The 288,358-nt window shown below is 47.5% G+C and overlaps 2 protein-coding genes across 3 annotated transcripts; one reads left to right on the forward strand and one right to left on the reverse strand.

The window, feature by feature from the left end:
• Nucleotides 1-15,949: 15,949 nt before the first annotated feature.
• On the forward strand, nucleotides 15,950-223,730 carry ARHGAP31 (Rho GTPase activating protein 31). The gene is made up of 12 exons (XM_063956769.1): nucleotides 15,950-16,621; nucleotides 110,988-111,090; nucleotides 119,105-119,249; nucleotides 157,930-158,012; nucleotides 172,708-172,815; nucleotides 173,663-173,847; nucleotides 200,907-201,102; nucleotides 207,374-207,501; nucleotides 208,523-208,582; nucleotides 217,564-218,226; nucleotides 218,953-219,182; nucleotides 219,614-223,730. Exons 1-12 carry the CDS (start codon nucleotides 16,531-16,533, stop codon nucleotides 221,840-221,842), a joined length of 4,221 nt encoding a protein of 1,406 aa, XP_063812839.1. The 5' UTR covers nucleotides 15,950-16,530; the 3' UTR covers nucleotides 221,843-223,730.
• Nucleotides 223,731-250,415: 26,685 nt separating this feature from the next.
• On the reverse strand, nucleotides 250,416-264,723 carry UPK1B (uroplakin 1B). Of its 2 annotated transcripts, none has more exons than XM_063956770.1 (8): nucleotides 264,616-264,723; nucleotides 256,701-256,785; nucleotides 255,562-255,762; nucleotides 255,311-255,385; nucleotides 254,928-255,050; nucleotides 253,296-253,475; nucleotides 252,404-252,487; nucleotides 250,416-252,020 (listed from the first exon to the last, which is right to left on the reverse strand). In XM_063956770.1, exons 2-8 carry the CDS (start codon nucleotides 256,764-256,766, stop codon nucleotides 251,970-251,972), a joined length of 780 nt encoding a protein of 259 aa, XP_063812840.1. In that variant the 5' UTR covers nucleotides 256,767-256,785; nucleotides 264,616-264,723; the 3' UTR covers nucleotides 250,416-251,969. The 2 variants fall into 2 exon arrangements, with proteins under 2 accessions (XP_063812840.1, XP_063812841.1); XM_063956771.1 differs by having other exon boundaries at nucleotides 264,621-264,700.
• Between the last annotated feature and the right edge of the window lie 23,635 nt (nucleotides 264,724-288,358).

The following is a 288,358-nucleotide window of genomic DNA, read 5'->3' on the forward strand; positions in this document are numbered from 1 at the left end:
GCTGGGGACTCCGTCAGGACCATGGGGAATAGCGGCTCCGCAGGAGACAGGGCACAAAAAGTAAGCTTTTAGGATCACATGGTGTGTACTGGCTCCTCCCCCTATGACCCTCCTCCAAGCCTCAGTTAGGTTTTTGTGCCCGTCCGAGCAGGGTGCAATCTAGGTGGCTCTCATAAAGAGCTGCTTAGAAAAAGTTTTTTAGGTTTCTTATTTTCAGTGAGTCCTGCTGGCAACAGGCTCACTGCTACGAGGGACTTAGGGGAGAGAAGTGAACTCACCTGCGTGCAGGATGGATTTGCTTCTTAGGCTACTGGACACCATTAGCTCCAGAGGGATCGAACACAGGCCCAGCCATGGAGTCCGGTCCCGGAGCCGTGCCGCCGACCCCCCTTGCAGATGCCGAAGTTGAAGAGGTCCAGAGGTCCGGAAACAGGCGGCAGAAGACTTTCAGTCTTCATAAGGTAGCGCACAGCACTGCAGCTGTGCGCCATTGTTGTCGGCACACTTCACACCAGCGGTCACTGAGGGTGCAGGGCGCTGGGGGGGGCGCCCTGGGCAGCAATGTATAATACCTTTTCTATGGCTAAAATACATCACATATAGCCCTTGAGGCTATATGGATGTATTTAACCCCTGCCATATATCGCAAACTCCGGGAGAAGAGCCCGCCGTTTTAGGGGGCGGGGCCTATTCTCCTCAGCACACAGCGCCATTTTCCTGCTCAGCTCCGCTGTGAGGAAGGCTCCCAGGACTCTCCCCTGCACTGCACTACAGAAACAGGGTAAAACAGAGAAGGGGGGCATATTTTGGCGATATTTTTATATATTAAGCGCATATAACAGAAACAACACCTTTTAGGGTTGTTTATATACATTTTTATAGCGCTTTGGTGTGTGCTGGCAAACTCTCCCTCTGTCTCCCCAAAGGGCTAGTGGGGTCCTGTCTTCGATAAGAGCATTCCCTGTGTGTCTGCTGTGTGTCGGTGAAGGGTTACCTCTTCTGTCTTTGTACATATTACTTTTTATATGATCAGTTTCCTTATAATAATTACAGTGTAAAAGTGAATATTTCTATTTCCCTAGTGAAGGGTTAAAACATGCTTTATGAACTCTTATGTGTTTGCAATGGATGCTGCTGCCCTGTGTTAGATGCCTTTGTCTCTCATACAGATACCAGGCTTGTGTGGGTCTGGCATCCAAGGTCAGCTCTCTACTAGATGTAACCTGCTTTTTCTACTTCTGTGTGTTACTAAAAGATCCTTTGTTAAGTTTCGTCTGATGCAACATATATAACATCTGCCTGGCAACTGCTATATCCAATTATGTTATGTCAAGTATTAACCACCCCTACGTACCCCACCCAGGCACCTACCCCTAAGCCAATGAGCCCTTTTACACTTGTCAGTTCCACCCATATGCATTGTCTTATATACTCTTGTTAACTTTATAATAAACAGTGTGAATTTTAACTGCTTGTCTGTGCATGTACCTTGTGGTTAAAAGTTTACACTCCAGACGTCTGTAAGGCCATCACATCGAGGGTTAAAGAAAATAAGGTCAAATCCTTTCAGCTGGGGGTTATGTCCGGGATTCAGTGATCGTCCCCGAATAATAAAGATAGAAGATTTATTGTCTGTCTTTGCTATGCGGGATTGCGGTCATACACTGAAGCTGAATCCGTGTCAGTGTTCCGGGAACACGTGACAAGGTAATATTTAAGTCCGGGACTTAATATTACGAAGTTTTTAAAACAGGTATCAGGGATACCATAGAATCTTTAATGTCTGGGACTTAAAGATACGTCTGAGAAGGGACCAGGGGTCCGAGCGCACTTCTCCAAAGACGTTAGTATCTGGGATACTTAAAATAGACCTGGGAGTCTATACGTAACGTAGAGAATACCCCGATTTGATCGCCTATATATTTTTGTATGTTTGTAGTGAGATAAGTTCTTATATTTGGTCCAGACGGCTGGTAAGTTTTCGTCTGCCAGATATCTTTACTCAAACACTTTTCTTGCTTCCTGTCTAAAACGCTGTATTTTTTCTGACATCTTGTACGAAGGTAAGCGTACCCGTCAAAAGATTTCATGTTCTCATTATACAGATAATATTGTGATATTGTCAATGACTAATTAACTGGTGTTAGCTAATGCATGCATAGAAAGTTTTTGTAAATTGCATTTTTTTTGTTGTGAAATTTCATAGAAAGTCTTTTTGTTGTGAAATTGCATAGAAGGTTTTTTTTGTAAACTGCATTTTTGTTGTGATATTGCATAGACAGTTGTTGTGGGTTGTTGTGGAAATTGCGTAGAAAGCTGGTGTAGATTGCATTTTTACTATGGGAGGGACCTATGTATAAGTAGAGTGTCGTATATTTTAGATAATTTTCTTTTAAAAGTTGTACTGTTGATTTATATTACTGTCTGACAATGGGCTCTAGTCAGAGTAAAAAAACTGCATATCCCCCGCCCCTCCCTGGTGAGACATGCAGGATGTATGTTGCCCGTAACTCTACCTCAGAGTATTATTTAGTTAACCCATGGGTGGATAATTTAGCGGGATGGACAGAGAAAGCAGGACGGGACCCATTCCTACGGGAAGGCAGTAATTGCCTTTTCTATATGGAGATTTAAGAAAAAATGTCAGTTTCCAATAGCACAGAAGCGAAGCTGCAGAGGAATTGTAAGTCTTTGAAATCCCTCTCGCCCCCCCCCCTTTTGCATTCCAATGTATCCTGCGCTCAGAGACACAAATCTCTTGGCAGCAGTAACCCTTTCACACTGAATGGGATCGCTTCCAACTTCACTGCTGGAGGGTGCGTCCACTAGCTCTATCCCTAACGCACCAATAACCCAGAGTTTAGATAATAGTAAAACACTGTCCCAAGCCCACCATTACCCTCGATGGCTGTATATCTTATTTACGCAAAACTTGCAAAGGACGCAGCTATACACATATGAAGGAAGTTTTTTTTGCCTGTGTTTTTTTGCCTGTCGCTGTAGCTTGTAAAAAGAAACCTGCGCCCACTCATAACTATCAGAGCTCCAGACGCTTTGACAGACAGAACCAACCCCGCAGTCAGGGAACATTCCAAAGACCCCGCGCACTGACGGGGCCCGGAGGAGGGTATCCCAGCCTTTATTCAACTCTCCCGTCATAGTGAGATTCACCTCTGCTGCCACTTATTATAAATGGAAGTAAAATTCCCTTTTTAGTGGACAGCGGTGCAGCAGCCAGTGTTTTGTGTTCTGACTTATGCAATACCCCCTCTCACCAGAAAAGATAGAAGGTCTCCGCCCCATGATACAGCAATTCTTACAACAGGGTATCTCAGACATATTGTATCACCATACTGTACTCCTGTGAACCCTGTTGCCAAAGCTGATGGTAGTATGGGATTTGTACAGGATCTCAGAGCGATCAATCAGTTAATTGTCCCAATTGCACCAATTGTTCCAGATGTAAACTCACTCATTTCTGCAATCCCTACAGATGCTGCGTTCTTCTCTTACAGATTTTCTGAGTGTTGAAGAATGCCTTTTTTTCAGCATACCTGTAGATTCACAGACACAATTACTTTTGCCTTTTCTTTTGAGGGTAAACAACTTACCTGGTGCAGATTATTGACGCACCTGTTGTCTCCAGGCCACATTGAGGCCCTGGCAACCTCACCATGGTTCAGTCCTGCTACAGTATGCAGATGATCTGCTGCTCTGTAGTAAAACTGAGGAGGCCTGCCGAGAGGATGGTGTTTCATTACTAAACTGGCTTTGTGAATGTGGACACAAGGTGTCCAAAATAAAAATGCAATGGTGTAAAAAGCATGTTGATTACTTAGGTTTTGTGCTCACTCAGGGAGAGAGAAAAGTCAGTCCACAATGCATACAGTCTGTATTGGGCCTGGTCACCCCAACTACCCAGAAGGAACTACTGTCCTTCCTGGGTATGGTAAATTACTGCAGACAGTGGATATCTGATTGCTCTTATTGTGATAACATTTTGAGACAAGCCACACTGAAGGACAAACCTAAAACTGTACAATGGTCACAAGAAATGTTAACTGCATATGAAAGTTTAAAATGTATGTTGATGAAAAGTCCGGCACTTGGCCTCCCCAGTTGTGTGCTGCCTTTCCATCTATATGCAAGGGACAATTGTAAAACCATGGCGGGGGTGCTCACACAGTTTCATGGAGGGAAGTTGCGCCCCGTGGCATTTTTTTTCCAAAGTCATGCCAGTGTCTGTGCAAGGTATGCCTGCCTGCCTCAGGGCTTTGGCAGCCTGTGCAATGGTTGCAGAAATGGCCACTACCCTCACTTTAGGCCACATCACAGTACTCCACACCACACATGATGTCCTGGCAATACTTAAAGGCTTACACACAGCACATGTCAGCACAACGCCTTAGTGGATATGAAGTACTCCTTTTGAGTAACCCTACCCTTACCATTAAGTACACTGCTGGTTCTTCTGGCCCTGCACCCATTCTCAATGCCCTTTTAGGCTTGAAAGGTCCCGAGGATGAACCACCCGACCTACATGACTGTGCTGCTTCCATTGAAGCTGAAACTTCTCCCAGACTTGACATGTCTCCCGTTCCCATACCAGGCACAGACATTGTTTTTGTTGACGACTCCTGTAGTAGGCCCAATGACAATACATACCAGGCTGGCTATGCCATTGTCACCCTCCCTGATACTGTGTTGGAGACCCTACCAATGCCTTGTCGGTCCGCGCAAGCTGCAGAGCTCATTGCGCTCACTGGAGCATGTCCCTCCCTTGACAACGTCCATCTGCTCACTCAACTTCAAGCTGCTGCGACTAATACTGATCTCTCCGACTGGACTTACCCAATTCTGCAGAAAAAATCCTAAATCAGGATTAATCTGCAAAGAGGGGAAACCCTGTATACCCCAGTCCAGTGCCCCTTTGCTCGTTGCCCAGTGCCGTGGTGTTGGTCACCGTGGTGAAGCCACAACACTCCTCCTACTAACCAGTGATTTTTATGTTACTAATGCCAAATCACTTGTGGACCAGTATGTTAGCAGATGCATCACTTGCCTCAGGAACAACCCTAATAAAGCTAAACACCAGCATCTTGAATACCCCACAGAAAACTCTAGGTTACTCCCCATTTAAAATACTAATGGGCAGGCCTTTTCCCACACCTTGGGCTAAGAAACCATTAGTAATACAGGAGGGAGATCTAGAACTTATCAGAGAAGAGTATGTCAGGTCCCTGATAACAAAACTGAATGAAATTGAACATGAGGTTGTTTGTAAAAACCCTTTTGAATCCACAGGAACCTACACACCCCTTTAAAGTCGGAGACAGAGTCGTGGTGAAGGTGCTCCCCAGGAACAAGAGCCCAGGAGACTTCACCTATGGTCCAGAGACAGAGGTCGTAGCAGTTACCCGAACAGCAGTCCTGACAGAGGAAAGTCCTACCTGGATCCATGCATCCCGAGTAAAAAAAAAGGTTCCTAGACCAGACCTAGAGAGGGAAGCAAGTGATTCCAGTGAGGTACGAACCGGGGCAGACAGCCCTGACCTCCCACCTAGCGAAGAAAGAAGAACAGAAGAAGATGAGGAACCTGTCCCCTATCTTTATCCTGGGGACTACCTTGATAGCCCTACTGGCCCTCACTCACCACACAATATGTGAGGTTGATATTACACAGACTAATGGGATCCCCACCTTGTGGTACAATTCCTCCAATACACACGTAGCCACATATATCCTTGACTATTTTATGTTCCCCAAAATTGCTGATGACAAATATTATATACAACAAAGGAGGAAATCAGGAATGTCTGAGACAGTATATATTTGTGTTACTGACGAATGGTACTATGACAATAGATATTATGGATCTAATTGTAATTCCTGGGAAGCTGTGGGGTGGAATACAGGAGTAGATTGGAAATATGGCCCATCGTTTGCAAAGAATAGATGGAGCAAATATGGAGTACCCCTACTTTCTAGACTATCCATTCATAAGATGGATGAAGGCCCAAATTCATACAGGTTTAGACTAAACATAGTGAACCCTAGCAGAAGCGACAATGAGACTTATGTACTTGGTATATGGTGGCAAGCAGGGTATTATAGTGCAAGGCAAATGTTTTATTTATGGGATATGTATAAAAACCCAAAATACCAGCCTAAAATTGCTCCCCAAAACAAACCTTTAAAGCCCCATATTGCCACTTTTAAAGATATGGTGGCTATTACTAACCCTACCTTTGAAGACACCCTAGCTATTGAAACTGGTTTCTCTGACATTAATTTTTGGTTGGAATGGATGAAGTATAGTGCTAACAAACACAATAAAAGCAACTGTTATGTCTGTGGCAAATCTAGGCCCCACCTAGGTACAGTGCCCCTTAATATACCCCTAGAACAAGAAAATTGTTTTTTTCAGCCTTTTTAATGACACCAAAACAAATGACAGTCAGTGCGAAATGTGGAAAAGGGAATATCCCATATTGTCAAAAAATCCCAACCCAGGAAGCACCATAACCATATATCCTGGAAACTACACTTGTTATACATCTAACACCACAACAGGGAGAAATTTAAAAACCTTCCCACCAGGGTATTGTGCAAATAAAAGAACAACTGTTTTAGTCAACCAAACTAGATCATTAGGCGACATTTATTACATATGTGGGAAACTGTAAATAAAAACGTAGCCTGGATTAATTATATATATTATAATCAACAAAGATTTGTTAATGATACCAAAGATGCTCTTAAAGGTATAGCTGAACAGCTAGAAGCCACTTCCCAAATGACATTCCAAAATAGAATGGCCCTTGACATGATCCTAGCAGAAAAAGGCGGTACATGTGTTTACATTAGTAAGGTGGAAGGCTGTTGTACATATATTCCTGACAACACTGGTCCCAATGGTAAGGTTACTTTAGCCATAAACAAGTTAGAAACCTTATCCATAGAACTTAAGAAAAATTCAGGTATTGATAACCCATGGAGCCAATATTTTGGATGGTTTGAAAATTGGAAACTGGCTCTTGTGCAAATAAGCATATTCATACTTGTAACTTTAATTCTTGTAGGCATTATAGTTTATTGTGTAATTCCCTGTGGAAAGAAACTTACCTCCAAAGGCATTGATAAGGCCCTGATGTATTATGACATAACCACCAGTCCTGTCACCTCCTCTGATAGTAAGGGACCCGACGATTATGTCCAATATCTCAAGAACTGGAGAAACAAGAAAGGAGCCTCACTCAAGAATCATGTCATATAATAATCATGATTCTAAGAGGGGATTGAAGGGTTACCTCTTCTGTCTTTGTACATATTACTTTTTATATGATCAGTTTCCTTATAATAATTACAGTGTAAAAGTGAATATTTCTATTTCCCTAGTGAAGGGTTAAAACATGCTTTATGAACTCTTATGTGTTTGCAATGGATGCTGCTGCCCTGTGTTAGATGCCTTTGTCTCTCATACAGATACCAGGCTTGTGTGGGTCTGGCATCCAAGGTCAGCTCTCTACTAGATGTAACCTGCTTTTTCTACTTCTGTGTGTTACTAAAAGATCCTTTGTTAAGTTTCGTCTGATGCAACATATATAACATCTGCCTGGCAACTGCTATATCCAATTATGTTATGTCAAGTATTAACCACCCCTACGTACCCCACCCAGGCACCTACCCCTAAGCCAATGAGCCCTTTTACACTTGTCAGTTCCACCCATATGCATTGTCTTATATACTCTTGTTAACTTTATAATAAACAGTGTGAATTTTAACTGCTTGTCTGTGCATGTACCTTGTGGTTAAAAGTTTACACTCCAGACGTCTGTAAGGCCATCACATCGAGGGTTAAAGAAAATAAGGTCAAATCCTTTCAGTCGGTACGTGTGTGTCGACATGTATGAGGACGATGTTGGTGTGGAGGCGGAGCAATTGCCGGTAATGGTGATGTCACCCCCTAGGGAGTCGACACCGGAATGGATGGCTTTAATTATGGAATTACGTGATAATGTTAGCACGCTGCAAAAGTCAGTTGACGACATGAGACGGCCGGAAAACCAGTTAGTACCTGTCCAGGCGTCTCAGGCACCGTCAGGGGCTGTAAAACGTCTCTTACCTCAGTCAGTCGACACAGGTACCGACACAGATGAATCTAGTGTCGACGGTGAAGAAAGAAACGTATTTTCCAATAGGGCCACACGTTATATGATCACGGCAATGAAGGAGGCTTTGCATATCTCTGATACTGCAGGTACCTCAAAGGGGGGTATTATGTGGGGTGTGAAAAAACTACCTGTAGCTTTTCCAGAATCAGAGGAATTGAATGACGTGTGTGATGAAGCGTGGGTTAACCCCGATAGAAAACTGCTAATTTCAAAGAAGTTATTGGCATTATACCCTTTCCCACCAGAGGTTAGGGCGCGCTGGGAAACACCCCCTAGGGTGGATAAGGCGCTCACACGCTTATCAAAACAAGTGGCGTTACCGTCTCCTGATACGGCCGCCCTCAAGGATCCAGCTGATAGGAGGCTGGAAACTACCCTGAAGAGTATATACACACATACTGGTGTTATACTGCGACCAGCAATAGCCTCAGCCTGGATGTGCAGTGCTGGGGTGGTGTGGTCGGATTCCCTGACTGAAAATATTGATACCCTGGATAGGGACAGTATTTTATTGACTATAGAGCAATTAAAGGATGCTTTTCTTTATATGCGAGATGCTCAGAGGGATATTTGCACTCTGGCATCGAGAGTAAGTGCGATGTCCATATCTGCCAGAAGAAGTTTATGGACGCGACAGTGGTCAGGTGATGCGGATTCCAAACGGCATATGGAAGTATTGCCGTATAAAGGAGAGGAATTATTTGGGGTCGGTCTATCGGATCTGGTGGCCACGGCAACAGCCGGAAAATCCACTTTTTTACCTCAGGTCACCTCCCAACAGAAAAAGACACCGTCTTTTCAGCCGCAGTCCTTTCGTTCCTATAAGAACAAGCGGGCAAAAGGACAGTCATATTTGCCCAGAGGCAAAGGAAGGGGTAAGAGGGTGCAGCAAGCAACTACTTCCCACGAACAGAAGCCCTCCCCGGCTTCTACAAAGCCCTCAGCATGACGCTGGGGCTGTGCAAGCGGACTCAGGGGCGGTGGGGGGTCGACTAAAGATTTTCAGCACACAGTGGGCGCGGTCACAGGTGGACCCTTGGATCCTGCAGGTAGTATCTCAGGGTTACAAGTTGGAATTCGAAAAGTCTCCCCCTCGCCGGTTCCTAAAGTCTGCTTTACCAACGTCTCCCTCAGAAAGGGCGACGGTATTGGAAGCCATTCACAAGCTGTATTCTCAGCAGGTGATAGTCAAGGTACCCCTCCTACAACAGGGAAAGGGGTATTATTCCACACTATTTGTGGTACCGAAGCCGGACGGTTCGGTAAGACCTATTCTAAATCTGAATTCCTTGAACCTGTACATACAGAAATTCAAGTTCAAGATGGAGTCACTCAGAGCAGTGATAGCGAATCTGGAAGAAGGGGACTTCATGGTGTCCCTGGACATAATAGATGCTTATCTGCATGTCCCAATTTACCCTTCACACCAAGGGTATCTCAGGTTCGTAATACAAAACTGTCATTATCAGTTTCAAACGCTGCCGTTTGGTTTGTCCACGGCACCTCGGGTCTTTACCAAGGTAATGGCCGAAATAATGGTTCTTCTACGAAGAAAAGGCGTATTAATTATCCCTTACTTGGACGATCTCCTCATAAGGGCAAGGTCCAGGGAACAGCTGGAAGTCGGAGTAGCACTAACCCAAGTAGTGCTTCAACACGGGTGGATTCTGAATCTTCCAAAATCTCAATTGACCCCGACGACGTGTCTGCTGTTCCTGGGAATGATTCTGGACACTGTTCAGAAAAAGGTGTTTCTCCCGGAGGAGAAAGCAAGGGAGTTATCCGAACTTGTCAGGAACCTCCTAAAACCAGGAAATGTGTCAGTACATCAATGCACAAGAGTCCTGGGAAAGATGGTGGCTTCTTACGAAGCAATTCCATTCGGCAGATTCCACGCACGAATATTTCAGTGGGATCTGCTGGACAAATGGTCCGGATCGCATCTGCACATGCATCAGCGGATAACACTGTCACCAAGAACAAGGGTGTCTCTTCTGTGGTGGTTGCAGAGTGCCCATCTGTTAGAGGGCCGCAGATTCGGCATACAGGACTGGGTCCTGGTGACTACGGATGCCAGCCTACGAGGCTGGGGAGCAGTCACACAGGGAAGAAACTTCCAGGGCGTGTGGTCGAACCTGGAGACGTCTCTTCACATAAATATACTGGAGCTAAGAGCGATTTACAATGCTCTAAGCCTGGCAAAACCGCTGCTTCAGGGTCAGCCGGTGTTGATCCAGTCGGACAACATCACGGCAGTCGCCCACGTAAACAGACAGGGCGGCACGAGAAGCAGAAGAGCAATGACAGAAGCTGCAAGGATTCTTCGCTGGGCGGAAAATCATGTCATAGCACTGTCAGCAGTGTTCATTCTGGGAGTGGACAACTGGGAAGCAGACTTCCTCAGCAGACACGACCTCCACCCGGGAGAGTGGGGACTTCATCCAGAAGTCTTCCACATGATTGTGAACCGTTGGGAAAAACCAAAGGTGGACATGATGGCGTCCCGCCTCAACAAGAAACTGGACAGATATTGCGCCAGGTCAAGAGACCCTCAGGCAATAGCTGTGGACGCTCTGGTAACACCGTGGGTGTACCAGTCCGTGTATGTGTTTCCTCCTCTGCCTCTCATACCAAAGGTACTGAGAATTATACGGCTATGGGGAGTAAGAACAATACTCGTGGCTCTGGATTGGCCGAGAAGGACTTGGTACCCGGAACTTCAAGAGATGCTCACGGAAGAGCCGTGGCCTCTACCGTTAAGAAGGGATCTGCTTCAGCAGGGACCTTGTATGTTCCAAGACTTACCGCGACTGCGTTTGACGGCATGGCGGTTGAACGCCGGATTCTAAAAGAAAAGGGCATTCCAGAGGAAGTTATTCCTACCTTGATTAAAGCCAGGAAGGAAGTGACCGCACAACATTATCACCGCATTTGGAGAAAATATGTTGCGTGGTGTGAGGCCAAGAAGGCCCCAACGGAGGAATTTCAATTGGGTCGATTCCTACATTTCCTGCAGGCAGGATTGTCTATGGGCCTCAAATTGGGGTCTATTAAGGTTCAAATTTCGGCCTTATCGATTTTCTTCCAGAAAGAATTGGCTTCAGTGCCTGAAGTACAAACCTTTGTCAAAGGTGTACTACATATACAGCCCCCGATTGTGCCTCCAGTGGCACCGTGGGATCTCAACGTAGTTTTGGATTTTCTCAAATCCCATTGGTTTGAGCCGCTCAAATCGGTAGATTTGAAGTATCTTACATGGAAAGTAACCATGCTACTGGCCCTGGCTTCAGCCAGGAGAGTATCAGAGTTGGCGGCTTTATCGTACAAAAGCCCATATCTGATTTTCCATTCGGACAGGGCAGAACTGCGGACGCGTCCTCAGTTTCTGCCTAAGGTGGTTTCGGCTTTTCACTTGAACCAGCCTATTGTGGTGCCTGCGGCTACTAGCGACTTGGAGGACTCCAAGTTGCTGGACGTTGTCAGAGCATTGAAAATATATATTTCAAGGACGGCTGGAGTCAGAAAATCTGACTCGCTGTTTATCCTGTATGCACCCAACAAGAGGGGTGCTCCTGCGTCTAAGCAGACGATTGCTCGTTGGATCTGTAGCACAATCCAACTTGCACATTCTGTGGCAGGCCTGCCACAGCCTAAATCTGTAAATGCCCACTCCACAAGGAAGGTGGGCTCATCTTGGGCGGCTGCCCGAGGGGTCTCGGCATTACAACTTTGCCGAGCAGCTACGTGGTCAGGGGAGAACACGTTTGTAAAATTTTACAAATTTGATACTCTGGCTAAGGAGGACCTGGAGTTCTCTCATTCGGTGCTGCAGAGTCATCCGCACTCTCCCGCCCGTTTGGGAGCTTTGGTATAATCCCCATGGTCCTGACGGAGTCCCCAGCATCCACTAGGACGTTAGAGAAAATAAGAATTTACTTACCGATAATTCTATTTCTCATAGTCCGTAGTGGATGCTGGGCGCCCATCCCAAGTGCGGATTGTCTGCAATACTTGTACATAGTTATTGTTACAAAAATCGGGTTATTATTGTTGTGAGCCATCTTTTCAGAGGCTTCTTCGTTGTTATCATACTGTTAACTGGGTTCAAATCACAAGTTGTACGGTGTGATTGGTGTGGCTGGTATGAGTCTTACCCGGGATTCAAGATCCTTCCTTATTGTGTACGCTCGTCCGGGCACAGTACCTAACTGAGGCTTGGAGGAGGGTCATAGGGGGAGGAGCCAGTACACACCATGTGATCCTAAAAGCTTACTTTTTGTGCCCTGTCTCCTGCGGAGCCGCTATTCCCCATGGTCCTGACGGAGTCCCCAGCATCCACTACGGACTATGAGAAATAGAATTATCGGTAAGTAAATTCTTATTATAACTATTACCCACCCTATATAACATAACTATTACCCACCCTATATAACATGACTATTACCCGCCCTATATAACATAACTATTACCCGTCTTATATAACATAACTATTACCCACCCTATATAACATAACTATTACCCGCCCTATATAATATAACTATTACCCACCCTATATAACATGACTATTACCCGCCCTATATAACATAACTATTACCCGTCTTATATAACATAACTATTACCCACCCTATATAACATAACTATTACCCGTCCTATATAACATAACTATTACCCGTCCTATATAACATAACTATTACCCGCCCAACATAACATAACTATGCAGCTATGGATGTGCAGCATGTCCAGTGGGATGATTTCACAGTCGGAGCAGTGTTATTATATGTGGCATGCAACGATACATTGCATCATCGTACAGCAGATCTTGTAGTGTGTGCGGCAGTGTGATGTATTGTTACATTGCATCGCTGTGTCACGCACTTTACAAATTTTGTCGGAATTGACTATTTATGTGTTTTATTTGTAGATAACCCTGCTTTTCTTCCACTTACTGCTACTGATAGACTGATATAGTTAGAGGCACGATCGTCAAGAGCTACAGTACCTGGGTCCCCGGTGCAGTCACTTCTTTAGGCCTACCACCAGACAGCGCATGCAGCCCTGGCAGAAGACAATTCTGGGAATACCTTTAGCCGCTCAGCCAGCGTTTCCCCATCTTGGCCGGCGTGTGGGAGCTACAGTAACTTGTGACTGAGCGATCAGCTAAAGGCACTCATCAGTTCAGGTCACACTCAAGCTGGATACTCACCATGCGACCCAGTAACACCATGTAATGATAAATCGCATCCGCCGGTCACACTAAACGATCCGCTGCACTATGATGCATGTAACAACACCACGTCAGCTGTGAAGTCATGCTATTGGACATGCAACACATCCAATGGGACGATTCAATGAACGACAGAAGGGAACAATGGATCAGGGGTACACACTATATGATGTGTACGATATAATGTTCTGTTCTGCATCAGGGTGGTATATCATCGATATATCTAATAGTGTGCACCCAGTGTAAGCAGTCTAGCATCGCCTGATGTTCCTTTTTTTTATAAGAAGAATTTTCCATTGTACTATGGGGTCTATTCATGTAAAAAACAAACAGAATTTTTGTTTTTCACTATATATCGCATCAGTTTGATGCAATATACAGTGGCGTCGAAGGGGGATGGGGGGGGGGGTGATGGTTACTCTTTACCCGGGCCCATTGGAGGGTCCCGCTGCCCTCCCCATTCACGTTGCTGACTCCCAGTCAGGTGGGGAGATAGGGCTGTCTGCTGCTGCAGCAGCCTTTCTCCCAGCCAAGCCCACACGTGGCACATGTTGGCATGTGCTAGGGAGAGACACAGCTGCAGCGGTGGGCAGGCGTGATCACTTCCCTTTCCTTTCATCGTGCAGGGAGAGAGAACTGGCCGCCCACCAGTTCTGACACCAGCGCCTCCCCTGTGCGGAGCACGTCCCCTCCGTGGCCGCATGTATATTATATTTTTTTACATTTTGAATGGAATGGTCTGGCCACGCTCGCTATCATTACCGGGGCCCGGCAAAGCTGTCGGCGTCCCTGGCTATAATAGCTTAGTTACAGTAAGTAACTTTCCGGTGAAGCGATGCGTTATCCAGGGCTCCGGCGGCGCTGTCTTCTCCTGTGGTCCTCTGTGAAGCGTGGAACCGGCAGCTAGGTCCGTTCTGCGCATGCGCTGGCTTCTGCTGTATGAATTCACCCCAATGTTGTAAAGGTGTTTTTTGTTTTGTTTTTGTATAGTACAGTGGGGAACAAAGTATTTTGGGTTTTTATTTTCAGTTATAATCTACTTTTAAACTGTATGCTCCCAGCCTAGACTAATACCTAGGGCGGGATGTATTAAAATACATCCCACCTCTCGCAGCGATGCTAATCGTATATGTACTAACATATGCGATTAACATCGCAATGCGGTGACAGAGGCCCCCCGCGATACCTGTCAGAAGGTGTGCGGGGGGGTCACTGTGGGGTCCGTGACCTTCCAGCCCCGGACGGCTCCTCTTCCTCCTCCCTGCAGCTGGAAGCAGAAATGGCTGTGCTGCGGGGGAGAAGGAGGCGGGGGATTGTGGAGCAGCACCGGTGGCTGCCTGGACATAGGTGAGGGGGAAGGGGGGGGTCAGCGGGTGCGCCAGGATGCAGCGGTGGGTGCGAAAAAGCCCATAGGCTTCTATAGGGTATCGCAATAAAAAGATGCCGATACCCTCGGCGGCGAATACCCAGCAGCCGGGTCTTAGGGCCTAATTCAGAGTTTATCGCAGCAGCAAATTTGTTAGCAGTTGGGCAAAACCATGTGCACTGCAGGAGGGGGGGGACGGACGGACGGACGGACAGATGTAACATGTGCAGAGAGAGTTAGATTTGGGTGGGGTGTGTTCAAACTGAAATCTAAATTGCAGTATAAAAATAAAGCAGCCAGTTTTTACCCTGCACAGAAACAAAATAACCCTCCCAAATCTAACTCTCTCTGCACATGTTACATCTGTCCCCCCCTGCAGTGCACATGGTTTTGCCCAACTGCTAACAAATTTGCTGCTGCGATCAGGTCTGAATTACCCCCTTAGTATATATGAAAATGCGGTAAAATCACCGAAAACAGGGATTTTACCGCATTTTCCCTTTAGTACATCCCGCCCATAAGGAGGTAAGTGGTGATAGCCTTAGGGGCTTCAATCTAATCTCGGGGCTCCACAGAGGCTGCATGAGCTGCTAGTTCTTTTACCCCTGTCATTGTTATTGCTTTATAACTGTCTAGATAAATCAAAAGATAATAATAATAATAATAATAATATTATGGAGATTGGTACAAAGAAATATAACTAAATATTGCTGCCTCACGTCCGAATTACCGCAAGTATATATATATATATATATATATATATATAAAATGCATGCGGTAATATATATATACATATATATATATATATATACACTTTGCAAGTCAGTAGAATAATTTATGTAGAGTTATCACAACAATATCTGAGTGCCACTTGTACAATGATGAGGTCATATGTTCCAAGACCCAGCAGTGTCAGTCAGATGCCGCAATGGCTGCATTGGTGCAGACCCTCCAGGCAAGCCCCTGACATGTCCCCTCTGGAGGAGTCTGAGAGGAAGTTACTGCCTGGAGTTGGAAGCCAGGGAGCAGCAGATTATCTCAGTCCTGTCCCGTTATCTGCTGCTGCATGTCAGGACTCCTCTGCCTCCTTCCTCCCCCCCCCCCCCCTGTCATACTACCACCACATCCCCCCACCCCTCACGCACACTGCCAAAAAAACAAGCCCCCCCTCCTTCCTCATTTCCTTAACAGCATTTCCTGAGCTGGATAACCCAGTGATTTGTAAGAAAAGGAGGAAGGAGGAAAAAAAAAAAAAATACAGATAGGTGGAAAAAAAAAAAAAAAGTCATTTGCAGACTTTGGAACTGGCCATGGTGGGTTTTTGAGTGCTAGCTCCTGTGTCTCTGCTGGCCTGGGTGAGGAGGACACTGCCGCTCTGCAGAGGTCTCTGGGCTGGCATTGCTGCTTAGGTGGCAGAGTTGGCACTAGGCTGTGCCCTTCCCTGTCTCTCCAGATGCCAACCTGCCCCCACCCTCCTGCCAGCAGCAGCAGCCGCCTCTGCCGCTCTCCCAGGATGTGATCCCCCATTCCCTTTGCCACACTCAGACCATCCCTGCTTGGTGCCTGCACCCCACCCCTCCCCACACCAAGGGTGACAGCTGATCTCCTGCCTGGAGCTGCCTGCTTTCCATGGAGTGACTTGTTGGAGCTACTGGGACATCTCAGATGCTGACTGGCACCTCTCTGCCCCCCCTTATTCCTCTAATACATAGATATTTGTCTTATTCCCACTGGGAGGGGAGGGGGGCTCCTCTCTGGACCAACTCATGAAGAACAAGGGCGCCAAAGCGAAGCTGAAGAGGAAAGGAGCTTTTGGATGTGATCTGACCGAGTTCCTGGAGACCTCTGGGCAGGATGGTAAGTCAACGTATAGCGACGGCATAAATGCTGACTGCCGGTTTATTAACATTTGCTTATATAGCGCCAGCATATGCCGTTGTGCTTTGCAATAGTGTCAGATCAGAGGAATGTCAGATAACTGCACAGGATGTGATCAGCCTATGTGTCAGCCCTGCAAATGATGCAACTCTTATTACCAAGCCCGGGATAGACCCTGAGATGTGGGTCTGAGTTGCGTTCGGAGCAGTTAGCTGAACCCCCTTTCTCTTAGCTGGGGAGGGGATTAATTCCCAGCACATTGATCTGTCTATTCCTGCGACGGGAACATCTGATTCGCATTAACTGCACAAGTATTTCTGTAAAAAAAAACTGCTTCTAAGGTATCCTTGGGACATTAACTCCTCCGGCACTGGACGCTAATAACCGGACTGTGCCGTTCTTGGTCTCCTGGCAAGGAATCGGTTAACTCAGTGGTTCCCAAACTTTCTTGAATCACAGCGCCCGAGGGTATCGGCAGTTTTTCTCACGGCGCCTCTGGGCCAAAAGTTTCTGATTGAGAAATTCAGAAAAAGATATTAAATTAATTGTGCTGACCTGTCACCCTTAGGGACGGTTGTGTGGGAAATACGCTACTGCGTGACTGGGAGCCACCAGCTCTGGTTTTGCCTATCACATTGACCGTTATTCAGTTATTTGGTCCTGGACCACCACCCCGTGCCCCATGGCGCACAGTTTGGCAACCACTGGGTTAACTGAAGTTGTTACATCTCTCTAGATCAGATAAGAAGGTGCTGGAATTATACAGTGCACTGGGTTATATTACGTTGCAACACTGAGGTATACAGTAGTACAGTAATAAGCCGTGGATTGTGCTTAAAGCAGGTCCTGTCATCTTGATACAGCTATTCAGTGGTATGAGACATTAACCGTGAGAATGCAGCCGCTTCATTCATTCGGAATCAGTAAACCTCACTGAGGCATGAGGCACAGATCGCCTCGTGCCTCCATGATGTCACTAGCAACTAGAGAATTTGGAATATTGGCTGGCGCCCCCACCCCATATGGCCGCCTCCTCTCTAAAGTTGACATGTCGGCTGTAAGGCAGTTGTACGTACCCCCCGGAAGATTGATTCCAGTGAGGAAGCCAGTCATATAAAGCAATGACATAACTCTGCAGTTACCCCTGAGAGGAGTTAGGGCTGTCTAATTACAGTCTGGCTCTCTTGTGTATTTGTTTTGATTGTTGTGCGACTACAAAATGCGGAAACTTTAGTTTTTATGTTCTCGTATAGCGGCGTCTCATCGACCATTTAGTAAATCCCACAAAGTTCCAAAGTAATAGCTGTGATTATTGATCACGTTCAGGACATGTCTGATCGCCTCCTTGCTCCCTGCCCTTAGGCCATGTTATATTCTGAGATAGTAGATAACAGTAATTACAGGCCTTGTAATTGTATGTGATTGATAATTGCAGTGTGTGTGAGATACGTGGCTGTGGCGAGTTCATGGTACTTGTATATGTGATGTAGAAGGAGAACCTCGGCTCAGATCTTTGTTTATAAGCACTTCGCTACCTGGCAGGCCAGTCATTCTGGTTCCCACATTGTGTAAATACTGTGTTTTTGAGGCATATGAGAGCAGGAGCCCTCTCGGACATTAGTCGCTTTGACGTTTCCATGAAAGTGGAGCTAGTCAGTCGTTTCTCAGGCATTTTAATATGAAGCCCAACAGTCCATGTTTTCAGTATTTCCTCAGTAATCCATATATGAAGTGATGTAATAGTTAGGGATAATGACCTAGGTTTTATTTGAAGATTACAGAAACTAGGTGGCCAGTTTAATGGCAATGTTCAGTATTTTAAGTCGTGTTACCCCCAAACTAGCTAGGCTTAAAATGCACATGCTGTAGATTGTCAGTCAGCTGCAGAGGGACTATAAGTCTCATCATCCTCTGCCATGTTTAGTTGGCAATGCATGCAGGTACTTGAGCTGACGAGATGTCACAACAAAAAAGTGACGGTTTTACACTGGGCAACCTCACTCTCATTGGCTCAAGTGAAGCCGGTGGCAGCCATTTTGTGGGTTGAACTAACAAGAAATGCCTCCAGTTGTATTCCTAATTTTTTGTATAATGTTGAGGGTAAATAACATACACTGTAAAATAGTCCAGGGGTTTGTACTTTATCACTGAATATATTTAAATGCTGTGACTTCATTTTATGTCTGTCACAATGCAAGCTATTGTCATCTGTTATTATTAGGCATTTAAGGCTCACTTTAGTCCCCTTCACAGGAAGTCTGATGTGTATAGGATAAATTCTTCCCCCATTGACCAAACTCTTCCGTCGGCTAATTTGGACTCCACTCCAGCATCCGGTCGGTTTCCTCAAATAACTGTAAGAATACCCGGCCAGGCCTCCCCTGAATTACGTGCACAGGTGCTGCTGTAGAGTGGAATCATACTGGCCTACTCTCCCGGAACGGCCGGGAGGCTCCCGAAAATCGTATAGCATTCCGGCTGCCGGGAAATGTGGGCCAGTCTCCCAGAGCTAGTCTCCACCGCCGGGCCACACTCGCAGCCACCGGCACCCTCCGGCAAACGAAAGGGGGGCAGATTAAACGATTTGCGCTGAATCACATCATCGTAGCCCCACCTTGGGGGAATCCGGGCATTACAAGCCTTGGGACATACTTGCCTACCTGACCCTCTCCATGAGGGAGAAAATGCTCTGTTCCTGGACTTTCCTGGTAATGTATGATTGCCATCACCTGTGGTGAAACACCTTTCTTATCAATTACCTATCTCACCACAGGTGATGGCAATCATACATTACCAGGAAAGTGCAGGAACAGAGCATTTTCTCCCTCATGGAGAGGGTCAGGTAGGCAAGTATGCCTTGGGATGATGCATCAATGCCCTCGTCCACCTATGACGATGCCACACATACTCTTGCACCAACCTGGCGCAGCAGTGGGAAAGTCGTTAAGTATGAGTTGAATGTATGCTTGTTTGCAGAGTGTATCTTGCGTAAAATCGCGTTGTGCATGCTCCCTAAATGATCGCTTGCAAGGGAACAGTGAATAGTCTCTTCTGTAGTACGGTACGTTCTATCCATTGGCGGTCTTTGTACTGATGGTCTTTGTGTTGGTGGCTTTCATGGACTGATCAGCTGGGTACTTACAGCTGTCTCATGCCTGGAGGGCGACCTCAGGAGCGGCATTATGGATCCACCATCAGTTTAGAGTCTCTGCCTTTGATGTGCTCATATCTATAATTTATTTATGCAGCACTTAATTGATTTTCCCCCTGTTTTAGACTATGCTGCTCACAGACAAGCCCTTTCATATTATATCTGATTGTATATCCAATAATCTAAATTACTTGAGCTAACCTTGGCTCTGAGATGTACGGGAAAACAGGAATATCTGTCATTTGCCTTTGTCTGCCTGAGATATGTGTTCATTCGCCGCTAAGCTCCCAATACCCCTATAATGCTTATACCAAGGGGAAGAGGGCCTGTCTGTACAGTGCCGTGGACACCCACAAGTGGGAATAGCCCCTGTTAGCCGGCATTCCGGCTGGCGGTATTACCAGCGGTCGGGATTCCGGCGTCGGTATCCTAACCCGACTGCCGGAATATCAACTGCATCCCCCCTGTAGCGGTCTGCATAGATACAGCAGGCCTTCCCATTGGTTGGCAATACATAAAGCAACACCTCACTCTCTGCAAATGGGAGAAGCCAGAGGCAAGTGCGCAGGCAGACTCATCAGACAATCTTGTAGTGTGAAAAGAAATCTCACATTGTCACATAGAACAAAACAAATAAACACATAGCGGAGTCCTGCGTGGGTTTTTAGGCAACAGGATTAAGCACCTGTGTCTCCTCCACTGTTTTAGAGCTACAAGACATGCTGGTACTTGCAGTTCCACAACAGCTTGAAAGTCAGAAGTTGTCTGATGCTTTTGTACCCCTGAAACTCATGAGATTACTTTCAACTGCAACTTTTACGGTCTTCGGCATAGAACTTGGCAGCTGCAGAGGACGGAGACGGCCGGACGGGCACCAAATGCTGGTAGCACCTATTAATCTGTCACCAGGCTGTCAGTAGCCAGTCACGCATCGCAGGGTCCCAGAAAGTGAGACTGAGCATCCTCTTGCTATTGTTGTTGGTGGAGGGACTGTAGTCCCTACTGAAATAGCAGCAGGAATTTGGGGTAATGGCTCCCACATGTCAGGGGGAAAGCAGCAGAGTCAGGACAGCCATCTGTTTCCCACCTGCCCTTCTCCGCTCACCCTCTTCATCAGAGCAGGAATAGAGACGGGTCTGTTCTGCGCCTCGCAGGGTGTCTGATCAGCAGCCAAATCCAATTCATGTTTGTGCCTGTACCACTTGCTCCATTTCCTAGACAAATGGACTCGGAGACACGTGTGCGCTGGTACAGGGGGAATGCATTCATTGCTGCGTCATTAATCTCAGCTTTTACCATCCGGGCGCTACAGCTGGCACTCAGATGCATTCCGCAGGCTGGCTATAAGGGGAAATCGCACAAATGGAAAGAGGATGTTATAATAAGAGACCCTATGGCTTCAGCAGGCGATAACACGTTTATAGTGTGCTAGGAAGGCTTGCTCACAAGGTAGGTGCATGCCGTCATGTACAGATGTGCTGCCCCGTATAATGAACAGAGGGTTTTACGCCCTCCAACGACTTTTTCTGTCTGTGTTGGATAATGTTTCATACAGTATGTGAGGGAACAAAAAATAAGCCGTTCTGCCTGGATGATATAAAGCTGTGTGCTTACTTTTGATTTTTTTTACGCCGCTATGAAAAGATGAGGTGGGCACGACTTTGGTGGCGCTAGACTCCCCTAGTGACGCCATTTACATAGGGGTATATTTACTAAGGTGCAGGGATTATAGAAGTGGAGATGTTGCCCATAGCGACCCATCAGAATCTATTGATCATTTATCTAGCACCTTGTAGAAGATAATAGCTAGAATCTGGTTGCTACGGGTAACATCTTCACTTCTATAAACCCGCACCTTAGTGATATATATATACCCCATAGAGAGACAGATTCTGAGTCAGGAAGAAATGTGGACGGATTCCGCAGATGACTGTAAACTGCGCAAGAGCCGCAGAAAGCAGCCGCAGACTGCGAGTGCGCCGTACTGTGCACTGGCACATGGATGGAGATGGAAGAAGCGGACAGCTGGACCCATCCATTGATACAGGTTTCTTTGGTGAAATGGGCGTTTCCGGGCGGGTACAGATCTGTCTCATGCAAGTGTTGTAAGTATGCAGGCCGACTTCCATTCTCTTCTGGAGAATGTGGACGGAGAAGGGACTCCTGTTTCAGACGGGTCTATTGCAGTCACCATGTGGTAGGGCTCTAGATCCCGATACAACTGATGATAGCTGTGGATGGGAAAATAGTGGGCGGCGTGGCCCCCACATAAAGTCAGACGGATTATCTGCCTAGACGGGTGGATACTTGCATTAGCATACGGTAGTAAGCAGTCAGACGATCAGCACAGCGGCCGCAGATGCGTCCAAACCAGCTCAGGAGTGTGCAGTGCATGGAGTATGATGAGATGATTTATGACATCCCGTCATATTCACACTCATTTTGCAAGGTGATATCTTGTCTCCAGAACACTCGGCTTCTTGGAAAAGCCTCGGCGAAATGCGTATCGCATTTTCTCCCTTGTGTGTACATTTGTGTGCTCAAAGGACCCTCCATTTCACCACAAACCCCAGCCACCACGGGAATTACTATTAGGTACTCTCATTAGGCTGTTCCCTGGCTTTACTACCCTGCACATGGGTAATTAGCCTGACGAACCCTGACAAATGTTTGTAGCACTTACCTTTTTTCCACTGTGTATTGCTTGAAAACTCTCATCCACCGCTTATGCATATAAGGGAAAGCTGATTTTTCGCGAATATTAGAGCTTAAACTCTTTATTTTTACTTAATCTGTATTTATTATTAAGGCCCAGAAATGTTTAACCGTGAGAAATATTGGGGGTCATTCCGAGTTGTTCGCTCGCAAGCGGATTTTAGCAGATTTGCTCATGCTAAGCCGCCGCCTACTGGGAGTGAATCTTAGCATCTTAAAATTGCGAACGATGTATTCGCAATATTGCGATTACACACCTTGTAGCAGTTTCTGAGTAGCTCCAGACTTACTCGGCATCTGCGATCATTTCAGTGCTTGTCGTTCCTGGTTTGACGTCACAAACACACCCAGCGTTCGCCCAGACACTCCCCCGTTTCTCCGGCCACTCCTGCGTTTTTTCCGGAAACGGTTGCGTTTTTTCCCACACGCCCATAAAACGGCCTGTTTCCGCCCAGTAACACCCATTTCCTGTCAATCACATTACGATCGCCAGAACGAAGAAAAAGCCGTGAGTAAAAATCCTAACTGCATAGCAAATTTACTTGGCGCAGTCGCAGTGCGGACATTGCGCATGCGCATTAAGCGGAAAATCGCTGCGATGCGAAGATTTTTACCGAGCGAACAACTCGGAATGACCCCCATTGTATTGTATATTGAGGTAGTTTTCAAGGAAATATTGTAACTCCGTAGTTGAACCATTATCTTCTTTCTAAGTCTTGTGACTGGGTGGTCTTCAGTTTGCCGGCTGTCGGGATCCCGGCGCACAGTATACCGGCGCCAGAATCCTGACAGCTGGCATACCAACACTTTTACTCCCTCTTGGGGGTCCGCGACCCCCCCTGGAGGGAGAATAAACACCGTGCCCGCAGTATGGCGAGCGCAGCGAGCCCGCAAGGGGCTCATTTGTGCTCGCCACGCTGTCGGGATCCCGGCACCGGTATGCTGGTCGCTGGGAGCCCGGCCGCCGGCATACCATACTACACCCGTAATTTGTAAGGTGCTGCGGACTCTTTGTGACGCCCTATAAATGCAGCATGGTCAGTCATCCCTAACAGGCGCCATTCTTCTAAATATCAGACTTGAGAGGGGCGTTCTCTGTGCAGTGGTGTGCGGAATGCCGGGATATGCTGCAGCTGAGCCTGTAGTTTATCATGCTGGTTCTGCTCTATAGCAGCTATGGCCATGCAGCACCACAGATTCCTAATAACAAAATATATATATTTTGGCTGAAAACCCCCCTTTGAGTCAGTTACAGTTGATGTCTGACTCCCCCCCCCCCCCCTCCTTCTGTGTTCATTACAATACACTTGGCAGGTAACTGGTATACTGTCAGTGTATTACTTTGTTGCAGCAGTGAGAGATATAATGTAAGTGTATGGGCTTGTGCACACATGCCCCCTGACAAGAGTCATGTCATGCTCAGTGTATCCTAACCGCCTTCAGTGCTCATGTGTACAAGGCCTGCAGCCGGATCATTGCATACTAATACTCGTCAGAGACTTGCAGATCATCGTTATCAGTTGCTAAAGATAAGTTTTCATATTGTGAAGTCCCCAATTGGCCTCAGTGTGCACTTCTGCAGAAGTCCTGGGAATAGGGGTGTGTGAGATAAGGTGATGCACAGCTTACACTAGAGCCTTCTCACCCGGCCGCCTCCTACGCTGGACATACACACACACACTACTGTATATTCATTCCAAGGACAGACATCTGTTGTCTAGGCTGGAAATGAAGGAGGGGGGCCCGCAGCAAATAGTACCCTGTGTGCAGCAGGATATAGGATGTCATGTGCTATCCAGACTGTGAGGGACATGTACTAAGCAGTGATAAAAATGGAGAAGTGACCCAGTGGAGAAGTTGCCCGTGGCAACCACTCAGCATTGATGTAATATTTAGAATTTGCATACTATAAAAGTATACAGAGCAGCTGATTGGTTGCCATGGGCAACTTTTCCACTGGCTCACTTCTTCACTTTTATCACTGCTTAGTACATGTCCCCCTGTGTCTTTAATGCATTGCACAGTTACAGAAATGTGTGCTAATTAACGTAAGGGCATACTGGCACAAACCAATAGAAACCAGTTAATGATAAGCTTTGCTTGGTCCATGCGCGGAAGAGTAATTAGAGCAGCATATGGTTGCCGGGAGTTATTGCACTGGCTGTGTTGCTAAACTACCCAGGGGCCTATTGTGGAAAGCGGAGGAGGTGTGGCCAGTGCTGTGTGGGTGTGACCAGTGTCATGTGGGTGCGGGCAGTATTGTATGGGTGTTTGGGTGTGTCCAGTGCCGTGTGCATACCTCCCAACTTTTCATACTTCCAAGGAGGGACACACGCACGGCAAAGCCGCACGCACTCACGAAAAGGGGTGTGGCCTAAGAAAATGGGGCGTGGCTTCGCGGAGGACCTGCGATCGCGAGTCACGCCCCCGTTTTCGTCACTGAGGGGGCCTGCCCAGCGCCCTGTGAGCCGCTGGCATGCCCTCTCTCCCTCTGACTCCCGTGTCTATTCACCGCTGCTCTGCTAAGCAGGGCAGCGAGTGCAGGAGCCTCCCAACTGCCCCCCCCCCCCCCCCCCACCGTGGGACATTGCGGCCCGCGGGTGGGACAGCGGGACAGTCCCCAAAAAACGGGACTGTCCCGCGAAAATCGGGACAGTTGGGAGGTATGCCGTGTGGGTGTGGTCAGTGCCATGTGGGTGTGCCCAGTGTTGTGTGGATGTGGCCGGTGCCATGTGGGTGTGGTCAGTGCCATGTGGGTGTGGTCAGTGCCATGTGGGTGTGGCCAGTGCCGTATAGGAAGCTGTAGTTCCATCTGCCCCATTGTTAATCTAGCCCTGGAACTACCAAAACTTATCTATAAACAGCAATTGTTTTAGTTTAGTTGGACAGCAAACTACATGGCTCAGATTTATCAAGCCTTGGAGAGTGGTAAATTGCACAGTGATAAAATCAACCAATCAGCTTCTAGTTGTCATTTTTCAAACACAACCTGTAACATGGCAGTTAGGAGCTGATTGGCTGGCGCTTTATCACCGTGCAATGTATCACTCTCCAAGGCTTGATAAAACTAGGCCCATATGAGCATAGCGCGTTATTATTACACATCATGTTACAACAGCGTGGTCTTGAGGTTCACTGTGGAGAATCTGGGGACACATCTTGCAGAGGGATCTCTGTATGGGCACAGCTCGGTACGTAACCATGCCGCCAGGACTTTTCTTCTACATGCTATTGCCCCGTTGCCACCCAGTAATGGGCATACAGCTGTATGTGAGAACCAAGTTGCAGGCTGCTGGTGAATACTCTGAGGCGTTCGCAGCCTATGACGGACGCGCAGATTGCAAGAAATTGCTTGCTGCACCCCCAATTGGAAGTGCGCGCAAACCGGATCCGAGCTCTAGCTGACGAGGGATGTCTAGAACAGGAAGTGGAAGAGGATTAGGAAGGGACACTTGACACAAATTGGTGAGCTGGGGTTGGAATAATGACCATAAAATTCAATGTTTTTCTATAGAAGTGAAAATACGCTCAGCGTTCCTAACTGAGGTTCCTAACTCTGCATTACTGATCAGAGCTGCCTCCTGGGATGCTGTATTCCATCATCTCAACATCATCGGCCGGCCGCCACAAATCCTACACAGAGGCCAGGAAATCTCCTTCCTCTGGCGGAGATTCTGGCCTCTTTCCTCCCTCGCAATTCCGGCAACACGCCTCCGTTTTAAGAAACGGAGGTCATCGCTGCCCCCTCTCATGATTATCACTGAGAGTCTGATGCTGTCCTGCCTCTGCCGTCCCAGGCACAGTACAGGCTCTGCACGTGCGCTAAGTACCGAACATGGGTACTTTGCGGCATACGCTGCAGATCCCTCAAGACCTGAACGATAATCATTACATATTCATACTGCTCAACAGGCATGAAGTACCAGGGCAGAATGACCCACAAAGCCATCGCGCAGATGTTGTAACGCCAAGGAGCCCGCGTCGGCCTGAACGCTGCACACTCTGTACTTTCCTCACCAGAGACAATATAGAGGCTGCACAATAAATGCCAGATGTTCTCGCTCAGGGAGGAACGGAAACAAATAGCCGCTATAAAGCGTGTTGACTCAGCATCGAGTGGTGTTATTTGTACTGCAGCGACTTGCGTCATATCTGCCGTGTTTCTGTCTGGAAGTGATTAGGGTAATAAGGGTGACTTGGTGAGACGCCTTGTACCACGATAACTGGATATACCAGCGATAAGCCCCAGAGAGGCCCTGACGGTAGTAACGGGGGGACGGGGGAGATGTGTGCATCCTGCAGTTATTATTGCTCGGTTCCTGCTAATAAGATTTTGGCAAAAATTATTTGGAACGTTTTCCAGTCCTCACCAGGAGTCACACCCAGTGATCACTGGGATATGCTCCCCCCTTTCAATGAAGTCACTTTCTACACATGGAAAACTCATAATCCACTTTCTGCAGGAGGGAGGTGGAAGGGAACGTGTATTGCGTGATTCAAAACCAAAGGGGATCACGTATATGCAGCTCTTGCCAAGGAACATCTCTCCACCTGTCTGCTCAACTACCACTCCCAGCATGCCCAGTCGGCTTGCTTCATGCATGCAGGGATCTCAAGTTTAAAATCGCTTGAGAGCCACATTAATCTATCAAGACAGGTGTGGGAATGTTCTGTTACACGACAGGTGTGGGAATGTTCTGTTACACGACAGGTGTGGGAATGTTCTGTTACAAGACAGGTGTGGGAATGTTCTGTTACAAGACAGGTGTGGGAATGTTCTGTTACACGACAGGTGTGGGAATGTTCTGTTACACGACAGGTGTGGGAATGTTCTGTTACACGACAGGTGTGGGAATGTTCTGTTACACGACAGGTGTGGGAATGTTCTGTTACAAGACAGGTGTGGGAATGTTCTGTTACAAGACAGGTGTGGGAATGTTCTGTTACACGACAGGTGTGGGAATGTTCTGTTACACGACAGGTGTGGGAATGTTCTGTTACACGACAGGTGTGGGAATGTTCTGTTACACGACAGGTGTGGGAATGTTCTGTTACACGACAGGTGTGGGAATGTTCTGTTACACGACAGGTGTGGGAATGTTCTGTTACAAGACAGGTGTGGGAATGTTCTGTTACAAGACAGGTGTGGGAATGTTCTGTTACAAGACAGGTGTGGGAATGTTCTGTTACACGACAGGTGTGGGAATGTTCTGTTACAAGACAGGTGTGGGAATGTTCTGTTACACGACAGGTGTGGGAATGTTCTGTTACAAGACAGGTGTGGGAATGTTCTGTTACAAGACAGGTGTGGGAATGTTCTGTTACACGACAGGTGTGGGAATGTTCTGTTACACGACAGGTGTGGGAATGTTCTGTTACAAGACAGGTGTGGGAATGTTCTGTTACAAGACAGGTGTGGGAATGTTCTGTTACAAGACAGGTGTGGGAATGTTCTGTTACAAGACAGGTGTGGGAATGTTCTGTTACACGACAGGTGTGGAAATGTTCTGTTACAAGACAGGTGTGGGAATGTTCTGTTACAAGACAGGTGTGGGAATGTTCTGTTACACGACAGGTGTGGGAATGTTCTGTTACACGACAGGTGTGGGAATGTTCTGTTACACGACAGGTGTGGGAATGTTCTGTTACAAGACAGGTGTGGGAATGTTCTGTTACAAGACAGGTGTGGGAATGTTCTGTTACACGACAGGTGTGGGAATGTTCTGTTACACGACAGGTGTGGGAATGTTCTGTTACACGACAGGTGTGGGAATGTTCTGTTACAAGACAGGTGTGGGAATGTTCTGTTACACGACAGGTGTGGGAATGTTCTGTTACACGACAGGTGTGGGAATGTTCTGTTACAAGACAGGTGTGGGAATGTTCTGTTACAAGACAGGTGTGGGAATGTTCTGTTACACGACAGGTGTGGGAATGTTCTGTTACACGACAGGTGTGGGAATGTTCTGTTACACGACAGGTGTGGGAATGTTCTGTTACAAGACAGGTGTGGGAATGTTCTGTTACAAGACAGGTGTGGGAATGTTCTGTTACAAGACAGGTGTGGGAATGTTCTGTTACACGACAGGTGTGGGAATGTTCTGTTACACGACAGGTGTGGGAATGTTCTGTTACAAGACAGGTGTGGGAATGTTCTGTTACACAACAGGTGTGGGAATGTTCTGTTACAAGACAGGTGTGGGAATGTTCTGTTACAAGACAGGTGTGGGAATGTTCTGTTACACGACAGGTGTGGGAATGTTCTGTTACAAGACAGGTGTGGGAATGTTCTGTTACACGACAGGTGTGGGAATGTTCTGTTACACGACAGGTGTGGGAATGTTCTGTTACAAGACAGGTGTGGGAATGTTCTGTTACAAGACAGGTGTGGGAATGTTCTGTTACAAGACAGGTGTGGGAATGTTCTGTTACAAGACAGGTGTGGGAATGTTCTGTTACACGACAGGTGTGGGAATGTTCTGTTACAAGACAGGTGTGGGAATGTTCTGTTACACGACAGGTGTGGGAATGTTCTGTTACACGACAGGTGTGGGAATGTTCTGTTACACGACAGGTGTGGGAATGTTCTGTTACACGACAGGTGTGGGAATGTTCTGTTACAAGACAGGTGTGGGAATGTTCTGTTACAAGACAGGTGTGGGAATGTTCTGTTATACGACAGGTGTGGGAATGTTCTGTTACAAGACAGGTGTGGGAATGTTCTGTTACAAGACAGGTGTGGGAATGTTCTGTTACACGACAGGTGTGGGAATGTTCTGTTACACGACAGGTGTGGGAATGTTCTGTTACACGACAGGTGTGGGAATGTTCTGTTACACGACAGGTGTGGGAATGTTCTGTTACAAGACAGGTGTGGGAATGTTCTGTTACAAGACAGGTGTGGGAATGTTCTGTTACAAGACAGGTGTGGGAATGTGCTGTTACACGACAGGTGTGGGAATGTTCTGTTACAAGACAGGTGTGGGAATGTTCTGTTACAAGACAGGTGTGGGAATGTTCTGTTACAAGACAGGTGTGGGAATGTTCTGTTACACGACAGGTGTGGGAATGTTCTGTTACACGACAGGTGTGGGAATGTTCTGTTACACGACAGGTGTGGGAATGTTCTGTTACACGACAGGTGTGGGAATGTTCTGTTACACGACAGGTGTGGGAATGTTCTGTTACAAGACAGGTGTGGGAATGTTCTGTTACAAGACAGGTGTGGGAATGTTCTGTTACACGACAGGTGTGGGAATGTTCTGTTACACGACAGGTGTGGGAATGTTCTGTTACACGACAGGTGTGGGAATGTTCTGTTACAAGACAGGTGTGGGAATGTTCTGTTACAAGACAGGTGTGGGAATGTTCTGTTACAAGACAGGTGTGGGAATGTTCTGTTACAAGACAGGTGTGGGAATGTTCTGTTACACGACAGGTGTGGGAATGTTCTGTTACACGACAGGTGTGGGAATGTTCTGTTACACGACAGGTGTGGGAATGTTCTGTTACACGACAGGTGTGGGAATGTTCTGTTACAAGACAGGTGTGGGAATGTTCTGCTACACGACAGGTGTGGGAATGTTCTGTTACACGACAGGTGTGGGAATGTTCTGTTACACGACAGGTGTGGGAATGTTCTGTTACAAGACAGGTGTGGGAATGTGCTGTTACACAACAGGGCCTAATTCAGACCTGATCGTAGCAGCAAATTTGTAAGCTAATGGGCAAAACCGTGTGCATAATTCAGACCTGACCAGTGCTGTGCGTTTTCGCACAGCAGCCGATCAGGTCTGAACTGCGCAGGCACCGCAGTGCGCTGGCGCATGCCAGACAGCTGACGGCTGTCTCAGCCCTGCGATCGCCTCTGCCTGAATAATAAGCAGAGGCGGTAGCTGGGCAGGAGGGGGCGGGCCGGCGGCGTTTGGGCGGCGCGGTCTGGGCAACGCAGGCGTGCCCGGAGCATTGTGGAGCGGGCCACAGTGGTTGCGTGACGTCACACACAGCTGCTGCGACCCTCACAGCATCGAGTAGCTCATGCTAGCGCACAGGAACTGCGCTGGTAGGGAGCTACTCCTAAAGCACAAAAGCATCGCCGCTGTGTGATGCTTTTGTACTTGTGCGGGGGGGGGGGGGGGGGGTCGTGCCTGACATGCGGGGCGGGCTAGCCCTGTGCTGGGCGTCCCCCCGCATGTCTGTGTTACTGATCGTAGATGTGCTAAATTAAGCACATCTACGATCAGGTCTGAATTAGGCCCCATGTGCACTGCAGGTGGGGCAGATGTAACATGTGCAGAGAGAGTTAGATTTGGGTGGGGAGTGTTCAAACGGAAATCTAAATTGCAGTGTAAAAATAAAGCAGCCAGTATTTACCCTGCACAGAATCAATATAACCCACCCAAATCTAACTCTCTCTGCAAATGTTATATCCGCCCCCCCCCCTCCCTGCAGTGCACATGATTTTGCCCATTAGCTAACAAATTTACTGCTGGGATCAGGTCTGAATTCCCCCCACAGTCCAAATAAAATGTTGTTGTAACAGCTGCTGGTGTGCTATAAATTACAGCACCTCTTTCTCTGCACCAGTTTTCAGATTTGTTAATAAAAGCTCACAGAGATTCGGTGGCCAGTGACTGGTTGAGAGGACTGACGTGAATCCGGCTTCTAGCGTGTGTGGCCGCTCCTGCCAGGCAGATGGTTACTTGTCTTTTTATAGAAAACAAACTCATACTTCTGCTTTACATAACTTCACGTAAGCAGCCGCTGTCTTCATCAAGTTAAGCTCCTGGAACTGAAAGGGTTAATGAGTATGTCCTGTTGTATGCAGGACAGAAAGAAAAAAAAAACCAGAAGGAAGACAGAAAGGCGGGGTGATGTAGAAATCTATATATTAAAGTTGCCTGAAAAAACAAAGTTCCTTTTAAACCACACATTAGCAATAGAAAATACTGCACTTAGAAAAAAAAAAAAAATATCATATATAGTTTTGGGTTAAAGTGTACCTGTCACCTACATACCAACAGAGGATCCTAATGGAATGCAGCCTATCAAATCATTAGGAACCAGTGACGTTATTGAGACTGCAGCCTATCCAGTCACTGGGAGCCAGTGACATCACTGAGAGTGCAGCCTATCCATTCATTAGGAGCCAGTGACATCACTGAGAGTGCAGCCTATCCAGTCACTAGGAGCCAGTGACATCACTGAGAGTGCAGCCTATCCAGTCACTAGGAGCCAGTGACATCACTGAGAGTGCAGCCTATCCAGTCACTAGGAGCCAGTGACATCACTGAGAGTGCAGCCTATCCAGTCACTAGGAGCCAGTGACATCACTGAGAGTGCAGCCTATCCACTCACTAGGAGCCAGTGACATCACTGAGAGTGCAGCCTATCCAGTCACTAGGAGCCAGTGACATCACTGAGAGTGCAGCCTATTCATTCACTAGGAGCCAGTGACATCACTGAGAGTGCAGCCTATAAAGTCACAAGGAGCCAGTGACATCACTGAGAATGCAGCCTATCCAGTCACTAGGAACCAGTGACATCACTGAGAGTGCAGCCTATCCAGTCACTAGGAACCAGTGACATCACTGAGAGTGTAGCCTACCTAGGTGATATCACCTGGACTTGCGAGAGAGCCGGCAATTGCCACTAGCTTGTATCAGTTGACATACACCTTGTCTCACCAACGTAGTAATGTTATGGTATCATGTCACGCCCACCTCTACTTCTCGTCACGCACATCGGCATCTCCTCTGGCGATATACAGTATGAACAGCATCTCCTCTGGCGATATATGAACATCAGCATCTTCTCTGGCGATATACAGTATGAACATCGGCATCTCCTCTGGCGAAATATGAACATCGGCATCTTCTCTGGCGATATACAGTATGAACATCGGCATCTCCTCTGGCGATATACAGTATGAACATCGGCATCTCCTCTGGCGATATACAGTATGAACATCGGCATCTCCTCTGGCGATATATGAACATCAGCATCTCCTCTGGCGATATACAGTATGAACATCGGCATCTCCTCTGGCGATATACAGTATGAACATCGGCATCTCCTCTGGCGATATACAGTATGAACATCGGCATCTCCTCTGGCGATATACAGTATGAACATCGGCATCTCCTCTGGCGATATACAGTATGAACATCGGCATCTCCTCTGGCGATATATGTAAAGTAGATAAGCATTCTTACTGTGGTGTATGTTTCTTAAACCACAACCTGACATTGGGGGTCATTCCGAGTTGATCGCTCGTTATTTTTTTTTCGCAATGGAGCGATTAGTCGCTAATGCGCATGTGCAATGTCCGCAGTGCGACTGCGCCAAGTAAATTTGCTATGCAGTTAGGAATTTTACTCACGGCATTACGAGGTTTTTTCTTCGTTCTGGTGATCGTAGTGTGATTGACAGGAAGTGGGTGTTTCTGGGCGGAAACTGACCGTTTTATGGGTGTGTGCGAAAAAACGCTGGCGTTTCTGGGAAAAACGCGGGAGTGTCTGAAGAAACGGGGGAGTGTCTGGGCGAACGCAGAGCGTGTTTGTGACGTCAACCCAGGAACGAAACTGACTGAACTGATCGCAGTGTAGGAGTAAGTCTCGAGCTACTCAGAAACTGCTATGAAATTTCTATTCGCAAATCTGCTAATCTTTCGTTTGCAAATCTACTATGCTAAGATTCACTCCCAGTAGGCGGCGGCCAGCGAACAACTCGGAATGAGGGCCAATGTGTAGTGTGATACCGGGATATAGCTATGAGGAGGAATTGTGCACTCACATCCCTCCCTAGTGTGGGGTGCAGACAGAAAGACATAGGATGCTAACAGACGGTAGTAATGCAGCCTCCAGATCTGCAGACTCTGGCCAGGGCAGCTTCCCATGAGCTACACGCTTGTCTCTGCCCAGATTACTGCTCTTCTCATTATTCTGCTTTTATTGCAATTCCAAGGTAACCCCTACTTTGCCGGAAGCTTATTAATAACCTGCTGCACGTATGTCACAGTCATCCTGAAACCCAGAGCACCCACCAGTCACACAGCTACTGTTTAACTTTGAATGTCAGACAGCTCTGTTAACTCATTCAGGTGTTGCTCGGGGTACGCTGCCTTATTTGTCTGAATGTCTATGCCACATCCTAAGTCACTGACTTGAGTCATTAAGTTGTTTGGCTAACAGCCTGCTTACAACGGTATATATAGGTGTTTGCATATCACAGGACCCACAAGGGAAAGAAGCGCTGTATTTATCTACTTGCCGACAGTAAAACACGTTGGTTACGTTTCCTAGGAATAATCCAGGCATAGTATAGAGCAGGCCTGGCCAACCTGTGGCTTTCCAGCAGTGGTAAAACTACAAGTCCCATCATGCCTTGTCACAGTTTTGCTACTAGGGAATGCTGAAACTGTGGCAAGGCATGCTGGGATTTGTAGTTTCACAACATCTGGAGAGCCACAGGTTGGCCGGGCCTGGTATAGAGCGTAGGCAAATGGAGTGAGTCATTAGGGTGTTATGTCGCCCTCGTCATTTGCTTGTCATGTATTTTCCCGGCTTCCCCTCCCACCTGCTCATTCACTGTCTGAGGTATGTACAGGGCTTTCATGTGGTGCAGTGGATACTGTCTGTGATCTCAGTCACTGAGGGTCAGCTGTCACTACCTATGGGGTGCGGTGTATCCCAGCTGACTGCTGCAGAGATGGAGAATCCATCCCCTGCTCTGGCAGCACCTGGCTTGTCTTATCTTCTGAGTCGTATGTAATACATCCGTATTTGCACACACCCGCCACATACACACCACGGTCAGTGCATAAATGCAATTCTACGCCAGTGTTCTGCGCCGCACAAATGTTTGTGCCTGGCTCTGCAGCTCCGCTTTCATCGGCCTAACACCGGCACTACCACCTACTGTATAGTACCTTATGCTGGTTGCAGGAGATACGGCATACACACTGCATATACACGACTCAGAATGGTGATGTCGTTTTATATTGTCCTCTGTGAGCAGGCTCTAGGCGTTGTGTCTGACAGCTCTTTGTCTGCGTTCTGTCATGTTGTTTTTCGGTCGCTTCTGACTTGGACACAGCCCCAATGACATCATACCTCAACCCAAATGATGTCATATATATTGATGCCATATCTATTCCTTGTTGTGGAGCCATATCCTGAAGTGGTTCTTTTAACACAGAATGCTCATACCTTAATAAAATAGACAAAAACATCTTGAGGAGATAAAGGGATTCTGGGAAAGAGAGCACAAACCATGGAACTGTACTCATTATTGAACTTAAGTATTCATTTTGTCCTTTTCATACGGCATGCATCATATAGCATTCTCCACCATGTGTATTTCATTACATGCAACATATGATTCAAAATGGATTTCTCCCCCCACCCCACGCACACAAAACCATAGAGGACTCACTCACTGGGTTTCTGCTCTAAAATGTAGTATCTGTATTGTATTACTATATAGATGTGTTATTATTTGTTTCATAGTAGAGGCCATTTTATGTATTGTCACAAGGAATTAGAGTGGATTTTCACGCTGATGCTGCGATCAAGTTGCATTCTAGATTATGACGATGGCGTATGCCCCTACTTTCCGCCAGAAAGGGTACAAATACTAACACCCCATGTCCTAAACCATGCTCTATGTGCACCTGACCATCCGCAAATGTTATGGCTCTCCCATGGATTTCACAGTGCGCACCCTACATCAGCCCCCTAAAAACGCATTGTAAATTCAGTAGATGAGGCCTTGTTCAGTAGATGAGGCCTTGTTCAGTAGATGAGGCCTTATTCAGTAGATGAGGCCATGTTCAGTAGATGAGGCCTTGTTCAGTAGATGAGGCCTTATTCAGTAGATGAGGCCATGTTCAGTAGATGAGGCCTTGTTCAGTAGATAAGGCCTTGTTCAGTAGATGAGGCCTTATACAGTAGATGAGGCTTTGTTCAGTAGATGAGGCCTTGTTCAGTAGATGGGGCCATGTTCAGTAGATGAGGCCTGGTTTAGTAGATGAGGCCTTGTTCAGTAGATGAGGCCTTGTTTTACAGGTCAGTGAGGGCCTTTGTTATTCCTGGTCCTCGCTGTGTTTCCATTACATACTGAAGTGACTGATATCACAGAATTGCAAATCAATGACATCAGCATCGCCCAAAAATAAAAATATTATCGCAGTCTAAATATTGTGCTCCGTTGGCAGATCTTGGCGTCTTTGCAAAGATAAAGCACGGCCCGTTGGTTCGTAAGTGCTCACCGCGCTGAGCGATTTCAGTATGCCGAGGACGAGGTCGTATTTCCACGCCTAATGAAAGCCAGGAACTATTGTCTGGATTCTGATGGTTTTATTGAGGTTTGGGCAGTTAAGCTCTAGAATCAAATTAGTGGTTTAACTAATAAATATACTTGTCAGGACTACATGATTGGTGGCGCGAGTAACCTCTGCAGGGTTTGAGCCCGCTCAGATTACTTCGTAAATGTGTCAAGAGAGGGGTTCACTTATATTCTGGTTGGTTATAAGTCTGTAGAGCAGCCGTGCCCCCTTTTTGGTATTGTGGAGTGAATGCAGTGAGCAGTACTGGGGGGGACGCACAACGGAGAACCCAGCCAGGACGCCGGCAAACCATACTACACCCGCCAGGAGATTGTGCCAGAGGAACGGGAAACCCTCCTCTGGTGAATGCCAGGAAGTCAGCCTAGGGAAGTGGAGAACGTTCAGGCCAAGCTACCAGATATCTGCACGTTATTTCTCCAGCTAACAGAACGTCATAGTTCCCATATCTTATATAGGATTCAGTATGATATACCGATGAACGAAATGCCGGCGGTCAGAATACTGGCAGCAGCAACCCGTCCATCAGAATCCCCCCAGTAAGTACCCTAACCCTCCCCTGCCCCCTACCCTAACGCTCCACGGTGGTGCCTGACCCTAACTCTCCTCGCTTGGTGCCTAACCCTCCCTTCCCCGCTGGCTAAACCTAATCCTCCCCGCTTGGTGCCTAACCCTCCCTTCCCCACAGCCAAACCCTAACCCTCCCTGCTTGGTGCCTAACCCTAACCCTCCCTTCCCCGCTGCCTAAACCTAACCCTCCCCGCTTGGTGCCTAACCCTAACCCTCCCTTCCCCGCTGCCTAAACCTAACCCTCCCCGCTTGGTGCCTAACCCTAACCCTCCCTTCCCCGCTGCCTAACCCTAACCCTCCCCGCTTGGTGCCTAACCCTAACCCTCCCTTCCCCGCTGCCTAACCCTAACCCTCCCTTCCCCACTGCCTAAACTTAACCCTCCCCGCTTAGTACCTAACCCTAACCTCCTGCCCCCCACGGCAGGACGTGAGCACGTCCCGTAAAATTGATGTTCGGGATTCCATGCGTCGGTATTTTGACTGTCGGGATTTTGATGCCGACATCATTTATTTATTAACAGTTTCTTATATAGCGCAGCAAATTCCGTTGCGCTTTACAACTGGACACAATGATAAGACAAAACTGGGTAATAACAAACAGTCAGAGGTCGGAAGGCCCTGCTCGCAAGCTTACAATCTATGGGAATGCCACCGTTTGTGATTACGGCCTCGGTATTTCAATCAACGGGATCCTGTCCGGCGGCATTTTATCTACATCCCCTTATATATAACCTTAAAGTGCCCAGACACCCGGAGGTTTTCACAACAAAATTGGTCACAAATCTCAGAGTGTGCGAGCCCTGTCATACTTCAGCCCCCAAACTTTTACGGGCGAATAGACAGTAAGTCTGTCTGCACGTGCAATCAGCGTCCGACTGCGCTTACGGGGCCCGGCCTGATCATTACTTGTATGGATGATTTTTTTCTCTGATCATTGTGAAGTAAAAAAATTTGACTATGGGCCTGATACATGTTTGTAAGTAAAGCAAAAAAGCAAGCAACTGGGCAAAACCATGCTGCACTGCAGGTGGGGCAGATGTAACATGTGCAGAGAGAGTTAGATTTGGGTGGGGTGTGTTCAAACTGAAAATCTAAGTTGCAGTATAAACATAAAGCTGTCTAACATTTGTGGGCTACATGCAGAAGCAGCCAGTATTTACCCTGCACAGAAAAATACAGTATAAATGTATTTTCTCACCATGCCTGGAAACATGGTTTGTTCCGGACACAGATACTTGCTTTATTTGCTTTTCATAGAAACACGAATCAGGCCCAATGGGCAGTAAATATGGCAATATGGTTACTATAAAGAATTTCTGCCAAGCAAGTGTGCCAGGCTGTGCCGGGGGTGATAGAGAAGCCCCTCAAAGACCGTGATGGGCATATTTCCCGATAGTACTTAGCAGCACGCAGCACCGGTACATATTGTTATATCATTGTTAATTCTTATAACTAAAGCTGTACCCCAAACCCTTTGTAGGAGCTGACGCTTTGGCCAGTGTCCCGTTACAGTCACCTATATTGTTTACCGGCAGGATCATGTGATTATTGCGTGGCCATGTATAATGAAGGGTGCAGTGGCCATCCTGTATTAGCATTCCAGACTATTCTTTACATCGGCTATATTACTATAACTGTACAACTCGCTGACTTCACCTGTATATCATTGCATCTGTCTTTGTGCTTTGCTACATCTCCTTTTCTACCGCTGCCTGTCCTCACAGGCGGGATGTACTAAAGCAAAAATGCGGTAAAACCCCCGAAAACGGGGGTTTTACCGCATTTTCAAATGTACTAAGACCCTACCGCCGGTTTTTCGCCGTCCAGGGTATCACCATCTCTGGATGGCGATACCCTATAGAAGCCTATGGGCTTCTTATTGCCGACCGCCGCAGAGCAGACGCCAACCCCCCTCCCCCCCCCCCCCCCCAGCATACCTTCCTCCAGGCAGCCCTGGACCCGGAAGGTAATCTCCTCCTCCCCCTAGCAACGCAGCCGGAGGTCCTTCTGGCTGCAGGGGGGAGGAGGAGGCGCCGGGGGCAGCCTGCTGCTGCTTCCCAGTGTTGGAGGAGTCTGGAGAGCCGAGGTAGGTGACGGAGACCCCCCGCAGACCACCTCACAGGTATCGCGGGGGGCCTCCATCACTGCATTGCGATATTGACCGCATATGTTAGTACATATGCGATCAACATCGCTGCGATAAGTGGCGATGTATCTTAGTAGCGGAAAAGTGGAGAAGTTGGCTATAGCTACCAACCAGATTTTAGCTATCTTACATCGAGTATATTCTATAAAATAATAGGCAAGTATTTTAGAATTGTATACTGCAAACCCATACACAACAAGCGTGCAAATTAAGATTACATCCAAGTGTTAACCATTGGATTGTTATTGGATTGTTATCATACACTATTGGTCCTGTATGCACTGGATTGTTATATACCACTGATCCTATATGCCAAACAGTTTACCAATTCATGTCAGGAAAAGAATCTATACAGTTTTTGGTTTTTAATCTTTGATCTCGGTCATCGCCAATCATCATTGTTTTATATAAACGGTGAGAAACCGTGTTTAGTATTCTTCACGGTTCCCCGTCCATTATGTCAATCCTCTTATCGCTTTAAAGCGAATATTTGGGTTCAACTCTAATTGTGATATAAGGGACTCCTAACAAATTACTGCAAATTAATGATACTTTAAATAGAGACACCTGTAGTGGATTCGCATACACTACCTCTAGACAAATTTTATCCCTGAAGAAGTCCGACGGGACGAAACGCGTAGGGTTTATCAATTATTGTACACTATCCCTTCTGCTGTGACTATTCCTCCAAGAGCTCACACCGTTAAGGTGAGGAGGATCGTCATATAACATCTTAAGCATTTCTCATATGTGTACTAAATAAATTGTAATTTTGTTTTATGATGTTTTATAATGTCAAATCTTTGATTATGGATTAAAAATATTTTTTATAAAGTATTAATTTACTAAACTGTGAATTTCTTGTCGGGTGATTTTTTCTGGTGAGAGGGTTTCTCTTCAGGCCCCAATCAGGAATATCCTAAAGGGAAAGAACTCAAGAGAAGTCTCTCCTTTGAATTTGGAAGTGATAATTATCAACCAATTATATTGTTATAGTGCACTCTGTTTCTATTTGTGTGTGTATATATATATATATATATTTATACAGAGCTGCGTCCCCCTCTCATTATAATTCTGCAGTTTGCGCCTTTCTTGGGTTGGTTTTGGGCGACACAGCTTTGGGAAGTAAAGGGGTTAAGTTGTATGAGCAGACAGAGAAATTTGGAGTGAGGAAAGAGAATCTCTGCCAACATCTCTCCTCATAGAAAAATGAAAACTGACAACATTTAGTGATAAAATTGTATATAATCCGTGTTTCTGATCGCCTGCCAGCTCTGGCGTTACCTCTGCTGACTCGGAGAAAACTCTGGTCTCAATAAATCATGTTGTATTATAGACTGGGACTGTGCACAGACTCCGCTGATCAGTCTATTACTGTAACGTAACAGGTATCTCTGAATGTTACAGGGCAATCATTTCATTGCGCTATATCCGTCATTCTCCATTTGCAGTGCCATGTGTAACCTATTACTTATTAAAGGGGCTAGCCTGACGGCAGAATTGCTACATAAACCTACAAAGAGCTTATACACAGCAGAAGAGGACGGAGATACGCAAAGATCTGCACATGCGCTGTACACAAAACTCGGCGCTTGCCTGCGTGCGCAGAGATTCGTCTGACTCACAATCAGTTCCGAGTGTCCCCTACACTGAGTTATAGGAGGATAATTGGATTTATAAAGTTATAATTAATTGAATTTGCTGTTAGAGCTATGTACAAGCTATTAGTCTCTGTTATCAACCACGTTACACTCAGAAAGGGCCACTGTCCGTGACCTTCATTGGACTGAATAATACCCCTTTCAGACTACCATAAATTTCCCGGATTATTGCACGTGAATGCACATCAACCCAGGATTTTGCGTAGTCTGAAAGGGTCCTGAATGAATGTCTCGGGTTGAGCGTCTCTGCATTTTATCCCAGGTCGCAACCTGGGTTGAAGCCGGAATCCACCCGGGACGCGTGCAGTGTGAACGGGTAAGCCAGGTCACACCCATTCTCTGCATAGGAGTAGACGGCGCTTGAAGATGATCATCTCCAAGCGCCGCCTCATTTAGCATCGGCGGTGACGTCTCCAACGCAGCAGTATGCCGGGTCGGGCCATAAGTCTGAATGGGGTCTCAAGCCAGGTTGCACCCGGGAAGCACCCATGTACAAATTCCCGGGTGCGACCCGGCTCTGGGAATCTGAACGGGGTAACAGGAAGTGTGATGTGGGTAGGAAAGAAACTTCCCCTCATCTCAAAATCTGTCTCAAACATTTTAATCTCAGTTAAACTTTTATATATAATGAATAAAACAAATGTTATTATCCTTTGTAACCCAGTATTCATGTTTTATTATTGTATTGTAGATCGTCCCATCTGTTATAGTAACTGCTCTCAGTAGTCATCCTGTTCATAATCTTTATGTACAACGCCGCAGAAAGCAGTCACACAATGTATGTACAGGATCACGTGGAATGAGGGGTTCTGCAGCTGTTGTTATAAGGCATTCTCCACCTTCATACAACTTTTAACTTCTCGAGTAGTGCACGACCCCCCTCTATGTTTTGCCCTTTCCTGCTTCATTTTCTGGTTTCCAGTGACATATATAGGACATCTCTCTGAAATATTCTGTGTATGATTTTGACTTTAAAACGTGCCCTCTGGCTGACAGGGAATGCTGGGACTTACAGTTCCACAAACAAAACTATGAATTTATCCCAATGTATCTGACAGTTTGTGCCCTGTTTCCTTCCCACTTCCTCACAGTGATATGTTACCAAACACTATCGGATTTGCAGATAAGGGAAAGTGTACACTGATAAGGAACCATCGTCATGTCTTCCGGGCTGTTTCCTGCTCTTCCATATTCTCTGCTCTGGCTAAGAGCCCCAAATATAATTCACCTGAGAAATATTTACACTGCGTTCTCACGCAGATCACTCTACGTGTTTCTCTTATACGCCAATGTGACGTTAATACTGTATATACAGAAGGCAGCATATTTTATTACATATACTAATGTACCCGAAAGAGCTGAAGGATTTAGTGACCGTGATATTGATGTCACAGCAGCTTAACTGGCTGACATTTCAGCTGTTTGAGCTGTATCCGTTCCCAGTGGGACACTGTTCTAAGGGAGTCATTCTGAGTTGATCGCACGCTGCGCTTCTTCGCAGCCGTGCAGTCGGGTCGGAACTATGCATGCGTGGCGGCCGCATTGCGCAGGCGGGACTTTGCCCGGCGACGTCTGTCACTTGGCAGCGACGCCGCTAATGAAGAAAGCGGTCGCAGCGGCTACCGTAAGAAGATTGACAGGAGGAAGACGGAACCGGGCGTCAACTCACCGTTTTCTGGGCGTGGTGATCCAAATGCAGGCGTGTCGAGGCATTTGGAGGGCAGATGTCTGACGTCAATTCCGGGACCTGCAATGCTGGATTGACTGCACAGGGTAAGTAACTCTTACCCTGGTCTTGTTCTACACAAAACTTTTTTTGCATAGCAGGGCTATCCACTCCCCCATAGGCGGCGTCTAGTTGATCGCACGGGCTGCAAAAAGTTGCAGCGTGCGATCAACTCGGAATGACCCCCTAAATCAGTACATGCTCAGTCGGTTTGCAATATCAGTGTTTTTTACACAGAAGTCCTATTGCACATGCTCGGCTTCAGGGGACGGAGAGTGAACTTTTGGATACCTTTCATGGGAATTCTGTGGTAAGAACCCCCAAGGCTCCTATAGGAAACGCCATCTGTAGTTGGCGTTTCCTAGCGGAAACAAGCTCTGTAAGGTTTTGCTTTCCGGAGTTTAATGCATACCGGCACATAGCAGCCCCACAGAATTCCCATATACAAAGAGTGGACCGCAGCGGATACCGGAGATTTCATGAGGTAATTGTGAGAGCTATACATACATTAACTGATAAAAAGGGTAATTAGGGAGGGCCGGTAACTGATTACTTATGGAAAAGTCGCCAACACCAACCTGCCTATGTTTTCTTGCCATTATACACCAAGAGTCCAGTTTTTGGGGGGCTTTGTGTAAGTGGGGTCGCTGGGTTACTTTGGCTTTGGTTTGTTTGTATCAGTGGCGGGGTTTATTTCATCCTGATTTTGGATTTTAATATGTTGCACTTACCAAGAGCAAGCGGTATGTACAGTTACTAATGTTGGGCAGATTCACACCTTTGGCCGTGTAACCTCCTGACCTAGGAACAACCTATCTGCTGTATTCTCAGGGGCATTCCTGGATAAGGTGCGGTGGGATTGGTGGTTGAGGTTGGTTGAATCCAGATCTTCTCAAACTCAGTCCTGGAGACTCACTAACAGTCCAGGTTTTAAGGATATCCATGTTTGACCACAGATGGTTAAACCAAAATGGGATGCGGTTACGATCCTTCGTTGCGCTCGCCATCTGACGGCATTCTGGCGTCGGTATGCTGACCGCCGATAAAGCATACCCAACGCATCAAAATGACACTAATTAAGCCACCTGTGCTCAAACATGGATAGCATTAAAACCTGGCGGTAAATTTACTAAGATGGGAGTTCTATTTAAGATGAGATGTTGCCCATAGCAACCAATCAGATTCTACTTCTCATTTATCTAGCACCTTCTAGAACATAATACCTGGAACCTGATTGGTTGCTATGGGCAACATCTCATCTTAAATAGAACTCCCATCTTAGTAAATTTACCCCTTGGACTGTTGGTGTGTCTTGAGTACCAAGTATGAGAAACCCTGGTTTAATCAGTGCAACCAGAAAATGTATTTGTATGTTGTCTGGTTCCTGGCCACGTGCGAAGGCTCCGGCTCATATATTGCATGGACTGAGGCACAGACTAGTATATCAAGATGGTCATACATTGGCTTGCCATAATATGATTTACACAGGTTCTGAGTAGGCTTCAATTTAGCCAGCCACATAACCTGTGTACATCATAGGTGTCCCATAGTAAAAGGATGTTATGGCAAGCCTAGTCATATGGGGGTCTATTCATGAAGCAGTGAAAAGAGTGGAGAAGTGAGCCTGTGGAGAAGTTGCTCATGGCAACCAATCAACTGCTCCGTACAATTGTATAGTATGCAAATTCTAAATGTTACTTCAATGCTGATTTGGTTACCATGGGCAACTTCTCCACTGGCTCACTTCTCCACACTTTTCACTGCTTCATGAATAGACCCCATGGTCTGTACAATATATAGTACCCAGGTGTAAATGCATAGTAAATTGTGCTATGTTATACCCCGTTCAGATTGCCATTGCCAGGTCACACCCGGGAATTGGATACGGGTCCTTCCCGGGTGTGACCCGGCATTGGACCTGTGCAGTGTGAACGGGGTGGCTTCCCGACCAGGCAATATGCAATATTCCGGGTCGGGCTGCCATCCAGGGGCGGGGCCAGAGGCGACATCGGGGGCAGGTGCGGAGGCAGCGCTGGAGATTACATCATCTCCGCGCCGCCTCTCCCTATGTTGTGAACAAGTTCCGGATTGCATCGACTCGTTCACACTGCGCCTGACCTGGTAATAACGGTGAATAACTCTTCTTTATTCCTGGGTTGAATTTCCGAGTCAGGCGCCCCGGGAATTCGGCAGTGACCCGTTTACTCTGCACAGCGACCCGTGTCAACCCGAAAAAATAGCGGGTTATTTGTGCAGTGTGAACGGGGTATGAGCAATATATACCTTGTGTAGTGTGTAGCCCCTGACCCCAAATTTTTGTACTCAGCCGATTTTTTGTTAGCAGATTTCTGGCGCTGATGTTGGAGTAATTGGTCCTGGACTAGTTGTGTGTGTTGGCGGATGTGTAACATATAGCTCTGGTGTAGAACGTGACTCACTGATTGTTATAACGGATGTTCTTCTGTGAGATAGATGCTTCCTCTATAAAGGGAATAGCGCTGTAACCTCGCACAGTATATACCACAGGACTGGCTTCTCCCATTACTAAGCAGCTGTCCAGCCACAGATGTGCAGCATCAGAGAGTGACAGCACCGGGGACCCTGAACGGTGGGAGGGACATTGCGCAAGATAATATTTACTTACATTCCATCGTTACATATGACATAACTGTTCTCTAATATGATAAACACGACATCATCTAAGGGAAGCCAGGGGGGGCTGGGTATACCCGCATCCAGACAGGGCAGCTAGAGGGGGACAGCTGGGTATACCCGCATCCAGACAGGGCTGCTAGAGGGGGAGAGCTGGGTGGGTATACCCGCATCCAGACAGGGCAGCTAGAGGGGGAGAGCTGGGTATACCCGCATCCAGACTGGGCTGCTAGAGGGGGAGAGCTGGGTATACCCGCATCCAGACAGGGCAGCTAGAGGAGGAGAGCTGGGTATACCCGCATCCAGACAGGGCTGCTAGAGGGGGAGAGCTGGGTATACCCGCATCCAGACAGGGCAGCTAGAGGGGGACAGCTGGGTATACCCGCATCCAGACAGGGCTGCTAGAGGGGGAGAGCTGGGTGGGTATACCCGCATCCAGACAGGGCAGCTAGAGGGGGAGAGCTGGGTATACCCGCATCCAGACAGGGCAGCTAGAGGAGGAGAGCTGGGTATACCCGCATCCAGACAGGGCTGCTAGAGGGGGAGAGCTGGGTATACCCGCATCCAGACAGGGCAGCTAGAGGGGGACAGCTGGGTATACCCGCATCCAGACAGGGCTGCTAGAGGGGGAGAGCTGGGTGGGTATACCCGCATCCAGACAGGGCAGCTAGAGGGGGAGAGCTGGGTATACCCGCATCCAGACAGGGCAGCTAGAGGAGGAGAGCTGGGTATACCCGCATCCAGACAGGGCAGCTAGAGGAGGAGAGCTGGGTATACCCGCATCCAGACAGGGCTGCTAGAGGGGGAGAGCTGGGTATACCCGCATCCAGACAGGGCAGCTAGAGGGGGAGAGCTGGGTATACCCGCATCCAGACAGGGCAGCTAGAGGAGGAGAGCTGGGTATACCCGCATCCAGACAGGGCTGCTAGAGGGGGAGAGCTGGGTATACCCGCATCCAGACAGGGCAGCTAGAGGGGGAGAGCTGGGTATACCCGCATCCAGACAGGGCAGCTAGAGGGGGAGAGCTGGGTATACCCGCATCCAGACAGGACAGCTAGAGGAGGAGAGCTGGGTATACCCGCATCCAGACAGGGCTGCTAGAGGGGGAGAGCTGGGTATACCCGCATCCAGACAGGACAGCTAGAAGGGGAAGCCTGGGTATACCCGCATCCAGACAGTACAGCTAGAGGGGGAGAGCTGGGTATACCCGCATCCAGACAGGGCAGCTAGAGGGGGACAGCTGGGTATACCCGCATCCAGACAGGGCAGCTAGAGGGGGACAGCTGGGTATACCCGCATCCAGACAGGGCAGCTAGAGGGGGAGAGCTGGGTATACCCGCATCCAGACAGGGCAGCTAGAGGGGGAGAGCTGGGTATACCCGCATCCAGACAGGGCAGCTAGAGGGGGAGAGCTGGGTATACCAGCAGCATCCAGACAGGGCAGCTAGAGGGGGAGAGCTGGGTATACCCGCATCCAGACAGGGCAGCTAGAGGGGGAGAGCTGGGTATACCCGCATCCAGACAGGGCAGCTAGAGGGGGAGAGCTGGGTATACCAGCATCCAGACAGGGCAGCTACAGGATGAGAGCTGGGTATACCAGCAGCATCCAGACAGGGCAGATAGAGGGGGAGAGCTGGGTATAGCTGCATCCAGACAGGGCAGATAGAGGGGGAGAGCTGGGTATACCAGCTTCATCCAGGCAGGGCAGCAGAGCCCAGGCCAATAAAAATAGCAACACAGCCTGAAAGAGAAGTCAATATATTTAGCAAAAGTTACTGGTGGGCATGCTACTAAGCTCACAGCCATTGAGGTTCAGTGCACAACTAAGATCACATCCAGGGAGGTCCAGTGCACAACTAAGATCACATCCAGGGAGGTCCAGTGCACAACTAAGCTCACAGCCAGGGAGGTTCAGTGCACAACTAAGCTCACAGCCAGGAAGGTTCAGTGTACAACTAAGCTCACAGCCAGGGAGGTTCAGTGCACAACTAAGCTCACAGTCAGGGAGGTTCAGTTCACAACTAAGCTCACAGCTATGGAGGTGGTTCAGTGCACAACTAAGCTCACAGCTAGGGAGGTTCAGTGCACAACTAAGCTCACATCCAGGGAGGTTCAGTGCACAACTAAGCTCACAGCCAGGAAGGTTCAGTGCACAACTAAACTCACAGCCAGGCAGGTTCAGTGCACAACTAAGATCACATCCAGGGAGGTCCAGTGCACAACTAAGCTCACAGCCATGGAGGTTCAGTGCACAACTAAGCTCACAGGTAGGGAGGTTCAGTTCACAACTAAGCTCACAGCCAGTAAGGTTCAGTGCACAACTAAGCTCACAGCCATGGAGGTTCAGTGCACAACTAAGCTCACAGGTAGGGAGGTTCAGTTCACAACTAAGCTCACAGCCAGTAAGGTTCAGTGCACAACTAAGCTCACAGCCAGGTAGGTTCAGTGCACAACTAAGCTCACAGTCAGGGAGGTTCAGTTCACAACTAAGCTCACAGCTAGGGAGGTGGTTCAGTGCACAACTAAGCTCACAGCCAGGAAGGTTCAGTGCACAACTAAGCTCACAGCCAGGGAGGTTCAGTGCACAACTAAGCTCGCAGCCAGGGAGGTTCAGTGCACAACTAAGCTCACAGCCAGGAAGGTTCAGTGCACAACTAAGCTCAAAGCCAGGAAAGTTCAGTGCACAACTAAGCTCACAGCCAGGGAGGTTCAGTGCACAACTAAGCTCACAGCCAGGGAAGTTCAGTGCACAACTAAGCTCACAGCCAGGGAGGGTCAGTGCACAACTAAGCTCACAGCTAGGGAGGTTCGGTGCACAACTAAGCTCACAGCCATGGAGATTCAGTGCACAACTAAGCTCACAGCCAGGGAGGTTCCGTTCACAACTAAGCTCACAGCCAGGCAGGTTCAGTGAACAACTAAGCTCACAGCCTGGCAGGTTCAGTGCACAACTAAGATCACATCCAGGGAGGTCCAGTGCACAACTAAGCTCACAGCCATGGAGGTTCAGTGCACAACTAAGCTCACAGGTAGGGAGGTTCAGTTCACAATTAAGCTTACAGCCAGGGAGGTCAGTGCACAACTAAGCTCACAGCCATGGAGGTTCTGTTCACAACTGAGCTCACAGCTAGGGAGGTTCAGTGCACAAATAAACTCACAGCCACGGAAGTTCACTGCACAACTAAACTCACAGCCAGCTAAGTTCAGTGAACAACTACGCTCACAGCCAGGCAGGTTCAGTGCACAACTAAGATCACATACAGGGAGGTCCAGTGCACAACGAAGCTCACAGTCATGGAGGTTCAGTGCACAACTAAGCTCACAGGTAGGGAGGTTCAGTTCACAACTAAGCTCACAGCCAGGGAGGTTCAGTGCACAACTAAGCTCACAGCCAGGGAGGTTCAGTTCACAACTAAGCTCACAGCTAGGGAGGTTCAGTGCACAACTAAGCTCACAGCCAGGAAGGTTCAATGCACAACTAAACTCACAGCCATGGAGGTTCAGTGCACAACTAAGCTCACAGCCAGGAAGGTTCAGTGCACAACTAAACTCACAGCTAGAGAGGTTCAGTGCACAACTAAGCTCACAGACAGGAAGGTTCAATGCACAACTAAACTCACAGCCAGGGAGGTTCAGTGCACAACTAAGCTCACAGCCAGGAAGGTTCAGTGCACAACTAAACTCACAGCCAGGGAGGTTCAGTGCACAACTAAACTCACAGCCAGGGAGGTTCAGTGCACAACTAAGCTCACAGCCAGGGAGGTTCAGTGCACAACTAAGCTCACAGCCAGGGAGGTTCAGTGCACAACTAAGTTCACAGCCAGGAAGGTTCAGTGCACAACTAAGCTCACAGCCAGGGAGGTTCAGTGCACAACTAAGCTCACAGCCAGGGAGGTTCAGTTCACAACTAAGGGCCTAATTCAGACCTGATCGCTCGCTAGGTTTTTTTTAACAGCGCTGCGATCAGATAGTCGCCGCACATAGAGGAGTGTATTTTTGCTTTGCAAGTGTGCGAACGCATGTGCAGCCGAGCGGTACAAAAAAACTTTGTGCAGTTTCTGAGTTGCCCAATACTTACTCAGACGCTGCAATCACTTCAGCCTGTCCGGTCCTGGAATTGACGTCGGGCACCCGCCCTGCAAATGCTTCGACACGCCTGCATTTTGCCAAGCAGTCCCTGAAAACGGTCAGTTGCCACCCACAAACGCCTTCTTCCTGTCAATCTCCTTGCGATCGGCTGTGAGAATGAACTCTTTGTTAAATCCATCGCACAGCAACGATCCACTTTGTACCCGTACGACGCGCCTGCACATTGCGGTGCATATGCATGCGCAGTTCTGACCTGATCGCAGCGAAAAAAGCTAGAGTGCGATCAGGTCTGAATGACCCCCTAAGCTCACAGCCAGGGGGGTTCAGTGAACTGCAAGATGCGTGCAACACTGTATACTGTGCCTGGGAATTGCTGCCGTGTTTTTTTGAGAGCACGCAACGCTGGAGTGCAAGCTGTACGGCCTCTCAGGTCGGCTTGTTGGGCCAGTAGATGTTTATTTACTAACAGTTATATACTGTTACTTCCGCCAGCACACTTGAACACCACCTTTCCTCCCTACTTCCTCACACTTCCACCTCCAAGATTTTGCACGTGCTGCTCTCTACCACTGGAATTCTCTCCTTCTCCCTGTCAAACTCTTCACCTCTCTATAAGACTTAAAACGACTCTCGAGACCCATTTCTTCATCAAATTCTTCCAGCTCTTGTCGTAACCCACTGCTCCACGCTCCATGATCCTTGTCTCCCTCATATGTGCCACCCCTGTCTGTCTGCCTCTCCCCTTTAGAATGTAAGCTCTCAAGAGCAGGGCCCTCTTCCCTCATGTGCTTTTCCTTACCTCATTTATACCATCATGTCCTCCCCACTGTGGGGTTGGCCACCCTGCTGTTATTTGGGTATTATAACTGCTGTCTCATCAATGTTTATACAGCGTGTCCATGTCCTGCAATTTTCTGTACTGTCACTTTTTTCTTGTTTTGTTTATACTGTTTCTGGGGGGAGAGGGAAATAACGGCTAGAATCCAGTTGCTACGGGCAACACCACTGCTTTTAAATTTTAAAAGCTTTAGTAAATCTACCCCTATGGCTACACATAACCAGGTCCGGTCATTTATTATTACCAGTTATTTATATAGCACACACATATTCCGCAGCGCTTTACAGAGAATACTCAGCCATTCACTTTAGTCCCTGGCCCAGTGGAGCTTACAATCTATGGGGGACATGTACTAAGCAGTGATAAAAGTGGAAAAGTTGCCCATGGCAACCAATCAGCTGCTCTGTATACTTTTACAGTATGCAAATTATAAATGTTACGTCAATGCTGATTGGTTGCCATGGGCAACTTCTCCACTGGCTCACTTCTCCACTTTTATCACTGCTTAGTAGTACATGTCCCTCTAAATTCCCTATCACATGGACACGCAGACACATTCACGGTAGGGTTAATTTAGTTGGGAGCCAAATAACCTACTTGTATATTTTTGGATTGTGGGAGGAAACCGGAGTACCCGGAGGAAACCCACGCAAGTACGGGGAGAATATACAAACTCCACACAGTTAGGGTCATGATGAGAATCGAACCCATGACCCCAGTGCTGTGAGGCAGTAATGCTAACCACTGCACCATCCGTACTGCCCCTTGTCATGTTGGATGACCACAGAATGTCCGGATCTGGGACCAGTTTGTGACTCTCCAGAGTGGCTTGTTCCAGTCACTATTGGCAGAGCAACCGGATTGCTAGTTACGATGAATCCCGATGACCGCACAGGAGAAATGAGGCCTGCTGTAGTTTCAAGGTCAATAGCCTATATTGTATATTTATAACACCCTCTAAAAGCATAATTATCAGGACTCGTTCAACTGCTAAAAAGTGAAGTCAATTAACGCGGGTTATATATAATATAAAACAGCGAAGGACGAAGCTGAAGCTCCAGCTGTAAAATAAGACAATCAGCTCTAGGGAACGTTTTGGCAAAGCTGCGCTATTTTGAGGCTCAGTGGCAATAACATTTGCTAAAGTATTATGTACTATGTAAGGAAAGGAGCTTTTTGCTGCTATGGGGGCACAAGTGCTGTAGCTCACTATTCCGCTTGCTGTAGACAGGATTGCTGCCTGTGATGGATAAGACGTCCTGCGCAGATGCGTCACCATGGCGTCATAATGTAATAACGCTAATACAGCGGTGATCTTTGCCCCGTACAATGGCCCTCATTCCGAGTTGTTCGCTCGTTCTTTTTCTTCGCATCGGTGCGATAAGTCGCAAACTGCGCATGCGCAATGTTCGCAGTGCGTCTGCGCCAAGTAAATTAGCACAAAAGTTTGGTATTTTACTCACAGCGTAACAAGGTTTTTTCATCGTTCTGGTGATCGGAGTGTGATTGACAGGAAGTGGGTGTTTCTGGGCGGAAACTGACCGTTTTATGGGTGTGTGTGAAAAAACGCTGGCGTTTCAGGGAAAAACGCGGGAGTGTCTGGAGAAACGGGGGAGTGTCTGGGTGAACGCTGGGCGTGTGTGTGACGTCAAACCAGGAACGAAAAGGACTGAACTGATCGCAGTGGCAGAGTAAGTCTCGAGCTACTCGGAAACTGCAAAGAAATTTCTAATCGCTATTCTATTCGCAATTCTGCGAACCTTTCGTTCGCAATTCTGCACAGCTAATATTCACTCCCAGTAGGCGGCGGCTTAGCATGTGCAAAGCTGCTAAAAGCAGCTAGCGAGCGAACAACTCGGAATGAGGGCCAATGCTGGAAATATTCCGGGCTCATTACTCTCCCATATACTGAAGACTTAAGAAGCAGCCAAATGGTTCAGCTGCTTCTAGGAAAATCAGATTAGTTCTCTGGGGTAATCATCCGACTTAAAAAGTCTGATTTGCATAAGAACATTGTATCCATATGTTCGTGAATGTTTTACTAATGTGTTTATTTAATGCAAATTTATTTGTGTTTACTTAATAGTACATAAAGTCAGTTATGGTCTTATAAGTGATTTCCAATAAACCGTAATGGCAGCTTCTAGCAGAATGGGCAGAATTTTGCTACTGATGGAAGTAAATACTGAGTTTTGCATGCGCCAAGCCCAAAATATATCTCTTTACTGTGTAATATTTGTGTAACATTTGTTTATGCCTTATAGAGACGGACGGGCCGGCCCAGTACAACACAGAAAACGTTTATGAGCCATAGTAATTGTACTCTGTCCCCGACGTGTTCCGTACACCCTGTTCCGGCCAGTTCTGGTCCGTCCGCTCCCAGTTCTCCGTCTTCCTCCTCTCTCTGTTCCTTTCAAAAAAATAGCCTCTGGGCAGATGGTGCAATTGGGGACCAATGACTTAGGCCAAACAATGGACTATTAAACTGGACACTGTAAAAACGGCTAAATGCCTAAATAAAAATTCCTCACAGTTGAGTCCCGTGATAGTCACTTCTTTCATAGCTCGGGAACTTTCCACTGTTCCGCTGTCTCCGAGGAGCCCTCTGCCCCGAATTGGTGGGGTTATGAGAAGGTCTTTGTTCCTGGGTTTGGATACAGTGGGATGAATTTTGCTTCCAGCTACTCGCTGAAAATGGCACAGTTCTGTGTAAACCTCCACTGAATAGACGTATTCTGTATTTCAGGGTGACACAGAGGAGCATATCAGCAAAGAGCCGTCACTGGTGCCTCTGCAGTAATTACACAGAATTCTATAGAGGCTGTGAAGGCCCCATCTGGCCTCTAAGCTGAGAACTCCAAATAAAGTGTTTTTTAAACATTTATAAATCTATTTATTTTGAGGGAGACTGAGACCCCCTAGCCAGAGAAGCTGGAGAATGCAGACATTAAAGTGACAGAAAAGATGGTAAATATTGTAGGAAAACACGGTTGTGTCTCACCATGTCTGAATGTAAGTGGACCCAGGGCAAAGATCACGTGCAGGGTGAGGGGCCGGGTCGGGGTGTGGGCTTGCACCATTTTTCAAAACACAATGGAGGTAGTTCACAAACCGCAGAGTATACGGACAGAAGGTGCATTTCATTCTGCACAAATGCATCTATTTGTTCACTGTGCGTGTGAAAGCGAATGGCCACGCCCACATTCTGCGTGACCAGTTGCGGTTCCGGATGGGAATGTACAGTCTGGTAAGCGTAAAGACTTTCTGTAGCTGGGGATACTGGTACGTCAGGATTGTCCACTTCATTAATTCCACTTTTTATTATTTTGTTTTCTCCTAAAACATAGTATTTATTTTTTTAATCTGTCATTATTTTACCATTTATTGTGATTATTACATTGGTGGCAATGCACCAAAAGGTCAATTTTCTTGCATAAAGTGCGTCTCCTGTGATTGGTCCTCCCGCTTATGATTGTTCCTCCCGCTCAGCTTGTGATTGATCCTCCCGTTCACACCCCTTGTGATTGGTCCTCCCGCTTGAGAGGACCAATCACACGGGCCTCCCACTTGTGGTCCTCCCGCTCACACCCCTCCACCACCTGAGGAAGCCCTTGAAAAGACAGCAGCATGGTGAATTCCTTGTGGCTCGGACTTGGGGAACCTTAGTAAAATAGTGCAAACCTAATTAGATGATAGACAGGAAAGCTGATCCCTAGACGGACAGATTTCTGTGCACGGATGCAAATGTTGGCTTTTTGCAAACAGTCCATGCGCAGATGTAAATTTACAAATTTTTGCCTATGTCTGTGCTATTTTGAGTCAGACGGAACTTGGACGGATCTGACTTTCTGTGAAATTGGGTAGTTTGGGGCAGGAAGTGGGCGGTGACAATGCGATCACATGGAACCGCCTTCACTTGCGGGAGTATCTTGGGCTTGTATTCACGCAATTCTGAGTCATGCGTTCGGGGGAGGGAAGCCTGTGTGTGATGGACATTTTGTACCTAGCATGGGGCAAGTGCTGCAGCTATTGATGGCATTTGCATCGGTTGGCGTAAATCCGATGGCCATTACTGATTTCCACCTGCAGACGCACAAACCTACGCATTAGCTGAGACGGAAACTCGCATGAGGTAGTAAATCTGAGTTCCGCGGCTGTCTACAGCTACTTCACTTGCGACTTATATTCAGTCCATGCGTAATAAAATTGCACACGATTGCTCTGATCACTTAGGTGGTCATTCCGAGTTGTTCGCTCGCTAGCAGTTTTTAGCAGCTGTGCAAACGCTATGCCGCCGCCCACTGGGAGTGTATTTTAGCTTACCAGAAGTGCGAACGAAAGGATCGCAGAGCGGCTACAACGTTTTTTTGTGCAGTTTCCGAGTAGCTCAAAACCTACTCAGCGCTTGCGATCACTTCAGACTGTTCAGTTCCTGTTTTAACATCACAAACACGCCCTGTGTTCGCCCAGCCACGCCTGCGTTTTTCCGAACACTCCCTGAAAATGGTCAGTTAACACCCAGTAACGCTCTCTTCACGTCAATCACTCTGCGGCAGCCAGTGCGACCGAAAAGCATCGCTAGACCCTGTGTGAAACTACATCGTTCGTTGTAATAGTTTGTCGCGCGTGCGCATTGTGCCGCATACGCATGCGCAGAAGTGCCGTTTTTTTGCCTCATTGCTGCACAGCGACCGAAAACATCTAGCGAACAACTCGGAATGACCACCTTAACCCGTTCTATTCTGATGTCTTATGACAGCCGACAACATCCCTCAAGCAGTCAAATCGGTTACATTAATTTGTCTCTGACTAAAACCAGGCTTCCTGCCCAGTCTCGCTTGTCATTGATTGAATGTTGGACTGTTCAGCTCATGCAGAATGTAAATCAATTAAACGTTACGAGGCCGGCTCTATCCTTAGAAACAGATGGGACAAGAAGCTAAAAATCAGTGTGTAATTTGTTTAGGGCGAGGCCGTATTGGAGTGGAATTGGCAATTAGTGGGCAGAGTGTGCGTGTGACGGAGGAGCCAGTGGGTCTCCGGACAGACAATAAACTGCGAGACAGCTCGCAGATGTCACATGATCGATGGGACCGATTACATGACGTGTGGAAGGACTCAGCAATGCTGACAAAAAATGTTAAACTTGTAAGTGTTGCATGGATTGATTGCATAAATCACTGCTTGCATTGTTAATTAGATCATTCCAGGAATCCCACTCAAATTTGCTACATATGGCCCTCATTCCGAGTTGATCGCTCGCTAGCTGCTATTAGCAGCATTGCACACGCTAGGCCGCCGCCCTCTGGGAGTGTATCTTAGCTTAGCAGAAGTGCTATCGAAAGATTAGCAAAATTGCTCGAAAATCTTTTCCTGCAGTTTCTGAGTAGCTCCAGACCTACTCCTAGATTGCGATCACTTCAGTCCGTTTAGTTCCTGCTTTGACGTCACAAACACGCCCTGCGTTCGGCCAGCCACTCCCCCGTTTCTTCAGCCACTCCTGCGTTTTAGCCTAACATGCCTGCGTTTTTTAGCACACTCCCTGAAAACGGTCAGTTACCACCCAGAAACACCCACTTACTGTCAATCACACACCGATTAGCAGTGCGACTGAAAAGCGTTGCTCGGCCCTGTGTAAAATTGCTTAGTTTTGTGTGAAATTACTCGGCGCGTGCGCCCTGCGGCCCATACGTATGCGCAGAACCTGATCGCTATGCTGCGAAAACGGCAGCGAGCGATCAACTCGGATTGACCCACTATATACGATACAAAAATGAGCAGTCTTCATTTTGGCCGAAAAAGGGATTGGGACAGTTTTAGGACACATGCGGAAAGTCTTGCAGCAATCGCACACGGCTAACAGAGAGCAATAGCATACCGCCAACTCAATAGAAATACTGTAGAAGAAATTCTGTCAAGGTATGGAAAGTTTTGCATTTACGATTGTGAAAGTTATGGATTTCACTTTGATATAGTGAACAAGTTGTGCTTTAATATCCATATTTAGAGTCTCACTTTCCTACCCTCCTGGAATGTCCCAGAGACTCCTGAATTTCAGGTAGTTCTCCTGGGACAGTAGATCAATGGGGGTAAGTGGTCCAGGAGTCAGGAGGATGACACACCTTACAACATTACACATCCCAAAGCTCCAACTTACTGAAAAGTCAGACACTTCTGAAACTCAGATTTAATTTATACAAATGGAAAATTAATATCTATTGTGTGAACATAGCTTTTTATATTAATTATTTAAAAATCAGGACAAATTAAGCAAAGGCCATTAATCCGCTCAACTATGCAAGATTCCTATCAAACCCAGCCCATTTGAAAGAAGCCACACCCCTTTCCACTATATCCCACCCCTTTTAGACTCCATGATATCAGGACTTTTCCATGAAAGTCGGGTCAGCTAGTATTTGTGGAGTAAAAGATTGACACTAATCTAACATCTCCACAATAAGGTAACCAGGGATAAGACACAGGCCGGGGAGTGTCAGACATCGTATATATCACATGTGATATATCCCGCCATGTATCACATGTGCAGCAGCGTTTACCCCGCTGCTCCCACAGCCTAACCCTAACCGCCCCCTCCCGCAGCTTGGTGAGAGATAAAGGGGCAGATTTATCAGAGATTGGTGAGAGATAACGTACCAAGGGGGTAATTCAGACCTGTTCGTAGCAGGAAATTTGTTAGTAGTTGGGCAAAACCATGTGCACTGCAGGTGGGGCAGATGTAACATGTGCAGAGAGAGTTAGATTTGGGTGTGGTGTGTTCAAACTGAAATCTAAATTGCAGTGTAAAAATAAAGCAGCCAGTATTTACCCTGCACATAAACAAAACAACCCACCCAAATCTAACTCTCTCTGCACATATTACACCTGCCACACCTGCACTACACATGGGGGGTCATTCCGAGTTGATCGTTCGCTAGCAGTTTTTAGCAGCCGTGCAAATGCTTAGCCGCCGCTCTCTGGGAGTGTATCTTAGCATAGCAGAAGTGCGAACGAAAGGATCGCAGAGCGGCCACAAAAAAATATTGTGCAGTTTCTGAGTAGCTTCAGACCTACTCCTAGCTTGCGATCACTTCAAACCATTCAGTTCCGGATTTGACGTCACAAACACGCCCTGCGTTCGGCTAGCAACGCCTGCGTTTTTCCTGGCACGCCTGCATTTTTTCGAACACTCCCTGAAAACGGTCAGTTGACACCCAGAAACGCCCACTTCATGTCAATCACTCTGCGGCCAGCAGTGCGACTGAAAAGCTTCGCTAGACCTTGTGTAAAAATACATAGGCCGTTGTGAAAGTATGTCGCGCGTGCGCACTTCGCCGCATACGCATGCTCAGAAGTGCTGTTTTTTTCCTTAATCGCAGCGCAGCGAACATTTTTAGCTAGCGATCAACTCGGAATGACCCCCATGGATTTGCCCAACTGCTAACATTTGCTGCTACGATCAGGTCTGAATTACCCCCCCCCAAGCAATCAGCTTCTAATAAAAGGGAAATATGTACTATTCTTAGTGAGTGGTAGAGTGGAGAGAGATAAAGTACCAACCAATCAGCTCCTAACTGTCATGTTACAGGCTGTGTTTTGCTACATCTCCCCTTATGACAGGAAGGGGCCTCACCACAGTTACCCCAAAATCAGACCCCACCCGCCGGTCTATATAACTATATTATGGTCATGTGATTAATGGTGTTCCCTTGTCTGATCTTCCAGAGAGATTTGTGTCACTGCTATGTGGTAACTGGGTTTTATATCAGGGCGCTGTCTGATCTTGTGAACACATTATATTTGTAACAGTCCATGCAGAAACAGCACACTATTATACAGAGAGCTGCAGTGACCTTGAAGCTTTTTATAACGGATATGCCTCATATAGGATAGAGTGGTTTCAAGGGACCATTTATACCCAATATTAGCATGTGCGCGTACCAATGTAAAATCGTTAATGAGATGAAAGGCGTCCGGATTAGTGTAATAACAAACATGGGCCATTCATTACTATGTTGCCTTGTGACGTGAATCCTACAGGTTAGGTGAAACATTGCCACAATGAGCTGTTGCCATGTAAATATCCTGAGACCAGCCATGAAGACAAAACGTTGGAGCCACATTGCTGGTTTGCTGAGGTTTTAATGCTGTGACTTTAATAAGCAAATTATATGTATGAAACTATTGTATATAAAGGCACAGTATGTTTTATACTATTACATGGACAAGAGCATCATATCACTTCTCTGTGCTGCTGGGACCCTGCTCCTCCCACTATATAACTCTCAGTCTGTGGCTTCCTGCTGCCTCCATTCCCCTCCTCACATCATGTCACTGCCCCTGTCACATGCAGCCCTGTCCTCACTGACACATCACTCATCTCCTGATATATTCTGTGCTGCTGGGGGCTCTGATCCTCCCCCTATATAACTCTCAGTCTGTGGTTTCCTGCTGCCTCCATTCCCCCTCCTCACATCATGTCACTGCCCCTGTCACATGCAGCCCTGTCCTCACTGATACATCACTCATCTCCTGATATACTCTGTGCTGCTGGGGACCCTGCTCCTCCCACTATATAACTCTCAGTCTGTGGCTTCCTGCTGCCTCCATTCCCCTCCTCACATCATGTCACTACCCCTGTCACATGCAGCCCTGTCCTCACTGACACATCACTCATCTCCTGATATACTCTGTGCTGCTGGGGACCCTGCTCCTCCCACTGTATAACTCTCAGTCTGTGGCTTCCTGCTGCCTCCATTCCCCTCCTCACATCATGTCACTGCCCCTGTCACATGCAGTCCTGTCCTCACTGACATATCACTCATCTCCTGATATACTCTGTGCTGCTGGGTATCCTGCTCCTCCCACTATATAACTCTCAGTCATTGGCTTCCTGCTGCCTCCACTCCCCTCCTCACATCATGTCACTGCCCCTGTCACATGCAGCCCTGTCCTCACTGACACATCACTCATCTCATGATATACTCTGTGCTGCTGGGGACCCTGCTCCTCCCACTATATAACTCTCAGTCTGTGGCTTCCTGCTGCCTCCATTCCCCTCCTCACATCATGTCACTGCCCCTGTCACATGCAGTCCTGTCCTCACTGACACATCACTCTTCTCCTGATATACTCTGTGCTGCTGGGGACAAGGCTTGAGTGCAGGTTCCCCGACGCCGGGGGCGTGATTTGGCCGGACATCCTGATTATCCTGAGGGTGTAATGCAGTAGCTACATTGCTGCCTTCTCAGACGTAGCAGTGGATCAGAGAAGCTGGTAGTCAGCGCCTTTTTCCTTGAGCCCCCTCCTGTGGCTTCATTTTGCACAGCGGCGGCGTACAAAGACGCGACGCCGGCTGTTCTGTAGCCTCCATCTCTGAATCAGCCCTGTTGTTACGTCATTTAGTTATAGATCTCTATTCTGTAAAGCAGCAAATGATATTTCCACATTGATGTAACCAAGGTACAGTATATGTGCCAAGAACATGCCAGGTATAGCAGGAAAGCCCACACTTGCTATGGTAGGAAATCCTGTCCTGATTCTGCCTGCGGGGCTGGTAGCAGAGAAGTCATTCGCTGACCGTCCTGCTGTTTCCCAGCAGCTACTGTATAGCCGTATCCCGCTGACTCATGTTAGGATGTCTCATGTGAGCTCTCCCCCACCTCAGGGATGTCTCGTCACCGCAGGATAAATGTGCAGACCAGCGGTCCCTGCACCCAGTATTCTATAACCATGTTCCCTTTATTCGGCATTGCAGTTGCGCCCTCATACCACTTAGATACATAGGGAGAAATGTGTCAAATATTGGAGAGAGATAAAGTGGAGAGAGATAAAATGCCAGCCAATCAGCTTTTGTCATTTTACAGGCTTGAAAAATGCCAGGATCTGATTGGTTGGTGCTTTATCTCTCTCCACTTTAAACATGTATAGAAAACCTGGCAGGGGCTACATTACTTTCTCTGCAAAATCCAGGGTCTTACCTGGATGGAGAAGAGAGTCCCAGCGGCGGGCACTGCTGCTTACTGTGTCACACAGAAACCCCATGTCACATATCCCCGCGGTCATGTGACAAACAGTTGCGGCACAGACGTCTGGTATGCAGTGTTCCTGGGAGTACCATCCCCCCTATCTAACCCATAATATTCCCCCTAGTGCCTCGCCCTAAACCCCCCCCCCCCCCCCCCGTTTTTTAAGTGCAATGGAAACGGTTCCTCCCCCCGACACACCACAGTCTGTCTCTTCCCAATGACTCCATGCTGCATTCTCAGCTCCCCCACCCCATCCCAAAGCCCTGTATCCCTTCACCAATCCACTATGACTCTGGGGAGAGACTCACCTGCGCTGCACTTCCCAGTACTTAGACCCGAACACCGCACAGCAGACCCTACTAGACGAGGCCGGCACAGGGCAGTGGAGCCGCAATCATAACTTGTAACTGCCTGCAACAGAGCTGGACCAGGTAAAGCGGACGCACACTCGCGCCGCACAGTCACTGTGTGTGATAGGCTCCTGTCACTGAGGCTGCGCCCACACCGCCTACCGCTCGCTGCCCTATTTGGACAAGACGTCTCACATCCCTGCTGGGCTCTAAGTGGTGTAGCCTTGGGGCCCCTCTGATCCTGGGGGCCCAGTACAGGTGTCCCCTTTGACCCCCCCTGTCGCAGGTATGCCTGTGCCATGAGGTTTATAGACAATACCAGTGCAGGATTTATATTTATCTTACACGTGCATATGATATATATATATATATATATATATATATATACACACACACACACACACACACACACACACACACACACACAAGGTCTGCTATGCAGATATTGTCGATTTTATGTCACAATGTTGCACTTCAGTACAAAGGGCCTTATTTAGAACATGTCGCAATCGCGATGCGACCGCAGTTTTTGAGAAAGGCGTGCTCTGCGCATGCACAGATCGCATTAACTATGAACGCCTCTGCCTGATTTCGAGGTGGCGTCAGGGAAACGGGGGAGTGTCGCGGGCATTTTAGGGGTGGCTGTGCCGGCAGGAGGCACCCACAATTTTTGCGACCGCACTGCAATTGCAGTGCAATCGCAATTACAGTGTGATCGCAGTGGGTGGTGGGTCACATGCAAGGCGGCCTTGCCCTGCGATGGGCGCACCAGCATGCGATTGCAAGGATTGCAGATCCTGCTATAAAGCAATATCTGCAATCCTTAGTGAATACGGTCCACAGTGTGGGAGTGTAAATAGCTCCTGTGGATATCATGTGTGCCTCTGTGATGACTGTACTCTGTTATACACCTCTGGTGCTTGGAATGCCCCAAAATCATGTTTCTTCCCGTAATACAAGTCTTTCAATGTTCAGTCATCTTTTCCAGTTGGTGCCTATCCAGGTATTGTATTACAAATACACTTCTCCTCTATATTCCAGACAAAGGTACAGAGGCATAGCTAACAACAGTCCTGATTTTTCTTGGAGATCATCACGCACATGGCGACAAATTTGGAAATTCCCCATATGCTAAGTTGTGCGCATCTCTGCACCTGTCCTCAGGACCGGCCCGACGCATACGCGGGCTACGCAGCCGTGTTGAGCGCCGGGCCGTAGAGGGCGCTGCTGCAGAGAGTGAGTCACAGTGACTCACTCTCTACAGCAGCGGTGGCTAGCAAGCGGCTCGATCCGCTCCCAGCCACCGCTGCCCGGCGCGCACTGACGTCTCCAGCGGCGGTGTGTATCTAAAATTCGACGCCGGCCCGTGAGCCAATCAGAGCTCACGGACCGGCTGCTGAGGCTCCTGATTGGCTGCCGGACCGCGAGCTCTGATTGGCTCACGGGCCGGCGCCGAATTTCAGATACACACCGCCGCTGGAGACGGAGGGGTAGGAGAGGCGCGCGCTGCCCTCTCCTCCCCTCACAGCAGCAGCAGCAGGTGAGCAGCACTTTTTTTTTTTTCAGGGGAGGAGGCACTGTGGGGACATGTATCAGCACTGGGGGCATATCTGGCACTGTGGGGACATGTATCAGCACTGGGGGCATATCTGGCACTGTGGGGACATGTGTATCAGCACTGGGGGCATATCTGGCACTGTGGGGACATGTGTATCAGCATTGGGGGCATATCTGGCACTGTGGGGATATGTGTATCAGCATTGGGGGCATATCTGGCACTGTGGGGACATGTATCAGCACTGGGGGCATAGCTGGCACTGTGGGGACATGTATCAGCACTGGGGGCATATCTGGCACTGTGGGGACATGTATCAGCACTGGGGGCATATCTGGCACTGTGGGGACATGTATCAGCATTGGGGGCATATCTGGCACTGTGGGGACATGTATCAGCACTGGGGGCATATCTGGCACTGTGGGGGCACTGGGGGCACTGGGGGCATATCTGGCACTGTGGGGGCATGTATCAGCACTGGGGGCATATCTGGCACTGTGGGGACATGTATCAGCACTGGGGGCATATCTGGCACTGTGGGGGCATGTATCAGCACTGGGGGCATATCTGGCACTGTGGGGGCACTGGGGGCATATCTGGCACTGTGGGGGCATGTATCAGCACTGGGGGCATATCTGGCACTGTGGGGACATGTATCAGCACTGGGGGCATATCTGGCACTGTGGGGATATGTGTATCAGCACTGGGGGCATATCTGGCACTGTGGGAGGCACTGTGGGGGCATGTGTATCTGCACTGGGGGCATAGCTGGCACTGTGGGTACATGTGTATCTGCACTGGGGGCATAGCTGGCACTGTTGGGATATGTGTATCTGCACTGGGGGTATATCTGGCACTGTGGGTATATATGTATCAGCACTGGGGGCATAGCTGGCACTGTGGGTACATGTGTATCTGCACTGGGGGTATATCTGGCACTGTGGGTATATATGTATCTGCACTGGGGGCATAGCTGGCACTGTGGGTATATATGTATCTGCACTGGGGGCATAGCTGGCACTGTGGGTATATATGTATCTGCACTGGGGGTATATCTGGCACTGTGGGGACATGTGTATCTGCACTGGGGGCATATCTGGCACTGTGGGGACATGTGTATCTGCACTGGGGGCATAGCTGGCACTGTGGGGACATGTGTATCTGCACTGGGGGTATATCTGGCACTGTGGGGACATGTGTATCTGCACTGGGGGCATAGCTGGCACTGTGGGGACATGTGTATCTGCACTGGGGGCATAGCTGGCACTGTAGGGGACATGTGTATCTGCACTGGGGGTATATCTGGCACTGTGGGTATATATGTATCTGCACTGGTGGCATAGCTGGCACTGTGGGTATATATGTATCTGCACTGGGGGTATATCTGGCACTGTGGGTATATATGTATCTGCACTGGGGGTATATCTGGCACTGTGGGGACATGTGTATCTGCACTGGGGGCATAGCTGGCACTGTAGGGGACATGTGTATCTGCACTGGGGGTATATCTGGCACTGTGGGTATATATGTATCTGCACTGGGGGCATAGCTGGCACTGTGGGTATATATGTATCTGCACTGGGGGCATAGCTGGCACTGGGTATATATGTATCTGCACTGGGGGCATAGCTGGCACTGTGGGGACATGTGTATCTGCACTGGGGGCATATCTGGCACTGTGGGGACATGTGTATCTGCACTGTGGGCATATCTGGCACTATGGGGATATATGTATCTGCACTGGGGGCATAGCTGGCACTGGGTATATATGTATCTGCACTGGGGGCATAGCTGGCACTGTGGGGACATGTGTATCTGCACTGGGGGCATATCTGGCACTGTGGGGACATGTGTATCTGCACTGTGGGCATATCTGGCACTGTGGGGATATGTGTATCTGCACTGGGGGAATATCTGGCACTGTGGAGGCATGTGTATCTGCACTGTGGGCATATCTGGCACTATGGGGATATATGTATCTGCACTGGGGGCATAGCTGGCACTGTGGGGATATGTGTATCTGCACTGGGGGCATAGCTGGCACTGTGGGGATATGTGTATCTTCACTGGGGGCATAGCTGGCACTGTGGGGATATGTGTATCTGCACTGGGGGCATAGCTGGCACTGTGGGGATATATGTATCTGCACTGGGGGCATAGCTGGCACTGTGGGGACATGTGTATCTGCACTGGGGGCATAGCTGGCACTGTGGGGACATGTGTATCTGCACTGGGGGCATATCTGGCACTATGGGGATATATGTATCTGCACTGGGGGCATAGCTGGCACTGTGGGGATATATGTATCTGCACTGGGGGCATAGCTGGCACTGTGGGGATATGTGTATCTGAACTGGGGGCATAGCTGGCACTGTGGGGATATATGTATCTGCACTGGGGGCATAGCTGGCACTGTGGGGATATGTGTATCTGCACTGGGGGCATAGCTGGCACTGTGGGGATATATGTATCTGCACTGGGGGCATAGCTGGCACTGTGGGGACATGTGTATCTGCACTGGGGGCATAGCTGGCACTGTGGGGATATGTGTATCTGCACTGGGGGCATAGCTGGCACTGTGGGGATATATGTATCTGCACTGGGGGCATAGCTGGCACTGTGGGGACATGTGTATCTGCACTGGGGGCATAGCTGGCACTGTGGGGATATGTGTATCTGCACTGGGGGCATAGCTGGCACTGTGGGGATATATGTATCTGCACTGGGGGCATAGCTGGCACTGTGGGGACATGTGTATCTGCACTGGGGGCATAGCTGGCACTGTGGGGATATGTGTATCTGCACTGGGGGCATAGCTGGCACTGTGGGTATATATGTATCTGCACTGGGGCATACTTACCTACATTGTTTTTCTCCTCTCCGGGAGAAGTCCGGAGAGGAGACGCTGCACGTGTCTTCGGGGGGTGGGGCCGGGCTGTGACATCACCAAGCCCCGCCCCCGCATCGAGAAATGCCGCGATTCGCGGGTCCGCAGGAAGGGGGCGGGGCTAAAATGACAATTAGTGTCATTTTAACCCCTTCTCCACCCGACGGACCCGTGAATGCGGGAGGTTCTTTCTCCATCCTGCTCGCATCACTAGGGTGCGAGCAGGATGCGGGAGACCTGCCCACTCTTCCGGGGGTGCGGGGGGCTACCCCAAAAAACGGGAGCCTCCCGCAGCTTCCAGGAGAGTAGGTAAGTATGCACTGGGGGGCATAGCTGGCACTGTGGGGATATGTGTATCTGCACTGGGGGCATATCTGGCACTGTGGAGGCATGTGTATCTGCACTGGGGACATCAGTCATCCACTATTTCAGTGTCACCACTGCCTCAGTCACCCATTATCTCCCTGTCACCCCTGCCTCAGTCACCCATTATCTCCCTGTCACCCCTGCCTCACCAGTAACCTATTATCTCCCTGTCACCCACTATCACCCTGTACCACGGGGAGTACAATTGTGTAGCCACACCCCTTTCTCGTAAGACCACACCCCTTTTATCCCATCAAGGGGCGCCAAAATAGATTTTTGCTTACTAAAAAAAATAAGTTTGGGCCGGCCCTGCCTGTCCTGACTAAATTTAGCCGACATGCATGCGTCTCGTTACCACATGATCCCGCTTTTATAAGCGCAACTGGAGATGTCGCTGAGTTACAGGCCCGTAGAAGCGTGCGCTCAGCTCTGGAGCATGCACAGTTCAATCCGTGCAGGATTCATCTGCAAATCTGGATTGCGCCCACCTGTGCGTCAGCCCCTCAGCTTTAAACATCGTCTTGCTGTAACAATGGTGGCTAATCTGCCAGATAACGTCTGTGGGAATTTTTGCGTCTGGACAACGAGCGTCTGTTTTCTGTGAGGCAGAGTTTGGCCGGCGATAGGAAAATACATATTTCCAGTGCGTTAAGTATTGGAAAATGCGGCCTGTCAGAAGCGTGGAAAAAGGTTACATATCTGCTTACAGGAAGCGCCGCTGTAGAGGAGGAAGTACAGGCTGACATCAACAGGAAGTGCTTCTCCAATCTCACCGCTGGCAATTCCAAGGCCGAGGGCCTGCAAACAATGTTGGCCGGTACTTTAGACAAACAGGGCAGGAAATGAATGAATGTTGGGTTGCAGAGTACAGAGGAAGTGATAAAAGCTACCTACTCTGACTTGTAGAAGAGACACTGGGCCTGATTCATGTGTGTAAGTAAAGCAAAAAAGCAAGTAACTTTGTGTCTGGAACAAACCATGCAAGGGGAACAAACACATGTATATTGTTTCTGTGCAGGGTAAATACTGGCAGCTTTTGCATGTAGCCCACAAATGTTAGACAGCTTTATTTTTACATTGCAATTTAGATTTCAGTTTGAACACACCCCACCCACATCTACCGTTCTCTGCACATGTTACCTCTGACCCTCCTGCGGTGCAACATGGTTTTGCCCAGTTGCTTGTTCTTTCGCTTTACTTACAGAACAAACATGTATCATGTAAAGCGCAACAATGGTCCGTACGCACAATTGCAATCAAGAAGCGTGATATTCAGCGTCTTGGACATGTGCTGAGTGTTCCTGGCCGGCGACTGGGAGGTGGCTATTCAGCCTGAGGCTGGGGCAAGCGTTGGTGCATGACCGATGGTGGCGTCTACAGATGCACAAGACGGCTAAGATGCTCAGAGTGGGTGTCTTAGTACATACACATGCAGACGCACGACTGTACCCCAGGGAAGACCTTGTACCAGTATCAGCCTTAAGTCGCACATTCTGCTTTGGCACGGACACGGGCAGCATCTGACTGAGAATCACACCCTAATCTACTGTTCAGTGTCACCCTGACATTTATTTCATTGCATCATTAGGGTAAATATATACTGGTGTTTGCAATGCAGTTTTTTTTAAAACACTTAGAAACTTATTTTATGTACTTGTTAGGCGCTTAGATGCGTTTAATGGCACCTGGAACAGAACGGGAAGCTGCTACCTGGTTCAGGTGAAGCGCACAGTGCAACTTATGGAAAGCGTTGCACTGAGAATTGCACTGAGGTGAATGCTGAGCGTCAGAGACATTCACATTACAGGGAGCATTTACATACTGTATGTATATGCAGCTCGAGTTAAACACACGTATTAATGCAGACAGCGTATGTTCTATACTGTCTCATCTGTTTGAATACAAATTGTAATTAAAACTAAGAGCCTCTTAAGTCTCTAAGTATAAAGGGGGTCATTCTGACCCATTCGCTCACTGCGTTTTAACGCAGCAGAGTGAACCTGTTCCTACTGCGCATGCACCGGAGTGCGCCGGCACCGAAGGCCGTAGCAGGGATACGATCGCCTCTGCCTGATTGACAGGCAGAGGCGATCGGTGGGCGGGAGGGGGCGGAACGGCGGTGTTTGGCCGCCGTTTCGTGGGTTTGGTCCGGCCTCCGAACGGGGGGCGGGCCGCAGCGGCTGCGTGACATCACACGCAGCCGCTGCTGGCCAGGGAGCGATGAATAGCTCCCGGCCAACACGCTAAAGCTGCGCTGGTTGGGAGCTACTCTTGCAGCGATGCCTTTGCACTTCTGTGAGGGGGGGGCCGGACTGACATGCGGGGCAGGCTAGCCCTGTGCTGGGCGTCCCCCCGCATGTCAGGGAAGAAGATCGTAGCTGTGCTAAATTTAGCACAGCTACGATCAACTCGGAATAACCCTCAAAGCCACACACGGGCCTGATTCAGGATCGTAAGCACATTATGGTTTACGTACTAACCCGATGGTGGGAATTGCGCATACACATAATCCGATCACAGAATGAGACCCGCATGATCGCCCGCAGTTCCCTCATAGCCGCTGCAGTATTTGGCGGGCCGCAACCGGGACCGTTCTACAAAACAGGTCTGTACCATCGTACAAGGACTGCGTGGAGCCGGCAGAGGAATTCCTACAGCTTCGGCTTACTCAGTTGTATCGAAGGGTGGTACCATCGGGACCGATGGCCGCGATGGGGATCTGATGCTGCATCTTCGTACGCAGCACTCGGATCGCAGATCCTGGTTGGAGGCGTCGGTTTCCTGTGCATTAGCATATTAGTTGTACAGTATTGTGCAGCCGCACACCGTACATATCACAACCAGTCCCGCTGTGTCTTCTGAATTGCAGGTCTGCCAGTCTGTCACTCACAGTGGCTCAGTGAGATATGCCTCCCTCCTGACGTGGCACACTGCTGGCTCAGTGAGATACGCATCCCTCCTGACGTGTCACACTGCTGGCTCAGTGAGATACGCCTCCCTCCTGACGTGGCACACTGCTGGCTCGGTGAGATACGCCTCCTTCCTGACGTGGCATACTGCTGGCTCAGTGAGATACGCCTCCTTCCTGACGTGGCACACTGCTGGCTCAGTGAGATATGCCTCCCTCCTGACGTGGCACACTGCTGGCTTAGTGAGATATGCCACCCCTCCTGACGTGGCACACTGCTGGCTCAGTGAGTTACGCCTCCCTCCTGACGTGGCACTCTGCTAGCTCAGTGAGATACGCCTCCCTCCTGATGTGGCACACTGCTGGCTCAGTGAGATACGCCTCCCTCCCGACGTGGCACACTGCTGGCTCAGTGAGATACGCCTCCTTCCTGACGTGGCACACTGCTGGCTCAGTGAGATACGCCTCCCTCCTGAGGTGGCACACTGCTGGCTCAGTGAGATACGCCTCCTTCCTGACGTGACACACTGCTGGCTCAGTGAGATACGCCTCCCTCCTGAGGTGGCACACTGCTGGCTCAGTGAGAAACGCCTCCTTCCTGACGTGACACACTGCTGGCTCAGTGAGATACGCCTCCCTCCTGAGGTGGCACACTGCTGGCTCAGTGAGATACGCCTCATTCCTGACGTGACACACTGCTGGGGGCCGCGCAGCACAGGGCAAGGTGTAGGGCCGCATCCCCATGCGTTCACAATTTGATTGCCGATACATCGTAACTAAGGTTGACCCCTGGCAGCGCAGCCTGGCCGTGCTGTCAGATGGTCGGTTGCATTTTTTTTTTCGGAGCGGCTGAGTGTGATGTCACAAGGCCGCCCCGAAAACGGCCCTGGACCGCACCCGTTCGCCCCTCCCCACCCATTTATCTGCAAACTGCGCTGCGTGCCACATTATAAGCCGGATCTGATTGACTCCCAAAGTACCAGCCAACCATGGCAGTTAGGGGCTGGTACTTTATCTCCACCCACTTTATCACTCTCCGAGGCAAAGCGATGGGTGTTCCTGGTCGGTGACTGGGAGGTGACCTGAAGTGAATACATAAGTATCCACCACGCGGGTGTGTCATTGTAAGCGGGCTGCATTCTCTGACGCATATCAGCATCCTCAATGTTCGTGTTCAGAGACACTGCGCCTGCCTATGGTGGAGGTGATGGTGTACGTGTCTAGACCCACCGGCGGAGCTGTTGTGTACAGAGGCACAGAAAATGGGCGCCTCAAGGGAAGGCTGAAACTAGCATTTGCATATTATTGCACCTGCGACTCCGCCAACCGCCACTGCTGCGGTGTCCATCCCTAAATGTTGTGTGGATAAATAGCAGAGCTAAGATGTGTCATATCCAAGGGCACCATAAATAAAGCAGAGCTGAGATGTGTCGTATCCAAGGGCAACATAACTAAATCTTCCCAGTTGATACAAAAGTCTTGGAAAAAAATAAATGAAAGTCGTCTGGAGGTGTAAAACCTTTCAAATATTTTTTCCCCCTAGTTATGAAATTAGAATATCAGTGCGAGGATTGTGTATCTGGTAGTTATGTATCTGGAGCATATTTACAAAGAGATTATTGTCCTGGCAGTTGTGCGCCCGGTCTATGCGCAGGAGCTAAGTACACAGCCAGAATGTGCTGAGCGAGTTACATTCAGAGCATATTTCACGCATTGTATCATTATAAAGGTTTGGATTGTGTGATCTGAATACCGCGCACTGTTCAGTGTACCTCGCGCTGCATATAGTACAGGAAATACACATCATGGATTTTATAATAATTTGTCACGCTCCTCCCACCTCCTCTGGTACAGGGCAGGGCTGACCATCCATACATTCCTACTTCTGACCCGCAACCTACATACTGCGGAGGCAGCCTAGTTCTTGGCTAGACCAATATACTAATTCACTAGTGATGTCACTGAGTGAGGTATGAGGCATACATTTTGCCAGATGTTTTCTCGCCATCGATGGTACAATTTTTTTTCTCTCACTACAAAGCCACTGGGCCCAGCTCCGCCCCCTTATGCACATGCAAAGCCCAACCCCTAAGCTTAGATTGGCCTGCAGGCCAGTTAATAGTACAGCAGGGATGATCATTGGTGGGTAAAACCAAGGTGCACTGCAGGTGGGGCAGATGTAACATGTGCAGAGAGAGAGAGATTTGGGAGGGGCGAATCCAAATTGAAATCTAAATTGCAGTGTAAGAATAACGTTGTCCAGAATTTGTGGGCTACATGCAAATGCAGCCAGTATTTACCCTGCATGCAAAAAATATATAAATGTACTTGTCTGCCTTGCATTGCACAGGGCCGTAACTAGGGGGGGCCTAAGGGGGCATGCGCCCCGGGTGCAGGATTTGAGGGGGCGCCAAAGAGTTACAGAGGAGCAGGTTTATTTATTATTATTTATTATTTATTAACAGTTTTTTTTATATAGTGCAGCAAATTCCATTGCGCTTTACAATTGGAAATAAAATGTTATAACAAAACTGGGTAATTAAAAACAGTCATAGAGGTAGGAAGGCCCTGCTCGCAATCTTACAATCTATACATAGTTATTTTATTTTGTTTTTTACCGACAGTGCTGTGCTGATCCATTGAGATAGGAGACAGCTCCCAGGGCAATGTATCTGACCCACCAGTCTGCCCGCAGCTGGCTCCGACGCTGTGCGGGTGAGCTCCAGTAACTGGGATCTCTCCTATATCAGCTACTGTCTTAAACTCTCTTTTTTGCCATGCAGTGCTGCGACTAGCGTGCGGTGCACTGTACAAGCTATAGAAGTGCACTGTGCTCCCTTTTAGCAGTATCAACCTCCGCTTTGCCTCCCAGATGGGGGGATTTAGTGTAGCATAAAGGGGGGTGTCGTGCAGTGCTGTAGTGTACCATATAGGGCAGTGGTTCCCAAACTAGGTGCCTCAGAACACTTGCAGGGGTGCCTTGTATTGGTGGTCCAGGACCAATCAAAATTATTTCTGGTCAATGTAATAGTCAAAACCAGTGCTGGTGGCTGCCAATCGTAAAATCTTGTTCCTCACCACATAATGGAACCTAAAGATGACATATAAACTAGAGATGAGCGGGTTCGGTTTCTCTGAATCCGAACCCGCCAGAACTTCATGTTTTTTTTCACGGGTCCGAGCGACTCGGATCTTCCCGCCTTGCTCGGTTAACCCGAGCGCCCCCGAACGTCATCATGACGCTGTCGGATTCTCGCGAGGCTCGGATTCTATCGCGAGACTCGGATTCTATATAAGGAGCCGCGCGTCGCCGCCATTTTCACACGTGCATTGAGATTGATAGGGAGAGGACGTGGCTGGCGTCCTCTCCGTTTAGAATAGATTAGAGAGACACTTGATTTACTAATTTTGGGGAGCATTAGGAGTACTCAGTACAGTGCAGAGTTTTGCTGATAGTGACCACCAGTTTTATTTATAATCCGTTCTCTGCCTGAAAAAAGCGATACACAGCACACAGTGACTCAGTCACATACCATATCTGTGTGCACTGCTCAGGCTCAGGCCAGTGTGCTGCATCATCTATTATCTATATATAATATTATATATATCTGTCTGACTGCTCAGCTCACACAGCTTATAATTGTGGGGGAGACTGGGGAGCACTACTGCAGTGCCAGTTATAGGTTATAGCAGGAGCCAGGAGTACATAATATATTATATAGCGAGTGACCACCAGACACACAGTGCAGTTTATTTAATATATCCGTTCTCTGCCTGAAAAAAGCGATACACACAGTGACTCAGTCAGTCACATACCATATCTGTGTGCACTGCTCAGGCTCAGGCCAGTGTGCTGCATCATCTATATATATTATATATCTGTCTGACTGCTCAGCTCACACAGCTTATAATTGTGGGGGAGACTGGGGAGCACTACTGCAGTGCCAGTTATAGGTTATAGCAGGAGCCAGGAGTACATAATATTATATTAAAATTAAACAGTGCACACTTTTGCTGCAGGAGTGCCACTGCCAGTGTGACTAGTGACCAGTGACCTGACCACCAGTATATATAATATTAGTAGTATACTATCTCTTTATCAACCAGTCTATATTAGCAGCAGACACAGTACAGTGCGGTAGTTCACGGCTGTGGCTACCTCTGTGTCGGCACTCGGCAGCCCGTCCATAATTGTATATACCACCTAACCGTGGTTTTTTTTTCTTTCTTTATACATACATACTAGTTACGAGTATACTATCTCTTTATCAACCAGTCTATATATTAGCAGCAGACACAGTACAGTGCGGTAGTTCACGGCTGTGGCTACCTCTGTGTCGGCACTCGGCAGCCCGTCCATAATTGTATATACCACCTAACCGTGGTTTTTTTTTCTTTCTTTATACATACATACTAGTTACGAGTATACTATCTCTTTATCAACCAGTCTATATATTAGCAGCAGACACAGTACAGTGCGGTAGTTCACGGCTGTGGCTACCTCTGTGTCGGCACTCGGCAGCCCGTCCATAATTGTATATACCACCTAACCGTGGTTTTTTTTTCTTTCTTTATACATACATACTAGTTACGAGTATACTATCTCTTTATCAACCAGTCTATATATTAGCAGCAGACACAGTACAGTGCGGTAGTTCACGGCTGTGGCTACCTCTGTGTCGGCACTCGGCAGCCCGTCCATAATTGTATATACCACCTAACCGTGGTTTTTTTTTCTTTCTTTATACATACATACTCGTTACGAGTATACTATCTCTTTATCAACCAGTCTATATATTAGCAGCAGACACAGTACAGTGCGGTAGTTCACGGCTGTGGCTACCTCTGTGTCGGCACTCGGCAGCCCGTCCATAATTGTATATACCACCTAACCGTGGTTTTTTTTTCTTTCTTTATACATACATACTAGTTACGAGTATACTATCTCTTTATCAACCAGTCTATATTAGCAGCAGACACAGTACAGTGCGGTAGTTCACGGCTGTGGCTACCTCTGTGTCGGCACTCGGCAGCCCGTCCATAATTGTATATACCACCTAACCGTGGTTTTTTTTTCTTTCTTTATACATACATACTAGTTACGAGTATACTATCTCTTTATCAACCAGTCTATATATTAGCAGCAGACACAGTACAGTGCGGTAGTTCACGGCTGTGGCTACCTCTGTGTCGGCACTCGGCAGCCCGTCCATAATTGTATATACCACCTAACCGTGGTTTTTTTTTCTTTCTTTATACATACATACTAGTTACGAGTATACTATCTCTTTATCAACCAGTCTATATATTAGCAGCAGACACAGTACAGTGCGGTAGTTCACGGCTGTGGCTACCTCTGTGTCGGCACTCAGCAGCCCGTCCATAATTGTATATACCACCTAACCGTGGTTTTTTTTTCTTTCTTTATACATACATACTAGTTACGAGTATACTATCTCTTTATCAACCAGTCTATATTAGCAGCAGACACAGTACAGTGCGGTAGTTCACGGCTGTGGCTACCTCTGTGTCGGCACTCGGCAGCCCGTCCATAATTGTATATACCACCTAACCGTGGTTTTTTTTTCTTTCTTTATACATACATACTAGTTACGAGTATACTATCTCTTTATCAACCAGTCTATATATTAGCAGCAGACACAGTACAGTGCGGTAGTTCACGGCTGTGGCTACCTCTGTGTCGGCACTCGGCAGCCCGTCCATAATTGTATATACCACCTAACCGTGGTTTTTTTTTCTTTCTTTATACATACATACTAGTTACGAGTATACTATCTCTTTATCAACCAGTCTATATATTAGCAGCAGACACAGTACAGTGCGGTAGTTCACGGCTGTGGCTACCTCTGTGTCGGCACTCGGCAGCCCGTCCATAATTGTATATACCACCTAACCGTGGTTTTTTTTTCTTTCTTTATACATACATACTAGTTACGAGTATACTATCTCTTTATCAACCAGTCTATATATTAGCAGCAGACACAGTACAGTGCGGTAGGTAACGGCTGTGGCTACCTCTGTGTCGGCACTCGGCAGCCCATCCATAATTGTATATACCACCTAACCGTGGTTTTTTTTTCTTTCTTTATACATACATACTAGTTACGAGTATACTATCTCTTTATCAACCAGTCTATATATTAGCAGCAGACACAGTACAGTGCGGTAGTTCACGGCTGTGGCTACCTCTGTGTCGGCACTCGGCAGCCCGTCCATAATTGTATATACCACCTAACCGTGGTTTTTTTTTCTTTCTTTATACATACATACTAGTTACGAGTATACTATCTCTTTATCAACCAGTCTATATATTAGCAGCAGACACAGTACAGTGCGGTAGTTCACGGCTGTGGCTACCTCTGTGTCGGCACTCGGCAGCCCGTCCATAATTGTATACTAGTATCCAATCCATCCATCTCCATTGTTTACCTGAGGTGCCTTTTAGTTGTGCCTATTAAAATATGGAGAACAAAAATGTTGAGGTTCCAAAATTAGGGAAAGATCAAGATCCACTTCCACCTCGTGCTGAAGCTGCTGCCACTAGTCATGGCCGAGACGATGAAATGCCAGCAACGTCGTCTGCCAAGGCCGATGCCCAATGTCATAGTACAGAGCATGTCAAATCCAAAACACCAAATATCAGTAAAAAAAGGACTCCAAAACCTAAAATAAAATTGTCGGAGGAGAAGCGTAAACTTGCCAATATGCCATTTACCACACGGAGTGGCAAGGAACGGCTGAGGCCCTGGCCTATGTTCATGGCTAGTGGTTCAGCTTCACATGAGGATGGAAGCACTCAGCCTCTCGCTAGAAAAATGAAAAGACTCAAGCTGGCAAAAGCAGCACAGCAAAGAACTGTGCATTCTTCGAAATCCCAAATCCACAAGGAGAGTCCAATTGTGTCGGTTGCGATGCCTGACCTTCCCAACACTGGACGTGAAGAGCATGCGCCTTCCACCATTTGCACGCCCCCTGCAAGTGCTGGAAGGAGCACCCGCAGTCCAGTTCCTGATAGTCAGATTGAAGATGTCAGTGTTGAAGTACACCAGGATGAGGAGGATATGGGTGTTGCTGGCGCTGGGGAGGAAATTGACCAGGAGGATTCTGATGGTGAGGTGGTTTGTTTAAGTCAGGCACCCGGGGAGACACCTGTTGTCCGTGGGAGGAATATGGCCGTTGACATGCCAGGTGAAAATACCAAAAAAATCAGCTCTTCGGTGTGGAGGTATTTCACCAGAAATGCGGACAACAGGTGTCAAGCCGTGTGTTCCCTTTGTCAAGCTGTAATAAGTAGGGGTAAGGACGTTAACCACCTCGGAACATCCTCCCTTATACGTCACCTGCAGCGCATTCATAATAAGTCAGTGACAAGTTCAAAAACTTTGGGTGACAGCGGAAGCAGTCCACTGACCAGTAAATCCCTTCCTCTTGTAACCAAGCTCACGCAAACCACCCCACCAACTCCCTCAGTGTCAATTTCCTCCTTCCCCAGGAATGCCAATAGTCCTGCAGGCCATGTCACTGGCAATTCTGACGAGTCCTCTCCTGCCTGGGATTCCTCCGATGCATCCTTGCGTGTAACGCCTACTGCTGCTGGCGCTGCTGTTGTTGCCGCTGGGAGTCGATGGTCATCCCAGAGGGGAAGTCGTAAGCCCACTTGTACTACTTCCAGTAAGCAATTGACTGTTCAACAGTCCTTTGCGAGGAAGATGAAATATCACAGCAGTCATCCTACTGCAAAGCGGATAACTGAGTCCTTGACAACTATGTTGGTGTTAGACGTGCGTCCGGTATCCGCCGTTAGTTCACAGGGAACTAGACAATTTATTGAGGCAGTGTGCCCCCGTTACCAAATACCATCTAGGTTCCACTTCTCTAGGCAGGCGATACCGAGAATGTACACGGACGTCAGAAAAAGACTCACCAGTGTCCTAAAAAATGCAGTTGTACCCAATGTCCACTTAACCACGGACATGTGGACAAGTGGAGCAGGGCAGGGTCAGGACTATATGACTGTGACAGCCCACTGGGTAGATGTATGGACTCCCGCCGCAAGAACAGCAGCGGCGGCACCAGTAGCAGCATCTCGCAAACGCCAACTCTTTCCTAGGCAGGCTACGCTTTGTATCACCGCTTTCCAGAATACGCACACAGCTGAAAACCTCTTACGGCAACTGAGGAAGATCATCGCGGAATGGCTTACCCCAATTGGACTCTCCTGTGGATTTGTGGCATCGGACAACGCCAGCAATATTGTGTGTGCATTAAATATGGGCAAATTCCAGCACGTCCCATGTTTTGCACATACCTTGAATTTGGTGGTGCAGAATTTTTTAAAAAACGACAGGGGCGTGCAAGAGATGCTGTCGGTGGCCAGAAAAATTGCGGGACACTTTCGGCGTACAGGCACCACGTACAGAAGACTGGAGCACCACCAAAAACTACTGAACCTGCCCTGCCATCATCTGAAGCAAGAAGTGGTAACGAGGTGGAATTCAACCCTCTATATGCTTCAGAGGTTGGAGGAGCAGCAAAAGGCCATTCAAGCCTATACAATTGAGCACGATATAGTAGGTGGAATGCACCTGTCTCAAGTGCAGTGGAGAATGATTTCAACGTTGTGCAAGGTTCTGATGCCCTTTGAACTTGCCACACGTGAAGTCAGTTCAGACACTGCCAGCCTGAGTCAGGTCATTCCCCTCATCAGGCTTTTGCAGAAGAAGCTGGAGGCATTGAAGAAGGAGCTAAAAGGGAGCGATTCCGCTAGGCATGTGGGACTTGTGGATGCAGCCCTTAATTCGCTTAACAAGGATTCACGGGTGGTCAATCTGTTGAAATCAGAGCACTACATTTTGGCCACCGTGCTCGATCCTAGATTTAAAGCCTACCTTGGATCTCTCTTTCCGGCAGACACAGGTCTGCTGGGGTTGAAAGACCTGCTGGTGACAAAATTGTCAAGTCAAGCGGAACGCGACCTGTCAACATCTCCTCCTTCACATTCTCCCGCAACTGGGGGTGCGAGGAAAAGGCTCAGAATTCCGAGCCCACCCGCTGGCGGTGATGCAGGGCAGTCTGGAGCGACTGCTGATGCTGACATCTGGTCCGGACTGAAGGACCTGACAACGATTACGGACATGTCGTCTACTGTCACTGCATATGATTCTCTCAACATTGATAGAATGGTGGAGGATTATATGAGTGACCGCATCCAAGTAGGCACGTCACACAGTCCGTACTTATACTGGCAGGAAAAAGAGGCAATTTGGAGGCCCTTGCACAAACTGGCTTTATTCTACCTAAGTTGCCCTCCCACAAGTGTGTACTCCGAAAGAGTGTTTAGTGCCGCCGCTCACCTTGTCAGCAATCGGCGTACGAGGTTACATCCAGAAAATGTGGAGAAGATGATGTTCATTAAAATGAATTATAATCAATTCCTCCGCGGAGACATTGACCAGCAGCAATTGCCTCCACAAAGTACACAGGGAGCTGAGATGGTGGATTCCAGTGGGGACGAATTGATAATCTGTGAGGAGGGGGATGTACACGGTGATATATCGGAGGGTGAAGATGAGGTGGACATCTTGCCTCTGTAGAGCCAGTTTGTGCAAGGAGAGATTAATTGCTTCTTTTTTGGGGGGGGTCCAAACCAACCCGTCATATCAGTCACAGTCGTGTGGCAGACCCTGTCACTGAAATGATGGGTTGGTTAAAGTGTGCATGTCCTGTTTTGTTTATACAACATAAGGGTGGGTGGGAGGGCCCAAGGACAATTCCATCTTGCACCTCTTTTTTCTTTTCTTTTTCTTTGCATCATGTGCTGATTGGGGAGGGTTTTTTGGAAGGGACATCCTGCGTGACACTGCAGTGCCACTCCTAGATGGGCCCGGTGTTTGTGTCGGCCACTAGGGTCGCTAATCTTACTCACACAGTCAGCTACCTCATTGCGCCTCTTTTTTTCTTTGCGTCATGTGCTGTTTGGGGAGGGTTTTTTGGAAGGGACATCCTGCGTGACACTGCAGTGCCACTCCTAGATGGGCCCGGTGTTTGTGTCGGCCACTAGGGTCGCTAATCTTACTCACACAGCTACCTCATTGCGCCTCTTTTTTTCTTTGCGTCATGTGCTGTTTGGGGAGGGTTTTTTGGAAGGGACATCCTGCGTGACACTGCAGTGCCACTCCTAGATGGGCCCGGTGTTTGTGTCGGCCACTAGGGTCGCTAATCTTACTCACACAGCTACCTCATTGCGCCTCTTTTTTTCTTTGCGTCATGTGCTGTTTGGGGACGGTTTTTTGGAAGGGACATCCTGCGTGACACTGCAGTGCCACTCCTAGATGGGCCCGGTGTTTGTGTCGGCCACTAGGGTCGCTTATCTTACTCACACAGCGACCTCGGTGCAAATTTTAGGACTAAAAATAATATTGTGAGGTGTGAGGTATTCAGAATAGACTGAAAATGAGTGTAAATTATGGTTTTTGAGGTTAATAATACTTTGGGATCAAAATGACCCCCAAATTCTATGATTTAAGCTGTTTTTTAGTGTTTTTTGAAAAAAACACCCGAATCCAAAACACACCCGAATCCGACAAAAAAAATTCGGTGAGGTTTTGCCAAAACGCGTTCGAACCCAAAACACGGCCGCGGAACCGAACCCAAAACCAAAACACAAAACCCGAAAAATTTCAGGCGCTCATCTCTAATATAAACACAAATTTTGATTTAATATTTATTTCTGAATTTCTCACTAAGAAGTTTTTGGCCTAGGGGTGCTGTGAATAAAATTCTGATACTCTAGGGTGCCATGATTCCAAAAAGTTTGGGAACCATTGATATAGGGTATGTAGTGTAGTAATGTATTGCAGTATATAGGGGCCTGTAGTGCACTGATGTGGTGTAGCACATAAAGGGATGTAGTGTAGCGATGTCGTGTAGCATATAGGGTATGTAGTGCAGTGCATAGGGGCATGTAGTGTAGTGATGTAGTTCAGTGTGTAGGGGATGTAGTGTAGTGATGTAGTTCAGTGTGTAGGGGATGTAGTGTAGTGATGTAGTTCAGTGTGTAGGGGATGTAGTGTAGTGATGTAGTTCAGTGTGTAGGGGATGTAGTGTAGTGATGTAGTTCAGTGTGTAGGGGATGTAGTGTAGTGATGTAGTTCAGTGTGTAGGGGATGTAGTGTAGTGATGTAGTTCAGTGTGTAGGGGATGTAGTGTAGTGATGTAGTGCAGTGTGTAGGGGATGTAGTGTAGTGATGTAGTTCAGTGTGTAGGGGATGTAGTGTAGTGATGTAGTTCAGTGTGTAGGGGATGTAGTGTAGTGATGTAGTTCAGTGTGTAGGGGATGTAGTGTAGTGATGTAGTTCAGTGTGTAGGGGATGTAGTGTAGTGATGTAGTGCAGTGTGTAGGGGATGTAGTATAGTGATATAGGGCCTAATTCAAACGTGATCGCTCACTAGGGTTTTTTGCACTGCTGTGATCAGGGGTGGTCTTCAGTATGCCGGCTGTCGGGATCCCGGCGCACAGTATACCGGCGCCAGAATCCCGACAGCCGGCATACCGACACTTATTCTCCCTCGTGGGGGTCCACGACCCCCCTGGAGGGAGAATAAAATAGCGCCACCGTGCCCGCAAGGGGCTCATTTGCGCTCGCCACACTGTCGGTATGCCGGCGGTCGGGCTCCCGGCACCGGTATGCTGGTCGCCGGGAGCCCGGCCGCCGGCATACCATACTACACCCGTGATCAGATAGTCGCCGCCCATAGGGGAGTGTATTTTCGCTTTGCTAGTGTGTGAACGCCTGTGTAGCAGAACTGAACAAACAGATTTTGTGCAGTCCCTGAGTAGCCCAGGACTTACTCAGCCGCTGCGATCACTTCAGCCTGTTCAGGACCGGAATTGACGTCAGGAACCCTCCCTGTAAACGCTTGGACACGCCTGCGTTTTACCAACCACTCCCAGAAAACAGTCAGTTGCCACCCACAAACGCCCTCTTCCTGTCAATCTCCTTGCCGTGCGAATGGATCCTTCACACAAACCGATTGCTGATTGGCGATCCACTTTGTACACATGCGACGCGCCTGCGCATTGCTGTGCATACGCATGCGCAGTTCTAAATTACTGCCTTGCCCCGGGTGCCAAAAATCCTAGTTTCGGCCATGCATTGCAGCAAGGTTTGTCCAGGTGCACAGTTACTTATTTTTGCTTTGCTTCCAAGAATCAGCCTCATAATAGGATTTATCTTCCCGGATATGTCCCTAGAACATTCTTTCTTATGAGACTCAATTGTGCCGATGTAACTGTGCCAAATAATCTACGGTAACCCGCAGGGACCAAGCCACTGTCTGATTGTATTTTTGAATAGAAAAAGGCAGCAGTGGTTATTCTGGGTGTAAGCACTTTTGAGTTTTGCTAAATTTCCCTTGTAGTATTTTTGTTTCATCTCGTGAATATATTGCGCGCTTCTCGTCCTCTCGGCTGCTCACGTCTTTTTAAAATGGGAAATATTACGAATGTCTCTTCTTTTTAAATGGCAGCCTCTCTCCGCCCCTGATGATCTCCCGGCCCCACGCCGGCAACATCTGTGTGTCTGCTATCCCCCCCACTCCTCTGTTCCTGTGCCAACAAAAATATTCAGCATCAAGGGCCAGGTGAGTAACGCAGGGACAGGATCACAGCATGGAGGCTGAAATCACAGGCCGAAATGTTCTCTGTGTCGCGGGGCGGAGGGAGCGTGGGGAGTTTAAAAGAACCATACCTTTTGAAATGGCAGAGAGATACGGAGGACGGTCCCAGCTGGCTACCATTTAAATTCCACCAGGAGATTTCAGGGTTGTTGTAAACTGATGAGCGGACATTGTATTAGTGTCGGCTCTGCAGAAGTAACAGGGAGAAGTCGTGAAGGTCTATGCGGAATTCTTACATTTACAGACCACCCTAAGCTTTTGTCTCTGTTCCACTTTCTGTGGGGACCCCCTGCTGAGAGCGCAGTCAACGTAATAGCCAACATCCTAAAATAGCTCGTCCTTCGCTCCCAAGCTGGTGCGTTTAAGCACGTGACAGACAATAGTCGCTGCGGACCTTGGGGCCTACAATCCTCACCCCATCCGCTCTCAACTCCGATAATACAATTATTTTTTAACTTTTAATTACTCCTCCTTCATAAAGTTCTGTACGTAAGAATAAAATTGCAAGAATTGCATCTAATAAGGGTGGTCATTCCGAGTTGTTCGCTCGGTAATTTTCTTCGCATCGCAGCGATTTTCCGCTAACTGCGCATGCGCAATGTTCGCACTGCGACTGCGCCAAGTAAATTTGCTATGCAGTTAGGTATTTTACTCACGGCATTACGAGGTTTTTTCTTCGTTCTGGTGATCGTAATGTGATTGACAGGAAGTGGGTGTTTCTGGGCGGAAACAGGCCGTTTTATGGGAGTGTTTGAAAAAACGCTACCGTTTCTGGGAAAAACGCGGGAGTGGCTGGAGAAACGGAGGAGTGTCTGGGCGAACGCTGGGTGTGTTTGTGACGTCAAACCAGGAACGACAAGCACTGAACTGATCGCACTGGAAGAGTAAGTCTCAAGCTACTCAGAAACTGCACAGAGAAGTCTTTTCGCAATATTGCGAATCTTTCGTTTGCAATTTTGCTAAGCTAAGATTCACTCCCAGTAAGCGGCGGCTTAGCGTGTGCAAAGCTGCTAAAAGCAGCTTGCGAGCGAACAACTCGGAATGAGGGCCAAGAAGAGAAAGAGGAAAGTGTCTATTAGGTCAGATCTCTAGGTTCGGGACACTTTGAAGCCAGTGCAGACATGAGAGCACTACCAGGGGCGCCAAGAGGGGTGGGGTGGGGTGGGGGGGGGGTACTAATTACCCAGGCTGATGGAGGGGCCCAAGTCTTCCCCTTACCTGGCAGTAGCAGCTGCAGCTTTTCTTCCCAGCCAAATGTAGGGAGATGCTTAAAATACATTTTTTCTGTATTTTTTTCTAAGGGTGTATAACCATGCCTCCTGGAATTAGGCCACACCCCCTGCAAAGTACCCGGGCCCAACCAGGCTCTCTACTGCCCTGCACACTGCACATATTCCAGTACACTGGTCAGTCCTATCTGACTTGGGCTTAGTGGGTTTAAGCTATCGGTGACAGGGGGTCCTCATGAAGGCTAAGCTCATTGGGGGCGCGCCATGTTGTGTGCAAGTGCAGTTACGCCCATTTTCAGCTGTTTCAGACCCAAAGTTATGCACGGGGGATAGGGCTGGCGCACGTTCACACTAATGATAGTGACGGCAATAGGGGATCCGGCAGAGACGATTAAAACTCTGTGCGCTGGCAAATATATACATTTATTTTACCCCTGCACGCATTGCCATCTTGCGATGACATTCACAGCCCCCAACAGTTGCGATGGGGATCTGAGGCTGCGACACCGCACATGGATCCTCGTTAATACTGACATGAGGCGTCTATTTCCTACAGACGCTTCCTTACGGCTGTGTAATCCCATACAGACATGAATCGGGCATAGAGTGTGGGTGACAAACACTGAGTAATGTCATCGTTCTTCATGGCTTGGGCGCACAGGGGTTCGTTCAGCGCGGATTGCATTTGCGGCTTTTTATCGTTGCTAACGGCGATCGCTACTGTCTTTGCAGATATCTAGGTACGATCATGAAAACCAGACTTGGCACGTGCGCACTGTCTTGTGTTTGGTTGTGTATACATGCGCAGTGTTCCATAATCGCTCATTGCGCCAGTATTCACATGTGCAACTGGTGTTGAATGAGGCCCACTGTTTGTTTTGTTGAGTTCTCTTGGCGTGAGGGGAATCTTGGTGATATGTTATTAGCGGTGCACTATGGGGGACATTCCGAGTTGATCGCTCGCTAGCAGTTTTTAGCAGCCGTGCAAACGCTATGCCGCCTCCCACTGGGAGTGTATTTTAGCTTAGCGGAAGTGCGAACGAAAGGATCGCAGAGCGGCTACAAAGTTTTTTTGTGCAGTTCCAGAGTAGCTCAAAACCTACTCAGCGCTTCCGATCACTTCAGACTGTTCAGTTCCTGTTTTGACGTCACAAACACGCCCTGCGTTTTTCCTGGCACGCCTGCGTTTTTACAAACACTCCCTGAAAATGGTCAGTTGACACCCACAAACGCACCCTTCATGTCAATCACTCTGCGACAAGCAGTGCGACTGAAAAGCTTTGCTAGACCCTGTGTGAAACTACATTGTTCGTTGTAATAGTACGTCGCGCGTGCGCATTGCGCCGCATACGCATGTGCAGAAGTGCCTTTTTTTGCCTCATCGCTGCACAGCGAACGAATGCAGCTAGCGATCAACTCAGAATGACCCCCTATGTTGCATGAGGCTATCTGCCTGCAGCCAGTGTGTGACGCCTGCTACGGGGTGTGCGTGGTTGGTAACTAGTCCTTTTCCTCCAAACCTGATACAGAAACTCCCTGAGAAAACTACAAAGCCAGAGAGAGGAATCCGCATAGTGGGCCTTTTCCTGTTCCACGCTGACTCACTTGTATCTGCTGCCTGGCCGCGGGTTTGGCCACATTGTATTTATTTAGTCTCCGCTTTGTTTCATAGGATCATTTTGGCAATCAGAGGGTTTCACATCGTTCTGCGCTAAGCTATGTCAGTGTACCTTAATAAGGACCTTAAAGCAGCAATCCCATGATGAAAGCAGCTGTGCTTTGTATAACATAAGTCACTAGGGCAGAATGTAGGTCATTACCGTTTCTCCTTGGTTTGCTTTTACAATATGCGATTACTCTTTTGTTGTAGTTACTACAGTGTCACGGTGCTACCATGGTGACCACAGTCACATGATGTAGTGAGCAGAGTGGACTTGGGACATTCCTCTACTTACACTGTGTCATTCTCTCTCTCCACCATCTGACATCATGTGACATGTTGAGAGCTATGTTTGCCGGCCACTATGATTGGCAGTCATGTTTGTTTTTCCTTCAGAGAGATTTTGAAAGGAGATAATGGCCCTCATTCCGAGTTGTTTGCTCGTTATTTTTCTTCGCATCGCAGCGATTTTCCGCAAACTGCGCATGCGCAATGTTTGCACCACGCCTGCGCCAAGTAAATTTGCTAAGAAGTTTGGTATTTTACTCACGGCTTAACGAAGAAATTTCTTCGTTCTGGTGATCGGAGTGTGATTGACAGGAAGTGGGTGTTTCTGGGCGGAAACTGGCCGTTTTATGGGAGTGTGCGGATAAACGCTGCCGTTTCTGGGAAAAACGCGGGAGTGGCTGGAGAACGGGGGAGTGTCTGGACGAACGCTGGGTGTGTTTGTGACGTCAAACCAGGAACGAAACTGACTGAACTGATCGCACTGGCAGAGTAAGTATCGAGCTACTCGGAAACTGCAAAGAAATTTCTGATCGCTATTCTATTCGCTATTTTGCGAATCTTTCGTTCGCTATTCTGCAAAGCTAAGATTCACTCCCAGTAGGCGGCGGCTTAGTGTGTGTAAAGCTGCTAAAAGCAGCTAGCGAGCGAACAACTCGGAATGAGGGCCAATGATTTGTATGGGGACAGTGAAGAAAACTGAAGAAAATAAAATGCAATGTAGCATTTGGGACTGCTGCATTAAAACACATTAGGTAATATACGCAGCCCTCACGCACCTTCGTAGCCGACGTTCCCCTCTGACAATGGCCCTCATTCCGAGTTGATCGCTAGCTGCCGTTGTTCGCTGCGTAGCGATCATTTTAAAAAATGGCAAAATGATGCATGCGTATGGGCCGCAATGCGCATGCGCGGTGTACGGGTACAAAGTCCTTTGTGGTTTTGCACTGGTTCTAGCGACGATTCCATTCGCACAGCCAATCGCAAGGAGATTGACAGGAAGTGGGAGTTTATGGGTGTCAACTGACCGTTTTCTGGGAGTGTTTGGTAAAACGCAGGCGTGGCCGGGCGTTTGCAGGGCGAGTGTCTGATGTCAATTCCTGGACCTCCGTCGCAGCACTCATCACACTGAATAAGTAACTACAGGGCTGGTCTTGTTCTGCACAAAATCTGTCTGTACCCGCTCAGCTGCACAGGCGTTCGCACACTTGCAAAGCGAAAATACACTCCCCCGTGGCGGCGACTATGCGTTTGCACGGCTGCTAAAAGTAGCTAGCGAGCGATCAACTCGGAATGAGGGCCATTAATGGCACGCGGTGCTTTGTAGTTTCAACGTTGGTTATTCGCAGTGGTGCCATTTGTCCAGTCACGATACACCTTCACCGCAGCAGCACGCGAACAGGTCACACAAACTGTGTTGTTTCAGAAATACCGCCACCATTGACCTGGAAGCCGCTAATCACCCTTTTCTACAACTCGGATAAATCGCCCATTTTACCCATGATAGCAACAAGTGATATGTGTGCAGACGGCTTATCGCAGACCTTATATACCCATTAAGTCAGCACACGACATGTGACGCACTTCATGAGCTACGCGCTGTTGAGGTCACATGTAGGAGGTGGTCGTCATAATGTGTGTCGACCGCGTATGTCCACTTTTAAATATACACTGCATATAAATTACCACATATAAATTAAATGTGGCACAAAACATACAAAATTTCAGATTGTCAGAAAATTTAATTTTGTGTGGCTCCGCCCCTGCAACCACTCGCCCCTCCCATCTTGTTATACTTACCACCTGTTCCCGGTCTCCTTCTCTCCTGGCACACCTGTGCATGTCACAGTTATGGGGTCATTCCGAGTTAATCGTAGCTGTGCTAAATTTAGCACAGCTACGATCATCTTCCCAGACATGTGGGGGGACGCCCAGCACACAGCTACTCCGCCCCACATGTCAGTCCGCCCCTCCCCCCCCTGCTCAAGTACAAAAGCATCGCACAGCTGCGATGCTTTTGTACTTGAAGAGTAACTCCCGGCCAGCGCAGCTCCTGCAGCTGGCCGGGAGTTGCTCGTCGCTGCCCCGGCTCGCAGCGGCTGCATGTGACGTCACGCAGCCACTGCGGCCCGCCCCCCATGCCTGCGTTGGCCGAACCGCGCCCCAAAAACGGCGGCCAAACGCCGCCGTGCTGCCCCCTCCCGCCCAGTGACCGCCTCTGCCTGTCAATCAGGCAGAGGCGATCGCTAGGTAACAACGCCCTTCGGCCGTCTTGCATGCGCGGGTGCACTGCGGCGCCGGCGCAGTTCTGGCTTGATCGCTGTTCTGCGAACTGCAGCGTGCGATCGGGTCAGAATGACCCCCTTAATGCAGTATTCAATTCTTTTCACCCCTTCCAAATCCGTTCTATGTCTGCAGACGGGCGTGGTATCATCATTTCAGCTCTCTATCTAATTCCTCCTCATGTTGAAGCACTTTTCTTCTGTGCCTTCCTTGCCCTGTGCTGGATGGCCCCCCAGCATGCGATAGCAATATCTGCGACCATCTCTGAATAACCCCCTTAGAGTGGCTTTGAGCCAGCACTGTTCGGTAACCTGTGTGCACTACAAATACCATATAGTTGCCAGCCATAGATCACAAGTGAGAACACAAGCTCTGGGCCCTTCTCCTTCCTATAACAGTGTCTATGATACGGTCGGTCATGTCAATAGACAGAAACTACCAGATGACCTTATAAAACACAGGAGCAGACGTAGGAATTTGTATTACATTCAGACACAAAGCTTCGGTACAGAACTAGCCGTTACTGGTGTAAGTAAATAGCATTTTATGTCACGTACAAGCTGTGAGGGTAATAAACACACAATGAACCCGTACTCCTCTGACAAAGTGTAATAACTGTACGAGACTTATTAATTGTGGTTAGTAAGGGGCACAGAACCCGCCAGCTATTTAATGGAACTCGCTTATATGAGGAAATGAGCATTGGCTGTTAGACATACCCGTTAGACACGCCACACTGATTCTCAGTTGCACGCACAGCGCCTGTAGTTGCGGAAAGTCGTGGAAGCCACATTTACTACCTTATGCTAATCATGTGATATTTTGTTCAGCTCATGCGGCGTCTCAGCGTCGTCAGGCAGAACCCAGCGCCAGACATTGACCGGCTCCATGGTTAGGTGTGAGAGTGTCGTCAGATACAGACACCCCTTCTCCGTACGCACCACTCTTGATACATACCCATGACACGTGCGATGTATGACGGTACATGTAGTAAATTACAGCAGCACAATTTAAAAAAAAAAATCTATTAAAATTACTTTATTCTTTGAATAAATGGAATGTCCTTGTGCCTACATCTATTCATTGTTGCATGCATGTATAATAGGTTTCTGAAAACCGCATAGAGCATGCAGGAACGGAGAAGTAGTACTGTGCAGATGTCCATGCATCAAGAATGATATACCGATTGCATCTAGGGTACAGACGAGGAGCAGTGGGACTGTGCACTTGCCCGTATGTTAATAAGAACAGATGCTGAGCATTACATATAGGGCCTAATTCAGATCTGATTGCAGCAGCATATTTGTTAGCAAATGGGTAAAACCATGGGGGTAATTCAGATCTGACTGTCGGTCAGATAGTCGCCGCCTACTGGGTGAGAGTATTTTAGCTGTGTAAGTGTGCGATCGCATGTGTAGCAGAGCTGTACAAACAGATCTTGCGCGGTCTCTTCTTAGCCCAGAACTTACTCAGCCGCTGCGATCACTTCAGCCTGTCCGGGGCAGGATTTGACATCAGACACCCGCCCTGCAAACGCTTGGACACGCCTGCGTTTTCCTGGACACTCCCAGAAAACAGTCAGTTGCCACCCACAAACGCCTTCTTCCTGTCAATGTCCTTGCGATCGCCCCATGCGAATGGATTCTACGCACAAACCCATCGCTCAGCGGTGATCCTCTTTGCAGCCGTCCATTGCGCCTGCGCATTGCGGTGCATACACACGCGCAGTTTGTGTCTGATCGCCTGCTGTGCGAAAACGCACAGTAGCGATCAGGTCTGAATTACCCCTCCCCCCCATGTGCAGTGCAGGGGGTGGGGGGGGCAGATATAACATGTGCAAAGAGAGTTAGATTTGGGTGGGGTGTGTTCAAACTGAAATCTAAATTGCAGTGTAAGAATAAAGCAGCCAGTATTTACCCTGCACAGAAACAATATAACCCACCCAAATCTAACTCTCTCTGCACATGTTACATCTGCCCCCCCCCTGCAGTGCGCATGGGGGCGGACTAGCCCTGTGCTGGGCGTCCCCCCGCATACATGTCAGGGTGGCTACCATCAGGACTGAATTAGCCCCATGGTTTTGCCCATTTGCTAACAAATTTGCTGCTGTGATCAGATCTGATTCAGGCCCCTGGAACAGTCAGTGGTTGTACTGTGCAGTCATCCATACACACAGAATAGGAACAGATATTAGAGTCACACCATACTTGCCGACATTCTGGCTGCTCTCTGCGGGAGAGAGCAGCCAGGTCGGCTCAGCAGGGGGGCAGGGGAGGGCTGTGACGTGGGGAGGAGGTGGACCGGAGGCGGGATGGGGGTGAAGCAGGTTTGGGACGGGGGCGGAGTTACAGCAGGACATCCTTTAAGCCACGCCCCCACTCTGTAATGCCGCGATCCCCGGCATTACACTGCAGGGGGCGTGCCTATGATGACGCGATTCAGCAAGAATCGCGTTATCAACTGCTCGGACCGCCCACTTTACAAACTAAGTGGGCGGACGGGCAGGGGGACCCCTGATTCCAGGAGACTTGCCTGCTCTTTCGGGGGGCAGGGAGGGTCACCCGATTTTCGGGAGCCTTCCGGCCATTCCGGGAGAGTAGGCAAGTATGAGTCACACCAATTCGTAATCAATCAGCTCTGAGGAGGATATTTAAAAAAAAATACGTTTCGTTCTGTTGCAGAAAGATATTTCGCCAAGGTCAGCTTGTACCTGGAATATTTTGGTGATATATATATATAAAATATAAATACTCCCGTGCCGCTGCTGGACGGAGTCTCTGCTGTCCGTTTAAGCAGCAGATAAGGAGGGAGGTTAAGGCTGACCACGGATGGAGCTTCTCCAATTTGGCTCTGAGAGGTTGGGATTTGGCAGCGAGAGGGACAGACGGACAGAAATAGTCACCGATCCGTCTGACTACAACAGTTGACACCCACTTTCCCCCCTCCCGCCCCTCCCCCCCTTCCTCTCCAGCTGCTCTCCTTCCTTGTTGTATGTTTCGGACTGTCACAAAACTAACTGCAAACAGTTAGGGGGTAGTTACACCATTAAAGATCACACCACTTTTTTGGCATTTATCTTGCCTAGGAATAACTTATTTTTCCAAAAATAATTCCACATTTATTTATATTGTTTATTCATGGGCATTACATGGGAAAAGACAGACACAGACATAAAACATACAGCGTTTCCAAAATCTTCCTGGTGGTAGGGGAGGCCTAGCTGAGAGGTCCTTCGATTATTCGATTCGCCGCTGTTGGGAAGTGTGCGGATCCCAGAGGCTGGCACACGCTCTTAGCACTCATGGAGAGCTTCCGGGGATTTGGGAGCCTCACGGATATCCCGGGAGAGTGGGGGTGGTATTTACAGGAGCGTCCCCTTGCATGTAAAGAGGTGCAGCAGTCATTTTCAAATTGTCCAAAGGCGATTTGCACCGGCCCTGAGCCCGCTGAGAGATTACACATTAATGTGACGTTACCATTTTTGCACACTGCATCAGCAGAATTTGGGTCTTAAACAAAGGCGTGGCTTTCTTTTTGGTCTATCTTGCATCTTTCCCGAATGCAGTGCCGTAACTAGGCATTTCAGCGCTGTGTGCAAGAAACAGCATTGGGGCCCCCCCATGCAAGATAGGGGCAGTGCGCGCCATAGGCGCGCGAACAATATATAGGGGAGTGGCTTCATGGGGAAAGTGCGTGGCCACAAAATAATACCAATTCATACTACAGTGCACAGTAGTCTCCATTATTCAAAATACACCGCACAGTAGCGCCACTACACCAGGTAGAGCCCCTTTTTGCACATTACGGCAGACAGCATCCCCTTTTTTTTACACATAACGGCAGACAGCGTCCCCTTTTTACACATTACGGCAGCCAGTCCCCCTTTTTACATATAACGGCAGACAGCGTCCCCTTTTTACACATTATGGCAGACAGCGTCCCCTTTTTACACATTACGGCAGACAGCGTCCCCTTTTTACACATTACGGCAGACAGTCTCCCTTTTTACACATTACGGCAGACAGCGTCCCCGTTTTACACATTACGGCACACAGCGTCCCCTTTTTACACATTACGGCAAACAGCGTCCCCCTTTTTACACATTATGGCAGACAGCGTCCCACTTTTTACACATTATGGCAGACAGTGGGGTAAATTTACTAAGCTCCCGATTTTGACCGAGATGCCGTTTTTTCATCAAAGTGTCATCTCGGTAATTTACTAAGCAATAATCACGGCAGTGATGAGGGCATTCGTAATATTTTGAAGTCCTAGGAAAAAAATCACGAATGAATACACCATCGGTCAAAACGCGGCTGTTTAAGTATGAATCTCGGTCATTTACTAAGAAGTGCAAAGCAAAAAAAAAAAAAACACTGCCGTGAAAAATTACAACTCGTAAAAAAGTGCTAAAAAAAAACGGACCTTTTTTTTTTATTCGTGATTGGATAGGCATGCACGGATCCATGAGATCCGTGCATGTATATCAGTGGGAAGGGGTGGGAAAGTGCTTATTTTTTCAAAAAAAATTGCGTGGGGTCCCCCCTCCTAAGCATAACCAGCCTCGGGGTCTTTGAGCCGATCCTGGTTGCAGAAATATGGTGAAAAAATTGACAGGGGTTCCCCCATATTTAAGCAACCAGCATCGGGCTCTGCGCCTGGTCCTGGTTCCAAAAATACGGGGGACAAAAAGAGTAGGGGTCCCCCGTATTTTTAAAACCAGCACCGGGCTCCACTAGCTGGACAGATAATGCCACAGCCGGGGGTCACTTTTATATAGTGCCCTGCGGCCGTGGCATCAAAAATCCAACTAGTCACCCCTGGCCGGGGTACCCTGGGGGAGTGGGGACCCCTTCAATCAAGGGGTCCCCCCCCCCAGCCACCCAAGGGCCAGGGGTGAAGCCCGAGGCTGTCCCCCCCCATCCAATGGGCTGCGGATGGGGGGGCTGATAGCCTTTGTTGTAAAAGAAAAGATATTGTTTTTAGTAGCAGTACTACAAGTCCCAGCAAGCCTCCCCCGCATGCTGGTACTTGGAGAACCACAAGTACCAGCATGCGGCGGAAAAATGGGCCCGCTGGTACCTGTAGTACTACTACTAAAAAAATACCCAAAAAAACACAAGACACACACACCGTGAAAGTATAATTTTATTACATACATACACACATACATACATACATACTTACCTTATGTTCCCACGCAGGTCGGTCCTCTTCTCCAGTAGAATCCAAAGGGTACCTGTTGAAGAAATTATACTCACGAGATCCAGGGGTCCAGGGTCCTCGGGGAATCCAGGTGTAATCCACGTACTTGAAAAAAATAACAAAACGGACACCCGAGCCACGCACTAAAAGGGGACCCATGTTTGCACATGGATCCCCTTTTCCCGACTGCCAGAAACCCACTCTGACTGATGTCTAAGTGGGTTTCTTCAGCCAATCAGGGAGTGCCACGTTGTAGCACTCTCCTGATCGGCTGTGTGCTCCTGTACTGAGTGACAGGCGGCACACGGCAGTGTTACAATGTTGCGCCTATGCGCTCCATTGTAACCAATGCTGGGAACTTTCTGCTCAGCGGTGACGTCACTTTAGGTCAACCGCAGGGCAGAAAGTTCCCAGCATTGGTTACAATGGAGCGCATAGGCGCAACATTGTAACACTGCCGTGTGCCGCCTGTCACTCAGTACAGGAGCACACAGCCGATCAGGAGAGTGCTACAACGTGGCACTCCCTGATTGGCTGAAGAAACCCACTTAGACATCAGTCAGAGTGGGTTTCTGGCAGTCGGGAAAAGGGGATCCATGTGCAAACATGGGTCCCCTTTTAGTGCGTGGCTCGGGTGTCCGTTTTGTTATTTTTTTTCAAGTACGTGGATTACACCTGGATTCCCCGAGGACCCTGGACCCCTGGATCTCGTGAGTATAATTTCTTCAACAGGTACCCCTTGGATTCTACTGGAGAAGAGGACCGACCTGCGTGGGAACATAAGGTAAGTATGTATGTATGTGTGTATGTATGTAATAAAATTATACTTTCACGGTGTGTGTGTCTTGTGTTTTTTTGGGTATTTTTTTAGTAGTAGTACTACAGGTACCAGCGGGCCCGTTTTTCCGCCGCATGCTGGTACTTGTGGTTCTCCAAGTACCAGCATGCGGGGGAGGCTTGCTGGGACTTGTAGTACTGCTACTAAAAACAATATATTTTCTTTTACAACAAAGGCTATCAGCCCCCCCATCCGCAGCCCATTGGATGGGGGGGGACAGCCTCGGGCTTCACCCCTGGCCCTTGGGTGGCTGGGGGGGGGGGACCCCTTGATTGAAGGGGTCCCCACTCCCCCAGGGTACCCCAGCCAGGGGTGACTAGTTGGATTTTTGATGCCACGGCCGCAGGGCACTATATAAAAGTGACCCCCGGCTGTGGCATTATCTGTCCAGCTAGTGGAGCCCGGTGCTGGTTTTAAAAATACGGGGGACCCCTACTCTTTTTGTCCCCCGTATTTTTAGAACCAGGACCAGGCGCAGAGCCCGATGCTGGTTGCTTAAATATGGGGGAACCCCTGTCAATTTTTTTTCCCATATTTCGGCAACCAGGATCGGCTCAAAGAGCCCGAGGCTGGTTATGCTTAGGAGGGGGGACCCCACGCAATTTTTTTTTAAATATTTGACAGTGTTTAATTTAAAAAAAACAAAAAAAATGAACCCCAGCACGGATCACACAGATCCGGCCGAGATTCATTGTAAAAAAGTCGGCAGTGTTTTGCTAATCACTGCCGTAAAAATAGAAAAAAAACCACGAATGACATCGACATCGGAACAAAAGAAAAACCCGAATACGACAGCTTAGTAAATTAGTCGTAATCAATTCAAAAAGTTGCAGTTTTACACTTTCGATGTCATTCGTGATTGAACTTTGACCTGAAACGGGAAAATACGAATCTTAGTAAATTTACCCCAGTGTCTCATTTTTACACATTGCGGCAGACAGAATAGATAGAGAAATAGAGAAAGAGAGAGAGAGAGAGATATACCTACCATCTCTCCCCGCTGGCAGTCAGGCTCCTCGTGCTTGCAGATTTCTCGGTGCAGGCAGGGGAGGAGGAGGAGGGAGGGGCACTGGAGCCGCAGCAGCGCTATGTAATTGGTACAGGCGCCGATGCAACGGTCCCCTCTCCTTCCGTATTGGCTGCCTGCCGCCGCTGTGAATGCCGGGATGAAGGAACCGCATCCCAGCATTCACAGCAGCGCCGGGCAGCCAATACGGAAGGAGAGGGGATTGCTGCAGCGGCGCTTACTACCAATTACATAGCGCTGCTGCGGCTGCAGTCCCCCTCCATCCTCCTCCTTCTCCGCTGCCTCCGGCGCTGCTGCTCTCCTCCCCTGCCTCCGGACCGGCTTCTCCAGCGCGGCGCACACAGCAGATGCAGCTTGTAATGAGTAAATTTGACTCATTACAAGCCGCTGGCCGTTGCACCCTCAGGGCAACTGCGCTGTGTGCCAGGCACACCTGGCACACATGTAGTTACGGCTCTGCCCGAATGCACATCTTCGAATGCACATTTGCGATTGTGTATGACTAGAGGGGCAGGGCTAGGGGTTACAGTGGGCATGTAGATATGGCAAAGGGACTAGGGGAGGCCTAGCTGAGAGGTCCTACGATTATTCGATTCGCAGCTGTTGGGAAGTGTGCGGATCCCAGAGGCTGGCACACGCTCTTAGCACTCATGGAGAGCTTCCGGGGATTTGGGAGCCTCACGGATATCCCGGGAGAGTGGGGGTGGTATTTACAGGAGCGTCCCCTTGCATGTAAAGAGGTGCAGCAGTCATTTTCAAATTGTCCAAAGGCGATTTGCACCGGCCCTGAGCCCGCTGAGAGATTACACATTAATGTGTTTAGACAAATTGCCCCCAAAATTGGTCACCAAACAGACGTGATCACACCTCTTTGGAGTTACCTGAGTTGCGGGGACTGAAAAAGGTGTTGCAAATTGATGATGATAACGGATGCAGGGGGGCATCTGATTGGACGAAAGTGACTAAAACACCTCCAGTAATGCAAAAACTGTGAAACAGCAGCAAAGTCAAATTATCCTGCAATGACAACTCGTTTTACACCATTAGGGAGGAATTCAATTAGGGGCGATGTTTTCTATATGCCACACTTATGGCACAGACGGACTCTGGACGGATTTTGTGCGAGTCCAAGCTGTAAGGGGGGGGAGGGGGGTTCTGATATTGTTGCTGCTGTTAAAACACTGTTGCAACTGCAACTCGCCCCACTTTTGTACGAGGTTGAGTTAACTGATCCCCCCATAGAGTATGCTTCATGCTCTGTTGGGGAAGAGAAGGGATGCACTTACAGTATGTATACGAGTGTTGTTATTTAAAAAAAAATGAGCATCTTGCAGTAGATTTTCATTATATGCGCTATATGGTCATTTAATCTAATGTGAAACTAACACAGAAGCCACACCTCCTGGGGAGTTCCTGACACAGGTACATGCAGGGGAGAGACCTGCAGCTACAGACTCACCTTTGCAAACAACTCAGGCCACAGGTTACAATGATGAAACTTTTTTTGAGACACGTTTTGCAATTACGTTTGCATCTAACTGTGAATAAGGGATCTATTTACTAAGCCTTAGATGGAGATAAAGTACCAGCCAATCAGCTCCTAACTGTCATTTTTCAAACCCAGCCTGTGACATGGTATTTAGGAGCTGATTTGCTGGTACTTTAGCTACATCCACTTTATCTCCGTTCAAGGCTTGGTAAATACTAGACCCTCAAGGCCCTCGATGCGATCCACAAATGATCTCTAGTGTGTGTGCGTTTGTGCATGTGTGTGTATGTAGATGACAGGTACAGAAGCTTCGGAAGTGATCTTAAGCAGCGTAGTGACTGATATCTGCTGGAAGAAGCGCCATACAGTAAGTACAGCACGCTCTGATCCCCGTCTGGTCAGGAGAGGTCGTTTCTCAGTTGCCTTCCACAAATGTAATGTTCTATTAAGACACTTGTTAATATCACTGCTGACATTTTATGTTCATCTTTATGGCAGGGATTCTGCCTGGTGCTCATCACAAGCAGTTTCTCTGAAAGAATATAAAGAACAGGATATTACATTACAGCAGTGACAGCGGGTGATAAATCAGGGCTTACATTGACGTCTCCTTTTTATGCATTTGTCAATGTTCTGACGCTATACTAGTCTTTGACGATGTCACTGATATGATTTCATGGTCTCTATCCGTCTATTACAATGTGTCCTTGTATGAAGAGCGGCCCAGCGGAGGTAGCGTCCTCGTGTGTCCTAAATACTGTGCTTGAAAGTGAATTGATGCTCTGAGACATAGAAGGTCAACATCCAAACTTTGTATCTTGTCATTGATATTTCCATATTAAATATTTCTAATGCATTTTTATGACGCTGTATGCTAATTATTAAATGTTATTTAGACTACATTAGTGCTGTACAACCCATCTCTTTTTATTACTCGTTTCTGTCCTTCTGGACCCTGACCCCCACCTTTATATAGCTGCTATACACCTCTGTATACCAGTAGTGGGATCCTGGTGGTCAGAATCACAAAGGATCCCAAAGGTAAGTACTGGCCTTGGGGTTAGAGGCAAGCGCTAGCGGAAGGGTTAGGCTGTGGGCAGTAGCGGATCTTGCCACGGGCAAGCAGGACTTTTGCCCGGGGCGCCGCCTTCCGGAGGGCGCCACACCAGGGCAAGATCCGCTGCTGCTGTGCCCCCCGCTGCCCGCTGCCCCCCCGCGAAGGGAAAGTAGACACGTACGCGTCTAGTTTCCCTTCGTGGAGAGGTCCTTTACCGTGCGGTGCGCAATGACGTCATCGCGCACCGCACAGCAAAGGTCCTCTCCACGAAGGGAACTAGACGCTACTGTATACCTAATGCTGTGTATTCACATACACAATAGAAGGCCAGAGACCCCTTCTGCCTGGTGGTAGCACCCACGCCCACCTGTCCTATATATTGGTTTTAATTAGGTTCCTGACATTTCTTAGACTGCATGCAGAGCAAGGCGAGTCCTGCACAAATGTATATTGGATTATCAGATGGGCGTGCATTTCTGGGGTGTGGGTCCCCCTGGGCTGTTGTGGCTGTTTTGCCTCAGGAGCAACACATAATAACACTTATTTTCATATTTACTTTCATCCATATCGTGTGTTTTGTTTCAATGTAATTAATTTCCTACCTTCACTTTTCACTACTTTACCTCTCACTACTTTATCTCCCCCTTCATTACCTCTCACTAATTTACCCCTGCTATTTTCAGCAGCCTCTCTCGCTAACCTATTTTCACTTTTTCACTATATATTTTTTCACTTTTGTGTTGCCCTGGGGTCACTCAGCTGCTTCATTTTGGGGGGTCCCGCACCCTAGATTTGTACCCCCCAAAATGTTAGGGACTTGCCCGACTAATGAGGTCACCTGGACGCGGTAGGCAAGCCGTTACTTATGGCCATAACTATGCGAAGAACCTCGCTTAAAATGCAAAATTTTATTGCAATTATTATTATTATTATTATTATTAATAAATTGGTAATGTTTGGATTGTGCACCTGCAACCTTTTTCTTTGTATGCAGTTCTACTGAAAGGTCTCCGCAGGGTCGCACCTCTCATTACCGGTGTGCACCCCAGGACCCCTCCCCTGTATACATAATTGCGAAAAGTAATTTATTTGCAGTTTCTGAGTAGCTCGAGACTTACTCCTACACTGCGATCAGTTCAGTGCTTGTCGTTCCTGGTTTGACGTCACAAACACGGCCAGCGTTCGCCCAGCTACTCCCCCGTTTCTCCAGCCACTCCCGCGTTTTTCCAAGAAACGGCAGCGTTTTTTCGCACACACCCATAAAACGGTCAGTTTCCGCCCAGAAACACCCACTTCCTGTCAATCACACTCCGATCTCCAGAACGAAGAAAATTCATAGTTAAGCCGTGAGTAAAATAACAAACTTTTTTGCAAATTTACTTGGCGCAGACGCACTGCGAACTTTGAGCATGCGCAGTTTGCGACTAATCGCTCCGTTGCGAAAAAAACTAACGAGCGAACAACTCGGAATGAGGGCCTATACACGTGTCAGAGCCAGCGACTGCATCCCTGTACGCAGTTTCACTGGCGCCGTTGTCTTTGGTCCGCCGGTGCTCTGAGTAGTAGCGGCTGAGTAGCGCAGCTGTCACTCTGAGTAGTCTGACAGATACTCGTTCTGCCACAAGACGCACTCGGAGATGACCAGTGTGCACCCTGAGGGCGACGTCACCAGTGTCTGAGCACGAGGGCTGGTGACCTTGGATTCCCCGAGACTCACAGACCAGACATATGTGATGCACAGGATCCTGGATGAGCTGTAACCACATGGAGATAAATGAGAGCTCGGACTCGGAGGTACCTCAGCTGCTCCTGGGGCTGAATCACGAGGACGTGTCTGACAGACTCTGTGATTCCTGCGTTAGTCACAAGCACCCAGAATGTTACAGGATCACCGGAAATGCACATATACGGGATCCGGTCTGAAGATCGACAGTGTCTAGGTCGACAATGTTTAGGTCGACCACTATAGGTCGACAGTCACTAGGTCGACATGGATGGAAGGACGACAGGGTTTCTAGGTCGACATGTGCTAGGTCGACAGGTCTAAAGGTCGACATGCGTTTTTCACATTTTTTTTTTTCATACTTAACGATCCACGTGGACTACGATTGGAACGGTAAAGTGTGCCGAGCGAAGCAGTAGCGGAGCGAAGGCACCATGCCCGAAGCATGGCGAGCGAAGCGAGCCATGCGAGGGGACGCGGTGCACTAATTTGGGATCCCGGTCACTCTACGAAGAAAACGACACCAGAAAAAAATTAAATCCTCATGTCGACCTTTAGACCTGTCGACCTAGCACATGTCGACCTAGAAACCCTGTCGACCTTCCATCCATGTCGACCTAGTGACTGTCGACCTATAGTGGTCGACCTAAACATTGTCGACCTAGACACTGTCGATTTGATGAACCACACCCCACATATACATATATAAGAGCTGCCAAGCACAGTCACAGACACTGTATACACATAACCGCTTCAGGAGCCTGTAAGACCTGATGATACTTTCGTGGTTGAATATTTGTGTCAGGAATCCCGTAGCTTCCAAGAAAGATACATTAGAGAGAGATAAAGTACCAACCAATCAGGTCCTTACAGACTGTGTTTGAAAAATAACAGGAGCTGATTGGTTGGTGCTATACATCATCTCTGTCCACTGTAACTCTCTCCAAGCTTTGATAAATCTCCCCGTAAATAATTTCCAGACGGGAGTGACAAGTGATATATGAACTTAGTAGAATGTGTTGGACTAGTGCACCCCCCCCCCCCAAAATAAAATAAATAAAAAATAAATAAAAAGCAATAAAAAAATAAAATAAATCAGAAATTATATATATACTAGGTGATTCATCGCACCCTACGGGCACTCTTCACACTGTCGCCTTTCTGGCGTTCAATATTTGTAGTACAGGTTGAGTATCCCATATCCAAATATTCCGAAATACGGAATATTCCGAAGTACGGAATTTTTTGAGTGAGACTGAGATAGTGAAACCTTTGTTTTCTGATGGCTCAATGTACACACACTTTGTTTAATACACAAAGTTATTAAAAGTATTGTATTAAATGACCTTCAGGCTGTGTGTATAAGGTGTATATGAAACATAAATGATTTGTGTGAATGTAGACACACTTTGTTTAATGCACAAAGTTATAAAAAATATTGGCTAAAATGACCTTCAGGCTGTGTGTATAAGGTGTATATGTAACATAAATGCATTCTGTGCTTAGATCTAGGTCCCATCACCATGATATCTCATTATGGTATGCAATTATTCCAAAATACGGAATAATCAGATATCCAAAATACCTCTGGTCCCAAGCATTTTGGATAAGGGATACTCAACCTGTATATGGAGTATTACCATTGCAGGATGAAAGGGCGTCCAGTGATGAAGGGGGTATAGTCCCTTGCGACAGGGAGGGGAGGCCGGGGATGGAGGAGGAGGTCCGGAGGCGCTGCGGGTGGGGGAGGGGCAGGTGCGGTGGTGCCGCAGGTGGGGGAGGGGCAGGTGCAGGGGTGCCTCGGGTGGGGGAGGGGCGGGTGCCGTGGGTGGAGGAGGGGTGGGTGCGGGGGTGCTGCGGTTGGTGGGTCTGTAGGCGCCACGGATGGGGGAGGGGCAGGTGCGGGGGTGCCACGGATGGGGTCCAGAAGTGCTTTCGGGTGGTGGACGGGCGGGTGCGGGGGTGGCGCGTGTGAGGTAGGGGGTCCGGAGGCCCTGCTGGTGGGGGGGTCTGTAGGCGCCATGGATGGGGAAGGGGCAGGTGCGGGGGTGCCGCGGATGGGGTCCAGAGGTGCTACAGGTGGTGGAGGGTCGGGTGCGGGGGTGGCGCGGGTGAGGTGGGGGGTCCGGAGGCCCTGCTGGTGGGGGAGGGTCGGGTGCAGGTGTGTCACGGATGGGGGAGGGGTCCAGGGGTGCTGCGGGTGGGGGAAGTGCCGGGTGCGGGGGTTCCGTAGGTGGGGAAGGGGCAGGTGCGGGGGTGCCGCAGATGGGGGATGGGGTCCGGAGGCGCTGCGGGAGGTGGAGGGGTGGGTGCGGTGGTGTTGCGGTTGGGGTAGGGGGTCCGGAGGCACCAGTGGTGGGCCGGGTGCAGGGATGCTGCAGATGGGGTCCGCGGGCGCTGCGGGTGGGGGAGTATAATGGGGTATATATAATGGGGTGGGGTACACTGTCGGGGGAATATATAATGGGGTGGAGTACGCTGTGGGGGTATATATAATGGGGATGGGTACACTGGGGGGGTATATATAATGGGGATGGGTATACTGTGGGGGTTATATATAATGGGGATGGGGTATGTATAATGGGGTCGGGGTATTGGGGGAGACTCCCTACCATGGGTCCCTCACCTTTCCTGGCCAGCTCGCCTCTCTCTGCATCCCGCTGGCCGGAGCTTCTCCTCCTTGGCCCCGCAGGCAGGTGGCGCCGGAGCTGCCATTGGGTCAGTCCGGGAATCGGCATGAGGCCTACACCACCGCCCAGCCTGGATGCGGCCGTGGGTGAGCGGGAAACAGGGAGCGGAGGGGGCGGCTGCCTGGGCTGGGAGAGGAGGGGAGTCAGCGAGGAGAGCGGCATCCAGCAGCCGGGGCACAGGGACCACAGAGCTGCCCCCACCCGGGGTATATAAGGGGGCGTCCAGTCCTACACATAGCCCCGTACTCCGGGGGTTACAGTGCCGCTAGTACCGCATGCTGGGGGTTATAGCAGGGACGTGCGGTGAGGTGTTTGGCCAGATCTGTGACTGATTTCCTAACGCTGTGTGACTCCGCCCAGCGCTATACACACAGTCACAGATCTGGGCAAATATATAGGATATATATATATATATATATATATATAAAATACAAAGCCAGTGATTACTATATCTATTTACTAAGACTTGGATGGAGATAAAGTACCAGCTAATCAGCTCCTGTCATTTTTCAAACACAGGCTGTAACATGGCAGTTAGGAGCTGATTGGCTGGTACTTTATCTCCGTCCAAGTCTTAGTAAATAGATATAGTAATCACTGGCTTTGTATTTTATATATATATATATATATATATATATATATACATATATATATACTATATATTTGCCCAGATCTGTGACTGTGTGTATAGCGCTGGGCGGAGTCAGGAAATCAGTCACAGATCTGGCCAAACACCTCACCGCACGTCCCTGCTATAACCCCCAGTAAATAGACCCCATAGTATATTGCTGCCAGGGCACAGTGGTAAGTAGTGAATGATACACATGACGTGGCATAAGCAATACTAGGAGATATGACTAAACTGTACTAGAGGTAATGGTGCGTCATGCTCTGGTTCTTCGTGTACTGCTGTCAATCAAATAATCAGGTTGCTAATGAATGTGTATGGAAAGCATATCCATGTATCTATCTGTCATTAATGCTCTACTAAATGGGCAAAATCATCTACAATACATATTTTATGGTTAATGCTTATAAAAAGTACTTTATGTAGCAATGATAGAACACTGTTCCGTGTATTACTATATGGCGTATACGCTGTTAGGGCATATCTCCCACGATGTCTCCAAAAGAGCCTCTGACAGCAGCTGCATCTCACGTTGCGCTAGCTGTAACACACAGCTGCAGCACTAACAGGGCAGACATTGGGATATTGGGGGTCATTCCGAGTTGATCGCTAGATGAAAATGTTCGCTGTGCAGCGATGAAGCAAAAAAAGGCAATGCGCACGCGCGACGTACTTTCACAACGGCCGATGTAGTTTCACACAGGGTCTAGCGAAGCTTTTCAGTCGCACTGCTGGCAGCAGAGTGATTGACAGGAAAGCGGCGTTTCTGGGTGTCAATGCAGGCGTGGCTGGGCAAACGCAGGGCGTGTTCATGACGTCAAAACAGGAACTTAACAGTTTGAAGTGATCGCAAGCGCTGAGTAGGTCTGAAGCTACTCTGAAACTGCACAAAAAAAGTCTGCCGCCGCTCTGCGATCCTTTCGTTCGCACTTCTGCTAAGCTAAAATACACTCCCAGTGGGAGGCGGCATAGCGTTTGCACGGCTGCTAAAAACAGCTAGCGAATGAATGACCCCCATAGTGCGCACTGTTATCCCCAGAACACAGCCAGAGTACTGTGATGTCTACACAGAAACTCAGTGATAGGTTCCCTGTACGTCTCTGGCAGAGGACTCAGCCTGTGTTTGCCAACTGATTAATGACTACATCATAAAACATTTACTCTAGATTGTGAGCCGTGGAGCCGTGCCAGTGTTACTATTATCACTGCGCATTACTCGCCGCGTTAGGTCATACATAGCGTTCCGTGCCAGCTGTCATCTATTAGATTGCTAGCTCTTACCTTATAGCGGTGCGCTTTTGTTTGTGTAGCACTGTGTATATTGGCCCTCATTCCGAGTTGTTCGCTCGCAAGGCGAATGTAGCAGAGTTACACACGCTAAGCCGCCGCCTACTGGGAGTGAATCTTAGCTTCTTAAAATTGCGACCGACGTACGCGCAATATTGCGATTACAAACGAGTTAGCAGTTTCAGAGTAGCTCCAGACTTACTCTGCCTGTGCGATCATTTCAGTGCTTGTCGTTCCTGGTTGTCGTCACAAACACACCCAGCGTTCGCCCAGGCACTCCCACCGTTTCCCCGGCCACTCCTGCGTTTTTTCCGGAAACGGTAGCGTTTTCAGCCACACGCCCCTGAAACGCCGTGTATCCGCCCAGTAACACCCATTTCCTGTCAATCACATTACGATCGCCGGAGCGAAGAAAAAGCCGTGAGTAAAAATACTTTCTTCATAGTAAAGTTACTTGGCGCAGTCGCAGTGCGAACATTGCGCATGCGTACTAAGCGGATTTTCACTGCGATGCGATGAAAAATACCGAGCGAACAACTCGGAATGAGGGCCATTGTTGTTGTGCTTAAGAAATATTTTATTAAAAGTAATAATATAAATATTTACTAAAACCCTAATTAAAAATGGCCTCTTTCTTTTTGTTCATTTTTATTTTTTGCATTTTCCCTCTGACTGGAAATGCTGAGACGTCTGATATATACTCGTTAATGCAGATTTGGGGATTTTATATTCTCAAGCCCAGTAACACCATATATGGCGGTTAATGTTACCTTACAGATATGGCTGGGATGCGGTCAACATCCCGGCGCTCTGGATGCCTGCGGTCAGGTGACCAACGCCGGAATTTCAACACCACTCGGAATCCCGGTTCCGGAATCACGACAGATAGCATCCCGAAGGTAAGTATTGGGGTGAGGGTCAGGGTTAGGGCCTGGGGCGGAGAGGGGAGTTATGGTTATGCACTACAAGGGGGTTTGGCCGTAACCACCCCACCACTATCTTAGCCTTAACCGCCACCCCCTGTGATTAGCCGTAGCCGTAAGCCCCCCACTATCTTAGCCCTAGCCGCCACCCCCTGTGATTAGCCGAAAGCCCCCCACTATCTTAACCCTAGCCGCCACCCCCTGTGATTAGCCGTAGCCACCACCCCCTCACTATCTAAGCCCCAGCCGCCACCCCCTGTGATTAGCCGTAGCCACCACCCCCTCACTATCTTAGCCCCAGCCGCCACCCCCTGTGATTAGCCATAGCCGCCACCCTCTCACTATCTTAGCCCTAGCCGCCACCCCCTGTGATTAGCTGTAAGCCCTCCACTATCTTAGCCGCCACCCCCTGTGATTAGCCGTAGCCGCCACCCCCACTATCTTAGTCCCAGCCGCCACCCCCTGTGATTAGCCGTAACCCCCCACTATTTTAGCCTTAGCCGCCACCCCCTGTCATTAGCCGTAGCCGCCACCTCCTCACTATCTTAGCCCCAGCCGCCACCCCCTGTGATTAGCCGTAGCCGCCACCCTCTCACTATCTTAGCCCTAGCCGCCACCCCCTGTGATTAGCCGTAAGCCCCCCACTATCTTAGCCGCCACCCCCTGTGATTAGCCGTAGCCGCCACCCCCACTATCTTAGTCCCAGCCGCCACCCCCTGTGATTAGCCGTAACCCACCACTATTTTAGCCTTAGCCGCCACCCCCTGTCATTAGCCGTAGCCGCCACCCCCTCACTATCTTAGCCCCAGCCGCCACCCCCTGTGATTAGCCGTAGCCGCCACCCCCCACTATCTTAGCCCCAGCCGCCACCCCCTGTGATTAGCCGTAACCCCCCCACTATCTTAGCCCTAACGACACCCCCTGTGATTAGCCGTAGCCGCCACCCCCACTATCTTAGCCCCAGCCGCCACCCTGTGATTAGCCGTAACCCTCCCACTATCTTAGCCTTAGCCGTCACCCCCTGTGATTAGCCGTAGCCGCCACCCCCCACTATCTTAGCCCTAACCGCCACCCCCTGTGATAAGCCGTAGCCGCCACCCCCCACTATCTTAGCCCCAGCCGCCACCCCCTGTGATTAGCCGTAACCCCCCCACTATCTTAGCCTTAGCCGCCACCCCCTGTGATTAGCCGTAACCCCCCCACTATCTTAGCCTTAGCCGCCACCCCCTGTGATTAGCCGTAACCCCCCCACTATCTTAGCCTTAGCCGCCACCCCCTGTGATTAGCCGTAACCCCCCCACTATCTTAGCCCCAGCCGCCACCCCCTGTGATTAGCCGTAGCCGCCACCCCTCACTATCTTAGCCCCAGCCGCCACCCAGGCGGGTTAGGGTATGAGACAAGCAATGGATAAGTGCAGACAGTGCTGACTCTGGCCGTTCTGCTTTCAGTCTAATGTGTGAGCGGTAGCAGAGCAGGCTTTCCTCCAGGGCGTGCTGCGTGGTGTATGGACTGTGACATTCATTTGTCTCAAGGCTTATAAGCTGGCTGGAATCTGCTCTGGAGGATTGACGGACACTTTGCCGGCAGCTGGGGGCTCGGAATAGTGATGCTTTATTAGCGTGTGGTCTCCCCTCAAACAGCTGGTGTCTGGCGAGTGTCCAGCGTGTACACTATGGCGTACCAGCGATATTTATACCATAAATAATACAGCCACTGACGTCGCCTCATTCATAGTACAACCAAATAGGCCATACTCCTGTATACTTGTCCTTTATTTCATGTATTTATTACTGGACTGACAAACAGCCTTAGGGACCTAACTAACTATCAAAGGATCAGACTCCTTCATCACCACACACGGGTTTTGGAGCAAAAGTTACAGTATGCTAATGTCAATTATTTGAGTGTGCCGACACGAATCTCTTTGTTGCTGTAGTTTTTCTAAACTGAGACTCTGTTACGTCCTATCATATTACAGCTAGGTTACTCTAATAGCCGCACACAGTACAGTACGGTACAGAGCCAAACATTATGTAACTCAGCGCACCCTCTGTCGGCTCACTGACCAGCATCATCTTATTACTGATCAAATACATTTCTCTGTATATGGATAATACTTTTGCTGAATCCAATGTGTATGGCCTCACTGAAACAATACTGTATCAATATTCATGAGATACTAAATAATTTGCACTCTCTGTGATGTCACTGGTTCCTAGTGACTGGATAGGCTGCACTCTCTGTGATATCACTGGTTCCTAGTGACTGGATAGGCTGCAATCTCTGTGATGTCACTGGTTCCTAGTGACTGGATAGGCTGCACTCTCTGTGATATCACTGGTTCCTAGTGACTGGATAGGCTGCAATCTCTGTGATGTCACTGGTTCCTAGTGACTGGATAGGCTGCACTCTCTGTGATGTCACTGGTTCCTAGTGACTGGATAGGTTGCAGTCCCAGTGATATCACTGGTTCCTAGTGAGTGGATAGGCTGCACTCTCAGTGATGTCACTGGTTCCTAGTGAGTGGATAGGCTGTACTCTCAGTAATATCACTGGTTCCTAGTGAGTGGATAGGCTGCACTCTCAGTGATATCACTGGTTCCTAGTGACTGGAGAGGCTGCACTCTCAGTGATATCACTGGTTCCTAGTGACTGGACAGGCTGCACTCTCAGTGATATCACTGGTTCCTAGTGACTGGACAGGCTGCACTCTCAGTGATGTCACTGGCTCCTAGTGACTGGATAGGCTGTACTCTCAGTGGTGTCACTAGTTTCTAGTGACTGGATAGGCTGCACTCTCAGTGATGTCACTGGTTCCTAGTGACTGGATAGGCTGCATTCTCAGTGATGTCACTGGTTCCTAGTGACTGGATAGGTTGTTTTCTCAGTGATGTCACTGGTTCCTAGTGACTGGATAGGCTGCACTCTCAGTGATGTCACTGGTTCCTAGTGACTGGATAGGCTGCATTCTCAGTGATGTCACTGGTTCCTAGTGACTGGATAGGCTGCACTCTCAGTGATGTCACTGGTTCCTAGTGACTGGATATGTTGTGTACTCGGTGATGTCACTGGTTCCTAGTGACTGGATAGGCTGCAAATGTTTTGTTCCTGGACTTCCTTGCCAGTGGCTTCTCCAGATGAGGGCTTGCAGCACAGTCCAAAATTCAGATAGAGGAGCCGCACCAACTGCCACCCCGAACACTGCCAAATATTGCCGGCCGGAACTCGCTGGCAGTTGGTGCGGCTCCCCTTTTTGAATTTTGGACTGTGCTGCAGCCCCGCCTCTGCAGCTGCCGCTGGCAGTGACGTCCAGGAACAGAGGATTTTGTACCTTATGGAATGGGTCATGGTGGAGGGTATGAGTAGATGTAGTTTATAAGAAGCTTTGTATGGTAAGGATGCCGGAGCTGCCCGTGTAGGTTCAGGGTCCACTCCTATGTAACAGAAACAGTTTTTGGAGATGTTTTCTCCACAGTGGGAGCAGTTACTATGTCAGGCTCTCAGATAACAGATCATCCCCATTTGTCAGTGGCTGCAATCAGCTGACAAGATGTCTGAGGTGTCTCTGTTTTTTTCCAGCAGCTGTTTACAATCATCAGGAGATCAGATGATGCAGATGTGCTTCTGGTTTCTGCATTTCAGGCAGAATGAGCAAATAAAAGCAGCTGGCATCTCGCACATAAACAGGAGCTGATGCCCAGCAAGAGTGTAAATAACAGCACCTGGACCGCGCCAGCTCGGTGTCACCATAACGTAATAAGAGCCGCCATGAGGAAAAAAACTTTTATCTTCCTTCATCTCAATAGCAGGCGGCATGGTCACATCATACCAGTTTGAAAAAAGGAAAAGTTGGTACATATAACAGATACACCAACCGATATTACCAGCTGGCTGCCAGTTGCTGCCGAGTGGGAGTGTAGCCCTATACCCTAGAATCCGGCCAGGCCCACATAATCCAGGACAGTTTGGCGGTGTGATTAAGAGTAATATATCTGCACATTGAGGAAGGGAAGGTAGCGTCAGTGTGTGGATGAACAGGGAGAGACGAGCAAGACTCGCTGGAAATAGTAAATGTAGTGGGTGTGGGGAGAGAGGGGTGAGTGCCGGGTGAGCGCAGTGGAGTACCCACGCCAGGAATGTCACCCTTCAGCTACTCAGGTGTTCTGGACGAGTGGTAATGAAAGCTGATAAGTAGCTGCTGATATGTAGAGTAAATAGGGTGTCATCTGTAACGAATGCATTCCGAGTGTTAGTTACAGATTAACCGCTGAGTGATATATTTGTGCGCTGTATAGTTATGTCACATGCTGTAATAGGGCCTGATTCCTGATGCGCGCAAAAGCACATGCAGCCGCGCCTGTGGGGCGGTCGCCCTTGTGGCCACAATCATCAAAAGAATATTGCTGAGGGATGCTGGTCTGGAGCGCCAAGGGTTAACTTACCTACACACCGGACCAGCCTTTACCGATATATGCACATGCGTGAGCCAGCTCGCCAGCACGCCCACACGCAGTAGAATTAGAAACACAGATATGGGCTGTCAGTTCCACTGAATAAAAATAAATATAAAAATAAAACTTTTAGGGGGATATTCAATTAGCTCTGGTAATCTCGGAGCTATTGAATTCGCCCTTCTGCCTATTCAATTGAGGCTCGTTTTCGCCCGTTTTTGAAGCTTATTTTCTGCAATGCCTTTTCACCTTGTTTTTTTTTTTAGTGAAAAGGCATTGGCAAAAAATGGCTAAAAATCTGTGAAAACGGCCCACGGTTTCGCCGGCACAGGTGAGAAAACGTGGATTCGCCAATACACATGATTTCAGCTCCTGCTGAATTTTTTGCCCAGGCGAAAAAAACGCCCTGCAAATGAATATGGCGAATCCCCATTTGCCCTAAAAATAGCAAAAAGTCCAGTTTTTGTGCCTAGGCTAAAAAAACGGGCCTAATTGAATACCCCCCTAAAGTTAGGGACAGTTCTCTGCAACATGGAATAGTCCCTGATAATTAAGGTGAGCTGACAACTATCACAAGGACCATAGACCTCGGCCCCCGACGCATATTGCGCAGTAGCGCAGCGCAGCAGGGGATAGGCCCTGATGATAGCAGAGCCCTGTGCCAGCTAATCCCAGTAATACTCAGATATTTTGTGAATGGATTTTTCATACCTGTGTTATTTATAGTAACAGAATAGACCCTGTACCCAGTCACCCTAAACACACATTACCCTCTGAGGTCTGCTCATTGGGACCCTACCACTGACTACAGAAGCTGACACCCAGCCATATAGGCATAGTCCCAGCATTCGCACTGACACTTGTGTCCCTGAGCCTCACACCTCAGCGTCGAGGCACCAGATGATACATGAGGCGTCGCCTGTGCTGAGAATGGGGAAGTCACAGGGAAAGTGCGAGCATGAGAGGAAATGAGACGGGAAGTTCCGGCAGTTGGACAGGGGAGCAAAGACAACGGCCTGTTGCGTCTGACTCGTCCTGCAGTCCACTGTGCATCCTGGAACTTTTACCCACGAGGAAAGATTTTACTGGAAGGCCAGACAAGATTGCAGACTGTTCGCTTTTGACCTCATTCCTAAGGACACACTTTGGGGCAGATATATTTATATCTAAAAGCCTGGAGAAGTGATAAAGAAGTGATAAGTGAAAGGTGATAATGCCCCAGACAATCAGTACGGGTATTACAAATGACAAATAGGAGCTGAAGGCTTGATACGCCTATCCCTATATCTTTGATGCATGGACGGGTTCCTAGCGTAACTTTGTCTCACCTCCTCATTAGAGAAAGTTTCATGTTGTACTAAACTGGGTCCCTGGACTGATCTATAACCAGAACTTGCCTTGATCATCTTCAGCGTTTCTCAGGGTTACCCTAATCAGCAGACGTGTTAGTGGGCGCTGGCTGCTGCTTGGAGGAGAAACCTGCTGGGGACAGCTACATAGTGCTGTTATACTGTTGCTTACATGTAATCAGGGGTTAAAGTGTGGGGGGGGGGGGGGGACGAGGTGGAACTGAGTTCCACCACCTGTATTGGCATTGGGAACTAGTCCCACCATGTCCATTGCCCTGCACAGTAATTCCAACAGAAAAGCCCACCCCATCATCTGCATCAATCGATGATACAGGCGGCACTAGTGTTGCTGATGAGCTGCAGCCACCTACTCCTTCCTCAGGTCCTGGTGCCTCCATGGTCCTCCTCCATGAGTTCCACCACCTCACCAGGACCACTTTAAGACATACTTGCCTACCCTCCCGGAATGGCCGGGAGGCTCCCGAAAATCGGGTGACCCTCCCGGCCCCCCGGAAAGGTGGGCAAGCCTCCCGCTTTCCCCCTCGGCCGCCCGCAACAGAGAACAAGCAGGCGGCCCGAGGGGGTCCGATGACGCGATTCGCGCTGAATCGCGTCATCGTAGCTCCGCCCCCCGCTATGCAGCGGCTCGTTTCTCGGCACAGCACAGCGGGGGGCGGAGTCACGATGACGCGATCCTGATGTTACGCCCCCGGACCGCCCATTCTGCTGCCAGCCACGCCTCCGGACCGCCTATCCTGTGCCGGCCACGCCCCCCATACACCTACAACGCTGCCTCCTCCCGGAAGAGGAGGCAGCGAAGTAGGTAACTATGCTTTAAGCCCTGCATGTAATACTAAAGTATCAGTGTTTCTGTAATGCAGTCTGCACAAGCTGGTACTTTAGGGCAGGAAGTGCACAGGGAACTGCTGGATAGCTCACACTAACCTGTAACCCAAACTGAACGCACACAGCATATGAAGCCAGATGCATATGGCTTGGGTTCGGCCAACCGCCGGTCACATAACTACATCCCATGAATAAATACCATAGTTATCTGTATTTACAAATAGGTGCCCATGTTGGAATCACAAAAACTGGCCCTATATATCCCATACTTACCTACTCTCCCGGAAGCTGCGGGAGGCTCCCGTTTTTTTGGGTAGCCTCCCGCACCCCCGGAAGAGTAGGCAGGTCTCCTGCATCCTGCTCGCACCCTAGTGATGCTGGCAGGATGGAGAGATAATCCCCCATATTCGCGGGTCCGTGTGGTGGGGAAGGGGTTAAAATGATGCCAATTGCATCATTTTAGCCCCGCCCCCTTCCTGCGGGCCCGCGAATTGCTGCGTTTTTCGATGTGGTGGTGGGGCTTGCTGATGTCCTCTCCTCCGGGCTTCTCCCAGAGAGAGGAGAAATGTAAAGTAGGTAAGTATGATATTTCCCAGTTCTTGGTGACCAATGTACCATACATCCCCAGGAACCACGTGTGCCAGACAGAGCCCAGTCTCTTGTGCCGGGGACTGTTCCTATTTACTAAGCCTCGGCGAGAGATAAAGTGGAAATAAAGCCAGCCAACCAGCTCCTGTCATTTTTCAAATACAGCCTGCGACAGGACAGTTAGGAGCTGATTGGCTGATACTTTATCTCCTGACACCTTGGTTGGCTCTTTACAGCTTCAAGATGGAGGGAGCACTGCTCTCCGGGTACGCCTTCACCTGCCCAATAACAGGCAGATGGCACATGTGGGTAGGGTTACAGGTGATGGGATTATGGGCTTTCTGTTTCAAGCAGCGGAAAGAGTGGAGAAGTTTCCCATAGCAACCAAAGAACTTTGAGGTAGCATTTGTCAAGCAAATTCAATAAAACGTTAGGTAAAAGCTGATTGGCTGGTACGGCAACTTCGCCACACCTTTCTGCATGATACGTCAACCCTATACAACAGGAGAGAACAGAACAGTTGGTTTGTATGTAGTCTATATATATATATATATATATATATATCCTTCTGCATTATAATCGCCCCACCCCTGGTTGTATGAGCTGCAGAAATTGCTTCTTGATGAATAATTGATGATGATGATGGTTACGGTTGAGGAAAGAACAGCTCAGACCTCAGGGCCAATGGGGGTTAATCCAAACTAACGTGTCTGTCAGCTCCCTCTGCCTGTGTAGGCGTCACCGCACGTTTTTAGTGTAATGTCACATGATTTGTGCTGATTAACGCAACAATACCTTGTAACTGGTGTAACGTACTGCCGGTAGTGCAATGTAATATGAATGACATCAGGTAACCAGCCATAGAGGCATCTGGGTCATCTGGCATCAGCTGGTAGCTGCCATGCTGCTTGCTTGACCATTGGTTAAGAAGTGAAAATGATTTTCAAGCTGACGCAACTTTATAAGTCGTTATAAGATTCCGACTGAAGACAAACTGCTTGTCGAATGTATTCATTTAAAATATTTGTACCTATTTCCATTCATAACTGATAGGTAATGACCCGCTCCTCTCAGAGTGACCCCTTTCCGTCTCTCTCCTGTAGTTCCCCTGGTGTTGAAGAGCTGCGCAGAGTTCATCGAGAGTCACGGCGTTGTGGATGGAATCTACCGGCTATCAGGAATAACGTCTAACATACAGAAGCTGAGGTACTCGCGCTTTTTTGGGTTAAGGCAGAAAACATGCGCTGCGAACCTGTGCAGGTTTGCAGAAGCGGAAATACATTACCAAAGCTTGTCACTAATAAAAGTTAGATGAGACTATATAGGTCAGAATCCGCCATGGTCTAGTCTGTGTGATCTCCCGCTGAGGGTAAGATGAAAAAAGCTCCATTAATTAGGTATTACCTCATGGGAATACCCAGTGACCTCATCCTTGTATAGAAATAATTTTATTCCAGTCATTTGTAGTTGCTAGTTTGTGAATCCTTCAGGATTTTCAGAATTTCTGCAGAAATGGGACCTTGGATCTGCTTAAATCTCCATCTAAGTCATAAAAGTATGTAAAGAGAACCCAATAAACCAAATCCAAAATGATACAGCATGCTTTTTTATTCATCTGGGTGTTCACGCAAGAAGTCACCAACATCCATGATTTGAAGCTATTTTACCAGGAGGAATGGGACAAAGTTCCTCCAAGCTGACAGATCGGCCATTACCATATATGTTTTATTGGGTGTAGTACTGCTGACCGGCGGTCAGGAGACCGCCGGTCACCTTACCGACGCCGGGATCCCGGCAGCGTACCGACGCCGGGATCCCAGCGGGGAGGGGCGAGTGCAGCTAGCCCCTTGCGGGCTCGGTGGCGACCTGCGGTCGCCACGGGTTCTATTCCCACTCTATGGGTGTCGTGGACACCCACGAGTAGAAATAGTCCCTGTTGGTCGGCATGCCGACCATCGGGATAGTGACCCGTCGGGATGGTGGCGGAGGTCATGTGACTGTCGGTCAGGTGACCGCCGGTCACATGAATACCACCCGTTTTATTGGGGTTTGGTGGACACCCACGAGTGGGAATAGCCCTTGTGTACCGGGATTCCGGCTGGAGGCATTGTCGGCTGTTGGGATTTCAGTTTCGGTATCCTGAATGCTGGGATCCCGACCGTCGTCAAATTGACTATATCCCATTTTATTGAAGTCATTACGGCCCAGTGAAGGGGTCACGCCAGTCACTGAGTTCTATACATTCACATTTTCCTGCAAATACATTTTCACAACATAGGGGGTAATTCAGACCTGATCGCACCCTAGCTTTTTTTGCAGCATGCGTATACACCGCAATGCGCAGGGGCGTTGCACGGGTACAAAGCAGATCGTTGCTGTGCGATGGGTTTTACGAAGAATCCATTCGCACAGCCGAACGCAAGGAGATTGACAGGAAGAGGGCGTTTGTGGGTGTCAACTGACCGTTTTCTGGGAGTGTTTGGAAAAACGCAGGCGTGTCCAAGCGTTTGCAGGGTGGGTGTCTGACGTCAATTCCGGGACCGGACAGGCTGAAGTGATCGCAGCGGCTGAGTAAGTTCTGAGCTACTCAGAAACTGCACAGAGTTTTCTCTGACGTCCTAGTGGATGCTGGGACTCCGTAAGGACCATGGGGAATAGCGGCTCCGCAGGAGACAGGGCACAAGAGTAAAAGCTTTAGGATCAGGTGGTGTGCACTGGCTCCTCCCCCTATGACCCTCTTCCAAGCCTCAGTTAGATTTTTGTGCCCGAACGAGAAGGGTGCAGGCTAGGTGGCTCTCCTGAGCTGCTTAGAATAAAAGTTTAATTTAGGTTTTTTATTTTCAGTGAGTCCTGCTGGCAACAGGCTCACTGCATCGTGGGACTAAGGGGAGAAGAAGCGAACTCACCTGCGTGCAGATTGGGCTTCTTAGGCTACTGGACATTAGCTCCAGAGGGACGATCACAGGTACAGCCTGGATGGGTCACCGGAGCCGCGCCGCCGTCCCCCTTACAGAGCCAGAAGAGACGAAGAGGTCCGGTGAAATCGGCGGCAGTAGACAATCCTGTCTTCAGACTAAGGTAGCGCACAGCACCGCAGCTGTGCGCCATTGCTCTCAGCACACTTCACACTCCGGTCACTGAGGGTGCAGGGCGCTTGGGGGGGAGCGCCCTGAGACGCAATATAAATGATAATACCTTAGGTGGCAAAAGAATACATCACATATAGCTCCTGGGCTATATGGATGTATTTTAACCCCTGCCATTTTTACACAAAAGAGCGGGAGATAAGGACGTCGTGAAGGGGCGGAGCCTATCTCCTCAGCACACAAGCGCCATTTTCCCTCACAGTTCCGCTGGAAGGACGGCTCCCTGACTCTCCCCTGCAGTCCTGCTTCAGAATCAGGGTAAAAAAGAGAAGGGGGGGCACTATTGGCAGCAAATGACAATATAAACAGCAGCTATAAGGGAATAACACTTATATAAGGTTATCCCTGTATATATATATAGCGCTGGGTGTGTGCTGGCAGACTCTCCCTCTGTCTCTCCAAAGGGCTCGTGGGGTCCTGTCCTCTATCAGAGCATTCCCGGTGTGTGTGCTGTGTGTCGGTACGTGTGTGTCGACATGTATGAGGAGGAAAATGATGTGGAGGCGGAGCAATTGCCTGCGTTAGTGATGTCACCCCCTAGGGAGTCGACACCTGACTGGATGATCGTGTCCAAACAATTAAGTGATAATGTCAACACTTTGCAAAAAACTGTTGACGACATGAGACAGCCGGCAAATCAATTAGTGCCTGTCCAGGCGTCTCAGACACCGTCAGGGGCCCTAAAACGCCCGTTACCTCAGTGGGTCGACACAGACCCAGACACAGATACTGAGTCTAGTGTCGACGGTGATGAGTCGAACGTAATGTCCAGTAGGGCCACACGTTACATGATCACGGCAATGAAGGAAGCATTGCACATTTCTGACACTACAAATACCACTAAGAAGGGTATTATGTGGGGGGTGAAAAAACTACCAATAGTTTTTCCTGAGTCAGATGAATTGAATGAGGTATGTGATAAAGCGTGGGTTTCTCCCGACAAAAAACTGCTAATTTCTAATAAATTATTGGCACTATATCCTTTCCCATCAGAGGTTAGGACACGTTGGGAAACACCCCCTAGGGTAGATAAGGCGCTCACACGTTTATCTAAACAAGTAGCGTTACCGTCTCCTGATACGGCCACCCTCAAAGAACCAGCTGATAGAAGGCTGGAAAATATCCTAAAAAGTATATACACACATACTGGTGTTATACTGCGACCAGCAATCGCTTCAGCCTGGATGTGCAGTGCTGGAGTCGCGTGGTCGGATTCCCTGACTGAAAATATTGATACCCTGGATAGGGACAATATATTGTTAACTATAGAGCATTTGAAGGATGCATTACTATATATGCGTGATGCACAGAGGGATATTTGCACCCTGGCATCAAGAGTAAGTGCTCTGTCCATCTCTGCCAGAAGAACGTTATGGACGCGTCAGTGGTCAGGGGATGCGGATTCCAAACGACATATGGAAGTATTGCCGTATAAAGGGGAGGAGTTATTTGGGGCTGGTCTTTCGGACCTGGTGGCCACGGCAACGGCTGGAAAGTCCACCTTCTTACCCCAGGTCACTTCACATCAGCAGAAAAAGACACCGTCTTTTCAAACTCAGTCCTTTCGTTCCCATAAATACAAGCGAGCAAAAGGCCATTCCTTTCTGCCCCGGGGCAGAGGAAGGGGAAAAAGACTGCACCATGCAGCCGCTTCCCAGGATCAGAAGCCTTCCCCTGCTTCTGCCAAGTCTTCAGCATGACGCTGGGGCTTTACAAGCAGACTCAGACTTGGTGGGGGCCTGTCTCAAGAATTTCAACGCGCAGTGGGCTCACTCGCAAGTGGATCCCTGGATTCTACAGGTAGTATCGCAGGGGTACAAACTGGAATTCGAGGCGTTTCCCCCTCGCCGGTTCCTGAAGTCTGCTCTGCCAAAGTCTCCCTCCGACAGGGAGGCAGTTCTGGAAGCCATTCACAAGCTGTATTCCCAGCAGGTGATAATCAAGGTACCCCTCCTACAACAAGGAAAGGGGTATTATTCCATGCTGTTTGTGGTACCGAAGCCGGACGGCTCGGTGAGACCAATTTTAAATCTGAAATCCTTGAACACTTACATAAAAAGGTTCAAATTCAAGATGGAATCACTCAGAGCGGTGATAGCGAACCTGGAAGAAGGGGACTATATGGTGTCTCTGGACATCAAAGATGCTTATCTCCACGTCCCAATCTACCCTTCTCACCAAGGGTATCTCAGGTTTGTAGTACAAGACTGTCATTATCAGTTTCAGACGCTGCCGTTTGGGTTGTCCACGGCACCTCGGGTCTTTACCAAGGTAATGGCCGAAATGATGATTCTTCTTCGAAGAAAAGGCATCTTAATTATCCCTTACTTGGACGATCTCCTGATAAGGGCAAGGTCCAGGGAACAGTTAGAAGTCGGAGTAGCACTATCTCAGATAGTGTTACGTCAGCACGGGTGGATCCTAAATATTCCAAAATCGCAGCTGATTCCAACGACACGTCTTCTGTTCCTAGGAATGATTCTGGACACAGTCCAGAAGAAGGTTTTTCTCCCGGAGGAGAAGGCCAAGGAGTTATCCGAGCTAGTCAGGAACCTCCTAAAACCAGGCCAGGTGTCAGTGCATCAGTGCACGAGGGTCCTGGGAAAAATGGTGGCTTCTTACGAAGCAATTCCATTCGGAAGATTCCATGCAAGAACGTTTCAGTGGGATCTACTGGACAAATGGTCCGGTTCGCATCTTCAGATGCAGCAGCGGATAACCCTGTCACCAAAGACAAGGGTGTCCCTCCTGTGGTGGTTGCAGAGTGCTCATCTTCTAGAGGGCCGCAGATTCGGCATTCAGGATTGGATCCTGGTGACCACGGATGCAAGCCTGAGAGGCTGGGGAGCAGTCACACAGGGAAGAAACTTCCAGGGCTTGTGGTCAAGCATGGAAACATCTCTTCATATAAACATTCTGGAACTACGGGCCATTTACAATGCCCTAAGTCAAGCGAAACCCCTGCTTCAGGGTCAGGCGGTATTGATCCAATCGGACAACATCACGTCAGTCGCCCACGTAAACAGACAGGGCGGCACGAGAAGCAGGAGGGCAATGGCAGAAGCTGCAAGGATTCTTCGCTGGGCGGAAAATCATGTGATAGCTCTGTCAGCAGTGTTCATTCCGGGAGTGGACAACTGGGAAGCAGACTTCCTCAGCAGACACGACCTTCACCCGGGAGAGTGGGGACTTCACCCAGAAGTCTTCCACCTGATTGTAAACCGTTGGGAAAAACCAAAGGTGGACATGATGGCGTCACGTCTAAACAAAAAACTAGACAGATATTGCGCCAGGTCAAGGGACCCTCAGGCAATAGCGGTGGACGCTCTGGTGACACCGTGGGTGTACCAGTCAGTGTATGTGTTCCCTCCTCTGCCTCTCATACCAAAAGTACTGAGAATCATAAGAAGGAGAGGAGTAAGAACGATACTCGTGGTTCCGGATTGGCCAAGAAGGACTTGGTACCCGGAACTTCAAGAGATGCTCACGGAAGACCCGTGGCCTCTACCTCTAAGAAAGGACCTGCTCCAGCAGGGGCCTTGTCTGTTCCAAGACTTACCGCGGCTGCGTTTGACGGCATGGCGGTTGAACGCCGGATCCTGAAGGAAAAAGGCATTCCAGATGAAGTCATCCCTACCCTGGTCAAAGCCAGGAAGGATGTAACTGCAAAACATTATCACCGCATTTGGCGAAAATATGTTGCGTGGTGTGAGGCCAAGAAGGCCACTACAGAGGAATTTCAACTGGGTCGTTTCCTCCATTTCCTGCAAACAGGACTGTCTATGGGCCTAAAATTAGGGTCCATTAAGGTTCAAATTTCGGCCCTGTCGATTTTCTTCCAGAAAGAACTGGCTTCAGTACCTGAAGTTCAGACATTTGTAAAAGGGGTACTGCATATACAACCTCCTTTTGTGCCTCCAGTGGCACCTTGGGATCTCAATGTTGTTTTGAGGTTCCTTAAGTCACATTGGTTTGAACCACTCACCACTGTGGACTTAAAATATCTCACATGGAAGGTGACGATGCTGTTAGCCCTGGCTTCAGCCAGGCGTGTGTCAGAATTGGCGGCTTTATCATATAAAAGCCCTTACTTAATTTTTCATTCTGACAGGGCAGAATTGAGGACTCGTCCTCAATTTCTCCCTAAGGTGGTTTCTGCTTTTCACATGAACCAACCTATTGTGGTGCCTGCGGCTACTAGGGACTTGGAGGACTCCAAGTTACTTGACGTTGTCAGGGCCCTGAAAATATATGTTTCCAGGACGGCTGGAGTCAGAAAGTCTGACTCGCTGTTTATCCTGTATGCACCCAACAAGCTGGGTGCTCCTGCTTCTAAGCAGACTATTGCTCGTTGGATTTGTAGTACAATTCAGCTTGCACATTCTGTGGCAGGCCTGCCACAGCCAAAATCTGTAAATGCCCATTCCACAAGGAAAGTGGGCTCATCTTGGGCGGCTGCCCGAGGGGTCTCGGCTTTACAACTTTGCCGAGCAGCTACTTGGTCAGGGGCAAACACATTTGCTAAATTCTACAAATTTGATACCCTGGCTGAGGAGGACCTGGAGTTCTCTCATTTGGTGCTGCAGAGTCATCCGCACTCTCCCGCCCGTTTGGGAGCTTTGGTATAATCCCCATGGTCCTTACGGAGTCCCAGCATCCACTAGGACGTCAGAGAAAATAAGATTTTACTTACCGATAAATCTATTTCTCGTAGTCCGTAGTGGATGCTGGGCGCCCATCCCAAGTGCGGATTGTCTGCAATACTTGTACATAGTTATTGTTAACTAAATCGGGTTATTGTTGTTGTTAGCCATCTTTTCAGAGGCTCCTTCGTTGTTATCATACTGTTAACTGGGTTCAGATCACAAGTTGTACGGTGTGATTGGTGTGGCTGGTATGAGTCTTACCCGGGATTCAATATCCTTCCTTATTATGTACGCTCGTCCGGGCACAGTATCCTAACTGAGGCTTGGAGGAGGGTCATAGGGGGAGGAGCCAGTGCACACCACCTGATCCTAAAGCTTTTATTCTTGTGCCCTGTCTCCTGCGGAGCCGCTATTCCCCATGGTCCTTACGGAGTCCCAGCATCCACTACGGACTACGAGAAATAGATTTATCGGTAAGTAAAATCTTATTTTTTTGTACCGCTCAGCTGCACATGCGATCGCACACTTGCGAAGCTAAAATACACTCCTCTATGGGGGGTGACTATCTGATCGCAGCGCTGCAAAAAACTGCTAGCGAGCGATCAGGTCTGAATTACCCCCTTAGTTGGAGATCTGGACACATGTAAGGTGACATTTACGCAGAAATTAAGAAGAATTCTAAATGTATCACCAACTTTCTGTCACCACGGTAACTAGATTATATACAATAATCTCATTCATGTGAACTGTGCTTCACCGCATGGGGTGGATCAGGAGGTGAATCTGTACCAAATAAAAATGATCTCCTTGTCCAGTGTTTTTTAAACATATGATGCCTAATAAACAGCTATGTAATAATAATAATAATAATAATAATAATATACATGTATTGTACTTCACAGGAAATCAAAGCTGACATCTAAGTTCCTACTGTGGCCACATTACTTATCCCAAATCTCGCCTGTAAATTTCAGAAATACTTTTTATTTTTGCTTTAAATTGAGCTCCGGCCTTTCCGGTTGTTGTGGAACTACAAGCCCCAGCATGCCTGGCAGCCCAATAATCTAGAGGTAGTTTCACAATAACTGCACAGTCACAGAGAGTTCTGTTGAGCATTTTAAGGTGCTCTTGAACTTGAAGAGCCATGAGTTGCATGCTGGGACCTGTAGTCCTATAGCCCAACAAAGGATGAAGTTCCAGAGGTTGCATGCTGGGACTAGTAGTTCCTTGGTCCCACGACAGAAGAAAGGCCACAGGCTGCATGCTGAGACCTGTAGTTCCATAGTCCCACGACAGATGCTATTGCTGATAGTGCTGGAGACCGCGCTGTCACGTCCCTATGTATTGTCAGTGGCCACACCTAGCAGCTGGGCACCAGGCCTATACCCCCCTCTCACCCCTGTTGTGTCTCTGTCTGTGTTATTGCAGGCAGGAGTTTGGCTCAGATCAATGTCCAGACCTGACGAGAGAAGTTTACCTCCAGGACATTCACTGCGTGGGGTCCCTGTGCAAACTCTACTTCCGGGAGCTCCCGAACCCCCTGCTCACCTACCAGCTCTACACCAAGTTCACAGTAAGACCCTCTCCCCTCCCTACAACGCTCCTCTGGCTGATTTGTTATGAAAAGGATTCCACTTGTGTCCTTTGTAGTTGCTGCAGTCTCTGTGCCTGGGCGGGAAACCGGATCTTCAACAATATTTAGGAATCGCATTCAAATATTTCCCAAATTCCGCATTTGTTTTCTTTCCACTGTCTCTTTGTCAGCGCTGCATTAACCTGTTATATGCCAATATGCAAGATGTGTATCCGTATCTGTCTGCTTCATATCACTGCCTGGATGCACCCGATAATGGGGGTAATTCCAAGTTGATCGCAGCAGGAATTTTGTTAGCAGTTGGGCAAAACCATGTGCACTGCAGGGGAGGCAGATATAACATGTGCAGAGAGAGTTAGATTTGGGTGGGTTATTTTATTTCTGTGCAGGGTAAATACTGGCTGCTTTATTTTTACACTGCAATTTAGATTGCAGATTGAACACACCACACCCAAATCTAACTCTCTCTGCACATGTTACATCTGCCTCCCCTGCAGTGCACATGGTTTTGCCCAATTGCTAACAAAAATCCTGCTGCGATCAACTTGGAATTACCCCCAATATAAACATCTGGGAAGAGAGCACGGAAGGAAAATAAAGCAATGTAACTAGTAAAAGCTGCAGGAGGGTTCTTATATACTTTGAATTCAGTTGTATTGAAGATGACAGTGACGTCCCACGAGCTGATGTGCAGTCTGCAGGGGAACTACTGTGGCCATCATGGGGCGCGCAGGAGCCGGAGCCCAGCGACGTCCGGTCACTCTCATGACTGGCAAATTATGTAATTGCCACGTTCCACCCCTGTGGTCAGCACACTACGTGTTCTGTGTAGGAGGTTTGGGTTACAGCATCCATAGGTTCCAGTACTGGGAGATACATTCAGATGGAGCCTCGCTCATCTAGCCTTCTCTGCTGCACCTAGGTGCACCGAGGCTTATTAGCATAAGCCTTTCATCTATACAATACAGAGAGAACAATACAGCAGGGGATTAAGTCATTACAGCAGGGGATTAAGGGGATAATTCCAAGTTGATCGCAGCAGGAATTTTGTTAGCAGTTGGGCAAAACCATGTGCAGTGCAGGGGAGGCAGATATATGTGCAGAGAGAGAGAGATTTGGGTGTGGTGTGTTCAATCTGCAATCTAATTTGCAGTGTAAAAATAAAGCAGCCAGTATTTACCCTGCACAGAAACAATATAACCCACCCAAATCTATCTCTCTGCACATGTTATATCTGCCTCCCCTGCAGTGCACATGGTTTTGCCCAACTGTTAACAAAATTCCTGCTGCGATCAACTTGGAATTACCCCCTAAGTCCGACTGCCCTGGCTCAGTGAATCCGATTAAAGGGATAGATGAGCAGGGCTCCATCTGTATATGGACAGACAGAACCTTGGACATACTTTCCTTAGAAGTGACCATTACAGTCAGTAGCTGATTGAATTATCACCCGTTTAGCTGGACCTTTTTCACTAGTATGTCGATACTTTACTGTCCACGTCGACATTTCATATTGACACTGATGAAATGTTGACATGATTAGAATGCCGCCAAAAGGTCCCTAGTGGTCTATTGGTGACTTACCTGGTGCAGAGGCTAAAGCGGTGCCTTCCAGGTGTAGCGGTGGTGTCACGGTGACTTCCTCCAGATCCTGCAGCGCTTCCGGCGGTGAGTATCGCTAACCCTAGCCCTCCGGTCCCTGCAGTATGTAGACATATCACATGTTCACATTCTGCAGATGCCGACACACCCATCCTAAAAGTCGACTACGTCCCAATGAAAACGTGTACATTATAAAGAAGAATCCGCCCCCTTCTGTAAGTTATTGCAGATGTTAAACGTTCTCTTTCCTGTATGAAAGCACAAAGGGCTCCACAGTTTCATCTAGCATGCTTATAATGTACAGTAGGCAGATATACACTATCCCGTGTATAATTTACAGTGCAAGATACACTATCCCCTATAAAAGTGTTTTCTTTACATTCCCTACAGAGATCTGTATTTATAGCTCTGGCATTTAAAGCTACATCTCACGCCGAGCCCCCCCCCGCCGGATCTTCTCTTCTTCTTCTTCTTCAGTCCACAGACCAAACAGTCAGAGCAGCGCTTAATGAGTTACAGATCCTGATCCTCTGCTGCCCTAGAACCTACTGTGGAGCGTACAGACCGTTCCCGTCTGCCAAACAGGCCAGCTAGACAGTAATATTCCCAATTGACCTATGGCTCTTTGGGCCCGATTCTGAGTTGGATGTATCCGCAGAAACAGACGCACCTCGCAATTCTCCGCCAGTTGCGCATGCATCTAAACTGACAAATGTGGTCTGCGCATGCGTCGTGCGATGCTGCCGCTGTAGCTCCGTCTGGGACGCATCTCAAGTGAGCCGAGCCTAACGAGAACTGGGCTTTCCTGGGCAGCAGCTAATTAGCAACTACAGATGGGTCCACAGTTATCTTGACTAGTTTTCTGCGCCTAGTCACAACATGATTTATTAGCATAAACCCTTCATCTATTGTTCTCAGATGCAATACAATACAGAGAACAATACAGCAGGGGATTAAGTCATTACAGCAGGGGATTAAGTCCGACTGGCCAGTCACAGGTAATCCTATTAAAGGTCAAGATAAATGTGGACCCATCTGTATCTAACTGTAGCATCTTATAGGAGCGGCGGGAGGGTATAGTCGGTCTTCCAGGCTTCTCCGAGGCGTCTGGATGCAGGTAGGACGCCTGCATCAGACAGATGTTTTACTCCCAGCAATGGGGGTGTAAGTGCTTACAGCAGTGGTCCCCAAACTTTCTTGAATCACGGCGTCCTAGAGTATCAGCATTTTTTCCACGGCACCCCTAGGATAAAAGTTTTTCATTGATAAAGTTGTTAAAAAAAATATTACATTTAGTAAATTGTGTTTATCTGTCATCCTTTGGGTCAGTTATGCGGTGGGACACAGTTTTGCTTTTAATTGTCCACAAGTTTTATGATTGGCAGTCACTAGCACTAGTTTTGCCCATAAATGATTTGATTTGGTCCTGGTCTACCAACCCGAGGCACCCCTGCCATTAACATCAGTCCCTGCCCCAGTGGAGCTTGCAATCTATATTCCCTATCACACCAGTATTTTTTTTTAATTGCGAGAGGAAACTGGAGTACCCGGCGGAAACCCACGCAACCACAGCGAGAACATACAAACTCCCCACAGTTAGGGACATGGTGGGAATTGAACCCATGACCTCTGTTACAGGCTGTGTTTGAAAAATTACTGTTAGGAGCTGATTGGCTGGTACTTTATCTCTCTCCAAAGCTTAGTACATAGGGGGTTATTCCGAGTTGTTCGCTCGCTAGCAGTTTTTAGCAGCAGTGCAAACGCTATGCCGCCGCCCACTGGGAGTGTATTTTAGCTTAGCAGAAGTGCGAACGAAAGGATCGCAGAGCGGCTACAAAATAATTTTGTGCAGTTTCAGAGTAGCTTCAGACCTATTCAGCGCTTGCGATCACTTCAGACTGTTCAGTTCCTGTTTTGACGTCACAAACACGCCCTGCGTTCGCCCAGCCACGCCTGCGTTTTTCCTGGCACGCCTGCGTTTTTTTCGATCACTCCCTGAAAACGGTCAGTTGACACCCAGAAACGCCCACTTCCTGTCAATCACTCTGCGGCCAGCAGTGCGACGGAAAAGCTTCGCTAGACCCTGTGTGAAACTACATCGTTCGTTGTAATAGTACGTCGCGCGTGCGCATTGCGCCGCATATGCATGCGCAGAAGTGCCATTTTTTTGCATCATCGCTGCGCAGCGAACATTTTCAGCTAGCGGTCAACTCGGAATGACCCCCATTATGACCCCAAAGTACGTACAACTAAAATAATTATACAGAATTTCTTTTAGAAAAAAAGAATAAGGCTAATTACGTAGAGAAGTGATTATTACTCATCCGATGAGTGAACGGAACCGGCATCAGATTGTGTTCTTCGCCAGCTGCTCTGCGGATCTTTCGCTGATCCCTGTAACAGAGATTCAGGGATTATTTCCTCTCGTCAGCCAGGATCTGGAAAACGTTGCAGTAATTTAGACTCGGATTTGACGGTTCTGAAGATCATAACGTGGACTTTAATGATACAGTGATAATGATCTGTGTCACTGAGAGATTACTCTGCAGTGGGAAGTTTTCAGATCAGAACAAGAAGCTGCAGTCTTTGGGGTATATTCAATTGAAGTCGGAAACTGCTGTCTTGTCGGAAAGATGGCAGTTTCCGACTATTTTAGGTCGGAAAGGGTTCCAAACTACTCAATGGAGCCCTAATTTTTCCAACAAGTTGGGAAATCCGACTTTTCGGAAAGCACATGGATCGGCGGAATAGCCGCCGATCCACATGCTTCTGTCGGAAAAATTTGTCAGGTTTTGGCCCTGTTTCCGACAATGTCATTCGGACTTTAAAAACTGTTGGAGTGACATTGTCGAGAACGGCCAAATCCGGTCGGATTTTGCCGTTCATTGAATAGTGCTTTGTCGGATCCTTTCTGACAATGCATGTGGGAAAGGATCCGACTTCAATTGAATATACCCTTTTATATCTGCAAGGGATGGAAAACTCGCAAAGAGTGACCCTACACTGTACGCGCTATACTGTCCGGCAAATGTAGGGACCACTGTGATTACAGGGGGCATAAGACTTTAGGAAATAAGCAAACGAAGGGCCAGTCAGTTTAGTTTTTGATGACCCCATCCCCTTATTTCCAATATGCCAGGGATTAGCGCTGTTCAGGAGAACTCTTCAGGATTGTCTTCAATGAGAAAAGTGGCGCTGGGCGGTTTTATTTCTTATTGGTTATGAAAATATAAAACGCACGGATGAAATATACACCCCCTGATTACACCGTCCTCTGCTAACTGGTGGCTCCCCAAACCTAACCCTCTTACAAGCAACGTGGCCACCGGTCACTGTTGTGTGGTTTGATGGTACAGTAAGTGGATTTGTGCCGTTAGACTGTTATATACCAGCGTATAACTGGGATAGAAAGGGGAAAGGGGCAGATGTGTCTCCTCTAATGTTTACACTTGACATTCAGAACATTCCTGCTTTCTCCCTCTGCCTTTTCCATCTTGGCCTGGAGTCTGTGCCAGCTTGGCACAAGACCACGTATCTGTCTCTGGTTCCACGGTCCAAGATACACTCATAAATAATATAGTCATTAGTGCTTAACGACCTCACACGCTGCAGTGAAGTAAAAAATTATCTATTCGCACAAGTAATCCTACGGCTGCTCCGGATACTCCGGCGACACGCAGAACAAAGTGACACTATTATGTCCGTACAAATGGACGTGACAGCGAAGGGGAGAAAAGAATAACCCTCTCACTGCCAGGGGTTTGTGCCAAATTTACAGGAGGCCCCACCCCTTTCAGCTGTTTCGCACTGCGCCAGTTTTTTATTTGCATTTTTTTACTCTACCCAAGGAGATTTTGGGCCTGGTTCTGAGTTGGGAATAAAGCAACAAACAGCTAGTATCTGTGCATATGGGTAACTCCTTGCTGCACTGCAGGCCAGGCAGATGTAACATGTGCAGAGAGAGTTATATTTGGGAGGGGCGTGTCCTAGCTGATATCTAAATTGCACTGCAGATGGGGCAGATGTAACATGTGCAGAGAGAGTTAGATTTGGGAGTGGCGTGTCCTAGCTAATATATAAATTGAAGTGTAAGAAGAAAGCTGTCTAACATCTGTGTTCTATATGCAAAAGCAGACAGTATTTACCCTGCATGTAAAAATAAATAAATGTATTTGCTTCTCTTACAATATAACATGGATGCACCGAGAGGGGCTGTTTAGCACGACTGAAGCCACAGTGTATGAGGACAGACCTGTAACAGCCAATAACGTGACATAATACAACCAATCACACACATATCAGCTGTCAGGTGAATGCTGAGCCTGCCTTCCGTCAGGAATTTGTAGCGCAGAGTTACAGTACTATGGGGTGATCATCAGTAGATTTACAGGACGCCTATTTTGGAAACACAGCACTTTGTCTCAGAGTCCCCAGCATATCAGTTAGTTCTTGTCGGTGAAATAAGATTACAGGGAACAGAATTTGCTACATCGAAAACTTAGATTGTCTTGGAATCCAGGCCACAGGGGCCCTCTCTGTACACTGCCTGGTATATTGTACACTGGCCATTTTATTCTATTGCTAGAACTACAGTATACAGATAGAGCCTCAGTCAACTATGCTGTCTATGGAGTTAGTCTCAATCATGGAGTCGCAGCGTGACTGGGCGTAAGGCGGCATGCCTAGTCGTAGGGAAGCTCACAGAGCTTAGCATGGCGTTTGGCGTTACCAGTGAGTGTAATACCTGCGATCATCCACCAGATGTCGCTTTTTAAAATCACCATTGCGCATGCGTGTGGTCTCCATTGAAATACACTATAGCGCAATAACTACTTTACTATATACTGTATGGGTAATGCTGTAGGAGCGTCTCATTACGCTATTTCAAATACACTGCGGAAATGAGGTCCTGTAGACAAACCAATAAATAAAAATAGTGTATACAGACGAAAACAAACGTGTTAATGCTATGGTCCATTGGCGCTAGGGCTATGTGAGCGTCCAAGTCCCGTAGCCAATACAGCATAAGCAAAACCAATGGGAAGGGATCACTGCTTACATTTACACATAAGCTGTACATGGACGTTTGCTATTCCTACTTGCACATACTGTACCAGTGTGACTGGCTACTGTAATAGGGTCCAAATGTCCCACCATCATTCCTCCATATAAAGATGTTTTAAAAGAATATGTAACTACAATTTATTACCCCATGTATCGTGATACGGGTAATTTAGAGCTAATTCCTGCGTGGAAAGGAAGGGGGGGAGCTCCTGCATAAAGTACAGCATCTGATGTTATGTAGCTTAGAGATTCATAGCGGGAACCTACAGATGTGCCAGTTATTTCTCTATGCAGCTGATATATTATTATTATGTGACATTTATTGTATCCTTATCAGTCAGTGGTGACTGTGCAGTGACCTGCAGATTGTATATTTACTATTTATTATAAATATTATTGTTGTCATGTTACTTCTGACTTACAGAAAACTGTGTTCAGTAGATTAAAAAGGTGTTTGTTTAGTGTTGCCAATTTTTGTTACTCTATTGTCTTAGGGGGGGGGGGCTATTCAACAAGGCACGCAGTGTACCGAAAATCGCAATCCACCAATTTTCAGTACACTGCGCATGCGCCGCCCACGCCTGATACGTGCGCACGCAAAGCGTAATTGAGAGGATGCGATCGCACTTTGATTGACAGTGGCGGGTATTGCGGGGGCGGTATTTTGAGTGCGGTGCGAGGAAAACGTGGGCAGGTTGGCGGCATTTTCGGGGCAGCTGCGTGACGTCACACGCAGCCGCTCCGATGTATAAAATGGCGTTGGCGCTCCTGCATACGCAGCCTAGCTGCGGCTGCAGGGGGCATCCCTAATTTCTGCGCGAGCGATGCGCGAGCAATTGTTTGGCGATCGCAACTCTGGGCCCGCCAATTAGCGTGCAGGGTGGCCTTGCCCCGCGCTGAGCGGCCCCCAACATGCGACAGAAGGGATCGCAGATTCTGCTGAATAGCGTCACAGGTGATATCAGTGCACCGCACAACTTCCTCTGTACATGTAGGGAAGTCATTGTCAGTACCCCTTCTTACTGTGGGGTACATGGTAGGGAAATCTCACCTGGTTTTTGGGAAGCAAGCAAAAACAAGTGAGTCTCCTGCCCTGATAACCTGCGTATTATTAGCATTGGAACCCCATGGGTGATACGGGTGGTATTCATGTGACCGACGGTCGGGAGACCGACGGTCACATGACCTCCTCCAGCATCCCGACCCCCACTATCCCGATGGTCGGCATGCCGACCAACAGGGACTATTTCCACTCGTGGGTGTCCACGACACCCATAGAGTGGGAATAGAACCCGTGGGAGCCCGCAGCACGGCGAGCGCAGCGAGCCCGCAAGGGGCTTGCTGCACTCGCCCCTCCCCGCGTCGGTATGCTGCCGGGATCCCGGCGTCGGTAAGTTGACCGGCGGTCAGGAGACCGGCGGTCAGCCATACTACACCCGGTGATACACCTGCTCCTGTATGTAGGGAACAGTATTATCTCTCTTGTTTGTCATGTTAGCTCTTTATTTGTTCTCTGTGCTGGGTGTAATTCTCAGTAACTGCTCTTATTCTGTACATATGGGTAACCGCACAGTGGGGGTAATTCTGAGTTGATCACAGCAGCAAGTTTGTTAGCAATTGGGCAAAACCATGTGCACTGCAGGTGGGGCAGATGTAACATGTGCAGAGAGAGTTAGATGTGGGTGGGGTATATTGTTTCTGTGCAGGGTAAATACTGGCTGCTTTATTTTTACACTGCAATTTAGATTTCAGTTTGAATACACCCCTCCCAAATCTAACTCTCTCTGCACATGTTATATCTGCCTCCCCTGCAGTGCACATGGTTTTGCCCAACTGTTAACAAATTTGCTGCTGCGATCAACTCAGAATTAGGACCAGTATGACTTCCCATCTTCTCTATCCTGGGTACAATTCTCCATTTCGTTACTTATTTTGCACAATTTATAAATGTAACAGTCAGACTGATCTCCCCCTCTTACAGTGTTCCAAAATTTGCTACATTATTTCCAAAGACTTCTTCAGTCCTCTATATCTGGCAATTCTATCCAATATTCTCCTTAAAGGGAGACTGCCAGTCTATAGTTAGGCCCCTGCAGAGCTTATAGACAACAGCTGCGGCTGAGCCAGAAGCATCCAGGTCTTTGTTTCCTCTCTCTGCAGAGTTTTCAGATCAGATGTACCAATCAGAAGGCTGGGATAAGTTTCTAATGGGCCTATTTATTAAACTTCTCTCCTGAAAACAATGCATGGACTGATGGTTTTAGTGTCACTGCTTCAGACGTGTACTTATACCTCTAGCCTTAATATGCCATGTGATGCAAGACGCCTGGCGCAAGTGAGCCTTCAGGTCCCGTGCGGCTCTGCATAAGTAACAACATGATGCGACTAGGACGCACCAGGAGACTGTGCTGATTAATATGATATGTGACACTTGTATATCCGTGTGTGACTGAGTCTGTATACAAAGCACAATGGAATTCGTTGTGAAAAAAGGTGAGGATGCTGCATTGTGGCACTTTGTGTACAGACTCAGAGGGGGAAATTTACTAAGCTCCCGATTTTGACCGAGATGCCGTTTTTTCATCAAAGTGTCATCTCGGTAATTTACTAAGCACTAATCACGGCAGTGATGAGGGCATTCGTAATTTTTTGCAAGTTCAGGTAAAAAATTACGAATGAATACACCATCGGTCAAAACGCGGCTGTTTAAGTATGAATCTCGGTCATTTACTAAGAAGTGCAAAGCAAAAAACAAACAAACACTGCCGTGAAAAATTACAACTCGTAAAAAAGTGCTAAAAAAAAACAGACCTTTTTTTTTTATTCGTGATTGGATAGGCATGCACGGATCCATGAGATCCGTGCATGTATATCAGTGGGAAGGGGTGGGAAAGTGCTTATTTGTTCAAAAAAAATTGCGTGGGGTCCCCCCTCCTAAGTATAACCAGCCTCGGGCTCTTTGAGCCGATCCTGGTTGCAAAAATATGGGGAAAAAAATGACAGGGGTTCCCCCATATTTAAGCAACCAGCATCGGGCTCTGCGCCTGGTCCTGGTCCCAAAAATACGGGGGACAAAAAGAGTAGGGGTCCCCCGTATTTTTAAAACCAGCACCGGGCTCCACTAGCTGGACAGATAATGCCACAGCCGGGGGTCACTTTTATATAGTGCCCTGCGGCCGTGGCATCAAAAATCCAACTAGTCACTCCTGGCCGGGGTACCCTGGGGGAGTGGGGACCCCTTCAATCAAGGGGTCCCCCCCCCCCAGCCACCCAAGGGCCAGGGGTGAAGCCCGAGGCTGTCCCCCCCCATCCAATGGGCTGCGGATGGGGAGGCTGATAGCCTTTGTTGTAAAAGAAAAGATATTGTTTTTAGTAGCAGTACTACAAGGCCCAGCAAGCCTCCCCCGCATGCTGGTACTTGGAGAACCACAAGTACCAGCATGCGGCGGAAAAACGGGCCCGCTGGTACCTGTAGTACTACTACTAAAAAAATACCCAAAAAAAGACAAGACACACACACCGTGAAAGTATAATTTTATTACATACATACACACATACATACATACTTACCTTAAGTTCCCACGCAGGTCGGTCCTCTTCTCCAGTAGAATCCAAGGGGTACCTGTTGAAGAAATTATACTCACGAGATCCAGGGGTCCAGGCTCCTCGGGAAATCCAGGGGTAATCCACGTACTTGCATAAAATAAGAAAACGGAAAGCCGAGCCACGAACTGAAAGGGGCCCCATGTTTTCACATGGGACTCCTTTCCACGAATGCCAGAAACCCACTCTGACTGATGTCTAAGTGGGTTTCTTCAGCCAATCAGGGAGTGCCACGTTGTAGCACTCTCCTGATCGGCTGTGTGCTCCTGTCCTCACTGACAGGCAGCACACGGCAGTGTTACAATGTAGCGCCTATGCGCTACATTGTAACCAATGATGGGAACTTTCTGCCCTGCGGTTGACCTAAAGTGACGTCACCGCTGAGCAGAAAGTTCCCATCATTGGTTACAATGTAGCGCATAGGCGCTACATTGTAACACTGCCGTGTGCTGCCTGTCAGTGAGGACAGGACCACACAGCTGATCAGGAGAGTGCTACAACGTGGCGCTCCCTGATTGGCTGAAGAAACCCACTTAGACAGAAGTCAAAGTGGGTTTCTGGCATTCGTGGAAAGGTGACCCATGTGCAAACATGGGTCCCCTTTCAGTTCGTGGTCGGGACACCGTTTTGTTTTTTTTGTCAAGTACGTGGATTACCCCTGGATTTCCCGAGGAGCCTGGACCCCTGGATCTCGTGAGTATAATTTCTTCAACAGGTACCCCTTGGATTCTACTGGAGAAGAGGACCGACCTGCGTGGGAACTTAAGGTAAGTATGTATGTATGTGTGTATGTATGTAATAAAATTATACTTTCACGGTGTGTGTGTCTTGTCTTTTTTTGGGTATTTTTTTAGTAGTAGTACTACAGGTACCAGCGGGCCCGTTTTTCCGCCGCATGCTGGTACTTGTGGTTCTCCAAGTACCAGCATGCGGGGGAGGCTTGCTGGGCCTTGTAGTACTGCTACTAAAAACAATATCTTTTCTTTTACAACAAAGGCTATCAGCCTCCCCATCCGCAGCCCATTGGATGGGGGGGGACAGCCTCGGGCTTCACCCCTGGCCCTTGGGTGGCTGGGGGGGGGACCCCTTGATTGAAGGGGTCCCCACTCCCCCAGGGTACCCCGGCCAGGAGTGACTAGTTGGATTTTTGATGCCACGGCCGCAGGGCACTATATAAAAGTGACCCCCGGCTGTGGCATTATCTGTCCAGCTAGTGGAGCCCGGTGCTGGTTTTAAAAATACGGGGGACCCCTACTCTTTTTGTCCCCCGTATTTTTGGGACCAGGCGCAGAGCCCGATGCTGGTTGCTTAAATATGGGGGAACCCCTGTCATTTTTCCCCCCATATTTTTGCAACCAGGATCGGCTCAAAGAGCCCGAGGCTGGTTATGCTTAGGAGGGGGGACCCCACGCATTTTTTTTAATGATTTTACAGTGTTTAATTTAATTTAAAAAAAAAAAAAAACCCCAGCACGGATCACACAGATCCGGCCGAGATTGATTGTAAAAAAAGTCGGCAGTGTTTTGCTAATCACTGCCGTAAAAATAGGTAAAAAACCACGAATGACATCGACATCGGAACAAAAGAAAAACCCGAATACGACAGCTTAGTAAATCCATCGTAATCAATTCAAAAAGTTGCAATTTTACACTGTCGATGTCATTCGTGATTGAACTTGGACATGATTCTGGAAAATACGAATCTTAGTAAATGTACCCCAGAGACTCAGTCGCACGCAGATATACAAGTGCCACATATCATATTAATCTGCACAGTCTCCTGGTGCGTCCTATAGTAGATATATTGCATTGCCACAATACTTAGGCAAATCTTCATGTAAATAGAAGCAAAAAAAGACTCCCGGCGCTAGCATAGTCGCACGGGATCTGGCGTTCCAAGATGCACAATAATACATAGAAACATAGAATTTTATGGCAGATAAGAACCACTTGGCCCATCTAGTCTGCTCTAATGATGATAATAACATACCCTTCAACATGACCCATTCATTTAGATACAAAGGGGGAGATATACCCTTGGAGAGAGATATAGTGGAAAGTTGTTACAGGCTATTGCCCTCATTTATCAATGAGTGATACATTTCACTGTGAGTGATAAATTGCACCAGCCAATCAGTTCCTAACTTCTATGTCACAGACTGTGTACTTGAAAAATGACAGTTAGGAGCGGATTGGCTGGTGAAATTTATCACTCACAGGAAAGTGTATCACTCATTGATAAATAAGGGCACCTGTTTGAAAAATAACTGTTAGGAGGTAATTGGTTGGTAGTTTATCTTTCTCTACTTTATCAGGAACAGAGGATTTTGATGGTCATTCCGAGTTGATCGCTCGCTAGCTGTTTTTAGCAGCCGTGCAAACGCTATGCCGCCGACCACTGGGAGTGTATTTTAGCTTAGCAGAAGTGCGAACGAAAGGATGGCAGAGAGACTACAAAATAATATTGTGCAGTTTCAGAGTAGCTCAATACCTACTCAGCGCTTGTGATCACTTCAGACTGTTCAGTTCCTGTTTTGACGTCACAAATACGCCCTGTGTTCGCCCAGCCACGCCTGCGTTTTTCCTGGCACGCCTGCATTTTTCCGCACACTCCCTGAAAACGGTTGACACCCAGAAACGCCCTCCTCCTGTCAATCACTCTGTGGCCAGCAGTGCGACTGAAAAGCTTCGCTAGACCTTGTGTGAAACTACATCGTTCGTTGTAATAGTACGTTGCGCGTGCGCATTGCGCCGCATATGTCGGGACTGTCTCGCTGTCCCCCCTGCCGGTCGCAATGTCCTGCGGGCGTGGGGGGGGGGGGGTGGAGGCAGTTGGGATAGGCTTTGATCACCTGCAAAGCAGCCAGTGGTCACTGAGTAGATGCTGGGAGCAGGGGGCTGTTCAGCTGCTCGGAGAGTGCTGGGCATGCCCCCAAAATGGCGAAGACGGGTCCGTGATGCTCGGCTACGCCCACTTGGCCAAGGACACACCCCTCCCGACCCAAGCCACACCCCCTTTTCGGGTCAGATACGGCTTTGCCCCGCAGGAGCCCCTCTTCCTCCCTCTTCTTTGGGTATGTAATGTATGAGGTCACATCTGTATATAACAGCTGAGCTGAATGTAGGAGAAATCACAGATAAGTAATGTCACTGCTGTCCCCGTTGATTTCAGTGGGAATCGGCGGCCTTGTCACATTTCTCAAGCTCTGAGTTTATCTATCGCAGTTACATTTCCCAGATACATTATATACCTTCCATCCAACATAATCCAAGCCCAAGCCAGGACACGGGGACGTGACTACCACACGCTGGGGGGCGTGGATGCCCCTTAGTTTACATGTTCGCTACCCCAGTGAGAGTACTAAGTGCGTCTGTAGTGCTAGATTCCCCTAATCCCCTCATCTCCTTCTAGAAGTCCCCTCACATATCACCAACTTCGGGAGCACCTGCTGTGCCTGCATATTTTCGGCTCATACACTAATGGGGCTCCTTCCCTACGTTGCTACACATTAATTCTCTGGGGCAGATACACTAAGCCTTGGAAAGTGATAAAGTAGATAGAGAGATAAAGTACCAACCAATCAGCTTCTATGTGTCATTTTGCAAACACAGCCTGTAACATGGCAGCTAGGAGCTGATTGGCCGGTACTTTATCTCTCTTCACTGTACCTCTTTCCAAGGCTTAGTACATATGTGAGCTAGAGGACAGACCTTGCAGGGAATAACTGTGGCAGCTCGCACCCTACTTTCAGCGGCTCCTGTTTGCAGAGAACCTATAGTCTGTATTAGCAGTAAAATTACCCTGCTGCAATATAACTGCATCCTTTTTATTCCTTCTACTCCTCCATTAATAAAGCTCTGACACCACAGCAGCTCCGACCGGAGCGTAGGTCAGCGCGTTTCATGTCTGTGTTACTCTGCGAGATCCTCGAGAGGGAAACTTGGCAGCTTAGAGCACATCTAACACATTCCCGGCCACGCAGGACCCCTCCGTCACGGCTCCCAGGACACTTTCCTTCTGCAGAAAACACCAGAATCTTAATAGAGGCTAAGAAAACAATTGTTCTGATATTATATCGCCAGGAAAATAAACATGCTGCAAATGCGTTTTGGCCTTGTTCCCCCTTGGCTGGCCGAGACCTGCTTTCATTTCAAGTGAGGAGTATCACAGGACCTCAGTGATAAAATAATATTCATATATATTATATAGTTATATAGGTAAATGTTTCTATACCATAATATACTGTGTGAAAATTAATTAGCTATCTCATTGCATGCTATTGTCCTCCGTTATCCCCAGTGTTAATTTTGACAAGGATTTTCAATTTAGTTTTAGTCTTAGTCACTTATTTAAATTGTAGTTGGTTTAAAGTCACATTTTAGTCTCTTTTTTTTTTCTTTCTTTTAGTCAAGATTTAGTCAGTAGATCAGTTTTCATTTTAGTCTAGTTTTAGTCATAACATTTACCGTTTAATGATACTGTAATGGATTTTGCTGAAGAACATTTCTCTAAAATTCCCTTGAGAAGTTAGTGTCTAGTAATCTAAGCTCAGTAGGCTGAGAAAGTGTTACCTACTGAATCTGACATACCATTATACTCTCATATATACAAATGAATGCCTTAACTTTGTTAGAGCAAAGAAGTGCACAATCCTATTTCCTTCACAGTATGTCATATTTATTTTATGCAGATATCTAGAACACATAATTGTTCTTTAAACATTTAAAAACCTACTCCCAGTGTTAATTTTGACAAGGATTTTAAATGTAGTTTTAGGGGGATATCCAATTTGCCCCGGTAATTTACTGAGGCTAATTGTCCCGCTGGGGACTATCCTATTAGCCCTGATAAGCCAGCCCAAGCGGTGGCTTATCGGGGGTTACCTGTTTCAAGTGAAAACGGGGCTGTTTCTCACTGAACCTGTGTGTTTTCGGGAGAAAGGGCATTTTCTTTTACAGGCGATCTAATAGGATAGCCAGTAAAAGAAAATTTGGTGAAACATCAGGAAAAATCGCGAAAAACTTCTGTTTTTCGCGCCTGATGTTTTTCGTGGGTAATAGGATACCCCCCTTAGTCTTTGTTGCTTTTTTTTGCTTTGTTTCAGTCAAGATTTAGTCAGTGATCTCAGTTTTAATTTTAGTCTAATTTTAGTCTTGAAATAAACTGTAGTCGACTAATACTTTTTGTCAAAATTTTCGATAAAATTAACACTGGTTATCCGTTAGCTGAGATTTCTTACAGTTTCCTTTATTTGGCCAACAGATAGGGAATCTGATGTACATAGACGAAAAAGATTCCCCCATTGGCCAATATTGCATATTTTAAATTGCCCACGCAGCGTAATTGTACTGGGGGAACGTCACTGCATCTGGTTTACTACTTTGATAAAAGTGATCAGTAAGTAATATAGGGGGTCATTCCGACCTGATCTCACACTGCCGTTTTTCGCAGCGCAGCGATTAGGTCACTACTGCGTATGTACTGCAATGCGCAGGCGCGACGTACGGGTACAAAGCGGATCATTGCTGTGCGACGGATTTAACTAAGAATCCATTCGCACAGCCGATCGCAAGGAGATTGACAGGAAGAGGGCGTTTGTGGGTGGCAACTGACCGTTTTCTGGGAGTGGTTGGAAAAACGCAGGCGTGTCCAAGCATTTGCAGGGCGGGTATCTGATGTCAATTCCGGGACCGGACAGGCTGATGTGATCGCAGCGGCTGAGTAAGTTCTGAGCTACTCAGAAACTGCACAAACTGTTTTTGTACCGCTCGGCTACACATGCGATCGCACACTTGCACAGCAAATATACACTCCGCACTGGGCGGCGACTATGCGTTTGCACGGCTGCAAAAAGTAGCTAGCGAGCGATCAACTCGGAGTGACCCCCATAGTGGCAGATGCTTTAACTGAAAGGATAAGATAGGATCTTCCAAGTGGCGTTTACTATCAAATTCTAAAATTACCCCCAACCTTTGTGCCCCAAGGAGCAGTTGCACCCAATCCAACGGTGCTTGTCCCATTGACACTTGTGACAGTAATACTCACAATGTGCAGCTATATAAATACATACTAATAATAATATATGTTAAAAGTGAAACTTGTTAAAACTTTCCACAGCGGAGAAGTCTTGTTACTTGCATGTGATACTTCATACCCTGCTGCCGGCCTGGGAGACATCAAATATATGAAAAGAGCTCTTGATAGTTCTCTGAGGAGTGTGAAATGTGCTGCGTAAGCAGAAAGTGAAGGCCAAGTGATTCGGATTACACCAAACCCGTTAGATAAAAGCAGAAGGAGATTTATTACAGTACTTTTGTATTGACCCAGAAGAACCTCTGCTTTTATCTTGTTAAATGAAAAAATGTACGTTGCTTATAGAGAAATAGAATACACTGCGCATAATCTGGAGGACGCGTCTTTGTGGTTTAGCGTGGAACTCTTATTCAAATGCAATCTAACCGCAGCAGCCTAATGGTAATGAGTTTGCAATAGAGAGTTATTTCAGCAGGAAATAGAAGACGTTACAGTGTGACTATCGTTATAAACAAACTGAGATTCTGTTCTGCACTGAACACTGCAATAGAAACACAATGTACTGAGACAGCGGACGTCTCTCACTCTTTAATGCCCATGGCTAAATGTGCGCTACACGCAACATGCACATAGGTGGTCATTCCGACCCGTTCGCATGCAGCGGTTCTTCGCTGAGGTGCGAACGGGTCAGAACTATGCATGCGCAGCGGGCGCAATGCGTGCACGCGTCGTTGCTCGCCGGGCAGCGGCTAGAACAAAAAATAAAGTGATCGCTAGCGCGATCGCAAGTTGATTGACAGCGGGGAGGCGTTCCAGGACGTCTACTCACCGTTTTCCGGGCGTCGAGATCCGAACGCAGGCGTGTCCAGGCGTTTGGAGTGCAGATGTCTGACGACAATTCCGGGACCTTCGTCGCTGGATCCGTCGCACAGGGTAAGTAGGTCTGACCCTGGTCTTGTTTTATAGGAAACTTTTTTAGCATAGCAGGGCTGCACAAGCGATCGCCCTGCTATGCTAAAGTACACTCCCCCATAGGCGGCGTCAGGTTGATCGCATGAGCAGCAAAAAGTTACTACGTGCGATCAACTCGGAATGACCACCATACTGCGTTGCATTTATCCAATGTGTGCAGAGTTTAAGTTAGCCTGTGCTACTGTATAAACACAGCCTAGGATCCAACATATGCAGTGCGCCAAACGTTATAGCTCCAGAACCTGTACTATAAACACAGCCCAGGGTCCAACAGATGCAGTGCGCCAATCCTCATAGCTCCAGAGCCTGTACTATAAACACAGCCCATGGTCCAACACATGCAGTGCGCCAATCCTCATAGCTCCAGAGCCTGTACTATAAGCACAGCCCAGGGTCCAATAGATGCAGTGCACCAATCCTCATAGCTGCAGACCTTTACTATGAGCACAGCCCAGGGTCCAAAAGATGCAGTGCACCAATCCTTGTAGCTGCAGACCTTTACTATAAGCACAGCCCAGGGTCCAACAGATGCAGTGCACCAATGCTCATAGTTCTGGACCTGTACTATAAACACAGCCCAGGGTGCAACATATGCAGTGCACCAATCCTCATAGCTCCGGACCTGTACTATAAACACAGCCCAGGGTCCAACAGATGCAGTGCACCAATCCTCATAGCTGCAGAGCCTGTACTATAAACACAGCCCAGGGTCCAACAGATGCAGTGCACCAATCCTCATAGCTCCAGAGCCTGTACTATAAACACAGCCCAGGGTCCAACAGATGCAGTGCACCAATCCTCATAGCTCCGGACCTGTACTATAAACACAGCCCAGGGTCCAACAGATGCAGTGCACCAATCCTCATAGCTCCAGAGCCTGTACTATAAACACAGTCCAGGGTCCAACAGATGCAGTGCACCAATCCTCATAGCTCCAGACCTGTACTATAAACACAGCCCAGGGTCCAACAGATGTAGTGCACCAATCCTCATAGCTGCAGACCTTTACTATAAACACAGCCCAGGGTCCAACAGATGCAGTGCACCAATCCTCATAGCTGCAGACCTTTACTATAAACACAGCCCAGGGTCCAACAGATGCAGTGCACCAATCCTCATAGCTCCAGACCTGTACTATAAACACAGCCCAGGGTCCAACAGATGCAGTGCACCAATCCTCATAGCTCCAGAGCCTGTACTATAAGCACAGCCCAGGGTCCAACAGATGCAGTGCACCAATCCTCATAGCTCCAGACCTGTACTATAAACACAGCCCAGGGTCCAACAGATGCAGTGCACCAATCCTCATAGCTGCAGACCTTTACTATAAACACAGCCCAGGGTCCAACAGATGCAGTGCACCAATCCTCATAGCTCCAGACCTGTACTATAGACACAGCCCAGGGTCCAACAGATGCAGTGAACCAATCCTCATAGCTCCAGACCTGTACTATAAACACAGCCCAGGGTCCAACAGATGCAGTGCACCAATCCTCATAGCTGCAGACCTTTACTATAAGCACAGCCCAGGGTCCAACAGATGCAGTGCACCAATCCTCATAGCTCCAGACCTGTACTATAAGCACAGCCCAGGGTCCAACAGATGCAGTGCACCAATCCTCATAGCTGCAGACCTTTACTATAAACACAGCCCAGGGTCCAACAGATGCAGTGCACCAATCCTCATAGCTCCAGACCTGTACTATAAACACAGCCCAGGGTCCAACAGATGCAGTGCACCAATCCTCATAGCTCCAGACCTGTACTATAAACACAGCCCAGGGTCCAACAGATGCAGTGCACCAATCCTCATAGCTGCAGACCTTTACTATAAGCACAGCCCAGGGTCCAACAGATGCAGTGCACCAATCCTCATAACTCCAGACCTGTACTATAAACACAGCCCAGGGTCCAACAGATGCAGTGCACCAATCCTCATAGCTCCAGAGCCTGTACTATAAGCACAGCCCAGGGTCCAACAGATGCAGTGCACCAATCCTCATAGCTCCAGACCTGTACTATAAACACAGCCCAGGGTCCAACAGATGCAGTGCACCAATCCTCATAGCTGCAGACCTTTACTATAAGCACAGCCCAGGGTCCAACAGATGCAGTGCACCAATCCTCAAAGCTCCAGACCTGTACTATAAACACAGCCCAGGGTCCAACACATGCAGTGCACCAATCCTCATAGCTCCAGACCTGTACTATAAACACAGCCCAGGGTCCAACAGATGCAGTGCACCAATCCTCATAGCTCCAGACCTGTACTATAAACACAGCCCAGGGTACAACAGATGCAGTGCACCAATCCTCATAGCTGCAGACCTTTACTATAAGCACAGCCCAGGGTCCAACACATGCAGTGCACCAATCCTCATAGCTCCAGACCTCTACTATAAACACAGCCCAGGGTCCAACAGATGCAGTGCACCAATCCTCATAGCTGCAGACCTTTACTATAAGCACAGCCCAGGGTCCAACACATGCAGTGCACCAATCCTCATAGCTCCGGACCTGTACTATAAACACAGCCCAGGGTCCAACAGATGCAGTGCACCAATCCTCATAGCTGCAGACCTTTACTATAAGCACAGCCCAGGGTCCAACACATGCAGTGCACCAATCCTCATAGCTCCAGCTCCATCATTACAGCCTCTGAATCATTAGCCAGACATCATTAGGCATCATACCTCCACACCCGCTGCTCTAACTATATTCATTAGAAATCCATGGTATCAGGTATGTGTAACTGTATCCTTATTTCTCCTTGCACTGGTTTTCAGTTCACCAGACGTATCTACTCTTACATGTAGGGTCTGGTTAAGAGTTGGGAGCAATTCAAAAAAAGCTTCAATTTACTCCTGGAACAAATCATGTTACATTGCAGGGGGGGCAAATGCATTATGTTTTTTTGCATGCCGGTTAAATACTGGCTGCTTCTGCATGTAGCCCACACATGCCGGCCAGCTTTATTTTTACACTGCAGTTTAGAATAATGCTAGGACAGGACCCTCTGAACTGTAAATCTCTCTGCACATTTCACATCTGACCCACCTGCTGCGCAGCATGATTTGATCAAGGTGCAAATTGCTCCTTTGTTTGATTACCAGGCCTGACATTGGGGAAGGGAGCGGGAGGGATGGACGTTCCCCAGCCTGATGACATCCCTTCTCCTACTCTGGATACAGAGACAAGGTTTCTTGTACAAGGCCAAGGTCACTGGTTGCTGACATTGGGAATGAATCCAGGTCCCCCGCTGTTAATCAGTGCAGAGCAATCAGTCTTAAACAGGGGGCGATGATGTCAGTAGAATAGGACAGTGCATGATATACTATGATCAGCCAAGTGCTGCCCCCTACAGTCCACAATATCATGATACTTTCACATATCTCCTGGTTGGTCATTGCCAATTTCTTGGTTTGTCTGTTAGGCTGCGTTTATACCACAATAGGACCCTGATACCTAAATGAAAACCACTCTCCCTGTATTCCTGTAAAACAAATGTACAATTCATTCTATTCTTTCATATTTTTTTAAATCTTGTTTATAGCACATTTATTGCTGCATTGTGGAGAGATACATAACAATAGGGACCAGGAACTTACAATATAAATATATAAATACTACTGTTTATTGGGCGATATATAAAGCAGCTGAATATATATATATATATATATATATATACCAAACGAAATCAGGTGGCACTCACAGACTTGTAACTGGATGAAAACAAACTTCACCCCGTGAAGATTTTTAATGAAAACAACCTCAGACACGTCCCCGAAACGTTACCGGTTGTTTTCATTAAAAATCTTCATGGGGTGAAGTTTGTTTTCATCCAGTTACAAGTCTGTGAGTGCCACCTGATTTCGTTTGGTACATGTTGGTGGACTGGCATGTCCACAAGGAAGGGCACCACAGCCAGTTAATTTGGAGGAGTGCCGGGGCAGTCTTTGTATATATATATATATATATATATATATATAAAATTGATAAATATATATATAAATATATTTATAAACGGTACATAGTTTTGCAGTCTACATGGTAAGATAAATCTGTGAGATTTTGACTATATAGTCAAAATCTTATGAAAAGTTAGTGCATATCTCATGGTGCTAGGCAGCTTGCGATACAGATTCGATCCCGATGCGCGCTCCCGTGGGGTAAGGCTAGATAGACTGTGCAGGCAAGTCAATCTTGACTATCTAGTGTACAATCTAGTATAAAGTATAGTCAAAATTGGCACTTAGTCAAAATCGTATATAGACAAAATCTCAAGCACAGATAGTCAAAATCTGTACAATCTGTGCTATCTGGGCTCTGGGGGAGTTCAAGGGAAATTGCATAGTCAAAATCAGACATAGCAGGGATCTCACCGTGTGTACGCACCCTTACAGACACGCTGGCTTACATATCCATGCACTACTGCATAAAAACAGAGGTGGTCTAATATTATGACCTTTATTGAGAACTTTCACCATATTTAGTTTTTCAGTGCTTCTTGATACTTTATTAAATAACGCTTGCATGCATAAAATACATGCTGTTCATGGAAAAGATATTTAAATATTGAAACCCATATATATATATATATATATATGTTACACATAGTTCTATGTCATCCTCCTGTAGAGAATATAAACAGATTTCTGGAGCCGTGTCTGCCATCTGTTTGCCAGCTCCCTGTCATACATTCCGTCCTTTCCAGACTCGTCCACACCCTGCCTCGGTGATGTAACAAATATCCGCGGCCCCTGGGCTGCACTGCCTAGACTTTCTTCTCTTTGGGACATAAACAATTATGTAGAAGAGAAGTGAAATAATGGCCTCTGTACTGTGAACCCTGCAAGTAGCTCCATTATAGAAACCAGGAAAAAGCCTCAAAAAAATGAATATATCTATTTTTTTTAATACGTTCATTCCTTAATATCAGCACTTGGCAATCACACTGGGATAATAGTCTTAGAGGCACTTTAACAAGCAGAGTATGTTGTTCAGTTCTTCATCCTAGCAGCTGACTCATCGGCTCTCCGCAATGTCTTATTTAATGGCCATATGGGCTTCATAGATGTACAAAGCGTTCTAGCAGCCCCTTAAGTGAACAGCAATGCCATTTAAATCATAAACCTTGTAAGTGGTCAGAGCGGGACCCAAGGAATAATGTAAACAGGATTTCGGAGCCCCTGTCCTTGCGGGAATAAATTATGCATCCTGCTGATGTCATCGGGTTCTGCAATGCGATTCTTGGTGCTAATATCACACCCAGGTCGCATTGCAAATGCGATTAATAGTAAATGGACCCTCTTGGTGAGGCTCTTTCTATATATAGGCCCCCGATATCCCCCGTGCAGGGAAGACCTGAGTTTTGCCAGTTAGTGAGAAAGCCTGAGGCCCTGGGAGCATTCAGTAACAGAAGGGCCGGCTGCCAGTGGCTGTGAGATGCAGAGGGTGTAATGCTGGAACTGCGGCAGACGGCGTTATCTCCGGAGTGTGCACTCATCACACAGACTGCTATTCACGTATTGTGATGATAATCTGCTATTAGCACCATACCTCTGATTACATCGCTTCTCCCGAGTCTTTTGTAGCTGTTCCAGGATGGAAGGTTTTATCGGAACACCGTACCCTGCAAGCTCGTTACGGGAATAGTCTCAGATACCCAATCCATTACCGGGCAGAGACAAAGCCATGAAATGTTCCAGATTCTGCCAGAATGTTCTGCAGATATCATGTACAGAGGAGATCAGACATTTCCATATTTATAACAATAATACGCCCACCAGCAAACAGCGGTGCCCCGGCTGGCAGAACTCCAAATCTCACAACATATGAAAATCTGGAATATGCAGAGTGAGGAGCATAGAGTGCAGCTGAATGGATGGGTAACGCCAGCTCCCGCTCATGGTAGTGCCAGTATACTGCCGCTGGCACGCTAACCTAGGCAGGTGTCTGTATACTGCCACTGGCACGCTAACCTAGGCAGGTGTCTGTATACTGATGCTGGCATGGTAACCTAGGCAGGCGACTGTATACTGCCACTGGCACACTAACCTAGGCAGGTGTCTGTATACTGACGCTGGCATGCTAACGTTGGCAGGCGTCTGTATACTGCCGCTGGCACACTAACCTAGGCAGGTGTCTGTATACTGCCGCTGGCATGCTAACATAGGCAGGTGTCTGTATACTGCCGCTGGCACACTAACCTAGGCAGGTGTCTGTATACTGCCGCTGGTACGCTAACCTAGGCAGGTGTCTGTATACTGCCGCTGGCACACTAACCTAGGCAGGCGTCTGTATACTGCCGCTGGCACGCTAACATAGGCAGGTGTCTGTATACTGCCGCTGGCATGCTAATGTTGGCAGGCGTCTGTATACTGCTTCTGGCACACTAACCTAGGCAGGTGTCTGTATACTGCCGCTGGCATGCTAACATAGGCAGGTGTCTGTATACTGCCGCTGGCATGGTAACCTAGGCAGGCGTCTGTATACTGCCGCTGGCACGCTAACATAGGCAGGTGTCTGTATACTGCCGCTGGCACACTAACCTAGGCAGGTGTCTGTATACTGCCGCTGGCACGCTAACATAGGCAGGTGTCTGTATACTGCCGCTGGCACACTAACCTAGGCAGGTGTCTGTATACTGCCGCTGGTACGCTAACCTAGGCAGGTGTCTGTATACTGCCGCTGGCACACTAACCTAGGCAGGCGTCTGTATACTGCCGCTGGCACGCTAACATAGGCAGGTGTCTGTATACTGCCGCTGGCATGCTAATGTTGGCAGGCGTCTGTATACTGCTTCTGGCACACTAACCTAGGCAGGCGTCTGTATACTGCCGCTGGCATGCTAACATAGGCAGGTGTCTGTATACTGGCGCTGGCACGCTAACCTAGGCAGGTGTCTGTATACTGCCGCTGGCACGCTAACCTAGGCAGGTGTCTGTATACTGCCGCTGGCATGCTAACATAGGCAGGTGTCTGTATACTGACACTGGCACACTAACATAGGCAGGTGTCTGTATACTGCCGCTGCCATGCTAACATAAGCAGGTGTCTGTATACTGATGCTGGCACGCTAACATAGGCAGGTGTCTGTATACTGCCGTTGGCATGCTAACCTAGGCAGGTGTCTGTATACTGCCGCTGGCACACTAACATAGGCAGGTGTCTGTATACTGACGCTGGCATGCTAACATAGGCAGGTGTCTGTATACTGCCGCTGGCACGCTAACATAGGCAGGTGTCTGTATACTGACGCTGGCACGCTAACATAGGCAGGTGTCTGTATACTGCCGTTGGCACGCTAACATAGGCAGGTGTCTGTATACTGCCGCTGGCACGCTAACATAGGCAGGTGTCTGTATACTGCCGCTGGCACGCTAACATAGGCAGGTGTCTGTATACTGCCGCTGGTACGCTAACCTAGGCAGGTGTCTGTATACTGCCGCTGGCACGCTAACCTAGGCAGGTGTCTGTATACTGCCGCTGGCACGCTAACATAGGCAGGTGTCTGTATACTGCCGCTGGCACGCTAACATAGGCAGGTGTCTGTATACTGCCGCTGGCACGCTAACCTAGGCAGGTGTCTGTATACTGCCGCTGGCACGCTAACATAGGCAGGTGTCTGTATACTGATGCTGGCACGCTAACCTAGGCAGGCATCTGTATACTGATGCTGTCACGCTAACCTAGGCAGGCGTCTGTATACTGCCGCTGGTACGCTAACCTAGGCAGGTGTCTGTATACCGCCGCTGGCACGCTAACCAAGGCAGGCGTCTGTATACTGCCGCTGGCACACTAACCTAGGCAGGTGTCTGTATACTGCCGCTGGCATGCTAACATAGGCAGCCATCTGTATACTGCCGCTGGCACACTACTGAAATCGCCACACATCCCCAGGGGTTAAAAATTTAATCGGATTCATAACTATTGTAAATAAAAGGAACCATGGTAACTTTCCTAGCAAAAAACGGTCCTTTAATAGATTAAACAATAACCTGCAGTACCACATGTGACAGCAAGGGGCAGATTGTCACATCAGCGAATCAATATGTCTGCATATTCAATCTCTGTCTATCTGAGTATACACTGCTAGTGAAAAGCCCGTCAAAATGACGGACACTTGGGCGGTCGCTGCTCACAGCATGGCCTGTGCTGGATGTGGGAGGGGCGAGCACAGGACCCCGCCTCTTTGTCAGCATGCAGTATTTCTACAGCAGCTGGGCCGTTTATCTGCCTCCTCATCACCTGCATCATCTGCAGACCCAGCACCGACCCTTCCTCCTCCCGTTCACCGCGCTGCTTACCCCAAACAGGGTCCCACCCCTACCTGCCGGACTGATTCACCTTCTCCCCCTGTTGGTAAGTGTCCACACGAGTCCCCGATGCCTCCGCTCTGAGCGCTGAGGGACCGTCTGGTGGTTCCTGTATTCGTTTCCTGGTTACTGCTGCTACTTGTTCCCGAGTCCCGGGATGGCAAGTAACTTGGGGCTTCAGCACAGTATATGGAGGAGGGGGTGCAGAGTAATGCTGGTAGCACCATTAACAGAATTATTCAACCAGTCATTAGCTACAGGAGTAATTTGAGAGGACTGGAAAAGAGTGAACGTAGTCCCACTGCACAAAAGTGGAAGCAAGGAAGAGGCAAATAACTACAGACCAGTGAGTCTTACATCAGTAGTAGGGAAATTGAAAGAGTTGTAGATTATCTCAATTCCAGTCATTTACAGTATCCCAAACAGCATGGATTCACTGGGGGGGGGGGATTGTTGGGGCGACCCAACTTAGGTCGACACTCTTTAGGTCGACCACTGAAGGTCGACATTGCCATTAGGTCGACACACATTAGGTCGACATGGCCATTAGGTCGACGTGTACTAGGTCGACAGGTAAAAGGGTCAACATAAGATTTCTTTACTGTTTTTTGTGTTGTTTTCTCCGTAAAGTGACGGGGAACCCAGATTAGTGCACCGCGTCCCCTCGCATGGCACGCTTTGCTCGCCATTCTTCGGGCAGGTTACCGCTCCAGTCGTAGTTCACATGGATCGTTATGTATGAAATAATCCAAACATTTAAATAAAATGTGAAAAACTCATGTCTTTTATCATATAGGATATGTGGTGCGGAGGCTCATTGAATGTATAGGGCGAGTGTCAAAAATCCTATTCAAGACTTTTGGCTTGATATCTTCGATGGTGTGAAAATTTATTATTGCGGCCTGAATCTGCGCGCCACACTGTAAATGGTGAAAAGACTCATCCGCAGTGGGATTCAGGCTTCCGTCTCACTGTAATCCCTGCATAATGTATATGGCAGGACTTGTGTTTCATTGAATATTTACAAACCAAGTGAAAATAAACCCTTTTGGGTAAAAGAGGATTTTCCCCTTTGAGAAATTGCCATTATCATCCTAGAAACGTCTGGTGGGATTCACATAATCCGCGTCTTCCTCTCCTCTGTGATACAGACAGTGACAGCTGCAGCTTCTGCGGTTCAGCTGAGGATAAGCTAAAACTATATAATATTATCTAGTATGCACCATCTATGCTTTTATACGTGTTGTGTGACTCAGGACAGGGACGAAACTAGGATTTTCGTCACCCGGGGCAAGGCAATAGTTTGCGCGCCCCCCCCCCCCCCCCCCCTCCCCCGCCCCCAAAAAACAAAAACTAACAACAACAACAACAACAACAGTAAAAGAGAAACTCTGTCGGGCTAAACTATAAAATTATCAGGAAATTTTAAAAAAGGTGATACTATTGGACAATATTCCCCTATGTGCCTCAAATGCCCTACAGTATGCATCACATGCACTGCCAGCGTGTTCAACTACATGCTCTACTGTGTGTCCCCATACATTGCACTATATCATAACACTTCATTACCCTATCCCTTGCACTACATCACTATACTACATCCCCTACACGCTGAACTACATCACTATACTACATGCCCCTATGCACTGCACTACATACCCTATATGCTACACTACATCACTATACTACATCCCCTTACATGCTACACCACATCAGTGCACTACATGCCCCTATATACTGCAATACATTACTACACTACATACCCTATATGGTACACTACATCACTACACTACATCCCCTTAAAAGGTACACCAAATCCCCCCATCTGGGAGGCAAAGCGGAGGTTGATCTTGCTAACTGGGAGTACAGTGCGCTTCTATAGCTTGTAAGGTGCACTGCACGCTAGTCGCAGCACTGCATGGCAAAGAAGATAGTTTAAGACAGTAACCGGCATAGGAGAGATCCCAGGTACTGGAGCTCACCTGCACAGCGCTGTGAGCCAGCTGTGGGCAGACTGGTGGGTCAGAGACATTGCCAAGGGAGCTGTCTTCTGCCTCACTGGAGCAGCACAGCACTGACGGTAAAAAAACCCGAAAACCCCCTGTTCCTCTGTAACTCCTATGGCACCCCCTCAAATCCTGCACCCGGAGCGCATGCCCCCTTAGCCCCCCCCTAGTTACGGCCCTGCTCAGGAGACCGGCGCCAGAACACCAACAGCTGACTTCCAGAATGTAAGTATCAGGGTTAGGGCCCGGGGTGAGGGTTAAGGTTAGGCACTAGGGGAGGGTAAAAATTATTACCCCCTACGATGTCGGAATCATCAGTGCCGTCCCAAATATTACACTAAATAAATATGCATAATGGGGGTAATTCCAAGTTGATCGCAGCAGGAATTTTGTTAGCAGTTGGGCAAAACCATGTGCACTGCAGGGGAGGCAGTATAAAAATAAAGCAGCCAGTATTTACCCTGCACAGAAACAAAATAACCCACCCAAATCTAACTCTTTCTGTATGTTATATCTGCCTCCCCTGCAGTGCACATGGTTTTGCCCAACTGCTAACAAAATTCCTGCTGCGATCAACTTGGAATTACCCCCAATGGCCGGCCACAGGGTGTATGCGGAGTTGAACGCAAGTCCGTTCTCCGAGCAGATCTTGCAATTTCCCACGTTGCACATGCATTGGGGCCAAGTAAAAACGTTGCATCTCGGATGCATCTCCTTTGTGGCTTAGTAGGCGAAACTGTGCTACTGTAAATTCAGTTGGGGCGCGTTGCCGGAATTGCGTTCTGTGCAGAGTTGTGCAAACACATAACTACGCCTCTGGCACCAATAATTGTTTTAGTGCAAGACTGCAAGTGATGATGGCAGCTCTGGTACCTGGTGTCCGGCTGCTGCGATTTGTACAATTCAGTATATGGCGAATATGTGCATTTGGGTGGTCATTCCGAGTTGATCGCTGGCTAGCAGTTTTTAGCAGCCGTGCAAACGCATTGTCGCCGCCCACCGGGGAGTGTATTTTTGCTTTGCAGAAGTGCGAACGCCTGTGCAGCAGATCGCCTGCAAACACATTTTGTGCAAAACAAGACCAGCCCTGGACTTACTCTTCATGTGCGTTGATTCTAACGATGGAGGGTTGGCTTTTGACGTCACACACCTGCCCAGCGTTCGCCCAGCCACGCCTGCATTTTCCCCGGCACGCCTGCGATTTTCCAAACACTCCCTGAAAACGGTCATTTGCCACCCAGAAACGCCCCCTTCCTGTCAATCTTCTTGCGGCCGCCAGTGCGAATGAAAACGTCGCTAGAACCCTGTGCATGCAACTTGCTATATATATGATTGATATTTTATTTCAAATTTATTGACTGCAAACGCCAGCCAAGTCTATAGGGGGGTATACACGGGAGAGATGTGTGCTGAGCGTTGCGGGGGGAGGACGGGGGCCGCTCATTTCACCCAGCGGGTGAATGAGCGACCTGCTAGATTGGCCTGCATGCAGGCTCAATCTAGCAGCGGCGATAGTGATGTGCGGGGCCGCGCATAGCTATCGCTGTGAGGGGGTACACACGAGTGATCTATGCTTAAAATCTAAGCAATCTAGTCAGATTGCTTAGATTTTAAGCATGGATCTCTCCGTGAGTACCCCCCTTATGAGTGATCCTTTCATTATTGACCAATGAGAGATTGGGACAGATCGCACTCATGTAAATTATTGACTATTATTTTCCGTTGCTATATTGTACCCTTCCAATCTATGGCTATACATTTGTTGTACACCAACAGGTCGAGATCTCTGTATACACAGCGCGGTACCTGCCTCTGCAATACAGAGGCTTTGTTTTTGTCATCTTGGGATGACAGGGGTTAATATAATGTGATACGGGTGAAGTACAGGGCAAGAGGCGGATTTCGTGTAACCTCCACCGCTCAAATCCTTCATCCGGCTGCTCAGTGTCCCTGTAGCTGGGTTTGGAAGATACGCTTAGTTTCTTGAAATAAAGCACATCTTCATTCTTATGTATCCGGTTGTAGTGATCTCTCCCCCAGGCTGTATACTCTGTGCCACTCCAGTGTCCTATTCATCAATATATTTACTTTACATTCCCCCAGAGGCACCGTGTCCTTGAGAGACCTGTGATTGCAACGCTATAAAAACTACTTTACATTCAGGCGGAAGTTTTATTCCTCTGCGTAAACACTGCAGTCATTTTTTTTCTCTCCTGACGATTCCAGGATCGGGGGAGAGGGAGTCCCCATTTACCATGCCTGTACCTGACAGGTGTTTTAGGGAAAAAAAACCCTCTTAGGCAGGGCCGGCTCCAGGCACGTTCCAATAGAGCTTCCGAACAGGGTGCCACACTTAATGGGCGCTGCTAGTTCTCGCTGTCATATTGGAGCCTGCCCTGGAGTCAGGTCCCTGCAGCAGCGTCCGTCCCGCAGCCCACCTCCCACTGTATCCCACAGCCCCCATGTAAGCTGCTCCAGCCATTGAGCCAATCAGAGCTCGCGTACCGGCAGCTAAGGCTCCTGATTGGCTGCCGGACCGCAAGCTTTGATTGGCTCGCGGACTAGCGCCTAATTGGAGCTAGACGCCGCCGCCAGCAGGAGACTGAGGTGCAGGAGAGGCGCATGCTGCGCTCTCCTCCCTACGCTCAAAAACAGTCAGCAGCGCGGTGACCGGTGAGCAGCACATGGGGAGGGGGCACTGTAGGGACATGTGTATTTGGCACTGGGGGCATATCTGGCACTGTTGTGACAAGTGTATCTGGTAGTGTGGGGAAATGTGTATCTGGCACTGCTGGGGGGCATATCATGTCTATCTGGCACTGCCGGGGGGGCATATCATGTCTATCTGGCACTGCTGGGAAGCATATCATGAGTATCTGGCACTGCTGGGGGACATATCATGTGTATCTGGCACTGCTGGGGACATGTGTATCTGGCACTGTGGGGACATGTGTATCTGGCACTGCTGGGGGGCATATTATGTCTATAAAGCACTGCTGGGGGCATATCATGTGTATCTGGCACTGCTGGGGGGCATATCATGTCTATCTGGCACTGCTGGTGGGCATATCATGTCTATCTGGCACTGCTGGGGGGCATATCATGTGTATCTGGCACTGCTGGGGAGCATATCATGTCTATCTGGCACTGCTGGAGGGCATATCATGCGTATCTGGCACTGCTGGGGACATGTGTATCTGGCACTGTGGGGACATGTGTATCTGGCACTGCTGGGGGGCATATCATGTGTATCTGGCACTGCAGGGGGGCATATCATGTGTATCTGGCACTGCTGGGGGGCATATCATGTGTATCTGGCACTGCTGGGGGGCATATCATGTGTATCTGGCACTGCTGGGAGGCATATTATGCCTATCTGGCACTATACTGGAGACATTATGTGTATCTGGCACTGCTGGGGGGGCATATCATATGTATCTGGCACTGCTGGGGGGCATATCATGTGTATCTGGCACTGCTGGGGGGCATGTCATGTCTATCTGGCACTATACTGGAGACATTATGTGTATCTGGCACTATGCTGGAGACATTATGTGTATCTGGCGCTATACTGGAGATATTATGTGTAAGGAACACTACTGTGGGCGTTATGTGTAAGGCTGTTAATTGTGTGTGTAGAGGGGGTGTGAAATATATTTATAGTTTGATAATATGAAGTTGTGAGGCCACACCCACTTTTACAGGAGTGCGTGCGCAGGGAGGAGGGGGCACTTCAAAATGTTCTCGCTCTGGGTGCTAGTAGACTTTGAGCCGGCCCTGCTCATAGGCCTTTATTGCGGGTGTTAGGCTTTTTGCAGAATTGAAGAGGTGTTTTTCCTAAAAAAAAAAAAAAAATTATATATATATATATATATATATATATATATATATATACTGTATCTGTCTCGATGTACATCACCTTTAGATTTTACCATCGGTCTCTCCATCGAAACTTGCACCCGTTCTGTGGCATGTGCAGCTTCTCCTTTTGCGTATGGACTTCTGTGTGAACGGTTCAGCATCTTTGTATGTATTTGCTTTCCGTGCTATAGCTGCTCAAGAGTTCCTGCTGACCACTCTCATTAGTTCCCCTTGTGGGACCTCTGGCAGGAGAAGCAGCAGCACATAATCAGACAGTGGGGGTGATTCCGAGTTGTTCGCTCGCAAGCTGCTTTTAGCAGCATTGCACACGCTAAGCCGCCGCCTACTGGGAGTGAATCTTAGCTTATCAAAATTGCGAACGAAAGATTCGCAATATTGCGAAAAGACTTCTCTGTGCAGTTTCTGAGTAGCTCGAGACTTACTCTTCCAGTGCGATCAGTTCAGTGCTTGTCGTTCCTGGTTTGACGTCACAAACACACCCAGCGTTCGCCCAGACACTCCTCCGTTTCTCCAGCCACTCCCCCGTTTTTCCCAGAAACGGTAGCGTTTTTTCAAACACTCCCATAAAACGGCCAGTTTCCGCCCAGAAACACCCACTTCCTCTCAATCACATTACGATCACCAGATCGAAGAAAAAACCTTGTAATGCAGTGAGTAAAATACCAATCTTCTTAGCAAATTTACTCGGCGCAGTCGCAGTGCGAACATTGCGCATGCGCAATAAGCGGAAAATCGCTGCGATGCAAAAAAAATTACCGAGCGAACAACTCAGAATGACCACCAGTGTCTTCGTCTTCTTATCTGTGCTGGTCAGATGTGCAGTGATTCAGAGCTGTGACTGAGGGTAAGAATTTTTATTAGTAATCTTTAGTTAAACACATTTGTTCGATTAAAGTATCTGGTGTCCGTAATGATTTAGAGGATGCTATAATGGTATGAAAAACAGCACATCCGATAAATATAGGTAGGGCCTACAAGTTGCAGACAACCCAGTGTTCAATATATAAAATAACATCTAATACAGTGGTTCTCAAACTCGGTCCTCAGGACCCCACACAGTGCATGTTTTGCAGGTAACCCAGCAGGTGCACAGGTGTATTAATTACTCACTGACACATTTTAAAAGGTCCACAGGTGGAGCTAATTATTTCACTTGCGATTCTGTGAGGAGACCTGCAAAACATGCACTGTGTGGGGTCCTGAGGACTGAGTTTGAGAACCTGTGATCTAATACACCAAAAAAACATACTTATATGCTAAGGGATGACAGCACACAAGGTCAAAGTGTATTTGAATTTATTGCATAGGCAGCACATTTATCATGTATAGAGGGAGAGGTAAAACCTTGGAGAGTGATTAAGTGGAAAAAGATAAAGTTTCAGCCAATCAGCTACTAATTGCCATGTTACAGGCTGTGCTTGAACAATGACAGGAGCTGATTGGCTGGTACTTTATTTCTCTCCGCTTAATCACTTTCCAAGGCTTAGTACATCTGCCCCAAAATGTGCTGAGTAAATAGAAAATAAATATCACAGGGTGAAGTGTGGCTCGCCCCTCAATGGCCCAGTGATTGAATAATGGGGTTTTCTCCCCTGCCCATTTCAGAAAAGCTCACACACTATAACAGACCTACGACAGTCTTTATGCTGTGGTGAAGCATGTGCATCCATCCTTTAAAATAGAGGTACTCAAACTCGGTCCTCTGGGGCACACACAGTGCATGTTTTGCAGGTAACCCAGCAGGTGCACAGGTGTATTCATTACTCACTGACACATTTTAAAAGGTCCACAGGTGGAGCTAATTATTTCACTTGTGATTCTGTGAGGAGACCTGCAAAACATGCACTGTGTGGGGTCCTGAGGACCGAGTTTGAGAAGATCTGCTTTAAAGTAAGAGTTTTACAGCTGTAAGCTTTTAATTGTTCCCTTTTGATCCCAATTAATAAGTGTTGCAGCTGGTTTGAATTTGCTCTAAAAGCCTGATTTTCGGAAACTCTTTATAAGCTAATTTATAAATGGTACAGGACTCCCCTTGTCCTTAATAAAATGTTTCCCACTCTCTCGAATCTTTGCTGGAGATGTAAGGGTGCCCCAGGGAGCTTTCTGCACATATGGTGGGACTGCCCTCTTATAACTCCATTTTGGATGGAAGTTTTTAAATGTTCTGAGCTGATAGTGGGAGATGTAGTTCCCAGGGACCCAGAGTTTTGGCTCCTCAATCTTACCTCGGCAGGTACACATTCCTACAAATGCTCCCTATTGAGACATCTTAGCAACGCTGCTAAGGCCGTTATACCGACCCTTTGGAGATCCGCCTCACCGCCCTTGATCAAACAATGGTTTAAAAGGATTGATTACTTCTTAGAAATGGAGGACCTTCTCTCCTCTTCAATGGGAAGAACCATTAACTTTACAGCCATCTGGTTTCCCTGGTGTGACTTCAAGGAGTCACCAGTATATCGGTCCTACGTAGTTATCTAGATTTTCTCCCACTATTCATCCTGATAATTCCTCAGCACATTACGGATCTCCAAACGGAAATGTCCTCCCTCCTTTCTTCGATCGGGCCCATTCTCTCTCTGCGGATACTCTCGCCTATCCCTAACTTTTATATCTCTTCCTTTTCTTTCCACTTTTTTCTTTTCTCCTTTTCTCTTCTTTCCTAATTTCTCCTTAGCTGTTCTATTATAATGTTTATCTCTATATGTATATTTTGCGATTGAAAGTCAGAAAACTTTTCTCTATGTTTTAGGAGATCAAAATGTAGTTAATTGGTATGTATGACCTGCGATGATTTTGTCTCCTATTGTCAGAAATATTCTGTAAGTCTACTGCCTTAATAAAAACAGTTTGAATTAAAAAAAAAAAAAGCCTGATTTTCTCTGAAACGTTCTGTATTATATATTTCTGTACTTTATCCGCACATTGGGGGTTATTCGGAGTTGTTAGAAAACCAAAAATTTTAGCAACTGAGCAAGACCATGCTGCAGTGCAGGTGGGGCCAATGTGACATGTGCAGAGAGATTTGGGTGGGGTGTGTTTCTGCAGTGCAGAAATTAAGCAGCCAGTATTTACCCTGCACAGAAACAATATAACCCACCCAAATCTAACTCTCTCTGCACATGTTACATATGCCCCACCTGCAGTGCAGCACGGTTTTGCCCAATTGCTAACTTTTTTGGTTTGCTAATAAACCTGAATAACCCCCTTACTGTATGGTGGCTTTTAATGTACACAGTGACACAGGGATTCATTCTTACATTCCCTGCACTATCCCTGCGGTCAGTCATGGGGAACAATACTCATCAGACCAAGCCCAGGGCCCTGTCTGTATCAGTGTCATGTCTCATTAAACTATGTGCTCCTTATCTGGATGACCGGCTACCAGTAGCCAGAGATAATTGCAGCAGACGGGCGTATTACAGACCACCCGGCAGCTGTGCAGTCTCATCACTTTCTATATCATCTATTCAGACACTTTTTTTCAGATTGATATAGGCTGATGTCTTTCTATATCCGAGTTCCATTGTTAGCTGAATAGAGCGATTAAACTACAAGGTACAATTCTTGTTTAAGAATAATTCAGTACAAGCGTCTTGCAGCAAAACATTGGAAAAGCAGTTTCATTCCTTTCAAGTGAAGTCCTAAAGAATACAAATAGTATTTGCATTTACAGATAAAATCTGATTGCATTTGAAGTCTGCATAATATGAATAAAATCACATATTCGGATTATCTCAGAAAAAAAAAAAATTTTTTTTTAAATCAGCCTCATTATTCAGCAAACAATAGATTTATTCAACGTCTTTTGCCATCCCCACCCCAACCGTTTATAATAAAGGTTCTATAATCTATAGAATGGAGAATGTTCTGAGATAAGTACCAAGTAAATGTGGAATTTAGAACCTGAAACAAAAAATCAATCAAAAATGGACCCAACATCGACAAACAATAATAATAATAATTATAAGTACCAAAACTCATCTACTGTATTCTCTGAACTGTGGGAATGAAGTGTCTCTGTTTTGTGCACAAACTCAGTGGAAGCTGCCATATTGATCATTAGTGGCTGGCTAATTAGAGACAGGAGCCTGCTACCTGTAGTGTAGAACATCTGCCAGCTCCCAGCACATTGGCTCTGAATGATCACATGACATCAGATGTTCAGCCCACACTCACTTTCCTTGGGCGTAATGGAAAATGACAGCTAAACACAGAGTTATTGTGTCACTGTTGTTCTAAAGAACGTTTTGTGTGTTATAAATTGTAATTATTGTAATTATATTTTTGCTAAGGCAGAACTGTTAATGACACCTGTAAGAAAGCTCCCTGACAGGTTCTCGTTGAGGCTCTTCTGTCTTGATAATTACTGCAGAATTCTATTATTATTGAATGAAAACAAATCTATAGTTTTATAGGTTTATTGCATCAGAATTCCGCAAGAAGCAGTTATACGAGTGAACTGAATCAAAACATGTCAGCGAATAGCATTGTGATAAACCCATTGCGTTATTACTAACGCTTACTGCCCACGAGCGTGCTTACTTTCTATGCTGTTTACTAGAGGAATATTATTATTATCCTTTATCTATATATGGCGCCACAAGGCTTCCGCAGCGCCCAATTACAGAGTCGCATCTTTATCGAGCCTCATTGTCTCTATATACGCTTAAACGTGTTAGCATTACTGCCTCACAGCATGAGGTCATGGGTTCGATTCCCACCATGGCTCTGTGTGGAGTTTGTATATTCTCCCCGTGCTTGCGTGGGTTTCCTCCGGGTACTCCGTTTCCTCCCACAATCCAAAAATATACTGGTAGGTTAATTGGCTCCCAACAAAATTAACACTAGTGTGAATGTGTCTGTGTATACATGTGATAGGGAATATAGATTGTAAGCTCCACTGGGGCAGGGACTGATGTGAATGAGCAAATGTTCTCTGTAAAGAGCTATGGAACATGTGTGCGCTATATAAATAACTGGTAATAATAATAACAACGCTTTCTGTTCAAACATTACAAATAGTATCAGCGACCCCTGCAGGTTGTCAGGGGGTACTACGCTCATCAATGATATTTCACTTATAAATGTCCCAATATAGGGCCTTTTTCAGCTTCAGTTGCAGTTTTGCTAAAATAGCTCCTGCCAGCGTTGTGATCACAATTCAATTGCGATCGCATGGCTGATTAAGGGTAGCCTTCTGTCTGCGCAGCTCGGCCGCCAAATCAGTTGGGCCACCGACATTTTCACCATTGCATCGGCCGCGTGTGACGTCATGCAGCTGCCCTGAAAATGGCCCGCTCCCATTTTCGCCGCACCATCCCCGCAACGCTGCAGAGCCGTGTACATTGCTTCGGGGTCCTGCTCATACGTATTGGGTGGAATAACCGGAGAATGCAATCGCATCGCAGCTGCTAATGCAGCTGAATAAGGCCCATAATGCAGACCAAGGGGTATATTTACTAAAAGTTGAGTTTGGACGATGTTTGGTCGATGTTTGGCCGATTTTGTGTTTAAGGGTCTAAATAACATATACTAACAGATTGTTTTTGACATCGTTTAAATTTTTTTTTAAAAATCATCTGTTGGTAAATGTGGAATTTAGACCCTGAAATACAAAATCTACCAAACATCGGCCAAACATCGAACAAAAATTTACCCAGATCGATTTTTAGTAAATATACCCATAAAACCCACATTTACGAACACATTATTTCTGACATCGTTTAAAATTTTTTTTTCAAAAATCATCTTTTAGTAAATGTGGAATTTAGACCCTGAAACAAAAAATCGACCAAACATGGACCCAACATCGACAAAAAATAATAATAATTAATAATAAAAAGATCAACATCGACCAAGATAGACTTTCAGTAAATATACCCCCAAGTATCTATAATATTATAATATTCATGCCATATGCTTTTTATGAAACTTCCACAGAGAAGTCATGACCCACGTGACTCCATCAGGACTTTTTGGTTTTCTCAGATGTGTGTTTCTAGAGAAATGATATCTGGGACCTGACTGCGTAGTTACAATACCTTTTTCCTATGCACCAGTTTGATAAACGTCTCTTTCTAAGTTATTTTTAGCGGTAGAATTGGAACAGCTTGAAACAACTCGTCCAGTTTGGTTGTGGGCCAAGATATGACAATACACTTGTATTTGATAACTGTAATAACAATAGGTTAGTAAGTGCCAATGTAAACTCGCATTACGCTCAGCGGGCTGCCTTGGTATATGGGAAAATACACTCCCTACAATGATACAGACATTAGAAATCTAAGAGGAACATATAACACCCGCTACTTAGTCTGGACTTCAAATATCCAGAATAATTTATAGAAATGGCTGCAGTCTGTAATACGCACCTTTCCCTAACTCCCTGTCAGACATCATAGTCAGTCCTTCTTTCTAATGAGAAAACGTATACGACAGAACCTGCCTTATAATACCTGATTGCTGATTAAGGGGGTACTCGTGGGATCCGGCCAGTTCCTTCCTTTCGGAACCCATTACACAACCACCATGGAGTAGTGTAGAAAGTTGGGGGGGGGGGGGGGGGGGCGTAACCCCTCAGATTTGGTTGCAGCTTGACGCTCTTGTCCAAGGAAAGTTTTGTTTTATTTTTGGTATGGACGGCTGGAGTGCACAAAGTACAAGGGGTCCTGGGTTACAGTTCTGTGTGATGTGGGAGAGCTCCCTAGGGACTCTTCATACAACAACCAAATCCCAATTATTACATTGTTTCACTCCACATCTTGGCAGGATAATGTATAATCACCCACCGAAGCTCTAGTTAGGTTGCAACATTGTGTAGATGTTCTCTTCATGTCAATGAGGCTTTTTTCATATTAGGTTACAATGCAGACATTATTATGTATTGCTCGTGGGACTCTGCAACCTTTTATATTTCCCTTTATGCCTTTGGCTGACATTTGGCTGCAGCCTGTTGAATGTTAGACCTTAGTGCTACTGTTTGCTGACACAAATTCTTATGTATGGCCTACTTCCGTGTTACTGATGTGTATGTGTGTGTGTGTGTGTGTGTGTATATGTGTATGTATATAAATACACTAATTAGGTATATGTATATGCTAATTAAGTGCATTTAATTTTAAGCCAGTAGTAGGCCAAATTAGTGATTAATAAAGTATAATTTTCTGTATCCCTCAGGACGCTGTATCATGCTCGGTGGAGGGAGACCAATTGTCCCAAATCCAAAATGTCATCGAGGAGCTGCCACCATCGCATTACAGGTGAGGGAACAAGGGGCCTATACTCTTCCAGGACACATGAATGATGGGGGGGGGGGGGATGGGGGGATCCAGGTGCTGAGGTGAAGGTGAAGCCTTAGGAATGTAGAAGCTTGCAGTGGAGGTTGGTTGAGGGAGGTAGAGGATGAGGGGATGGAGAATGTGGGGCTGTATGAAGGAAGTCGAGGTAGGGGGTGCTGGATGGGTGGAGGTTGGGAAAAGGTGGGTGCTGGACGTGAGGAGGTTGGGGAAGGTGGGTGCTGGATGGGTGGAGGTTGGGGTAGGTGGGTGCTGGATGGGTGGAGGTTGGGGTAGGTGGGTGCTGGACGGGTGGAGGTTGGGGAAGGTGGGTGCTGGATGGGTGGAGGTTGGGAAAGGTGGGTGCCGGACAGGTGAAGTTTGGGGTAGGTGGGTGCTGGATGGGTGGAGGTTGGGGTAGGTGGGTGCTGGACGGGTGGAGGTTGGGGAAGGTGGGTGCTGGATGGGTGGAGGTTGGGGAAGGTGGGTGCTGGATGGGTGGAGGTTGGGAAAGGTGGGTGCCGGACAGGTGAAGTTTGGGGTAGGTGGGTGCTGGATGGGTGGAGGTTGGTGAAGGTGGGTGCTGGTTGGGTGAAGGTTGGGGAAGGTGGGTGCTGGACGGGTGGAGGTTGGGGAAGGTGGGTGCTGGATGGGTGGAGATTGGGTTATGTGGGTGCTGGATGGTTGGAGGTTGGGGTAGGTGGGTGCTGGACAGGTGGAGGTTGGGGAAGGTGGGTGCTGGATGGGTGAAGTTTGGAGTAGGTGGGTGCTGGATGGGTGGTGGTTGGGGAAGGTGGGTGCTCAATGTGTGGAGGTTGGACAAGGTGGGTGCTGGATGGGTGGAGGTTGGGGAAGGTGGGTGCTGGATGGGTGGGGTTGGGAACAAAAAACCGAGAAGGAAAAGAAGACTCTTGTGTGGGCGCACTCTTTAGTATAATGATAGTGACAATGTATAATGTCTAGTGGGTTAAAACCAAATTTTATTAAGTACATAAAAAATTGCAGTATTCCTCAAATGTATAGAAAAGGTTACATTTAAATTATTATTATAATGGATGAAAAATTAAAATATGTTCTGGTGAACTACGATTATAGTAGGTTAATGATACACTTCAGACACTCACAGTACTGCAATGTTATCCCGTCTCACCAGCCCAAGCAATGCTTGTGTTTAATGAAACCACAATGGGTTAATGTCACAAAGAGATGGCCTTAGTATCTGATAATAGTTATCCTAATCATTATGTATTTCGAAATACCCTTTGAAATGATTGTGATTGCCTATCAGCCACCTGGGACTCCAGGCACATCTATGTCCAGTAGGAAGGAAGAAAACAGTGGTGATCCTGCTGTTAGTGTAAAATCAGGAGAGTATTAGTGTTACACTTCTACACGTAGTATTCCCTGGGGGTCACCCTTCCAGGTACTAACCAGGCCCACAGATCAGGCGAGATTGGGCATGCGCGGTGTGGTATGATAGTAGATAGAGCACTATCCTGTACACCAATGAGAGTGCACCAGAAAAAGTAATATCTCTGGATATGCCCAAGGGGAGAGATAAGTAGAATGAATCACAGAATGTGAGGTGTGGATCTGCTGTCCACGTTAGACAGGGAATCCCCTGAATCGTGGATGAGAGTCCACAAAGTCAGAAAGAGAGAAATGTCGGTATCATAGATGTAAGGAAAATTACTGTAGATAACTTAGATAAGCTTATACTAAAGCGTGCGCCCACACAAGAGTCTTCTTTTCCTTCTTGTTTTTTGTTCTCAACTATAACACTGACTCAGGGCGCACCACCAGGAGGGTTTAATTTGGGTAACTCGCAATTCCCAGTAATTACCCAATTCTGGTTCTAATCTTTGACCGGTGCGGAATCACCAACCCTTTGTCGCTGGGTGGGGTTGGGGTAGGTCAGTGCTGGATGGGTAGAGTTTGGGGAAGGTGGGTGCTGGATGGGTGGACGTTTATTCATTTATTTATTAACAGTTTCTTATATAGCGCAGCATATTCTGTTGCGCTTTACAATTAGAACAACAGTAATAGAACCAGACTGGGTAAAAACAGACAGACACAGAGGTAGGAAGGCCCTGCTTGCAAACTTACAATCTATGGGGAAAGGAGGTTGGGGAAGGTGGGTGCTGGACGGGTGGAGATTGGGGAAGGTGGATGCTGGATCGGTGGAAGTTGGGGTAGGTGGGTGCTGGATGGGTAGAAGTTGGGGTAGGTGGGTGGTGGCAGGTGGAGGTTGGGGTAGGTGAGTGCTGGACAGGTGGAGGTTGGGGTAGGTGGGTGCTGTACGGGTGGAGGTTGGGGAAGGTGGGTGCTGGACAGGTGGAGGTTGGGGAAGGTGGGTGCTGGACGGGTGGAGGTTGGGGAAGGTGGGTGCTGGACGGGTGGAGGTTGGGGAAGGTGGGTGCTGGATATGTGGAGGTTGGGGAAGGTGGGTGCTGGATGTGTGGAGGTTGGGGAAGGTGGGTGCTGGATGGTTGGAGGTTGGGAAAGGTGGGTGCTGAACGGGTGGAGGTTGGGGAAGGTGGGTGCTGGATGGGTGGAGGTTTGGGTATGTGGGTGCTGGATGGGTGGAAGTTGGGGTAGGTGGGTGGTGGCAGGTGGAGGTTGGTGGAGGTGAGTGCTGGACAGGTGGAGGTTGGGGTAGGTGGGTGCTGTACGGGTGGAGGTTGGGGTGGTATAGTGGTGCACTGCAGGTGCTTGCTGAAGGGTAATTTCTCTACACTTGGCCCTGAAGATTGACAGCATTGTAATAAATCTTGGTGTAACCTAGAACTTGGATGCCTCTGGTCTGATGCTTTGTACATGTAACCATAGATTAGCTAGCGGTATCATTACAGCCCCAGCATACACTGCGCTCGCTGATTCCTTTCATCCCAGCAGTGTGGTGATGAATGTTTGTTAGACTTGTAACATTCTGTCTGGCAGGTCCCAGCAAACATCTGTGTCTCATGGTCTGCAAACATACAATGTAACTGAGTGTCTGAGTCTGGTTACAATCTCCGCTGACGCTTAACTCTTTACACCTGTCTTTGTGGTTCCTATGTACATGATAGAATAATGATGCTGGCACCATGTTATATCAGTATTAATACAACTCCCCCCTTGCCCCATTCCTCGAGGCTCCCCCCTGCGATCTAGTCACCTTGGCTTGTAGGAACAGAACCCCTGATCATATATATATATATATATATATACAGATATACACACACACACACAAATATATATATATATACATACAGTACATATATATATATATATATATGTCCAAATGTGTGTGACTGGAAGACACCCCCCCCCCCCCGATGTGTCCCGAAACTTTGAAGGGTTAAACTTTAATTAATTTTCAAGTGCTGCAGTGCCGGGCCTGTGTGGGAGCATCCGCTCACACATTTGGACTTTGTATTTTCTCTGCAAGTGCACGGAGCCATATGTTTGTAAGTATTATTGTTACATAGGTTCTGCACTCCCCGTATGAATAGTTAATTCAAGCGGGGAGTGCTGAACCTATGTAACAATACTTACAAACATACACAGTGAGCATACATCCCCCCCCCCCCCACAGCCCCTCACATACTTACAGTGCATACACATCGCAGCTTGCCCTTCAAAGTTTGCAGCTGCTGACTTCCATGACCCTAGGTGCCAGGCGGTGCAGAGCCTTCCTGCCTCCTCTTCTCTCTGGGAGCACTGCCCGGCAAACGGCTGCCAGCGCTTCCGTGGACTAACGCGGAAGCGCTGACAGCTGAACAAGCAGGCAGTAGCCAGCAGCACTGATCGCGGGTGTCCCGCGGGTGTTGCAGAGACGGAGACAAGGATGTCTCCGTCTCTGAAAAAAAAAATACTGGTCTGCCAGGGAGGGTTTCTGGGTGCTCGGAACCCCCCCTGCATGCGCCACTGCTAATACAGTGACCGTGGGCCGATCTCCTCCTGGTGTAAAGTCACGTCAGTTATATCTTATACCCTCTGGGACGATCTGGGCTCTGGGAATTCATCAGGATTGTTTAGAAAGATGTTTTACACTTGCAGAATGATAAAATGCGAAACAAATTTCAGAATGAAGGCCGGGGCTTGTAGCTCTGCCCTCCGCTGATGTAGACCTTAAGTTTAGCAATTAGTGGGTTAAAGTCAGGACCTTTCCAAGCTCTCGCCACGTTCCCAATTGGCATGTCACTCACTGTCTGCCACCAAGATGCCCACAAATCCACCAGAATAGTAACTGTCTTATATTATATTATCTGGGGAAAAAGAAACCCTATGGGCCGAATTCAGACCTGATCGCTAGCAGGCGATTTTTGCACTGCTGCAAACAGATAGTCGCCGCCTACAGGGGAGTGTATTTTAGCTGTGCAAGTGTGCGATCGCATGTGTAGCAGAGCTCTACAAACAGATCTTGTGCAGTATCTGCGCAGCCCAGGACTTACTCAACCGCTGCGATCACATCAGCCTGTCCGGGACCGGAATTGACGTCAGGAACCCTCCCTGCAAATGCATGGACCCGCCTGCGTTTTCCAACCACTCCCAGAAAAGTCAGTTGCCACCCACAAACGCCCTCTTCCTGTCAATCTCCTTGCGGACGCCGGTGCGAATGAATTCTTCGCACAAACCCATCGCTGAGTGGCGATCCGCTTTGTACCCGTGTGACGCGCCTGCGCATTGCGGTGCATACGCATGCACTGTTTAGACCTGATCGTCCGCTGTGCGGAAACGCAGCCCTATATTCTGTGCTGATTAAGGACAGATCTCCCACGCCAGAGACCGCTCCCAGCTGCTCCCAGGGAGACAGTGACGGCCACAATCCATATGTCACACACATTTCATGAGTGGGTGACCTGCGAGTGGGTTCCGCTTCCAGCACAATACAGCCAGACTCTGGTGTTCTGCAATATAAGTGCTCCCACACAGGATTTCAGTAAAAATAACTATTACCTAGCAGAGGAAAGACTCGCATCCTGTTGTCTTAGCAACACAAATAAGCAAAGACTTTTTATTTTGCAGGAAATATATTTAATCTTAGTGGCTGATGTGCCCACTCTCACCCACCAGCGGGCACCTGCGCAGTCCAAATCACCCTTCACGGGGCGATTTCTCAGCAGCGTTTTACTGAAAGAAAATGACATTTGTTCTATAAATGTTACCAGAGATTACATACAGGACTTTATGTCTTCCATGGCAACATAATGGGTGTTTTCTGGGGCATTTGTATGTAAAGACAACAGAAAGATAGCACTATTTAACGTTAAAGTGGCACAGACCCTGCCGTGTGCTATATTAATGCAGCACTAACTTGCCGTGCCCTTTAAACTGGATATGTTATGGTTTAAGAAGTTTGCTCAGTGGCGCTGTCACTAATAGTCCTCTCTGTAACGCCGGAACTACATCCAGACCCAACCTGGCTATAAACTGGGTGGCTTTATATATGGTAATAATGTAATCAAGAGATTGTGATGGGAACATTGTTGGTGGTTAACGAGCATGGCATTATAAAGGTGGTTATTATACAGGTATCAACAGGGGGGATTGTGGATGCTGTAGGTTTTTCTTTTACATCCATTGATTTGGCCACAGGCATTGTATGTAATGCAGATGAGAGGGGCATTGTATGCAGATGAGAAGGGCATTGTATGCAGATGAGAGGGGCATTGTATGCAGATGAGAGGGAGGAGCTTCGGAAGGCATCCCAATAATTATTCTGAGTGGCTGTATTTGTGGGAAATCATAGAAGCCGCAGTTATTACATTATGCTGATTTGAGTTTCCGCCCACGGTGTTGGCATTTGCTCCTGCCCTATGCTGGGAGCCAGAGGTCCCTCAGAAACAGGCTTCCATTCGCTGTGTGTGCCACTTAGATATATGATCGCTAGGATATGATTGGTCACTATAGGCAACAACTTCACTTGTCCTTTTTAGTAGGTTTCATAAATCTCCCCCCCGTACACATATATGGTATTGGCCAATACATAGCAATGCTTGGGGGCTTGTACTTGAACTTCCTGTGGGTCCTGAGGGCCCTAAATGGATGAAAGACATGGAAAAACATGGAACCCGCCTATAATGACTGAGTGTCAGTGCTGGACCTGCAGCCCCTAGACAGGTGCCTCTACTGCCTAACCCTTGTCCCGGTCCTGCACCTGCAGTAGCGAGGGGCGTCCTGTATGAGCTCAGAGAGCACGGACTGTGACTTGCACGGAGCAGGTGGACAGGAACAAAGGCCCTCATTCATGTTTGCGCGCTAATGCAGTTGCGATTTTCTAGGCAATGTTAGCAAGTAAAGCTGCCGCCCAGAATGAGACGGAACACCCACCGGAGCCATCACAAAACCATTCGCAATTGCGATACACATTCGTAGCCTATACGTACAAACAAGGAACATTGCGGCTGGGGTTGACCTATGGCTACGTAGACTGGAGTAAGCAGTAGTGACGCTGGCGGCATGTTTCTCTGCATACGTGATCGCAGCTGACGGCACATACACGCCCCAACCGCGGCCATGACACGTCTGCCCACCACACTGCATTAACACTCCCAAAATAGTCATTTCCTGTCAATCACTCTGCAGTGAAATCCTCTCTGCGAGCGAGATCGCAGCGGCACCTTGACCGTGTGCATTGCGATCACAGCATATGCGCAGTCTGCCACGTGAACGTCTCTCATTGCGTACAAACATGAATTCGGCCCAGAGTCTTCATTTTAACAATGTAATAAATGCTTCATATAACAGTAGGAATCTTTTATCCGTAGCGGTGTAACAATACATTCTGTGTCGTTCATTATGGAAATATCTGTTACATATGCATTAGAACATGTATATATAGGCGTATATTCGCAATAGGCATCCGGAACTGTGACCGCATTGCGTGCAACTTAGTATCAGGTCTGCAGTCATTCCTAATGACGTGTTCCCTATACGTGACTACAGTATTCATGTGTGTAGAGTGTGATGTGACATACGTGACTACATACGTGTAGAGCTGCAGCTTATACAGCCCCGTCTGCACCATATATAGCGTCTGAGATGCTCCTGGAGCCTCCGATGAAGAATTCACGGCATATTTTAGCCATCAGGATAAATATTTATGTGCCTTTAGAATCCGCTCCGGATCCAGAACCTGTCGGCAGGAGACTGTGTCATGGAGTAAAAGTCGCCTTGCACAGCTCAGTTTACATCCCTGTGTAGCAGAGAGCTGATTTATATACAACAAGTGTGGTGATGCAGCTTTCCTACTGGCTGGGTCCAAAGGCATCCAGAGACCTGCTCAGGAGAAGCCTCGTTTATTTATGCTGCGGGGCCATGGTATGGGTTGGAATAAAATCCTTACATGGTTACATTTAGCTGACATGAGTCTATGAGCTGCCGGCTGGAATACATAGTAACATAGGGGGGTCATTCCGAGTTGATCGCTCGCTAGCAGTTTTCAGCAGCCGTGCAAACGCTAAGCCGCCTCCCACTGGGAGTCTATTTTAGCTTAGCAGAAGTGCAAACGAAAGGATCGCAGAGCGTCAGCAAAAAAAATTGTGCAGCTTCAGAGTAGCTTCAGACCCACTCAGCGCTTGCGATCACTTCAGACCGTTCAGTTCCGGATTTGATGTCACAAACACGCCCTGCGTTCACCCAGCCACGCCTGCGTTTTTCCTGGCACGCCTGCGTTTTTTCGAGCACTCCCTGTAAATGGTCAGTTGACACCCAGAAACGCCCACTTCCTGTCAATCACTCTGCGGCAGCCAGTGCGACTGAAATGCATCGCTAGACCTTGTGTGAAACTACATCGGCCTTTGTGAAAGTATGTCGCACGTGCGCATTGCGCAGCATGCGCAGAAGTGCCGTTTTTTGCATCATCGCTGCGCAGCGAACATTTTCAGCTAGCGAACAACTCGGAATGACCCCCATAGTTTCTGAAGTTGAAAAAAGACCATCGAGTTCAACCTGTTAGTGATCTCCTACACTGTAATACTTTAAAACTAATTTTAACTGTGGTGAATGGTTAGTCGTTATGTCTTTTCATCTTTTTATTATTTAATTTTAACTATAGTGCATGATTTACCCCTCATAACCCTGTATATCCTTACCCATTAGGAATTAATCTAGCCCATTCTTAAAAGTAATGATCGAGTCTGCCATTACTACTCTATGTATTGTCCTTACTGTGAAGAAACCTTTCCGTCTCTGGGTGCGAAATCTCCTGTAACCTAAGCGGGTGTCTGCGTGTCCTTTGTGTTGATCTTACCACAATCAAATCCCCAGCTAGCTCTGTGTATTGTCCCCTTATATATTTGTAAATGTTAATCATGTCCCCTCTTAATCTTCTTTTTTCCAGTGTAAACATGCCTAGCCTAGCAAGCCTTTCCTCGTATTCTAGCGTCTGCAACCCCTTAATCAATTTGGGAATGTAAGAGGGCTGTCAGGATACAGTGCAGACTGTCACACTAGGGAAACGTACTATTGCCGTCAGGGTCCCTTTGTTAGATAGAGGAACATACTGTAAGTGCAACACGTGCAGGAGATTCCAGCTCGTCCAGTCTACGCCCAAGTTCTAAGAATTGAACTTTTACAAGCTGGAAATATCTGAGCGTGGTTCTGGCAGGTTTGAGGCCCTTTAGCGTACGTCAAGCATGTTCGCCAAATGCAGTCACCGGATGTTTAACACGTTCGACTTCTGGTTGCTATTTTTAATGACTATCCAGGAGATCTTAAGAACTCAGGCGCTGATTCATAGACGCTGAACCGATTAAGTCGCAGCTGTCCGATGTTTTTATATCTGCGCCGGAGTGTGCATGTGCTGCGATACTGCTGCGGCTCTGGGCGCAGTGTTGGGGAAGCTGCAGCCTGAATGACAGACTGCAGCCGTTTGGGGGATGAACCGGGGAGTGGCTGCGTCTTCTGAGGCAGATTTACTGGCCTAAGCAGTGGAAATGTGGAGACCTGAGGGTTACTCAGTTGGACAATGTCCTTGCAGAAACAGTAATACGACGATGCATCTTCAGATTCATCAGCAGGTCAGAGAAGCTGGAAGGGGGCGTCCGTTTACACAAGATGCGTCCTGCTGCATTTGCATACTGTCGCACAGGCGCTGCGGTAACAATAGCTTCCACCTCGCAATCAGCCCCTTAGGGTCGAACGGAAAATAATTTCTAATGGCTGCTTTATGGCCTGTATCTTGTACTGTACTCACTACATCTCACCCTATATTACTGACCATTGGTAATCATTGTACTAAGATCCTGTATTTGCACCTGTCATACGTCAGTAAAATTAATTTCAGCCAATCAGATTTCACCAGTAGTCCATTTTTTAGGGAAATTGAGGCAACACCTGGAGCACAGTATAATTATAAAAGGGCGCTCCAGCTTCCATCAGGTTACCTGCTTATCTCTAGGCTGAACTTCTCAGTGTATGCAGTCTCAGCGATGTGAGTGTGTGTAGTCTCAGTGATGTGAGTGTGTGTAGTCTCAGTGATGTGAGTGTGTGTAGTCTCAGTGATGTGAGTGTGTGTAGTCTCAGTGATGTGAGTGTGTGTAGTCTCAGTGATGTGAGTGTGTGTAGTCTCAGTGATGTGAGTGTGTGTAGTCTCAGTGATGTGAGTGTGTGTAGTCTCAGCGATGTGAGTGTATGTAGTCTCAGTGATGTGAGTGTGTGCAGTCTCAGCGATGTGAGTGTATGTAGTCTCAGTGATGTGAGTGTGTGCAGTCTCAGCGATGTGAGTGTATGTAGTCTCAGTGATGTGAGTGTGTGTAGTCTCAGTGATGTGAGTGTGTGCAGTCTCAGTGATGTGAGTGTGTGTAGTCTCAGTGATGTGAGTGTGTGCAGTCTCAGTGATGTGAGTGTGTGTAGTCTCAGTGATGTGAGTGTATGTAGTCTCAGCGATGTGAGTGTGTGTAGTCTCAGTGATGTGAGTGTGTGCAGTCTCAGCGATGTGAGTGTATGTAGTCTCAGTGATGTGAGTGTATGTAGTCTCAGCGATGTGAGTGTATGTAGTCTCAGTGATGTGAGTGTGTGCAGTCTCAGTGATGTGAGTGTGTGTAGTCTCAGTGATGTGAGTGTATGTAGTCTCAGCGATGTGAGTGTATGTAGTCTCAGTGATGTGAGTGTGTGTAGTCTCAGCGATGTGAGTGTGTGCAGTCTCAGTGATGTGAGTGTATGTAGTCTCAGTGATGTGAGTGTATGTAGTCTCAGTGATGTGAGTGTGTGTAGTCTCAGCGATGTGAGTGTGTGTAGTCTCAGCGATGTGAGTGTGTGTAGTCTCAGCGATGTGAGTGTATGCAGTCTCAGCGATGTGAGTGTGTGTAGTCTTAGCGATGTGAGTGTGTGTAGTCTTAGCGATGTGAGTGTATGTAGTCTCAGCGATGTAAGTGTATATAGTCTCAGCAATGTGAGTTTGTAGTCTCAGCGATGTGAGTGTGTGCAGTCTCAGCGATGTGAGAGTATGTAGTCTCAGCGATGTGAGTGTGTGTAGTCTCAGCGATGTGAGTGTGTGTAGTCTCAGCAATGTGAGTGTGTGTAGTCTCAGCAATGTGAGTGTTTGTAGTCTCGGCAATGTGAGTGTATGCAGTCTCAGTGATGTGAGTGTATGTAGTCTCAGCAATGTGAGTGTTTGTAGTCTCAGTGATGTGAGTGTGTGTAGTCTCAGTGATGTGAGTGTGTGCAGTCTCAGCGATGTGATTGTATGTAGTCTCAGCGATGTGAGTGTGTGCAGTCTCAGCGATGTTAGTGTGTGTAGTCTCAGCGATGTGAGTGTATGTATTCTTAGCGATGTGAGTGTGTGCAGTCTCAGCGATGTGAGTGTATGTAGTCTTAGCGATGTGAGTGTGTGTAGTCTATGCGATGTGAGTTTATGTAGTCTCGGCAATGTGAGTTTATGTAGTCTCAGCGATGTGAGTGTATGTAGTCTCAGCGATGTGAGTGTATGTAGTCTCAGCGATGCAAGTGTATGTAGTCTCAGCGATATGAGTGTGTGTAGTCTCCGCGATGTGAGTGTGTGTAGTCTCAGTGATGTGAGTGTGTGCAGTCTCAGTGATGTGAGTGTATGTAGTCTTAGCGATGTGAGTGTGTGCAGTCTCAGCGATGTGAGTGTATGTAGTCTCAGCGATGTGAGTGTATGTAGTCTCAGTGATGTGAGTGTGTGCAGTCTCAGTGATGTGAGTGTATGTAGTCTTAGCGATGTGAGTGTGTGTAGTCTCAGCGATGTGTGTGTGTGTAGTCTCAGCGATGTGAGTTTATGTAGTCTCAGTGATGTGAGTTTATGTAGTCTCAGCGATGTGAGTGTATGTAGTCTCAGCTATGTGAGTGTATGTAGTCTCAGTGATGTGAGTTTGTGTAGTCTCAGCGATGTGAGTGTATGTAGTCTCAGTGATGTGAGTGTGCGTAGTCTCAGCGATGTGAGTGTATGTAGTCTCAGCGATGTGAGTGTATGTAGTCTCAGCGATGTGAGTGCATGTAGTATCGGCGATGTGAGTGTATGTAGTCTCAGCTATGTGTGTGTATGTAGTCTCAGCTATGTGAGTGCATGTAGTCTCAGTGATGTGAGTGTATGTAGTCTCAGCTATGTGAGTGCATGTAGTCTCAGCGATGTGAGTGCATGTAGTCTCAGCGATGTTAGTGTGTGTAGTCTCAGCTATGTGAGTGCGTGTAGTCTCAGTGATGTGAGTGTATGCAGTCTCAGCGATGTGAGTGTATATAGTCTTAGCGATGTGAGTGTGTGTAGTCTATGCGATGTGAGTTTATGTAGTCTCGGCAATGTGAGTTTATGTAGTCTCAGCGATGTGAGTGTATGTAGTCTCAGCGATGTGAGTGTATGTAGTCTCAGCGATGCAAGTGTATGTAGTCTCAGCGATATGAGTGTGTGTAGTCTCCGCGATGTGAGTGTGTGTAGTCTCAGTGATGTGAGTGTGTGCAGTCTCAGTGATGTGAGTGTGTGCAGTCTCAGTGATGTGAGTGTATGTAGTCTTAGCGATGTGAGTGTGTGTAGTCTCAGCGATGTGTGTGTGTGTAGTCTCAGCGATGTGAGTTTATGTAGTCTCAGTGATGTGAGTTTATGTAGTCTCAGCGATGTGAGTGTATGTAGTCTCAGCTATGTGAGTGTATGTAGTCTCAGTGATGTGAGTGTGTGTAGTCTCAGCGATGTGAGTGTATGTAGTCTCAGCGATGTGAGTGTGTGTAGTCTCAGCGATGTGAGTGTATGTAGTCTCAGCGATGTGAGTTTATGTAGTCTCAGCGATGTGAGTGCATGTAGTATCGGCGATGTGAGTGTATGTAGTCTCAGCTATGTGTGTGTATGTAGTCTCAGCTATGTGAGTGCATGTAGTCTCAGTGATGTGAGTGTATGTAGTCTCAGCTATGTGAGTGCATGTAGTCTCAGTGATGTGAGTGTATGTAGTCTCAGCTATGTGAGTGCAGCATGTAGTCTCAGCTTTGTGAGTGTATGTAGTCTCAGCTATGTGAGTGTATGTAGTCTCAGCGATGTGAGTGTATGTAGTCTCAGCTATGTGAGTGCATGTAGTCTCAGCTATGTGAGTGTATGTAGTCTCAGCTATGTGAGTGTATGTAGTATCAGCTATGTGAGTGCATGTAGTCTCAGCGATGTGAGTGCATGTAGTCTCAGCTATGTGAGTGTATGTAGTATCAGCTATGTGAGTGCATGTAGTCTCAGCGATGTGAGTGCATGTAGTCTCAGCGATGTGAGTGTATGTAGTCTCAGCTATGTGAGTGTATGTAGTATCAGCTATGTGAGTGCATGTAGTCTCAGCGATGTGAGTGCATGTAGTCTCAGCGATGTGAGTGCATGTAGTCTCAGCTATGTGAGTGTATGTAGTCTCAGCTATGTGAGTGTATGTAGTATCAGCTATGTGAGTGTATGTAGTATCAGCTATGTGAGTGTATGTAGTCTCAGCGATGTGAGTGTATGTAGTCTCAGCTATGTGAGTGCATGTAGTCTCAGCGATGTGAGTGTATGTAGTCTCAGCGATGTGAGTGCATGTAGTCTCAGCGATGTGAGTGTATGTAGTCTCAGCGATGTGAGTGCATGTAGTCTCAGCGATGTGAGTGCATGTAGTCTCAGCGATGTGAGTGTATGTAGTCTCAGCGATGTGAGTGCATGTAGTCTCAGCGATGTGAGTGTATGTAGTCTCAGCGATGTGAGTGTATGTAGTTTCAGCTATGTGAGTGCATGTAGTCTCAGCGATGTGAGTGTATGTAGTCGCAGCGATGTGAGTGTATGTAGTCTCAGCTATGTGAGTGCATGTAGTCTCAGCCATGTGAGTGCATGTAGTCTCAGCTATGTGAGTGTATGTAGTCTCAGCGATGTGAGTGTATGTAGTATCAGCTATGTGAGTGTATGTAGTATCAGCTATGTGAGTGTATGTAGTATCAGCTATGTGAGTGTATGTAGTCTCAGCGATGTGAGTGCATGTAGTCTCAGCGATGTGAGTGTATGTAGTCTCAGCGATGTGAGTGTATGTAGTCTCAGCGATGTGAGTGCATGTAGTCTCAGCGATGTGAGTGTATGTAGTCTCAGCGATGTGAGTGCATGTAGTCTCAGCGATGTGAGTGTATGTAGTCTCAGCGATGTGAGTGTATGTAGTCTCAGCTATGTGAGTGCATGTAGTCTCAGTGATGTGAGTGTATGTAGTCTCAGCGATGTGAGTGTACGTAGTCTCAGAGATGTGAGTGTATGTAGTCTCAGCGATGTGAGTGTATGTAGTCTCAGCTATGTGAGTGCATGTAGTATCAGCTATGTGAGTGTATGTAGTATCAGCTATGTGAGTGTATGTAGTCTCAGCTATGTGAGTGCATGTAGTCTCAGCGATGTGAGTGTATGTAGTCTCAGCGATGTGAGTGTATGTAGTCTCAGCGATGTGAGTGCATGTAGTCTCAGCGATGTGAGTGTATGTAGTCTCAGCGATGTGAGTGTATGTAGTCTCAGCGATGTGAGTGTATGCAGTCTCAGCGATGTGAGTGTGTGTAGTATCAGCTATGTGAGTGCATGTAGTTTCAGTGATGTGAGTGTATGTAGTCTCAGCGATGTGAGTGTATGTAGTCTCAGCGATGTGAGTGTATGTAGTCTCAGCGATGTGAGTGTATGTAGTCTCAGCGATGTGAGTGATGTAGTCTCAGCGATGTGAGTGTATGTAGTCTCAGCGATGTGAGTGTATGTAGTCTCAGCGATGTGAGTTTATGTAGTCTCAGCGATGTGAGTGTATGTAGTCTCAGCGATGTGAGTGTATGTAGTCTCAGCGATGTGAGTGTATGTAGTCTCAGCTATGTGAGTGTATGTAGTCTCAGTGATGTGAGTGTATGTAGTCTCAGCGATGTGAGTGTATGTAGTCTCAGCGATGTGAGTGTATGTAGTCTCAGCGATGTGAGTGTATGTAGTCTCAGCGATGTGAGTGTATGTAGTCTCAGCGATGTGAGTGTATGTAGTCTCAGCGATGTGAGTGTATGTAGTCTCAGCGATGTGAGTGTATGTAGTCTCAGCGATGTGAGTGTATGTAGTCTCAGCGATGTGAGTGTATGTAGTCTCAGCTATGTGAGTGTATGTAGTCTCAGCGATGTGAGTGTATGTAGTCTCAGCGATGTGAGTGTATGTAGTCTCAGCGATGTGAGTGTGTGTAGTCTCAGCTATGTGAGTGTATGTAGTCTATTCTGTGGTCATTGTCTTTCTTATTTCCTGTTTTAGGACCCTGGAATACCTGAGCAGACATCTGACACACATCGCCTCCTTCAGCTCCACCACAAACATGCACATCCGGAACCTGGCCCTGGTCTGGGCTCCCAATCTACTCCGGTATAGTCTATTAACCACACTGTGCATAACTAACAAGCTCCCATCTGAAGACACGTTTCCTTATTTACTAACAGATTTAACAACAAAAAAATAATAATAATATCAAACCTAGGAACAAATCAGCAATGAGTTTGGACCAACCTAGGGCAAGTTAGACAATGTAAATGTCTCATTAGTTACTCATGTCTCATGGATCATTAGAAAATGAGTCCCAATATTCCAAACAATTCTGTTATTGGAAACCTATATACTGTATATATATATGAAACGTTACACTTTGCGCTCGAAACATAATGTCACTCCACACCCGGGACTTGCACATGCTCTTATTTAAATGTATTTATTCCACACATTTACGTAGAAAACCACTCACGCAAGAAAGAACGTTTACATGAATACTGTCAGAGACACGTGATGATGCATACAGCTGTTAAACACACGTGTATACATATGTGTATCCGTACACCTCACGACAGCTGAGTGATGAGACTTGGTAGTGTTAGTAGTAAACTAAGATTACCCTATTTTTTGTACACAATATAATAATGTAATGAAGAGTCACATACACAAGAGAGAATATTTTCTTGGCAGGTATTAATACATTCTAAAGTCACATTATTAAATCTAACTAAATCCAAATTAAATCCTTCTTTCAAAAAAATCCAATGGGAATCTTCTGTCCTGCAGTAGCCCGAATTAAAATGTCCAGCTGAACGCCCAGTATGACCTTCGCTATATATCAGGCATCTTAGTAAACGTTGCTAGAAAAATAATCTGTAGCCAGACTTACCTTATATACGGCGTGTACTGAGTGGAGCAATAGGGTCACCCAGATTTCCATTCCTAGGTCCAGAGAGATCGAGGATACCGGGTGTAACGGAGACGCGGCTTTCCTGGAAGTGCGGGTCCAGCAGGTGGTCATCGAGTTTATCCTCAACCATGTGGAAGAGATCTTCAATAAAAGCCCGATTTCCCCGACCAGGCAGCGGGACAGCGACGACCTTTTCCCAGCCGCCAAGGCACCACCTACAGGTAACAGGACAGCTGGCTGCCATCTTTAGGGGGGAAGGGGAGCGTTGGGCATCTAAGATGTATCACATTCCAGCTCTGTAAGTTCATACATATAGTGCAATCAGCATTAGCCAGACCTCAATATGAATATGGTTAATATGAAGCCTTGGTTTGGGTCCACAAGCACCATGTATGCCTGCCGGATAGACGTGGACACTTTATTTTGTTCTTGCGTCTCCAGATAAAAACTCTGCATTCCTCTTTATCTGACACATCCCTGTAACCCACTGAGAGATGGAGGAGGAAGCTTCCAGTATCTCAGTATGGTGACCTCTCCGCTGTACCCGTGCGCCTTGCTACTCCCTTCTATAGGCTGACTGTGATCTGGGATTATACATTATCGATTACGGAGAGTCCATCTGTTCTAAAAGGGCTGGAAATGACCGTGTCCCCGCATCCGATATATGTCATGGTTCACAGTAATCACAGCTCCAACACTGGTCAGACTAACAGTCAGGAAAGGCTAATGCATTGCTTCCCTAACTTTGTTTCATTTGAGCCCCTGGAGTAAAATTAAAGCCCCCCCCCCCCCCCTCCCTATCTATAGCATTCCATCCGTCTCTCCACATCTATAGCATTCCATCCCTCCCTCCTCATCTATAGCATTCCATCCCTCTCTCCACATCTATAGCATTCCATCCCTCCCTCCTCATCTATAGCATTCCATCTCTCCCTCCCCATCTATATCATTCCATCCCTCTCACCCCATCTATAGTATTCCATCCCTCCCTTCCCATCTATAGCATTCTATCCCTCCTTCCCCATCTATAGCATTCCATCCCTCCCTCCTCATCTATAGCATCCCATCCCTCCCTCCCCATCTACAGTATTCCATCCCTCTCTCCACAGCTATAGCATTCCATCCCTCCCTTCCCATCTATAGCATTCCATCTATCCCTCCCCATCTATAGCATTCCATCCCTCGCTCCACATCTATAGCATTCCATCTCTCCCTCCTCATCTATAGCATTCCATCCCTCCCTCCCCATCTATAGCATTCCATCCCTCCCTCCTCATCTATAGCATTCCATCTCTCCCTCCCCATCTATATCATTCCATCCCTCTCACCCCATCTATAGTATTCCATCCCTCCCTTCCCATCTATAGCATTGTATCCGTCCTTCCCCATCTATAGCATTCCATCCCTCCCTCCTCATCTATAGCATCCCATCCCTCTCTCCACATCTATAGCATTCCATCCCTCCCTCCCCATCTACAGTATTCCATCCCTCCCTCCCCATCTATAGCATTCTATCCCTCCCTCCTCAGCTATAGCATTCCATCCCTCTCTCCACATCTATAGCATTCAATCCCTCCCTCCCCATCTACAGCATTCCATCCCTCCATCCTCATCTATAGCATTCCATCTCTCCCTCCCCATCTATAGCATTCCACCCCCCTGTCCACATCTATAGCATTCCATCCCTCCCTCCCCATCTATAGCATTCCAATCCTCCCTTCCCATCTATAGCATTCCATCCCTCCCTCCTCATCTATAGCATTCCATCCCTCCCTCCCCATCTATAGCATTCCATCACTCCCTCCCCATCTATAGCATTCCATCCCTCCCTCCCCATCTACAGTATTCCATCCCTCCCTCCCCATCTATAGCATTTTATCCCTCCCTCCTCATCTATAGCATTCCATCTCTCCCTCCCCATCTATAGCATTCCACCCCCCTCTCCACATCTATAGCATTCCATCCCTCCCTCCTCATCTATAGCATTCCATCCCTCCCTCCCCATCTATAGCATTCCATTCCTCCCTTCCCATCTATAGCATTCCATCCCTCCCTCCTCATCTATAGCATTCCATACCTCCCTCCCTCACCATCTATAGCATTCCATCACTGCCCATCTATAGCATTCCATCCCTCTCTCCACATCTATATCATTCCATCCCTCCCTCCCCATCTATAGCATTCCATCACTGTCCATCTATAGCATTCCATCCCTCTCTCCACATCTATAACATTCCATCCCTCCCTCCCCATCTATAGTATTACACCCTTCCTTCCCCATTTATGGCATTCCTTCCCTCCCTCCCCATCTATAGCATTCCATCCCTCTCTCCACAGCTATAGCATTCCATCCCTCTCTCCACACCTATAGCATTCCATCCCACCATCCCCATCTATAGCATTCCATCCCTCTATCCACATCTATAGCATTCCATCCCTCTCTCCACATCTATAGCATTCCATCCCTCCCTCCTCATCTATAGCATTCCATCCCTCTCTCCACATCTATATCATTCCATCCCTCCCTCCTCATCTATAGCATTCCATCCCTCCCTCCTCATCTATAGCATTACATCCCTCTATCCACATCTATAGCATTCCATCCCTCTCTCCACATCTATAGCATTCCATCCCTCCCTCCTCATCTATAGCATTACATCCCTTTCTCCACATCTATAGCATTCCATCCCTCCCTCCTCATCTATAGCATTCCATCCCTCCCTCCTCATCTATAGCATTACATCCCTCCCTCCCTCCCTCCCTCCCTCCCTCCCCATCTATAGCATTCCATCACTCCCTCCCCATCTATAGCATTCCATCTCTCCCTCCCCATCTATAGCATTCCATCCCTCCCTCCCCATCTATAGCATTCCATCCCTCCCTCCTCATCTATAGCATTCCATCCCTCTCTCCTCATCTATAGCATTCCATCCCTCCCTCCCCATCTATAGCATTCCATCCCTCCCTCCTCATCTATAGCATTCCATCCCTCCCTCCTCATCTATAGCATTTCATCCCTCCCTCCTCATCTATAGCATTCCATTCCTCCCTCCCCATCTATAGCATTCCATCCCTCCCTCCCCATCTATAGCATTCCATCCCTCCCTCCCCATCTATAGCATTCCATCTCTCCCTCCCCATCTATATCATTCCATCCCTCTCACCCCATCTATAGTATTCCATCCCTCCCTTCCCATCTATAGCATTCTATCCCTCCTTCCCCATCTATAGCATTCCATCCCTCCCTCCTCATCTATAGCATCCCATCCCTCTCTCCACATCTATAGCATTCCATCCCTCCCTCCCCATCTACAGTATTCCATCCCTCCCTCCCCATCTATAGCATTCTATCCCTCCTCCTCATCTATAGCATTCCATCCCTCTCTCCACATCTATAGCATTCCATCCCTCCCTCCCCATCTACAGCATTCCATCCCTCCCTCCTCATCTATAGAATTCCATCTCTCCCTTCCCATCTATAGCATTCCATCCCTCCCTCCTCATCTATAGCATTCCATCCCTCCCTCCCTCCCTCCCCATCTATAGCATTCCATCACTCCCTCCTCATCTATAGCATTCCATCCCTCCCTCCCCATCTATAGCATTCTATTCCTTCCTCCTCATCTATAGCATTCCATCTCTCTCTCCACATCTATAGCATTCCATCCCTCCCTCCCCATCTATAGCATTCCCTCCCTCCCCAACTATAGCATTACATCCCTCCACATCTATAGCATTCCATCCCTCCCTCCTCATCTATAGCATTACATCCCTCCCTCCCCATCTATAGCATTCCATTCCTCCCTTCCCATCTATAGCATTCCATCCCTCCTTCCTCATCTATAGCATTCCATCCCTCCCTCCCTCCCTCCCCATCTATAGCATTCCACCCCCCTCTCCACATCTATAGCATTCCATCCCTCCCTCCTCATCTATAGCATTCCATCCCTCCCTCCCCATCTATAGCATTCAATTCCTACCTTCCCATCTATAGCATTCCATCCCTCCCTCCTCATCTATAGCATTCCATCCCTCCCTCCCTCCCCATCTATAGCATTCCATCACTGCCCATCTATAGCATTCCATCCCTCTCTCCACATCTATAGCATTCCATCCCTCTCTCCCCATCTATAGCATTCCATCACTGCCCATCTATAGCATTCCATCCCTCTCTCCACATCTATATCATTCCATCCCTCCCTCCCCATCTATAGCATTCCATCCCTCCTTCCCCATCTATGGCATTCCTTCCCTCCCTCCCCATCTATAGCATTCCATCCCTCTCTCCACAGCTATAGCATTCCATCCCTCTCTCCACACCTATAGCATTCCATCACTGCCCATCTATAGCATTCCATCCCACCCTCCCTATCTTTAAGCATTACATCCCTCCCTCCACAGCTATAGCATTCCATCCCTCTCTCCACACCTATAGCATTCCATCCCACCCTCCCCATCTATAAGCATTCCATCCCTCCCTCCTCATCTATAGCATTCCATCCCTCCCTCCTGATCTATAGCATTACATCCCTATATCCACATCTATAACATTCCATCCCTCTCTCCACATCTATAGCATTCCATCCTTCCCTCCTCATCTATAGCATTTCATCCCTCTCTCCACATCTATATCATTCCTTCCCTCCCTCCTCATCTATAACATTCCATCCATCTCTCCACATCTATATCATTCCATCCCTCCCTCCTCATCTATAGCATTCCATCCCTCCCTCCTCATCTATAGCATTACGTCCCTCTATCCACATCTATAGCATTCCATCCCTCTCTCCACATCTATACCATTCCATCCCTCCCTCCTCATCTATAGCATTACATCCCTCTATCCACATCTATATCATTCCATCCCTCTCTCCACATATATGGTATTCCATCCCTCCCTCCTCATCTATAGCATTCCATCCCTCTCTCCTCATCTATAGCATTACATCCCTCTATCCACATCTATAGCATTCCATCCCTCTCTCCACATCTATAGCATTCCATCCCATCCTCCCCATATATAGCATTCCATCCCTCCCTCCTCATCTATAGCATTACATCCCTCTATCCACATCTATAGCATTACATCCCTCTCTCCACATCTATAGTATTCCATCCCTCCCTCCTCATCTATAGCATTCCATCCCTCCCTCCTCATCTATAGCATTACATCCCTCTATCCACATCTATAGCATTCCATCCCTCTCTCCACATCTATAGCGTTCCATCCCTCCCTCCTCATCTATAGCATTCCATCCCTCCCTCCCCATCTATAGCATTCCATCCCTCCCTCCCCATCTATAGCATTACATCCCTCCCTCCTCATCTATAGCATTACATCCCTCCCTCCCCATCTATAGCATTCCATCCCTCCCTCCTCATCTATAGCATTCCATCCCTCCCTCCTCATCTATAGCATTCCATCCCTCTCTCCACATCTATAGCATTCCATCCATCCCCAACTATAGCATTACATCCCTCCACATCTATAGCATTCCATCCCTCCCTCCTCATCTATAGCATTACATCCCTCCCTCCCCATCTATAGCATTCCATTCCTCCCATCCCATCTATAGCATTCCATCCCTCCCTCCTCATCTATAGCATTCCATCCCTCCCTCCCTCCCCATCTATAGCATTCCATCACTCTCTCCCCATCTATAGCATTCCATACCTCCCTCCCCATCTATAGCATTCCATCCCTCCCTCCGCATCTATAGCATTCCATCACTCCCTCTCCATCTATAGCATTCCATCCCTCTCTCCACATCTATAGCATTCCATCCCTCCCTCCCCATCTACAGCATTCCATCCCTCCCTCCTCATCTATAGCATTCCATTTCTCCCTCCCCATCTATAGCATTCCACCCCCCTCTCCACATCTATAGCATTCCATCCCTCCCTCCTCATCTATAGCATTCCATCCCTCCCTCTCCATCTATAGCATTCCATTCCTCCCTTCCCATCTATAGCATTCCATCCCTCCCTCCTCATCTATAGCATTCTATCTCTCCCTCCCTCCCCATCTATAGCATTCCATCCCTCTCTCCACATCTATATAATTTCATCCCTCCCTCCCCATCTATAGCATTACATCCCTCCTTCCCCATCTATGGCATTCCTTCCCTCCCTCCCCATCTATAGCATTCCATCCCTCTCTCCACAGCTATAGCATTCCATCCCTCTCTCCACACCTATAGCATTCCATCCCACCCTCCCCATCTATAGCATTCCATCCCTCTCTCCACATCTATAGCATTACATCCCTCCCTCCTCATCTATAGCATTCCATCCCTCCCTCCTCATCTATAGCATTACATCCCTTTATCCACATCTATAACATTCCTTCCCTCTCTCCACATCTATAGCATTCCATCCCTCCCTCCTCATCTATAGCATTCCATCCCTCTCTCCACATCTATACCATGCCATCCCTCCCTCCTCATCTATAGCATTCCATCCCTCCCTCCTCATCTATAGCATTACATCCCTCTATCCACATCTATAGCATTCCATCTCTCCCTCCTCATCTATAGCATTACATCCCTCTCCACATCTATAGCATTCCATCCCTCCCTCCTCATCTATAGCATTCCATCCCTCTCTCCGCATCTATAGCATTCCATCGCTCCCTCCCCATCTATAGCATTCCATCCCTCCCTCCTCATCTATAGCATTACATCCCTCTATCCACATCTATAGCATTCCATCCCTCTCTCCACAGCTATAGCATTCCATCCCATCCTCCCCATATATAGCATTCCATCCCTCCCTCCCCATCTATAGCAGTCCATCCATCTCTCCACATACATAGCATTACATCCCTCCCTCCTCATCTATAGCATTCCATCCCTCTCTCCACATCTATATCATTTCATCCCTCCCTCCCCATCTATAGCATTCCATCCCTCTCTCCCCATCTATAGCATTCCATCACTGCCCATCTATAGCATTCCATCCCTCCCTCCCCATCTATAGCATTACATCCCTCCTTCCCCATCTATGGCATTCCATCCCTCCCTCCTCATCTATAGCATTCCATCTCTCCCTCCCTCCCCATCTATAGCATTCCATCACTGCCCATCTATAGCATTCCATCCCTCCCTCCTCATCTATAGCATTCCATCTCTCCCTCCCTCCCCATCTATAGCATTCCATCACTGCCCATCTATAGCATTCCATCCCTCCCTCCTCATCTATATCATTCCATCCCTCCCTCCCCATCTATAGCATTCCATCCCTCTCTCCCCATCTATAGCATTCCATCCCTCTCTCCACATCTATATCATTCCATCCCTCCCTCCCCATCTATAGCATTACATCCTTCCTTCCTAATCTATGGCATTCCTTTCCTCCCTCCCCATCTATAGCATTCCATCCCTCTCTCCACAGCTATAGCATTCCATCCCTCTCTCCACACCTATAGCATTCCATCCCACCCTCCCCATCTATAGCATTCCATCCCTCTCTCCACATCTATAGCATTACATCCCTCCCTCCTCATCTATAGCATTCCATCCCTCCCTCCTCATCTATAGCATTACATCCCTCTATCCACATCTATAACATTCCATCCCTCTCTCCACATCTATAGCATTTCATCCCTCCCTCCTCATCTATAGCATTCCATCCCTCTCTCCACATCTATACCATGCCATCCCTCCCTCCTCATCTATAGCATTCCATCCCTCCCTCCTCATCTATAGCATTACATCCCTCTATCCACATCTATAGCATTCCATCTCTCCCTCCTCATCTATAGCATTACATCCCTCTCCACATCTATAGCATTCCATCCCTCCCTCCTCATCTATAGCATTCCATCCCTCCCTCCTCATCTATAGCATTACATCCCTCTATCCACATCTATAGCATTCCATCCCTCTCTCCACATCTATAACATTCCATCCCATCCTCCCCATCTATAGCATTCCATCCCTCCCTCCCCATCTATAGCAGTCCATCCCTCTCTCCACATACATAGCATTACATTCCTCCCTCCTCATCTATAGCGTTCCATCCCTCCCTCCTCATCTATAGCATTCCATCCCTCTCTCCACATCTATATCATTTCATCCCTCCCTCCCCATCTATAGCATTCCATCCCTCTCTCCCCATCTATAGCATTCCATCACTGCCCATCTATAGCATTCCATCCCTCCCTCCCCATCTATAGCATTACATCCCTCCTTCCCCATCTATGGCATTCCATCCCTCCCTCCCCATCTATAGCATTCCATCCCTCTCTCCATAGCTATAGCATTCCATCCCTCTCTCCACACCTATAGCATTCCATCCCACCTCCCCATCTATAGCATTCCATCCCTCTCTCCACATCTATAGCATTACATCCCTCCCTCCTCATCTATAGCATTCAATCCCTCCCTCCTCATCTATAGCATTCCATCTTTCACTCCCCATCTATATCATTCCATCCCTCTCACCCCATCTATAGTATTCCATCCCTCCCTTCCCATCTATAGCATTCTATCCCTCCTTCCCCATCTATAGCATTCCATCCCTCCCTCCTCATCTATAGCATCCCATCCCTCTCTCCTCATCTATAGCATTCCATCCCTCCCTCCTCATCTATAGTATTCCATCCCTCCCTCCCCATCTATAGCATTCCATCCCTCTCTCCACATCTATAGCATTCCATCCCTCTCTCCTCATCTATAGCATTCCATCTCTCCCTCCCCATCTATAGCATTCCATCCCTCCCTCCCCATCTATAGCATTTCATCCCTCTCTCCATAGCTATAGCATTCCATCCCTCTCTCCACACCTATATCATTCCATCCCACCCTCCCCATCTATAGCATTCCATCCCTCTCTCCACATCTATAGCATTACATCCCTCCCTCCTCATCTATAGCATTCCATTCCTTTCTCCACATCTATAGCATTCCATCCCTCTCTCCACATCTATAGCATTCCATCCCTCCCTCCTCATCTATAGCATTCCATCCCTCTCTCCCCATCTATAGCATTCCATCACTCCCTCCCTATCTATAGCTTTCCCTCCCTCCCCATCTATAGCATTCCATCCCTCCCTCCCTCCCTCTCCATCTATAGCTTTACCTCCCTCCCCATCTATAGCATTCCATCCTTCCCTCCTCATTTATAGCATTCCATCCCTCTCTCCACATCTATAGAATTCCGTCCCTCCCTCCTCATCTATAGCTTTCCCTCCCTCCCCATCTATAGCATTCCATCCCTCCCTCCCCATCTATAGCATTCCATCCCTCCTCATCTACAGCATTCCATCCCTCTCTCCACATCTATAGCATTCTATCCCTCCCTCCTCATCTATAGCATTCCATCCCTCTCTCCACATCTATAGCATTCCATCCCTCTCTCATCTATAGCATTACATCCCTCTCTCCACATCTATAGCATTCCATCCCTCCTCATCTACAGCATTCCATCCCTCTCTCCACATCTATAGCATTCTATCCCTCCCTCCTCATCTATAGCATTCCATCCCTCTCTCCACATCTATAGCATTCCATCCCTCCCTCATCTATAGCATTCCATCCCTCCCTCCTCATCTATAGCATTCCATCGCTCCCTCCTCATCTATAACATTCCATCCCTCCTTCCTCATCTATAGCATTCCATCCCTCTCTCCCCATTTGTAGCATTCCATCCCTCCCTCCCCATCAATAGCATTCCATCCCTCTCTCCCCATCTATAGCATTCCATCCCTCCCTCCCCATCTATAGCATTCCATCCCTACCTCCCTCCCTCCCTCCCCATCTAAAGCATTCCCTCACTGCCCATCTATAGCATTCCATCCCTCTCTCCTCATCTGTAGCATTCCATCCCTCTCTCCCCATCTATAGCATTCCATCCCTTCCTCCTCATCTATAGCATTCCATCCCTTTCTCCACATCTATAGCATTCCATCCCTCTCACCTCATCTATAGCATTCCATCCCTCTCTCCCCATCTATAGCATTCCATCCCTCCCTCCCCATCTATAGCATTCCATCCCTCCCTCCCCATCTATGGCATTCCATCACTGCCCATCTATAGCATTCCATCCCTCCCTCCTCATCTATAGCATGCCATCCCTCTCTCCCCATCTATAGCATTCCATCTCTCCCTCCTCATCTATAGCATTCCATCGCTCCCTCCTCATCTATAGCATTCCATCCCTCCCTCCCCATCTATAGCATTCCATCACTGCCCATCTATAGCATTCCATCCCTCCCTCCTCATCTATAGCATTTCATCCCTCTCTCCACATCTATAGCATTCCATCCCTCTCCCCATCTATAGCATTCCATCTCTCCCTCCCCATCTATAGCATTCCATCCCTCCCTCCCCATCTATAGCATTCCATCCCTCCCTCCCCATCTATAGCATTCCATCCCTCCTCATCTACAGCATTCCATCCCTCTCTCCACATCTATAGCATTCTATCCCTCCCTCCTCATCTATAGCATTCCATCCCTCTCTCCACATCTATAGCATTCCATCCCTCTCTCATCTATAGCATTACATCCCTCTCTCCACATCTATAGCATTCCATCCCTCCTCATCTACAGCATTCCATCCCTCTCTCCACATCTATAGCATTCTATCCCTCCCTCCTCATCTATAGCATTCCATCCCTCTCTCCACATCTATAGCATTCCATCCCTCCCTCATCTATAGCATTCCATCCCTCCCTCCTCATCTATAGCATTCCATCGCTCCCTCCTCATCTATAACATTCCATCCCTCCTTCCTCATCTATAGCATTCCATCCCTCTCTCCCCATTTGTAGCATTCCATCCCTCCCTCCCCATCAATAGCATTCCATCCCTCTCTCCCCATCTATAGCATTCCATCCCTCCCTCCCCATCTATAGCATTCCATCCCTACCTCCCTCCCTCCCTCCCCATCTAAAGCATTCCCTCACTGCCCATCTATAGCATTCCATCCCTCTCTCCTCATCTGTAGCATTCCATCCCTCTCTCCCCATCTATAGCATTCCATCCCTTCCTCCTCATCTATAGCATTCCATCCCTTTCTCCACATCTATAGCATTCCATCCCTCTCACCTCATCTATAGCATTCCATCCCTCTCTCCCCATCTATAGCATTCCATCCCTCCCTCCCCATCTATAGCATTCCATCCCTCCCTCCCCATCTATGGCATTCCATCACTGCCCATCTATAGCATTCCATCCCTCCCTCCTCATCTATAGCATGCCATCCCTCTCTCCCCATCTATAGCATTCCATCTCTCCCTCCTCATCTATAGCATTCCATCGCTCCCTCCTCATCTATAGCATTCCATCCCTCCCTCCCCATCTATAGCATTCCATCACTGCCCATCTATAGCATTCCATCCCTCCCTCCTCATCTATAGCATTTCATCCCTCTCTCCACATCTATAGCATTCCATCCCTCTCCCCATCTATAGCATTCCATCTCTCCCTCCCCATCTATAGCATTCCATCCCTCCCTCCCCATCTATAGCATTCCATCCCTCCATCCCCATCTATAGCATTCCATCCCTCCCTCCCTCCCCATCTATAGCATTTCATCCCTTCCTCCTCATCTATAGCATGCCATCCCTCTCTCCCCATCTATAGTATTCAATCTCTCCCTCCTCATCTATAGCATTCCAGCGCTCCCTCCTCATCTATAGCATTCCATCCCTCCCTCCCCATCTATAGCATTCCATCACTGCCCATCTATAGCAGTCCATCCCTCCCTCCTCATCTATAGCATTCCATCCCTCTCTCCACATCTATAGCATTCCATCCCTCTCCCCATCTATAGCATTCCATCCCTCCCTCCCTATCTACCTCACTCCCCATCTATAGCATTCCATCACTGCCCATCTATAGCATTGCATCCCTTCCTCCTCATCTATAGCATTCCATTCCTTCCTCCTCATCTATAGAATTCCATCCCTCTCTCCTCATCTATAGCATTCCATCTCTCTCTCCCCATCTATAGCATTCCATCCCTCCCTCCTCATCTATAGCATTCCATCCCTCCCTCCTCATCTATAGCATTCCATCCCTCCCTCCCCATCTATAGCATTACATTACTCCCTCCCCATCTATAGCATTCCATCCCTTCCTCCCCATCTACAGCATTCCCTCCCTCCCCATCTATAGCATTACATCCCTCCCTCCCCATCTATAGCATTCCCTCCCTCCCCATCTATAGCATTACATCTCTCCCTCCCTCCCCATCTATAGCATTCCTCCCCTCCCTCCCCATCTATAGCATTTCATCCCTCCCTCCCCATCTATAGCATTCCATCCCTACCTCCCTCCCTCCCCATCTATAGCATTCCCGAACTGCCCATCTATAGCATTCCATCCCTCTCTCCTCATCTGTAGCTTTCCATCCCTCTCTCCCCATCTATAGCATTCCATCCCTCTCTCCACATCTATAGCATTCCATCCCTCTCACCTCATCTATAGCATTCCATCCCTCTCACCCCATCTATAGCATTCCATCCCTCCCTCCCCATCTATAGCATTCCATCCCTCCCTCGCCATCTATGGCATTCCATCACTGCCCATCTATAGCATTCCATCCCTCCCTCCTCATCTATAGCATGCCATCCCTCTCTCCCCATCTATAGCATTCCATCACTCCCTCCTCATCTATAGCATTCCATCGCTCCCTCCTCATCTATAGCATTCCAACCCTCCCTCCCCATCTATAGCATTCCATCACTGCCCATCTATAGCATTCCATCCCTCCCTCCTCATCTATAGCATTTCATCCCTCTCTCCACATCTATAGCATTCCATCCCTCTCCCCATCTATAGCATTCCATCTCTCCCTCCCCATCTATAGCATTCCATCCCTCCCTCCCCATCTATAGCATTCCATCCCTCCCTCCCCATCTATAGCACTTCATCCCTTCCTCCTCATCTATAGCATGCCATCCCTCTCTCCCCATCTATAGTATTCAATCTCTCCCTCCTCATCTATAGCATTCCAGCGCTCCCTCCTCATCTATAGCATTTCATCCCTTCCTCCTCATCTATAGCATGCCATCCCTCTCTCCCCATCTATAGTATTCAATCTCTCCCTCCTCATCTATAGCATTCCAGCGCTCCCTCCTCATCTATAGCATTCCATCCCTCTCTCCACATCTATAGCATTCCATCCCTCTCCCCATCTATAGCATTCCATCCCTCCCTCCCCATCTTTAGCATTCCATCCCTCCCTCCCTCCCCATCTATAGCATTCCATCACTGCCCATCTATAGCATTCCATCCCTTCCTCCTCATCTATAGCATTCCATTCCTTCCTCCTCATCTATAGAATTCCATCCCTCTCTCCTCATCTATAGCATTCCATCTCTCTCTCCCCATATATAGCATTCCATCCCTCCCTCCTCATCTATAGCATTCCATCCCTCCCTCCTCATCTATAGCATTCCATCCCTCCCTCCTCATCTATAGCATTCCATCCCTCCCTCCTCATCTATAGCATTCCATCCCTCTCTCCTCATCTATAGCATTCCATCCCTCCCTCCCCATCTATAGCATTACATCACTCCCTCCCCATCTATAGCATTCCATCCCTTCCTCCCCATCTACAGCATTCCCTCCCTCCCCATCTATAGCATTACATCCCTCCCTCCCCATCTATAGCATTCCCTCCCTCCCCATCTATAGCATTACATCCCTCCCTCCCTCCCCATCTATAGCATTCCACCCCTCCCTCCCCATCTATAGCATTCCATCCCTCCCTCCCCATCTACAGCATTACATCCCTCCCTCCCCATCTACAGCATTCCATCCCTCTCTCCACAGCTATAGCATTCCATCACTCCCTCCCCATCTACAGCATTCCATCCCTCTCTCCTCATCTATAGCATTCCATCCCTCTCTCCACAGCTATAGCATTCCATCACTCCCTCCCCATCTACAGCATTCCATCCCTCTCTCCTCATCTATAGCATTCCATCCCTCTCTCCTCATCTATAGCATTCCATCACTCCCTCCCCATCTGTAGCATTACATCCCTCTCTTCCCATCTATAGCATTCCATCCCTCCCTCCCCATCTATAGCATTCCATCCCTCTCTCCCCATCTATAGCATTCCATCCCTCTCTCCCCATCTATAGCATTCCATCACTCTATCCCCATTTATAGCATTCCATCCCTCTCTCCCCATCTATAGCATTCCCTCCCTCCCCATCTATAGCATTACATCCCTCCCTCCCTCCCCATCTATAGCATTCCACCCATCCCTCCCCATCTATAGCATTCCATCCCTCCCTCCCCATCTATAGCATTCCATCCCTACCTCCCTCCCTCCCCATCTACAGCATTCCCTCCCTCCCCATCTATAGCATTACATCCCTCCCTCCCCATCTATAGCATTCCCTCCCTCCCCATCTATAGCATTACATCCCTCCCTCCCTCCCCATCTATAGCATTCCACCCCTCCCTCCCCATCTATAGCATTCCATCCCTCCCTCCCCATCTATAGCATTCCATCCCTACCTCCCTCCCTCCCCATCTATAGCATTCCCTCACTGCCCATCTATAGCATTCCATCCCTCTCTCCTCATCTGTAGCTTTCCATCCCTCTCTCCCCATCTATAGCATTCCATCCCTTCCTCCTCATCTATAGCATTCCATCCCTCTCTCCACATCTATAGCATTCCATCCCTCTCACCTCATCTATAGCATTCCATCCCTCTCTCCCCATCTATAGCATTCCATCCCTCCCTCCCCATCTATAGCATTCCATCCCTCCCTCCCCATCTATGGCATTCCATCACTGCCCATCTATAGCATTCCATCCCTCCCTCCTCATCTATAGCATGCCATCCCTCTCTCCCCATCTATAGCATTCCATCTCTCCCTCCTCATCTATAGCATTCCATCGCTCCCTCCTCATCTATAGCATTCCATCCCTCCCTCCCCATCTATAGCATTCCATCACTGCCCATCTATAGCATTCCATCCCTCCCTCCTCATCTATAGCATTTCATCCCTCTCTCCACATCTATAGCATTCCATCCCTCTCCCCATCTATAGCATTCCATCTCTCCCTCCCCATCTATAGCATTCCATCCCTCCCTCCCCATCTATAGCATTCCATCCCTCCCTCCCCATCTATAGCACTTCATCCCTTCCTCCTCATCTATAGCATTCCATCCCTCTCTCCCCATCTATAGTATTCAATCTCTCCCTCCTCATCTATAGCATTCCAGCGCTCCCTCCTCATCTATAGCATTTCATCCCTTCCTCCTCATCTATAGCATGCCATCCCTCTCTCCCCATCTATAGTATTCAATCTCTCCCTCCTCATCTATAGCATTCCAGCGCTCCTTCCTCATCTATAGCATTCCATCCCTCTCTCCACATCTATAGCATTCCATCCCTCTCCCCATCTATAGCATTCCATCCCTCCCTCCCCATCTTTAGCATTCCATCCCTCCCTCCCTCCCCATCTATAGCATTCCATCACTGCCCATCTATAGCATTCCATCCCTTCCTCCTCATCTATAGCATTCCATTTCTTCCTCCTCATCTATAGAATTCCATCCCTCTCTCCTCATCTATAGCATTCCATCTCTCTCTCCCCATATATAGCATTCCATCCCTCCCTCCTCATCTATAGCATTCCATCCCTCCCTCCTCATCTATAGCATTCCATCCCTTCCTCCCCATCTACAGCATTCCCTCCCTCCCCATCTATAGCATTACATCCCTCCCTCCCCATCTATAGCATTCCCTCCCTCCCCATCTATAGCATTACATCCCTCCCTCCCTCCCCATCTATAGCATTCCACCCCTCCCTCCCCATCTATAGCATTCCATCCCTCCCTCCCCATCTACAGCATTACATCCCTCCCTCCCCATCTACAGCATTCCATCCCTCTCTCCACAGCTATAGCATTCCATCACTCCTTCCCCATCTACAGCATTCCATCCCTCTCTCCTCATCTATAGCATTCCATCCCTCTCTCCTCATCTATAGCATTCCATCACTCCCTCCCCATCTGTAGCATTACATCCCTCTCTTCCCATCTATAGCATTCCATCCCTCCCTCCCCATCTATAGCATTCCATCCCTCTCTCCCCATCTATAGCATTCCATCCCTCTCTCCCCATCTATAGCATTCCATCACTCTATCCCCAACTATAGCATTCCATCCCTCTCTCCCCATCTATAGCATTCCATCATTCCCTCCCCATCTACAGCATTCCATCCCTCCCTCCCCATCTATAGCATTCCATCCCTCTCTCCACAGCTTTAGCATTCCATCCCTCTCTCGCCATCTATAGCATTCCATCCCTCTCTCCATAGCTATAGCATTCCATCCCTCTCTCGCCATCTATAGCATTCCACCCCTCTCTCCACAGCTATAGCATTCCATCACTCCCTCCCCATCTACAGCATTACATCCCTCCCTCCAAAGCTATAGCATTCCACCCCTCTCTCCCCATCTATAGTATTCAATCTCTCCCTCCTCATCTATAGCATTCCAGCGCTCCCTCCTCATCTATAGCATTCCATCCCTCTCTCCACATCTATAGCATTCCATCCCTCTCCCCATCTATAGCATTCCATCCCTCCCTCCCCATCTTTAGCATTCCATCCCTCCCTCCCTCCCCATCTATAGCATTCCATCACTGCCCATCTATAGCATTCCATCCCTTCCTCCTCATCTATAGCATTCCATTTCTTCCTCCTCATCTATAGAATTCCATCCCTCTCTCCTCATCTATAGCATTCCATCTCTCTCTCCCCATATATAGCATTCCATCCCTCCCTCCTCATCTATAGCATTCCATCCCTCCCTCCTCATCTATAGCATTCCATCCCTTCCTCCCCATCTACAGCATTCCCTCCCTCCCCATCTATAGCATTACATCCCTCCCTCCCCATCTATAGCATTCCCTCCCTCCCCATCTATAGCATTACATCCCTCCCTCCCTCCCCATCTATAGCATTCCACCCCTCCCTCCCCATCTATAGCATTCCATCCCTCCCTCCCCATCTACAGCATTACATCCCTCCCTCCCCATCTACAGCATTCCATCCCTCTCTCCACAGCTATAGCATTCCATCACTCCTTCCCCATCTACAGCATTCCATCCCTCTCTCCTCGTCTATAGCATTCCATCCCTCTCTCCTCATCTATAGCATTCTATCACTCCCTCCCCATCTGTAGCATTACATCCCTCTCTTCCCATCTATAGCATTCCATCCCTCCCTCCCCATCTATAGCATTCCATCCCTCTCTCCCCATCTATAGCATTCCATCCCTCTCTCCCCATCTATAGCATTCCATCACTCTATCCCCAACTATAGCATTCCATCCCTCTCTCCCCATCTATAGCATTCCATCATTCCCTCCCCATCTACAGCATTCCATCCCTCCCTCCCCATCTATAGCATTCCATCCCTCTCTCCACAGCTATAGCATTCCATCCCTCTCTCGCCATCTATAGCATTCCATCCCTCTCTCCATAGCTATAGCATTCCATCCCTCTCTCGCCATCTATAGCATTCCACCCCTCTCTCCACAGCTATAGCATTCCATCACTCCCTCCCCATCTACAGCATTACATCCCTCCCTCCAAAGCTATAGCATTCCACCCCTCCCTCCCCATCTATAGCATTCCATCCCTCCCTCCCCATCTATAGCATTCCATCCCTCCCTCCCCATCTACAGCATTCCCTCCCTCCCCATCTATAGCATTACATCCCTCTCTTCCCATCTATAGCATTCCATCCCTCCCTCCCCATCTATAGCATTCCATCCCTCTCTCCCCATCTATAGCATTCCATCCCTCCCTATCTATAGCATTCTATCCCTCTCTCCACATCTATAGCATTCCATCCCTCCCTCCCCATCTATAGCATTCCATCCCTCTCTCCCCATCTATAGCATTCCATCCCTCCCTCCCCATCTATAGCATTCCATCCCACTCTCCACAGCTATAGCATTCCATCACTCCCTCCCCATCTACAGCATTCCATCCCTCTCTCCACAGCTATAGCATTCCATCCCTCTCTTGCCATCTATAGCATTCCATCCCTCTCTCCATAGGTATAGCATTCCACCCCTCCCTCCCCATCTATAGCATTCCATCCCTCCCTCCCCATCTACAGCATTCCATCCCTCTCTCCACAGCTATAGCATTCCATCCCTCTCTTCCCATCTATAGCATTCCATCCCTCTCTCCCCATCTATAGCATTCCATCCCTCTCTCCCCATCTATAGCATTCCATACCTCCCTATCTATAGCATTCTATCCCTCTCTCCACATCTATAGCATTCCATACCTCCCTATCTATAGCATTCCATTCCTCCCTCCTCATCTATAGCATTCCATCCCTCCCTCCCTATCTATAGCATTCCATCCCTCCCTCCCCATCTATAGCATTCCATCCCACTCTCCACAGCTATAGCATTCCATCACTGACCATCTATAGCATTCCGTCACTGACCATCTATAGCATTCCATCCCTCTCTCCACATCTATAGCATTACATCCCTCCTTCCCCATCTATGGCATTCCATCCCTCTCTACCCATCTATAGCATTCCATCCCTCTCTCCACATCTATAGCATTCCATCCATCTCTTCTCATTTATAGCATTCCATCCATCTCTCCCCATCTATAGCATTCCATCCCTCCCTCCCCATCTATAGCATTCCATCCCTCCCTCCCTCCCTCTCTCCCTCCCCATCTATAGCATTCCATCACTGCCCATCTATAGCATTCCATCCCTCCCTCCTCATCTATAGCATTCCATCCCTTCCTCCTCATCTATAGCATTCCATCCCTCTCTCCACATCTATACCATTCCATCCCTCCCTCCCCATCTATAGCATTCCATCCCTCCCTCCCTCCCCATCTATAGCATTCCATCACTTCCCATCTATAGCATTCCATCCCTCCCTCCTCATCTATAGCATTCCATCCCTCCTCATCTATAGCATTCCATCGCTCCCTCCTCATCTATAGCATTCCATCCCTCCCTCCCTTCCCATCTATAGCATTCCATCCCTCCCTCCCCATCTATAGCATTCCATCCCTCTCTCCACATCTATAGCATTACATCCCTCCTTCCCCATCTATAGCATTCCATCCCTCTCTACCCATCTATAGCATTCCATCCCTCACTCCACATCTATAGCATTCCATCACTGCCCATCTATAGCATTCCATCCCTCCCTCCCCATCTATAGCATTCCATCCCTCTCTCCCCATCTATAGCATTCCATCACTGCCCATCTATAGCATTCCATCCCTCCCTCCCCATTTCTAGCATTACATCCCTTCCTCCCCATCTATAGCATTCCATCTCTCCCTCCCCATCTATAGCATTCCATCCCTCCCTCCCCATCTATAGCATTCCATCCCTCTCTCCACAGCTATAGCATTCCATCCCTCCCTCCCCATCTATAGCATTCCATCCCTCTCTCCCCATCTATAGCATTCCACCACTGCCCATCTATAGCATTCCATCCCTCCCTCCCCATCTATAGCATTCCATCCCTCGCTCCCTCCCCATCTATAGCATTCCATCACTGCCCATCTATAGCATTCCATCCCTCCCTCCTCATCATCTATAGCATTCCATCCCTTCCTCCTCATGTATAGCATTCCATCCCTCTCTCCTCATCTGTAGCATTCCATTGCTCCCTCCTCATCTATAGCATTCCATCCTCCCTCCCTCCCCATCTTATAGCATTCCATCACTGGCCATCTATAGTATTCCATCCCTCCCTCCCCACCTATAGCATTCCATCCCTCTCTCCCCATCTATAGCATTCCATCACTACCCATCTATAACATTCCATCCCTCCCTCCCCATCTATAGCATTCCCTCCCTCCCCATCTATAGCATTACATCCCTCCCCATCTATAGCATTTCATCACTCCCTCCCCATCTATAGCATTCCATCCCTCCCTCATCATCTATAGCATTCCATCCCTCCCTCCCCATCTATAGCATTCCATCCCTCTCTACCCATCTATAGCATTACATCACTGCCTATCTATAGCATTACATCCCTCCACATCTATAGCATTCCATCACTCCCTCCCCATCTATAGCATTCCATCCCTCCCTCCTCATCTATAGCATTCCATCCCTCCCTCCCCATCTATAGCATTCCATACCTCTATCCCCATCTATTGCATTCCATCACTGCCCATCTATAGCATTACATCCCTCCCCATCTATAGCATTCCATCACTCCCTCCCCATCTATAGCATTCCATCACTCCCTCCCCATCTATAGCATTCCATCCCTCCCTCCTCATCTATAGCATTCCATCCCTCCCTCCCCATCTATAGTATTCCATTCTCCCTCCCCAACTATAGCATTCCATCACTGCCCATCTATAGCATTCCATCCCTCCCTCCCCATCTATAGCATTCCATACCTCCCTATCTATAGCATTCCATCCCTCCCTCCCCATCTATAGCATTTCATCCCTCCCTCCTCATCTATAGCATTCCCTCCCTCCCTTCCCATCTATAGCATTCCATCCCTTCCTCATCTATAGCATTCCATCCATCCCTCCCCATCTATAGCATTCCATCCCTCTCTCCACATCTATAGCATCCCATCCCTCCCTTCCCATCTATAGCATTCCATCCCTCCCTCCTCATCTATAGCATTCCATCCCTCCCTACTCATCTATAGCATTCCATCCCTCCCTCCCCATCTATAGCATTCCATCCCTCTCTCCTCATCTATAGCATTCCATCTGTCCCTCCCCATCTATAGCATTCCATCCCTCTCTCCACATCTATAGCATTCCATCCCTCCCTCCCCATCAATAGCATTTCATCCCTCTCTGCACATCTATAGCATTCCATCCCTCCCTCCCTCCCCATCTATAGCATTCCATCCCTCTCTCCACAGCTATAGCATTCCATCCCTCCCTCCCCATTAATAGCATTCCATCCCTCTCTCCACATCTATAGCATTCCATCCCTCTCTCCCCATCTATATCTTTCCATCCCTCCCTCCCCATCTATAGCATTCCATCCCTTTCTCCACATCTATAGCATTCCATACCTCCCTCCCCATCAATAGCATTCCATCTCTCTCTCCACATCTATAGCATTCCATCCCTCTCTCCACATCTATAGCATTCCATCCCTCTCTCCACAGCTATAGCATTCCATCACTGCCCATCTATAGCATTCCATCCCTTACTCCTCATCTATAGCATTCCATCCCTCCCTCCTCATCTATAGCATTACATCCCTCCCTCCTCATCTATAGCATTCCATCCCTCCCTCCCCATCTATAGCATTCCATCCCTCACTCCCTCCTCATCTATAGCATTCCATCCCTCCCTCCCCATCTATAGCATTTCATCCCTCTCTCCACATCTATAGCATTCCATCCCTCTCTCCACATCTATAGCATTCCATCCCTCCCTCCACATCTATAGCATTCCATCCCTCCACATCTATAGCATTCCATCCCTCTCTCCCCATCTATAGCATTCCATCCCTCCCTCCCCATCTATAGCATTCCATCTATCCCTCCCCATCTATAGCATTCCATCCCTCCCTCCCTCCCCATCTATAGCATTCCATCCCTCCCTCCCCATCTATAGCATTCAATCCCTCCCTCCCCATCTATAGCATTCCATCCCTCTCTCCTCATCTATAGCATTCCATCCCTCTCTCCCCATCTATAGCATTCCATCCCTCTCTCCCCATCTGTAGCATTCGATCACTGCCCATCTATAGCATTCCATCCCTCTCTCCACATCTATAGCATTCCATCCCTCTCTCCACATCTATAGCATTCCATCCCTCTCTTCCCATCTATAGCATTCCATCCCTCCCTCTCCATCTATAGCATTCCATCCCTCTCTCCACACCTATAGCATTTCATCCCTCTCTCCCCATCTATAGCATTCCATCCCTCCTTCCTCATCTATAGCATTCCATCCCTCACTCCCCATCTATAGCATTCCATCCCTCCCTCCCCATCTATAGCATTCCATCCCTCCCTCCTTATCTATAGCATTACATCCCTCCCTCCTCATCTATAGCATTCCATCCCTCTCTCCCTATCTATAGCATTCCATCCCTCCCTCCCCAACTATAGCATTCCATCCCTCCCTCTTTATCTATAGCATTACATCCCTACCTCCCCTTCTATAGCATTTCATCCCTCCCTCCTCATCTATAGCATTCCATCCCTCCCTCCCCATCTGTAGCATTCCATCCATCCCTCGCTATCTATAGCATTCCATCCCTCTCTCCACATCTATAGCATTCCATCCCTCTCTCCACATCTATAGCATTCCATCCCTCTCTCCCCATCTATAGCATTCCATCTCTCCCTCCCCATCTATAGCATTCCATCCCTCCCTCCTCATCTATAGCATTCCATCCCTCCCTCCTCATCTATAGCATTCCATCCCTCTCTCCACATCTATAGCATTCCATCCCTCCCTCCTCATCTATAGCATTCCATCCCTCCCTGCCCATCTATAGCATTACATCCCTCTCTCCACATCTATAGCATTCCATCCCTCTCTCCACATCTATATCATTCCATCCCTCCCTCCCTCCCCATCTATAGCATTACATCCCTCTCTCCTCATCTATAGCATTACATCCCTCTCTCCCCATCTATAGCATTCCATCCCTCTCTCTCTCCACATCTATAGCATTCCATCCCTCCCTCCCCATCTATAGCATTCCATCCCTCTCTCCCCATCTATAGCATTCCATCCCTCCCTCCCCATCTATAGCATTCCATCCCTCTCTCCCCATCTATAGCATTACATCCCTCCCTCCTCATCTATAGCATTCCATCCCTCTCTCCCCATCTATAGCATTCCATCCCTCCCTCCCCAACTATAGCATTCCATCCCTCCCTCTTTATCTATAGCATTACATCCCTCCCTCCACATCTATAGCATTCCATCCCTCCCTCCTCATCTATAGCATTCCATCCCTCCCTCCCCATCTGTAGCATTCCATCCCTCCCTCCCCATCTATAGCATTCCATCCCTCTCTCCACATCTATAGCATTCCATCCCTCTCTCCACATCTATAGCATTACATCCCTCCCTCCTCATCTATAGCATTCCATCGCTCCCTCCTCATCTATAGCATTCCATCCCTCTCTCCCCATCTATAGCATTCCATCTCTCCCTCCCCATCTATAGCATTCCATCCCTCCCTCCTCATCTATAGCATTACATCCCTTCCTCCTCATCTATAGCATTCCATCCCTCTCTCCACATCTATAGCATTCCATCCCTCCCTCCTCATCTATAGCATTCCATCCCTCCCTCCCCATCTATAGCATTACATCCCTCTCTCCACATCTATAGCATTCCATCCCTCTCTCCACATCTATATCATTCCATCCCTCCCTCCCCATCTATAGCATTACATCCCTCTCTACTCATCTATAGCATTACATCCCTTCCTCCCCATCTATAGCATTCCATCCCTCTCTCTCTCCACATCTATAGCATTCCATCCCTCCCTCCCCATCTATAGCATTCCATCCCTCTCTCCCCATCTATAGCATTCCATCCCTCCCTCCCCATCTATAGCATTCCATCCCTCTCTCCCCATCTATAGCATTCCATCTCTCTCTCCCCACCTATAGCATTCCATCCCTCTCTCCTCATCTATAGCATTCCATCCCTCTCTCCACATCTATAGCATTCCATCCCTCCTTCCTCATCTATAGCATTCCATCCCTCTCTCCACATCTATAGCATTCCATCCCTCTCTCCTCATCTATAGCATTCCATCCCTCCCTCCCCATCTATAGCATTCCATCCCTCCTTCCTCATCTATAGCATTCCATCCCTCTCTCCACATCTATTGCATTCCATCCCTCCCTCCCCATCTATAGCATTCCATCCCTCCTTCCTCATCTATAGCATTCCACCCCTCTCTCCCCATCTATAGCATTCCATCCCTTCCTCCTCATCTATAGCATTCCATCCCTCCCTCCACATCTATAGCATTCCTTCCCTCTCTCCCCATCTATAGCATTCCATCTCTCTCTCCCCACCTATAGCATTCCATCCCTCTCTCCTCATCTATAGCATTCCATCCCTCTCTCCACATCTATAGCATTCCATCCCTCCTTCCTCATCTATAGCATTCCATCCCTCTCTCCACATCTATAGCATTCCATCCCTCTCTCCTCATCTATAGCATTCCATCCCTCCCTCCCCATCTATAGCATTCCATCCCTCCTTCCTCATCTATAGCATTCCATCCCTCTCTCCACATCTATAGCATTCCATCCCTCCCTCCCCATCTATAGCATTCCATCCCTCCTTCCTCATCTATAGCATTCCATCCCTCTCTCCCCATCTATAGCATTCCATCCCTTCCTCCTCATCTATAGCATTACATCCCTCTCTCCTCATCTATAGCATTCCATCCCATCCTCCTCATCTATAGCATTCCATCCCTCCCTCCCCATCTATAGCATTCCATCCCTCCTTCCTCATCTATAGCATTCCATCCCTCTCTCCCCATCTATAGCATTCCATCCCTTCCTCCTCGTCTATAGCATTCCATCCCTCCCTCCCCATCTATAGCATTCCATCCCTCCTTCCTCATCTATAGCATTCCATCCCTCCCTCCTCATCTATAGCATTCCATCCCTCTCTCCCCATCTATAGCATTCCATCCCTTCCTCCTCATCTATAGCATTACATCCCTCTCTCCTCATCTATAGCATTACATCCCTCTCTCCCCATCTATAGTATTCCATCCCTCCCTCCCCATCTATAGCATTCCATCCCTCCCTCCCCATCTATAGCATTCCATCCCTCCCCATCTATAGCATTCCATCCCTCCCCATCTATAGCATTCCATCACTCCCCATCTATAGCATTCCATCACTCCCTCCTCATCTATAGCATTCCATCCTTCCCTCCTCATCTGTAGCATTCCATCACTCCCTCCCCATCTATAGCATTCCATCCCTCTCTCCACATCTATAGCATTCCATCCCTCCCTCCCCATCTATAGCATTACATCCCTCCCCATCTATAGCATTCCATCCCTCCCCATCTATAGCATTCCATCACTCCCCATCTATAGCATTCCATCACTCCCTCCTCATCTATAGCATTCCATGCCTCCCTCCTCATCTATAGCATTCCATCCCTCCCTCCTCATCTATAGCATTCCATCCCTCCCTCCCTCCCCATCTATAGCATTCCATCTCTCCCTCCCTCCCCATCTATAGCATTCCATCTCTCCCTCCTCATCTATAGCATTACATCCCTCCCTCCCTCCCCATCTATAGCATTCCATCCCTCCCTCCCTCCCCATCTATAGCATTCCATCTCTCCCTCCCTCCTCATCTATAGCATTCCATCTCTCCCTCCCTCCTCATCTATAGCATTCCATGCCTCCCTCCTCATCTATAGCATTCCATCTCTCCCTCCCTCCTCATCTATAGCATTCCATGCCTCCCTCCTCATCTATAGCATTACATCCCTTCCTCCTCATCTATAGCATTCCATCCCTCTCTCCTCATCTATATCATTACATCCCTCCCTCATCCAGCAATAGCGTATTAATCCACCATCCCACCCTCTGGCTGTACCATATCCTCTGCCTCCTAATTGGCTGCAAGGTCACCGCGATAGGCGTTTCCTTCCCCTAGTGGTAGTTCTGTGCCCCTGCTTCCTTTTCCTGAGCCCCATGGGTTGGGAACCACTGACTTAATGTAATGGTTGATCACTCAATCAATTAATCATTCAATCAATCAATCAATCAATCAATCAATCAATTGACCCAAGAGTGTTATTCCACAGTATGGGCTCTAATAGATGTCATAAGAGTCATTTGCTGACTATCAAGGACTCATTCATTATATAGATGTGATCCGGATAATGGCCCTCATTCCGAGTTGTTCGCTCGGTAAAAATCTTCGCATCGCAGCGATTTTCCCGCTTAATGCGCATGCGCAATGTCCACACTGCGACTGCGCCAAGTAAATTTGCAATGCACTTAGTAATTTTACTCACGGCTTTTTCATCGTTCTGGCGATCGTAATGTGATTGACAGGAAATGGGTGTTACTGGGCGGAAACAGGCCGTTTTATGGGCGTGTGGGGAAAAACGCTACAGTTTCCGGAAAAAACGCAGGAGTGGTTGGAGAAACGGGGGAGTGTCTGGGCGAACGCTGGGTGTGTTTGTGACGTCAAACCAGGAACGACAAGCACTGAACTGATCGCAGATGCCGAGTAAGTCTGAAGCTACTCAGAAACTGCTACGAGGTGTGTAATCGCAATATTGCGAATACATCGTTCGCAATTTTAAGATGCTAAGATTCACTCCCAGTAGGCGGCGGCTTAGCGTGAGCAACTCTGCTAAAATCGCCTTGTGAGCGAACAACTCGGAATGACCTCCCATGTTAGCTTTGTCCAACTGTTTTTTATACATTATGGGTTTTCCCATCACCACCTGTTGCTGTATCTTTTATTTGTCCGTCTGTCTGTGGATGTGCTCAGTGAGCCTGTCGCTATTGTGCGATTGTTGTGGTCTGTGGCCGGGGCGTCACCATGTTTACTCTGGTAATTAGGCAATGTTCCCCTGTAAGGAAATGTCTCCCCGTGCCAGAGAAGGATGCAGGGAGAGATGTGCTGCTATGTTACCATGTTCTTGGTTCTTCCTTAATGCAATAGCTCCGGAGCAGCCGTCTCCTCACTAATGGAAAAACACACAGACTCGCTTTCCAAATCCTGCCTAAGGTTATCCACCCCATTCTCAGAGAACGGGCAACGTTTTACCTTGGTGACACCCTCTTTTAGTTGGAAGAATGAGCACAATATTAAATATGAACTGTAACATAAGCTCACAATACACAGGAACGTCCAGCTAAATATTGATTGACGGTGCGCGAGCATGCTCCGCAAATAGCAAACAATAAATATAAAGTGGGTGACACTGAGTCACAGGCTTCCCTTCCCGGTATAACACCCCAAGTCAGGGTGGTTCTGTGTGATTGCTGTGCCACTGACCAAGTCATGCCATGAAACGTCCTATTTCATAGACAGACAGACCCCGCCAAGTTGCGTCCGCATAGGACAGACATATGCAAAGATGTGTGCATTCGCATCTGCCTTAGCTGCGTATTTTTCAATGGTTGGCCAGTACCTAAACGCTTTTAATTTATGGATATGCGCAGAAAACCCTACCTGGATGATAGACAGGTCTTGCCGAGAAGCACAGACAAAAAGATAATACCATATATTTACTAAAGGTAAATGAGCAGCTTTTGTCTTCTCTCTCTCTCTCCAGAGTGCCGGATAGTAAAGAGTATGACGCTGCCGGTGGGATCGCTGCCGATGAAACTGGTCAGCTTGGAGGAGGCACAAGCCCGCAGCTTGTCAGCCACCCACCCTGCCCGGAGGGAGAGAAGGGAGAACAGTTTACCGGAGATCGTCCCAGTCGGCGGGACTTTATTCCACACCGTCATCGACCTCCCGGAACACAAGTAAGAGGCGTGACATTTGTACCTGTTTCATTTGCCAGATGCTGTTTATGACAGTGTATCAGGGACGTTCGGTGAGGTAAATGGCTCAGGAGGCACTGGCTAGTACCAGAGCCAGCAATGTATGTACCTGCGATAGTCGCCATATTGTCTATTCCCGGCTTCCATCAATTACAGGTTACACTGAGGCTGTGCAGGAGACCTGTGAAATCGAGGCACACGATGCGGCCGGGGGTCAGCGCAATCTAATAAAGCAGGCCTGGCCAACCTGTGGCTCTCCAGCTGTTGTAAAACTACAAGTCCAATCATGCTTTGCCACAGTTGTGCTATTAGGGAATGCTAAAACTGTGGCAGAGCATGCTGGGATGTGTAGTTTCACAACATCTGGAGAGCCACAGGTTGGCCAGGCCTGTAATAAAGAGTCTATGCAATGCGGATGGCGGTGCTATTGTATGATACTTCACCGGACGTGACACGTTTGCTGGCATAAACATGAATTTGCTGTTAACAAAGACTTGAGGCTGGCTACGAGGTTCCGTATCAGAAGCTGTAGAATGAATCCGCAATGAAACGCAGAGTATTCTAGATAAAACACAATGGTGGTCATTCCGAGTTGTTCGCTCGCTGCTATTTTTAGCAGAATTGCTAATAGGCTAAAATCCGGCAGTTCTGCGCATGCGTATGCACAGCAGGGCGCACGCGCTAAACAATTTTACACAAAACGATGCTATTTTACTAACGGGCGAACTAAGCTTTTCAATCGCTCTGCTGATCGTAGTGTGATTGACAGGAAGTGGGTGTTTCTGGGCGGAAACTCGCCGTTTTCAGGGAGTGTGCTAAAAAACGCAGGCGTGCCAGGTAAAAACGCAGGAGTGGCTGCAGAAACGGAGGAGTGGCTGCAGAAACGGAGGAGTGGCAGGGCGTGTTTGTGACGTCAAACCAGGAACTAAACGGACTGAGGTGATCGCAATCCTGGAGTAGGTCTGGAGCTACTCAGAAACTGCAAGGAAATACTTAATAGCAAAATTGCTAATCTTTCGTTAGCAATTCTGCTATGCTAAGATACACTCCCAGAGGGCGGCGGCTTTGTGTTTGCATTGCTGCTAAAAGCAGCTAGTGAGCGAACGACTCGGAATGAGGGTCAATATTAGGGCCGGTGTTATTCACTTCACAGTGCTGCGATTCTTAATACATAGGTCCCATAATCATGGCTTAGTGCAGAGCCTCTTCCCGTGCAGCAGTGCAGGCGCGCTGCAGAGGCACCGCAGAGGTTCAGTTACCGTATGCATACGTTAGGCCAGGCGTATCGCCGTCCATTGTGCAGAGTCAGTGTGTGAAGAATGCGTGTGAAGCTGCACAGTGTGGAATGTGCTATTATACAGACATGGGCTGATAACGCCTGTGTGATTACCTGGGGAAGTGCATGCAGCCATCACTGTCCCTCCAGAGATCGCACTACCAGGGCAGAAGCTGCAGCACGTTCCAGCTGCGCTAATTATCCGCAACTCCGGCTCCATAACTGTGAGCACCGCGGCTCGGAACGCCTGTGTTAATTGGAAGAAACACTTCAGCGACGTGAGGGAAATCAGAGGCTGGCAGCGGCCGCTTGCTTTCTATACGGTGTGTTCTGGAGTGAGTAATGGGATTTTCTGTATAGTGCCGGAGTAATACACACTACAGCGCCCATTGCGGGATTACATGTAAAGGATAAGCCACTATAATGAGGAATAGAAGAAAATAAATGGTTGAATTAACTGTTTAATGACTGGTTGGAATGTCCTCTTCCATGACTTCCATATCCCCTGCCAACATGTGGCACTCCAGCTACTGTGGAACTATACATCCCAGCATGCCTCGAGATACACCAGGCTGTCAATGTATAGCCAGCTGTGAAAAGGTTAAGCGCAATTCCACCTGGACATCCGTGGTGCTTTATATATATATATATATATAGATATATATAGATAGATAGATAGATAGATAGATAGATAGATAGATAGATAGATAGATAGATAGATAGATAGATAGATAGAGCAATACTAAAATAATATCCCTGGACTTTTAATCATTATGCCGGAACCATCTTGTGTGCGCTATGCCAGCGACCTTTATTACAAGATATTAACGAGCGGAAATTATCACTCTCTCTTCTACAGGGGGCTGTCATCTCAGTGGTGCTTGCATAATTAATGTGTTACTGTGCATAATAGAGACTGATGTCACCTCCATTCAGCCAGCATCATTCCCAGATGAGATCATAACTCTTAAAGATTAGGTGGTAAACTGTGAGCTGACTCTGTCCTGGTCCCGTCCGCCCTCTGTGATTCAGCTGCCCACAAAACCTGCCACCTGTTTGTATTGCAGGCAATGTTTTTTTTAGCATAATTCCATAGCTAGGCAGCCGTTGACTCACCGTTTGTTGCACAACTACAAGTACCAGCAAGCCTTGTCACTTAGAGGCTTGTTAGGCAGTGCTTTAAGTAGGGTGGTACGTAGTACCGTTAAAAAATATGGTAGCCCACCGTTGGGGCATAATTTACAAGGGGCATTTTGTGTGTGGGACATAAAATGGTGTCAGTGGCATAACTATGTGTGGCATAATATGTAATAGGCATTACAGTGTGTGTTATAATATGTAAGGCATTACAGTGTGTGGTATAATATGTAATAGGCATTACGGTGTGTGGTATAATATGTAAGGCATTACGGTGTGTGGAATAATGTGTAAGGGGCATTACGGTGTGTGGCTTAATGTGTAATGGGCATTACGGTGTGTGGCATAATGTGCAACGGGCATTACGGTGTGTGGCATAATGTGTAATGGGCATTATGGTGTGTGGCATAATGTGTAATAGGCATTACGATGTGTGGCATAATATGTAATAGGCATTACGGTGTGTGGCATAATATGTAATAGGCATTACGGTGTGTGGCATAATGTGTAATGGGCATTACAGTGTGTGGCATTATGTGTAATGGGCGTTACGGTGTCTGGCATAATGTGGAATGGGCATTACAGTGTGTGGCATAATGTGGTAATGCCCCTATTATCATGTAGCCACTCCCCTAGTTTGTGTGACCACGCCCCCTCATGATACGTGGCCACTCCCATTTTTACTATCAGTACCACTAAGAAAAATGTTCTACTTGCACCACCGTTGTTAGGTCAACTGTGACTCTCCAGCTGCTGTGGAACTACTGTATGTCCCAGCATGCAGTGCTGTCCAGAGCCTGGCAGGACATGTTGGTACTTGCTGTTCCACAACAAAATTTAAGCTGCATTCCAAGTGTCGGCTGTGAATCATCCTTAACATGCCAGTCCGATTCCTGCCTGTATGGTACACTGCTTGTAAATGTTCTAAGTCCATGCAGAATTACAGACATTAGTTACTAAATAAATACATTATATATATATATATATATATATATATATATATATATAAATCTGACACCATAATACTCAAAGTCCTGAATTTCAAGGCTTCAAATTCTGTTTCTCAGTCACTGCAGTGACCAAATTGGGGAATATGGGGAAATGCTGCCACCTACAGATTAGCTATAAGAACTACTATGTGATGGATTGCTTTATGCAGTGTATTTAATAATTACCCAGTAAGTTTAATTTAATAGAGTGCCATCATCTCCAATGATGTGCAACAGAATTCTACATTATTAATGCACGTCCCTCTATTCTTCTAATATTATCACCTGGAAATGTATGAAGGGGTCAGAGACTGGTGTATTTGGTGATTGTGTGGCTGTCGGAGTAACTTTCCAGATTATTTTACTGCACAAATATGTGTTAGAGTTGCTTTCCTCTTCTGGCTGTAAAAAAATATTTAAGGGAGATTGATGAAAGCTTGGAGAGAGACGTGGCAGCTAGGAGCTGATTGATTGGCGCTTTATCTCTCTCCAATTGTCATGAGAATTGGCATGTTGGTAAATTGAGTCTGTATTGATAGTAGAGAAAGTGCACTGGAAGCTCTGCTAGGGCAGGAGTGGATGGGCCTAATTGTACATATATGTATAATATGTTGGCGCTGTGTAAGTAAAGGATAATAAAATGGAAAACGTATCAAACCCTAGAGAAAGAGATAAAGTACCAACCAATCAGCGTCTAACTGCCATGTTACAGGCTGTGTTTCAACAATTTAAGTCATGAGCTGATTGGTTGGTACTATCTCCCTCTGGAGTTTGATGCATCTCCTCCAAAAGGTTTTTTTTAGCCTGTGATACGATTGAGCCAATTCGCAGAGCCGGCAGCCGTTTATCACCCGTATTCAATGACATCAGAGAGGCATTTAATGCAGACAAAAATGACTGGGATCACCCTACGGCACATTGTCCTCCTAATTTATATATGAATACTCATTAAAATACAACACACTGAAACTTGTTTTCAGAAGAAGGGGGAGAGTTCACTAGGCTCATCCATTATTGAGTGTGGTTTAAACACTCTGTACCCGTGGGCGAACATCCTGCGGCAAATGTCAGTAAGTAACTGTGACAAAGAGCCCCCTGCAGACCGCAGAAACATCATACAACCAAACTGCAGTGTCCTCTATTATATAATGTAGCACATTACAAGATACTGTATTTATGAAGATAACATTACTGATAGGGGAAATAAACTTCAGCCACGTAAATGTACATACATGAAATTAATTTAGTTGGAGTCATAGTACGTTAGTACATTATGAAAATGGCAAACTACAGGTAGCTTCAGTATTCTGCGTTACACGTTTGGCTTTTTGTGCTTATATCACCATACAGAACTTCTTCTTTATTTTTGCTTTGAGGTCTAGCTGTAATGATTGTATCCAGAGAACACATTAGTGTTGTATCCCAGAAGAAAGAAAAGAAAAACTTTTCACTGATGATATAAAGATCATGGTGAAAAACATTCTCTGTGATGTCACTAGTTCCTTTCAAATGGATAGGCAAAATTGTCAGTGATGTCACTGGCTCCTAGTGACTGGATAGGCTGCACTCTCAGTGATGTCACTGGTCCCCAGTGACTGGATAGGCTGCACTCTCAGTGATGTCACTGGCTACTAGTGACTGGATAGGCTGCACTCTCAGTGATGTCACTGGTTACTAGTGAATGGATAGGCTGCACTCTCATTGATGTCACTGGCCCCTAGTGACTGGATAGGCTGCACTCTCAGTGATGTCACTGGTTCCTAGTGAATGGATAGGCTGCATTCTCTGTGATGTCACTGGCTCCAAGTGACTGGATAGACTGCATTCTCAGGGATGTCACTGGCTCCTAGTGACTGCATAGGCTGCCATCTCAGTGATGTCACTGGTCCCTAGTGACTGGATAGGCTGCACTCTCAGTGATGTCACTGGTTACCAGTGACTGGATAGGCTGCACTCTCATTGATGTCATGGGCCCTAGTGACTGGATAGGCTGCACTCTCAGTGATGTCACTTGTCCCTAGTGAATGGATAGGCTGCACTCTCAGTGATGTCACTGGTTCCTAGTGAATGGATAGGTTGCATTCTCTGTGATGTCACTGGTTCCTAGTGACTGGACAGGCTGCACTCTCAGTGATGTCACTGGTTCCTAGGATGCACTCTCAGTGATGTCACTGGCTCCTAGTGACTGGATAGGCTGCACTCTCATTGATGTCACTGGCCCCTAGTGACTGGATAGGCTGCATTCTCAGTGATGTCACTGGTTCCTAGTGAATGGATAGGCTGCACTCTCAGTAATGTCACTGTAATCTGGTGAATGGAGAGTCTGCACTCTCAGTGATGTCACTGTAACCTAGTGAATGGAGATGATGAATGTTCATTGATGTTAATAGCCCCTAATCAATGGAGATTCATCATTATCATAAATATGCTATCAGCTGACAAAGTGACTGCCACTATTGTGTGTAGGAATCTGTTGCTTTATCAATCACAGCAGGCAACACAACTTACTCAGCGTCTACTAAGGGGGGGGGGGGGTGTATCAAGCCTTGGAGAGAGATAAAGTGGAGAGAGATAAAGTACCAACCAATAAGCTTCTGTCATTTCCAAACATAGCCTGTAACATGGCAGCTAGAAGCTGATTGCTTGTATTTTTTTCTCTCTCCAATGTTTGATACATCTCCCCTTAAATATACATTATAAGTGCATCACATTGAACACACGCAGATGTTGAGATGACGTTTGCTGCATTGTATCAGCTTCATGTAACACACATCAGTTTCTATGATCAATATAGGCCATTGTTATTTTCCTGATTGTAACCTGTTATTGTTACACTAATGTTTTTCTGTAGGAGGAAACTGTCCACCAAGTCTAAGAAATGGAAATCTATATTCAATCTGGGTCGTTCCGGAACAGAATCAAAGTCTAAATTAAGCCGGAATGGAAGTGTGTTTGTTAGAGGACAGAAAGAAATGAGCGGTGAGTATGGAATATGTAGTGACTGGATAGGCTGCACTCTCAGTGATGTCACTGGTTCCTAGTGACTGGATAAGCTGCACTCTCAGCGATGTCACTGGTTCCTAGTGACTGGATAGACTGCACTCTCAGTTATGTCACTGGTTCCTAGCTACTTGGATAGGCTGCATTCTCAGTGATGTCACTGGCTCCTAGTGACTGGATAGGCTGCACTCTCAGTGATGTCACTGGTTACCAGTGACTGGATAGTCTGCACTCTCAGTGATGTCACTGGTTGCTAGTGACTGGATAGGCTGCATTATCTGTGATGTCACTGGTTCCTAGTGACTGGACAGGCTGCATTCTCAGTGATGTCACTGGCTCCTAGTAACTGGATAGGCTGCATTCTCAGTGATGTCACTGGTTGCTAGTGACTGGATAGGCTGCATTCTCAGTGATGTCACTGGCTCCAAGTGACTGGATAGACTGCATTCTCAGGGATGTCACTGGCTCCTAGTGACTGCATAGGCTGCCATCTCAGTGATGTCACTGGTTCCTAGTGACTGGATAGGCTGCATTCTCAGTGATGTCACTGGTCAACATGTCGGATATCCCTGATTCCCTAACCCAGGCTTCGGGGGATTAGGGAATTGCCCCCCATTCATCGTAGATGTATGCGGGCCTTTAGTCATGCTCTAACAAGTATACTACTACCCACATCCACTGAAGTAAAAAGAATACAGTTTTAATAAATTGAGGACAACCAGCATAAAATCCCAGTGTCAGAGCCTGCTACGTTCTGCTTTTTACTTTTAGAGACAGCTATAATGACATGAAATGTCAGTGATACATTAGGCCATTGGTTATCATTGGTTAGCATAGCTCCTCCCAACTTTACCTGTAACTGCTGAGACCTTCCCTATAGACAGGGTTATTCTCTCTTGTCAGAGCTCATCAGTGTAGGACAGAGACTCCCGCAGCACATGTGAAGCTTGGGACATAGCTGTGACACTGACCAAGTAACAATTAACTTCTGTTTTTGCAGAGAAAGCTACAATCCGACCGGCTAAGAGCATGGACTCTCTGTGCTCCCTACCCGTGGAAGGTCAGTATACGCCTCACTTGTAAATGAGCTGGTCCTAGTCCTATTTTCCCTACTTTTCCCAAGTAATATTTTGGCATATGCACTCCGTCCTCAGTAAGTGAGAGATGCAGTCAGGCTGGGAGTGATTCAGACGTCCAGGAATGGTGACGGCCTGTCACTGGTGGGGTGTAAGGATATTGTACGGCCTCTTTGTAATGCGGCTTTCTCTACTTGCAGTGCACAGTGATTTATCTCACGGCTATTTTTCATCATAAGCGTGTTTTAGTACAAACATAGCATAATTGAAATGCCATCTTTGATGTAGGTTTCTCGGGCTGATTAATAATTTACACACGCAACAGAAAATATGCAATTCACCAGCCGAATGCCGAGAAAGTCTAAATACACGGAACTGTCATGAAATATTATGTGTAAAACTCATGAAAAATCACAGTTTGATCTGCTATGTAAGTATCGCCTAGTCCAGGCTCGACCAATGGATGCGGATGGGCTTGATTAGTTGCTACGGGTTACAGCATCACCATGCTACTTGCACCATTTTGTTAGGTAAGGTGAACTGGAGAATAGCGTTCATGTTACTATCGCAAAGTGAAATAAATCCTAAGACATAGGCAGGTATCCGCATTCTTCCACATACCTGTTTGTCATTATTCCCGCTTTCTTGCCCATATTTTATACTAAGGTTTTATTCATTATTCAACAAATGGGCCAGATGTGATGGTGCTGTATTAAAGCAATATTACCTTATTATGCTAAAAGATGCAAATGATGACCTATATGAAGTGATGTGTGCAGGAAAGCAAGCTACATGAATACATATTAGATCATTGCTGCAATGCGTGCATAATCTGCCATTATTGTGTTACAGTGCGTGTCGGTACAAGACTGTTCTGTCGGCAGTGGTCATGAAATGCATTATGTTGTTTCTTAAGGAATGTTAAATGTCCCTATGTCCATCTCGTTCATCATGGCTGCTTTTCTATACCCTCATACCATCACTGCTATTGATCTCCTTCTTACCTATGTCCTGTCAGTGAGACAGTCATTTATGAATTTGCTGCCTGCTCCACCACATAGAGGATAATTGCTTGTCTTGTTTCCAGTTTTCAGACCAAGGCATGCGCTGTAAAGCCGGCCCGACATGGCACTGAACCACATTGTAAATGTCCAATTTGGAATCACAGAGGTGGCAATTTGCACAAGATCCTACTAGCTGGCACAATCACTTCCAGAATATCTATCTGTCGTTATTTTATAGCGCACGCATATTCAGCAGCGTTTTTACATATAATATTTGGTTGTTCACATCAGTCTCTGCCCCAGTTGAGCTTACAATCTATGGGGCAGATGTATCAAACCTTGGAGAGAGATAAAGTGCCAACCAATCCGCTTCTAACGGCCATTTTACAGACTGCGTTTGAAAAATAACAAAAGCGGATTAGTAGGTACTTTAGCTCTCTCCAGTCTTTGATAGACAGTATCTCTCTCTATATTCCATATAACATGGACACACACACACACACATTATATATATATATATATATATATATATATATATATACCTGTATATATATATACAGGTTGAGTATCCCATATCCAAATATTCCGAAATACGGAATATTCCGAAATACGGACTTTTTTGAGTGAGAGTGAGATAGTGAAACCTTTGTTTTCTGATGGCTCAATGTACACAAACTTTGTTTAATACACAAAGTTATAAAAAATATTGTATTAAATGACCTTCAGGCTGTGTGTATAAGGTGTATATGAAACATAAATGAATTGTGTGAATGTACACACACTTTGTTTAATGCACAAAGTTATTAAAAATATTGTATTAAATGACCTTCAGGCTGTGTGTATAAGGTGTATATGTACCATAAATACATTCTGTGCTTAGATTTAGGTCCCATCACCATGATATCTCATTATGGTATACAATTATTCCAAAATACGGAAAAATCCAATATCCAAAATACCTCTGGTCCCAAGCATTTTGGATAAGGGATACTCAACCTGTATGTATATATATATATATATATATATATATATATATATATATAGATAGATAGATAGATAGATAGATAGATATAGATAGATATAGATATATATATATATATATATATATATATATATATATACACTACAGGTCATTTTTTTTTGTCAGGATCAAATTAAGCTACCAGTGTGGTTTTGGAGTATTAGCGGGATGTACTAAGCATTGCATCCACGATGCGGTCAGCCCGCCGCTTAATGGGTACACACTGTAAGGAGATCAGGGTAGGGGTGCCCTCTCCTGGGGTACATGGGTTCCTCCAAATACACAGTAGCTAGGAAAACAGCACATCAGTCCAGGGTTTTCGTTCAATCTAGCCATGGCTAGTTTTATTGTGCAGTATAAAACAAAATATAAAAATAATTGTAGCCCATCTGGGCACTAACTGAACATAATAAATTACATCTCTCGGAGTGGTAGGACCTAATGCCCCTACCACAAACACAGGCATATGCACAGTACTTACAGTCAGTAAATCACAGTGTCTCATAATTGGCTTGCTGCCTGTTTCCCCAGATAGTGAGCTCTGAGCCAAGCCCTGACAGAGCTTATATCAGCTTCCTACAGGTGCAGGCCCTAATTAGCCTGTGCTCAGGCTGAAGGCCTAAAGACCCGAAATGGGCCTTGTAGATGGAGCCCTCCCTTCCATCTCACATCCGCACCCCCAGGACCCATATCTATCTTTCTCTAACGTCCTAAGTGGATGCTGGGGACTCCGTAAGGACCATGGGGATTAGCGGCTCCGCAGGAGACTGGGCACAACTATAAAGAAAGCTTTTAGACTACTGGTGTGCACTGGCTCCTCCCACTAAGACCCTCCTCCAGACCTCAGTTAGATTCTTGTGCCCGGCTGAGCTGGATGCACACTAGGGGCTCTCCTGAGCACCTAGAAAGAAAGTATATTTAGGTTTTTTATTTTCAGTGAGATCTGCTGGCAACAGACTCACTGCAGCGAGGGACTAAGGGGAGAAGAAGCGAACCTACCTAACAGGTGGTAGTTTGGGCTTCTTAGGCTACTGGACACCATTAGCTCCAGAGGGATCGACCGCAGGACCCGACCTTGGTGTTCGTTCCCGGAGCCGCGCCGCCGTCCCCCTTACAGAGCTAGAAGCACGAAGCAGGTCCGGAAAATCGGCGGCAGAAGACTTCGGTCTTCACCAAGGTAGCGCACAGCACTGCAGCTGTGCGCCATTGCTCCTCATGTACACCTCACACTTCGGTCACTGATGGGTGCAGGGCGCTGGGGGGGGCGCCCTGAGGGCAATAAATAACACCTTGGCTGGCAAAATATACATCATATATAGTCCTAGAGGCTATATAGATGTAAAATTACCCCTGCCAGTATTACAGAAAAAGCGGGAGAAAGGCAGCCGAAAAGGGGGCGGGGCTTCTCCCTCAGCACACTGGCACCATTTTTCCCTCACAGTTCCGCTGGAAGGAAGCTCCCTGGCTCTCCCCTGCAGTCTGAATACTACTGAAGGGTAAAAAAGAGAGGGGGGGCACTAATTTTAGGCGCAGTATAGATATTATAAGCAGCTATAGGGAAAACACTCATTGATAGTGGGATCCCAGTGTTATATAGCGCTCTGGTGTGTGCTGGCATACTCTCTCTCTGTCTCTCCAAAGGGCTTTGTGGGGTCCTGTCCTCTGTCAGAGCATTCCCTGTGTGTTTGCGGTGTGTCGGTACGGCTGTGTCGACATGTTTGATGAGGAGGCTTATGTGGAGGCGGAGCAGATGCCTGTAAATGTGATGTCACCCCCTGCGGGGTCGACACCTGAGTGGATGGTGCTGTGGAAGGAAGTACGTGATAGTATCGACTCCTTACATAAAAGGTTCGACGACATACCAAATGTGGGACAGTCGGCTTCTCAGCCTGTGCCTGCCCAAGCGTCTCAAAAACCATCAGGGGCTCTGAAACGCCCGCTACCTCAGATGGTTGACACAGATGTCGACACGGATACTGACTCCAGTGTCGACGACGATGAGACTAATGTAACTTCCAGTAGGGCCACACGTTACATGATTGAGGCAATGAAAAATGTGTTGCACATTTCTGATGTTACCCCCGGTACCACAAAAAAGGGTATAATGTTTGGAGAGAAAAAACTACCAGTAGCTTTTCCTCCATCTGAAGAATTAAATGAAGTGTGTGAAGAAGCGTGGGCTTCCCCTGATAAAAAGCTGGTAATTTCTAAGAGGTTACTAAAGGCGTACCCTTTCCCGCCAGAGGATAGGTCACACTGGGAAATATCCCCTAGGGTGGATAAAGCGCTCACACACTTGTCAAAGAAGGTGGCACTACCGTCTCAGGATACGGCCGCCCTGAAGGAATCTGCTGATAGAAAACAGGAGGCTATCCTGAAATCTATATATACACACACAGGTGTTATACTGAGACCGGCTATAGCTTCAGCCTGGATGTGCAGTGCTGCAGCTGCGTGGTCAGATTCCCTGTCAGAAAATATAGTTACCCTAGACAGGGACACTATTTTGCTAAACGTAGAGCATATTAAAGACGCACTTTTATACATGAGGGATGCACAGAGGGATATTTGCCGGCTGGCATCCAAAATTAGTGCAATGTCCATTTCTGCCAGGAGAGGGTTATGGACTCGGCAGTGGACAGGTGATGCAGATTCCAAACGACACATGGAAGTTCTGCCTTATAAGGATAAGGAATTGTTCGGGGATGGTCTCTCGGACCTCGTTTCCACAGCAACAGCTGGGAAGTCTACATTTTTACCCCATGTTCCCTCACAACCAAAGAAAGCACCGTATTATCAGGTACAGTCCTTTCGGCCCAATAGGGGCAAGCGGGTTAAAGGCGCGTCCTTTCTGCCCAGAGGCAGAGGTAGAGGGAAAAAGCTGCAGCATACAGCCAGTTCCCAGGAGCAAAAGTCCTCCCCCGCTTCCTCTAAGTCCACAGCATGACGCTGGGGCTCCACAGGCGGAGCCAGGTGCGGTGGGGGCCCGTCTCAAACATTTCAGCAATCAGTGGGCTCGCTCACGGGTGGATCCCTGGATCCTTCAAGTAGTATCTCAGGGGTACAAACTGGAATTCGAGACGTCTCCCCCCCGCCGTTTCCTCAAATCTGCCTTGCCAACCACTCCCTCAGGCAGGGAGGCAGTGTTACAGGCAATTCAAAAGCTGTATTCACAACAAGTGATAGTAAAGGTGCTCCTACTTCAACAAGGAAGGGGTTACTATTCCACAATGTTTGTGGTACCGAAACCGGACAGTTCGGTGAGACCCATTTTAAATTTGAAATCCTTGAACACATATATAAAAAAATTCAAGTTCAAGATGGAATCACTCAGGGCGGGTATTGCAAGCCTGGACGAGGGAGATTACATGGTATCGCTGGACATCAAGGATGCTTACCTACATGTCCCCATTTACCATCCTCACCAGGAGTACCTCAGGTTTGTTGTACAAGATTGTCATTACCAATTCCAGACGTTGCAGTTCGGTCTCTCCACGGCTCCGAGGATCTTTACCAAGGTAATGGCGGAAATTATGATACTCCTTCGAAGGAAGGGAGTTTTAATTATCCCGTACTTGGACGATCTCCTGATAAAGGCGAGGTCCAGAGAGCAGTTGTTGGTAGGGGTAGCACTATCTCGGGAAGTGCTACAACAGCACGGCTGGATTCTAAACATTCCAAAGTCACAGCTGGTCCCTACGACACGCCTGCAGTTCCTAGGGATGGTTCTGGACACAGAACAGAGAAAAGTGTTTCTCCCGGAGGAGAAGGCCAAGGAGCTGTCATCTCTAGTCAGAGGCCTCCTAAAACCAAAACAGGTGTCGGTGCATCACTGCACGCGGATCCTGGGAAAGATGGTAGCTTCCTACGAAGCAATTCCATTCGGCAGGTTCCATGCAAGAACCTTTCAGTGGGACCTGTTGGACAAGTGGTCCGGATCGCATCTTCAGATGCATCGTCTGATAACCCTGTCTCCAAGGACAAGGGTGTCTCTGCTGTGGTGGCTGCAGAGTGCTCATCTTCAGGAGGGCCGCAGATTCGGCATACAGGACTGGGTCCTGGTGACCACGGATGCCAGCCTTCGAGGCTGGGGAGCAGTCACACAGGGAAGAAACTTCCAAGGACTGTGGTCAAGTCAGGAGACTTCCCTGCACATAAATATTCTGGAACTAAGGGCCATTTACAATGCCCTAAGTCAGGCAAAACCCCTGCTTCAAAATCAGCCGGTACTGATCCAGTCAGACAACATCACGGCGGTCGCCCATGTAAATCGACAGGGCGGCACGAGAAGCAGGACGGCGATGGCAGAAGCCACAAGGATTCTCCGATGGGCGGAAAATCACGTGTTAGCACTGTCAGCAGTGTTCATTCCGGGAGTGGACAACTGGGAAGCAGACTTCCTCAGCAGGCACGACCTCCACCCGGGAGAGTGGGGACTTCATCCAGAAGTCTTTCAAATGATTGTAAACCAGTGGGAAAAACCACAGGTGGACATGATGGCGTCCCGCCTAAGCAAAAAGCTAGAAAAATATTGCGCCAGGTCGAGAGACCCGCAGGCGATAGCTGTGGACGCTCTGGTAACACCGTTGGTGTACCGATCGGTTTATGTGTTCCCTCCTCTTCCTCTCATACCAAAGGTACTGAGGATAATAAGGAGAAGAGGAGTAAGAACTATACTCATTGTTCCGGATTGGCCAAGAAGAGCTTGGTACCCGGAACTTCAAGAAATGATGTCAGAGGACCCATGGCCTCTTCCGCTCAGACAGGACCTGCTGCAGCAGGGGCCCTGTCTGTTCCAAGACTTACCGCGGCTGCGTTTGACGGCATGGCGGTTGAACACCGGATCCTGAAGGAAAAGGGCATTCCGGAGGAAGTCATTCCTACGCTGATAAAAGCTAGGAAAGAAGTAACCGCAAACCATTATCACCGCATATGGCGAAAATATGTTGCGTGGTGTGAGGCCAGGAAGGCTCCAACGGAAGAATTTCAGCTGGGCCGATTCCTGCACTTCCTATAGTCAGGGGTGACTATGGGCCTTAAATTGGGTTCCATTAATGTCCAGATTTCGGCTCTATCGATTTTCTTCCAGAGAGAATTGGCTTCACTACCTGAAGTTCAGACTTTTGTTAAGGGAGTGCTGCATATTCAGCCCCCTTTTGTGCCTCCAGTGGCACCTTGGGATCTCAACGTGGTGTTGGATTTCCTAAAGTCACATTGGTTTGAGCCACTGAAAACCGTGGATTTGAAATATCTCACGTGGAAAGTGGTCATGTTGTTGGCCTTGGCTTCGGCCAGGCGTGTTTCAGAATTGGCGGCTTTGTCATGTAAAAGCCCTTATCTGATTTTCCATATGGATAGGGCAGAATTGAGGACTCGTCCCCAGTTTCTCCCCAAAGTGGTATCAGCTTTTCATCTGAACCAACCTATCGTGGTGCCTGCGGCTACAAATGACTTGGAGGCTTCCAAGTTGTTGGATGTAGTCAGGGCCCTGAAAATCTATGTGTCCAGGACGGCTGGAGTCAGGAAGACTGACTCGCTCTTTATCCTGTATGCGCCCAACAAGTTGGGTGCACCTGCTTCTAAGCAGACTATTGCTCGCTGGATCTGTAGTACGATTCAGCTTGCACATTCTGCGGCTGGACTGCCGCATCCTAAATCAGTGAAAGCCCATTCCACGAGGAAAGTGGGCTCTTCTTGGGCGGCTGCCCGAGGGGTCTCGGCTCTTCAACTTTGCCGAGCTGCAACTTGGTCAGGGGCAAACACGTTTGCAAAATTCTACAAATTTGATACCCTGGCTGAGGAGGACCTTGAGTTCTCTCATTCGGTGCTGCAAAGTCATCCGCACTCTCCCACCCGTTTGGGAGCTTTGGTATAATCCCCATGGTCCTTACGGAGTCCCCAGCATCCACTTAGGACGTTAGAGAAAATAAGAATTTACTCACCGGTAATTCTATTTCTCATAGTCCGTAGTGGATGCTGGGCGCCCGTCCCAAGTGCGGATTGTCTGCAATACTTGTATATAGTTATTGCTTAACTAAAGGGTTTTTGTTGAGCTATCTGTTGAGAGGCTCAGTTGTTATCATGCTGTTAACTGGGTATTGTATCACGAGTTATTCGGTGTGATTGGTGTGGCTGGTATGAGTCTTACCCGGGATTCAAAATCCTTCCTTATTGTGTCAGCTCTTCCGGGCACAGTATCCTAACTGAGGTCTGGAGGAGGGGCATAGAGGGAGGAGCCAGTGCACACCAGATAGTACCAAATCTTTCTTATAGAGTGCCCAGTCTCCTGCGGAGCCCGTCTATTCCCCATGGTCCTTACGGAGTCCCCAGCATCCACTACGGACTATGAGAAATAGAATTACCGGTGAGTAAATTCTTATTTTTACTAAAAGCCCAGACTCTCCCGTTTATCACTTTGCCAGTGCTTCTATCACAATACTTATTGGGTATGTACTTACAAATGTACTTATAAATGTAAGTACAAAAGTATTGCAAAGTACAGCTCTCCCGCTAAGAGCTGTCCTTTGCAATGACTGGACTTCTGGGTTTAGGACCTAGGAGTCCATATGCGCTTACCCAGAGTGACATGGTGGCCACGGGGGGTGCTGGGAGGGATCCAATTGGATCCCTCTCAGGGGGAAATGCGAAGAGAAGCCCATAGGTTTCTATTGGGTAACGCTACTCATCTATCTATCTACAGTATCTATCTATGCACACCTACACACCGAGTGAGATCTGACATCCAACCAGATGTTATAACGGAAACTAGTTAAATTCCCCTATGGGCTGGCATCAGCAGTTGTATCAGTCAGTGTCTTGGACTCACTGCAGTGTGCCAGTCTCACCTGCTACCAGGTTTCAGTTGAGTAGGATAGCTTAGGAAACCATGACCATCCTGACAACAAGAAAGTACATTATCATTTTGTGTCTCCTGAAGCAGGTGAGGACGAGAAAGTGAGCCGATTCAAGAGGTCCGTGGCCACCGGTGGCTTCTTCATACCGGTCCTTAAATCACGTGCCACGGGGACTGGTAGCACTTATGATGTCAGCAAGCATGACAGCGAGTGGGACAGTGAAGAAGTAGCTGGCGCTACAGGAGGCTCCAGTCAGGATAAAAGTACCCTCAAAACCTCTCAGCTGAAGCCACCACCTGAACAAATGAAAGTTTTCCGAATCGGTGATGATCTAGAAAATGAGCAGAGCTCTCCAAAAGGAAGGAAGATGTTTTATACTACTAGCGATGGTCCGGCCAAATCCAGCTTCCCCGGGAGCCTATTTCCTTTAGAAGCTTCTCCGAGACACCAACGGAGAGCTTTGAACATCTCTGAACCATTTGCCGTATCTGTTCCCCTGCGGGTGTCGGCCGTCATTAGTGCTAATAGTACTCCCTGCAGAGGCAGTTCCAAGGAGCGCCACCATCTCTCTAGCCTTGAAGAGTTACCACTACTGGAACCCGATCCAGGAGTCAAGTCCCTAGCTGCAGAGTCAAATAGCAGAACCGGTCTTAAAGCAGGAGCTCGTCCTACTGATATAACTGAACATATGAAGGTACATGAGCCGCGGAGACCTTGTCTGAAAGATCTCAGCCCAGACTTTTTTGAAGGTAAAAAGGATAACTAACGCATTCAAGTAATGTATTGTGTTTTATGGGGTTTGTTTGATCAGAATTATTGGTTAAGGAATTAATGAAACACAATCGTATATAAAGTTATTATGTGTGGGGTAAATAATTGTAGGGTAGGGCTTAATAATCAATGTTATAAAGATAAAGTGTTACGGTTTATATTCGTCTTGCTTGAATTCAGGTATATGTGATCAGTGTGCAGGTCACTGATGGTTCTACAAGAGATTGGCACAGTTGTCAAGGGTCCAAAGTTTTTGAGGGGCAACTTAAGCACTGTGGGTGGTATGTAATGTATCAAACCTTGGAGAGAGAGAGAGAGAGAAAGTGAAGAGCTTCTGTCATTAATCTAGCATAGTTTTTGAAATTACTAAAGCAGATAGGTGACTTTGGGCAACTGCTCTACTTTATCTCTCTCTAAGGCTTGATGCATCCCGCCATTGTGTTTGAACTAATAAATGTGTGTGTGTGTGTGTGTGTGTGTGTGTGGGGGGGGGGGGGGTGCACTGTCTGAGAGGTGGAAAGGTGTTGGATTGGGATGGAGCACCAGTGCAAGCGATGGACCGGTGGACAGGTCTCACATTACATCTCTTCTTCCATGTACTTAATTATCCAAGCAGTCAGGTCTATAGATAACCTTACCAATGGATAGATAACAACAATACCCTCCCAATGCTCTCTCATTTCTGCATTTTCATGTGTTCACAGAAGATGACAGAACGCTGACGCTCAAGGAAATTTTGTTGGAAATGTCCCAATTACCTGACTTACTGCCCAGCTCCGCAGCAGAAAGAAAGCCGGCTGATCTTACATTGATGTATGTCAGTGAGCTACCTCAAGTCACAGACTTGGAGCCTAACAGCCCAGAAGTAGCCCCAACAAAGTCACCAGACAGGACTCCGATCAATAACCTGGACAATCTATCCGCCAATAGCCAGGTATGGACACATGCAATGTCTTTCACCTCCCTGTGACTTCACTGGGAATTTCACCATAGATGAGACTGGTACTTCATTTTATTATTTTATTATTTGCCTTTTTATGAACACTTTGCACAAAATGCCAGATCTTCTGATAATAGTATAACCACTCTGCAAGGCAATGGAAGTCTAAAAGTGTTTTAACTTAATGTTGACCTAAACCACGACCTTGGACCATTTGGGAATGAGCAGTTTCTTTGACGTTGTACCACAGTTCCACATTTACCTGAAAGTTTTGTCACAAGATATCCATTTTCTTGGCATGAGTGTTTAATTTTCAGACCTTTGTTTAGAAAAAAAAATTATATAGAAGATTTATAGCTTTTATTATTTTATTGTGTAGCTATTTTTTAATATTCTGTTGTTATTTCCCTCTTATTTCTGTTAAGGAGGACGATGAGTCTGTCACTCTTCTGGACCCAGTTTGGTCAAACATACAAGATGAGCTGAAGATCATCGAGTCTGAAGAAGAGCTTGCTGTACATTCGGAAAGTGCCTCAGAATCCAAGAGAGCCCCATCACCGCCTACTCCGAATAAGAATTCTGTAAAAACAAATGACTCTTCTGATGGAACATCTGGACTGTATGAAGAAAAAAATACTTTAGACTCTTTGGCAGTGGCCACTGGTGGCATCCGAGAGGACAGCAGAAACCAAAAAGATGACTCAATTCCTCCAATTGCGACAGAACTGGAAAATGGCAACGCCCTACCTCAAGAGGCCCATCAATGCACAGAGCAAGATGAAGCGATTATTGATAGACAGGATTCACAGTTAAATCCCAACACACCCGTTGAAGATTCCAGTGCTGAATACCCAAAGCTTCCACCCATTGAAGTAGACAGCAAGGATTCAGGACTAAAAAAAGAAGAAACTCAAACAGAAGGCGATAACTTGCAAGTAAGTGTAGATTTAGAAAGAGTAGAGGACTTGGAAAATAAGCCAGTTGAGAGAAAATCAAGCGAGTCTCTAGAGAATGATGATGAACCTGGAGCGGAAAGTGCGCAACCCTTTGAGCTGGAAGAATTGGAAGACCACCACTGGGTAACAAGCCCACTGCACTCTCCAAAATTAAAGAATATTCTAGAGAAGGAGGAGGCAGAAATACAGCCAAAAAGAAGAGGAACCACAGGGAATTTGTATAAAAAGCCAGAGTTCACACGTAGTCTATCTCTTGACAGCAAAGACACTCGAACAAGTCAGTGGACGATGAAACTTGCTGGAATTAAGGCAGATGGGAGTTATTATATAAGATCAAGGACTGATTATCTATTTAACCAAAAGTTACAAAGTGAATCCAGGCAGATTGTATCCAACCTGCCCGAAGTCCCTGTGCTTGGAATAGATATTGATTTCTGTTCTAAAACTGAGACCATCGAGAGGACATCACATACTGAACCTGTGGTAAAACGTTCATGGATGAAGGCCAGTGAGTTTGTAACTCCTAATGCCACACCACCTGCACTGCTGCTTGTAACCCCTAATGCCACACCACCTGCACTGCCGCTAAATTCCAAACATATTTTGCCTAATGTCCAGGAGCTAAACACTTCCACCAATGTTTGTGATCTAGCTCAGCCAAAGGAGAACAGAATTATTGACATTGAGGATAAGTCTGAGAAGCCAAAAATTCAACCATCATCATTGAGCGTAGATTCAGCACCCACGCCAGGGGACATTTTTACATTTGAAAGTGCATCAGCTCCCGGTCCTGTTGAGGTAACAGGTCATCAGGTCCATCATTCAAGTACAGAAACAACACTATCATTGCACAACCGATCGCAAAGCCTGAATCAGAAACCAAACCAAAGCACCGACTTGGATTACACATTGACAAGTCACACTCCAACAGGTCGCCGAAATTCAGCTCCTGTGAGTGTTTCGGCAGTTAGGGCTTCTTTCATGATAAAAATGTGCCAAGCCAAGGCTGTGCCAGTGATACCACCAAAAGTCCAGTATACTCAGATACCACAGCCATTACAGACAGTAAATACAGAGTCTGATGTTCCTCTGCTGGAGAATACAGATGTCGGGAATGAGCCTGATTCGGCTCCAAAGCCAATTTTGCCCCCAATTACGGGACTTAACAACATTCCACAGAGCCCGAAGACAGAGATTGAGGCTGTGGAGGAAAAGGAGAATAGTGATCCAGTTTCTGTAGACACTTCCTACCATTCCATTTTGAACTCTTCCAATGACAGTAACCATGGTGTTCCTCAAGATGCTCCGGTCCTCCGGAGGAAGCGAACTTCAGATGGGGAAGCTTCTGGGGACACGCCTTTGTCATCCAAAATGGAACGACCTTCTGGACTTTCAAAGTCTTCCTTTAGGTCCAGGCCAGGAAGGCCTCAAAGTCTCATCCTGTTTAGCCCACCCTTCCCAGTTATGGACCACCCCTCAGTTGACTCGAGAATGTTTCTAGCACCCATTAAAAGCCCATCTCAGACCACCTCCCAAGAATCCACATATGAAAGCCAGAGGACAGATGGGGTTATTCTCAGGAGTAAGATGACAATCCCCAAAAACGGTCAAAGACTAGAGACCTCCACAAGTTGTTTCTACCAACCACAACGGAGATCTGTCATCTTGGACAGTCGGAGTGGTAGGCAGATTGAATAGCAGCTACAGAGGGGGATTCAGTGCAATCCCACTCGTATAAAATGCTAAAAGGATCTATGCACTATAGGAAAAATCAGTTGTCTTGGGAACGTTTTACTCTCGCTGATCCAACTGTAGATCATGCAAAGATAATCATTTTTCTAGGTCAACCTGTATGTTATAAAGAATTGTGCACAATGACAATGAAACACCTCTAGAGACTTAAGAGATATCCAGTGTTTAAGATGTCAGTTCCTTCCCTGTTAACCTATTTCTTTACCTCTTGGGGATTATATATATTTTTCTAATACATTAACAGTAATGTATTGCTGCAGTGCAGCTTGCATACTTAGACTAATCAGGAGACGGTAAAGATTTGTTACAGACAAGTTTTTACATTCAGGTGTAAATTAGCGCCGCCCTTGTGGAGCAGGTGTTTTGCATCAGTGTATGTATAAAGTGTTAATGGCACAGATGTACATTTTAAAGCCGGCGTTTGTACCAAGAGCCAATGCTCGTACCGGCTGTCGACAACAAAAATAGAATTTAAATTGGAAACTCGACAGCACTTTGCAAAATACCTACAATGCAAAACCTCTGTCAAATAATCCAATTTCAAGTGCACCTATTGGCTACGGACAGTGGAGGCAGACAATTTGGGCCTTCGGATCTTGCAAAAGCATGCAGAAGGCATTTGCATTTTAGTTACACGGATATCCCTGGTTGCCCGTGAATTGCGGCTGCATTCTCATGAATATTGGGTCCAGCCCACAAAATTACTGCCGTCATCGTGCGTAGGCACCAGGCGCACTTTAATCAGAGCAACTATTGTTTATTTTATTTTTTTATAATTAAGTAAACATTTTATATGCAATTAGGTTCATATGAAAGACTATTGTATATTATATTATACTATAATTATAAGCTTTTGTCAACCGTTAGCTCCGCCTTACAGCTGTATTTAACATGATGCTTTCTGCAAGAGAAACCTCTTTAAAGTTAGGCGAGCTATGTCGATTTTGAGGGTTGTAGTTGGTCAGAGGGGTTTCCACCTGCAGATGAGTTTGATTTAATGGCTTGTGCACTCAGGCAACTTTTACTAAAGCCATGTCTTTAATCCATGCCAACTAAAAATGTTTGTGTTGGCCTTGGTTACGACGCAGTGCTGCTTCCATACAGTTGTATTTAAGGTAGAGAGCGCTGTGTTGTGTGATGATATAAATACATGGCTGAAAAGCACAGATTGAAGCCAGAAAGACCAAGCCAAGCAATTAAAGTTATCTGTAAATGAAAACCTCCCTTTACCATTGAAGTTGAGCTCTCTCCGGTGTTGTGTTGTGACAGACCAGACGTTTATAAAGAGTAAAACAATTGCCACTAATATAATGGTGGAGTGGGGATCGGCTGTATTATATGTACACAGGTAAAATAAGTATACTGTCTGCGCTGTGTAACTATTTGTGATATATCTAAGCAGTGTTTCTGAAACGTACTTGTACAATAATATAAATATGAAGAATATAATTAAATCTATATAAGTGGAAGTGGGGCAGTGAAGAAGACCCTTTAATACCTGACCAGAAGTCTTGCAGAAAGAGGTGCTAATTTAATTTTTTTTTTTTTTTTTTAAATCTTTCACATTCTAATAAAACTGGAATCTATAAATGTAGTATTGAAATGTTCTCCAGGTGTGGGGGGCACGTACCCCACCGCTTGGGCACTGAGGGGTTAAATTGCCCCCCGTCCTGCTTAGGTGGGTGGTGAATATTGATGCGGCTGTTGGTGGTTCCGGCAGTTGTTTGCTGTTTGTTTCATGTACTTTCTAGTCCAGTTTTTTTTTTTTACTGCAGTTTGTTCTTGAAAATAAAATCATTTTTATAAAAAATAAAATAAAAATGGATTTAATTGGTCTGATGAATGAAGATACTTTGAAGACTGCCCTCATCATGTAAAGGATTAGTATATATCCATCTTGTAAATGAGAATGTCTGTTGTGATGCGGTTTTCACTATTGTGCAGGTAATTTTCCCAGGTAGGTTTAAGGCCTAATATCATCACGATCGGTCGTCAGGGGTGCTGTGGCCGGGGCTACATGGAGAGAGGTCCCCTGCACTGCTCTTGGCAGCGACTGGTGTACGCGCCTCAATAGCGAGCAATCGGAACATTGCGGCATGTTTACTGTGTACAGTGACAGACTTATTCGTAGGTAAGCATTGTTAATTTGTGCTTCTTTGGACTGACGTCTATAAATGTAGGTCAAATCAATACATTTTTTCATGTATAGCACATTTTCCCAACACCCTCCACCCAAACCTATACATTACCAAAATCCGAAAACCCTAGGTAACCGAATTCTGCTATCACCTGAGGAAGGAATACTTAAGTTAGTTACATCATAAACCTTAGAGCCCCATATGACCTGATTCCTGCGAGAAACGCCCTCCCACACAGGTTACATCCAATGGGAGGCTCTGCCCTTTGGCTGCTGCGTGTTCCCAGAGCAGGGTTAACAATCGGGCTGATAGAGCTGCAGCTCCAGGTCCACACCCTAAAATAGGCTCACTGCATCTGCAGCAACACACCCTCCAACAATTTACACCTAAAAATCGCTACAAATTCGAAGAGGGGCGTGGCCACGGGTAAAGGGGCATTGCCACGCCCCTTTTCCTATACCTTGAATGGAAGTTTGGAGAGCCAAAAATCGGTACAGACCATAAAAAAAAGTTACTGTACCTGCCAAAAAGGTGCAGCTGGAGGGTATGCCACTGCATCTGCAGCAAGTCTCTGCACTGTAGATAGGGGGAAAAAAATGTATTTTACTGCAGCGTCCTATGTCCTGCTACCAGTCCGCCTGCCCCCTCCACCATCAACAATCCCCACTCCCTAGCCGCGGCGCAGGTGGAACAGAAGCTGCTGCGGCCAGCGGCATAGATGTGTATGAAAGCGGCGCAGCGGAAGGCTTTCATAGCCCTCCCTGCGCCGCATGCTCTCTGAGCCCCGGAGCCTCCTCTGCATCTGATGTTACAGAAGTGCCTCCCCGCCACAGCCGCGCCCAGATCCCCAGAGGCCCTGACTCCGCAACACAGCACCTAGGCTGCCGGCCTGGAAGCCCCGAGATGGCTAATGTAAGGGATAGAGCGGGTGATATCGCGGAGGGTAATGTCTGGACGCTGAACCAATGTAATAGGTGACAGTGCTGTGCAGTGCAGTGGGTGTGTAGGGTCACTGACACTGCACAGCACTCTCACCTTTTACATTGATCAGCCAGTCAGTCAGTTCTGCCAGCCAGTCACTATTGTTATCATCAGTGTCCCAACGCGCCGCATTACAGGGAAGTATACGCACTAAATAAACTACAGCTCCCAGCAGCCCTTAGCGCCAAAGCATTCCGGCAGTAAGGGCTGCTGGGAGCTGTAGTTTATTGAGTGCATCTTCTTCCCTGTAATGCGGTGCGTTGGGACTCCGACGCTAACACTAGCGACTGGCTGCTGTGCGAGTCTCTGGGAGAGCCACTGCCAAAGGGATGACAGCAGCTTAGCTGCTTCCAGGAGGAGAAGCATTACCCACCCCACCCCCACTCGCAGTACCTCAGGTTCCCATCCGCGGCAGCCCCACACACACCCCTCCTCCACCACCCGCTGTGGCTCCGGACCCCCTCCCTCACCCGCAGCACCCCCGCACCTCCACCACCCGCGGCACCCACGCAACCGCTCCTCCCCCACCCGTGCTCTGGACCCCACCCACGCACCCGCCCCTCCCCCACCCGTGGCACCAGCCCCTCCCGAACCCGTGGCACCCCCGCGACCACCCCTTGCACGCCCACGAGTGCCCGTAGGGCACGATGATTCACCTAGTATGTATGTATATACACTGCTCAAAAAAATAAAGGGAACACTTAAACAACACAATGTAACTCCAAGTCAATCACACTTCTGTGAAATCAAACTGTCCACTTAGGAAGCAACACTGATTGACAATCAATTTCACATGCTGTTGTGCAAATGGAATAGACAACAGGTGAAAATTATAGGCAATTAGCAAGACACCCCCAATAAAGGAGTTGTTCTGCAGGTGGTGACCACAGACCACTTCTCAGCTCCTATGCTTTCTGGCTGATGTTTTGGTCACTTTTGAAAGCTGGTGGTGCTTTCACTCTAGTGGTAGCATGAGACGGAGTCTACAACCCACACAAGTGGCTCAGGTAGTGCAGCTCATCCAGGATGGCACATCAATGCGAGCTGTGGCAAGAAGGTTTGCTGTGTCTGTCAGCGTAGTGTCCAGAGCATGGAGGCGCTACCAGGAGACAGGCCAGTACATCAGGAGAGGTGGAGGAGGCCGTAGGAGGGCAACAACCCAGCAGCAGGACCGCTACCTCCGCCTTTGTGCAAGGAGGAACAGTAGGAGCACTGCCAGAGCCCTGCAAAATGACCTCCAGCAAGCCACAAATGTGCATGTGTCTACTCAAACGATCAGAAACAGACTCCATGAGGGTGGTATGAGGGCCCGACGTCCACAGGTGGTGGTTGTGCTTACAGCCCAACACCGTGCAGGACGTTTGGCATTTGCCAGAGAACACCAAGATTGGCAAATTCGCCACTGGCGCCCTGTGCTCTTCACAGATGAAAGCAGGTTCTCACTGAGCACATGTGACAGAGTCTGGAGACGCCAAGGAGAACGTTCTGCTGCCTGCAACATCCTTCAGCATGACCGGTTTGGCAGTGGGTCAGTAATGGTGTGGGGTGTCATTTCTTTGGGGGGCCGCACAGCCCTCCATGTGCTCGCCAGAGGTAGCCTGACTGCCATTAGGTACAGAGATGAGATCCTCAGACCCCTTGTGAGACCATATGCTGGTGCGGTTGGCCCTGGGTTCCTCCTAATGCAAGACAATGCTAGACCTCATGTGGCTGGAGTGTGTCAGCAGTTCCTGCAAGATGAAGGCATTGATGCTATGGACTGGCCCGCCCATTCCCCAGACCTGAATCCAATTGAGCACATCTGGGACATCATGTCTCGCTCCATCCACCAACGCCACGTTACACCACAGACTGTCCAGAAGTTGGCGGATGCTTTAGTCCAGGTCTGGGAGGAGATCCCTCAGGAGACCATCCGCCACCTCATCAGGAGCATGCCCAGGCATTGTAGGGAGGTCATACAGGCAGTGGAGGCCACGCACACTACTGAGCCTCATTTTGACTTGTTTTAAGGACATTACATCAAAGTTGGATCAGCCTGTAGTGTGTTTTTCCACTTTAATTTTGAGTGTGACTCCAAATCCAGACCTCCATGGGTTAATAAATTTGATTTCCATTGATAATTTTTGTGTGATTTTGTTGTCAGTAAAGAACAAAGTATTTAATAAGAATATTTCATTCATTCAGATCTAGGATGTGTTATTTTAGTGTTCCCTTTATTTTTTTGAGCAGTATATATATATATATATATATATATATATATATCATATATATATATATATCTTTCTGCACTGCACTTGCACGCTCACAATCATCATACCACAACATGTACCTGTAAATGTTCCACACCTTCCTAAAACTTTTGTACAATATTGTATATGCTGTGTATACACAGTGTAGATAGATAGATAGATAGATAGATAGATAGATAGATAGATAGATAGATAGATAGATAGATAGGACGGACAGTACTGTGCAAAAGTTTTCGGGTGAGGAAAAATGCTGCAAAGTGAGAATGTTTAAAAAATAGAAGTGTTAATAGTTTTTCTCTTACGTCCTAGAGGATACTGGTGTCCACATTTGTACCATGGGGATGTACCAAAGCTCCCAAACCGGGTGGGAGAGTGCTGAGGTTCCTGCAGAACTGATTGACCAAACGGAAGGTCCTCAGAGGCCAAAGTATCGAACTTGTAGAACTTAGCAAACGTGTTCGAACCCGACCAAGTAGACGTGTCCACTAGGAGCCTTGGGCACTTTAAGAAATCAATAGTGTGGGCTGGCTATGCCCTTCCTACCAGACTCAGTTTAGAAAATGTGCCCGGAGGAGCCGGTCACAGCTAGTGGAGCTCCTGAGTTTTCTACATTTATTTTGTATGTTTGTTATTTTCAGACAAGGCTGGTTGGCAACAGCCTGTCTGCTTCGTGGGACTTAGGGGGGAGAACGGCCCAACTTCCTAAAGAGTTAATGGTCCCGTTTCTCCGCTGACAGGACACTGAGCTCCTGAGGGAGTCATTCGCAAGCCCCACCACAGCGAACGTACAGACCCGCAGCACGCCGCCACCCCTAACAGAGCCAGAAGATAGAAGAGTGGTGAGTACATCGCAGGCATCTCGTTTAGTGGGTCGCCGGCAGGAATGGCTGCACAAGGATAGGAGCGCAGCGCTGAGGCAGGCTGCGCTCCAGGGGGCACAGGAGGTCATACACATAAGTGGGTCCCGCTGTGAGGGGCGCGCTGAGCCACCAATGATTACCCACACTGGCCAACAGACCTAACAAGGGTTTTAATACTCTGTTAGGCACACTTAATACCTCAGGCCAGTATAAAAAAAATGGGAAGCCGCGCGCCATAATGGTGGCGGGGCTTCACTATGAGCGGATCCAGCAGCTCACCAGCGCCATTTTCCCTCTGCAGCTTACACTGACAGGAATCACAGAGAAGCGCAGCTCCTCCACACTGACTCCAAGTCTCTTCAGCGGTACCAGGGGGTCTTAGAAGGGGGGGGAGTGTTGTGGTATACTAAGCCCTCTTAGGAGACTTAGTGTGGCGACCCAGCTGAGTTTTTACTTGGCTACAAGGGCGCTGTGTGGCTGGCTCCATTATCTGTGTCTCCCTACGGGCTCTGTGTGGGTTAAACTGTGTTTTCCCCTTCTCTGTGTGGGTGGGTGTGTCCCCCTTCATGTTACCATGTCCAGGGACTGTGTTTCCTGCACAGCAGAGTGTCTGTCCTCCCCCGCAGACTCTCTACCGTGTACCCAGGATAGTGCACATTCTCAGGCTAGTGGGTCAGAACCCCCATGGTTAGATTCCATTAAGGGGATGATATCCAATATTTCGACTAAATTATCCCATACTGAGAAAGAGACGCAATTCTTAAGGCAGTCTATGGATGCCCTGATAAATAGAGATTCAGTTCTCATACCAGCGTCTCAGACCCCCGCCATTTGCCCACAAAAGCGTTCTCTGGCCCAGCTCATGCAGGCTGATACTGATGACGATACATCAGACCCAGAGGAGGGTGAAGTGGATGTGAGTGGGAGGGATGCAGTCCTGTCACAAGGAGTAGAAGCTATCAGAAATGTCCTGCACATTCCTGACTGGGTGGCGGAGGTAGAGGAGGAATCTTATTTAAATGTAAAAAACAAATCCTCAGCAACTTTTCCTGCATCTAAGGAATTGAATGCCCTGTTTGAAGAAACTTGGGCTAATCCTGACATAAAATTTCAGATCCCTAAAAGATTAATTACATCCTTTCCCTTTCCTCTGGAAGATAGAAAGAAATGGGAAAACCCGCCAATTGTGGACACATCGGTGTCTAGGTTGTCACGTAAGATAGTCTTACCTGTTCCTGGGGCAGCATCCTTAAAGGACACGGCTGACCGCAAGATTGAAACCACTCTCAAATCTTTATATACTGCTGCTGAAGTGGCCCAGAGACCCACTATTGCTTGTGCTTGGATCACTAAGGCCATTGCTAAATGGTCAGGTAATCTAATTGACGGGTTAGTTTCCTTGTCCAGGGAGGAGATCAATTTACTCCTACAGCATATTCAAGACTCTGCCAACTTTATGGTGGAGGCCATAAAGGAAATTGGTTTGCTCAGCGCACGCACCACTGCAATGGCAGTGTCAGCACGCAGGGGCTTGTGGCTACGCCAGTGGACTGTGGATGCGGAATCCAGAAGAGGCTTGGAAAGCCTACCATTCACAGGTGAGGCCCTTTTTGGAGATGAACTGGATAAGTGGATATCCAAGGCTACGGCTGGTAAGTCTACATACCTTCCTTTCGCAGCACTCCCAGCTAGGAAAACCTACTCTGCTCCAACTCTGCAGTCCTTTCGGACAGCGAAATTTAAAGGCAAACCCAAAGGTTCTTCCACAGCCTTCAAAGGCAATAAAAGTAAACCCAGAAAACCAGCAACTGCAGGTTCTCAGGAACAGACCTCCGGATCTGCTTCCTCAAAGCCTTCAGCATGACGGTGGACTGCACTGCCTGGAAGACAATCAGGTGGGAGCCCAGTTACGTTGTTTCAGTCACATTTGGGCAACATCTTGCCAGGATCCCTGGGTAGAAGACCTTATCACCCAGGGATACAGACTGGAGTTTCAGGAACTCCCACCTCACAGATTCTTCAAATCAGGCTTACCAGCTTCTCCAGAAGCAAGTATGACCTTACAGGCAGCCATTCAAAAACTGGTACAAACTCAGGTCATTGTCCCAGTTCCACCTCAACTACAAAAAATGGGTTATTACTCCAACCTGTTTGTGGTACCGAAACCGGATGGTTCGGTAAGGCCCATTTTAAACCTCAAATCACTGAACCCGTACTTGCGGGTGTTCGAGTTCAAGATGGAGTCTCAGAGAGCGGTGATATTAGGTCTGGAGGAAGGGGGATTTCTGGTGTCTCTGGACATCAAGGATGTGTACCTACATATTCCGATTTGGCCGCCTTATCAGGCTTATCTAAGGATTACAGAACTGTCACTACCAGTTCCAGGCCCTGCTATTTGGCTTCTCCACAGCACCGAGGGTATTCAACAAGGTAATGGCAGAGATGATGTTTCTCCTCCGCAAACAGGAAGTGAACATAATACCTTTCCTGGACGACCTGCTGATAAAAGCACCATCCAGGGAGAGGTTGATGGACAGCATCGTCCTCTCAACCTGACTACTTCAGGATCATGGGTGGACTCTGAACCTACCAAAATCCCAACTGGAACCGCCACGGAGGCTACTGTTTCTGGGGATGATACTGGATACGGAGCAGAAGGTATTCCTTCCGTTGGAAAAGGCATTGATAATCCAGTCGATGGTGCGGGATGTTCTAAAACTATCCCGGATATCGGTGCATCTATGCATTCGCCTTCTGGGGAAGATGGTGGCCTCTTACGAGGCTCTGTAGTACGGAAGATTTCATGCGAGGCCCTTCCTGCTGGATCTGTTGGACAAATGGTCCGGATCGCATCTTCACATGCACCAGAGGATACGTCTGTCGCCAAAAGCCAGGATTTCTCTTCTGTGGTGGCTTCAGACTTCTCACCTGACCGAGGGTCGAAGGTTCGGGATTCAAAATTGGATTCTGCTAACCACAGACGCAAGCCTCAGAGGTTGGGTAGCAGTCATCCAGGGGGAACAGTTCCAAGGAAAATGGTCAAGTCAGGAAACCATTCTTCCGATCAACGTTCTAGAGCTAAGGGCCATAAACAATGCCCTTCTACAGGCATCACATCTTCTTCAAGATCATGCCATTCAAGTTCAGTCGGACAATGTGACGGTAGTAACGTACATAAACCGACAGGGCCAAACGAAGAGCAGTGCGGCAATGTCAGAGGTAACAAGAATTCTCCTCTGGGCAGAAAGACACGTGGTGGCGCTATCGGCAATCTTCATTCCGGGAATAGACAACCGGGAAGCGGACTTCCACAGCAGACACGACCTCCACCCAGGAGAGTGGGGCCTTCACCCGCAGTTGTTCGAGTCCTTAACACGTCGGTGGGGAATTCCACAGATAGTCATGATGGCCTCTCGTCTCAACAAGAAGCTAAAGCAGTATTGTTCCAGGTTGAGGGACCCACAAGCAGGGGCAGTGGACGCTTTGGTGACTCCATGGGTCTGCCAGATGGTTTACGTGTTTCCATCTCTTCCATTGATCCCAAGAATTCTCAAAAGAATAAAAAGGGAAAAGGTTCAAGCAATTCTCATTGCTCCAAATTGGCCAAGAAGGGCCTGGTACGCGGATCTACTGAAGATGCACCTAGAGGACCCGTGGCCTCTGCCTCTTTGAGAGGATCTTCTGCAACAGGGGCCATTCATCTATCAAGACTGACCACGGCTACGTTTGACGGCATGGAAGTTGAGCATCAAATTCTAGCCCAGAAAGGCATTCCGGACAAGGTTATTCCAACCCTGGTCCAAGTCAGGAAAGGGGTTACGTCTAAACATTACCACCGTATTTGGAAAAAAAATATGTCTAGTGGTGTGAAAACAGGATATTTCCTGCAGTGGAATTACAACTGGGACGTTTTTCTACTAGGTCGGTGGGTTCTTCCTGGGCGGCTGCCCAGGGTGTCTCGGCTTTACAGCTCTGCCAAGCAGCTACTTGGTTGGGTTCGAACACGTTTGCTAAGTTCTACAAGTTCGATACTTTGGCCTCTGAGGACCTTCCGTTTGGTCAATCAGTTCTGCAGGAACCTCAGCACTCTCCCACCCGGTTTGGGAGCTTTGGTACATCCCCATGGTACTAATGTGGACCCCAGTATCCTCTAGGACGTAAGAGAAAATAGGATTTTAATTACCTACCGGCAGTGCTTAAAGTGGTCCTAGAGAGGTGGTGGAACTCACCTGCCCTCCCCCCGGCACCCATGCAATAAAAGTATTGCGCGCGCCCCCAAAAAGGAGCGTGGTCTCAAAATGAATGGGCCGTGGTCACACAATAGTAATAATGCCCACAGTAGTAGCACCCCTAATACACATAATGCCCACAGTAGTAGCACCCCGTAATACACAATGCCCACAGCAGTAGCGCCCCTTTTACAATGACCACAGTAGTAGTGCTCCTTATGCAATGTCCACTGTACTGGTAGTGCCCCTTATATAGAGCCCATAGTAGTGGTGCCCCTTATGCAATGCCCCCAGTAGTAGTGCCCCTTATGTCCCCAGTAGTGATGACCCTTATGAAGTGCCCCCTTTACAATGCCCTCATTAGTAGTGCCCCCATTTGTAATGCCCTTAATGGTAATGCCCCTGTGTAGTATTGCCCCCAATATTAATGTTGCCTGTAGTAATGCCCACAGTTGTTTAGCCCCAGTAGTTATGACCCCAGTAGTTTAGCCCCCAGTAGTAATACCCCTGCAGTTATGACCCCAGTAGTTTACCCCCACTTTAGTTTAACCTCCCAGTGGTAATGCCCCCAGTAGTTTAGCCCCATGTAGTTTAGCCCCTGCAGTTATGCCCCCAGTAGTTTAGCCCCATGTAGTATGCCCCAAGTAGGAATGCCCCCAGTAGTTTAGCCCCTGTAGTTATGCCCCCCTATAGTTTAGCCCCCAGTAGTAATGTGCCCCTGTAGTTATGCCCCCAGTAGTAATGCACCCCTGTAGTTATGCCCCAAGTAGTTTGCCCCCTAGTAGTTTGCCCCCAGTAGTTAGCCGCATATACTGTAGCTTGCCCCCAGTAGTTAGCCCCCTGTAGCTTGCCCCAAGTAGTAATGCCCCTGTAGTTATGCCCCCAGTAGTAATGTGCCCCTATAGTTATGCCCCCAGTAGTAATGCACCCCTATAGTTATGCCCCCAGTAGTAATGCACCCCTATAGTTTGCCCCCAGTAGCTTGCCCCTAGTAATGCCCCCAGTAGTAATGTCCTCTGTAGTTTGCTCCCTTGTAGTTTAGCCCCCCTGTAGTAATGCCCTTTGTAGTTTAGCCCCCCTGTAGTTTAGTCCTCAAATAGTAATGCCCCCAGTAGGTTAGCCCCTGTAGTTATGCCCCCAGTAGTGTGCCCCGAGTAGTTATGCCCACAGTAGTAATGCTCCCCTGTAGTTTGCCCCCTGTAGCTTGCCCCCAGTAGACGTGCCTTAGAAAAACAACAAAAGCCACCATACTTACCAAGCCCCGCTCCCGCGTCTCCAAGTGGAACTGACGGAACGCAGTTCCGCCCCGTTCAGGCTCACGTTAACCGCTGCCTACTGGTAAATCCTTTTCTCGTAGTCCGTAGAGGATACTGGGCGCCCGCCCTGTGCTTCGTGTTTCCTGCACTGTTACTTCGTTAAGTAATGTTGTTAGTTCAGCTGTTGCTGTCCCTGTTCAAGTTTGGTTAGTATGGCTTTCCTCTTGTTTGTGTGTGCTGGTTCGAATCTCACCACTGTTCTGTTACATCCTTCCTCAGGATATGTCCGTCTCCTCGGGCACAGTTTCTAGGCTGAGTCTGGTAGGAGGGGCATAGAGGGAGTAGCCAGTGCACGTTATTGATTTCTTAAAGTGCCCAAGGCTCCTAGTGGACCCATCTATACCCCATGGTACTAATGTGGACCCCAGTATCCTCTATGGACTACAAGAAAAGGATTTACCGGTAGGTAATTAAAATCCTATTATTTCTATCAATTAAGAAAGTGAATGAATAGAAGAGAAATCTAAATCTAATCAATATTTGGTGTGACCACCTTTTGCCTTCACAACAGCATTTATTCTTCTAGGTACACTTACACAAAGTCAGGGATTTTGTAGGATTATAGTCCGGTATATGATTAATCAATCCCACCAAGCAGGTGATAATGATCATCACTTTCTTATGTAAGTTGAAACACAGCCATTAACAGAAACAGCTGTGTAGGAGGCTTAAAACTGGGTGAGGAACAGCCAAACTCTGCTACAAAGGTGAGGTTGTGGAATACAGTTTCATGTCACAGGTCATACACCATGGAAAGATTGAGCACAGCAACAAGACACAAGGTAGATATACAGCATCAGCAAGGTCTCTCCCAGGCAAAGATTTCAAAGCAGACTGGGGTTTTTCAAGATGTGTTGTTTAAGCTCTTTAGCAGAAGCACAAAGAAACGGGCAACGTTGAGAACAGTGGGGGTGATTCCGAGTTGTTCGCTCGCTAGCTGCTTTTAGCAGCATTGCACACGCTAGGCCGCCGCCCTCTGGGAGTGTATCTTAGCATAGCAGAATAGCGAACGAAAGATTAGCAGAATTGCGAATAGAAAATTCTTAGCAGTTTCTGAGTAGCTCCAGACTTACTCCTACACTGCAATCAGTTCAGTCAGTTTCGTTCCTGGTTTGACGTCACAAACACACCCAGCGTTCGCCCAGCCACTCCCCCGTTTCTCCAGACACTCCCGCATTTTTCCCTGAAACGCCTGCGTTTTTCCGCACACTCCCAGAAAACAGTCAGTTTCCGCCCAGAAACACCCACTTCCTGTCAATCACACTCCGATCACCAGAACGATGAAAAAACTTTGTTACGCCGTGAGTAAAATACCAAACTTTTGTGCTGATTTACTTGGCGCAGGCGCACTGCGAACATTGCGCATGCGCAGTTTGCGACTAATTGCTCCGTAGCGGAAAAAAATAACGAGCAAACAACTCAGAATGACCCCCAGTATACGCAGTAATCAAAACAAGGAATCTTAGTGCATCATATGAAAGACACACCATGCGTACAGTACTTGCTTTCGAAATCGAAAGATGTCCAGCAGTGCGTTCAGCTTGGCACTGGCAGAAACCAGTGGGACCATGGTACACCCATCTACTGTTCGGAGAAGTCTGGCCAGAAGTGGTCTTCATGAGAGAATTGTCCCCAAAAAGCCATACCTTGGGCCTAGAGACCCAAAATGTGCAAAAAAACAAAGGAACTGGCGTGCAGAAAAATGGCAGTAGGTGCTCTGGACTGAGATAAATATCTGGCTGTAACAGAAGGAAGCTTGTTTGCCGAAGGGCTGGAGAGCGGTACAATAAGGATTGTATGCAGACAACAGTGACGCATGGTGGAGGATCCTTGCTAGTTTGGGGCTGCATTTCCGCAAATGGATTTGGGGATTTGGTCAGGATTAATGTCCTCAATGCTGAGAAATACAGGCAGGTACTTATCTATCATGCAATACCATCAGGGAGGCGTCTGATTGGCTACAGATTCTGCAGCAGGGCAACGACCCCAAACATACAGCCAATGGGCCTAATTCAGACCTGATCGTAGATGTGCTAAAGATCAGCTTCCCTGACACGCGGGGGGACGCCCAGAACAGGACTAGTCCACCCCACGTGTCAAGCACTACCTCCCCGCACAAGTACAAATGCATCGCACAGTGGCGATACTTTTGTACTTGAAGAGTAGCTCCTGGCGCTGGCAGGGAGCTACCCGTCGCTGTGAGGGTCGCAGTGGCTGCGTGTGATGTCTTGCAGCCAACGCGGTCCGCCCCCCTCAATGCAGGTGTGCCCGGACCGCACCCCCTAAATGGCAGCCAAACGTCACCGGCCTGCGCCCTCTCGCCCAGCGACCGCCTCTGCCTGTCAATCAGGCAGAGGCGATCGCAGGGCTGAGACGCCCGTCGCACAGCACCGATCAGGTCTGAATCAGGCCCAATGTCATTAAGAACTATCTTCAGGAGTCCTAGAAGTGATGATATGGCCCCCGCAGAGCCCTGATCTCATCCTTATCGAGGCTGTCTGCGATTACATGAAGAGACAGAAAGATTTGAGCAAGCCTACATCCACTGAAGATCTGTGGTTAGTTCTCCAAGATGTTTGGAACAACCTCCCTGCTCTGTTCCATCAAAAACTGTGTGCAAGTGTACCTAGAAGAACTGATGCTATTGTGAAGGCAAAGGGAGGTCACACCAACTATTGATTTGATTTAGATTTCTCTGCTGTTCATTCACTTTGCCTTTTGTTAATTGATAAAAAATAAACTAATAACACTTCTATTTTTGAAGCATTCTTACTTTGCTGCATTTTTACCTCACCTGCCGAAAACGTTTGCACAGTACTGTATATATATATAGTTCTATATCTATCTGTCTTTATATATATATATATATATATATATATCTTTCTGCACTGCGCTTGCACGCTCACAACCATTATACCCCAACATGTACCTGCAACCTCTTACTGCACTTCACTTGCACACTCATACCCGTCATTCCCCAACATATAGCTGCTCTCTCACTCGCTCCGGGTGCCCGTCAGGAGTAGGGCGAGCATGCACCCGACATACACCCTGGGCCAGTGAGCGTGCATATATTCTCTGCGTGTTTGCACTATTGATACTATACTGTACCAGAGGGCGCTGTCTTTATACTTGCCAGATTTCTTTCACCTGAAACCGTGCTACATAGAATGCAAGCTGTTTTCCTGCATGCGATAATTGATACATCCCTGTGATGTAATCAATTATCGCAGTGCGAGTTTGGGCGATTTAATCACCTGTCATCCTCATCCTGGATGCGGATGGTGATAAATAGGCCCCTAAATATATATATATAAATAGTAAAGACTGCTGGTGTATGCATGATAATGTACCAGATGAATAACAGCAATGCACTGTAGAGAATGCACCATAGTCCTGTTCAGTATACGGTAACATATGTATAATTTCTGCAGCGTCTAGAACCGGATCCCTAGAGGAGGAGGTGGGGGCCCAGGCAGTGGGGTCCACCGGGGGTGTTTCACCTGTGGGCCAACCCAACCCTGTGTGGAATGACATTCCGCATAGCTGTGATATGTGATGAGACATCACGTTAATGACCGCAGCCCCATAATAGACTCTTTAATCCCTATGTGGAAGACTCAGTCCCAATCCGGAACGAGTGTGACCTGCGCTTCACTTCTGAAATATTTGTACCTAAACAAACAGTGAATTCGCGGTGGCAGTACATTATAACACTGAGACAGCGCATTATAACACCGAGACAGCGCATTATAACACAGAGACCAGTATGCCTTTTAGTTTTCAAAATGATTTACACATGAGTTATACCCTCTATTTTATGGAGTCTGTCAGCAACATTTGTCCTGCATTAATCTGCTATGAAGGACTGTAAAGCGTTTTACTGGGAGCCAGGGAAAATAAAAGCTGAAACGTTCATACATTATTAAGAAAAAGTATAGGACACCCATCTATATGCATCCACCATACTACATAGTGTTCTATCACTCAGCGTTAAGCGGGGTCTCCCTGTATATCATGCTTATATATTTATATGACACCACAGGGGTTACGTATTGCTGTTTATAGCATAGAATACACTGCCAAGGTTAGAAATAGATCACTCTAACACAGAGTTCCATAGCCAGGGAGTATACTGGGACTACAGTACATTCATCCATATAGAAAAGTGTTACTTCTGCTGTTCCCATTTCTTGCCACTAGGCGTCACTATCCTGACATTGAACAAACTGTCTTCTAAAAGGCTCAGAGGTTTATTTACTAACGTGTGAAAACTAGAGATGAGCGCCTGAAATTTTTCGGGTTTTGTGTTTTGGTTTTGGGTTCGGTTCCGCGGCCGTGTTTTGGGTTCGAACGCGTTTTGGCAAAACCTCACCGAATTATTTTTGTCGGATTCGGGTGTGTTTTGGATTCGGGTGTTTTTTTCAAAAAACCCTAAAAAACAGCTTAAATCATAGAATTTGGGGGTAATTTTGATCCCAAAGTATTATTAACCTCAAAAAACATAATTTACACTCATTTTCAGCCTATTCTGAACACATCACACCTCACAATATTATTTTTAGTCCTAAAATTTGCACCGAGGTCGCTGTGTGAGTAAGATAAGCGACCCTAGTGGCCGACACAAACACCGGGCCCATCTAGGAGTGGCACTGCAGTGTCACGCAGGATGTCCCTTCCAAAAAACCCTCCCCAAACAGCACATGACGCAAAGAAAAAAAGAGGCGCAATGAGGTAGCTGTGTGAGTAAGATTAGCGACCCTAGTGGCCGACACAAACACCGGGCCCATCTAGGAGTGGCACTGCAGTGTCACGCAGGATGGCCCTTCCAAAAAACCCTCCCCAAACAGCACATGACGCAAAGAAAAAAAGAGGCGCAATGAGGTAGCTGACTGTGTGAGTAAGATTAGCGACCCTAGTGGCCGACACAAACACCGGGCACATCTAGGAGTGGCACTGCAGTGTCACGCAGGATGTCCCTTCCAAAAAACCCTCCCCAAACAGCACATGACGCAAAGAAAAAAAGAGGCGCAATGAGGTAGCTGTGTGAGTAAGATTAGCGACCCTAGTGGCCGACACAAACACCGGGCCCATCTAGGAGTGGCACTGCAGTGTCACGCAGGATGTCCCTTCCAAAAAACCCTCCCCAATCAGCACATGATGCAAAGAAAAAGAAAAGAAAAAAGAGGTGCAAGATGGAATTATCCTTGGGCCCTCCCACCCACCCTTATGTTGTATAAACAAAACAGGACATGCACACTTTAACCAACCCATCATTTCAGTGACAGGGTCTGCCACACGACTGTGACTGATATGACGGGTTGGTTTGGACCCCCCCCAAAAAAGAAGCAATTAATCTCTCCTTGCACAAACTGGCTCTACAGAGGCAAGATGTCCACCTCATCTTCACCCTCCGATATATCACCGTGTACATCCCCCTCCTCACAGATTATCAATTCGTCCCCACTGGAATCCACCATCTCAGCTCCCTGTGTACTTTGTGGAGGCAATTGCTGCTGGTCAATGTCTCCGCGGAGGAATTGATTATAATTCATTTTAATGAACATCATCTTCTCCACATTTTCTGGATGTAACCTCGTACGCCGATTGCTGACAAGGTGAGCGGCGGCACTAAACACTCTTTCGGAGTACACACTTGTGGGAGGGCAACTTAGGTAGAATAAAGCCAGTTTGTGCAAGGGCCTCCAAATTGCCTCTTTTTCCTGCCAGTATAAGTACGGACTGTGTGACGTGCCTACTTGGATGCGGTCACTCATATAATCCTCCACCATTCTATCAATGTTGAGAGAATCATATGCAGTGACAGTAGACGACATGTCCGTAATCGTTGTCAGGTCCTTCAGTCCGGACCAGATGTCAGCATCAGCAGTCGCTCCAGACTGCCCTGCATCACCGCCAGCGGGTGGGCTCGGAATTCTGAGCCTTTTCCTCGCACCCCCAGTTGCGGGAGAATGTGAAGGAGGAGATGTTGACAGGTCGCGTTCCGCTTGACTTGACAATTTTGTCACCAGCAGGTCTTTCAACCCCAGCAGACCTGTGTCTGCCGGAAAGAGAGATCCAAGGTAGGCTTTAAATCTAGGATCGAGCACGGTGGCCAAAATGTAGTGCTCTGATTTCAACAGATTGACCACCCGTGAATCCTTGTTAAGCGAATTAAGGGCTGCATCCACAAGTCCCACATGCCTAGCGGAATCGCTCCGTGTTAGCTCCTTCTTCAATGCCTCCAGCTTCTTCTGCAAAAGCCTGATGAGGGGAATGACCTGACTCAGGCTGGCAGTGTCTGAACTGACTTCACGTGTGGCAAGTTCAAAGGGCATCAGAACCTTGCACAACGTTGAAATCATTCTCCACTGCACTTGAGACAGGTGCATTCCATCTCCTATATCGTGCTCAATTGTATAGGCTTGAATGGCCTTTTGCTGCTCCTCCAACCTCTGAAGCATATAGAGGGTTGAATTCCACCTCGTTACCACTTCTTGCTTCAGATGATGGCAGGGCAGGTTCAGTAGTTTTTGGTGGTGCTCCAGTCTTCTGTACGTGGTGCCTGTACGCCGAAAGTGTCCCGCAATTTTTCTGGCCACCGACAGCATCTCTTGCACGCCCCTGTCGTTTTTTAAAAAATTCTGCACCACCAAATTCAAGGTATGTGCAAAACATGGGACGTGCTGGAATTTGCCCATATTTAATGCACACACAATATTGCTGGCGTTGTCCGATGCCACAAATCCACAGGAGAGTCCAATTGGGGTAAGCCATTCCGCGATGATCTTCCTCAGTTGCCGTAAGAGGTTTTCAGCTGTGTGCGTATTCTGGAAAGCGGTGATACAAAGCGTAGCCTGCCTAGGAAAGAGTTGGCGTTTGCGAGATGCTGCTACTGGTGCCGCCGCTGCTGTTCTTGCGGCGGGAGTCCATACATCTACCCAGTGGGCTGTCACAGTCATATAGTCCTGACCCTGCCCTGCTCCACTTGTCCACATGTCCGTGGTTAAGTGGACATTGGGTACAACTGCATTTTTTAGGACACTGGTGAGTCTTTTTCTGACGTCCGTGTACATTCTCGGTATCGCCTGCCTAGAGAAGTGGAACCTAGATGGTATTTGGTAACGGGGGCACACTGCCTCAATAAATTGTCTAGTTCCCTGTGAACTAACGGCGGATACCGGACGCACGTCTAACACCAACATATGTGTCAAGGACTCAGTTATCCGCTTTGCAGTAGGATGACTGCTGTGATATTTCATCTTCCTCGCAAAGGACTGTTGAACAGTCAATTGCTTACTGGAAGTAGTACAAGTGGGCTTACGACTTCCCCTCTGGGATGACCATCGACTCCCAGCGGCAACAACAGCAGCGCCAGCAGCAGTAGGCGTTACACGCAAGGATGCATCGGAGGAATCCCAGGCAGGAAAGGACTCGTCAGACTTGCCAGTGACATGGCCTGCAGGACTATTGGCATTCCTGGGGAAGGAGGAAATTGACACTGAGGGAGTTGGTGGGGTGGTTTGCGTGAGCTTGGTTACAAGAGGAAGGGATTTACTGGTCAGTGGACTGCTTCCGCTGTCACCCAAAGTTTTTGAACTTGTCACTGACTTATTATGAATGCGCTGCAGGTGACGTATAAGGGAGGATGTTCCGAGGTGGTTAACGTCCTTACCCCTACTTATTACAGCTTGACAAAGGGAACACACGGCTTGACACCTGTTGTCCGCATTTCTGGTGAAATACCTCCACACCGAAGAGCTGATTTTTTTGGTATTTTCACCTGGCATGTCAACGGCCATATTCCTCCCACGGACAACAGGTGTCTCCCCGGGTGCCTGACTTAAACAAACCATCCTCACCATCAGAATCCTCCTGGTCAATTTCCTCCCCAGCGCCAGCAACACCCATATCCTCCTCATCCTGGTGTACTTCAACACTGACATCTTCAATCTGACTATCAGGAACTGGACTGCGGGTGCTCCTTCCAGCACTTGCAGGGGGCATGCAAATAGTGGAAGGCGCATGCTCTTCACGTCCAGTGTTGGGAAGGTCAGGCATCGCAAACGACACAATTGGACTCTCCTTGTGGATTTGGGATTTCAAAGAACGCACAGTTCTTTGCGGTGCTTTTGCCAGCTTGAGTCTTTTCATTTTTCTAGCGAGAGGCTGAGTGCTTCCATCCTCATGTGAAGCTGAACCACTAGCCATGAACATAGGCCAGGGCCTCAGCCGTTCCTTGCCACTCCGTGTGGTAAATGGCATATTGGCAAGTTTACGCTTCTCCTCCGACAATTTTATTTTAGGTTTTGGAGTCCTTTTTTTTCTGATATTTGGTGTTTTGGATTTGACATGCTCTGTACTATGACATTGGGCATCGGCCTTGGCAGACGACGTTGCTGGCATTTCATCGTCTCGGCCATGACTAGTGGCAGCAGCTTCAGCACGAGGTGGAAGTGGATCTTGATCTTTCCCTAATTTTGGAACCTCAACTTTTTTGTTCTCCATATTTTATAGGCAGAACTAAAAGGCACCTCAGGTAAACAATGGAGATGGATGGATTGGATAGTTTACTAGTATACAATTATGGACGGACTGCCACGGTTAGGTGGTATAAAAAAACCACGGTTAGGTGGTATATATTATAATAATAATACAATTATGGATGGACGGACTGCCTGCCGACTGCCGACACAGAGGTAGCCACAGCCGTGAACTACCGCACTGTACACTGGTTGATAAAGAGATAGTAGTATACTCGTAACAACTAGTATGACACTATGACGACGGTATAAAGAATGGAAAAAAAACCACGGTTAGGTGGTATATATTATAATAATACAATTATGGATGGACGGACTGCCTGCCGACTGCCGACACAGAGGTAGCCACAGCCGTGAACTACCGCACTGTACACTGGTTGATAAAGAGATAGTAGTATACTCGTAACAACTAGTATGACACTATGACGACGGTATAAAGAATGGAAAAAAAACCACGGTTAGGTGGTATATATTATAATAATAATACAATTATGGATGGACGGACTGCCTGCCGACTGCCGACACAGAGGTAGCCACAGCCGTGAACTACCGCACTGTACACTGGTTGATAAAGAGATAGTAGTATACTCGTAACAACTAGTATGACACTATGACGACGGTATAAAGAATGGAAAAAAAACCACGGTTAGGTGGTATATATTATAATAATAATACAATTATGGATGGACGGACTGCCTGCCGACTGCCGACACAGAGGTAGCCACAGCCGTGAACTACCGCACTGTACACTGGTTGATAAAGAGATAGTAGTATACTCGTAACAACTAGTATGACACTATGACGACGGTATAAAGAATGAAAAAAAAACCACGGTTAGGTGGTATATATTATAATAATAATACAATTATGGATGGACGGACTGCCTGCCGACTGCCGACACAGAGGTAGCCACAGCCGTGAACTACCGCACTGTACACTGGTTGATAAAGAGATAGTAGTATACTCGTAACAACTAGTATGACACTATGACGACGGTATAAAGAATGGAAAAAAAACCACGGTTAGGTGGTATATATTATAATAATAATACAATTATGGATGGACGGACTGCCTGCCGACTGCCGACACAGAGGTAGCCACAGCCGTGAACTACCGCACTGTACACTGGTTGATAAAGAGATAGTAGTATACTCGTAACAACTAGTATGACACTATGACGACGGTATAAAGAATGGAAAAAAAACCACGGTTAGGTGGTATATATTATAATAATAATACAATTATGGATGGACGGACTGCCTGCCGACTGCCGACACAGAGGTAGCCACAGCCGTGAACTACCGCACTGTACACTGGTTGATAAAGAGATAGTAGTATACTCGTAACAACTAGTATGACACTATGACGACGGTATAAAGAATGGAAAAAAAACCACGGTTAGGTGGTATATATTATAATAATAATACAATTATGGATGGACGGACTGCCTGCCGACACAGAGGTAGCCACAGCCGTGAACTACCGCACTGTACACTGGTTGATAAAGAGATAGTAGTATACTCGTAACAACTAGTATGACACTATGACGACGGTATAAAGAATGGAAAAAAAACCACGGTTAGGTGGTATATATTATAATAATAATACAATTATGGATGGACGGACTGCCTGCCGACACAGAGGTAGCCACAGCCGTGAACTACCGCACTGTACACTGGTTGATAAAGAGATAGTAGTATACTCGTAACAACTAGTATGACACTATGACGACGGTATAAAGAATGGAAAAAAAACCACGGTTAGGTGGTATATATTATAATAATAATACAATTATGGATGGACGGACTGCCTGCCGACTGCCGACACAGAGGTAGCCACAGCCGTGAACTACCGCACTGTACACTGGTTGATAAAGAGATAGTAGTATACTCGTAACAACTAGTATGACACTATGACGACGGTATAAAGAATGGAAAAAAAACCACGGTTAGGTGGTATATATTATAATAATAATACAATTATGGATGGACGGACTGCCTGCCGACTGCCGACACAGAGGTAGCCACAGCCGTGAACTACCGCACTGTACACTGGTTGATAAAGAGATAGTAGTATACTCGTAACAACTAGTATGACACTATGACGACGGTATAAAGAATGGAAAAAAAACCACGGTTAGGTGGTATATATTATAATAATAATACAATTATGGATGGACGGACTGCCTGCCGACTGCCGACACAGAGGTAGCCACAGCCGTGAACTACCGCACTGTACACTGGTTGATAAAGAGATAGTAGTATACTCGTAACAACTAGTATGACACTATGACGACGGTATAAAGAATGGAAAAAAAACCACGGTTAGGTGGTATATATTATAATAATAATACAATTATGGATGGACGGACTGCCTGCCGACTGCCGACACAGAGGTAGCCACAGCCTTGAACTACCGCACTGTACACTGGTTGATAAAGAGATAGTAGTATACTCGTAACAACTAGTATGACACTATGACGACGGTATAAAGAATGGAAAAAAAACCACGGTTAGGTGGTATATATTATAATAATAATACAATTATGGATGGACGGACTGCCTGCCGACTGCCGACACAGAGGTAGCCACAGCCGTGAACTACCGCACTGTACACTGGTTGATAAAGAGATAGTAGTATACTCGTAACAACTAGTATGACACTATGACGACGGTATAAAGAATGAAAAAAAAACCACGGTTAGGTGGTATATATTATAATAATAATACAATTATGGATGGACGGACTGCCTGCCGACACAGAGGTAGCCACAGCCGTGAACTACCGCACTGTACACTGGTTGATAAAGAGATAGTAGTATACTCGTAACAACTAGTATGACACTATGACGACGGTATAAAGAATGGAAAAAAAACCACGGTTAGGTGGTATATATTATAATAATAATACAATTATGGATGGACGGACTGCCTGCCGACTGCCGACACAGAGGTAGCCACAGCCGTGAACTACCGCACTGTACACTGGTTGATAAAGAGATAGTAGTATACTCGTAACAACTAGTATGACACTATGACGACGGTATAAAGAATGGAAAAAAAAACACGGTTAGGTGGTATATATTATAATAATAATACAATTATGGATGGACGGACTGCCTGCCGACTGCCGACACAGAGGTAGCCACAGCCGTGAACTACCGCACTGTACACTGGTTGATAAAGAGATAGTAGTATACTCGTAACAACTAGTATGACACTATGACGACGGTATAAAGAATGGAAAAAAAACCACGGTTAGGTGGTATATATTATAATAATAATACAATTATGGATGGACGGACTGCCTGCCGACTGCCGACACAGAGGTAGCCACAGCCGTGAACTACCGCACTGTACACTGGTTGATAAAGAGATAGTAGTATACTCGTAACAACTAGTATGACACTATGACGACGGTATAAAGAATGGAAAAAAAACCACGGTTAGGTGGTATATATTATAATAATAATACAATTATGGATGGACGGACTGCCTGCCGACTGCCGACACAGAGGTAGCCACAGCCGTGAACTACCGCACTGTACACTGGTTGATAAAGAGATAGTAGTATACTCGTAACAACTAGTATGACACTATGACGGTATAAAGAAAGAAAAAAAAATACCACGGTTAGGTGGTATATATTGTAATACAATTATGGATGGACGGACTGCCTGCCGAGTTCCGACTGCCGACACAGAGGTAGCCACAGCCGTGAACTACCGCACTATACTGTGTCTGCTGCTAATATAGACTGGTTGATAAAGAGATAGTATACAATACATACAACAATGAATATACTACTATACTGGTGGTCAGGCACTGGTCACCACTAGTCACACTGGCAGTGGCACTCCTGCAGCAAAAGTGTGCACTGTTTAATTTTAAATTAATATAATATTATGTACTCCTGGGGGCTCCTGCTATAACAACCTGCAGTGCTCCCCAGTCTCCCCCACAATTATTATAAGCTTTGCCTTTTATACATTGATGTGCAGCACACTGGGCTGAGCTGAGTGCACACAGACTGAGTCACACTGTGTGACTGGCTGCTGCTGTGTATCGTTTTTTTTCAGGCAGAGAACGGATATAGCAGAGAACGGATATATATTAAAATAAATAAAAGTTAACTAACAACAACTGCACTGGTCACTGTGGTAAACTCTGTCTGACTCTGCACAATCTCTCTCTCTAATCTAATTTCTAATGGAGAGGACGCCAGCCACGTCCTCTCCCTATCAATCTCAATGCACGTGTGAAAATGGCGGCGACGCGCGGCTCCTTATATAGAATCCGAGTCTCGCGAGAATCCGACAGCGTCATGATGACGTTCGGGCGCGCTCGGGTTAACCGAGCAAGGCGGGAGGATCCGAGTCTGCTCGGACCCGTGAAAAAAAACATGAAGTTCGTGCGGGTTCGGTTTCAGAGAAACCGAACCCGCTCATCTCTAGTGAAAACTGGGAATTCGGAAGCTTCATCATGAATTCAAAATCCCTGTAATTTAATAATAATGATATTTATGTAGCACTTTTCTCCTGAGAAGACTCACGAATGATTTAAGAAGATCCCAATGCAGAATACAGAGATCCCTCCTGCGTTAGGCAGACTCACGCTGCAGACCACAGCCCCCACTACTCTCAATGCAATCTTTAGATGGCACATGCAACTCGCCAACTGTGAGACTGGCATATTGCTCCTCCCACTACGACATTCCGCTGTGCTGGGCACAAAAACAGGATGCGGAATCGGTTGGGTTACCTGATCCGTCACACGGAGGGTGCAGCTCGCAGAGAGAGACTCCAGGAATCCAGTTTTTCTGGTTTTGGTGAATTCTATCCTCATATTTGGGATAACTGAAGTAATGGCCCCGGGCCGCTGAACGTCCACAGTCCTGACATTCTCTAAAACGCAGCGCTCTAACGTGCAGCGAGATTGTGAACATTGATAACAAACACTAACTCAGAGGTTCCCAGATGCGGGCCTCAATGGTCCAGGTATTAAACACATCCATGGCTCAGTATAGATCAGAGGTTCTCAAACTCGGTCCTCGGGGGCCCACACAGTGCATGTTTTGCAGGTCTCCTCACAGAATCGCAAGTGAAATAATTAGCTCCACCTGTGGACCTTATACAATGTGTCAGTGAGTAATTAATACACCTGTGCACCTGCTGGGTTACCTGCAAAACATGCACTGTGTGGGCTCCCGAGGACAGAGTTTGAGAACCTCTGGTATAGATGGTTAAATTAACTTGACTGACGTACTTATTTAGTCACCTGTGGCCAAGCAGGGATATTACATAGTCCAAGTCCTCCATTGTAGCCCATGGCTCGGTGGAGACCCCAAAGTGTGACCCTCAGAGGATTCTATTGACTATTGCTCAGCAGCTTCTCTATAATTACAACTTATTTATACAGTATATCGCCTCCAATGTTGCAGCCCTGTACATGGACTGTTGGCCATCCACATCAGCGCCTGCACCATTGGACCATACACTCCGTAACACACAACCACGCACACGTGTGTCCATTTTTAATCAGCAGAAGTTCATTACCAGTATGTTTTTGTGAGTGTGGGAGGAAACCTATTCAAATTGTGGAGAGGATATACAAACCCCACACAGATAGGACCCAAGTCAGTAACTGAACTCATGAGGTCGGTGCAGTGAGTCCGCAAGAGGAAGCGAGTGGGGAAGACGTGCAATTGGTATTCCCACCGACCGCACATGTTCCCTGGTGCCCTTCTAATGGGCCAGATATACACAGAGTAGGGTGGTCATTTTATGGGTTCAATTAAATAATTGATTGGGGTAGAAGAGGATATTGGTCAGTCCACACGCTAGTCATAGATCGTGGTTGGCAATCTGTGGCTGCCAGCCGATGTGGAGAGAGAGTAGCCCCAAAACGCCCTACAAACCACAGCAGCACCCCATTTTGTCAGTGTCTCCTCTGGCCCGCTGGCTGAGATCGGGAGGACGTACAGTATATGAAGACTTCTGCAAGCAACAAGTATATATTGTGACTGCAATAAATTGTTTTTTACTGTAACACACTAATCACCTGGTGTAAACATAAGATCCAGAATAAAGGAGGATAGGATTGGTAGGGAAGGCGTCCGGGATAGAGGGGGACAGAATTATACTGCAATCGCCATCTGGCCGTGTATTAGAGGCTTCCATATGTATTTTTAATCTCAGTGCTGCCTCAATTATTAAAAAGTCTTTATTGCAACAGATTTTTTTCCATTTTGAATGAAAATATCCCTATTACTGTATGTACCAACGCTAACTCACTCCGTGCGATTTACATTCCCGGCCGCATTAGAGGAGTCTTTCACATTTTCCTCTAAGATCTGACACTGCCCATAAGTTTCCCTGCCGGACAGAAGCTGCGGGAGAGGGATTGTAAGATCCCTCTCTAGCGAGAATGGGCATATAATGGTTTACAACATTGCGTAAACCAATGATTCCAAACTCCAAAAAGCTTTGCTTTACCTAGTTTGATACATACTGTAGGAGTCAGACCGTAGTCCTCTCTGATAATACTGGGGACTGGGATCAGCACCAATAATTAGACATTTGCAATGGATTTCTGTGAAATCTCCCGCATTGGGCTATTAGTACATAGCGGTGATACATGACATTATGCAGAAACTGCAGTTAAAATACTCGCTGTTCTGGAAACGGACCCTGGAATCCTGACCACATCCGGGTATTCCCTCTCAGTTGGTGGGGATATAACCTGTGGCGAGCCACCGGCCCAAAGCGTGATGAGCGCAGTGAGCCCACAAGTGAACTCGCAGCCGGGATTCCCACAGACTGGATGCCGCTGTCGGTATACTGAAAGCCGGCATCCAGGGCCGGCTCTACCATTAGGCAGCTGCCTAGGGGCGCCGGCCCCTGGAGGGCGCCACTAAATTCATCTAGAAAAAAACTTGAGGATGTCCCTGTATGCGACCCCCTCCTTGTACACTGTGCTGGCTGCTGCTGTGGGTCGAATATGGTGCAGCTGCTGCCATAAGGCTGTACCATATAGTGCCTCAGCGCTTCCTTCTGTTGACACGTGTAACATCAAGTCATGTGAGGGCACATAAGAGGTGGATGTAACTATGGCTCCCAAGGGGAACCCCCACGGACGCTCCTCATAGCCCTGATGCACCTCCTCCAGGCCCCTGGATCCCGACTATCCAGCAGCAAGCAGCTCCTGACTAAATGTCTGCACCCAGTAGCGTCGCTGTGATGCTGCTGCTGCCGCCTGTAAGAGGAACCATGCCAATTATGAGGTAAAAGTTGAAACAACTTTACTGTAAATAACCTATGGGGGTTCTGCAGGACCACAGACAGTACAGATCTTACCACCTAATGGGTGATTTGCACTTGTAAACAGCATAAGAGAGAAAACACAGGAACTGGGGTACAATACATATCATACTTGCCGACTTTGTATTTCTCCTCTCCGGGAGAAGCCCGGAGAGGAGACGCTGCTGGTTTCTTCGGGGGGCGGGGCCGGACTGTGACATCACTAAGCCCCGCATCGGGAAATGCCGCGATTTGTGGGTCCGAGGGCGGGGCTAAAATGACGCGGTTTGCGTCATTTTAACCCCTTCTCCACCCGACGGACCCGCGAATGCGGGAGGTTCTCTCTCCATCCTGCCCGCATCACTAGGGTGCAAGCAGGATGCAGGAGACCTGCCCACTCTTCCGGGGGTGCGGGGGGCTACCCCAAAAAATAGGAGCCTCCCGCAACTTCCGGGAGAGTAGGCAAGTATGGTACATATGGATGAGGGGGGGGGGGGGGGTTAGAAATGAACTTACAGATGGGGGATGGAACACAATAAGGAGCATGTATGTATGTATGTATGTATGTATGTATGTATGTATATAAATAATCACACACACACACAATTAAATATCCCCACCAGACCCCATGTGCAGATGCAATGCTGGGGGTTTTGAAGGTTAGGTCGTGGGGCTTTAATAGGTTAGGAGGCGCTAGGCTGAAGCCTTGCCTAGGGTGCAGTGATGCCTTGCACCGGCCCAGCCGGCATCCCATCTGTCGGCAATAAATATGTATTGCAGGCAGGGACAGCAGAAGAACACAGATTGTGGTGTGCACAGTAAACAAATTAGGAAGAGAGGAGATTACACACACACACAATTTCCAGGGCTGTGTTTGCTGGTTGTACAGAATTAGGCTGTGACTGGTTTCATTTAATAGGTTTTTTATTGATTTAGAAATAAGGTTGGCAGACATATGTACCCAGACAATCTATAACAGAACTAGTGATACATTTACATACAAAGATTTATTAAAAGTGTTACATTAGTGGCACAGGATAATCACAGATCATTATCCACACAGGCGGTCTGGCATTGCTGGGCAGGGCCGGTGGTGGGGCCCAGAGTCTCTATAAATAAGTATTTCCAGTTTGCTAAAGGAGAAGCTGCTTTCTGGCCGGACCGGCTCCTCCAACACAAAGAATGCGGAGGGAGAAAGGGAGTATTAAATAGGGGTAGGGGCGGGGTCGTCGCATAAAAAGGCTTATTACATATCAATGGTCATTTGCATTGGAGCCGGGGTTACTGGCTACCAGAGCCGATATATAGAAAGACTATTGTTTAGTATATATGTAAAGCCCCTTTAATGGTCTAATGTACTCTATGCAAATGATAGGGGGACATACAGTTTGTGGGTTGAGGATAAAGGGGGGGGGGGGTAAGTACTCTTGTTTGCACTATAGAAAAGGAGTAGTGTTAAAACGGTGTGATTGTTTGTAAGAGTACATACATGTTACATTTAGGGTTTCATTCCCATATATCTTAAAAAAAACAAAAACAAACCACAACAACCACACCACGAGTGGACCTTATAAAAAAATCCTTTTATCGCGGCTGAGGCTTCTCTTCAATAGCCACAGAGAGAGATACGTGTAGCAGTATTACCACAGTTCTTTACAACAGGAAGTCTCCTGGTGCTGACAGAGGTAGGAGTACAAAGGGAACATTCCCAGGAATAGAAAGAAACTGAAAAATCCCGGGTTTAGGTATAGACTTTTTGGGGGTAATTCAAATGTTTGAAAAGTCGGTTGGGTGTCTGTTTTTTCCTATCTAATAGTCAGGGGAAAACAGACACCCAGCTGACTTTCCAAACATTTGACTATCCCCGCTATAGGTTTGTGACGGCCAAAAGTCGTAAATGGGATCAACATGTATTTTAAGCAATATGTTTTCTTTTAACTATGTGGGCCACCTAAGTGTAATGTAACGATTCTCCAGTGACCGATGTGTGAATGGAAGAGTGCAACAGATTAATACTGTTACTTTTCCATAGGTATCGGATTGTTAAACTTCAATGCAAAATAAAAAATAAAAAAATACAAAACGAAATAAAATAAAAATGCAGTATAAGATACACGACAACTTTCCTAAAACACTCCAGAGGAAATAAAGGACTGAAAGTCAATGATTAGCCTTCAGCTGAAAGATCCACATTGCAAGACTGCAAGCTTCTGGGCATCACATATATTCAGTACACACACAAAAATACTTCTTCTAACACAATCCGACTTAAAATAGTCGTGCAGCGTAACTTAACCCCCTCCCCCCCAAAACACACAGGTCCACGGGCCAATATTTCATAAGTCAGAACAAGTGGCCCAAGTTTGGGAAAGGGATCTATGACAACTGTCTTCCATATTGGCGGCGCGATTGTGGATCTACCCTAAAACAACCAAGGACTCAGGAGAGCAGTCGTCCGTCTTAGCATTCAATTCGTACCCAGTAGAACATAGTGCCAAGCAGCACCCAGAACTGAAAGAGAAATAAAAAGAAAACTCAAATATAAAATGTATAATTTGCTTTCCCGCACAATTGCTTTACAGATGTGTCCTCGTACATCCAGCCTCAATACACCACGCAGATGCCTGGCGTGAGTGAGCCGCCACCTCCCCTCCAACTCTGCTAGCATCGGGCATCGCGACTAAGATGCATTTTCAGCTAGAAAGGCGCAAAAAATTATGCCAGGCGCTAGCAGAGTCTCGCGGAATCCGAGAGGAGCTGCAGTGCCTTAAAATTATATTATATCAGTTCCTTTTTATTTATTTTTTACTAATTGCAGGTAGGACATAAAATTTCAGATCATAAAGCGTCCTTGTGGTAGAACGGTCAGGAGGAAAGATGAACAATATACTCACCGTCCAGCACAAGATCGCAAATCCAAACCAGGCTATCCCCCAGGCCTGGCGATTCAATGGGCCGACAATCTCGTCATAGCATCCCTGGAAGAAGATCCCAAATAAATAGAGTTTAGAGTCCGCTATGTACTGTAAATAACTGCACGCACTCATATCGCTTGTCTGAATTTCCCCGTCACAGTGTACAGACACATAATTGCACTTCTATGTTAATTCTAGTAACATTTTAAACGATCCAATAATTCTGATTCAATGAACATTATTTATTACATAAGCGTTTGATCAAATCGTCAAAGGACACATAACCAGTTTATGCAGATTCACTCTGTATCAAATTAGCCGCTGTAACTAACCGCAGCGAATTTACTCACCCGGGGCTATCCAATTATCGGGGATTTGGAGGCAGGTGAAACAAAATCTCCGATACTGTAAGTAAGCATTTTCCACGATCACGAAAACATAGGCCCACGGCTTTTTGGATTGTATGGGGAGATTCAATTGTTTATGCGCGCCCCAGATGTCCCATCTAAAGTGACGGTAGATTGCGGGGTGCTATTCAATTTTTATTATTTTGTTCGCGCCCAAAAGTGTTGGGTTAGCAGTTAGGCGCAAAATGAAGAGTGCTGATTGGGCGCCCAAATAGGTCACTTTCTCATATTTCTTCTCGCCAGCACAGGGATCTGCGAGAAGAAAGGCGTCTCTCCGTGGTTAATGGAAAATGGTCTATAATTGGATAGCCCAAAAATTGCGATACTTTCTCCCCCAGGCAAAAAATAATGACCGTGGCTAACAGGATTCTTCTTTGGGATCTCCCTCTATGTAACATAGCAAATTAACCCCGTCTGCTTATTGCATATTACATACACATACAAGACCCAGGCGTGCTCCTTACATTGAGCTGCAAGTATCCAGAGATCCCCAGCCGGCAGCCCTGCAGGTTTACTGGTTGTCCGTTGGCGTTCATCACACAACACTGCTGGGGCCAGGGGAAGGAAGAGTCGCTGTTGGATGACCTGAAGGCGGACGTGTAGTCCTGCCAGTCTGCCGGACCGTTCACACCACAGCAGTGTTTCTGGAAGACACACAGAGAGGGATTACACATTGTCAGTCCATGGTGACCCTGCAATAATCTCGGACCCATTTACATTCTATTATCAGCGCTCACCAAAATAAGGGGGAGAGTTATCAAAACTTGGAGAGAGATAAAGTACCAGCCAATCAGCTCCTAACTGCCATGCGACAGATGGTGTCTGAAAAGGTCAGGAGCTGATCAGGTGGTACTTGCTCTCTCTCCCCGGTTTGATCTATCTCCCCCTCATATTGGTCTAAAGTAAACACAAGGGGGTAAATTTACTAAGATGGGAGTTCTATTTAAGATGGGATGTTGCCCATAGCAACCAATCAGGTTCCAGGTATTATCTTCTAGAAGGTGCTAGATAAATGAGAAGTAGAATCTGATTGGTTGCTATGGACAACATCCCATCTTAAATAGAACTCCCATATTAGTAAATTGTAAAACTATTCTGGTTATAGGACCTAGTTTCTATGATTGCGCCAGAGGCAGAACTCTGGGAGGCAACGGAGTCATCTGCCGCCGGGCTCCTGCTCTGAAGGGGGGCTCTTCTCCCCCCATTCTGTGACACCATTGAAGTAAGTTAATTGATGGCTGCCGCTATCTTTTCACCATATGAAGTTACTTCTCTGAAAATTACACATAACTTTATAGTTACAATTCTCATGCTTCCTGTACTGGAGCAAATGGCTCCATCAGTAAAGTGTCTGCTGTCAGTGGGTACTAATCCTGGGTATGACTGCTAAGAAATGTGTGATTTAAAATAAAAGAATGAAATGTATATATATATATATATATATATATATATATATATATATATATATATATATATATATATATATACACAGTATATAAAAAAAATTCAGAACACTCCATACACATACATATATGCACACATACATACATACATACATACATACATACATACATACATACATTTATCTAAATATAAGGGGGGGGGGGCGGCAACTGGTATGAACTTGCCTCCGGGCAACTGTGACGAACTTACACCACTGGATTGCGCTATTAAGTCTATTTACAGAGCTCCTCATAAAGTACAGCCCCATTGTTTGTCTTCTCTTCGCCAAAATAGTTTCTCCATTCAATATAACTGGGGTGCAATAATCCCCACAGAATACAATATAGTGAGGGCATGACATCACTGGGGGCATGGAAAGGGTCAGACAGGCCTGAAAATATGACAGACATCAAATCCCCAATAGTAGCGCATTGCCCACACAGGGCGTATCTTGTCTATTATATACGTTCCCCAGGGCTGGGGGCAATAGGAACATATTTGCAGTTAACATACAGTATTGTAAAGACACAAACTATATATAGATGGACGGACATTGCAAAACCAGTCGACAAACCCTAAACTAAACCCAAAGTGACGCAGCGGCAGATATAACTCAGACGCTAAAGGTCGCTCAGCTGGGAAAGGTCACATACCATAAGCATCAGGTAGTTCCAGGTGTTGGTCACTCCGTTGATCTTGTACTGTTGGTCATTGTTGCTGGGGTTGGTGTTCTGATAATACTCCAACATTTGTTTCAGGAATAGGTTGGAAATAAACTAAAAAACAAAAACACAAATAAAATGAAAGACAATAGCGTCACACGGGGGCATAAAGCCAAAAGGAAAATCATAACGTTATACAGAATTAAAAAGAAAAAAGTACACAGCATATAAAGCCATACCGTTACAGTAATACACAACTGTGCTACATAGACAGGGAATCGCTAATCATCACACCTTAGAGAACGGGGGACTCTGGATCAGGGTATTAGATACCGGAACACCGCCCAACCCGGCTGCCACGACACAATACTTACAAAGTCTCTTTGTGTCGCTGCAACGATAGCCGACGCCGCTTCAAAGCAGTAGACGATGAACATCAATATTAAATACTAAAACAAGAAGAAAGAGATACATCAACAAAAATCAATCCATGCCACGTATATAAATATTATAGAGTATGAAATGTAGCAGACTCTGAAGGCACATATATATCCTCTTATAGCACACAGATACCTTCCTATACAACACAGAGCACGTTTTATATGAAACCACTGCAGTTACTCACAGCCATAAGTATCCTCCTGTTGGATTGCATGATGCCGATGATACCCAGGATGGACAACAAGAAGAGGCAGAAGCCGGTGAAGATGCCAATCCAGGCCGCCGCATAGAGGTCATCGTTGTTTGTGGCATTGAGCAGCGGGTAGAGGCGGTTTTGGTCCGACACAAAGTATATGCACTCCGCCATGAGGGCAAGACCGGCCAACTGGAGGGACAGAGAGGGACAGTGAGATCAGCGTCAGGCCAACACATAACTTCTAGAATATAAATATCCAATGATTATAGAATCACTGGAACCAGCCAACAATGTGGACTGAGGCACGTGTCCACGCACAAATTAGTGTTCGAGCCACGGCCAGATTATAGTGGGGCAGATGGGGCTAAAGCCCCAGGCCCATCATTGCACCAGGACGATGAGCAGCTGCCCAGCTGGACACACCGTTGGCCGTAAGTTACAAATAATGAAAGCACTAGTGGCCACACCTCCTCTGCTTCTCCCAATAGGCCATTGATTATTTTCAGCCTCAGGCCCTGACACCCTAAATCCTGCCCTGGTAAGAGCGGCCATAGAAGGGCTTCACTAGAGAGTACAGCCACCAGGGAAACCTCCATTCACAGTCTTAGGCCAAGAACTGGATCCAGGAGCCTCCCGATTGGCTGGCTCTGGCCCTTGTCATGGGCTGTTGACCTACACCAGAGGTTCTCAAACACGGTCCTCAGGACCCCACACAGTGCATGATTTGCAGGTAACCCAGCAGGTGCACAGGTGTATTAATTACTCACTGACACATTTTAAAAGGTCCACAGGTGGAGCTAATTATTTCACTTGCGATTCTGTGAGGAGACCTGCAAAACATGCACTGTGTGTGCCCCCGAGGACCGAGTTTGAGAACCTCTGACCTACACCAATGCAGTTAAATATTTGCACATGGCTCCAGTACTCCGTCCCATGTACAGATAACAGGGTGACAAGGGAGGTGTCACCGTTATATAGGGTGGGAGTCAATGATCACCTCCCCTGCAAACCCTTAGTACCTCAAAGGCATTAGTGCCTCTACCTCAGATAAATTCAGTTTCTGTCCACCAGGACTAGGTGCTCCAGGGAAAACCAATGAGGGGTGTAAGATATGGACATAAGCTTACCCCAATGACCACATTTCCTAAAATGAGAATAGCCTGGAAACAGCGAGTGCCGGTACTCCCCTTCATTTCCTCAAGGGATGATAGTCTGTAATGGGGGAAATAAAGACATTGTATTAGGCACACATAGTTTATGTAGATAGATCACAGAGTGGACAATCAGCAGATCCGCACAGAAGAGAACCTGCAGGAGAAGCATGGCCTGGAGTCCTCACACAGCACAGATGGAGCATTTTAGTGCTACAGCACCTACCGGGTTTTCTTGCTTAACTCAAAATCCTGGATTTTCCCCATCACCTCTATTCTTATGATGGATTATCAGTAGGACAATTTATCCATCAGGCAGTTCTATTAAGATGGTTCCCCAACGCCTGAAGCTTAACAACCTGGTACTAACGGGCACTTGACCACCTTAAATCAACCACTAATACAGGTCCTCATCTTGTCCCACATGGACTACTGTCCTCTTCTATCTGGTCTCCCTGCCCCTCAACTCATTAGTCTCTCCCAGCAACAGATCAGTCAGAAATCAGCCATCAGAGCTTTCAATCTTTCAGCCCCTCTACGTTACTGAACGCTGAACCTGCACTTCCATGTAATGCACCCTCTGGTACAGAATTATCAGATTTGAAACAGATAACAGATTGTAAGCTCTGCAAATCAGAGGAACACCAACTTCCCCCTATTACTGATGGACGTGTCTTTTACATTACTCACTCTTCCCCTCGTTCCTAACTTTTTGCAATAGATGGAACCCAGGTGACAATACAATTAGAAAGTTCTAGGATATAATTTCTCCCTAAACACGGACCTCTAAGGGAAGCAGCATAGTCCTGGCATACGATAAAATGTACAGAACAGACCATGAAATTAAGAGGACAGACCGTCCATGGGAGGAGTTAAAATACTACTTTATGCAGGACAAGGTTGTCAGGGCTCCAGAAATATTAAGGTGGCGTATTCTTTAAAACAAGAGATTCTCTGGCCTACTGGAGGAGGTTCATGTCCCTTCTCCATAAATCTTTGCAAATCAGGTTTCCCCAGCAGAAGGACATAAAAAACCCGCTCAGCTCGTTTCAAACCAGCAAAACCACCAAAAACAACAGCTCTGGCTCGGCAAAGAATTGTTGTTGTTTTTTTTTTACATCAAAATAGTTTCACTTTGGGAGGAGCTATTTAAAGTGCTTTGTGCTATTCGTTCTAGATAGGAAGAGGATGCAAGACGTATTCTACAAGCAAGTCATTCTTCCAAATCTCCGCATGAGAAAATCAAAGTGCCCATTAGAGAACAATGCGGGTCATTCCGACCCGATCACTCGCTGCAGTTTATTGCAGCGATCGGGGTGGGAATTGCACATGCGCCGTCGCCGCGGCGCATGCCTGACAGCCGAAGGCCGTCGTTCAGTAGCAACCGCCTCTGCCTGATTGACAATTTAGCTAAATTTAGCACAGCTACGATCAACTTGGAATGACCCCCAATGGGAGTAATTCAGATCTGATCGCAGCAGCAAATTTGTTAGCTAATGGGCAAAACCATGTGCAATGCAGGTGGGGCAGATGTAACATGTGCAGAGAGAGTTAGATTTGGGTGGGTTATATTGTTTCTGTGCAGGGTAAATACTGGCTGCTTTATGTTTACACTGCAACTTAGATTTCAGTTTGAACACACCCCACCCAAATCTAACTCTCTCTGCACATGTTACATCACCCCCCCCCCCCTTGCAATGCACATGGTTTTGCCCAACTGCTAACAAATATTATATAAATATATATATATATATATATATATATATATATATATATATTACACACACACCCTTGTGTCTAAATGTTTCCCAGTTTGTCCTTTGCCAGTATGCGGACGCCAGCTGACACAGGAAGGATTTATAGTATGTAGCTTTCAATAGTTCCATTGAATCAGTTTTTTGAGATAAGCAATTTACTTACATGGGTGACAAATAAAAAAAAAGAAAAAAAAAAGAAAGAAAGTGGTTTACTCATCCAGTAAAACAGGCCGTCGGCGGCCATCGATGATGTGGGAGCACGCATCAGCGCTCACCGCCCAGCCATACACTCTAGGAGGTTTGAGCTCAAAATGGACTAGTGTGTATGGGCCTTAAGGGCAGAAATCAGTCAACAACACGGGTACAGATTTACAGAATGACAAGAGACCATTGTTAATCGTTTCTCCCCATATATCACAGGGTAACGGGTAAGAGCTGCCGGCCTGTGTCTAGGTAACAAGGGCCATTTTATCACCGCAATGCCTGCTCGCGCGCCATCTCCAGGAGCTCTGTGCCAGCATTGCCATGGGAGCCAAGTATCGCTCAGAAACGCAAACATCAAAGCACGGCCATATTAGTGTATAGGGGCACTGGGCAGATGCCTAGGGTCATTTGAGCAGGGGCGCGCTGGACGATGCGACATCTGCCTCCTGTGCTGGTGCCTCCGAAGCATTTTGGAAGACCGGTAGAGAATACTGCCTGGCCACTCGGATTGTGGCTTACACCCAGAGAGGCCGGAAGCATTCTCTTCCAGGCTGCTGCAATACACAATGTCTTTTGTGCAGTGAAAACGGCTGCGATGTGACCGCAGACTGTAAACCGTGCGCCAGCCATACCATGAGCTCTTTCACGTAATCTTACTCCGTCACAGGCACTTTTTTTTTTGCAGTTTCTGGTGTGGACTTTTCAAGGATCGCAGCCCAAAACACAGGTCCTGCACAAATGCCCCTCTGCTCTGCAAACCCGTAAGTCTTAGGAGAAACCTCGGTGCACCAGGTGTCACCGATGCGGCCTACTAGAAATCCCTAATATGGCGATACACCCTGCCCTCATAGGCGTGCGTACAGGCACCCCCTAATGTCTGGCACCACCCACACGCCTGTTGCTGCCGATTCCTGTCTCAGTCCGACGCTGAACTTGAAGGAAGGAGAGCGCTGCGCGCGTCTCTCCTGCCCCTCACTATGTGTCCCCTGCAGTCATTTACAATGTCTCTCGGCTGTCAGCCAATCAGAGCTCGCAGACCAGCTCTTGATTGGCTGCCAGCCCGTGAGCTTTGATTGGCTCACAAGCCGGCGCCATATTTCAAGTGGCCGCGGGAGACAGCCAGGGACTCAGTGAAGTGAGGCAAAGGAGAGACGCGTGCTGCGCTCTCCACCCCTCAGCGGCAGAGATGGAAATCGGCGGTACTGGCAACAGAGGACGATAAGCACAAATGGGGGCAAGTGTGTATCTGGCACTCCGTAGCGGATCTTGCCATAGGCAAGCAGGACTTTTGCCCGGGGCGCCGCCTTCCGGAGGGTGCCGGCGCCATCCGGAGGGCGCCGCACCATGGCAAGATCCGCTGCTGCTGTGCCCCCTGCTGCCCGCTGTGAAGGGAAACTAGACACTATGCGTCTAGTTTCCCTTCGTCGGCTGCCCGTTGTGAAGGAAAACTAGACGCTTCGTGGAGAGGACCTTTGCTGTGCGGTGCGCGATGACGTCATCGCGCACCGCACATCCTACTACAGTACAGGGGGCGTAACTGACCACACCCCCTGTATGAAGCTACGCCCCCTAATGCCACACGGGGCGCAAGAAGCCCCGGAACCAGCCCTGCTGGCACTGCACGGGGCATATGTTTATTTTGCTTTCAGTGCCAATAGGCGCTGCTAGACATGCCCAATAGGAGGTGCTAGACACCCCCAGTAGGTGGTGCCAAACACACCCCTCTGACAGTGCACCCCCTAATAAAATGTTCTGCGCACGCCTACGCCTGCCCCTGCGTGACACCCGGGGCTCACACTGTCTTTTGTTACCCATATCCTATCCCTATCCACATCCTGTTACACACATCTAAGAGGCGTAGCCCGAACACGTAAACATCTCACACAAGACGCCGCTAAACTTTACCTCACGCCCCTGAAGCACAGTTGGACGCAAAATGGGCACAGATTACTCAAGAGCATAAAAAAGTGCAGACAAAAATATCTTATTTCCACTCAATCTTAGATCACAGGGTGCGCCCGGCTGGGCAATGGAAGTACACGAGTCTGTTGTACAACACGCCATCACCAGAAATGCAGTAAGCGGATTTGCGGGGACAGAACTTTCTCGCCAGCTCCGTCCCTGCATGCAATAACATCCCTGCCATGTATTTAATTATCGCATTGCAGATTGGGGCAAATTTATCTCATCAGAGATGTGGATTGTGACAAATATGCCCCTTTGTCCCATACCCACAACAACAAACCGGACGTCTATTTTAGCCCAATAATCTCCCTCACTTCACAGTATAGCGAGCCAGAAAAGGTCAGTACATGATATAGATGCAGCTATGTCTGGAACAGGCCAGCACCGCACTTCCGGGGCAATAATAACAGCATAGTAGGCCCTGGGCAGAGCAATATACGGAGGCTCCTACCCACCCATTCACAGGAACCAATAAAAGTCCTGCGCAGTCATTCCACATACAGCCATTCACTGTATGGAAGTGTGCACTCCGATTGGTGGATAACTCCAGCTATCCACCAATCAGCACGCTGACAGCCATTCACTGTCTGGCTGCAGGTAGAGATTGCTGCCTCACGCTCTGATTCTGTAACCACCACCCTTAACCACTCTATGGCCCCGAGAATTGTGGGGCCCTGGGCAGGTGCCTTTAGTTATTGATGACCTGATTGAAATCACCATTTTGACCATACTAAGCCCAGACAAGTGGGAGACATTGGTTTGTCAGCTATAATTGGAGCCATTTGAATGAAGCCAAAAGATCAAACCTATAATGGTGCACAGATTGTACTTTCGGTTGTACCCTGACAGCTGGAGGGGTCCCGACATTTGGGGTCACTATTCCGGAACCAAAATCATTCTTTGGTTTAGGAATTTTTAGATAAACCATCCTGAATTAAGGGCCATAATGATAAAGTTGGAATAAATGGAAGGAGACGAGGTTACATTAGATCCTCCAGGCCTGGGGTATAAGCGCCTTGTTCTGGATATAGTAACTAGTGACTCCTTAAATGGTCAACTAAACTAAATAAAGCCACATGCATGGGGCTCGGGGAGCAGCACACAGTGACCCATCGGCCTGGAAATAGCCTGAAGGCACAGGAGTGACAGACGACACAGGGTGCGACTACGGATTTATAAATAGCTTCAATTCCTCATAAGCTTTTACTCCGTCCATAAACTGAGCTTACACTTCTTGTTCATTTCCACCAACTGCAATATCAGCACCAAAATGGATCCTAGCAAAGCTGATCGGTAAATCATTTTCAGATTCTACAAACAGCAGCAACGCCTGGGGAGATCCCACTACCTCACTCATGTACCCATTGGTTGGATCTCAGGCAGCTTTGCAGAATATACACACAGCATTAAATGGGAGTGATCCCATGGGGGTAAAGCACCCCTCTCCGTCCTATAGCCACAATACATGGGCGATCAGAGACTGCTGAACCTTGAAAATGTGTAACGCCATATTCGCACTTACTAAAAGTAACTATTATTTTTTTACCAATACTCTTATGAAGAATCACAATATATCCAGGCAACAGCCAATAAAAACAGGCGCACAAATTACGAACAATGCGAAGACTCAACTGTTCCTTTTGAACAGCGAATACACAGAGTCATCTCATGTAGGGGTCTATTCATGAAGCAGTGAAAGGTGTGGAGAAGCGAGTCTGTGGAGAAGTTGCCCATGGCAACCAATCAGCATTGAAGTAACATTTATAATTTGCATAATATACAATTGTACGGAGCATCGGATTGGTTGCCATGGGCAACTTCTCCACAGGCTCACTTCTTCACTCTTTTCACTGCTTCATGAATAGACCCCGTAGTGTGAGAAATCTACAGAGATCCTGCAAAGACCCACGGAAGGACTGGACTTCTGTTCCTGGCTCGGTTTATATAACTGGTCACATGCAAATCTAGTCTTAAGGGTTTTCTGTCCCTATAAAAATTAATTCCTGCATGGTTTGTTATATCAGATTTGGGGGGGTAGATGCATTAATTTTTGCATTGGAAGTCAGTATTATCAGCATGATGGGGGACAGCTGGAGTGTGAACCACAAGCTATGACCCCGGTGCAGGGGCACAGCTAGGAACCACTGGGCCGAATAGCAATATACTGGGGACCCACTGTGTATACAAGGCCCGGAGTTAGCGACAGGGTAGCGGTGTCCCACCATCTGCCAGTAACACCCTCCTGCTTCATTGCTAAACCAGGTCACTACAATTTGCTCCATCCTAATACACCACAATGCTTAATATGGTTTATTTTGGTAAACAACTTCCAGGGCTGACACCTACAGTACTATCCGGAATGCATGGAATGTAGGCCTATCAGGGTGAGGGGTTATTCTGTCATTTGGAGCAGTACAGCCAAAATATACAAAAATCTCGTTTCTACACACAGCAATTACTGTAGAACTCCAGCTGTGGTGGGCACCTCCACAATAAAACAACCATCTACAACCCCCACACATAGTAACAGCAAAGCAAGAGACCAGTGGTAAAATTCTAATCTCCAGCGCCCGTAGTATTTACCATATGAAATCTGCTCAATGACAGAAAATGCATTTTAACGACTGGATAGGTCTCAGCACATCACAGAAAACCCAGCGATAGGGAGTTAAATGTGTGCCCACAATATACACACGGACATATAGGGGAAGAGATTTATCTCTGTTAAATAAAAAATATATAATATCACACACCCCTCCGGAAATCATAAATATCACATTTTCCAGATTTTTTTGAGATTATGTTTATTAAATATCCCCCATACTGGGAGAAACGCCATTGCTAAAAGCCAAGGTTGCTATACTACAACGCCCATCCCGTGTGTTTTATTTTATTTTTTTCCATTTTTACAAAGAAACCAGAAGCTGCCACTCCCAGCAGCGGCCAGTAATGGCCCCCAGGCCCCAGCAATACACAAACACCCCAAATATCACTTGCGTGCAATGAAAAAATTACATCTTACTTACAGTCACCTGGAGAAGGGACACATCCTATATATCACACAGTTATTCACAAGTCAGACTTACACAAGAGACGCAACCACTGAGGCCCCTTCTATACAAACACAAGTATCACTGAGTGTAATCCTCCAGACTCACTCTCCTAACAGGCCACCGGATTATATTTACTGCACAAGTCCCCAGGACCAGCCTCTCACTAAGCCGTAAGGAATATACACACGCGTTTAGAAGAAGGATATAGCATCGGTGGCGCGGTGGGAGCATTATACTATACAATCACTGTAGGTCTCAACAACACATAAGGTGGGTGCAGTAGTGGCAAAATGAAAATGGGGCTATCACTGTTTTATAAATAGACCCTGAACATATATTGTGCTAGCTAGCAATGATATGGAGCTGATCGGTTAGAATGACCCACCGCTGATTACTGTACGTAGTATAGAAGAAGAACCCACCACACCCCTCATGGTAGGTACAGAAATCTGGGATCTCATGATACCTCCAACCACAATCCCTTCTGGACGACGTCTACCGAAACCAGTATAAGAATGCTCCCGTATCCCCTCTAGCCAGTCATGGGAATCAGCCAGATTCCCAATTAGTACAGCATTTCCCAAACACGGTCTTCAAGGCACATTAACAGTCCAGGTCTTAAGGATAGCCATGTTTGAGCACATTTGAATCAACCATCTGTGCTCAAGCATCGATATCACGGTATAACTATCCACTCTCATCAGGACTATTTGCCAAAGGGACAGAAAATATATCACTAGCTCTACCTGCGTAATTTTGGGTTTTACGCTGTATTATTTTATGCTTTTTTCAAGAATACAATCTTGAAAAACCCAGACAGCAGAAAACACGGCACTGCTGGTTGCTTTCTGTGCTAGCTCAGCAGGTAGACCCCAGACCCTAGCAATGGACACACAGTGGTGGGAGACTCACCTGACCTCTCAGTGGTAAAGACCTGTCTGCAGCTCCCCAGCAATGTATTGCACCTGTGCTCAAGCTCCTGCAGCTACTCTTTAAAGCTCTCCAACTTGCAGAGCTGTGATTGGAGAGGTGCAGTCACATGACTGGTACACCTGGCTAAACCTGTTTCTGCCCTCAGGTACATGGAAGCATGCAAGTTATTTTACTATTTAGGAATGTCCAGTAAAAACTCACATTGCTCGAGATCCCCAGTGATTCATGGGGCTATAAGGAGGGACAGTGACAAAGCTGTGTGTGTATATATATATATATATATATATATATATATATACACTTCTCAAAAAAATAAAGAGAACACTAAAATAACACATCCTAGATCTGAATGAATGAAATATTCTTATTAAATACTTTGTTCTTTACATAGTTGAATGTGCTGACAACAAAATCACACAAAAATTATCAATGGAAATCAAATTTATTAACCCATGGAGGTCTGGATTTGGAGTCACCCTCAAAATTAAAGTGGAAAAACACACTACAGGCTGATCCAACTTTGATGTAATGTCCTAAAAGCAAGTCAAAATGAGGCTCAGTAGTGTGTGTGGCCTCCACGTGCCTGTATGACCTCCCTACAACCCACACAAGTGGCTCAGGTAGTGCCGCTCATCCAGGATGGCACATCAATGCGAGCTGTGGCAAGAAGGTTTGCTGTGTCTGTCAGCGTAGTGTCCAGAGCATGGAGGCGCTACCAGGAGACAGGCCAGTACATCAGGAGACGTGGAGGAGGCCGTAGGAGGGCAACAACCCAGCAGCAGGACCGCTACCTCCGCCTTTGTGCAAGGAGGAACAGGAGGAGCACTGCCAGAGCCCTGCAAAATGACCTCCAGCAAGCCACAAATGTGTATGTGACTGTGTCTACTCAAACGATCAGAAACAGACTCCATGAGGGTGGTATGAGGGCCCGACGTCCACAGGTGGGGGTTGTGCTTACAGCCCAATACCGTGCAGGACGTTTGGCATTTGCCAGAGAACGCCAAGATTGGCAAATTCGCCACTGGCGCCCTGTGCTCTTCACAGATGAAAGCAGGTTCTCACTTGAGCACATGTGACAGACGTGACAGAGTCTGGAGATGCCAAGGAGAACGTTCTGCTGCCTGCAACATCCTCCAGCATGACCGGTTTGGCAGTGGGTCAGTAATGGTGTGGGGTGGCATTTCTTTGGGGGCCGCACAGCCCTCCATGTGCTCGCCAGAGGTAGCCTGACTGCCATTAGGTACCGAGATGAGATCCTCAGACCCCTTGTGAGACCATATGCTGGTGCGGTTGGCCCTGGGTTCCTCCTAATGCAAGACAATGCTAGACCTCATGTGGCTGGAGTGTGTCAGGAGTTCCTGCAAGATGAAGGCATTGATGCTATGGACTGGCCCGCCCGTTCCCCAGACCTGAATCCAATTGAGCACATCTGGGACATCATGTCTCGCTCCATCCACCAATGCCACGTTGCACCACAGACTGTCCAGGAGTTGGCGGATGCTTTAGTCCAGGTCTGGGAGGAGATCCCTCAGGAGACCATCCGCCACCTCATCAGGAGCATGCCCAGGCGTTGTAGGGAGGTCATACAGGCACGTGGAGGCCACACACACTACTGAGCCTCATTTTGACTTGTTTTAAGGACATTACATCAAAGTTGGATCAGCCTGTAGTGTGTTTTTCCACTTTAATTTTGAGTGTGACTCCAAATCCAGACCTCCATGGGTTAATAAATTTGATTTCCATTGATAATTTTTGTGTGATTTTGTTGTCAACACATTCAACTATGTAAAGAACAAAGTATTTAATAAGAATATTTCATTCATTAAGATCTAAGATGTGTTATTTTAGTGTTCCCTTTATTTTTTTGAGCAGTGTATATATATATATACATACATATATATAAACTATACCCGAAACGCTGCTGATGTCTTTGGCTATGCTTTACACATTGGTGTTTTCTAGGGTGCCATCCATACCATATACTATTGACGTTTCTGGCACTCTAAATTTTACGTACCTGGTTGACTAAGGGTTCAATGGCGAGACTAAAACCCGCGCTCTGCCTTTGGAAACCTATGGGCTGTATGTTATAGGGAATAAGCCGGAGAGATATATGAAACGGAAAAAAAAAGTTTTTATTTATCCCTCATGACAGTTTCAAAGCCCTGCGACCAAACACTCCCACCGTGGGACATTTACAGTGTGGGAGGGAAAAACATGCAATCATGGAGAGAACATATAAACTCCAAACAGATGGGCCATGATTGGTTATTGAACTCATGGAGGGTAAATTCACTGAGCTGCTGTTTTACATACATGCAGAGGTTGCTCATAGCAACCAAATCAGATACTGGCTAATGTTTATCTGGTACATTCTAGGAATTGATTGGTTGCTACGCAGCCAGGTCGGCTTAAAAAGGGCTGGGGCTCTGGATAAGGGGGTGGTCTGGGGAGTAGAGACGCAATTGTATCATCGATGACGTGACCATGCGCAAATCGCATCATTAGTCTCCACAGCTGCCCACTTTCACGGACTGTTGCGGAGGCTGCGGTTTGGTGAAGCTCGCTCTGGGAGTCTTGCCTACCTTTCCGGGGGGGGGACCACTATTGGTCGACATGGACACATGGTCGACACATGAAAAGGTCGACATGGCTTTTTGAACTGTTTTTGGTGTAAATTTTTCCGTAACATGACCAGGAACCCCAATTAGTGTACCGCGTCCCCTTGCATGGCTCGCTTTACTCAGGTTACTATTCCCAATCGTAGTCCACATGGATGGTAAAGTATGAAAAAGTGTTTTTTTTTTTAAAAGCCATGTCGACCTTTTGTGTGTGTCGACTTTCACGTGTCGACAATTTTCATGTGTCGACCATTTGTCCATGTCAATGGCGACCGATAGTGGTCGACCTAATGAGTGTCAACATTAACATCGTCGACCATCTGAATGGATACCGTACCCAGCTACTGAGCAGGGTCTGTTTATCCAAGGCGGTATGTAGTCATTATGTCAGCAGTCAGAACGCTGACAGTCACCATACCGATATTACAGGGTTAGGCTGCGGTTAGGGGATGTAGTTATGTGACCGACGGTCCACCCCTCCGCCGGCATTCTGCTGCCGCCGATCGCGCATACCTAACCCGCGGTTAGAGCTCTTACACTGGAAAAACTTTATGCCGACTGCCTGCATACAAAGTTTCGACATTGTCCATGTCAGCATAACATACCACAGCCATCAAAGACATGTAAGCCCAGATTCCTACGACAGAGGTCACTCACAAAGGACGACAACACCTGACAAAGATAACAAGTAGTAATAAATAGTATAAAACCAGTATTAAGGGTCCTCTTCATATGGCCGCAGAAATAATCCTTCCACGAAGCAATATGCATGTGGCAGATGGACTCTCAATAGGGAAATAATGTGTACAGTGAGCCCAATTCACACCGATCGCTGCTGTGCGTTTTCGCAGGTCTGAATTGCACATGTGCCAGCGCGGGAGTGCATCTCAGCCCTGCGATCGCCTTTGCCTGTCGCTGGGCGGGAGGGCGGCATTGGGCCACCGTTTAGGTTGCGCGGCCCGGACAACACAGGCGTGCCCGGACCGATGGAGGGTTAGGCCGCGGCGGCTGCGTAACGTCACACACAGCCGCTGTGACCCTCACAGTGATGAGTAGCTCCCTGCCAGCGCGCAGGAGCTGCGTAGTAGGAAGCTACTCCCAAAGTACAAAAGCATTGCCGCTGTGCGATGCTTTTATACTTGTGCGGGGGGGTCGGGCTTGACATGCGGGGTGGACTAGCCCTGTGCTGGGCATCCCTCCGCATGTCTGTGTGACTGATCATAGGGGTGGTATTCAGGTGACCTCCACCAACATCCTGCCCCCTTACTATACCGACGTTCGGCATGCCGACCAACAGGGACTATTTCCACTTGTGGGTGTCCACGACATCCATAGAGTGGGAATAGAATCCGTGACAGGTCGCCACCGAGCCCGCAAGTGGCTTGTTGCACTCAACCCCCCCCTGCCGGGATCCCGGCGTCGGTATGCTAAATTTAGCACATCTATGATCAGGTCTGAATTAGGCCCTGTGAGCGGTAACACGACGCTACCACAGCGAGGTTATCTGCGCTATAGCTCCCTGTGGCTGTGTGCATTACGGGAGCAGAATATAATGTGCTGGTCACAGGGCCTAATTCAGCATGGATCAGTACTCAGAGAAATTGCGTTTGTCTGCGAGTAGAAAGGCGCAGCCCTGACAGTTTACAAATGCATCGCAGATCGGCATCCATTCGCAGATGCGTACACAAAACCCGAAACATTGAACAGGGCCGACACTAGGATTTTTGTCACCCGGGGCAAGGTAGTCATTTGACACCCCCCCCCCCCAAAAAAAAAACAATAAAAAAATAAAAAAAAAATAAAAAAAATAAACATTTTAAAATAAATAAATACATGAATAAAAATATTATATATATATATCTCTTTCAGAACTTTTTTACCTGAAAAATTGCCTTTTCTAACATAAATTTCATATCCAGGAAAAAGTGTCCCCATTTTACACGGTACGACAGGCAAGTGTCCCCATTTTACACATTGCGGCAGACAGGTGACCCCATTTTACACATTGCGGCAGACAGGTGTCCCCATTTTACACATTGCGGCAGGAAAAAGTGTCCCCATTTTACACATTGCGGCAGGCACGTGTCCCCATTTTACACAGTACGACAGGCAAGTGTCCCCATTTTACACATTGCGGCAGGAAAAAGTGTCCCCATTTTACACATTGCGGCAGGAAAAAGTGTCACCATTTTACCCATGCGGCAGGAAAAAGTATCCCCATTTTACACATTGCGGCAGGAAAAAGTGTCCCCATCTTACACATTGCGGCAGACAGGTCCTTATTTTACACATTCCGGCAGGTGGTGGGGAGAGGGAGGGAGAGAGAGAGAGAGAGAGAGAGGGAGGGAGAGGGGCTGACTTACATTTGAAGCGGTTCTCGCCGCTCTTCAGCCGCCTCTCCCTCCTCGTCTGCGCGGCTCCCCCTTCTCCCTCCTCCCGAGTGCCCAGCTCGGGGGGCAGGGTTTCGTGGAATGACGCGTTTGCGTCGTGACGTCACGGTGCAATCGCGTCATTCCGCGAAACCCCGCCCCCCCGAGCTGGGCACTCGGGAGGAGGGAGAAGGGGGTTTCAAAGTACAAAGAAGTGCCGCGGCGGGCGCCCCGTGCGGTTGCACGGCTCGCCCGCCGCAAGAAACGGCACTGGCGCATAGGGAGAGGGTGTTAGGGGGTCTCGGCGCCCCCTCCAATCCGGCGCCCAGGTCGCCTGCCCCCCTAGCCCCCCCCTAGTTTCGGCCCTGCATTGAAGAATCTTTGCCGTCTGAGCAAATGTGAGTAGGTCTGAGGCTGCCACTAATCTGTGACTGAGGCGGGCTGGGTGTGGTCTGCGCTGATGTCAGAGACCTTCCCCAAAGCGCAACAAAGCCCATTGCGGTGTCGTCGACACCCACGAGTGGGAATAGTCCCTGCCAGTCGGCATGCCGACTGTCGGGATTTAGAAGGGGCTGGGATATAGCCGTGGGTGTTGTGACTGCTGGTCACATCACTACATCCTGCTAGATAAATGTTCAGTAGAATCGGATTGGTTGCTATGAGCAACATCACCAGTTCTAAAAAAACCTCCCACCTTAGTAAATTTACCTCATCCGCAACAAAAAGACTTATCCACCAAATGACTGTGCGTGTCCTGAGGTGACCCCTTGTTTGTAGGCAGCTGAAAATAGTCTTTTATACAGGTATAGCATAGCAACACAATGATGGCGACGATAAGACTGTATTTTACCTGTTATTCAGGTTCCTGTGTGTACAATTCCCTAACTAATCCACCAACAACATGATATTGTTCTAACCAGCGAAGAACAAAAAAAACCACAAGTGGATCCAACAGGCAGATATGTCTGACAAAATGTCACAAATAAAGGTTTCAACCCAAATAAATACTCATATTTAACGCTAACCCTCCCACCCCTCAGCCTGCAGAATGGCATGAATCCGGACCGGAACCCTTGATCATCGTTGGACTGGGGCATGAACTGCCCAACAGGATTCAAGTTCAACGGCTGTGGCCAGCCACCACAGAGGGACTTGGTCAACCATTATAGAGGACATGCAAAGATCAGGACTTTATTAAAGGAGGGGTGGGTCAGGAACGCCCACTTTGATTGACAGGAGGGCTAATTTCAGTGCAGTTTCCCTAGAAAAACACAAGCACCAAAGTTCATCTATGAACCTGCTCTACCAAGTTACTGCCCACTAGAGGAAGGGGTATGGCCCTCCGGCAGTGGGGCCCACCAGGGATTTCCCCAGTACACCTGTGTGCCAATCCAACCCTGAACTTGCTGATAGGAAGCGATTTGTCTTTCTGCTTCCATACGTCTGTGGAGGAACTTCTACTTGTGATACCTTAGAGCTTATTGGGGGTGATTCAGATGTGGACGGAGTTCAGTCATCCGTCCACATCTGTGCGTCCTGCGACGACTGAAGTTGATTGACAGTCTGATGATATTTGAGGGGAAAGGGCGGCGACTTCCTATGTTTCTCCAAATAGAGGCATCTCGCCACTGTTGCAAGACAGGGAAGAGGCCAGGGTCTCCATCAGAGGACAGAGATTTCCTGGCATCTAGGTAGCAGTACCTAGTACTCCTCACTGGCTACCATCAATGCACAAGATCTTGCTTTTAGTTTCAAGGACCAGATTGATAGGATCCAACATGAAATGGATTCCTCTTCCTCAGCCAGAAACCTACTCCTTTTCCTTCCCTGAACCCTCTGCCTCCTTCTCTTCATTTTATCACACACATGAAGATGAAGTATCTACACTCTTCTCATCCTCCTACTCTACCTCTCCTCTTCATCCTACACCCTCACACATCAGTGCAGCTCTGTCTCCTGTGATCATCCCAATCTTAACTAAAGTATGTAATCTCTCTCTGTCTACTGGTATCTTTCCATCCCTGTTCAAGCATGCAGTGATTACTCCATACTTACCTACATTTTATTTCTCCTCTCCGGGAGAAGCCCGGAGAGGAGACGCTGCAGGTGTCTCCGGGGGGCGGGGCCGGATTGTGACATCACTACGCCCCTCCCCAGCACCGGGAAATGCCGCGTTTCACGGGTCCGCGGGAAGGGGGCGGGGTTAAAATGACGCAATTTGCGTCATTTTAACCCCTTCTCCACCCGACGGACCCGCGAATGCGGGAGGTTATCTCTCCATCCTGCTCGCATCACTAGGGTGCGAGCAGGATGTGGGAGACCTGCCCACTCTTCCGGGAGTGCGGGGGGCTACCCCAAAAAACGTGAGCCTCCCGCAGCTTCCGGGAGAGTAGGTAAGTATGGATTACTCCCTTTCTAAAAAAACACAATTCTAACCCTAACTCTATATACCATGTCCCTCCAAGCTACTTGCGAGACCTTACACCCTCTTCACGCACTTTCTTGCCTCACACACTCTATTGGACCCACTTCAGTTAGGCTTTCTTCCAAACACTCCACAGAGACACAATTTACTGGGGTGAAGGCCATTACTCACTTCTTATTACACTACTATGCCTAGGTATTCAGGATGTGGTCCTATCCTAGTTCTCATTCTACCTATCAAATCGCTCTTTCAGTCCTGCACAAGATCTACGTCTCTCATCCATATGCATTATTCACTCCCATCCACGATTAAAGAACTGTATTCGGGCTGCACCTTCTCTGTGTAATGGCCTCCCACGCACAATAAGACTTTCATCTAGTCTCTGGACCTTCTAGTAGTCCCTGAAAACTCACCTCTTATCATATCCCAGAACCACTCGCATAAATTTAATATACTATCCTACCCAATTACAGCCCCTCTAGCTCTATACAGTCCACACCTAACTAGAGATGTGCGGCGGGCACTTTTTGTGTTTTGGTTTTGGTTCAATCTCATGTTTTGGATCTGGACTGGTTTTGCCAAAACCACCCTTTCGTGTTTTGGTTTTGGTTTTGTATCTGGATGATTTTTGGGAAAAAAACATAAAAACAGCTAAAATCACATAATTTGGGGCTAATTTTGATCTTACGGTATTATTAACCTCAATAACATTAATTTCTACTCATTTCCAGTCTATTTTGAACATCTCACACCTCACAATATTGTTTTTAGGCCAAAAGGTTGCACTGCAGTGTCAGACAGGATGGCAGATTTAAAAAATAGGCCCCAAACAGCACATGATGCAAAGAAAACAAAATAGGTGCAATGAGGTAGCTGTATGACTGAGCTACGAGACACAAGTGTGCGGCACAAACCCCTGGCCCATCTTGGAGTGGCACTGCAGTGGCAGATAGGATGGCACTTAAAAAATATTGTCCCCAAACAGCACATGATGCAAAGAAGTAAAAGAGGTGCAATGAGGTAGCTGTATTATTATTATTATTATTATTATCCTTTATTTATATGGCGCCACAAGGGTTCCGCAGCGCCCAATTACAGAGTACATAAACAAATAAACAGGAAAACGGTAACTTACAGTTGATGACAGTATAGGACAAGAACAGGGTGAATAAACATAGTTACATCAGCAGATGACACTGGAATAAGTATCAGGTGGCAGAAGACTGCTGGATTTGGTGCAGTTGAAGATTATTAAAGTAAGAAAAAGGATAAGCACATGAGGAAAGAGGGCCCTGCTCGTGAGAGCTTACATTCTAAAGGGGAGGAGTAGACAGACAGGGTTGACACAGATAGGGTACATAGAGAGCGTGGAACAGAGGGTTAGGATTAGAGATGAGCGCCGGAAATTTTTTGTGTTTTGGTTTTGGGTTCGGTTCCGCGGCCGTGTTTTGGGTTCGACCGCGTTTTGGCAAAACCTCACCGAATTTTTTTTGTCGGATTCGGGTGTGTTTTGGATTCGGGTGTTTTTAAAAAAAAAACACTAAAAAACAGCTTAAATCATAGAATTTGGGGGTCATTTTGATCCCAAAGTATTATTAACCTCAAAAACCATAATTTACACTCATTTTCAGTCTATTCTGAATACCTCACACCTCACAATATTATTTTTAGTCCTAAAATTTGCACCTAGGTCGCTGGATGACTAAGCTAAGCGACCCTAGTGGCCGACACAAACACCGGGCCCATCTAGGAGTGGCACTGCAGTGTCACGCAGGATGTCCCTTCCAAAAAACCCTCCCCAAACAGCACATGACGCAAAGAAAAAAAGAGGCGCAATGAGGTAGCTGTGTGAGTAAGATAAGCGACCCTAGTGGCCGACACAAACACCGGGCCCATCTAGGAGTGGCACTGCAGTGTCACGCAGGATGTCCCTTCCAAAAAACCCTCCCCAAACAGCACATGACGCAAAGAAAAAAAGAGGCGCAATGAGGTAGCTGTATGAGTAAGATAAGCGACCCTAGTGGCCGACACAAACACCGGGCCCATCTAGGAGTGGCACTGCAGTGTCACGCAGGATGGCCCTTCCAAAAAACATTCCACAAACAGCACATGACGCAAAGAAAAATTAAAGAAAAAAGAGGTGCAAGATGGAATTGTCCTTGGGCCCTCCCACCCACCCTTATGTTGTATAAACAGGACATGCACACTTTAACCAACCCATCATTTCAGTGACAGGGTCTGCCACACGACTGTGACTGAAATGACGGGTTGGTTTGGACCCCCACCAAAAAAGAAGCAATTAATCTCTCCTTGCACAAACTGGCTCTACAGAGGCAAGATGTCCACCTCATCATCATCCTCCGATATATCACCGTGTACATCCCCCTCCTCACAGATTATCAATTCGTCCCCACTGGAATCCACCATCTCAGCTCCCTGTGTACTTTGTGGAGGCAATTGCTGCTGGTCAATGTCTCCACGGAGGAATTGATTATAATTCATTTTAATGAACATCATCTTCTCCACATTTTCTGGATGTAACCTCGTACGCTGATTGCTGACAAGGTGAGCGGCGGCACTAAACACTCTTTCGGAGTACACACTTGTGGGAGGACAACTTAGGTAGAATAAAGCCAGTTTGTGCAAGGGCCTCCAAATTGCCTCTTTTTCCTGCCAGTATAAGTACGGACTGTGTGACGTGCCTACTTGGATGCGGTCACCCATATAATCCTCCACCATTCTTTCAATGTTGAGAGAATCATATGCAGTGCCAGTAGACGACATGTCCGTAATCGTTGTCAGGTCCTTCAGTCCGGACCAGATGTCAGCATCAGCAGTCGCTCCAGACTGCCCTGCATCACCGCCAGCGGGTGGGCTCGGAATTCTGAGCCTTTTCCTCGCACCCCCAGTTGCGGGAGAATGTGAAGGAGGAGATGTTGACAGGTCGCGTTCCGCTTGACTTGACAATTTTCTCACCAGCAGGTCTTTCAACCCCAGCAGACTTGTGTCTGCCGGAAAGAGAGATCCAAGGTAGGCTTTAAATCTAGGATCGAGCACGGTGGCCAAAATGTAGTGCTCTGATTTCAACAGATTGACCACCCGTGAATTCTTGTTAAGCGAATTAAGGGCTCCATCCACAAGTCCCACATGCCTAGCGGAATCGCTCCGTGTTAGCTCCTCCTTCAATGTCTCCAGCTTCTTCTGCGAAAGCCTGATGAGGGGAATGACCTGACTCAGGCTGGCAGTGTCTGAACTGACTTCACGTGTGGCAAGTTCAAAGGGCATCAGAACCTTGCACAACGTTGAAATCATTCTCCACTGCGCTTGAGACAGGTGCATTCCACCTCCTATATCGTGCTCAATTGTATAGGCTTGAATGGCCTTTTGCTGCTCCTCCAACCTCTGAAGCATATAGAGGGTTGAATTCCACCTCGTTACCACTTCTTGCTTCAGATGATGGCAGGGCAGGTTCAGTAGTTTTTGGTGGTGCTCCAGTTTTCTGTACGTGGTGCCTGTACGCCGAAAGTGTCCCGCAATTCTTCTGGCCACCGACAGCATCTCTTGCACGCCCCTGTCGTTTTTTAAATAATTCTGCACCACCAAATTCAAGGTATGTGCAAAACATGGGACGTGCTGGAATTTGCCCATATTTAATGCACACACAATATTGCTGGCGTTGTCCGATGCCACAAATCCACAGGAGAGTCCAATTGGGGTAAGCCATTCCGCGATGATCTTCCTCAGTTGCCGTAAGAGGTTTTCAGCTGTGTGCGTATTCTGGAAACCGGTGATACAAAGCGTAGCCTGCCTAGGAAAGAGTTGGCGTTTGCGAGATGCTGCTACTGGTGCCGCCGCTGCTGTTCTTGCGGCGGGAGTCCATACATCTACCCAGTGGGCTGTCACAGTCATATAGTCCTGACCCTGCCCTGCTCCACTTGTCCACATGTCCGTGGTTAAGTGGACATTGGGTACAGCTGCATTTTTTAGGACACTGGTGACTCTTTTTCTGAGGTCGGTGTACATTTTCGGTATCGCCTGCCTAGAGAAATGGAACCTAGATGGTATTTGGTACCGGGGACACAGTACCTCCAACAAGTCTCTAGTTGGCTCTGCAGTAATGATGGATACCGGAACCACGTTTCTCACCACCCAGGATGCCAAGGCCTCAGTTATCCGCTTTGCAGTAGGATGACTGCTGTGATATTTCATCTTCCTCGCAAAGGACTGTTGGACAGTCAATTGCTTGGTGGAAGTAGTAAAAGTGGTCTTACGACTTACCCTCTGGGATGACCATCGACTCCCAGCAGCAACAACAGCAGCGCCAGCAGCAGTAGGCGTTACACGCAAGGATGCATCGGAGGAATCCCAGGCAGGAGAGGAATCGTCAGAATTGCCAGTGACATGGCCTGCAGGACTATTGGCATTCCTGGGGAAGGAGGAAATTGACACTGAGGGAGTTGGTGGGGTGGTTTGCGTGAGCTTGGTTACAAGAGGAAGGGATTTACTGGTCAGTGGACTGCTTCCGCTGTCACCCAAAGTTTTTGAACTTGTCACTGACTTATTATGAATGCGCTGCAGGTGACGTATAAGGGAGGATGTTCCGAGGTGGTTAACGTCCTTACCCCTACTTATTACAGCTTGACAAAGGCAACACACAGCTTGACACCTGTTGTCCGCATTTCTGTTGAAATACTTCCACACCGAAGAGCTGATTTTTTTGGTATTTTCACCAGGCATGTCAGTGGCCATATTCCTCCCACGGACAACAGGTGTCTCCCCGGGTGCCTGACTTAAACAAACCACCTCACCATCAGAATCCTCCTGGTCAATTTCCTCCCCAGCGCCAGCAACACCCATATCCTCCTCATCCTGGTGTACTTCAACACTGACATCTTCAATCTGACTATCAGGAACTGGACTGCGGGTGCTCCTTCCAGCACTTGCAGGGGGCGTGCAAATGGTGGAAGGTGCATGCTCTTCACGTCCAGTGTTGGGAAGGTCAGGCATCGCAACCGACACAATTGGAGTCGGACTCTCCTTGTGGATTTGGGATTTCGAAGAACGCACAGTTCTTTGCGGTGCTACTGCTTTTGCCAGCTTGAGTCTTTTCATTTTTCTAGCGAGAGGCTGAGTGCTTCCATCCTCATGTGAAGCTGAACCACTAGCAATGAACATAGGCCAGGGCCTCAGCCGTTCCTTGCCACTCCGTGTGGTAAATGGCATATTGGCAAGTTTACGCTTCTCCTCCGACAATTTTATTTTAGGTTTTGGAGTCCTTTTTTTACTGATATTTGGTGTTTTGGATTTGACATGCTCTGTACTATGACATTGGGCATCGGCCTTGGCAGACGACGTTGCTGGCATTTCATCGTCTCGGCCATGACTAGTGGCAGCAGCTTCAGCACGAGGTGGAAGTGGATCTTGATCTTTCCCTAATTTTGGAACCTCAACATTTTTGTTCTCCATATTTTAATAGGCACAACTAAAAGGCACCTCAGGTAAACAATGGAGATGGATGGATACTAGTATACTTATGGATGGACTGCCGAGTGCCGACACAGAGGTAGCTACAGCCGTGGACTAACGTACTGTGTCTGCTGCTAATATAGACTGGATGATAATGATATGAAATCAATATATATATGTATGTATATATAATATCACTAGTACTGCAGCCGGACAGGTAGATAATATATTTATTAGGTAATGATGACTGATGACGGACCTGCTGGACACTGTCAGCTCAGCAGCACCGCAGACTGCTACAGTAAGCTACTATACTATAGTAGTATGTACAAAGAAGAAAGAAAAAAAAAACCACGGGTAGGTGGTATACAATTATGGATGGACTGCCGAGTGCCGACACAGAGGTAGCTACAGCCGTGGACTACCGTACTGTGTCTGCTGCTAATATAGACTGGATGATAATGATATGAAATCAATATATATATGTATGTGTATATAATATCACTAGTACTGCAGCCGGACAGGTAGATAATATATTTATTAGGTAATGATGACTGATGACGGACCTGCTGGACACTGTCAGCTCAGCAGCACCGCAGACTGCTACAGTAAGCTACTATACTCTATAGTAGTATGTACAAAGAAGAAAGAAAAAAAAAACCACGGGTAGGTGGTATACAATTATGGATGGACTGCCGAGTGCCGACACAGAGGTAGCTACAGCCGTGGACTACCGTACTGTGTCTGCTGCTAATATAGACTGGATGATAATGAGATGAAATCAATATATATATATGTATGTACATATAATATCACTAGTACTGCAGCCGGACAGGTAGATAATATATTTATTAGGTAATGATGACTGATGACGGACCTGCTGGACACTGTCAGCTCAGCAGCACCGCAGACTGCTACAGTAAGCTACTATACTATAGTAGTATGTACAAAGAAGAAAGGGGAAAAAAAAACCACGGGTAGGTGGTATACAATTATGGATGGACTGCCGAGTGCCGACACAGAGGTAGCTACAGCCGTGGACTAACGTACTGTGTCTGCTGCTAATATAGACTGGATGATTGATAATGAGATGAAATCAATATATATATATGTATGTATATATAATATCACTAGTACTGCAGCCGGACAGGTAAATAATATATTTATTAGGTAATGATGACTGATGACGGACCTGCTGGACACTGTCAGCTCAGCAGCACCGCAGACTGCTACAGTAAGCTACTATACTATAGTAGTATGTACAAAGAAGAAAGGAAAAAAAAAAAACACGGGTAGGTGGTATACAATTATGGATGGACTGCCGAGTGCCGACACAGAGGTAGCTACAGCCGTGGACTAACGTACTGTGTCTGCTGCTAATATAGACTGGATGATTGATAATGAGATGAAATCAATATATATATGTATGTATATATAATATCACTAGTACTGCAGCCGGACAGGTAGATAATATATTTATTAGGTAATGATGACTGATGACGGACCTGCTGGACACTGTCAGCTCAGCAGCACCGCAGACTGCTACAGTAAGCTACTATACTCTATAGTAGTATGTACAAAGAAGAAAGAAAAAAAAAAAAACACGGGTAGGTGGTATACAATTATGGATGGACTGCCGAGTGCCGACACAGAGGTAGCTACAGCCGTGGACTAACGTACTGTGTCTGCTGCTAATATAGAGTCTAGACTGGATGATAAATTATTGATAATGAGATGAAATCAATATAATATCACTAGTACTGCAGCCGGACAGGTACTATATATATTTATTATGTAATGACTGATGACGGACCTGCTGGACACTGTCAGGTCAGCACAGCACCGCAGACTGCTACAGTAAGCTACTATAGTAGTATGTATAAAGAAGAATGAAAAAAAAAAAACCACGGGTAGGTGGTATACAATATTATATATATATATATATATATATATATATATATTATATACAATTATATATATATATATATATATATATATATATATTAAACTGGTGGTGATTGATTATTAAACTGGTGGTCACTTCAGGTCACGTTGCAACTTGCAACTAGTACTCCGAGGCCTAAGCAGACAATCACAAAATATATTATTATAGTATACTGGTGGTCAGTGTGGTCACAACAATGGCATTGTGGCACTGACTCTGGCAGCAAAAGTGTGCACTGTACGTTATATGTACTCCTGAGTCCTGCTCTCAGACTCTAACTGCTCCCCACTGTCAGTGTCTCCCCCACAAGTCAGATAATACACTTACAGTCACACTATCTATTATCTAATCTAGTATAAATATCACTTCAGCACGTAGTATAGTAGTATACAGTATAGTAGTACTCCTCCTAATAATGCTCCCCAAAATAGTATACTGTGTCTCTCTCTTCTCTAAACGGAGAGGACGCCAGCCACGTCCTCTCCCTATGACTCTCAATGCACGTGTGAAAATGGCGGCGACGCGCGGCTCCTTATATAGAATCCGAGTCTCGCGATAGAATCCGAGCCTCGCGAGAATCCGACAGCGTGATGATGACGTTCGGGCGCGCTCGGGTTAGCCGAGCAAGGCGGGAAGATCCGAGTCTGCCTCGGACCCGTGTAAAAAGGCTGAAGTTCGGGGGGGTTCGGATTCCGAGGAACCGAACCCGCTCATCTCTAGTTAGGATGAGATTTGGCTGGGTTTGGTGAAGAAGTGGGTCTTGAGAGCCCTGTATGACTAAGCTAAGTGACACAAGTGTGCGGCACAAACACCTGGCCCATCTGAGGTTGGCACTGCAGTCTCACTGCACTAATGGCGGATACCAGACGCACGTCTAACACCGACATAACCGTCAAGGACTCAGTTATCCGCTTTGCAACAGGATGACTGCTGTCATATTTCATCTTCCTCGCAAAGGACTGTTGGACAGTCATTTGCTTAGTTGAAGTAGTACAAGTGGTCTCCCGACTTCCCCTCTGGGATGACGATCGACTCCCAGCAGCAACAACAGCCGCGGCAGCACTAGGAGGAAGTGGTTCTTGATCTTTCCCTATTTTATCCTCCAAATTTTGCTTCTCCATTATTTTTCTGGAGTTATATAACAAAATGCAGCACAGGAGAGCGTACCTCTACACCACACAGGGCAAACCCTGTAAATATTATTTGGATTAAATATTAATAACCCCTTTATTTGGAGTAAATAATATACAGCACAGGACAGCACCACTGGACTTATATGGAAGCACCACTGGACTGGACTTATACGGCAGTACCGCTGAACTGGATTTATACGGCAGTACCACTGGATTTATATGGCAGTACCACTGGACATATATGGCAGTATCACTGGAATTATATGGCAATACCACTGGACATATACAACAGTATCACTGGACTGGATTTATACGCCAGTACCACTGGATTTATATGGCAGTACCACTGGACATATATGGCAGTATCACTGGAATTATATGGCAATACCACTGGACATATACAACAGTATCACTGGACTGGATTTATACGCCAGTACCACTGGATTTATATGGCAGTACCACTGGACATATATGGCAGTATCACTGGAATTATATGGCAGTACCACTGGACATATACGGCAGTATCATTGGACTGGATTTATACGCCAGTACCACTGGATTTATATGCCAGTACCACTGGATTTATACGCCAGTACCACTGGATTTATACGCCACTACCACTGGACATATACGGCAGTATCACTGGATTTATACGGCAGTACCACTGGACATATACGGCAGTATCACTGGACTGGATTTATACAGCAGTACCACTGAACATATATGGCAGTATCACTGGACTTATACGGCTATATCACTGAACTTATATGGCAGTATCACTGGACTGGATTTATGCGCCAGTACCACTGGATTTATTCAGCAGTACCACTGGACATATACGGCAGTATCACTGGAATTATATGGCAGTACCACTGGACATATACAGCAGTATTACTGGACTGGATTTATACGGCACTTACCACTGGACATATAAGGCAGTATCACTGGATTTATACGGCAGTATCACTGGACTGGATTTATACGTCAGGACCACTGGATTTATACGGCAGTATCTATGGACATATACGACAGTATCACTGGATTTATACGGCAGTACCACTGGAAAAATACGGCAGTATCACTGGACTTATATGGCAGTACCACTGGACTGGATTTATACTGCAGTACCACTGGACTTATACGGCAGCACAGGGACACCACCACTGGACTGATGCAGCACAACACAGCACCACTTGACTGGACTTATACCGCAGCACTGGACATATGGCAGCAGAGGACACCACCACTGTGACTGGACTGATGCAGCACAAGACACCACCACTGGACTGATGCAGCACAAGACAGCACTGGAATCGCCACCCCACTTTCCCTCCCACACAGACACTGAGGATGGAGACATTCCGGAGTGAAAATGGCAGTGACGCGCGGCTCCTTATATGGAATCCAAAACCCGCAAGAATTTGACAGCGGGATGATGACGTTTTGCCTCGTTCTGGTTTCTGACTCAGGCGGGAAAACCCGAGCCGGGCTCAGATCCGGGCTCGGTTAGTGAAGTCCGGTAGGGTTCGGTTCCCTGAGAACCGAACCCTCCCGGACTTCACTAACCGAGCCCGGATATCTACACATAACCTGTTTACAATATGTTCTGTTTCTACAGTCACACCTCCCGCTGACCCCAGGCCAACTAGAGCCTCTATCGTACAGCCCACCAAGAGCCTCTGCAACCTGACCAATGTGCAATATGTAGCAACTATCCTCTTGTATCTAATCCCTATTTCTCTATAGAGTATAAGCCTGCAAGCAGGGCCCTCCTACCTCTCTGTTATTATTACTGTTTGTTCCCATTTGTAAAGTGCAATGTAATATGCTGACGGGGGATCGGTATGTGATCCCGGCGGATGGGATGCCGATGCCACAATCCCGACAGGGGTAAGGTAAGTATTCTCCCTCCCACCTACCCCCCTAACCCTAACTCTCCATTACAGCAGCCTAACCTTAGCCCTCCCCCCCTCCCTTAGTGCCTAACGCTAACTCCCCCTCCCCGCATCCTAAAAGTTCCTATATTTTGATCTCTCATTATCGGCACATCTTCCATTTTAAATTAAGCCCCACTCCTGCATATCAGTTTTTACAGGAACCCCACTGTTCTGGATCTTGCATGCAGAAAGTGTCCTTATACCATATGGGTCATGCAGGCACACTGAAATAAGGTCTCCAAATGTCTATGTGCTAAACTGCTAATATATGATTATGGAAAAATTACTGGTCTTACGGACTCCCTCCCTCCCCCTTCCCCCTTATCCTGTCCCCCAGACAGAACCCCAAATCCGCATGTTTTCTATTGGCTGCCAAAGCGACTTATGTTACAAACTGCATATTGGGGGTAATTCCAAGTTGATCGCAGCAGGATTTTTGATAGCAATTGGGCAAAACCATGTGCACTGCAGGGGAGGCAGATATAACATGTGCAGAAAGAGTTAGATTTGGGTGGGTTATTTTATTTCTGTGCAGGGTTAATACTGGCTGCTTTATTTTTACACTGCAAATTAGATTGCAGATTGAACACACCCCACCCAAATCTAACTCTCTCTGCACATGTTAAATCTGCCTCCCCTGCAGTGCACATGGTTTTGCCCAGTTGCTAACTAAATTCCTGCTGCGATCAACTTGGAATTACCCCCATGGTTTTGCCCAACTGCTAACAAATTTGCTGCTGCGATCAACTCAGAATTAGGCCCATTGTCAGAATCCGTTCTGCTCGGCTGTGTTCTTTCCCGACATAAATATTTATAGCGCATGTACTCTCCAATCGTGTAGCCCATTGTGCACTCATAACATGGCTAACGGCACAAGCAAGACTTTTATTTCTGAACGCATTCAGCTCTGCTAGTGGTAGCCATTCAGTGACATTTCTTCTGTTACATTGCTAGAAAAGCCTTGTATTATTGGGATGCACATTACCACTAATTGATGTAGATCTTTCTCTTGCAGCCTGCAGATTGCAGCAAATATAAGCCCAGATTTATCAAGCTGTGGAAAGTGCCAGCCAACCAGCTCCTAACTGCATACCTCCCAACTTTGTGTACAGGGGAAGCAGACTGTGGCGCGGCCTAGCCGCGCCTGCCCAGGAAAATAGGGTGTAACCTAAGTGAGGGGGCGTGGCTATAGTTAGCCACGCCCCCATTCTCCGTCACTATTGGGGCATGGGCAGCACTCTGTGAGCCGCTGGCATGCCCCCCTCTCCCTCATGTCTCCATGAATAGACGCTGTGCGCATGCAGTGACAGGAGCCTTCCAACTGCCCCCTCCCCACCGCGGGACACTGTGGCCCGCGAGTGGGACAGCAGGACAGTCCCAAAAAAACGGGACTGTGCGGCGAAAATCGGGAGAGTTGGGAGGTATGTAACTGTCATTTTTCAAACTATGGGGCAGATTTATCAAGCCTTGGAGAGTAATAAAGTGGAGAGAGATAACGCACCAGCCAGTCAGCTCCTAGCTATCATTTTTCAAACCTAGCCTGTGACATGATAGTTAGGAGCTGATTGGCTGGTATTTTATCACCTTCCACACTATCACTTCACCAGGCTTAATAAATCTGCCCCACAGCCTGTAACATGGCAGTCAGGAGCTGATTGGCTGGTAATTTATCACCGTGCTATTTATCACTCTCCAAGGCTTGATAAATCTGGGACATACTTAGTGATAGAACCGTTATGGGTCATGTGTAAAGGGTAGATCCACACTGGGGCTTCTCGGTTTCATTGCTGAGGTGTATTCAGCAGCAGCGCCATGCATGTAGAGTGGATTTGAGAATAGGGAGCACTGCTCCCTGGGAAGGAATGCAGGCCAGCGCATTCAGGGCCTAAGATGTACTGGCGCACATAGCTGAGTGATCTTTAGCAATGAAGAGGCCATACGTGGTTCTCTAGGACCCCTAACAGTTCACGCTTTCCAGACCACCTGTGGATCTTTTAAAATGTGGCAGTCTATATAATGTGACAGTCTATATAATGTGACAGTCTATATAATGTGTCAGTCTATATAATGTGACAGTCTATATAATATTTCTCTTCAGGGACAGAAAAAACCCTCTGTCATCGCGGGGGAAGGTGCCGGTAACTTCCAGTGTGCATGGTCGCTGATATCAAGCTGCCATCCAAGAAGGAGCTTGTCACCACTGTGTAGGGAAGGACATCGTAAGTCCTCCATCAAATGATGACTCTGCTTCCACCATCGAAACTTTCGATCCAACGTAACTATCCATCGCACCAAAAGAATTTGCTGGAAAAAAACATTTGTATGATTCATACATGCACAATAGCCCTGAAGCGCGGCCGTCAGGGAACGGGATTGGGGGCTGGCCCGGAGCGGTTACTGGGTACCTGTTGATCCACGCTCCCGGTACTGTCTTCATATTCGACTCCCGGGTGTCCCCATTCTGGCATTGCTGCCTCCAGCAGGGTAATGTTGGGGGCAACACCAGTGAAATCATTGCACACTCAGTCAAATAAAACCATCTGTATGGGCGGCACAGTGGCGCAATGGTTAGCTTTGCTGCGTCACTACACTGAGGTCTTGCATTCTATCCCAACTAGTGCCACACATTACATGTGTGGAGTTTGTATGTTCTCCCTGTGTTTGTGTGTCTTTCCTCCTGGTACTCCGGCTTCTTCCCATACTCCAAAAATTTCCAGGTAGGTTACATGGCTCCTGACAAAAACTAACCCCAGTATATATGTCTGTATCCATATGATGGGGAATATAGAGTGTAAGCTCCGCTGGGACAGTGACTGATGAATGTCCAAATATTCTCTGTACTACGCTGTATTATATGTGTACACTATACAAATGGATGTTAATAAACAAAATAAATATATTTGTATACAGAGAATTCTGTTTTCCGTTTGAGGGCAAAGTAGGTTGTATGTGTGTGTGTGGCTCTTGCCACGGGCAAGCAGGTTTTTTGCCCAGGGCGGCACTGTCCCAAGGGTGCCACCACTGTGGCAAGAGCCGCTACTGTAGCAGCGTCTAGTTTCCCTCCGTGGAGAGGACCTTTCCTTTCTACTGGTGCCTGCCGTGCGGTGTGCCTGACGTCATCGCGCACCGCACAGCATTGTGGGAGCCGCCGTAGACGCTAGAGGTCATAATTGACCTCTAGTGTCTGTGCGGTGCTATGGGAGAGATGTCATGACGTCTCTCCCACAGCGAGGAGCAGCGCTGGCGGCCGGAGACGGAGGACAGCAGCGGTCGGGAAGCAGGTGAGTATTTTTTTCTCGGTAAGCGGCGCTACAGCCGGCACAGCTACTGGTGGGCACAGCTACAGAGGGCACAGTACTGGGGACACAGTAGGGGGGCAAAACTAATGGGTGCACAACTACTAAGGGCACAGTACTGGGGGCAAAACTAATGGGGGCACAACTACTGAGGGCACAGTACTGGGGGCAAAACTAATGGGGGCACAACTACTGAGGGCACAGTACTGGGGGCAAAACTACTGGAGGCACAACTACTGAGGGCACAGCTACAGGGGGCACAACTACTGAGGGCACAGCTACAGGTGGTACAGCTACAGGGGGTACAGCTACAGGGGGCACAACTACTGAGGGCACAGCTACAGGTGGTACAGCTACAGGGGGTACAGCTACAGGGGGCACAACTACTGAGGGCACAGCTACAGGTGGTACAGCTACAGGGGGTACAGCTACAGGGGGCACAACTACTGAGGGCACAGCTACAGGGGGCACAAGTACAGGGGGGAAACTGTGACCATGCCCCTTCTCTATGATGCCACGCCCCTATTTTTTGCACGCACTAACCCTGTTTCACCTGTCCTGGGGGGGGGGGAATGCCAAAGGAAACTTTCACCCTGGGCGGCACAAGGTCTAGAACCGGCCCTGGGGGGGGTAGGGTACATATACACTGGGCCTGATTTACAGTTGGATATAAGTGTATTTGTGACAATTGTGTATCTTGTTCAAAAAATGTCGGACTACACATTCGGCCAACCTTATTCTGGATTACGAGTACTTGGGTGGTGCACATTTTGCACACAGAACACATGTATGTGCTGTACACTATGTTTAAGGTTACGTGTATCCTAAGATGCGTCTTATACAAAGTGCAAGCGTGAGAAAACGTGACACGCAATGCCCGGCGTGCAAATAGCTGTGACCAAAGCTGCCGGGTTCTCTGCACATGGGGGGTCATTCCGAGTTGATCGCTAGCTGCCGTTGTTCGCAGCGCAGCGATCAGGCAAAAAATCGGCCCTTCTGCGCATGCGTATGCGGCTCAATGCGCACGCGCGATGTACTTTCACAAAAGCCGATGCAGTTTCACGCAAGGTCTAGCGACGCTTTTCAGTCGCACTGCTGGCCGCAGAGTGATTGACAGGAATGGGGCGTTTCTGGGAGGTAACTGACCGTTTTTGGGGAGTGTGTGTAAAAACGCAGGCGTGTCAGATACAAACGCGGGCGTGCCTGGAGAAACGCAGGCGTGGCTGGCCGAACGCAGGGCGTGTTTGTGACGTCAAAACAGGAACTAAATAGTCTGAAGTGATCGCAAGCTAGGAGTAAGTCTCGAGCTGCTCAGAAACCGCACAATCTTTTTTTGTAGCCGCGCTGCGATCCTTTCGTTCGCACTTCTGCTGAGCTAAGATACACTCCCAGAGGGCGGCGGCCTAGCGTTTGCACTGCTGCTAAAAGCAGCTAGCGAGCGAACAACTCAGAATGAGGGCCATGTTCCTGTTCAGCTGCAGAATGTGCCTGGAGTTCTGTGTAAGAGGAGCTGTATATCCCAGCCTGGTGCCACCATAACCTCCGGCAACCTCAGGAGGCCATGGCCTGATTAGCTGCCAAAACAAAAGATTAATCTCACACAATTACCACGCTCCAATTCCTGGCAATGTTTTATTTATACACCGCCTGCTTCATACGGCTGACATTAGGCGCACGGTTTATTCTTGTGTTTATGTTCTCAGTGAGTAATAATTTATAACTAAGTAGTGTTTAATTGTCTATAATGTGTTCTCAGCACGGGTCACCGCCAAAGCGAAAATAACTTTGTGAAAATTATTTGGCGTTATCACGGATATTGTGTCGTTTTAGCCAGTTTGTATCTTGTTTGGTATTTATTAAAGCATGTAGAGGATAAAGTGGAGAGAGATAAAGTACCAACCAATTAGCTCCTAACTGTCATTTTTCAAACACATCCTGTAAAATAAGAGTTAGAAGCTGATTGGTTGGTGCTTTATATCGCTTCACTTTATCTCTCTCCATGCTCTGATAAATACCCACCTAGATCTTTAGTATATTTGTATTATATTATATTGTAACACTTTCGTGTAGTTGTATGATGTTTGTAAAACTTTAACATGTTTTTAACACTAGTATATTGTATTGTGCCTGGAGCAATAGTGTACTGTAGTAGTATAATGTATTGGCCACATTTGGGCAGTTGTATCATGTCTGTAAGTATCTTGTTTATACACATTGGCCCTCATTCCGAGTTGATCGGTCGCAAGGCGATTTTAGCAGAGTTACACACGCTAAGCCGCCGCCTACTGGGAGTGAATCTTAGCTTCTTAAAATTGCGACCGATGTATTCGCAATATTGCCATTACTAACTACTTAGCAGTTTCAGAGTAGCTCCAGACTTACTCTGCCTGTGCGATCAGTTCAGTGCTTGTCGTTCCTGGTTGACGTCACAAACACACCCAGCGTTCGCCCAGGCACTCCCACCGTTTCCCCGGCCACTCCTGCGTTTTTTCCGGAAACGGTAGCGTTTTCAGCCACACGCCCCTGAAAC

Source organism: Pseudophryne corroboree, chromosome 2 (genome assembly GCF_028390025.1).
Source record: "Pseudophryne corroboree isolate aPseCor3 chromosome 2, aPseCor3.hap2, whole genome shotgun sequence".
NCBI classification, from domain to species: Eukaryota; Metazoa; Chordata; class Amphibia; order Anura; family Myobatrachidae; genus Pseudophryne; species Pseudophryne corroboree.

Excerpts from the sequence above, each read along its gene's own strand:
- UPK1B (XM_063956770.1), bottom strand. The coding sequence starts at position 256,766 with ATGAAGGGGAGTACCGGCACTCGCTGTTTCCAGGCTATTCTCATTTTA. Across the intron at positions 255,386-255,561 it reads ACAGGAGGATACTTATGGCT|TATTTAATATTGATGTTCAT; the intron begins GTGAGTAACTGC and ends TTCTTGTTTTAG. Across the intron at positions 252,488-253,295 it reads CTGGATACTTGCAGCTCAAT|GGATGCTATGACGAGATTGT; the intron begins GTAAGGAGCACG and ends ATCTTCTTCCAG.
- ARHGAP31 (XM_063956769.1), top strand. The coding sequence starts at position 16,531 with ATGAAGAACAAGGGCGCCAAAGCGAAGCTGAAGAGGAAAGGAGCTTTT. Across the intron at positions 208,583-217,563 it reads GTGCTCCCTACCCGTGGAAG|GTGAGGACGAGAAAGTGAGC; the intron begins GTCAGTATACGC and ends CTCCTGAAGCAG. Across the intron at positions 219,183-219,613 it reads ATCTATCCGCCAATAGCCAG|GAGGACGATGAGTCTGTCAC; the intron begins GTATGGACACAT and ends ATTTCTGTTAAG.